This window comes from Notamacropus eugenii, chromosome 2 (genome assembly GCF_028372415.1).
Source record: "Notamacropus eugenii isolate mMacEug1 chromosome 2, mMacEug1.pri_v2, whole genome shotgun sequence".
In the NCBI taxonomy this organism is placed as follows: domain Eukaryota; kingdom Metazoa; phylum Chordata; class Mammalia; order Diprotodontia; family Macropodidae; genus Notamacropus; species Notamacropus eugenii.
This window is the reverse complement of record NC_092873.1, coordinates 377,897,775-378,179,930: the sequence shown is the minus strand read 5'-3', so window position 1 is coordinate 378,179,930 and position 282,156 is coordinate 377,897,775. Positions and strand designations below refer to the sequence as shown.

At 42.4% G+C, this 282,156-nt stretch overlaps 12 protein-coding genes, 2 long non-coding RNA genes and 2 other non-coding genes across 85 annotated transcripts; 9 read left to right on the top strand and 7 right to left on the bottom strand.

Moving 5' to 3' along the window:
• Nucleotides 1–1,330: 1,330 nt before the first annotated feature.
• On the bottom strand, nt 1,331–45,365 carry UBAP2L (ubiquitin associated protein 2 like). 23 transcript variants are annotated; one of them, XM_072647077.1, is made up of 29 exons: nt 45,099–45,306; nt 40,731–40,860; nt 39,079–39,156; nt 38,035–38,145; nt 34,965–35,133; nt 34,212–34,307; nt 33,751–33,796; nt 33,049–33,161; nt 31,386–31,445; nt 29,187–29,239; nt 27,377–27,462; nt 25,861–26,032; nt 23,120–23,321; nt 22,273–22,550; nt 20,992–21,164; nt 18,757–18,946; nt 17,963–18,017; nt 16,366–16,540; nt 15,792–15,864; nt 12,661–12,856; nt 12,474–12,562; nt 11,656–11,709; nt 11,065–11,146; nt 9,570–9,787; nt 9,030–9,135; nt 4,410–4,477; nt 3,434–3,631; nt 2,973–3,023; nt 1,331–1,454 (listed from the first exon to the last, which is right to left on the bottom strand). In XM_072647077.1, the coding sequence occupies exons 2-29, from the start codon at nt 40,818–40,820 to the stop codon at nt 1,416–1,418; spliced, it is 3,321 nt and encodes a 1,106-aa protein (XP_072503178.1). In that variant the 5' UTR covers nt 40,821–40,860; nt 45,099–45,306; the 3' UTR covers nt 1,331–1,415. The 23 variants fall into 23 exon arrangements, with proteins under 23 accessions (XP_072503178.1, XP_072503180.1, XP_072503184.1 ...); XM_072647079.1 differs by having other exon boundaries at nt 3,434–3,628; XM_072647072.1 differs by lacking the exon at nt 1,331–1,454 and adding an exon at nt 1,482–2,112 and having other exon boundaries at nt 45,034–45,365.
• LOC140530643 (small nucleolar RNA SNORA58) lies at nt 11,221–11,355 on the bottom strand. Its single transcript, XR_011976071.1, has one exon. It is a non-coding gene; the product is annotated as a small nucleolar RNA SNORA58 (small nucleolar RNA).
• LOC140530644 (small nucleolar RNA SNORA58) lies at nt 18,317–18,457 on the bottom strand. The gene has a single exon (XR_011976072.1). It is a non-coding gene; the product is annotated as a small nucleolar RNA SNORA58 (small nucleolar RNA).
• Nucleotides 45,240–53,021, top strand: C2H1orf43 (chromosome 2 C1orf43 homolog). Of its 8 annotated transcripts, none has more exons than XM_072647101.1 (8): nt 45,307–45,730; nt 45,950–46,051; nt 46,454–46,571; nt 46,770–46,823; nt 48,029–48,195; nt 48,299–48,357; nt 51,503–51,543; nt 52,735–53,021. In XM_072647101.1, exons 1-7 carry the CDS (start codon nt 45,665–45,667, stop codon nt 51,516–51,518), a joined length of 582 nt encoding a protein of 193 aa, XP_072503202.1. In that variant the 5' UTR covers nt 45,307–45,664; the 3' UTR covers nt 51,519–51,543; nt 52,735–53,021. The 8 variants fall into 8 exon arrangements, with proteins under 8 accessions (XP_072503203.1, XP_072503198.1, XP_072503204.1 ...); XM_072647098.1 differs by having other exon boundaries at nt 45,407–45,730; nt 46,770–46,838; XM_072647102.1 differs by lacking the exons at nt 51,503–51,543; nt 52,735–53,021 and adding an exon at nt 49,837–50,723 and having other exon boundaries at nt 45,240–45,730; nt 48,299–48,363.
• On the top strand, nt 50,855–53,021 carry CFAP141 (cilia and flagella associated protein 141). Its single transcript, XM_072647104.1, has 4 exons — nt 50,855–51,180; nt 51,503–51,543; nt 51,996–52,125; nt 52,735–53,021. The coding sequence occupies exons 1-4, from the start codon at nt 51,103–51,105 to the stop codon at nt 52,834–52,836; spliced, it is 351 nt and encodes a 116-aa protein (XP_072503205.1). The 5' UTR covers nt 50,855–51,102; the 3' UTR covers nt 52,837–53,021.
• A 6,848-nt stretch (nt 53,022–59,869) lies between these two features.
• Nucleotides 59,870–87,531, top strand: TPM3 (tropomyosin 3). Of its 21 annotated transcripts, none has more exons than XM_072637767.1 (10): nt 59,870–60,192; nt 60,892–61,017; nt 73,658–73,791; nt 74,248–74,365; nt 74,491–74,561; nt 75,830–75,905; nt 76,515–76,577; nt 76,949–77,018; nt 78,101–78,179; nt 78,921–79,135. In XM_072637767.1, exons 1-10 carry the CDS (start codon nt 60,076–60,078, stop codon nt 78,922–78,924), a joined length of 858 nt encoding a protein of 285 aa, XP_072493868.1. In that variant the 5' UTR covers nt 59,870–60,075; the 3' UTR covers nt 78,925–79,135. The 21 variants fall into 21 exon arrangements, with proteins under 21 accessions (XP_072493868.1, XP_072493866.1, XP_072493867.1 ...); XM_072637765.1 differs by lacking the exon at nt 75,830–75,905 and adding an exon at nt 75,213–75,288; XM_072637766.1 differs by lacking the exons at nt 78,101–78,179; nt 78,921–79,135 and adding an exon at nt 86,114–87,531.
• LOC140522398 (uncharacterized) lies at nt 63,552–66,716 on the bottom strand. The gene is made up of 2 exons (XR_011973328.1): nt 66,629–66,716; nt 63,552–65,466 (listed from the first exon to the last, which is right to left on the bottom strand). It is a non-coding gene; the product is annotated as an uncharacterized lncRNA (long non-coding RNA).
• Nucleotides 87,532–87,630: 99 nt separating the features above from the next.
• On the top strand, nt 87,631–207,436 carry NUP210L (nucleoporin 210 like). 6 transcript variants are annotated; one of them, XM_072637755.1, is made up of 40 exons: nt 87,631–90,093; nt 91,145–91,281; nt 103,814–103,945; nt 104,872–104,965; nt 105,703–105,853; nt 106,200–106,332; nt 108,048–108,206; nt 113,396–113,464; nt 114,128–114,234; nt 115,034–115,174; nt 117,848–117,985; nt 118,474–118,629; nt 151,829–152,027; nt 152,446–152,591; nt 154,862–155,083; nt 156,792–156,965; nt 161,363–161,555; nt 163,239–163,327; nt 163,615–163,719; nt 164,014–164,115; nt 170,856–170,984; nt 171,653–171,780; nt 173,633–173,765; nt 173,988–174,050; nt 174,380–174,559; nt 175,804–175,884; nt 175,970–176,101; nt 178,018–178,176; nt 182,498–182,589; nt 182,887–183,061; nt 183,895–184,070; nt 184,831–185,048; nt 186,806–186,942; nt 189,345–189,471; nt 189,890–190,039; nt 200,810–201,060; nt 204,511–204,718; nt 205,947–206,051; nt 207,068–207,142; nt 207,225–207,436. In XM_072637755.1, exons 1-40 carry the CDS (start codon nt 89,624–89,626, stop codon nt 207,320–207,322), a joined length of 5,934 nt encoding a protein of 1,977 aa, XP_072493856.1. In that variant the 5' UTR covers nt 87,631–89,623; the 3' UTR covers nt 207,323–207,436. The 6 variants fall into 6 exon arrangements, with proteins under 6 accessions (XP_072493856.1, XP_072493857.1, XP_072493855.1 ...); XM_072637756.1 differs by having other exon boundaries at nt 163,597–163,719; nt 206,037–206,051; XM_072637754.1 differs by having other exon boundaries at nt 163,597–163,719.
• Nucleotides 207,437–207,687: 251 nt separating this feature from the next.
• On the bottom strand, nt 207,688–211,567 carry RPS27 (ribosomal protein S27). Its single transcript, XM_072637782.1, has 4 exons — nt 209,166–211,567; nt 208,840–208,948; nt 208,357–208,467; nt 207,688–207,766 (listed from the first exon to the last, which is right to left on the bottom strand). The coding sequence occupies exons 1-4, from the start codon at nt 209,169–209,171 to the stop codon at nt 207,738–207,740; spliced, it is 255 nt and encodes an 84-aa protein (XP_072493883.1). The 5' UTR covers nt 209,172–211,567; the 3' UTR covers nt 207,688–207,737.
• A 7,009-nt stretch (nt 211,568–218,576) lies between these two features.
• Nucleotides 218,577–226,419, top strand: RAB13 (RAB13, member RAS oncogene family). Its single transcript, XM_072637753.1, has 8 exons — nt 218,577–218,908; nt 219,917–219,977; nt 224,499–224,559; nt 224,816–224,893; nt 225,033–225,122; nt 225,345–225,410; nt 225,515–225,565; nt 225,689–226,419. The coding sequence occupies exons 1-8, from the start codon at nt 218,626–218,628 to the stop codon at nt 225,767–225,769; spliced, it is 771 nt and encodes a 256-aa protein (XP_072493854.1). The 5' UTR covers nt 218,577–218,625; the 3' UTR covers nt 225,770–226,419.
• A 6,380-nt stretch (nt 226,420–232,799) lies between these two features.
• JTB (jumping translocation breakpoint) lies at nt 232,800–234,615 on the top strand. 2 transcript variants are annotated; one of them, XM_072647064.1, is made up of 6 exons: nt 232,803–233,109; nt 233,296–233,433; nt 233,544–233,578; nt 233,736–233,821; nt 233,998–234,077; nt 234,259–234,615. In XM_072647064.1, exons 2-6 carry the CDS (start codon nt 233,306–233,308, stop codon nt 234,413–234,415), a joined length of 486 nt encoding a protein of 161 aa, XP_072503165.1. In that variant the 5' UTR covers nt 232,803–233,109; nt 233,296–233,305; the 3' UTR covers nt 234,416–234,615. The 2 variants fall into 2 exon arrangements, with proteins under 2 accessions (XP_072503166.1, XP_072503165.1); XM_072647065.1 differs by having other exon boundaries at nt 232,800–233,433.
• CREB3L4 (cAMP responsive element binding protein 3 like 4) lies at nt 234,614–242,591 on the bottom strand. 8 transcript variants are annotated; one of them, XM_072647057.1, is made up of 11 exons: nt 242,439–242,591; nt 241,905–242,247; nt 241,145–241,318; nt 240,619–240,868; nt 239,855–239,973; nt 237,603–237,695; nt 237,294–237,400; nt 235,733–235,801; nt 235,548–235,632; nt 235,340–235,436; nt 234,614–235,230 (listed from the first exon to the last, which is right to left on the bottom strand). In XM_072647057.1, exons 2-11 carry the CDS (start codon nt 241,944–241,946, stop codon nt 235,055–235,057), a joined length of 1,212 nt encoding a protein of 403 aa, XP_072503158.1. In that variant the 5' UTR covers nt 241,947–242,247; nt 242,439–242,591; the 3' UTR covers nt 234,614–235,054. The 8 variants fall into 8 exon arrangements, with proteins under 8 accessions (XP_072503158.1, XP_072503160.1, XP_072503155.1 ...); XM_072647059.1 differs by having other exon boundaries at nt 235,340–235,398; nt 235,556–235,632; XM_072647054.1 differs by having other exon boundaries at nt 234,614–235,398; nt 235,556–235,632; nt 241,905–242,026; nt 242,163–242,247; nt 242,439–242,560.
• Nucleotides 238,757–252,314, top strand: SLC39A1 (solute carrier family 39 member 1). Of its 3 annotated transcripts, XM_072647063.1 has the most exons (5): nt 238,757–238,942; nt 248,403–248,564; nt 249,615–249,858; nt 250,167–250,297; nt 250,863–252,314. In XM_072647063.1, exons 3-5 carry the CDS (start codon nt 249,681–249,683, stop codon nt 251,508–251,510), a joined length of 957 nt encoding a protein of 318 aa, XP_072503164.1. In that variant the 5' UTR covers nt 238,757–238,942; nt 248,403–248,564; nt 249,615–249,680; the 3' UTR covers nt 251,511–252,314. The 3 variants fall into 3 exon arrangements, with proteins under 3 accessions (XP_072503164.1, XP_072503162.1, XP_072503163.1); XM_072647061.1 differs by lacking the exons at nt 238,757–238,942; nt 248,403–248,564 and adding an exon at nt 248,696–248,782; XM_072647062.1 differs by lacking the exons at nt 238,757–238,942; nt 248,403–248,564 and adding an exon at nt 248,849–249,488.
• A 574-nt stretch (nt 252,315–252,888) lies between these two features.
• On the top strand, nt 252,889–262,985 carry CRTC2 (CREB regulated transcription coactivator 2). Of its 4 annotated transcripts, none has more exons than XM_072647041.1 (15): nt 252,889–253,165; nt 256,161–256,262; nt 256,403–256,516; nt 256,909–256,970; nt 257,578–257,646; nt 257,859–257,962; nt 258,090–258,119; nt 258,949–259,028; nt 259,349–259,395; nt 259,517–259,761; nt 260,198–260,595; nt 261,256–261,504; nt 261,676–261,756; nt 261,949–262,144; nt 262,312–262,985. In XM_072647041.1, exons 1-15 carry the CDS (start codon nt 252,983–252,985, stop codon nt 262,530–262,532), a joined length of 2,181 nt encoding a protein of 726 aa, XP_072503142.1. In that variant the 5' UTR covers nt 252,889–252,982; the 3' UTR covers nt 262,533–262,985. The 4 variants fall into 4 exon arrangements, with proteins under 4 accessions (XP_072503142.1, XP_072503143.1, XP_072503145.1 ...); XM_072647042.1 differs by having other exon boundaries at nt 256,403–256,518; nt 256,911–256,970; nt 258,964–259,028; XM_072647044.1 differs by lacking the exon at nt 261,676–261,756 and having other exon boundaries at nt 258,964–259,028.
• LOC140528847 (uncharacterized) lies at nt 258,145–263,327 on the bottom strand. Its single transcript, XR_011975323.1, has 4 exons — nt 263,181–263,327; nt 259,319–259,420; nt 258,877–258,966; nt 258,145–258,271 (listed from the first exon to the last, which is right to left on the bottom strand). It is a non-coding gene; the product is annotated as an uncharacterized lncRNA (long non-coding RNA).
• A 755-nt stretch (nt 263,328–264,082) lies between these two features.
• On the top strand, nt 264,083–278,568 carry DENND4B (DENN domain containing 4B). 3 transcript variants are annotated; one of them, XM_072647036.1, is made up of 28 exons: nt 264,083–264,210; nt 265,975–266,314; nt 266,688–266,940; nt 267,198–267,267; nt 267,570–267,739; nt 267,827–268,071; nt 268,345–268,411; nt 268,509–268,567; nt 268,786–268,930; nt 269,329–269,504; nt 269,702–269,802; nt 270,147–270,362; nt 271,445–271,590; nt 271,835–271,974; nt 272,087–272,213; nt 272,625–272,831; nt 273,219–273,347; nt 273,761–273,920; nt 274,173–274,340; nt 274,602–274,990; nt 275,263–275,385; nt 275,579–275,748; nt 275,858–275,996; nt 276,200–276,436; nt 276,661–276,778; nt 276,904–277,069; nt 277,339–277,403; nt 277,624–278,568. In XM_072647036.1, exons 2-28 carry the CDS (start codon nt 265,998–266,000, stop codon nt 277,767–277,769), a joined length of 4,449 nt encoding a protein of 1,482 aa, XP_072503137.1. In that variant the 5' UTR covers nt 264,083–264,210; nt 265,975–265,997; the 3' UTR covers nt 277,770–278,568. The 3 variants fall into 3 exon arrangements, with proteins under 3 accessions (XP_072503137.1, XP_072503139.1, XP_072503138.1); XM_072647038.1 differs by lacking the exon at nt 264,083–264,210 and adding an exon at nt 265,033–265,201; XM_072647037.1 differs by lacking the exons at nt 264,083–264,210; nt 276,904–277,069 and adding an exon at nt 265,084–265,201.
• The last annotated feature ends 3,588 nt before the right edge of the window (nt 278,569–282,156 follow it).

Below are 282,156 nucleotides of genomic sequence, written 5' to 3'. Positions count from 1 at the left end.
TAGTCACACTGTCGTAAAACGAACGTAAGAGCCCGCTCGTGGGAAGGAGGGAGCGGCGATGCCGGCGGGGGCAGGACCAAGGAGCGGGCTGAACTGTAGGAGGGCCGGAGGAGGGGCACATCCGGGTCGAAGTGGAGGAGGAAGCGGTTTTACTCCCGCGGAGATCCGTGGTTCGGTCCCCGGGGGCTTCGTGAGACAGGTGGCTGTGGAAGCAGAATCTCCGGATCCTGCCCTCCGGCTGCTCCCGGGGAGGTCCTGCAGCCCAGCTCCTGCCCCCCAACCCTGCCCCTTTAGATTGATGCTCCCGGCCCCACCATGCTACAGAGCCCAGAAAGCCTGCGTTGTGTGAGGGGAGGCCAGAGTAGCCGGTGCAACAGGAAACCCAGGACCCCTCGGGTTGGAGTTGCTGAGAGCTCGGGCAGGAAGGAAGAGGGCTGGGGATCGGTCTGGTCAGGAAACCTAAGCCAGACAGTGCAGGGCCTCGGGCACAAAGCTGCTAGAGGCGCCCTGCTCCATCCACCCCCGCCCGCTCTGGCAGCCCGAAAGCTCTCCAGGATACGCGGGCCGAACCCAGATTTCCCTTGGGACAAACAGGGCAACAGTTCCTGCTGGAAGGCGCAGGGAAGCCTCATCAGTGGGGCCGAGAGAACAGCTCTGGGGGTTGGCAGAGGCTGAATCAGAACAGGACAGGCCACGTTGGAGCACGGGGTAAAACCCTCGAGATCGAGGTGACGGTCTCCAGGGTGCCTGTCGGCTCTGACGTTCTGAAATTGATTCTTGCCAGGCTGATACGTCTAAAAGCAAGATGGACAAGATGTCTTCAAGGTGCATTCTGTGTTTACCAAGGCAGATGGAGACACGAAGACAGACTTCCTCCATCCTCCTCCCTAATTAAATTTTGTAGCCACAAGGGGGTTAGCTTTCCGTGGGCCCCGAGGGTAGCACAGATGTGGAAGTAAGGGGGAACGATGGTGAGATGGAAAGGGAAGCTGGAGTTGCGGTGGCTAGGGGGAGGGGTCGGATGGATTTATTGTTCACCCCGCCCAAAGTGTACTCTGTATTTCCACTCCTTTCTACCTAAACAAGACCCTTCCCAGAAAATCACAAACTGATTCTGCCAGTGTTGTGTACCCCACTCCTGGGTGCTTCCCAAGTAATATGTTTAGATCAGCCCATGTTCCACTGCTTTACTGTGCGAAAACATTGTTTCCAACCCAGTTTCTCCCCACTGCCCTTCTCACTTCCTAGTTTAACACTAAAGGTGAAGTGCTTCTGAGAATTGAGCCGAATGACTCAGTGTCAGGAAGAAGGGGACACCGGCACATCATGGTTAGGAGTTGTTAAAGGGCGAAGATTTCATTTTATTCCACTGCCTTCGGAGCCTGCTAGTAGAGGCCCAGTTGGTACAGTAATACTTATTCACCCAGCTGGTCATCAGGGAGACTGAGGACATCCTAGACGAAGCAAGAATGGGCAGAGGCTGAAGGTAGAGGTTTTCTTTTTATATATACAAGACACATTAATCCATTAAATTTGAGGACACAGTACAAAAAAAAAAACCACTTCAACTAATTCATCTGACAAATCTGTTCATATTCATGACTTTTTTTGTTTTGTTTTCCTAATAATAAAAAGGGAGACAGGGCTGTTAGGCTGATGATATCTATCTGGAGTCCTCTCCCCCAGCCACTTCCCACCACCAGGGTGAGCAGGAAGAGGAAGAGGAAGGCCAGAGCCCACAGCAAAGAGTTTCATAATCTTGAATGCGGGGGTAGTGTGGGGAGAGAAGAAAAAAGAGAAAGGAAAAAAATACAAATCCTATATTACATACAAGAGGATAGGTAGGAGAGGAAAGAAAAGGGCCTTCAGAAGTGAAGCTGAGGCCTGGGGCAGGCTGCGGGGGGGCAGCAGGACCCTCCACTCCACGTGCTTTTGTGTTGTAGCTGTTTCCTTAGGTGCCAGGCTGAGGCCCTCTCGGCAGGTAGGGGGGCCAAGGAGGTGAAGAGGGCCAGGGCCTCAGTTGGCCCCCCAGCTGTAGCTGTTGTAGGCAGACTTGCTGCTCTGGGGCTTCTGCGGGATGGAGCTGGTCTGGCTACGTTGCCCGCTGCCCGTCTGCAGGGGAAGGGATGTTGGGGTTGGGGGGGGAGGGAGGGAGGACAGGGAGGAGAAAGGAGGCCAATTAGCAGGGACCTTTGGGTGGGAAGGCCTGGGAACTGTCATGTTCCTCCATTTCTCCTCCTGCCAAAAGACCACTCAAAGGCTACACTTTCCCTTAAGCCCTTAATCCAAAGAAGTTGTTGTCTGCATAATCGATGGAACCCTTGGAAGTTCTAGTCCCTCTTCGGTCAGCAATAGCATAATTCTGATTTCAAGACAAGAAAATGCAGAGGGCAAGATACCTTCAGAGCTCATCTAAGGGACTAAGTCAGTTTCTGCTCATTCTTCATCTTAACCCTCCACTTCACCAAAAAGGCCACTCATCTGGAAAAAGATTCTCAGATGAGTGGTCAAAAGAGCTGGGTTAAACTGATTTTGATCCCTGTGACTCCTTATTTGCACTGCCTTAGAAACAAGGGAGCACTACTTTCTGCTGTGGAGATAGGGCACTAAAAGAATGGGTTCCATAACACCCCTTCCACCCCCCATCATATCACTGGACCCCTATATACTGAGCAGGGTAGAGAGGGGAGACTTGTCTAAGGCTTCCAAGATTCAGATGCTTTCCCAAGAACCCTATCCACTCTAGTAGCCAAGTGCCTTCTACAGTTGGGAAGAGAGAAAAGGAGAGGAGGAGAAGGGAAGGGGAGGCCGGAGAGCCCAGCAAAGTGTGTGAGTGTGTCTATGTGTGTCTGTGTATCCCGATTTGTGGCCGCGCAATCTTTCTTCTCCTTGATTTCCCCAGGGCTGTGGCATGTGGGGTTTGGGACTGGCAGGGGGTAGGTACAATTATATCATTCAGAGAGTTTCATTACCTGCTCCTCCTGCTGGCGCTGGCAACAGAGAATCATCTGCAAATATGGTAGCTGAGGCAGAACCAGGATATATGGAAAATAAAGGGACAAACTTTGACAATAGAAATCCATGGTTAGAAGGGAAAGCTATAGTGGCAGGATTGGGGAGGGGTGGGGCATGGTCCAGGGCTATTGGGAAAATATAGGGGATGAAGTGTGCCACAACAGGGAGGGGACTCAAACCCCCTCCAGGTACCTATCGGGCTGAGCAAAAAGCTCCCCAACCTGGCCCCCTCTCTGTCAACTCCCTTGCCGGCCGCTTGTGTCGTGTACGCTTGTGTCTGTGTGTGTTGTGTGCCCATGGCCGGCGCTGGGGATAGATGGGGAAAGGGAAGGGAAGAGGGAAGGGGGAGGCAGCTTTAAGGAGTGGTAGGGAAAAGGATCAGTGGGGGAAGAAAGACAAGAGGGGAACGGTGTGTTACCTGGCCATCCTGCTGCAGATGGTGATGGAGGATCTGGGAGTGTGGCTGCTGATGGGGGGTCAGGATGTGCATAAAAGGGGCTGGCGGATAGGCAGCGGCTGTGGCCGGATTGATGGGCCCTCCACTCCCCAGGGCTGAAGGCAAGTTGAAGGAGGCAGCAGGAGTTCCAGAATGAAAACCTTGTTTCTCAAAGGACTGCTGTTCAGGGATGGGGGAAAGCACAATGGAATCAGCAGGGCCATTCCTGACTACTTCTGATTCCCTATCCTTTAACACCATTCTTCACTCTTGGCAATTCATCGAACTAGATTGAAAACTCAGAGCAAGAGCCATAATTTCCACTCTCTTTTATTCTTGCATTATCTTGTACAATGTAACTACAGGCTAAAAGTGCCAATGACACTGGTTGAATTTAGCACTGCTATGCATAAAGGTAGATAGCATTCAGAACTACTTTGAGTTCTTAGAAGAAATGGAGTAGTAGTCTGAAAATTCTTGGATACTGAAGGTCTTCAAATGGACATCTCCCTGAAATCCTTGGTAAATTATAGTAAACTCTTAATTAGCTGCCATCATGTGGAAACAGTAAGAAACCAAATCCATGGATAATCTAGAAAGCCTTACTTCAGTTACTAAGGTCCTACTTTCTCATCTCTTTCTGTACTCATCCATTTCAGGAATGACAGGGGCCAAAAATCAGAGAGGATGAGGGCCAAGACAATCCCAGTCAGTTTTAGGATACTCCGAGTTGGCTACTCCTCATCTTTATATATCATTTCTACTCTTCTGTTCCATTCTAAAGAAGCAGGAACAGAGATGATAAACCTTTAGAGAAGAAATGGAGATTTTTTTAAGATCAAGTGCTCTGATCCAAGAATTTAGCTCTCAACACCTAGCTCAAGACCTACTTTGCACCATTATCACAACACACCATCTCCTCTTTCTCTACATCTGCTGAATGAGCTAAGGGACCTACCTGAGTTTTGGAGTACACAGAACCCGAAATATCTGGCACGCCTGTATTACTGGAGGTGACTGATACACCTGAGAAAGGAAGAAACAGATAGGAAGATTAACATAGCTGACTGTCCTTTTCCCCTGGTCCCTGAGTCAGTGAAGGTGGGAAGTAGAGGAAGTCAAGTTAATGGTATCTGAGGCTCTTTCAACTAGATCACTGCATGGGAAGCTTCAGTCCAGTCCCAATAAGAGCCCATGATACAAAGGCTCCCTAAGAATTAGGCTTGTTTCTGAGTATGGGTAAAAGGTGACAATCCAGCTTCCAGTGAAGCCTATATCCAAACCAGAGTTAACACAATCTCCAGGACCCTCTGTCCCAAATCCCAACAGGAATCCAATAGCTTTTAAATTAATTTAAAATCATTTCACCCTTCCACCTTCCCATCCCAATTATGTCTACCTCAACAGGCACCATACCTCTATCCAAGTACCAAGGGAACTCCTGGGCTCCAGAGCCATATGTCAAGGTGAATGACAAAACAGAAGAGGTCAACTCAGGTCTATAGCCAGTCTCCCTTACCTGACTTCCATGCTCACTCAGAAGTGGTCAGTTTCAATTTACTCACACCAATTTTCCCAGAGGCCTTGTGTCTGCTAGAGGCATAAACAGGGCTGGCATACAGATCACCATGTAGGCAATGGGCGCAGAAGCCACTGTCCACAAGGAATAGAGAATTCAAATGCCATTTACAGAGTCCCATCATCTTAGTTGCCTGTGTCAGACATCTTGTCTCACATCTTCCTGACAGGAAGTCCCTCCTACTGCTACAGTTCCAGGGTAACAAGAGAAGGATACAAGCCATTTTCTAAAGTCATCAAAACACAATGGAAGATCCCTCCACCTATCATCCTTACACATAGATCATATCCTACCCCTTAACACTTGAGGTGCTCATTCCAGACTAAGAATACAAGCCCTTCTTTACATTCAAGCCTACCTTGTTAGCTTCCAGTCATCTCAAAATGGAGGCTGTATACCCAACTGAGACCTTCCCAATAGAAAAGGTGGGTGCACCCTAGCCAGAAAAATCCCTCCCTCATACAGGTCCTGACCAGACCCGGTGCAGGAAGCTCCCATCTGATGATAAATATTTCCCTATTCCCAGGGTAGCCTCCACTCTATATCTTAAGGCACCACAGACAGGTAAAAGGGAAAAGGACAAAGAATACTGTCATTTGTTTCCTTTAAGCCCTAGGTGTTTCTCTAAGCTAAATTTGTAATGGAAACAAAATTTCTGATTCCTAAGTATGGTAGGAACCCAGTTAGAAGGACTTAAACCTAAGAGGAAATGTGTAGGAGGGTAGAATTGGTGCTAGATGGGATAAGAGTTAATTTTAGAAGGCAAACCCAAAGGCAACACTGGTTTGCCTTTACTGTTAGAGACAGCTAGCTGATACTGCTGGGGACCCCTTGGGAAATCAGGGGTCACTGACATAATAGAGTGAACGGCTAGGCTTTCCATTTGTGTGTGGGGAGAAAGGTGGGTCCTCTCCAACACCTTGTCTAGCTCTGATCAGAGGCCACCGGGAATAAGTTCCAGCTTCCCATGATAAATATCTTTTTTGGGGAGAGAGGGAGGCAGAGAGACAGAGAAAGAGGAAAACCCTCAGTCTCACAGCTATGAAATAGGGAAAGAAATTGAGGTTAACAACTAAAGGGCTCTTTAGGGAAGATACTCTTAGATTACAGATGTCATTCTCCCCAAAGGAACATAATCACACCAAGTGTGAAAAGCTGTAACAGGAGAAACAGTAAGAACATATCTCCCCTAGTATGGTGTACCTCAAGTACTTATGACTGGGAAAATGGAGTAGATCTCCATATTATATCATTTAAAGGGTCCAGTAGTCTGAAAATGATCCAAGTAGAGGAAACAGCTAGGTTTCAAGCTAGCCAAGAACAGAAAATTGGGGAGAAGAGAATGTTCAATGAATTTGACATCCTCCCTTCCCAAAGAAGGGTCTGGCTCCAAACCCAAAATGACTCCATAAAAAGAAGGCTGATTGTGTGCAAGTTGGATTGGGATGGGAGCCAAGGAGAAGACATTGAAAAACAATCTTACCCACAAACCCTTAGTTATATCCAGAAATCCATGAGGACCACTAAAGAGTCACATGTGCTTGAACAAGGGAAAGAGGTAGATTGCCCTACGTCTGACTAGAGAGGATTCATAAAAAGACCAAAACATAAGTTAGGTGGTTGTTAATGACAAAGTTATATCCGAGTCAGCACTTTGGTCTTCAAGAGGCAGGAACAGCAGTTAAGTCACTGAAAACTTTTCCCAAGCTCTGGATCCCCATCTACCTCTCTTAACATGGGTACCTCAATGCTACCCCAAATGCCTTGCCTTAGCATAGAGACAAAGAGAGGAACGAATGGAAAGGTGAACAGAGATTAAGCTTGGGAAATCAGGAGTTCCCTACAAATTTAGCTTTCCTCAATAATCAATAAACTGGGAACTGAGACTACTACCCTCTTCCTGAGAAGGCCACAATGTATGAAAAAGTTAACCAGTGGCTTCTCTGGCTGTGCTGGGGTTTGACTGACAAGATCTTCCTTCCACCCTTCCATCCCCCATATCCACAGCACAATAACAGCTCCTGTTGTCCAGAGAGACATGCACGGAAAGAACGCCAGAGTTAGCTAAAGAAATACCACAGTTTATTGAAGACTACAAATATTTGTTACAAGTTGAAACTACATGCCTTCCAGAAATCAAAAGTGACAGCGGGTGTGTGCATTACGGCTTCAGAGGCGCTGCACCGCTTGTACTCGAAATGGTTAAGACAGGGTCAGACACACGGGGGTAGGGAGGGGAGAGGGGCAGGTTCAAAAGCCCAGAAGGTATCCACCAACTCATTCCCCCAAGCCACGAAGGCCTTGGCCTCAGCTCAGCAGGCTCTCCTCAGTGGTCTGGTTTCTGAAACAAGACTTCAGTGCAAATTCACACACACACACAAAACACAGCCCCCAGCCATGGGCCAAATTAGCTCTCAGCCGTCCAGAAATGCTTGTAAGGGGGTGGATATTTTCTTCCTAAAAGGAATCAGATACATAAAAATAAATGAATTTAAGAGGTTGATGAGGGAGGGGGAATGACCAGAATCCCCTATGGGGTTGGGGGAATGGGGCTTCTGAAACCAATCACATCAGGTCTCCAAAATCTTGGGTAAGGGAAGAGAGGGAGGAGTAGCAATGCTGCCCCCACTCACTCTTGGTTTTTCTATAATCAGACAGGACCACAAAACCCCATGTATCTTGCTCTTTCACATTTCTGACCCTGGCCCAGTCAGTATCTAGAGCTAAAGTTTAGGTGATAGGGATGAGGTCACGTCAAGGAGAGGGTTTATAACCTTCCTTACACCAAGTCACACCTCTGAGGTGCTTGGGGCGGAGACTCTGCTCAACAAATGGGGACAGATGGACTTAGAACTTTGGTAAGGAGGGGAACGACGGGGCTTCCCAGAAATACTCAGCCCAAATCCACAACACTAATCCAATTCACATTACACCTTCATACCTCCACCCCACTAGCAGCTCCTGAGGTACCCATGTGCCCCATCCCTATTCTTAAAAAATCTGGGATAGTTTACCCACCTGGTTCCCAAAGAGAAGGGGAGAGCACAAAAGCTGCTGCCTCCAGATTATTCTGGAGCTGAGACTGAGCTGAAGGCTCTAAAGGACTCATAAGGAGGCAAACCCCACTCCCACCAATGCAACATTCTCCTTCCCATACACAACTGAACCTGCAAAGTCGCTGAAAAGGAAGAATAAAACTGAATGGTCCTCCCCTTGATTCAGAATCTCTGAGGGAGTTAGAAAATCAGTCAGGTGTCAGGCAGAATGTCTTCCAACCCAACATCTACTTCAGGGACCATCACCACCTCCCTGTAATCTACTTTCTTCATGGCTGAACTCAAATACATAAGTTGTTAAAGAGCTGTCTCCCCAGCACTGAGACATGCAACCAGGTTTGTGCAAAGAGAATGGCCATACAATTGAAAGAACCACAGAAGATACAACTTCTCTAGCCCACTTGCCCACTAGTTCTCACTGTATTACTATTTCACCCTCTACCCCTAAACTTAGCTCCATGTTCCCTTATCTGAGGAATAGAAACCACAGGAAAAATCTAGGCACATAAAGAAAACAGCACAGAGCCAACACAGTCTCCTGAGGACATGATCCTAGGTACAATGAACCTATCCCCCTTCAAATTTACTGGTGCCACACAAACTGCCACTTGCCTCCACTGACATCATCTCAACCAAATTTTGGGTCCCTTTGCCCAGCAGCACTGCCCCCCTGCTCCCAAGACTGCCAGCCATGCTATCTGGCAGCCAACACATGCCCTGAGCATTGCCCAGCTGCAGGCAAGTAGGCACTAGAACACAAAGCCAAACTTTCTTGGTGGTGTTGAACAGAGGCTAAGGATAACTAAAGGCCAATTGCCCAATGTCTAGCACCTATATTTATTCTTCATAGGATTCTCCAACCCTAACCATGACCCGTCCAAGACTGCCCCCCTCAGCCAAATCCCCTTGAACATCAAGACATCTGGGATCAAATTGGGCTTACCAGTGTTGTATCCATGAGATCCATACCCACTTGGTTGTTGGAAAGGGGTGGCCGATGCGTTCACACTGACATTCACACCATGCTGCTTGGAAGAGGTAGGAGCGACCTGGAAGGGAAAGGGAATGGGGCCTCAGTGACCTCTGAAGATAGTCCTGACCTTGTCCTATGGTACTAACTCATAGGAGTATATTCAATGGGGGAACTGAACTCAATTAAGGAATGTGGGATGCTCACTTTACTACCTGGATCAAAGTCTTAAGAACCTACCAGTGTTGTCAAGAATGGTCAAGTGAAGGTAAATGGGGGGAGGGAAAATCAGACTAGTAACATGTTTGTGAAAAATAATTTCTAGATGAGAATATACTCACTTATTCTACATAGAGATAAACAATCATTATCTTGTCTGATCCCACCCCAAGCTTTGGGATCAAGAATGCCTTCCCACTAACTAAGAAAGCCAGTAGTACTGGAAGAGACAGGGTGAGTGAATGCAGATCTGGAAACCTGCCCTTCAGGGAATGATGAAGGCAAGGTACTCACAGGGAATACAGCAGGCCCATACTGGAAGGTGCTGGGGAGGCCCGGGACCCCTGTGTAGTATGGCAGGCTGGTGTAACTGTAGCCAGGAGGCAGCGCCGGGTTCAGGAATGTCTGCTGTGTGGTGTGGTGAGTCTGCGTCTGATTCTGCTGGGGCTGTGCCAGGGTTGTGGCTGGGGCTGGGGATGAGGCATCTCCACGGCCGAACTTTGAGAGGTCTCCTGTGCCAAGAAAGACTAAATGTACATGGGTCCCTTCACCTCTCATGCCAATGTGGAATTGTGTATTTCCTGGGGATGACTTTTCAAAGCTGTAAAAACTCAGTAATATAAAGTAACTTATGTAGTGTCATATTTTTACTTCATGGTAAAGCTGGGATGAAAACCCAGGTCTTCTGGCTCTTTCCCAAAGTTATTCACACTAGGGCTTCTAAAGACCATGTAGAGGTTTTCCTTGATGATTTCTAGGTACCAGTGAGGAAGACAGATGCCATTCCTTCCACTTGGAATATTTACCTGCCATACTTTCTCCCGTTCCCAGCTACCAAATTTTGTATCTCTCTGACATTCCCAACTGTTCTAAACACATAGCGGGCCCTCATAAAACCACAATCATGTTCAGAAAAATTTCCTGAATGCCTACAATGTGGAAGGCACTATAGTGGGTGCTGATGGTGACTATGTACTATCTGGCACAGAGCAAAAAGTAAAAGACTCCAGGGCATCTCCCTTAAAATCCTGTACAGCTTTCTTCTACTACATTGCTAATCTATGCCCTCTTTCACAACTCTGGAAATGATCCTCCCTTATCACTGCTCTCTGGGTTATCTGCTTGCAGGTGGTTGCCAACTAGCCACGTCTCACAGAAGCTAGCTTCCTTTCTCCTCTACTGCATACACACATGTGAAAGAGCTATATCTCTATGAGAGATAAGGTGAATGAAGGACAGAATCATGAATGCTACATATGCACAACCCCTCACAGCTACAAAGCACATTCCATGTCCTCTCTGGATTCTCAGCCCTGTTGTCAGTAGGGAAAGACTCTTCCAGATAAGGACAACAAAGCTCAAAGAGATTAGGCAACTTTTCTAGATCCGCACAGCTAATGATCATTCAGACTATCAGGCAAGCATATCAAAATAATGACAGATCAGAAAAAATATAGAGACCAGGGGAAATGGATGTCTAACAGGCAACAAGACTGTCACCAAAAAAAGGGCAAGGAGAAAAGGGAAAGATGAACTAAAGTTTAAGATTAGAAAATGGAGTCACAAAGTAAGTGTGGACCAGAGTATCTTCTCAGAAAAGCCAGTGAACAGTAGAACCATAGACACAATAGGAAAAGCTGAGAAGAAGCCACAGTAACTAGTCTTTTCCATTGGAGACAAAAGTTAACATTTTATGTTTGGTCCAACCCCTTCTTGCTGCTAACAAAACACCTCAAGGGCAAGTCCCAAAAGCTCCAACACATCACATCCAGACCCATCCCAGTCCTACCAGAGTAAGGGTTGCTGGCCAGGCTACCATCCCTCCCAGTTAACGGAGTGGTAGGTGTAGGGAACGGGATGCTGTAGTAATCCTAGAAAACAAAAAAGGAGGCTGAGATTCCATGCCTTAGTCCCCATCCCAGTGATCCTTCATAGGATCGAAACAAAATGTTAGGATAATGCAATGCAGCCAGCCTCTGGTGGTGCTGGCCATAACTCACAGAAGCTCCATTTCCTCTAGCACACACTGTGCTCCCTGCCTGACTATAGGCAGAATCAGGCAAGGTCTACGGGTGTGCCCATTTAAGTTGTCCAAGTACTTAAAAGGATCCTTGATCCTGATCTTTCTCCCAGGCCTGCTGAAGTCCTCTCAAAGAGTCATGGCCAAGATAACTCTCTTGAACAAAAAGTTATGGCTCTCTGGATTTACCAGGGAGAAAGTAAGACATACCGAGTCCCAGGGCACTGAGGAATGTCAGGCAGGGATCTCAACTTGTCACATAATTTTTATTCTTATTGAATTAAGAAATCACCTCTTCCCACCAATTCCCAGCCTCTCTAAGCACCGTTTTTTTGTCATGACTTTACCCCACATACTCACCAAGGGGAATCTTGTCTGAAGCATCTGCAAGTCGTCATAACCATATACTTGTGGCTGAAAAATACAGATGTATCTGTGAGCAAAAGTTAGTCACTAGGTCCTTCCTATAACATGCTTAAATGTCCTGGTAAGGCCAGGACAAGGGGGAAAAAAAGAATCAAGAGAAATCAAAAGTCAGCTTCTAAAGAGAAATTTCATTCTATTCCCTAAACAAAAATAATTTAGATGGCCAGAAAACAACATATATGATTTCTTCCATTTTTAAAGGGGAAATAATAAAAGGCCCACAGTTAGTGGTAGATCTACAATGAAAATCTATTCATCAATTTTTTTCCCCCCTTTTCAAAATCTAGTTTAAAATCTCTCTCCTAAAAAATCTTGTCAAATAACTATAAATTCTATCACTCAGTGACCCCTCAGCTTTTATCTGCTGAGTTGGTAATAGGGGATTTTTTTGCATTTATAGGAACGTAAAAGTGCACATTAACATTCTTAAAGTCAGAAAATTGGATAGGTGAAATCTGCTAAGTTTGAAGTCAACAACCCTAGCAAAGAATCCTGAAAAATTCAATCCAAGTTTTCCCTAAAGTGAACTAAAAAGATATGGGAAGGAAAACAATTTTCTACAGAGAAATTAAGAAAGATGTCAAATTTACATTCAGACCACTAAGGAGCCACTCCAGGTGTAGATGATGGGATAGCTTATTCTGGAATGTTTTTATACCCACTCTGTAGGCAAAGTTATGAAGCAAAAGGGAAGAGAAAAGGAGGAAAGACAACCTTACTCTTTGGAGAGATATCTCCCAAATCCCACTTACCGGGTAGGCATGTAACAGCCCTGGAGCCATGATATATGGATTAGGCAACAATGGTGGGACCCCAGGAGGAAGATTGGGGGGAGCTTTTCCTGAAAGAGAAAGAGCACTTCTAATATGATAAATGACCATTCCTCTTCCTCCTTCCTACTCCCTGAAGAGGTACCACCCACCTCCCAAATAGGGCTACCTGAAGTTGTGGCGACTGAGCTTCTGGTTGAGGCGGTGACGGTGGAGTTACTGCCCAGGCTGAGGCCAAGACTACTGCCACTGTTTAGGCTAGATGAGACGCTGACCACAGGGGGAGGCGCCGAGACTGTGCTGGATGCAGTAGAGAAAGTGCTGGAGGAAGAATGGAGACTCGCCTCACTTTCAACGCTTGTGTGCTACAAATGAAACAAACAAACAAACAAAAAAAAACAAGATGGGGAGACAGAAGGCACAGACATTAGCACATAAGCAATGAACTCATCTAGTCAGAAGAGCTGGGAGATTACAAGAGTGCCCTATGCCAATACAGTGGAAAGAACATAACCTAGCAGAGGTGTGAGAGACACAGCTATTCTAGACAAGACTTGTTGCTCCAAAAAAACGGGGGAGGAAACTAACACAATTAATATGGAAACCTCATATAAGGCATCAGAGGAGCTATGCTAATTACTGTAGAAGCAAGCAAAACAGATCTTAAGATACTATTCCCAATGATGAAGAATGTTATGATGTTATACAGCCATAGCATCATGACTTCCTTTTCCTTCCTCATCCAACAGAGATCATGAGGGAGGGGAAAAAAGAATCTAATAATAACTTGGGTATATAAATTCCTTTAAGCTTCTAAATATCATTATAATCTCAATTTGAAAATAAAGAGATAGAGAAGTAAAAGGACTTATAGCCTATGGCCACACACAAAAGACATTCAACAGGAATTTTAATTCAGATTTTCTGATCACCAAATTGTTTCTGCTTTCAATATACCACAGTCTAAGCCACAGATCCGCAAAGCTGCCTTTGCCCAAGTAATCAGCCTTCACCAGACAAAGACCAGGAGAAGAGTGTAGCACTCATAAAACATTTGTCATATACCGGGACACAAGGTGCTGGGTTATTTCATCATCTGGGAAAGAGTTATCATCAGTTCAGAAATGAAGTACCCACTCAAATACAAGGATAACTGGGAACTCCATACAAAATTAGTATTGTATAATGGAAAGAACACAAGAGGTAGAATCAGAAAATCTGAGTTCAAATCAAAGTACATGAATGTCAAGGAAGAGGGATTAAATTTGTTTGTTTTGTCCTCAGAAAGCAAAACCAGACAGAAATTACAAAGCACCAAATTTAGAATTTCAGGAAAAAATTCTTAACAATTAGAACTACCTGTAAGTGGAAAAGGCCCCCCTGAGACATGTTAGGTCTCCTCTCCTTTAATGTCTTCGAACTGAAGTCAAACAACCCCCAAGCAGCTCTGCTTTAGTGGGGATTCCTTTAGAACATGGGTTAGACAAGATGCCTTGCTGAGGTCCCTTTCAATTTTCAAAATTCATATTCTCTGAAATCCTAGTTCTTCAACCACCATGACCTTGGGCAAATTACTTAACTACTTTGGGGATATGTTTCCATATCTATAAAATGAGGTTGGCTTAGAAGATGTCAATAATCCGTTCCAACTCTAAATACTATGGACCTACGATCTCAGTGTATACAGAAGAAAGAATTACCTTCAAAATTGTAAGAATGGTAAAAAGATCTTAAAGCCCAGTGAGCATTTTAAATTTAGTCAATCAATAAATGTTATATTAAATGCTTACTATGTGTGCCAGGGACTATACTAAGCACTAGGGATGCAAAAAGAGGTAAAAGACAATTCTTGATCTGAAGAAGCTGGCGATTACTTAGGCTTCCCAAACATAGTAATAGAGAGCAGTTTTATAGACTCCCAATATATTCAAATTCCAACTACAATTTAGCCCTGTTAAAGGCTCATGTTGTATACCAGCAAGCACTAGAATAGGAATCAGAAAGTCAGCTCTGCTACTAGGCAACTCAATTAACCCATCCAGTCCTCAGTCTAGTACATAGGCTAAGCTGAGTTCCAGAGTAGATCGGAAAAGGATATTTAAAAGGCAGGCCTGAAATACCCACTCAAATCCTCCTTCTCCAGGAAACCTGAGGATTCTAAAACTTCTGTATAACAGTCCAAAATGAGGTCCTATTAAAATCACTGCCTTGCCTACTTTTATTAGTATTCCTGGGCAAAGCCACCTCTGGTGGCTGCAAAATTTGATGAAATTCTGTTGTCAAAAATCTCCAAGTTTGGTTTCCATTTTAACGGTTCAGAAACAGATATAATGAATGTGCCAAAGAGAAAAGGAAGGCATTACATAATGGCTGGGAACCACTCAAGGCTACAATGACTCCCAAGGTCTCTGACGTACCTTCTACCTCTGAATCTATGACTTTATGACTTAACCTCTGAGGATCTCAGGCAACTCTCTAAGGTGAAGAAAAGATGTCAATCTGCACTGGTAAAGTGAGTTCCCTATACCAATAAAATCACAGGTTCAGTTAAAAAAAAAAAAGGGTAACAATATTTTTTGAACTTTCAGAAGCCACCAAAAGTTGTGAAAACAACTCTACCTCAAAAGCTAGGTGGTGGAATGGATAAAGAGATGGGTATGAAGTCAGGAAGACTCATTCTCCCAGGCTTCAAATCCAGCCTCAGATTTACTAGCTGTGTGACCCTGGGCAAGTCACTTAACCTATTTGCCTCAGTTTCCTCACCAGTAAAATAAGCTGGAGAAAGAAATGCAAACCACTCCAGTATCTTTGCCAAGAAAACCCCAAATGTGGTCATGAAGAGTCAGAAACTACTAAAATGACTCAAGAACTACAACAGCAACTTGTATATCCACTGCTAAGGCTCAAATGATTGGGGCACCACTCAATTACCAGCAGGGTCTATTCTCTCACCCCTCACTTCATTTGCCATCACCCTGTCACTTTTGTCCTCTTGTAGTTGAATTCTCACTGTAATTTCCTGAGCCCTTAAGAAAATTTGCAAATTTGTTATTTATCCTGCAGAAACCTTTTTAAATCAAGGAATTTGGAAAGCAAATTTATACAAACACACACCAAATTAATCTCGTATCTTAGTGTTTGGGGTTTTTTTAAACCATTTTTATGTTACAGAGCAGTTAAATGACTTGATTCAGGATCACAAAATAAGTGAGTATTAGTGGGGAATGAAGAGTTTCCTGTTAATAGGTAGTAAATATAAGGAAGTCTTGTTTCCCAACTGCAACATCAACTTATACTCACCAAAAGAGTTGATGTTGAAGTGCGCCCAGAAGATGATGATGACGAAAGTGTATTCTGTTGGGTAGATAATGTGCTAGAAAGATACAGAGAAAGTGTTTTCAGCCGAAGGACCTCAACCATCTATTTCTTCTTGGGATGCTAAATCAAGCAAGGAGCAATGGAAAAAAAGGGGCAGGTGGGAAACCAAAGGACCAGAAGGCCATCAATCCCTCTATTTCAAGTGATCAATAAAACAAAGTGATTGCTGGAACTCTTTTTTGTCTCCAAAGTTCTCAAGTCATCTGATTACAGCAAAGCTGGGGCTACAGCAACCTCTGCTAATAATAGCAACAACAACAATAATCACTGATTTACAGAATTTTAAGATTTACAAAATGTTTCATACAGACATTTCATTAAGTGAAATTCACTTAACCTTAACAAGACCATTCAGCTAGTAGACGTTTGAGGTAGAATTTGAAACCCTTCCTGACTTCTAATCAAGCATTCCATATGCCACTCAGGTAGACCTTCTGTTGAGTGTCTACAAGGACCCCAGAGGGCTACAGTGACCAGAGCATTCCCATTCACTCACCTGCTGTGTTGAGTGGTGGTAGTATTTGGAAGCTCCTCACTGTGGCTCAAGCCACCCAATGCAGATGAATGCTGATTGGCTGTGGTCAGCAAGGAAGCTGCAGATACTGTATCATTGAGAGGGGGGATGCTGGGAGCAGAGGGTGAGTCAGATTTCACCGCAGGGCCAGTAGCACCTAGGAAGAACGGGGAAAGGAAGAGAAATTACAATTTTAGGAAGTCCTGCAAGGAAAAAGTAAAGATGCGACCATCATTCAGAGTTCCCTCAACAGTCTATTTTGATTTCTATAGAAACTACTTTCTTTAAAAACTCCAAATACTTGAAGTTATTACTTTCATATCATTTAAAAAAATAATTTCTTTTCATATAATGTTCACAAGGGAACAGATAAATCATGATCTCCATTCCAAACAAAGAAACTAAGGCAAAGGGATGTTTAGCACTTGCCAAAATCAGTAAGTCAGAACAGAGGTAGCACTTAACTCTTTCCCAATTATTGGCTCAAAATTCTCTTCAGTAGATTATAATGTTATTATCTAAGGTAATGGTTTGCAGATGTTTTACAATGGAACAACCCTTTTACTTTAAACAAAACTTACACAGAACCCTTTCAATAAAAATTTTAAAATATTTATAAATGTCTACAACTATTACCAAATGATGTTTTTAAAATCTTTATTCACATGTTATTGTAAATCTATCAGCATTACAAACAGCTTTAGTGCAAAGTGTGTAAAGCCTTTACCTACTGGTGTTTTATAAATGAGAATAATATTGGATGGATTTAATAGCTTACCCTATAAAGAGAACTAAATTTTTATTTCCCCATTTATTTTATATAAGCAAAAATTTGGGAGGGGGAGACAGAGATTGTTTTGATTCACCACATTTCCACATTGAAAAAGTGCTTTCTAATTTTTAATTCACTTTCTTGGTCAATAAATGCCTTTGCAATTTTGCCAGAACTATTTTTAAAAATTTTCTATCATTAATAATACATTGTGTAATAATACATTGTGTATGAGAATCACCTGAAACACAGATTGAATACAACAGCTACATGTATATTTCTTTTATATCTGAACTGGGTTTATGGATGTTTGTTTTTATTGTCCATCTTAGTTAACATTTTCCCTTTCTTATCCTTCACGTTCTTTGATCTTGTCTAATTATTCACATTTTTTGCACAAAGCATAGTTTTTAAAAAACCATTAATGGAAATAAATTCTGATGCTTTAAATTCCTTCTGCTAAAACCAACAATCAACTGATTATGCATTGTATGTTACTATTAAGACATGCTTAAGGTCTGATTCTAAATGAACAAGAAATCTTATCCTTTTGATCCCAATGTTCTTCACTACTATCTAACGGTTTCTGTAATAATGGAACAGACACATAGTGTATACAACTGACAGAAAGCAAAGCAGATGGGTTGTCTGATTTGCTGTGTGTCTCCTGATATCTTTTTCACAGACATCCTTCTAATAGCTTTGTGGAATCCAGTTTGAAAAATGCTGATTATACAGATACTAGAACAGAGTTTATACAATAAAACAAAACACCTTTAATTAGAGAGAAAATTGGAGAACACTCACCTTCAACAGATTGTGTGGTCTGTAACTGTGTGGCCTGCACAGAGCTGAAGCCATTCTGGAGCAAGAAATAGACAGACTCGAGTAAGGGTCGGGGGGAGGGCAGATTAGCATTTGCCCAGGCTCAGCCTCTACCAACAAACTCTCTCTCCCATAATTCAGAGGAAATTTACAGGTTAATCAAAGGATTAACATTCCTCACACCCAAATAAAGGAATCTGTGGGACCCTTAGAAGGGAAGATGTATGTTCATTAGGGGACAGCACGTAATGACCCCCAATATACTAAGGAAACCCAGAGCCTTAAAAAGATGCTGGAAAGACTCACAGACCCAGACCAATGATCCTTAGGGGAAGTGTCTGTGGAAGTAATGCAGTTCAGTCAAGCCATTAATTTGGCAGCCTGCAGATCTGGCAGTCACTCCACATTTCCTCTTGCATACACTGTCCCCCCCAACTGGCCATGAGGCAAAGCCAGATGAGGTCTACTGGTATGCACCTAGCACTCTAGCAATCATATATCCCAATGAATGGGGCAGGCACTGGACTAGACACAAACCCTGCTCCATCAGCTGGGATCTTTACATTTATTCCTCCAGGGAGAATGATTCTTTGGTGCCAAGAGAACAGTCAGCTGGGCTTGGCCCAATCGCAGCAATGTGCTCTCCTTTCCTGCTTCTGCCCAGGTGCTCCCCAAGGACCCTCTGCAGCGTTTATAGCAAAGTGAAATGTTGAACCATAAGGGATTTTGTCCCCTTGTTCTCCCAACCACCTCCCAGGGGCTGCTGAACAACTTACCTTTGCCTGAGTCAGGTCTTTCTGGGGAGACGAGGAGATGGAGTTGGGGTACCGCCGAGTCTGTGTGGATCTCTGTTCATAGAGCGGGCCCTGAGCACTGTTTTGGGAGGTATAGGTTGTCGACTGAATTGGGCCGCTCTGGTAGCCAGACTCCTGACTCTGGTTGGATGAAATTGTGGATGAAGACTCACTATGTGGGATGAACAGAGAAACACACAATCAATTATGTGAGGAACAGATCAAGCTTACTAACAGACCAGGGTTGTCTGGGGCCCTATAGAGCCCTACAGGGTTAACTCAATCCCCACACAGAAATCTTGCAACACCAAGTTACCAAATCTAAATCCCTACCACCCCCTCCTTTCAACTGCCAGTATACAACATAAGCCCATAATACTAGTGGCGCAGGCAACAATATAATTCAGAAAACCTGGCTGCCAACTTTGATTAGAAGGCACAAAGGATTTGCCAAATGTAAAACTAAATAGACCTTAAATGTCACGAGTTCAAATTCCAAATTCATGTAGGAACCTCTACAACATTCAACACTAAGTATGTGTAATAAAGAGCATTTGTACAGCACTTTGTGACTTGCAAAATAACACATATTATCTCATTTGATCTTTATAACTATACAAGGTAGGTGCTATTATTATTCTTATTTTACAAATGAGGAAACTGAAGCTGAAGAAGTTTAAGTGACTTGTCCAGGGTCACATACCTATGACTTAAATTCAGGAACAGCTGAGTTTAAATCCATTCTACCAACTACAACACCAACCTGCCAAGTACTATGCTACAGTCTGTATTACAAATTTCCTGACAATAGTCATCCAGCTGAAATTTAGCCCCCCTCTCATTTATACCCATTTGGTCCTAATTCTGCCAAGCAACAGCATTCTCAATATCAAACCACATCCTGTTCTCTCAATAGCTAAGTAACCAGAGAGAGAGAGAGAGACAAAATATCCATTTTGCCTCTCTGTTCCTTTAGCAGACAAGTTATTCTTGATCTTTAATTTTTTCCCATTTTAAGAGAAAAGAAAAAGCCATGAAAAGAATCTGAATGGGAATAGTGCTATCAATATGGGTACCCCAATGAACATTTGCATTTGAGTACTAAACAATGGATTCATCCTCTGTTACTCAATTTAAGCAAATTTAACTCCAGGACCAATTCTTGGGGGACTCCATTAATTCAACAAACATCTGCTAATATAACTATAAAGGTCACTGAAAAAGTGCAGGAGTCTCATATTGCCTAATACTTTATTCAACTTCATTCCTCACTTTAAGCCTTCAAAATTTAATAGGCAAGTTATTAGTAATTACTTGGGGAGGGAATCTTTTCACATTTATAGAGTGAATGGCTAGGAGTGGACAAAATCAAATAACTCCGAGGTTTTCTGTTACATATGTTAACCACTCTCCTTGAGGGTCATGAAAAGAGCCAAAAAGGAATCTATGGCTATTCATTAGTTATCCCTCACTCTAACAATATGACCCAACTCTTTTTCCAGATTTCTTGGTTCACACATCTTTTATATTACTTACATTATGCAACTGTACTCACACCTCTCCATAATTACCATGTACCTTACATTAGTCCCCTCCCCAACACATACACATACACTTAAGTGGGGAAGGGAAAAAGCATTTAGTATAATACCTACTATCCAACAGGCACTGTACAAAGAACCTTTTACTTATATTACCTCACTTGATCTTCAATAACAATCCTGCAAGGTAGATGCTGTTATTGTCTAGATTTTATTACAGCCAAGGAAACTGAGGCAAAGGGACCTGCCCAGGGTCACACAGTACATGTCTTAAGTCTGGATCTGAACTCAGGTCTTCATGATTTCAGGTGCAAGAGTTCTATCCCGTGTACCACAAGCTGACTCCAAAAGGTCAATGACAGCAAGTTTTTCAGGTGTTATTGAAGTAACATGTCACCTGCATTAAGTCTGAAGATTTAATGGAGGGGCCAAAAAGGCATATACTACTACTCCTTTAAAGGAAATGACAGACGATCCTGACAGTGTTGATCTAAAGGACCACCAAACACAAGAATATCAACAATTAAAATATAATTCTAAGATCTGAAAAAAAAAAAAAATCTACCTTCAATTTCTCCTCCCCTACCTAAAATAAATATAAGCTAGTTTTGGATCAACACAGTCTCCAAGTGAGGTGAACTTAAACCACAAAACAGAAGGCAGCTCTGACTTGTACCTTGCAGTGCTGGTATAGAGACTGCTTGGAGTCTGACTTGAGGAGGCGCTCGTGGTAGGAGTGGACTCATACTCTGAGAGGACAGGCTCTGACCCAAACTGTAATGCCCCAAACTGCAGGTTTAGCCCTGAGATATCTGCTGAGCCAGGCATCTCCACTGCCAGAGCAGGAATCTGTAGAAAAGAGACAACAGGAAGGAAACTGTGAATTTTAATGAAATCTTTAAACAGGCTCATGAAGTTATACTACTTTACAACTTTTGAAGATTTCACTGTCACATATTACTAACTAAAATAGATATATAACTAAAGTGGTCCAACAATTTTAGGAAATACTTTGGAACTGATAACCAAATAATTAAAATATTCCATACCCTTCCATCCAAGGACAAAGATGAAGATGACAATAGCTAGCTAACATGTTTATATAGCTCTTTAAACGTTATCTCATTTGATCCTAACCATAATTCTGAGAGACTGACACTATTATCATCCCCATTTTTCAGATGAAAATGAGGCTTTCAGAGATTAAGTAATCTGCCCAAGTACTGTCCGAGATCAGATTTAAACTCAAATCTTTCTGATTCTTTATTCTAGTGCTCTGTTCACTACACTCCCAGGTAGCTCCCAAGAGTCAGCATTTTTTGTACTGTCAAAGGAATTGGAATCAAAGTAAATGCTTATCAACTGGGGAACGGCTAAATAAATTATAGCACACAAACATGTGCTGCAAATAAGCAATGTATACGAAGAATATTGATAATTTTGGGGAGCCTTATATGAACTAATACAAAATGAAGTAAACAGAAACAGGAAAACAATTTACACAAGGATAGTAATATTGTAAATGAAGGAACTCCAAAGTGAATGCTGGAAAATGATGATAACCAAGCTTGGCTCCTAAGAAGAGATAAAAGAATGCCATTCCCTCTCTTCTTTGCAAAATTGGAGACCATGGCTATGGAGTACTGTATCTAATTTCAGAATATGCTGATGTGTTTAGAATTTTTCTGAATTATTTTTCTCTTCTTTTTAGTTAAAAAGGATGGCTCTCTGAAAGGGGTGGAGGGAGGGAAGATACATTGAGAAATAAGGTGATGTGAAAAAATTGATAAAAAATTTAAATAAAAAATATTAAATGACTGCAACAAGTTAGGGGTGTAACTAACTCCCCTATGACTTTGAACATGACTTATCTTAAGTTAGTGCCTCCATCTATCCTGAGAAGCCCTCACAAAACTATTCCAGGTTCCACAGCCCAAAGTACAAAGAGATCAAGTACCTTCGAAGTCAAGGAGGCCTTTTTCTTTTGCTGCTTCAGTTTCTGCTGAGCTGGCTGGGGGCTGGAGGACTGGTTGTCTGAAGACCCCGGGGACATCTGCGGAGCCGAGGTGGACTTGCTCGGCAACGGAGAGGAAGGGGCCGGAGGTGCAGCTGTAGAAGTGGTCACTGCAGGTGGCTTTTCCTGCAGGAACACCTCCATCATGGCTGAAGATGGGGTGAAGGCCTGGCGCTTTGTGAATGGGCTGTGGACTGCTGAATCTGTTGGGTTCTTCAAATCTGTTGGAGAAAAATAGATGTATATGTATGAGACCAAGCAAAGGGTATAGAATGAACTCTGAGAAAACTCTGGTCTAAAGTCCTAGATTATGCATAAGGGGTAGTATTCTCTCAATGCATACCAAGAGGCTAGCTTCATTCTGATTGGCACCATCACCATTCTAGGGCAGAGATATAAAACAGAGAAGCTCCTTGGGGCTGATTCTTTTGTCAAAGTCATTAAAAAGCCCTATCCCTGGTTCTGAACTCTCCAGAGTTGGAAATATCTGCTTTTCACAATCAACCCAGGTGAACCAGAAGAAACTGTGTGAAATCTCCTGGTCAATGCAAGGCCTCCAGACCAGGATATAGGAACCCATTCAATCAGATAAGAATTAAGATTTATAGCCTCATAAATCCTGTGATTCCCCAACTGCCCGGACTCAATCTATCTGGCCAAGGGAAACTAATGTGGGAAATGAGTCATTTGGCTGCCCCTTTCATCACCCCTTTCATCATCATACATCTCTACCTACCCACTAGGAGCAACATTCCAAAGATAAGGACTATGACCTCCTGTCTTCCCTTACCATACTGCACCAGCGATGGGGATTGTGTTGTAGAGCCCATGTCCCAAGAGGAAGTGGTGGTGCTCCCACCCGACTGAGAGTGCTGAGCTGCCAACTGGGCCAAAGCCTGGGCTGTCTTGAACTGCTCCAAGAATTGGGAGCCTGTGGTGCTACCACCTTTAGCTTCGCCGACATCACCAAACCCCTTTCCTAGCATGCTCACCTGCAGATCAAGACAGAATCACAGAATTTCACTAAGGAATTGACATGGAATTACTAGCTTGGAGTGACATAGGCCAGATGAGTCAAGCCTATATTATACCTTCGTACCTCCTGCAGGGAAAAAATGTCAATGGCTGTTTTTATAAAACAACCAATTTGATTATCCATGACAATGAGGCACAAGAAAACCACAAATAACTGAAATATAGATAACCCAAAGTATTATTGTAGCCAATAATGCAAGACTCATTTCCGGCTCTAGCTTTTCCACAGGAAGCCAAAGGACATTGTGGGAGTTTCTCCTCTCTGCCCATAAGTAGATAAGATGAAGGGATGAAGCCAGAACAGGTTTTCACAAACCCTACACTGGATAAGTCAAATCTTATGGCTTCAGTAGCAGATTATCAGGTTTATGCCTTATCTGAGTTTTAAAAACAGAATAAATGACCAAGTCCAAGTTCTATCAGCTGTCCAAGCTTACACTTCAGAGTTTATTTGTTGCCATGTCACCAATCTGTGAATGAAAGAACTAACCTAATGATTATTGACAGATAAAACTGCCTCCAACCCATTCCAGATCAAGTTCTTATTTGTTCTAGAAGATCTCCAAAGAGGAAAATTTATTCCAATCTTCCTTTAGCGCTTATTCACCACATAATAATGCCAGCAGTCTTCCTCGCACCTAAAATTTATCAGACTGCAGCTCAGGTACAACTTCTCTTATTTTACCTCAATCTCTATCTCTACCAGGAATAGCAAGAAGTTACAGGAATTCTAGTCAGTTACAGGATTACAGGAGACAATCTCACATCTCTAATGAGTTATAAAGAACTCATCTATCAAGAGTGGGGAACCTGTGGACTCGAGGTTACATGCAGCCTTCTAGGTCCTTGTGTGCAGCCTTTTAACTGAGTTCAAATTTACAAAACAAATCCTTTTATTAAGGGGATTTGTTCTATGAAGTTTTGATTCAGTTAAAGGGTGGCACTTGAGGACCAAGAGGGACACATGTGGCCTCATGGCTGCAGGTTCCCCACCCCCATACTAGACAAATACTCCATAATATTTCATTATCCAACATGCCATATCACAATTAAGTGAAAATATTAGAATTCTAAAGTGATATGCCAATGCTGAAATGTAGTTTATAAGAAATCAATATAATTCAATCAATATTTGAGCCCCTCACTATGAGGTCCTGGTGGAAATCTAAAATAATAATAGATAAAAGCATTTTAAGATTTTAAGCTGGAATGGATCTAGTTCAACCCCCTCATTTTGCAAATGAGGAAAATCAGGTCTGGAGAACTGAACCAAGTTGCCCCAGGTCAAACAAATAATAAGAAGCAACACCAGGATTCCAACTTAACCACATCACATGTTGAACTCAAGGAGTTGATAATCCAATTATGAATTAAACTAATGGTTCTTATCTCTAGGAGGCTATGCAGTATGAAGTAATATGTAGAAATATTTCATAACCTGAACAAGGGAGGGAATCAAGCAAAATATCCTTAACCTAATACAAAACATATAACAGGATATAACGGTGAGATTGTAGTAAAGAGAAATAACATAGGTTAATACCATTAGGTATTTCTCTAGCATCGTATCTTTGACAACAAGAAACCTAAACTCTTTAGGATCAAAATGTAACCAACAGTCTCGATTCCAGATGCACTAGGGTTCAGGCTCCAAATGCATTTCACAGCTCTAGTAAATTAAAGGCTTCATTATTCTAAGATTTAGTGTGTAAGAACAAGATTATTTGATTTTGAATAAGATTCAACCATGTCCAGGATAACATCTTTCCCTCCAAAACATGCTCTTGAATGAAGTCTACCCCCATTCTGGAAAGAGTATTAGGAGTCGGAAGAACTGGACTCTAGCCGTAGTTGTAACTCTTAACTAGCTTTGTGACCTTGGGCAAGACACTAAACTTTGCTTCCATCTGACTATCTCTAAAATGAAGGGGAAGGACTAGATAATTGCCAATGTACCTTTCAGCAAGAAGATTCTTTAAATCTTAATTTTCCTCACTCAGACTTCCAGAATCATTTGTCTCAAGGTGCAATGAACTTAACAAGAACAGCAAATGTTTCGGTCTCTAGCTAGCACAAGGTATCATATTGTACTTTGGTTCAATTTAACTACCTTGGATTTTTGAACCAAGCCATGTGGTACACAGTGCTGTAAGTAGAAGGATGTGATTTATGGAAGCAATGAAATTTCTGCCTCCATCATGAAAAAAGAAAGATTGTCTATCAAACATTGTAATCTTGTCAACATCATAAAGTAAAAAAGTTTTTCAGAGTTGGATTTGAAGCAACCCTTTTCTCCTTGAAGTATTTAATACTATGTTAACTCTTTCAAACTTCAGGACCCTATTTGACCAGAGACCAACCTTTTACCTATAGCTAGTTCTACTCCACAATTTCTATATCTGAGTCATAGAAAAACAGACACTAGAAACATCTTAACTTCTGACTACTTCCTGAAGGAGATGGGACAGGAATGGGTGAAGGGCTTCCCTTACGTACCATGCTGTGATGGGAGAAGGTACTTCCTGATGCAGGCTGTGATATGGTGCTCTGCTTTGAGTTACTGAACACCAGAGGCTGGGCCAGGGAAGGAGCCTGAGATGGATCCAGACTGGTTGATTCATTCTCCATCGAAGAAGGTGTCTTCCCTAGTAACACAGCAAGGTCGATCCTAGTAAAGAGAACAGCATTTGAAGAACAAAGGTAAAAACTTCCAAGCATTCCATAATACCTTGATTCAGTTATAGCATCACAAGTGCTGAAAGGCAAATTAGATGACAAAACCTAAAGTTTATCTTCTTCTATGGGGAATCCAACATAGAGGCAACCCTGAGCAGCCAGTATGCTAAGTAAATACAAATAATATATTTAATATGTAATATAACTGTATCCAAATGGCAGTTTGAAAGAACTCTACTAATTTGCCAGATATAATGAATGCTAAGGTTTTTTAAAGCTTTGTTTTAGCATAAATTTGAAAATTTAGTATCTTAAGTCTTGGTTTGATAAGGTAATTTGACAATTAGGGATGAATTTGCTAAAATTTAGGAACTTCATCCAAAAGTTTGAAACCTGAATACATCTCAACAACATATAAAAATCTAAAACATGCATTTGATACAAAGCATCTTAGAAGAGTCTTTCAAAAATTTAAGTTTTATACCACTTTGAAAGCCATTCTGATAACTAACACCTCATATTTGTCTTCATCTCTGGAAAGTCATTACAAATGGAAGAACAGAACACCAAATTCAACAGCTGAAAGGGTAGGTTCAAGAACCAATGAGAAGTGCTGAACAGAAGTGCCACTCTAAAACCAACTTCAGGATCTGATGGTTTGACCTTGACTATTCTGGAGGATAGGGAAAGACAGTGGTCATTCAATACCCAATGAGGACCTAAATCTTAGTAGACTGACCAGACCAAAATCAGCAATGCAAAGTAAGTGGATAGCCTACTGAATTTTCAAAATTCAAAAGTGGATGGGAAAATCTTCACTTAACTCCCAATAAATTGTATTTACTTTGAAAGAAATTAAGTTTATGGTAGGCCTTACTTAATGGCAGAAATATTAAAAGTTAAACTAGATTAAAAGCAGCACAACTACCAAAGAAAATCAGAAAGCATGGAAAAATTAGGAAATGCCATGTGTAAAAGGTAGAAAATGAATAAGCTATGCTTTAAAGGGAATGATGGATTTCAAAAGGTATACATGAGGAAGGAGAACATTCCTTGCAGTCAGTCTGTACAAAAGCACAGACAACTGGAGATACATAATTATGTAAGGAAAACAGCAAAGAGACATATTTATCGGAGAATTGAGGTGGATCTAAGGCTAGGATTAACATCTGAACGAAAGCTAGTGATTTTGTTTTATAGGACTAATTAACAATCACTTAACACAGCTTAATTAGAGATTCTTAAAAGTAAAGGAAAAAATAGAGGCTTGTTCAAAATTCATCCCCACAGTCACCTCAGACATATTAAGATAAAATTTATTATACAATTTTCTTACCTCTGACCAGCAGTGATTGTCACATTTTCAGCAGGCAGAGGCACTGAAGACACATTAGAGGCAGTGAAGATCTTGGTCTCGGAAAGCTGGAACACAGAGAAAGGAATGAATCACTACCAGTTCCAAGTAGGACATATTCAAAGAGATGCAATTTAGCCTCAAAAAAGAAAGAAGCCTGTGCTGTCTAGACTCTTGATAAACTTATTTCTTCAACAGATTTGAGGTAACTTTGTTCTGGAATTACGGAGAATGGATTTAGACAGATATGCCTCTTCCACCTATATATATTTTTACTTTGATTTTATTCATAATTAATGTGAAGTCGGGAAACCCAACAGAACTAATGATCAAAGGTTCACAAGACCATAGATTTAAGAGTTTCAAGGGGGGGATACAGATGCATCTAATCCAACAGAAGATTAAACTGGGACTGAGAGATAAACTGAGAAGTGAAACCACAAAGACAGTAAGCAGCAAAACTGGGATCCAGAGTCAAGTCCTTGTGACTATGAACCCAGCGCTCTTTTCACTTTATCACACTGATCCCTCCATAAATCCAAACAAGTAAAAGAACAATAATATCTATAACTGAGGGTTTCGGCTTTTTTCATTATGAAAACTTCTTTTAGAAATAAGAGATTTAATCAAAGGGGTAGAAATCACTTTTTCAATATGATTGAACCAAGTATCCCATGCCTCTGAAAGACTTAGGAGAATTTATTTAAATGTTCAAGCTAGTCTGCTCAGGTGACAGTCTCTGTCTGATGTTCAATATACTTTGAAGAAAATACTTTACGTCTGGCAACAAGTATTAAGGAAGGTATTTGACATTGCCTTTCCGTGGCCATTGTCACCCACAGTGAAAACTTCACAAAGAACAGGAACATGAGCAAAAACTACCAACAAAACAGGGACTTTACTTAGAAATCAACCCTGAGGTTCAAAGCACGAAATTTTCAGTTCAGAGCAGAGATATAGTTATTCCAACACAGGTAGCATTTATCTAAGTGACCCTAGAGTTCTTTTATATGTAATTCCAAGTGGGGAAGTAGTATGCTAATGAAATCTAGCAACGTTAAGATCAACCAGATTTTACGATTGAGGGTAAGGATTCATTATCATCCATCCTACTACTTCCTTTGCATCTCAAACATAGCCTATTATGGAATTATTCAAGGAGTAAGTGCTTAAAAGTGACTATAAAATGAAAGTCATTATGACCTCATTCATGAGTGCTGGTTATACTGGGTCTCAGCAGTTGTTACATAACTTAATACCACCAGAGTTCCACTTCCAACATAATCCCCAGGACCTGTCACTTGCATGGCAATAAGTCTTATAGTAAGCTGTCATAACTATGCATATATATATATATATATATATATATATATATATATATATGTGTGTGTGTGTATATATATATATATAAAATATGTATATTTATACACACACATATGCATATACACACACAAATATACACATACATATATTTTATATATATTTATATGTATATGTAGCTTCAAGGCATAATTATGCGATAGAACTTATATCTACGTAGCCCTCCTTAAATCCTAGAACTTGTATCTATGTAGCCCTCCTCATATCCCTCCCACCCTCAATGTGCCCTCTTTGAATCTTACTTATCCCTGGGAATATCTTCACTTGCCACCTGAAATGGTCATGGGTCAACATCTCACAGTTGTCCATAGGTTGCTATGACCTGATTTAGACCATCAATGGTAAGAAATGAAGGCCTGGTCAACTCCTACCCCTGAGCATTCAGTTTAGGAGGACTTTAGGGAGCACTTACATCTTCATTCCAATCTTCTGTACCCCATTCCTCTGTCGCAGTCCTCCATGCACCTAGGAATAAAACAAAAAATTGAGAAGAGACTTAAAACACTTTGAGGTAAGACATACTTCAGAAACAATTCTAATATGTTTTGCAGGCAAAAAAGTGATGGGGATCTACTGGTCAGAAAAGATTCTCAAGCACAAAATCATGGAACAGACCCTCCCAAAGTGGCATCTCTGAATACAAGATTTTACTGTGGTTATGGCTTCACATTCATCACAACTGCCTTCTACAATCAGTTCAGCAGCAGTCACAAAAAACAACCCCACCTCCCACAGGGCAACATCCTTTACAGCACTCAGCCCTCTGGTCTGGCAGAAATTACCAGGTCATATAGTAGGATGGTAAACGGCAACATAAACAAGAGCATGCAACTGAGTTTACTTAACTGGGATAAAAAAAAAAACAAAAAACATAAGGTGATCTGAAGAGGGATGGTAACACTGATTTAACAGAACAGATGGACCCAGTAAAAAATGGTTTTTGATGATGGTTGATGACAAAGCAGTGAAGGAAGGATGGGAATCTAAATCTAGAGCAGTTAAGTAGAAGGTAGTGTATTGTAGTAAAATGTGTTGGACTTGAGAGTCAGAAGAGACCTGAGTTTACTATATCCTAGTTCCAAAACTTACTGTGACACCTCACTGAGGTTTCAGTTTTCTCATCTGTAAAATGGGGATCTTACTTTAGATTAACTCTTTCACAGTGTTGTGCTGAAGAAAAAAGCTTTGTTAACTTTAAAGCCCTATTGAAAAGTGAGCAATTATTATCTGCCATTTACTTAATTTCAAAGTAAGGACATATCCAAAATTGGCTCGACCAGATACTAAAAAACAAGATCTGATCCCTCTCAAAAGCCACAGTGTGGAAAGGTATATAACACCAAAGTCAGGACTATAGGACACAACCTCAAACTCCTTCAATCAGAACAGATTTATCTATTGGGGGTGGGAGTGGGGGGAAGAGAGGGTTGGAGACAAGGAAAACAGGTATACTGCAAATAGCTTTTATTCCGTGGTTCTAATTATTTTTCTCTCAGTTCAATCTGGGAACCACTGGCTCCATTTCATATACTGGTGCTTTCCTAAGACTCAAACTTATCCTCATCTAATTCAAAAAACAAACTCTGGTCTACTACAGTTTGGACTAATGGGGTCTATGAGAGAAAAGACTAAAACACAAGAAAGTCTATTCTATATTCCTTATCTCTAATTCTATATCTCTATCATCTTCTAAGACTTCAATCTATTCTCAGAAGATCTGGGGGTGGGGGTGAAATTAGGTGAATTTCTGCTCTACTCTAAGACTTTCTTCAGCAATTAATGAATCATATGGTACCTGCCTGGTAAGAGCAGGAAGAACTTCCTCATTCTTTTCAAGGCCAGTTTTCAGAGCACCTCCCTAACTAACACAACAGTTAGATTTCTCACAAAAGAGAAAGATTCTTGATGGAACCAAGACAGAATTTAAGCCTATAGGCTCATATATATTTTAGTCCCTGAAAAGCATTCATGTGACACTTGCAACCTCCAAGTTTCACCTCACATTCTACAATACTAAAAAATTTGTTCCTTCCAACAGGAAGCTATGTTTGGCACAATGATTTTTTTTTTTTTAGCAACATCTTAAAACTCTCCAACAGGAGACCAGACATTCTTCAATCTGAGCAGAGGTCCAACTCTCATCTACTCAAGCAGTAAACTATTCTTCCTCTGGAAACACAATTTCCTCCTTCCTTCCACCTCCTTCTTCTCCTGCAAATTTCTAACTCCAACCTGGGTCAAGCCAAAATGAGACTAGCTGGATGAAAATATCCTGGTTACTCTGGTGAGGAGGGAAGAATACAGGACCCTGACTGATACTGCTTCACATGAACTCCAAGGTCATAGATGAGGGTGAGTTTAGAAGACAACTGTGTGGCGAGGACTAAGGGACAGTGGGAGTTGAAATGCTTTTGATGACAAAAAAATGGTTTCCTTCCCATCAACACAAAACACAGAAAGCAAACATCAAATATTCACTAAATGAAAAACATCTGAGAAATAGACAGATGGAAACAGCAAGAAATAAGAGTGACATATCCACAGATATTTCAGTTTATAAAAAGCTATAAAAATAATATCCGGGGCAGTTAGGCGCCTGGATGTATCATACCAGGAGCAGTCTCAAATTTTCGGGGATAATTTGACCCCTCAACCCCCATGAAATCAAGTCCTGAAACAAAAAAGAAAAGAAAAAACAACCAGTGAAATTTTGCTTATGAATGAGAACGTCTGCCCCCAGTACACAACTCCCACTGTACCTGTGGATATTTGGGGGTAGATATTTTCCCCTAATTTTAAATTAAGAAAGGATGCTGGAAGTTGCTTTTATGGAAACACAAAAATGGATCATGCATGAAAGTATGTTCATATCATGAATTAACAATGATGGAAATGCATGAACCTATACCTGGAGCTTTAACACTAATAGGATGATGGATGGTACATTACACACAATTTCATTCAGCCACAAATCATAGGATCTCAAACTCTAGTTTCCCAAGTCAGCGCCCCACCCCCCCCACTTTAGCAGATAGAAAAATAGTCCCCAATCAACCAGTTTCTTGATGAAGATATACTTATTGTTTATAATCTAAAACTGGGATCCTGAATTTGAGTCTTCTAAGTGAAAGCAAATTCCTATAAGCCTGCCCTTTGCTCTGTCAATCAAGACAGATTAAGACCAACAGGTTAAATATCAAAATAGTGATCAAAAACATTAACTTCAACATTCATATTAAAAAGGCCCAAACCAGCCCCTCTACTTCCCAAACGAACCAGAAGAATGAAGAGTTGGTTACCCAAAAGTTGTCTGCTCCACAACATGGGAGTTAAAATAGTAAAAGGACATTTGATGGCAGAATGGTCAGACGTAAGGGAAATTCTAAGTAACTATCTGGCCAATAACAACTTCAGCCTCCACTCAATGGGGCAAAGTGGACTTATAGGAGGTAACAGCTGAGTGCATGGAAACAGCAGGGAATAATTAAAGGAATATCTTTTGGATGAGAACTTTAGATCATGCCAAGAAGCCCCCAAAATGCTGGAGATTAATTAGATCTGAAGGGAATAGTAACAAATTTGTGATCTTTCAAGATGCTAGAATCCAAACATCCCTCATGACTAGAGAAATAACAGCAGGGTTTCCTGATGTTGAACAACTATTCAACCAGGTAGAGGATATCTTCAAAAGTCGAAGGAGAACAAGGAGCCCAGATTATATTTAAAACAACACACACACATCTTAAAAACTAAATAAAACAAAAACATCTTGTTAAATAAAACTAACATCTTGTTAGTGCCATACAAACAGCATCTGCTTTTATACATATATCCACTCTGCAGGGAGGTACCAAAGCTGGCTCAGTAAAGCATACACGTACCCTAGGTATAGTCCCATAATGCTCCACCACCCAAGAGCATCTGAAGAGAACTGGGAGTGCTGAGGAACTCTTTCTCACCTAACTATCTCTATCAGACTCCCTAAAAGAGAAGGGAGTGAAGGGTTTTTCTGCCTGGGTGATAGAAAGCAAACTGGCAGTAGAGCTTTGGATTACGGTACTTTGCCCTTCAGTAGACAGTAGTTTAAATATGCCCTTCACTCTTCTCAAAGAAATGTCCCAATGAATACTTTAATGCATTTTAGAAATCTACATGGTGAATTCTAGAACCACTCGTATCACTTCTCCCAAAATATTTTTTTCCATATCTCTCTGTAACCCAAAAAGATTAGTGCCCCAGATTCCGAAGGGGAATAAGAGAACAAAAAAACTCACTCGTCCCATCATCTGGTTCAAAACTGCCAGTATTGTTCCATGTGTTGCCACTACTATTGCCATAGTTTTCATCGGTGTTGGTTGGCTCTGCATAATCAGCTGGGTTAAAGGTTCTAAAATAGAAAAGACTTAAGATATTCTCCAATCTCTTAAGAACTTCCACCAAATAGCATTACAATGAAGACAGTGAGACTTCTGAACCCTGTCCCCAATTCCTGCAATAGAAGGGCCTCACTTTATAAAACCCACTTGCTATCTGTTTTCTCACTGGCCTGCACAACGTTTCACAGTAAAGCCTCAACTTCACACTTACTGCCTACTTAAACTAATATATCACTATCCATCACAAAACTCCTATGGGATTTCAGGGAAGTAGCAAACATCTGCATTCAACTGAAGCTGCCAAGAAGGATGACAAGGAACAATCTAAGCAGCAAACACTTTTTTAAGCAAAGAAGTAGCAGGTCACATGTCCTTTCTCTTATTCATCTCAGGAATGCCCTTTGTGGGAATTGGGGTATAACCAGGAAGGAATATCTTCTGGTCTTATCTTGGGATTTCAATTACTAGTCGAACCTAGAATGGGACGGTGTATATTTAATTGCTTTGAGACATTATAGTATCTTAATCATTAAGGTGACACCTAAAAGAAAAGAAAATAGGAATAACTTATTTTCTGAACTCCTAGTCAATAAAACTTACCCCATGCCTTGGGCAGAAAACCGTCCTCCCCTCCTACCAGAGCCACCTAGAAATAAAATGAGAAAAAGTTTTAAAACATATAATCACACCATACAACCTACTGAGGCAGCCTTGGAATAATAGATGCTAAATGGATAGTTTAGTAAAAAATACTCTCACTACAGTTTCATGAAGAGTATCAGTTAATATGAGTCAGTCATTACTAATGACAAAGATCTCCTCTCCTGTCTAATCTATTAGATATTCATTTAAGTGCATCAATACCCACTACAAAATCTGCTTTGACTATATCCGTCACCCAACCCAACAACCCTCAGTTCTTACAAAGAACTTCAAAAATGATGGCAAAGAGATCTCATCTTGTATCTTTTAAAAAAGAATTAAATAAGACAAACTCCTTTGGGGAAAAAAAAAAACTCTGCAAAATAAATTTTTTGCCCCCAACCTAGCAAGATGCACACCTCTGCCTCGTCCACGGCCCCTTCGGCCTCTTTCTGTGCCTCTTCCAGATGGGCCTCCAGTCTTAGCACCATCCAGTCCATTTTCCTGACCTCGAACTAAAATATAAAGATGCATAAACAAGTAATTACAATAGGGTCAACAGGACATATTCAGTGTAAGAGAAAGTTAACTCGACTATGAAAACGATCTTAATTTCTAGGGTATTTGGGGAAAGGTGGGTGGTCTATACATCTACACTGGCTATAAACAAAAAACAGTCCCCAGTCCCACTGACAGAAAAGCTTTGGGTTAAATCATTCCTACAAGTGATTATGGGATGGTTACAGGAGAATTTGGCCACACAGACAGAAAAGAATTTATTCGAGGGAGACTAAAATCTTCATAAAAGGAAGGGTGATTAAGAGAAAAGAGGACTGATTTAAGACTTGAATCCTCCCCTGGAAGGCCTTTCCTATGTCCCTCAAGACTAAAAAATCTTAATACTAACTAACATTAATTATTAAGATTTGCAAAGCATTTTACATATATTAACTTATTTGATCCTCACAACCTAATAGGTTCTAAAGGTAGGTATTCTCTCCATTTTACAGAGGGGGAAACTAAGGTTTAAATAGGTTGTTCATTGTTCCAGGGCTACTAAATATAAGAGATAGGTACTGAACTCAGGTTTTCCTGATTCCAAGTTCAGCACTCTATCCACTATGCCATGCTGCCTTGATAACTCAGTAGGTTTGATAAATCCACATGCATACACTCTCGTCCACGACTGGCGCCTCTTCCCCGTCTAGGTGGTCCACCACGTCGCCTGCTATAATCCCTATCTCGGTCTCGATTCTCTTTGCCTTCTTCATTGGATTCCATCTGTCCACCATCCTTCTGTCCCGAGACGCCCTTCTTTTTCCCAACCATTTCCCAGGAATGCTTTAAAAAAAAAGGGGGGTGGAATAGGAAAGAAGTTACTAGTCTGCAGAGGACAGACAGTTCATAAGACATCTTAGGACCATGCCTGAGAAGGCTAAGCATTTTCCCATCTTCTCTTCTCAATTGCAAGCTCTAGGTTATTGCCCCATGTACCATACTCCATACAGACGAAAGCCATAAACAAAGTCAGAAATATGTCAAGTTACAGACCAATAATCTGTAAGTATAGTTCTTCCTATAGGGAAAGAATCTACAGTTTCTAGTCAGCTAAGACCACTTCCAAGATCATTTTCAAGATGTGTCCATCTAAGAAGCTTGAGTGATTAACCAAAAGACCTTACTTGTCCTCATCTCTCATGTTTGTTTATTTTGAACTGAGCATCAACTGTCTCTGAGTTGTTATCCCCCTACAAAAGAACACATACCCTAGTCTAACCAACTGAAACAAAAAGTAAACTAAAAGCTTAACTTGAAAATGTTTATTTTGTTTTGCTTTTTATGCCACTAACTTCAATTTTTAAAGTAAATTTTATTGCTGCCTTTTGTTGTCATTATCAGTCATTTCTGGAAATATTTCCCTTTCCCACTGAATGTCACTGAATTTTTCCTAATAATAAAGAATAATTGAAGCAAAAACTCCTGATTCAGAGACTACACCTGACAACATATGTAACATTCTACCTTCATAGAACGTACCTCTCAAGAGAAGGGAGAAATATATTTCATTATTTGTTTTAAAGGTCCATTATTAATTTTTTAATTACTTAAATGAACTCTGGAATTCAACATTTACATAGTTGTAGGAAGTGTATATATTCTTCTGGTTCTGCTTATTTCACACAAATCTTCCCAAGTTTCTCTCAACTCCTCATAACTGTCATTCCTTTCTGCACAACAAATTTTTGTTACATTCATCTACTGCAGTTTATTTGGCAATTTCCCCAATCAATGGATACCTCCGTTTCCAGTTCTTTGCTAAATCCAAAAAGAACAAAAAAACAAACAAAAAAACCCCACCACCAGAATATTTTGGGATACATTGGATTGTTGTTCTATCTCATTTCTTTCAGGTCAATGCCCAACCATAAAATTGCTAGGGCCAAGGGTATAAATAATTTATTCACTTTTCTTTCTTTTTCCTCAGCTAAGGACACTAATTCAGCTTCTAGGTCAAAGGTATTTTATCAAAGAAAGAAATTTAGATTTGAAGAAAAGACTTACAGCTAAGAAAATCAGCTGACTGATTTTATAAACACACACCTCAGAGAAAGTAAACTTCTTAGAAATGTTAAAAGGCTCAAATTTAACATACATAGTAAAATACTGCATGCTCAAAATCAGTCAAATCAAATGTCACAAACATTTTAAAACTGCTGGGCAGGCAAAGGTTCCATTTCAAAAACCAAGATGGTCAGGAGATAGCTCCCCAATTATTCCATTGAACCAAACAACAATGGCCCTGATCCTCAACAATTATCAAACAAGATCATTAAAATAAAAAATGTCCTTTCAAAAACAAATGTTCCATCCATAGTTCCTAAGTGTCATCTCATCTTCCAATCCAAGTTAACCTCCCAGGACAGCCATTACAACAAGTGAGTCATTTTATATTCAGGGTAGCTTCAATGCATCAGTAATTGCCCATGGTTAAATAGCCTCACTGTTACAACCTTTAGAACACCAGAAATCAGATTTAAGTAAAACAAAATAAGCAGTAGATAATGACCACTGGATTTTCTGCTAATCCTAAAACCTTGGGGAGAGAGCAAGGGAAAGAGGAAGAGAGAAGAATCACCTCCCCCTTTACCTGATGGTAGATGTCATCACTGCTGACATCTACACATAGGTTCTACAAAATAAAGTGTTGCTACAACTTTCTCGCTACCACTGTTGATCTGTTTGGCTCTCAACTACCCAACCAAATTCAAAATCACTAAAAATTATCTTGTTTCTTGCTGATTTCACAAAGGACTGATGAACCTATGGCCTAATTCCCAGCTTCAGTCTTTCCCTGCATGATTATGGAAGGTTAGAAGTGCTAAGACAGATGTATTAAAAAGATGGCATGCATTAAAAAAAAGCATACCATAATTCACATCTGATACCTCAAGCCAAAGACCCCGGTCTTCATAAAAATCTCATCAACTCATGGCTTTGAAATTCAACTTCTTTGAAATTAATCACTGTTCACAAGCACTTTAAGTAGAAAAAATAGCAGGGAGTGGGGGGTATCTGCACTGGCTATTTTTGTTCTTATAAGTGTTTTGCTCAAAAAAATTAAGAGAATGTCTCACTCCATGCTAAACCTTCCTCCTCTCCTCATTACCAAGATAAGGTCAGAAAAGCTACAAAAAAACCCAAAAAACCTCTTTCTTCATTAGAAATATGTTCAAAAGATAAAATAGCACTGTGTGATGCTCAGTCTATGTTGATGGGAATGTATTAAATCAAGAATGGGGCACAGATTGTGTCTCTGACTCTTCAGCAATGAAAATGATCAATCCAGGCTCATATTTAATAACCAAGAGTATCAAAAGCTGCCTCTTACAATACAAATATAGCCTTGAAAATAGTCACTTGCCTAGAAGGAATTACAATTTATACTGAGCAAAGCAGAAGAGATACATTTTATCTGTTTACCTACCAGCGCTATCTCCTTAAAGGAGAACTAACTGGTTAAAACAAAGGACACACCACACACCCACACACAAACAGGACTATTAATCTTTTGCCACCTTGTAACATAGCTGTAATCTGCAGCAAACAAACTTCCAAGAAAGCTCCCTGCTATCTGTGAGGGTAATCCTTTACTGAAAGTATGCAACCCCATTTGGTATTATGCAGGGATCATAATCTCTCAATGGTACCCCATACTACAATATTATAAACTAAGCACCCTACCGTATCCGGGTTCCCCTCCAGCAGCACATTGATAGCTCTATTGACATCTCCATTGCAGTCATGTAAAGCAATCACACATTCATCCTGGTTCTTGCCTGTGATATCAATCAGCTGCAAAGAGAAAGACTAAAATCACCATGAGCCAGTTTGTATCTCTCACAAAAAGAAAATTGCGGGGCAGGAGGAGAGGAATCAAGACAGAAGAGAGATGAAACCAAGAAAACAAGCACCTTAAAAGGCAAACTAAGTGGATTTTGATGTTCTATATCCAAAAGCAAAATATCATCAATCCTAGGTTGGCTACTAGGATTGTAGATAGGAGTTTATCTATACTAGCTCAAAACTAACTCAGTATCAAATAGAGAATAAATCCTCAACACACATTTTTACTGAAGGACAGAATATGACAGAGCTCACCCAATCTGGCACTTTAGGGCATCATCATCATCATAGCCAGTACTTACATGGTACTTTAAGGTTGCAAAGCACTTCACAAATATTATTTTATCCTCACAAAAATTCATGGAAGTAGTTATTATTCAGCAGAGACAGGTTAAGTGGTCTGTCCAGGGTCACACAGCTAGTTAAGAATGAGACCACATCTTTGAACTGCAATCTTCCTGATTCCAGGTCTGGTGCACTATACAATGTGCCACCTACTGCCCCATTTAAATGTACTATATATCTGTACATGCAAAAATCTAAGAGGTACCACAACAGTTCGGAAGTTGATATGGAAAATACATCACCATTTATTCAACAATTAATTCGAAGTTAAAGGTCAGACCTCTCAGAACAATATACCTGCCTCAAGGAGTAAGAAAAAAATTCTGACTAGGGGAAAAACTTGTTTCTTAGTCTAGGTCAGTGACATTTCAGACTATAAACAGGTATAAATGACATAATCCTTCCAATGACCCTGGAAGAATCAGCATCTTGAGTAATGTGAGGGGGTGGCAGCCACGTATGGTTACTTGATACCAACACTCCCAACCATTACTTTTCCCTCAAAAAAAAAAAATCACAATAAATTGGTATACTCACTTGCTTCACCTTCTCCTCAAAGTCAGCATCATTGTGGTCCGATATCATCTGTGCAAGTCTAATCTGTTCTGCAGTAGCCTATGAGTTGAGAGGGAAATCAGCAAAGTATGGTCAAGGAGAGTACAGTGAAAAGCAGTGAGGACAGTGCCTGTGCAAAGTAATTTCAAATCTCTTTCCTTTTCCTTTCCAAATTACTTTTCCCCTTACAAATGACAGGGTACCAAGGGCTCTAACACCACCTGACAGTGCTTTATACTTTACATATTTTCACAATTTTCATATATACATTTCATATGTTATTTCATTTGATTCTCATAACAACCCTCTGAGGTAAACAGGGCAGGTATTATCCCCATTTTATATACAAGCAAACTGGCTCAGAAATGTTAAATGGTTGGCCCAGAAACGTAAAAAAAGTAGTAGGATTAAAATTTAGCACTGAAGTCCAAGTCTTCTGACTTCTAGTGCTCCTCCTGCTCATGCTGATATTGAAGTAGCACAGTGAACATTGAACAGAGGACTTAAAGAGGGAGAAGGAAGTTACTTATGTTTAGCAGAGTTTTCTCCTTAGGAGCAAGTTTCTAAAAATGCTACCCTCTAAAGCAGCTTGGCCACAATTCTAAATGTATGCTCAACTGTAACTTTTAGTAGAAAAGAGCATCCAATTTCCAAGGTTGCCTTTTTGCTTCTAAGGCTGAGAATATATTAAGAACAGTAGGTATGGCCTAAGGCTGGAAATAGTCTTCCTACTGAACCATCATTACAAGAATATAAGGTGCTTAGAACTATAATGACTTGCTTGGCTACAAACTCAATGGACATCCAGACTCCTCTTTGCTGGGAACAATCTTGAGAACAGTTGTGCAAAGAAAAAGTAAAGGAAACTCTCTGAGCAAAAGTTCCTCTCCAACCAAATAATGAAATATAATTCATTTACTCACACTAATAACCAAATATGAATTATTTCCTCACAAAAAGGACTAATCAATAACCAACTGACTACTGAAAATAGATATATCTAAACCAACCTTCAAAAAAACCTGCAAAGTTTGGTTCCCAGATGGTTAATTTCCCCTTTTAAATCTGTAATTGAACAAACAATACTCAAGGGTCTTACTGAATGATTTTTTGGGGAAAAAAAAAAAAAAGAACCCCAGGGAAGAGGCCAAGTCCCTATGTAAAGGGAAAACCATATAAACCTTCCAAAGGCCCCAAAAGAACAAGACAAAAGGGAAAGAAAAGATCAGACCCAGAAGCAGGGAAATGGCTAGACATGTATGGCCTAAAGAGTGGAGTCACAGTGGAAAATCTAAGAAATTAGGAAGATACTATACCAGAGGCCCAGAAAAGAAAAAGAAGTGCTATCACCAAATTGCAGCCATAGGGAGTCTCAAAAATAAAAGTCACATAATCCCTTTTCTCAAAGCCTCACACAGAAACATTAAACAGCAAAAGAAAAAAAAGGCAGCTTTTTGAAATAACAGCACATAGTAACAAAGAAAGCATCCAGGAGAATAAGAGAACCAAGGTCTAATCTTGAAAAACAGAATACAGAAAGAAAAGTCAAAGCATAGAATAAAGCTGTGCTGGATGTAAAGCTTTACCATCCATTTGGAATTGCCCATACTTCACTTTCCCTCAAATTTCTTTACCTGTGGCCTCTGCTTGTGCTGTGTCTGGTTCTGTGTCTGTGTCTGCTCCCAGTTTCCCCGGGCTCGGTTAGTGCCCACTGATGTCATCATTTACAGTATATACAAATAACAGTATTTACAAGGTAGAATGCTGAAAAATTTAAAAAAAAATTTCTTATTAGAGATCAAATGTGGTCAAAATATATTCATCACTGTCCTCACTCCCTTAAAACAAAGCACAACCTTTTTTTTTATCATTCTTCTCTAGACACAGCAAACAAAGAGAATGTATCTGCTTTTAGGGAAAAATCATATAGAGAATGATAAACTTCTTAAAGGACCATGGCTTTTAACCCATTTTGTAAAGCACAGTGTATTATATTTATTATTTGCTTGATGATGGGCAGCCATGTAAAAAGTACAAAAAAGTTACCAGATCATACCAGTTCCACTAGTCGTTGGCAAATAGGGCTGTCTGTAAGTCTATGATGCCTGCTAATTAAAACATACACATTCTCTCTCTTCCTCCCTCCGTCTGACTCAAAACCCCTTCAAACAGAGAAGTCTGCTCAAGTACCTTCACACTACAGAATTATCAAAAGGTAGAGGGGTGGTCTATGAAGGGGATCACTAACTCACAGTAAGAAAGTCAGTTCAAAGTACTCCTACCTAAAGAAATACATAATCTCTACCTCTGAAATCCAGGCTGTCTCTCCAATACTCTCATGTCCTTTAAATTTTCATCTGTACACATGATGTGGAGGCTTTTTAGCTTTTTTTCTTTAAACTAGAGCCTTCCAAAAGAGACATAACTCCAATGACTTTGCCTGGAATCCCAGCTCCCCAGTAGCAATCCTTGTTCCTTGTCTTTGCAGAGGATCCTCCACCTAACCTGCTGGCCAACAAATCCCAAACTCTTAGGGCTCACAGCTGCCATTATCTTCCACAGCTCTTCTGAAGCAGAACATCCCAGAACTGCAGAATTAGCCAAAGCCCAAAGCACCCAACACAATGTCTTACTTGTAAGAAGAAGCACTGTAAAGTCATCTCATGACTGCACTGATAGGAGTTACAGAACAGCATATGGGAAGTTCCCCCTAATCTGAATAAAGACTTAAACTAACTACTCTAACAAGAAACAGTACAACTAGAGTACCACTCATGACTCCAGCTTGTAATGCAACCTCAGCTCCTGTTTTTAGTTTAAAAAACAAAAACAAAACCTAAACCTTTCTCTTGCCAGTGGCAGGCAAAAGGAGAGGAGGGTATTTTGCCAACACTTTATTCTCTTTCAAAGGTGCTCACTTTTCTAATAAGTTTGGAAAAGTCTGACCCATATAATTTCTGGCTAATGGAAATTTACATTAGTCAATTCCAGACTCCTTGTAATTGATACAATATGGCCACAAATAGGATACTGAATTTGGTAAGGAGGTTCTGATATTTCACCTCTTTCATTTTCTTGGATGGTCCACAGAAAGATACTTCTCTTGAATTGCTAATAAAAACAATTTATTTGGGACAAGTTCTTTACAAATTTGTGACACTATTGTTACATACATCCTTGTTTATTACAATGTCATTAAAAGTTTCATTTTCTTCCATTTCCAAAAAACTAGTTAAGCCTTTAGGGAACATTTTAAGGGAGAGTAAGACACCAATTTAACAACAACAAAAAAAAAAAAAACATACAAATATGTCAAGGGAGTACAGGCTGTATGCTACACAGTAGTCTATCTCTCTAGGTTGGCATCACAGTCAAGTTTTAACATTTCATCTACAAAAATACAAACATCATTTAACTAACCACGACTGCATCCAAACTAGCAGTGGAAATAAAGCAATGTCAAGGCAAGAACAAAAGTGTTCATATTGGTTGTATTTTAAAATTTAATAGTCTAGGGTTTCTAATTTAATATGAGTTGGCACTTCCCACCTCAACCTACAATTTCTAAATGTTGACTTCCTTCCACCACACATTTGATTTCAATTTGAAAGGATGAGTTATGAGACCATATGCTAGCTACACAATTATATTGAATAGCTACAGCTATTTGCACAATTGTCTGAACTTAATGCTGTTTGGAACACTTAATGGAAAAACACTACTTGATCTAGGTATCATTTAAGACATTCTTTTGATCATTAGTGACTGAATTCCCTTATCTCTTTTACAAATGCTTGGTAAAATGTGATTGAGACAACTTTCAGCAGGAAGCAAATGATCTAAAGGATAATTTGGAACAGACTTGGTACCTTCTAGTAGTGGGCAGGCAAACACATCCACAGTTGGCAGGGAACAAGAGTCCTGTCTTACATACTACTTTCCTTAAAGTATAAGGATGTGCTGATGGGTAGGTAAGACAAGTCTCCAATCAATTACTAAAGCTTAAAGGAACAGCATGATAGTAGGCAGAGTGCAGTTTTCAAATGAGCTATCAGACTTTCTTCGGAAAGACCAACAACTTAAAAAACAACCATTGAGAGATTTAAAAAAATGTTTTACTGAAATCAGTAGATCAACAAGCATTTATTGGCACACCTATGTGTTCAGTACCATGGGGCATACAAAAGTAGAATGAGACATGGTCCCTGCCCTCAAGCTTACAATCTAATTGGAAATACAAAATGCAATTAGAAAATCAGTACTATGAGAGGACTAAGCTAAGTGCAACAATTCAGAGAAGACCACACAAGAGCCTGGCAGATACATCTTTTTGCTTCTAATGTCAACTGTAATTCATCAACAGCTTTAGTAAGCTAGCTAGTTACCTGGCTCTGTGTTCTCCCCATATCCAATCCCACTCTGACAAGACAAAATATCTCCCTGTAAAGGTATGCTTGGTACACCTTTAAAAACACAGAACTTGTTTTTATAACCTTTTTACTAGTCCACAAAACCCAATTAATTAGAAATAGAACTCCTGTCCATTGTGGAAGCAAACAAGACCACTGAAAGGCTTGGGTCATTTAAAATCAGGCACCTAAACTATTCAGCATGCTAACTATTAGGATGCCAAATATTTTAATTCTGTAGTAATGAAGAGTGTCAATCTGGGCTGAGTATGTCTCAGCACAAGCACATCACGTTTCCCAAGCCCATATAGGAGGGAAAAAGGACCCACTAGCATTATGAGACTAATAATCTAGGATATGCTAAGGCAGAAAACTGCTTGTTACAGTAGTCTTTATCCTTTCCTTAACATCTCACCAAAGAGGAGACTGTTTCAGGCAAATTGGTTATGGCATCAATTTAAGAAGGCAATCTAGGTACTCTCCACAAGGTGAAAGAATTCGATATATCTGTGCCCCATTATGGGAAATGCTTTGCACACAGTACGAACTAATGAACAGTTCTTGAACTCAATTGGGAACACAGTGATAAAGACAGTCGGTGCTCCAGTGCAATATACCCAAGGGACTTGGAGCAGTGAGGTCAAGCTCCCCCACATGCTTTTGATTGTTCAAAGTACCCAAGGCTCCACTGGGCAAAGAGATGAAAGATATTAATTAAAATGCCTTGAACAATCCAGAAGAGGAGACAAAGTAAGAACAACTAGAGCAGTTGACAAAGGGGCTAGGAGTGAAGAGGAAAACAGGGCGGAGGGCCGACGAGTGGAGATTCAGTCCCAGAGATACACTGGGAGCCGGCAGGACCGATCGCCCACCTCTCCCCAAAAGATTAATTCTTTGCACTCAAATTTAATAGCCCAAAAGGAAATAAAGTACGGGGCGTGGGCAACTTCGTCCCACCGCTCCCCTGATCTCTCCTTGCTCAAACCCAGGCCGAGTCCTAGCTCGGGTGAGGGGAGGCCCCGAGGAGGTCCTGAGGCTGGAGGGAGAGAATGCCGCGGCCTCCCCCCCACCTCCCCCGCCCCATCCCCCCCACCCCGACCTTCTCCTCAGACGCAGGGTTATAAAAAGGGAGGAAGGGGAAGCCCTACCTCAGGCCCGGCCCAGACCGCGCTCGCTCCCTCGCGCTCTCTCCACCCCCCAGGCCCGAGCCGCATGGCCCCCCCCCCGGTCACCCTGCGCCCCGCCCGGCCACGCTCCCAAATCTAGGCCCCGGCTCCGGCGCGGCCCAGTAGGCCGCAAGCCCGACCATAAACAAAACCCCGGCGGCTGGCCCACAGTGGCGGGGGTGGGGGAGGTGGGCGAGCCTGGGGCCCGCGCGACTGGAAGAGGGGGGCACAGCGCGCGGAGGGGGGAGGGGAAGCCCGCACCGCGCGAGGTGGGGGGGGCGGCTGCTGGGAGAAGGGGCCACGGCGGGAGGAGAGAAAGGGTGAAGGGGGAATCGCGGATTTAAAGGGGCCGCGGACAATACCCGGCCCCGCCGCGCTGCCGCTACCGCCGCCGCCGCCGCCGCCGCCGCCGCGCTCCCAACTTTACCTCAGTCTCCTCCACACTGACACCCCGGGCCGCGCCGCCCCTGTCACGTGATATAGACTCCCTCTTCTCTCTCCACCCCCCCCTCTTTTTCCTCTCGAGCTCGCTCTCGCGCCTTTCCCCTCCCACTCTCCTTCCTTCCTCCCTCAGCACGTGACACGCAAAGAGGCGCGCGCCCGTCGTCCTGCCACGAGCCACCTTCTCCGGATCCGTGAGTCGGCCTCCTCCGGTCACGTGACCTACCCACGACCTCCCTTTCCTCCCTGCAGCGGAGTCCCGCCTTCCTCGCACGCGCTTTCTCCTTCCACCTTGCCGGTGTCACGTGCCAAGTGAGAGGAGGAACTCGTCACGCTTCTCTCCTCCCTCTTTCCCTTCCCCTCCTCAGGGCCAACCCCGCCCCCCACCACCGCCATCACCCCCCGCCCAGGTTCCCCGCTCTCCCCTGGCCGCCATGTTTTCCTCCAGGGCCTGGCTTTGGCTTCCCCCATAAGGAAATGGCCGAGCAGCACCAAGGAGCGCTAGGGCCGTCGCTGCTACGGAGCCCGAGCTAACGAAGCTGGAAGGAGGCCATGGCGTCCAGCAGTAACTGGTTGTCCGGGGTGAACGTCGTGCTGGTTATGGCCTACGGGAGTTTGGTGAGTTGACAACCCCCTACCCGCGGGGACTAGCCCCGAGGCCAGCCATCCACGCCCACCCCCGGCTCCCCTCGTGCCGGCGCCCCCAGTCAGCTGACCCCCCCCGGGAGGGTCGAAGCCTGCTTTCCTGGACGCCCGGATTGGGGGCGCCGCCCCGGGGCCCCGCGGGGTCTCCAAGAGCCCCTCTCCAGCCGGCTCCTTGCCCGTCTTTCCCGCCAGGTGTTTGTGCTGCTGTTCATTTTTGTGAAGAGGCAGATCATGCGTTTTGCTATGAAGTCTCGAAGAGGCCCCCACGTCCCTGTGGGGCACAACGCCCCCAAGGTGGGTTCCAGAAACTATCGAAATTCGTGATCAGTAGCTTTATTTAAGTGGTAGGATGGGATTTTCTCCGTCTCTGGGATGTATCTTTCAGTTTAGTTATGGGCTGTTCACATCCTTTAATTAGTTGTTTCGCTGTCAGTTGGTGTCCTCTGATTCTTCCCCCTTTGATTCATTGCCTGAATGCTAGTGCCGAGGGATTCTGGAGGGTTTGGATCTCTGGGGCCCACTTCCTCCCACATCCCAGGAGTCAAGGGATTTTTATTTGCTTCCTGTACCTGACCCAGTTGTTTATGCCCTTACTCAGAGGTTGCAGCATTTCCACGTTGGTGCAAGGTAGAGAATAAGCTAAACCATGAAATACATATTCCAAGATGATAGCTCTTCTCTTCTTTACGAGAGCAGGATCTGAAGGAAGAGATTGACATCCGACTCTCCAAGGTCCAGGATGTAAAGTATGAACCCCAGCTTCTTGAAGAAGATGATGCCAGACTTCTGCAGCTGGAGACACCAGGAAATCAACGTATGGGGCGAGTTTTCCACCTTGGGGATGGGTAAATTTGGAAAGCAAAGGGCTCAGAGTTTGTTTTCTGGGAGTTGAGAGAGAGATGCTGGGAAACCATAATTTTAGTTATTTCTGTATAGGTAATCTGGGAAAGCACACTTCATAGTGAAAGAATGGTGGGAGTGGTATTACTGATTCAAGCCATTATCCTTACAGATTGCTACAACTACCTGTACAGGATGAAAGCACTGGATGCCATTCGTGCCTCTGGTAAGGGTCAGTCAGGTATGGGAAGGTCTCTTCAGGAATTCGGATTCTCCAGATAGAGAAAAAACTTAAGACCCATATCATGGGGATAAGAATAAATTCAGTCTCTACTTACTTGTGTATACCTGTGTTAGTAACTTACTTGAATCTAGAGAATCTGTTTCCTCCTGTTGAGAAACTGAGTTGATAAGGAAATGATTTCTCCTTAGAGATACTTTGCCAATGATTCTCTTGCTTTTGGATGGAAAGGATTGAAGCAGGGAAACAGCTGAATTCTTAAAAGGCAGGAAAACTCTGCTATTTCAGCTCGGATTAGGAAAGCGGTAGCTAGGTGGCCCAATGGATAGAGTGCTGGACATGGAATCAAGAAAACCGGAGTTCAAATCCATCCTCAAACACTTACTGTAAACCTGAGCAAGTAACTTCATCTCTTTCAACCTTAGTTTCCCCTGTAAAATGGGAATAATGATAGCACTTACTCTTTGGGCAGTTGTGAGGATCAAATGATATATTTGTAAACCTCTTTACAAAACTTAAAGAACTAAATAAACCCTAGATGTTAATATTGTTATTTTTCACTTGTACATTCTATTACTTTAAGGATTCATACAATGCTGTTGTTAGAAAAGGATAAACATAGAGTCTTAGCACTTATTTTACAGATAAGGAAACTTGGACTTAGAAACATAAAGTGACTTTACAAAGGTCATAGGCTAGCTAGTGAGTGGTGAAACCTGGGTCTCTTGACTCTTAGTCTCCCTCTCATCCATCATCTTAGCTGCCTTCTTTGAAAGTAGAAGCACATGGTACCTAGGAAAAGCATCCCTCAGGATGGGCAATCCCAGCCTGGGACTATCCAAGAAAAGTGATCAAAGGAAAGCTAAGAGGAGAAATGTTTGCAGAGGAAGTTACTGTCTTAGAGTTCAGAAGTAGACAATGGGGGGGGTGACAAAGAAAGAACAGATCCTCCAAAGCTTTGGGTTTTAGGCCCCAACTTGAATTCTGTCTTCCCTGAGACTAAATCCTGCATTCCCCTCGTCTAATCAAGCTGAAAGGTGTTCAGAAGAGCAGGTATAGGAAAATAGATGGGGCCAAAGCTGTAGCAGATTTATCCATATATATCCATTTAAAAAAAAATACAAGTAATTAGAAAGGTATTCCTTGACAGGAAATGCATGAAAATAATACTAATGTTCCTGCCTCTTCAGAGATCCCATTCCATTCAGAAGGCCGGCATCCTTGTTCCCTGATGGGCAAGAACTTCCGCTCCTATCTGCTGGAGCTTCGAAACACAAGTACCCCCTTCAAGGGTGTCCGAAAAGCTCTCATTGATACCCTGCTAGATGGCTATGAGACAGCTCGATATGGAACTGGTGTAAGTTAGTTGATCTTTTTGCTGCTTGTGGATTTTTTTTATTTCATTTGGAAAGGGTAGAGAATGGAGCTTAAAAGATCCTCACCCTCTTTTTTCTCCTCAGGTCTTTGGTCAGACTGAATATCTACACTATCAGGAAGCACTGAGTGAACTGGCTGCCGCGTGAGTGTGGGTAAAACATGTCAAAGTGGGGCTGGTTATGGGTTCCTCTTTTTTTTGTTTGTTTTTTTCTTCTAGTATATGTTAAAGGACTCAACAGTACTGGACTGACACTAGGGTGGGACCATCACCGGAAAATAAAGCAGGCAACTCAGAGTTGTGTTTTTATATACAGCTTACATTTTAATGTGTTTTTACTTACAACTTAGAACTGGAATGCATCTTAGTAATCATATGATCTAACCCCTTCATTTGACAGATAAGGAATTCATTGTGTTAGACTTGGGCAAGCATTCAAATGAGAGATTCTGGGTGGTAAGGGTAAACTTTTCTCAGATTTTTAATTAGCATTGATAATGTAGAGTTAACTATATAGAGAAATACATTCTGTTTCATTCTGTCTCAAGATTTAATTTAGGTCTTTCTTAAAGGACCGAAAGGGGTTGTGTGTCTCCTACCTTCTCCCTTTTTGCTTCTTGAATTGTTTTGTTCTTTAAAAGCATATAAAAGAACACTTAGAGCTGTCACAAAAATAGCAGATCTGGTAGAAATCAAGCAGCAAGTCTTAGTCAGCAAAACTATAAAATTCATTCTCTTAAGCCTATTGTTTATAGTTTTCTTTTATATTCTAAACTATCTCGCAAAAGGATTCTCGAATGTGTTTGCTGCAGGCACACATTATTAGTGTAAAGAGAACTGGATTTGGATTCAGTAGTATATGGATTTGTTATATATATGTTAACTTGGACAAACCACTTTTTCATGGGCCTCATCTGTAAAATGAAGGGGATGGTTAAGAATCTAGATGACCTAAAGATATCTGTTGTGGCCTTCAGTGCAGAAATATCAAGTGCCTACTGTGTGCGAGACATTTTTAAATACTAGAAAGGCAATACAAAGATGAAAGTGGAACAGTACCCCCAGAAAGCTTACATTCCAAAGGAAAGGGCATTTACATACAGACTATGGACAAAGAGTAGGAGAGGTTGGGGAAGGAGGGAGCTGGTAGCTTGGAGGCATCTAGAAAATCTTCACATAGAAAGGTGGTGATACTTGAGCTGAGTTTTCAAAAAAAAAAAAAAATTCCAAGAGGAGGAGGGAGGGAGAGCGTTCTACCCTTAGAAACAACTAACACAACACAGACTTGGGATATGAAGTGTAATTGAGGAACCACAAGTCAAGTCCGAATGGACCATAGAGTGAATGGAGGGGGGAGAGGAATGTGGAAAGGTAGAAACCTTGAGACCTTATATAGATTTAAAGGGAAAGGGAGTGATTGGTTCTAAGCTTTATGTAAAAAGAAACAAAAATCTGGCAGGAGCATATTAGAAAAAGATGCTCTTAAAATCAGGTTGAATTTTAGCAAATGGTATATGTATATGGTGGCACAGACCATTGGTTCATATTGAGAGTCAGTGACCCCTGACCTGTGGTCTCTCTCTTTTCTTATATTGCTCATAATTTATTCTCTGGATGCTTCAGTGTCAAAGCCCGTGGGGGGAGCTCCCAGCGGCAGCACCAGTCGGCAGCTAAGGATCTAACACAGTCGCCTGAAGTTTCCTCCCCAACAACTATCCAGGTCACCTATCTGCCCTCCAGCCAGAAGAGTAAAAGAGCCAAGCACTTCCTAGAGCTGAAGAGTTTTAAGGATAACTACAACACACTAGAGAGCACCCTCTGACTGAATTTGGGGATAATCATAGCCAACATGGCTCCAGTAGGAGAATCCACTCTCATTACCCAGGGATTTTTCCAGGGCAGGAGACACAACAGCACTGGACAGCATTGATATCATTATGCTCAGAATTCTTGAAACGTGTGTCTGGAAATCCTTCCTTAGCTTATTCCTCTGGTCTGTTGTAGAACTAAAGTTCTATGAAGCACTCTTTCCCTCTCCAATAGCTTTTTTACAGAGCTGCATCCACATATTTTTCCTCTGCCCTTGTCACTTCCTCCTTACCCCAACCTGTTTTTGATCATGGTTATTTTTTGCCCTCTCCCAAAGTCAGTTTCATCCTAAATAGGTTAGTGGGAGTGGGGGAGGTGGCATTTATGATGTTAGAAATGGAAACCACAAAGCCTCTATCTTTCCCAATTGGATGGGGACTCTTGCCCACAGACATATCATTTAAAGTTGTCGAGTGAGAAGGGCAGAAGGGAATTAGTGTGTTGTACTTAAACCAAGCTCTGTTGAGATTTGTGTTGTGTTTAGTGCCCTGCCTTGCCCTTCTCTTCACATATTATAGGTCAGGACATAATTGAGGGGAACTGTCAGTGATATAGGCACTAATTCCATATGCCCCCTATAAGTCACTGTACTGGTCTCACTTTATAAACTGGTTATTTAATAAAAACAGCTGTAAAACTAAGTATATTATAACTGTTCTTTACTGATTTCTACTCCTGCTTAACTGGAGTAGATGGGGTGTGGGGAAGATGGTATGAGGGTGTGTGCACATACGCACACCTATGAGGGCATGATGGGCCTGATTCCCCTGAAATTATAAGCTATGGAGCTGCCTCTGTAGCCTAACGTGGGTCTTGGGTTTGGGCCAGTGGCCCTTGCTAAGTGATGGGGTGGGGATCACTATTAGAACGCTAAAGAACTTGGATTCCTTTTCAGGTCTCCCAGGCAACAAGCCAGGTGACCAATCAGAGAGTAGGCCTAGGGCATTATTGGAGACATGCCTGGTAACCAAGGTAATTGAGATCAGTGAGTGGACAAAACAGGAAGAGCAACAGTCAAGAATGTCTGTCCAACCTACTAAATCGGTGGCAAACCAGAGGGCATCCCTGCCCCTGGATGAGATTATAAAGATAGAAGAGGTATGACAGGGATTAAGCTTGATTGAAAGAACTTTTGATGGGGTTACCCAGATCAATTTCTCCAGTATGAACTTGGGGGATTACAAAAAAAAAAAAGTTTTGTAAAGTGCTTCCCCATCCCCAAAATAGGATGTTGCTTTTCATGTAAGTGCTGAAATAGTTTGAATGATGAATTGCTAGCCATTACCTGCCCTATTTCTGATGGAGTGGGTGGGTGGGAAAAGGATCCCCCAAGTTCCCCTTAAGTCAAGAATAACAAATAGGGTGCTAGGGTGAGGGGTATGGTAACTGGGCTGACCAGGTACATTCATTTTCCTTGCAGAGTTACAAGAGGATAGTAGCATTTGAGAAGGCTGTTGAGAGGTAATTTCCTGTGCCCTCCAACGCCCCACCCCCCAACTTCTACCTATCAGTATTGTCTTCTCTATGTTCTCCATTCTCAGGACTATGAGGTGGTTAGCCCAAAGGTTCAGAGAAAGGAAAGAAGTAGCTTTGCTTCATGTAACAAATGTAAATACATACCTGTGCACTAATGACACCCTGATTCTGTCCTCCCTCCTATTTCTGTCTCCCGCAATACCCTGAATGTAAATGGGGGTAGTCAGTAAGGGGGAACCTCTTGAGATCTCAGTCTGTGCCCAACAGTATAATAAACACTTAAGAGAGGTTCCAGAGATATATAAGGTAGACTGTATCTACCTATACTTGAGCTTACTTAAGTATTGAGGAAACATAAGACAAATTCTACATCACAAAGATGCCTAATGGAAGTCTTATCTTCCTAACTCAAATCCACATAAATCCTCCTGGGACAGTTGGAAAAATGCAGTAGTGTACTGCACATGGCAGGCAACAATGAGCGAGAGGAGGAACCCATATGCCATCCTGAGAATGCAAGACGTCATGGAACAGGAGATGGCATTGGCCAACAAGCAGCTGCTGACTGTGAGTGGGCCAAACCCGCTGTTATTCCCTTTGCCCACTAGGATTCCCAGTGCCATCCATAGCTCTACCCTGAACCACTTTGCTTTCTAGCAACTAACTGTGTTTAACATATCCTTATTTCATCAGAGCCTTTTCATTCTATATACCAGAGCTTTGTATTCAACAATTACGTCCTACCTGTGTTAGGTATTTTGCTATCAAAATGTATTAACAGCCCAAGATTCTACAGTGCCTAGTACAATGACTGGCACAGTAAATTCTTAATAGGTGTTTGTTGATTGCTTGATTCTCTGGCCTTTTTCCTTTAGTGCTTCTATAGCTCTCTAGACTCAATGTACTTCATTCAAATTGTCCTTATTTCTATTTCCCTTGTGTCCATTAACCTCTGCTGTACCATACTGGACTCACCCAGCTTGAGGAAATGTGTTGTACTCCATGTCCATATGCGTGAAGTGTATGCTACCTTCCATATTCTAAGCTATCTCCCATCCTCTATGTTCAAACTGAAAAAATAAAACCCAAGAGCTAGGGAACCAGCCAAGGTTAGAGGTGGTGGGTGGGTGCCAGAAGGCAAACTTCCACATTTTACTCTGTCCCTCCCTCTCCCAGGTTCGGCAGGCTGCCTTAAGTCAGCTATTTGAGAAGGAGCATCGACAGTACCAGCAGGAGCTAAATCAGATGGGCAAATCCTTGTATGTGGAGAGACTCTGAAGGCATCAGAGGCACTGTCCCTTTTTCTCTAACAGTTCATACTTCCAGGATCCCCAAGGCCTAGGATTTTTTCTCCAGGATAAGTCTGGATCAGGCTATTTTCCTAGAGCCAGATTGTCCATTTCTCATCTGTAACTTCTTATTTTTTGATAAAGATGATGCATTAAAATGCTAATGAGGCAAGAGTGACCTCTTGTGATCAATTCAGGGACTGTAATCCTGATGAATATCATTAGCTGTGTGGGAGGGGGGAGTTGTTTGATGCAAACTATGATTCTGGTTGTACATAGCTTAAAATGGCTCACTAGGCCAGCTGGCTCACTACTTTAACCTCAGCCCTTGAGGTCCACCCTTCTGATTTGTATAAAAACTTCTGTTTCCAACATCATCCAAACTCAGTGATTTGTCTTCTTCCTCTCTCCAAATTGCTACTATATTTCTCTTCCACAGACTTTTTATGTTTAAACACATTCCTTCAATTGCTGCTAACCCATTTTCAGGTCTTTTCTCACTGACTTGTCTATGTTTACTATATTCCCTTATATATCAATGACTGCCCCAGTCAGGGCTTCACCTACCTATGGGCCTCAGCCACAGGAACACTGCTACCAAAGCCATTAGGAGATATCTTATCAGTGTCCCTAACTTTTCACTGAAGACCCATTAGTGAAAAGCTATAAGATGTAGTGAAAAGATGAATGGATTTGAAGTCAGGAAAGGCCCAGGTTCAAATTGAGTCCAATCCTTACTGTATGACTATTGACACATAACCCAAACTATAGGTCTCAAGTTTCTTTTTGAATAGTGATAGTAATATTTGCACTGCCTACATTTCATAGGACTGTTAAAGGTTTTAAAATGTTTAAAGCTCTATAGAAAGCTACTAATACTATTTACTACCACTACTGACAATCTTATTGTCTACTCTTCAGGATTTCTTACTTCTACCAAGCACTTGTGTACCCAAACTCTCATTCCCACTAGAGTCTAAAACCCCAAACTATACCAGTCACCATCTCTCCTGCCAGCAAAAAAACTGTCTCTGCTAGGGAAGCCCATCCTGTTGCAGGACAGACACTCTCTAAGCCAGTGGTTCTCAAAGTGTTATCCAGGGACACCAAGGGTCTGTTTTCATAATGATTTAATTTCTAATATTGTTAATATTGGTAGATATAATCCATATAAAAGTTCTTTGTGTAGAGTGGAGGGGACATACAGTTCCTCAATATTTTGAAGAGTCTAAAGGGATCCTGAGAACAAAAAGTTTGAGAACTGATGCTTTTAAGTAATCCACAAGCAGGAGTTCTGATGTAATCTCTACATATCCCTAGTACTAATTTTTCCACAGAGTATGTATGTTTGAGGGTGAGCTTGGTAGAGGGTAATTCTCCAAATATTGGAATAAAATGTTTTGGGTTTTTTTTATGTCTTGTAACTTAAAATTTTTAAAATATGTTTCCATAGAAACATTGTTATAAATATTGGTTCATTTCTATTGAACTAGATTCTAGTTCGAGGTGGGTGTGATGAAGTCAGTACAGAAAATTAACTCTTATTAAGGAAGTTCCCTTGACCAATAGATATCAGCAACTTTTTGGCAACTTAGATTTTTTAAAAATTTTTTTAAAGGTTTACTTAAATCCTTACTTAAACTGACTTTAAAGAGCCAGTGTGTGTCAGGGACAATAACTGAACCCAAGTCTCTGAGATTCTGAGTCTAGTTCACCATCTAACTGGCCATACAGCCTCTTAGTTAAGGTAAGTTATAGGTTGAACAGGCTTTGGCAAACCGATATAGAAACCTAACTTTGATCACGTTGTTTCTAAAGGGAAACGAGCTCCTAACATAAAATAAATGTTTGAAACACAGTTCATTAAAAAAGAGATTTCAATATTCCTTTCTATATGCCCCTGAAACTCTTCCAGGCTGCATCAAATTACATGCTGTTTATTTGTTCCCCATATTTTCTCAGCAGCTCTCTTTTCTCTCTGCTCCTAAATTGGGTGAAACTCCTGCCTGGATAGTAGGGCGTCATGAACATATTTTCTAGCCTGAGTATCAGTTCTGATTGGGCCTTTGACAGTAGGGAACATTTCATTTTTTTTTTTTATGCCCAGTATCGATCTTGGTGCCTTGCACATGGCTGCTGGCTAATGTTCGATGTTTGTTGCTGGTGAGCTCAAGACATACATACATACATATGAGTTATTTTAGTCTATCATAAAGACAGGTTAAAATATAATCCACAATAAATTAGGGGAAGGGGCTAGTTCTTCAAAGTCTAGAGGTCCTAGGAGCAAAAGTGTAACCACAAGGAGGGATTATCCTTATTGAGAAATGGAGAACTATTCATTAGTTTGTGAGCTCCTTGAGGGCAGAATCTGTCCTTTGCCTTTTTTTTTTTTTTTTTGGTAGCCCCAGAGCTTAGCACAGTACCTAGATGCAGAAGGTGCTTAATAAATGTTTATCGACTGAACACAATACTCCTGATGCATTTGTCTAGGGCAGACTACAGCAGGACTGTCACCTCCTTTCTTGGAAGCTTTGCCCTTCTTGATGCAGCCCAAAATAGCATTAGCTTTTTTGGCTGCATATCATTCTGTTGATTCACATTGAGTTTGCAATCCACTTAAAACCCCTTGATCTTTTTCAAACTGCTGTCTAATCATATCTCCCCACCTCCCCCCACCCAATCCCCGCCTTATACTTGTAAAGTCAGTTTTCTGAACCCAAGAGCAAGGCTTTATAGATATCACAGTACAATTCATCTCATTAGATGTGGCCCAGTTCTATAGCCTCAGAATTTCTCGTACTCTATGTCATCCAGTATGATAGCTATCTCTCCTCCCAGCTTTAGAGGGAGGACTAAATGTCATCTGCCAATTTGATAAGTATATAATCTCTGCCTTAATCCAAGTCATTGATTAAAAAATGTTGACTAGGACAAGGCCAAGTTATAGATACCTGGGAGATGCTGTTGAAGGACTCTCTCCAAACTCTTATCAAACCATTTGGGTCTGGTCAGTCAACCAACTGTGAATTCAGCTAATTGTGTTATCTATATTTCCCTAGCCCACAGTCCATCTTCCACCTCCTCTTTCTCCCCCAGTTCTGATTCTTCCCTTCCCCCTCATCCCTCCTTTCATATATTAGTCTTCAAGGCCAATCCCTACTCCTAATAATAGGTCACCCTACTCCTATTTCTGTCTTATGTCTCCCTCTATGTTATCTGTAGTCTGTCTACCCCTGCTCCCTGCCATAACATCCATTACCTTCTCTATTTCTCTGACTTGGTTTCCCTAGCCACATATTACCCTTTGCTTATCCTAATCTCTGACCTTGGACTCCCCCTGCCTCCAGGCTTGTCATTGCTGGACTGGCTCTGCTATTGGCAGACCAGTCCTCCACTGAGCCTGTCTTCTCAGCCCCACTGTCTAATCCCATCACATCAGCAGAATCATTCACTCTAACCCTTCCTGATTCTGGTGTCATACGTACTGGGCTCCCTTGGGGTCAGAAAGACTGTCTGCATCATTTGTCAGGAAGGCATGAAAATAGTCCAGAGAGGAGGGCTGAGGAGATTTCATGTCATGGTCACGTCCCACACCTGCCTAGCTCCTTTAGATACTTCCTTACACCCAGAGACATGGTCTCTTCTGTATCAACATTCTCTAGGCCTACTTTTTTTCCTTCAGTGCTTTTCAGTCCTTGACTCCCTCAAGCCCTTTCTCCCCTCTGTAAACACCTTCTTTTCTCTATTTCCTCCAGCTTTTGATAATCTTCCCTCATACCCTACACAACCAGGTTAAATTTCTATTGAAAGCATGGAATTATATGGTCTCTTTTCATCAGAAAAAACAATTTGGCAGCAGGGTTTGGGCAAGGTTGATGAAGTAAACAAAGGTGCATTTGGGGATATGAGGAAAGGCAGTGACAGTAGGTAAAAAAAGAAAACAAAGATGGCACCAGTAATTATGAAGGTATAATCACAAGAACTCTACAGAAATCTGGATGCCCATAAGCTGTCTTTTCCCTAGAGGATATGAACCATGCAGTTGACAGGAATTGACAGGCAACAAGGGAAAAACCATTGATCCAACCCAAGGACAGAGTGTTATTGGGGGGAGGGGGAAGTGAGGGGAGGCTATACTAGTGGGAACAGGGACACGTGGGACAGGCTTGCCTGGGGGCTGAAGTCATGTCCCCAGGTCTCCCCCACCCCTAGAATTTTCCAATAGTTATAAACCTGAGCTTTGGCCACAGCCTCCAGAAGCATCTGCCCTCTTCCTCAATGAGATTCTATTGCTCTCCTACCCAGTCAACTCCTGTTTGAAACCAACTGGGTCAGTGGTAAACAGGGGTCTCTACAGAAGAGCTGCCAAAGAGGAGAAGCATGGATCTTTGCAAGAAAGCAATCTTAGAGAAAAAAAGTTGGAGACAGTACAGACTCTTGGATTTCCTACAGGGGTAAAAGTCCCAAAGGAGAAGAACAACATGGATCCTAGCCCTTTTCATCAGCTGCAACTGGCTTTTTCAATTCTGTTTATATGGCCTCCAGACTGAGTCGGGAAAGGGAGGCTGTAAGTCATCTGCAACTGGGGCTCTCTGATTCCACTCCACTAGGAATCCTGGGGTGGGTGAAGGGGAAATTAGGGGCTAGACCTTTTAGAAGGATTGGGTCATTTTTGTTATAGGAACCTGGGAAACAAATGGAATAAAAGTGACTTGCCTGAGTGGCACAGAGAGGGAAAGGAATGGAAATAATGGGGCAAGATTGGGAAAGGAGTTGAGCTTTGCCTGGAAATCTGTCTATACTACCTATACTACACAGCCCTGTGGGGTGTGAATGGAAAGGTTCCACTAGGGAATATCTATTGGAATTTGTGTTCCATTATGGAGGCAAAGCAAGGTTTACCAAGGACATAGGTCTGGGGATCCCCAAGGGGCTTAAAGTTAGGGTGAGCAGATCCAGGGTGATAAGTTGGTGACATTGTTGATCTATCACGTATCTTGAACATAAGATAGGAGAATCTCTGGCCTGAGTTACTAGGAGTAGCACATGGACATGGAACCTGTCCAAGCATGTTTTCCTAGCCAACCTAACCAGTCATTGTGAAAGTCAAGGGCACTGGGAGGACAGGAGCGCAGACTGGGGAGGCACTGAGGGAAAATTAACAGGAGGGGGTGTGGGAAATGAGAAAAGGGCAGGGGCCCTCAGGAGAGGGCTAATCTATAACCCATCCTCTCACTGGTCATGCTTGGACCCTTAATTTTTCATTTTTGCCTATTCCCAGGCTCCCTGCTTCTGTGTGATATGTTTGATATTAGGTTGTTTGATTGAGAATCAACTAAATGTCAAACATATTCTTACAGCGGTTGGGTGATTCAGCATCACTGCGACCTCTCCCTCTCTCCCATTCTTTTCTCCCTGGCCCCAACCCCTTCTTTGGAAAAGTAACAGCTATAGTCTAAGGAATTCTGACAGGACCTGGGGTGGGGTAGAGTGCTGGCAGAGATGTAAAAGCTGAAACTCTGGGATCTAGTCCTCCTGTAAACTGGTCTTTGTGCTAGAAAAGACTTCTTTTCCTCATCCTCTCAGATTTCACTTCCCTCTTCCTCTCCTCCTCCTGTTCTCATTCTTTCCCCAATCCCATTTAGATCCTTCCTCAACACCCATTATTTCCTCCTGAATTTTCCCATTTTCTTCATTTTCAGACTTGTTTCTGTTAACATTTCTACTTCTACGCCCTGTAGCTGGACTCTGGCAATTTTCTTAGTTCTCCTCTCTGAATCAATTGGTATCATGGAGGTGCAATGTAGAGTATTGCACAGGAAGATGAGTTCAAATCCAGCCTCTTACTAGCTGTGTGATCATGGGTAAATCACTTAACCTCTGTCTACCATAATTTCCTCAACTATAAAATGGGGGTAATAACATTGTTACTGTTGTAAAGTTCAAAGGAGATATTTGTAAAGTGTCTGGCACATAATAGGCACCAGAGAAATGCTTATTGCCTTTCTACCTTTTTTAACCACCTGTTCTTTGGATGACTAGAAGTTCCCAGGGATGGTTATCACCTCTGCCTTAAGCCCCTAACCACAAATACCTTCATGCTGACAAGCTAGAGGTAAATATATGACTATTGCACCAGATTTCGCCTATCATAGGATTTAAGTCACATATCAGTCCACATGCTACCCACCCTCCTCCTTAACACTAGCTTTCATGTCCCTAAGAAATGCCCATCTTCCTTTCTGGTACACACATTGGTGCCAGAGTTCTGGAGTCCTCAGCCACCTGTCAGCAAACAGTCTCCAGGGAAAGAATGACTATGGATGGCATTGAGTTGATACTGGAAGGGAGGGGAGAATGATTCAGGTTGGAGGAGGGGGAAAGAAGGTGATCGACAGGGCGACAACAACCTTGGACATTGTATTTTGGAAGGTGACAGGAATTCTATTTAAAGATCCAAAACCACATGTGGAAAATGGGACTTACATCTCTCTCTCAAGTTTCTCTACCTAGCCCACCTCCCCCACCATCTTCCAATTTTGTCTCTAAGGAGACCTCCTAGGTCCAGCTCTGATTCTTCTACCTAGCAGCCCTATTTTTACTTAATCCTTGTAGTTTGGGGAAGGAAAAATGCAGTCTGGATCTCTCTTTAATTAGCAGGAACACCTTAAACAACAATTTTGGGATGGGGAGGAATCATCACTGACCTTCTCCTCTTCTACTCCCCAAACTCACTAGACACCAAGAATAAATGAACACTACTTACTGAGATGTGACTAGCACCATGTTTAGATCAGGAGAGGGCTAGCAGAGCCCCAGTAAAATTTCAAAAACTGGGACCTTTCTAAGTGCCTGAAATCTGTATTTCTCCTTCTTCCAGAGCATTTCATTTTTTTCTCCTATACCACTTATTAAGATATTCAAATGAAAGAGAAAAAAACATTCATGTTGATAGGAGCCTGTCCCTCCCCCACTTTCTATTGTATAAAAACCAGCCTTCAGCTGTTCCCAAATTTCTCTAAGTGATTGATGTCAGTCCATCAGCGTGTTCCTCCCCATAGGAGGTCAATTTTAGGGAGGTGGGGGATTGAACAAGGCCATATTGGGATGGAAGGGTGGAGCTAAAGCTCTCAAGATAAAACCTCAGTTCTAGGGATAGCCAGTCATCCAGACAGAAGCCCCTCAGCGTTTGTTTCAGTCCCTAACTACTCATAAACTAACCCCAATGATGGAGGCCATCAAGAAAAAGATGCAAATGCTGAAACTGGACAAGGAGAATGCCTTGGATCGGGCAGAACAGGCTGAGGCTGAACAGAAACAGGCAGAGGATCGAAGCAAACAGGTGTGTGCTGGAATTTGTTTTTAATATCTACATGGGGCTAAGGAATATGGGAAGAGGATGAATAAGAAAGGAAAGTGACAAACAGAAAGGACAAATGTCGCTTTCTGGAAGAAATAGCCTTTTTTCCATAGTCCTAACAGTGGCAATATTGCCCTAGGTTAGAAAAAGGATATCTGAGTTGTTTGTCCTGGCTGCCTATGACCTTGAACAAGTTACTGAAACTTTCCGAGCCTCCATTCATCCATTAACAATGAAGATGATAATAGTATTAGTAGTAGTAGTAGCAGTAACAATTATATAGTACCTACTAGGTGCCAGTCACTGCTAAAATAGATGATCACTTTCCTAAAGAGTCCATCTGACCCTGGAAGCAGGGATAGAACACTAATATTCAGCATCTCAATGCCCTCATCAGTTCTTTAACACTAACCCCATCTAGATACTGAAGCATCCTTGGCCCTCAAGTCTCTGAAGTCAAAAATTAGGCTAGATTAGACATCTCAGGGCATCGGGTTGATAAGTATTGGGCTTCTCAAGGCCATAAGACAAAGACAGATAATTGGAAACTGGTTGATAAGGGAGTTTCCCTGGTGCTACTAGTCCAGAGGCTGGACAAGGAAACTAATCAGGATTTAAGAATCCAGGGACTATTAGACTGTAATTCTGGTGTATGTATTGCTTTCCTGGGGTCTCTCACAGTTGGAGGATGAGCTGGCAGCTATGCAGAAGAAGCTGAAGGGAACAGAGGATGAATTGGACAAATATTCAGAAGCACTGAAGGATGCCCAGGAGAAGCTGGAACTAGCAGAGAAGAAGGCAGCAGATGTAGGTATTAGGTAGATGGGGTAAATGGGGAGGGTGGGGTTGCATAAACATACATGATGAACTATATTATGTACTGAACATAACTCAGATGAACACTTGTGAGGATGCTGAATACAAATAGTATTTTCTTAACTGTGAACTCATATATGAGTAAAACCATGTAATGAGATACTTAGACATATATTTTCTTTCTCACAGTGCCATTCTGGCCAAGACTCTTCCATTTCATTTTGTCTGTTCATCTATTTATCTATCTTCTTAGCCCTTCTGTAGTGCAAGAAACAGATTGTGTCTCATCCCAAACCAAACCTCTGAGCCCTTTACCTCAAAGGGCTGCCTTTATATTCTGCTTGGTCTTATTTTCCTTTCAGGATGGGGTGCTTACCTCCTGGGCCATCTAGTTCAATCAGTTGATCTTAATGCCTTCCAAGAGACCACTCCCCCCTCCTCCACAGAGGTAGAGCTGAGCAGAGGCAGGGAACTCTAAGCCCATCTGACATGACTCATTTCATCTCCTTCTGTCCCCACATCCTAAGCTCCTGGCTTTTGTGATGAGGGTCTGGCATGCAGATGTGTATTAATAGGACATTTGTCATCTTCTTACCACCACACCCGGCTTGGGTTTCACACTGGAACAAAGAAAGAGGTCATATTATCCCTGGTCCAGCATGGCCTCATTATACTCTGGATAATTTGGGCATTTGTGATTATGCCACTGAAATGCCACAGGGGGCAGTACCCAGAAGAAACATGGGTAATTTCCAAGGTAAGTAATATAGCAGGGACCAAGAGAGAAATTTAGGACACAGAAGTAGCATGTAGTGTTGTTGTATCAGTGATCTTGCTATACAACCTCCAGCAGAACACCAAATTTCTCTGAACCTCAATTTTTTCACTTATAAAATGGAATTTATCTTTTCCCTCTTAACATTACCTGACAACCACCCGATTTCCTCCAGCGCCCCTCTCTAAGACTGCCACAACAACAAATGAGAAAACAGATGGGTATGTCTTTTGAAGTTTTTGTAAGAAAAGCAGGATAAGACATTTATTTAAGTTCCTCAGTGTTAATGAGATAGACTCAATTTTCAATTATCCGTATTCTTTTTGTGATGGGTTGGTCCAGACAGCCACTGAAGTCCCTTCCAACTCTCGAATTTTGTGAGAAGAGACAGGGATCATTTTTAAAAGGACAATCATATCTTTATTCACCCCTTTACATATTTAGTCCTATGCTCTCATCTTTTTCACATCATCAAACATCCTGTGAACATGGGGGAGAGTTGGACACCAGAAATCCCAGAGAGTAATGACATTGCAGTAAGAGTTCCCTAGAGTTCTCTCATTTAAGTGGTGATAAGTCTCTAGATGGTAGCTAATAATGGAAATCTCACTCCATGTAAGTCCTTCTAAGAAAAAAAGCAGTACATAATTACAGAAACTAAGACCTGGAAGAAACCTTGGTAGCCATCAAGTCCAAACCACACCTGAGAAGAATCTACACAATAGAATGCATCTGCTTGAAGACTTCCAAGGAGAGGGAAGTCACCGTCTCTCAAGGTAGCCCATTCTATGACTTTTATGGGACAGCTTTAAGTGGGGGAAATATTTCCCCCTGTAATCAAACCTAAATTTGCCCAACTTCAAAATACCAGGCCATAGCAGTTTCTAAGAGCTGAGGCTGCTGCTATTCCCTCCCTTTCTAGAAAGATTAAAAAAACTATTGACCACTGGCACAGATTCTCTGGGTATCCAATATTCTTAAGGATTTCTCTACCCTGGGCAATTCTGGGGAACTTTTTATAGGGTTTCTACAGACTGTCATGTGTAGAAAGGAAGGGATTAGGGACTGCTGAGATACTAACACCAAAATAGGTTCAGTACCATTCTTGGTAACATAGGAAACTGAATCTCCTCAGGTAATAACTCTTTTGGAAGAAATTTAGTATATCAGAGAACCCTATACCTGTTCATGGCAGGAATGGCAGGCTTGGTGGCAAGGTTATTAGGATTGTATATTTGGGGAAGAGCAAATATGTGTAATCTGAGATTTGCATAGTGGAGCACAGATATTCAAGCTAATAGTCTTAGAGGAGTTTTGAAAATCTCCAAAAATCAATAATTTCTGTCTTCCCCCCTTAGATTATACACGCACACATAATACCATCCACTGACCTATGAGGTACTAGCATGATCAGAACTTATTTTATATAGCTCTTTAAAGTTTATAAAGCACTTCACTCTCATTTGAGCCTCATAACAACCTCACATATAAAGCTCCCTATATTGATATAGATCCACGAAAGGTTATATAAACAACTCCTGGTTATATGTTGCTCATTCTACACTATTTGTTGACCCTTACAACAACTCTATGTGGTAGGGAAAGTATTATCTTTATTTTACATGGAGGAAAGTAAGACTCAGATGTTTAATTGCTAGCTCAAGGTGACCCAGCCATTAAGTAGAAGATCAGGCTCTTCCAGTTTTAAGACGAGTACTCTTCCCTCTATATATACCACACAGCCTCTCAGTGATCAAGCTGAGCATGATTTTACTGTAATCCAGACATACATTATGAGCCTCTGTCTCTTCTTTCCAACAAACAGTCTTAGAGATAAAAGGCTGAGAAACAAGAGAGGAAAGATCACAGATCTGGAATGGGAAGGGACCTGATAGATTATCTAGTCTGATCTCCTCATTTTGCAGATATAGAAACTGAAAGCTAGAAAGGTCAAATGAAAGAGAAGTAGGTTAGGTGCAAAATGGGACAGTCTGAAATTGGGCTGCATGGAAGAGAAAAGGCACCTTGCAACTGAAGGAAGGAAAAGGAGGTGAAGGGGTTGGCCTGATGTTGAGTTATTGTTAATGGGGAGAGGTGACAGACTGGGTAAGAGGAAACAGGTTGTAGGGTCAAGTTTTCATGAGAGGCAGTGTAGCACAGTGGAAAACTTGTTGAACTTTAATCCCAGCACTTGAGAATTTGAATTCTAGCTTTGGTGCTATGTGACTTTGGGCAAGTCATGTAATTTTTCCAGGCCTGAGTTTCCTCATCTGTAAAATGGACTAAATGATCTTCAAAGATCCTTCCCAGTTCTAGAATTATGATCCTATGATTTGTTTTTTGTTGCTGAGTCCTTTTCAGTCTTATCTGACTCTTCATGACCCCATTTAGGGTTTTCTTGGCAAAGATATTGGAGGGGTTTGCCATTTCCTTCTCCAGCTCATTTTATAGATGAGGAAACTGAGACAAATAGGGTGAAGTGACCAGCCCAGGGACACACAGCTAATAAGTATTTGAGACCAGATTTGAGCTCAGAAAGATGAGTCTTCCTGACTTTAGGCATAGCACTCTATCCACTGTAACACCTAGCTTTTTAGAGAAATGTGTTAGGCCCTATACAAAGAAAGAGTTAAGAGTTTAATCCCTAACTTCTGAGGGATTATGTAAAGAACAGAGAAAAAGTGAATAGGCAAAGACCAAAGAATATGGTTTAGGCTTACTAATTTATCAGTGAAAATATTATGTCCAATCAGAGGGCAAAGAAGTTGATGAGATAGAAGTTGTGGTAGAGAAAATGAGGGAAGCAAGAAACTTTTACAGGAATTGTATATTTAAATAATAAGAGGTTTTAGTTGTCTTGGAAAGCCTTGCTGGAGAAAGAAGGATTTTTCAGGAGCTCCTCTGACAAAGGAAGAGTAAAGGTTTGGGTAGGTCAGTCTCAAACTTTTTGTATTTACTTGACTTGGTTCTTCGTATTGAGATAGAAGCAGCAGTGTTTCAGTGAAAACTAGAAGGGACCATGGGTTAGTACAAAATGTTATAGCACTGTCCTTTAGGGAGTAAAGAATGGGAAGGAGAACTGAGGGGTTGGGGGAGATTCTGGGCCTATACTGGCACCTGCCAATGTATTGTTGGTCTCTAGGAAAACAATAGCACATGACTCCCTTGCATTCCATCCATACTTTTAAGGGCTAAAAGGGGCCAGCTCACCTGTTCCTTAGGATTAAGCAGAGATTATCTGTTCAAACATGCCAGCCTAAAGAATTCAGTGATCCTAAAGAGGTATCAAGGACTTCTCAACTCACCCCTACTTTGTCCATGATGCAAAGGGTTTTTTTGTGTTTGCCCTGGTCTTGAAAAAGTTTTAAAAAGAGCAACAGTGCCCCCTGCTGACTGGCGCATAATCTTGAAATTATTACAAATTTAGTATAACCAACAAAACTATCTAATACACAAAATAAGAAATTTGGCAATAAACCATAGAAGAAATTCAAGCATTCAATCATATACCATAATTGATGTAAAATCCTCTCATTATCTGCTTCCAAAGATACTGTATACCAAGGAAGCAGGTGATACAGGATGGACAATTCCCAGGACTAGGCAGGGTTTCCTGTAATTCAGATCACTACCAAATCTCAGACCATTGTTGCTCCATGCCTGACCTAGAAGAAATATAAAAGGACAGGGACCAATTCAAGAGGCTTGGCAAATGTCCAACTATCTTCTGGAATAGTTCCACTTGCAGGAAAAGGGAAAACAACTTCTGAGAAACCATTCTTGGGATATGCTAGAACTAAGTACTTGAAGAGATGGGTATGTATCATGTCTTTTGCCAACCTTAGGGGTTAGGACTTCTAGGTGATCTGTATTTGGTCCATTTTAACTTAGTAGGACAGCAAAAGGCAAAAAACCTTCCGGCGTCTGAGGGAGTGAGAAAGAATTTAGAACTTTTAGTAAGTAGGAAAAGAAAAACAGGAAGAGGAGGGCAATTTAATTGGTCTTCCTACACTTTCTTGGAAAGAGGATGTTTAACCAGAATCCTTGGCTTTAACATGATATAACTTCGAAAGAGTAGTTGTGAAAGGCCTCTCTAGAGGACCGAAATGAAAAGGCTAGTTTGAAATTCAGGGTAGATTTTTTTTTTCCACCTAAAACATTTTCTTAAAGGTAGGTCCTGGGACACCCAACCTGGCAAGTAGATCAAAGCTAACGAAACTAAGGAATAATCATTCCCCCTTGGTCATCAAATGAGGGAGCTCAGAAAATGTCCCAAATTCTGAGTTTTCTCATCTTTCAGAATTTTACCACGGGCACTGGGAGTTCCTTTCAATCTGTAAATCCATGTAACTGGAAACCAAAGTTGGAGGTGAAGTTGGGAATGAATGTGGTTGTCAATGCATTGGCAGTTTCTGAAACAGAAGCCAACCCCCCACCCCACCCCCTCTTGCTTACTTAGGCTTAAACTCTGAGAAAATTGTTCATCCATTCATGCTACCTGCCAGGTCTGGAGGAAAGCCCCAGCGTGTGCAGCAGGGCAAGGCTCCTCTCTGAGAGCAGTGGGGTGCCTTCCACCCCTGCTAAGGGACTGCTAGGGAGGATTTCCGAGCCCTGCATTTCCCAGGACCAGGACGGGGTAGTCTGGCCAGCGTGTGGGGACAGCTCTGCTCCGGTTCTCCCCACCCCCACGCCCACCCCCGTGCTCTGTGGACAGGCAATATCAGGGCAATGATTAGGAGTAACTCCGCTAGGAATCCGTGTCTTTCTAAGTGGTGAAGAGGTGAGAACATTTCCATCGCCCTTGAAGGTTTGCGGAGCGCTTCTCACCCACAGCAGGGTAGGTAAGTCCGTCCATCTGTCGGGACCCCCCGGGCTTCGCAGCTTTCTCTCCCGGCAGTTTGGGTCCTCCCGGCCGGAGCCGCTATGGTCCGTCAGGGGCTGCCCAGGGCAGGGACAGAGTCCGGCTGAGACATCCAGAGACTGGAACATCCGCTCCTTCCCGGGGGGCGCCAGCGCCTCTCTTGAAATGCTGGGGAAGAGGAGGGATGGACACCTTTTGTTAGGACTCAGCTGGGGTCAAGGGGCTCGCGACTGACCAGGGGGGTTGTCTGGGAGGGGTCAAGGGGGGGTCAGCTTTGTGGAGCGTCACTGCAGCTTCAGAGGAGCGCGCGTGGCGGGTCCGGCCATTGTGGGAAGGCCGCCAGGCCCGAGAGGCTCCGACGGGCCGCGCCTCTCGGTTACCATGGCAGCGGCCCCCTCCCGCTCCCGGCAGGAGACCGGTGCCCCCGGGCGGTCGAGGGAGCAGTCAGACAGCTGCTCAGTCTTCGGGGTCGACATACAAGCCCCGCCCCTCGCTCCCCCACCCGTCTCCCTCCCAGCCCACTAGCCTTCCCGCCTGGTTGGCGGAGGGAGGGGAGAAGGGGAGCGGGGCCGTCGTCACATCCGGACGGAGTGGGCGAGTTCCGGTATTTCAGGGCGGAGCAGGCGGAAGTAGGGCTGAGAAGCGGCAGCAGCACCGAGCGGAGGAGGCAGCAGCCGGAGCGGGAGCCGGAACGGGGCGGGCACCATGGCTGGTATCACCACCATCGAGGCGGTGAAGCGCAAGATTCAGGTTCTGCAGCAGCAGGCCGATGACGCCGAGGAGAGGGCCGAACGTCTCCAGCGGGAGGTGGAGGGGGAGAAGCGGGCCCGGGAACAGGTACCCAGAACAGGCCTGGCCGGGGCGAGGCCGGGGGCTGGGGGGACGTGGGACCCCAGACTTTGAAAGTCCCTACGCGGAGACCTGAAGGGGACGGTCGGCCGGGAGATGGCATCTGGTTTTCGGAGGACCAATATTAGGCAGAATCGGGTCGAGGAAGGCGGGGAACTGGGCCTTGAGAGTGGACCGGCGGGGCCGCCTGAGTAGGAACCGTCCATCTTCGTCGCACCGGGAGGATTGCACGGCCGTAAGGGGTGGGGGGGCCGGGGTGTGTCTTCTCCCTATCCTCCACGCTGGTCCAGGCTCATTCATTCATTCCGGAGGAACTGGGGCGCGGTCGGGGGAGGGGCTTTTCCGCTCCCTCCCTCCCTCCGTTTGCTTGGGGGGAGACTGCAGCCTGGAGGCAAGGCCCGGGAGCGGTTTCCCTGGAGTGTAAAAGGTGGGCCAGGCTCAAAGCGCGTGGCCGGGTCTCGGGGTGTCAGGGCGAAGAGCGGCAGGAAAGCCCCCAGCCGGAGCTGCTGGCAGTCTTTCCGCACCCTCCGCCTGTTCAGGAAATGAGGCAGCAGTTCGGTTGAGAGGAAATGCGGTACCCCCCCTTCCCCCCGCCCCCCCAGGATGGGGCTTGCTACGCCTCCCATCCTATCCTCTCTCCTATGGTCCTTTCCTCCAGCCCCGCCCCCCCACAGCCTTCCCTTACCCCGGACAAATCTGCTGCCATCCCTCCCTAGAAGAGGGAGGCAGGAGGGGAACTAAAGCTTTAACCCCCTTTCTCGTGTTGATGTCAGTGTGGGAGCATGTTTAGCTCGAAAGGCAGGAACCTCTGCCAATGTCAAGTCTTTGTTTCTGAAGACAGATCAGTGCACGAAGAGCCTGTGGAGAACACTTCCTCCGAACTGAACTGATAAGCAAGTATATGTTTGCAGAGGGGCATCCTTTGGGCTCCCAACTTCTCGGAATTCTGGTGACATGGGCAATGTGATAACAGGTTATTGAGATCTGATGAAATATCAGATCTGAATTGTGCATCTGCTTATTTCATTCTGGAATCCTTGTTCCTTTGGTGCTCCCACAGAGTGATTTGGGCCCTTGAAAGTACCAAATATGTATTGGAATATTCTGTTCTGGCTATTGATGAGCTTTGTGAAAGTGCTTTCTCTTAGAAATGGTCAAGTGGGATTAGGGATAGCATAACGAGTAGCAATTTGCAAGACAGATAGGTGAACTGGAGTGTAATATAATTTGGAGGGATATCTAGTTCTGGAAGATGGAGAAGAAAGGTATACTGTCTGGTGGGAAACATTAAGTGATAGGGAGATTGAGAGGAGAGTAACTGGCCTGTTAGTTTTAATACTTGATGGCATATGTAGCCAGAGAGAAAATCCCTGTTTTTATTAGGCATTTAGTTAGTTCCTTTTCCCCAGGGTCAGTCTTTACTTCTCTGGTTTCTGGGTTGGGGACTCCCCAACTCTGAGCCTATGGTTTTGGGAAGTGCAGTTAAAGGAAGGAGCGAGTTGAAGGAGAGGGTGATGGATCTGGACATTGAACCAGGTACTTAGCAAAAACTGAAGCACTTATACTATTAAGAGTTAATAATCTTATTAATAAACTTATCATTATAATCTTATTAATAAACAGCAATTAAGTACTCTGAGCTGGGGCAATGTGGCATTCACCTTTGTTTGGAAGTATCCCACCTTTTCTCCCTTTATTTGATAAAATAGTTGGTGGACCCTCCCATCCCACCCAGTGTTGGAGCTTCTATTGATGAGTTATCTTGGACTCCATTTTCGTGGAAGATCTTGAATAGATATTGGTGAATAGTGCCGTTGTTCTTCTTGATCCCATAAATTAGTTTCTTCCTATTGGTCTCTAAATAAATTGAGCTGCTTTAATTTGGCTTTTTTTTTTTTAACTCATTTCAGGACTAATCTCCATGTCTTGAGTGCTTAGGGAGTAGCTGTAGATTAATGCTTCTCAATCAAGGGAAGCCTGCCAAACTGATTATTGCCCTGAGGACTAGTGAGGAAGTCTTCAAAAAGGGGAAGTAGGCTAATGTCCCTGTGTAATGAGAGTCTTTCCCTTCTCCAGCTCTGGGGAGTCCAATAATTACCTTTTTTCTCTGTCTTCTCTTCCTCTGGGGGAAGGGAATAGAGCTGGATCCTTTGAGTACTTTTTCTAGAACATCCTGGACTATGGATTTACTGTAGGCTGACCCCCATACCACACTCAAGTTGTTCCTGGGATCATCAACTTCAATTTTCTTTTTTTTTTTTCTTTTGGCTTTGGCTGCTCATTTTATCTGAATTCCTAGAGCCAGCCTGTAGTTAGGTAGGGAAGGGATGAAGAAGCAGTTTAGTGTTGTGATCCTGGAGTCATTGGTGTGTCTGTTGGTGATTAACTATCCTAATGAAGGCACCCTGGAAATGACTTTCGATTTTGGGCTTAGCATGATATCACTGTCTTAATGGAAACAAGGTGATCATATATGAAAGTCTGCCTACTCTTTTGTGTTTTGCCCCCACTAACTACCCTGATGAGTTTGAAAGTTTTTGTTTTGTTATTGTCTGCCTTTTTAGAGGAGTTCTGTGGACTTTCAATAGCACATTCCAAAGACTGACCTTAACCTTAGATTCCCAGGTTTTGGAACAGAGCTAGACAATATTATATGGCAGATTCTCTGAGGACCTACTGAGCCCAGATACAGCTCTGACCTTTTTAAACCTCCACATACACTTTGGGGAGAGGCCAAGAGCCCTTTGCTCTTTAGGCCTTAGCATTGCCTCTACTTTTGTTTATCTTAGGGCCTAGTACTTCCGCCCTTTTCCTCCCCCCCCCCTTTAAAATAGAAACTTAAATTCCTCAAGGGCACCATATCTCCCTAGAAGATAAACATGAACACAATGAACTGATCAGACTAAATTCTTTCCCCACTTGGGGCTCCTGCATAACTCTTCTATTATTCTTTCCTTTTGAACGTTTGTGACTTTGTTCTAAAAAGAGAGAACCCAGAGTGTCAAAGTGTCTGGTTTGGATGAGTTCCCTCCTTGACTTTATCCTGACTTTTGGGACATCAGTTGTTTGGGCAAAGCAGTCTCCTGGCTTTTCTCTTATTGAAATCTAGAGTGCATGAAGATGATTTTGTTGGTGTTGGTGAATTGTGAAGGATTTAAAATGAGTTGGCTTCAGTAGCTTGGGCTGGTGGCTGCCATCTTAGGGCCACTGTGACCACATGGGCCTTCACTTTACGACTGTTGTAGGTTTAGTGGATGGTTTAGTGGAATAATTAACTGAACTAATCTAGTTGGGAGGGAGGGGAGAAGGATTATAGGTGGTCAGGTGGGGTCACAAAGTCCAAAAGATCAGACCCATATCTGGAAGGGAAAGGGAAAGGAACAAGCATCTGTTAAGCACCTACTGTGTGCCAGGCACTGTGCTAAAGAGTCAGACAGAAGAGCCCCTTTCTGTATAATTCTAGTGGCTACAAATCCACAACTTGGTGTTTTAAATTCCACTGGATATAGGGTATAGGCATACCTAATATTTTCTCCCACTACCTCACCATCCCCAGGAGGCAGTTGGTCCAGCTCATCCGATTTCCCCTTTTGATCTGAGATGATAAAATCATGACATGTTGAAGGGCAAAGATTTAAACCAGAGCCTCAAGTCTAGTCTATTTCCCTCCTTTTATGGTTGGGGAAATTGAAGCCAAGAGTAGGGAAGTGACTGTCTCCAAGGTTATACAGCTAAGTAAGTGATAGTTAGAAGAGGACTTGGACTAAGTCTTTTGACAGTCCACATCACTCTTGCACTCCTCTTTCCCTCCTTTCTTGGGGCTGAAAGTCAGGGTACTCCTAATCTCAAACCAAAGACCAGATCATGATTCAATTGCCCATTCTCAGAAGAGCAACAGTCCCAAAGGACGGGGTTTGGAGTTGCCTTTGAAGAGATTACTGAGATTTCTTATCTTGGGTTCTGCCTTCCCTTGTCTTTTGTAGACATCACTGTTTTCCTCTCTGTCTCTCCCTCCCTCTCTCCTCCCTCCTCTCTCTTCCCCCATTCCTCCCCCCACCCCCTTTCTCTTAGCCTTGCAAAGAATGCTATTGTAAATGCTGGTTTGTGAGAGAAACCACCCAAGCTAGCTTGTTGTCATGGAAACCTGTATACTTCTCCACCCCCATAGTCTGATTTCTCCTGCTGCAGAAAAAGAGGTACCTTCCTTCCAATCTAGTGAAATGCCTGATGCTCTCCTCAGCTGTCCCCAATACTTGGTTCAGTTATTGGTTTGGAATCTCTTGTTATCTAGAAAACAGTAATTATGTTGGGAGTGTTTTACAAACTTTCTACTATAAACCTGACTTCCTGTACTCTATCCACTCCAGGCCTTGCAGGGTCCTCCAAGAGAAATTTGTTTCCTGGGAGATAATTTCTTCCTTGGAAGGATTAGGGCTAGAAGTATTCTTATATGATCTGGTTAGGTAAAATGGATTTTCAGCCAATTTATTTAATTCCTGACCATATGGCTTATGGCCCACTGGCTAAATATGATCAGCTTAAAATTCTTTAATACCCCCACCTCCCAAAATAAATAAACATTTTGCTTGATTGGCTTATCAGGGGAGGGGAACAGACAGAAGGTTTCCCCACTCCTAGCTTAGCACCTTAGCATTGTAGCCTTCCCTACCTGATTTCCTCTAGGCCTCCTACATTTGAGTTTTGGATGCTGGAAGGGACTGATTCTTAGCATGATTTGTATTTGACTGAATAGTCTTCCAACCCTTCCCACCCAAAAAGAAGGGGTGGGGGTGGGAGAAAATCAGGGCAGCGGGATTCTGGTACAATCATTGCTAGCTGAAGGGAGATCATGTTTACAAGGTGCTTGGATAAGCATCTGAATTAAGTGGTGTGTAGGGTAGATTAAATTAGACTATTGTAGCAGCCAGAGTTAATACTTGATAACTGGTTAAAAGGTATGGAAGTGAGAAAGGCTTTTAAAAGTACAAGTTTTGAAGCCTTTTTAGAATGCCATTTCTTTCTGGCCTTTTTATCCTGCCCCTTTTTTCTAATGTATGGATAGAAGACTTGAAGTTTCTTGGACTTAGTCTCTTAGCCTATTATTCATCAGTAGTAGGCAACTTAGGATATGGAATGGTTTATTATTCATATTCAAAAACGCACATAGGAAGATTATTATTAGTCTGTTAAATCTTCTCCCATATTTTGCAGATAAACTGAGACCCAGAGAGGTTGTAACTTGCCAGTCATGTGATCTAAGGGGTGTAGTAGAGCTGGTACTAAAATTCAGGTTTTCTAACTAACTCCAAATTGAGCATTCTTTCTGTAATATTGCATTGAGGCTGAGATAAAGCTTGTGAAATTATTAATAGGTGGGCTGTGTTAGGGGGTTGTGGAAGAATGTGAGAGAGATTTTTCAGAAACAAAGATTCTTTAAGGAAGCAAATGTGTGGGTAGACATACATATTTCTCCCTTCTGCTGTTTTCCTGGTCTCTTGGATGTCAAAGATAATTTTAGGCGGGCCAGAAATTCTTTCATTTCTTTCTTTTCTTTAAAGGGCTTTGGAGAGCAAATGTTGAAGGGTTGGGTGAGGTTAGTGTTCAGGAGTGGTTTGGGGCCTCTTCTCTTGGCCTTGACTCTAGACGCTACTTTGGGAGAGCACATCATAATTTTTCTCTGCTTTTTTTCCTTCTTAGAAATACATAGAATTCAATTGGTATTCTAGTGTCCTAAAACAAATTACTCGATTAATCCAGGCTTATAACATGGTCTCCTTGCTTCTTTAAGCAATCCTATTCTCTCCCCTCTAAGACAGAACTCTGACCAGGCGAGAATCCTCTGCCTATATTTTTCTAGCCCTATTGTGTTTACAAACTTGAACTGGGACCAAAAAAGGGGTGGTGCTGACTTGCTGGGCAAGAAGCTGATTTCTGAAACCCTGTTCCTGTAGAACATGGTTGGGGTGAAGGGAGTTTATGCATGTACCAAGTCCCAGATATCAATCTCTCTAATCAGTTTGGTAGAATTTGACCTTTCTCAATGACTCTGACTTCCTTGTGCTAGTTACCTTGTTTGTTGAGTTTTGAGCTTCTAGCTTTTCTCCTCCAGTGTCTCCTGCTACCCTTTTCAATTTCTTTCTACTTAGGCTGAGGCTGAGGTGGCTTCCTTGAACCGTCGGATCCAGCTGGTTGAGGAGGAGCTGGACCGTGCTCAGGAGCGCCTGGCAACCGCTCTGCAGAAGCTAGAGGAGGCAGAGAAGGCTGCTGATGAGAGTGAGAGGTAAGTTTGGGTGTTTGAACTGTTCTGTGGCTTTTCATAGCCAAAAGGTTTCCTGAATAGACCTCTTTGAATTCTTACCTATCCATTCTAAAGAAATGTTCAGTTATTCAGTCCCGAGGTTTTTTATTTCTTCTCTGTTCTCAATCTTCCTTTAGATAAGCTACAGCATATAATGAAAGGGCTTTTGAACTTTATGGCTCTTCCTTGGGATTTCTAAAGTCTGCAGTTAACTTAGGCATCTACAAGTTAGTCTCTCCCAGTTACAATATTTTACAGCATTCTCCTAGCAAATTCTTACCTTATCTTTGTCACTTGTAAGAATGGATATTTGCCTTCCTACCAGTAGATTAAATTAGGTGAAAAAGAAAGCAATTCCTTGAACCATAGGCTTGTGAGATCTTAAATATTCTTGCTTCATTCCTGCATATGTCCTTACTTGCTCTGTTGTTTTTGTAGAGGTATGAAGGTCATTGAAAACCGGGCCTTGAAGGATGAAGAAAAGATGGAGCTGCAAGAAATCCAGCTGAAAGAGGCCAAACACATTGCAGAAGAAGCAGATAGGAAGTACGAGGAGGTGAGACCCGCTCCTGGCTGTGGGTCCATGGCTTTGTCATGGATCCCTTTTGGAAGGGGGAGATAAAACATGTTGAAGGACAAGAACACTTGCTTTCCTTCATTGATCCTCCACTTTATATGTAGGTGGCCCGTAAGTTGGTGATCATTGAGGGGGACTTGGAGCGCACGGAGGAGCGGGCTGAGCTGGCTGAGTCGTGAGTATCTAACTTCCAAAATCTTAGTGCAACCATTGGTCACCTTTCCTTTGTTACGGTCACTAATGTGGAAAAAACCAGTATTCCCTTAATATTGTTAAACAAGGCCTTTGGGGTTGGAGAAATTTGGAGCTTACTTGAGGAATAAAATGCACTCCAAAGAGAAGACTATAGAAGACTTGGCTGTGGAATGTCTTCTGTGTAGAATGTTCAAAAAAAAAATGATGGGTGGGAAAAGTATGTAATCTAGAATCTCTGCAATCCTAGTCTTGAAGTGGGGTGACCATTCTGCTCTTGTGCGTCCCCCTCTTCTCCCCAAGTCCTAGGTGGCATGGAAGGAGAGGGCTACAGAGGCTGCCATTGTTACTTGGTTTATTTGTTAATTAGGAAAAGGACAGACTCTGCTCCATCTTAGTATCTTCTGGGCCTTGTGTAACAAAGTCACCCCTAACATGGGCATACTTATGCTTCCCACCCATCTCCCCACCTGTATCCCAGACACAGCATGTCATGACCATGGTGGTTTGTTTTTTCTCCTTCCCTTTTTTCTTTTGCTCTGCTGCTTGTATTCTTGCTGTGCTTCTTTTTGACCTTTCTCCCTCCTCACAACCTGGCTTGTGCCACCCCCCTTCCCCGTGACTACACTAACAGCCGTTGCCGGGAGATGGATGAGCAGATCAGACTGATGGACCAGAACCTGAAGTGTCTGAATGCTGCTGAAGAAAAGGTACTAACTGTTGCGCCCGAGGAAAGGGTGTGCGTGCGTGAGTGAGCAAGTGTGGTTTGGTTTTGTTTTGCAGCTGCCTCCCCTCCACTGGTTTGTTTGACTAGCCTTCTCATCTCCTCTCTCATGGAATGCTCCATTCTTTCCCACTGACTTGTCGTCCTTCACCTCTTCCTTCCTAGCTGCTTTACTGCCTTTCCACAGGGCCTGTCCTTGTCTGGGGCGGTTGGGGATGGTTGAGTTGGGCAGCAGCCCCCATCTCCACCCCGGGCAATGCTGTGCCCTGTTCCTGAAAATGTCTTGTCAGGGGTTCTTCTCTTTTATCAGTCTTTCACCATACTGGGTCCCAGCCTAGAAGGGGTGGTTCTCCCCACCTGTGCTGCTGGCAGTGTGGGGTGGGAAGAATGGGGCTGTTCAGGGTTGTCTCAGCACTTCTCCCCTGGTGACTCCTCAACCCTCTCTACCTTGTAGATTCACATCTGTGTGTCTCTCCTTTGTTTTCTTCTTCCCTTTTCCTCTCCTGCCTTCTTTAAAACATCCACAGTAAGTGTTCTGAGCTGGAGGAGGAGCTGAAGAATGTCACCAACAACCTCAAGTCTCTTGAGGCTCAGGCGGAGAAGGTAGGGGCTGGTTGGTGAAAGGGACAGGCCTGGGGCCTGAGCCCAGCCCTACCATGTGTGTGCATTCAGCAAGAGAAACCCTGGTTTGTTTCCTGGCCACCCCTGTGTTCAAGACATGGTGGCTGATACTGATCCTTCATGACCTCTGGGCATTAAAATTTAAAATGGTGCCTTTCTGAGTATGAAAGGCCAGGCCTGTAATTGTTAATAAATAGGCAGTTATCATTGACCTAAATAGGTTTTCAGGTGGTATCATATTTGAGGTCTAGTGAGAGGTACAGGGGACTAACTTTTTCCCTTGGCATCGGTGTGAATGACTGTATTAAAGGTTATCATGACCCTGACTTTCCTCGTGAATAGGGGCAGAGGTAGCTTCTTAAAGTTTAGGACAATCAAAAAATGTAGTTTTGCTATCAAAAGGGCCCTGGGACATCTGGCCTGTGGATAATTAGGACAAGAGATGATCTTTAAAAACTTCTCCTACCTGCTCCCCCTTCCCTCATGAGGCATTAAGTGCATTAATTTCCATTGGCTCTTGGGGGGAGGGGAGGGAATTAGTGCCAGTGAGGGTAATTTGGTCTAACCATTGCTACTTTAATTCTTTTGCAGTATTCTCAGAAAGAAGACAAATATGAGGAGGAGATAAAGATTCTTACTGATAAACTCAAAGAGGTAAGCTGTCATAGAAAATAACATCTAGCTGTATTAGTATGGACCATCTAGCTTTGGGGCCTCCAGTAAAGAGGCCAATAGTAATGGATAGAGAGCTGACTCAGAAGTTAGGAAGACCCAGGTTCAAGGTCTATTGCTGCATCCATCTTAGCTGTGTACCCCAGGGAAAATTCCTTAGCCCCCTAGTCAACTTTCTAAGGCTTGAGGTTGTAGAATAGGTTGCTTCATCTGCATTAGTAGGAGTTTTAGCACCAGGAGTTCCCTTTGCCAGTACAGTCACAGGTGTGAATCTGGGGGGGTAGGAGGCAGTGTTTCCTTTTTATTTCAGACTTGCCCTTCTTTGGTTCTGATCAATTTTATATCTACCCCAGGCAGAGACCCGTGCCGAGTTCGCTGAGAGATCGGTAGCCAAACTGGAGAAGACAATTGATGACTTGGAAGGTATGAAGCAAAAGGGATAGAAATAAAGGGCAAGTAGGTAGAGGTGATGTTGCTTGTTAGAGTCCTTCTATTTCTGAAGACTGCAGAGAATTATCTGCCTCTCCATCTTCCTTTGGAGACACAGTGGGAACTCAGTACAGGCCTTTGTATTGAGTGACAGTCTGATGATCACAGAGAGAAGTGTCTTGCTTTCTCCTATTTAATCTGTTCTCAGGATTTGTACCTTATACTTTGAAGGTTTTTGAGGAAAATGACAATAGCTCATCTCAAATGCAGCCTTTTTGGATGCCCCTAGAACTTGAGTGGCATTTGAAACCAGGCTCTTCCTGTGTTGCAGTGGCTTCAGTGACCGAGTCATCTTTCAAGACTATTTTAATTCCCCGTCCAACCATCCCCTAAAAGGGGAAACTGTGGTTGTGCCCTCCACCCCAAAGCATAAACATGACTAGAGCTTTCTAAGTACTTCCTGTCACTAGTTTGATAGCTAAGTGACCTATCAGTCCTCAGACCTCGGGCTGGAAGACTCTGAGGCACCTTCCCACTATGGGCTCAGGTTAGGTTATAGGATATCCCTGTTGAAAAATTGGGAGGGTAAGGCATCAACAGTGCATCTTTTCTCTATGGTACAGGTTAAACTGTTGAATATTCCTTCTGAAAGAATAGGGACAGTGGGTAATATGCCTTGGAGCAGCATTTTAAATACTGGCAGGGTACCTTATTTTGATTTCTGCCTCACTTCCAGGAGTTTGTTTCTCGGTAAATGGGGTGAGGATAGTATCTCCAGGGTGCCACAGGCATAAGAACCTCCCCAAAGGAATGAGCATCCTCAAACTCCAACTTCTACATTGGGTTGGAGAAAGGGAAAAAAAAGCTCTGATGGTCTAAGGAGAAGTTGTCCCTCTTGGGATCAGAGGAATGACTTCCAGTTCAGGCCCACTCCTGTTGCCCCGATTGTGCTTTCTGTTTCACAGCCACCCTTTCTTCTTCTTTGTCCATTATGCCCTCGTTCCCTCCACCCATGGCACATCTCACCTCTGTCCCTTTATTATTTTCTTCGATTCCTGTCTGTGCCTTTCCTCCAGATGAGCTCTATGCCCAGAAACTGAAGTACAAGGCCATTAGCGAGGAGCTGGACCACGCCCTCAATGACATGACCTCTATGTAACTATCTGACAGCAGAGTGGGGTTGGGCTTTTGTCTTTGGGAGCACAGGGTGTGCAGAGAGTGCTGTGGTGTTTGGTGTATGTCTTTGGAAACACTAATATCTCCACTCTTGCCCTCAGTATCAGAATAAAGGTGGTGCTGGTTACTGGTTTGGCCCTTGATAAGGCAGTGAGAAAGCTGGGGACCTCCCCCCAGTGCTAACAAACTGGTCAGTGGTCCTGTTTGTAAAGTGTAGACAACATACCTTTTGTTCATGCTGTGTCTGTTATGTTGTCTCTTGTCTTTGTCTCCTCACTGAACAGAGTACTAAGGCTAGGGTGTTTCTCTGTTTCATAAATAGAAAAATTGGAGCACAAATTGTAGATGACTTGTTTGGACTTGAGAAGCCACCCTTACAAAGCAAAAGTCCCTTGCAATGGACATATTGTAGTACTTTGTGATCTGGGTCCAGGGAAGACCAAGTTGTTGTTCTTTAAGACTCCAGCTGAGTCCTAGAAATGCGTGGGAAGTAACCAGCACCAGAGAGAGTTGTCTAGCACCTTTTTCTGTTTGTGGATTCTGATCCTTGAGTCTAATCTTCTGACTTCTCCCTGCTTCCTACTAACTCAAAAAAGAAACCAAAAGTCTGACCATAATTCCTGCCTCCTCTTTTCTTACCCCTACTACTTCTCTTTCCTGAGTGTACCCTGACTGTTAAAAGCCCCTCTCATCTGGGCTCTCATTCTCACTTCTCCACAGATAAGCTCTCACCGTTTCTGCTCTGTTCCGGATCTGCCCCCTCCGCTCGGGGAAACCACCCTTCTCTCAGCACCCCCAACATCCTGTGCTCTTCCTGGATTGCATTTGGGTGGGCCTGGCTGGTCCCCATGGCATTGGATGGGGGGGGCTTACCAAGTAATTATGTATTCATTCCCCTTTTCCACCTCAAATTAAAATGTTACCAAGCCGCTGGATGCCTCAGTCTGCCCAGCTTTTGTGTTCTTGACAAAGATGTTGTCCAAAGGAAGGAACTGACTTTGGGGGTGTGGTATGGGGAGCAAGCATGGTGGGCTTTCCTTCCTCAATGATGTATGAAATCAAAGCTACTTTTGTGTGTCTTGCCTATCTTTCCTGATATTTAGAGGTTTTGTTGAGCTACCAGAATGGTGTAGTAGTTCAGAGCCCTTAGTGGATTCTGAGAGCATTCTATTTCTTTAAGTTGAAAAGACCTTTTTAAAGTCACTGTTTCCAAGCTACTAAACCATTCCACCCTTGAGTGTCTTCTATCCTGTTGTTGTGAAAAGACCACAAGCACCTTCTGAGTTCTCAACCCTTTGTAGTAAAGAGTCTGATGATTCAAACATCTGCTATTCTCGTAGAAGACTTTTCCCGTTTTCTCATTCTATATTGGTTTCTCATGTAGGAGACATGGCCTCTAGAAGCTTGTTTTTCTTGAATTCCATAGTAGAAGTCCTCTTTCAGAATGATTCTTTCCTTTTCCACTTTCCCAGAATCACCAAGTCAGGCTTCTTCTATCCTAAAAGGAACCTAGGCCTAATATAAAGTTAGCAATTTCAGATGTGCTTCCTTTGCTCTTCAGAAAGAATGAACTGGGGAAATATTATTAATTTAGCGAATATTTTATCAAACACCTATCATGGTAAGGAGAAAACAACAATAAAATAAAGTAAATCTCTGCCTTTTAATTCAAGAGGGATAAGAAATTCACATGCTTGTTGTAGAGAGCAATATATGGTAAGCGCCTTTAGATTGCTATGAATTTGCTATAGCAGTTTAGAGTAGGGAAAGATTGATGACTGAGATTGAGATAGTTTCATGAAGAAGCTGAACAGGATTTTTGAACAGAAAGGTAGTATAAGTAAAAGCCTTCCAAGGTAAATAAAAAGTTGGGGAAGCACATTTGGTGAATGATAAGGTAAACAATATAACTCTGCTCCAGCCAAATTGTCATTGGGAAGACAACAGTGAGGCCACTTCACAGATGGGGGGTGGGGAATTTTGTCTGCTGTGCTAAGAAGTCTGGACATTAACAGAAAGTGGGGAGCCATGGAGATTTTTGAGAAAGGGAATGGTAGTGTCATATGTAGCATTAGAGGTAGATGGTACAAATATTTCCCTTTTTATAGATGGATAAATTTAGGTTCAGGGATTGATTTGCTCAAGGTCACATAGTTTTATATGCATCCATACTAGGACCTAGAATCCAAATCTTCTAATTCTGGCTCTTTTTCTACCAGATTCCAAAAAGAGCATGGTTTTTATAGGTTAAGTTTAACCTGTAAGCTATTTGTAGGACAGATTAGGGGTAGGGAGAGAAAGAGAAGTGGAGTGGGGGAAGACCACTGGGAAAGGTTTTTTTTAAATGGTAATATAGGGCTGAACTTAGATGAAGTGGGAATGGAAAGGAAAAGGGTATGGACAGGAAATTGAGAGTGAGCATTTGAGCTTGGGTGATAAGAATGGTAGTAATAGTAACACTAATAAATAGGAGAGCCATGCTATGGTAGATAGATAAATAGAGGACATTTAATGTTGGGGCTACCTCTTCATAGAAGTGAAGCTGTTCATACAAAATCACAAATGTAGAGAATTAAAGACTGAGGACAGAATTTGGGGGAAGTAACTGGCCTGATGAGTATGAGAGGAGGAAAGGGGAAAGGAAGAGTCAGAGGAAAGTTGGGAGTCGTATAGTATCACAAAACCCAAGGGCTGACTGGGTGTAAATCTAGTGTTAAAAGGCAGAGTGAAGACTGCAGGAAAACAATTGAGTTTGTCCAGAAAATAATTTTCGTAAGTGGTTGGGGTAGAAGGCAGGTTATGAGGAACTTGAATGAGTTGGAGCTGATGAAATGGGACATGGTGACTGTTCACTTTTGGGAGCCACAGCTTAAGAAGGCTGATAAATAACTGCCTTTAAGTATTCCAAATGTCATATGGGAGAAAAACATCATTGTTCTTCTGACCCCATAGGATAGGATTAGGTAGAAGGAAGTTTCAGCATTCTTTTCTCAATGAAAAGTTTCCTAATAATTAGAAATTATACAAGGATGGAACAGGCTGTTTAATAGAAAGAAAGGAAATTGTGGGCCCTTCTCTAAAGGACTTTGGCTGAAGGGCAGAATTCATCCTTATTAGCCATTATTTTAGAGTGGATTCTAGGTTTGCTTAGATATTGAACTAGATGGCTTCTGAGATTCCTTGCAACTTTAAGATCATAACTATTGTTTTTGAAGTTTGACATGGGAACAGGGTCAGTACTTAAAATGAGAGACCCATCACAGAACCACAAGAAAGGGAGAAGGGATATAAATAATAGTGAGAGAAAAATCCTAATTGATAGGCTACTGAGGCAAGAATGAATGCCTCTAGGATCAGTCTTGGAAAGGAGTAATCTTATTTTTGAGAGAGGATGGAGCAGGAAGCTGGAGTTTTACCTTCATTTCCTTAGTGTGAAGTAAAGAATTTAAAGTTGGAGGTTAAGTTTTCCAAAAAGTCTTTGCCCATCCACACATATCTGTGCTACTGGGGACCACAGGCAATGGTAATTTGAACAGTGTGAATCTAATCTTAAGGAAAGATGAGCTTTAGCTATTACTATTCACTATTTCCTGTCCTTGCTCTGTCTCAAGAGTAAGCTGTTTCTACTCAGTTAGGGAGACCTGACTGATTTAAAATGCTTTCCTTGCTTGTTGATCCAAATGGCAAAGGTTATAGTATTTTTAAATTACCTTGAGTCTAGGTTCTAGACTGTCCAATTTGCCTTTTTTTTTTCTTATTTGAACTCAGAAGGGTGACAGGGTGAGATTATTCAGGTTATTATATTATTCAGCCATTCACCTAACTGTCTGTGATGAGCAAAAGATAACTGAGCCCCATATCACCAGAAGAGTGGGGGTGGGATTGGCCTATCTTCAGGCATCCTTGGTTTTAGCCCCACCCAAGTCTCTTAGCTCAGGGTGTAATCCTTCAGTCTGTTTGTGAGCCACTCTCCAGTCAGTGAATTTTAGGATCATGTGCTTAGAAGCTATCTAGTTTAACTCCCCCATTTTAGAGATGAGGAAACTGAGGCTCTGAGAGATTAATTCTGATTTATATTTACTCATTGATCTTAAAAGACTGACATAATTCCCTGTCTCCCTTTTTCTGTAGTAAAAGGAAAAAGGCCCATGCAGCTCAAGTGTGTCCTAGTGAATGTGTTAACCCATAAGTAGACAGGACTAGGGAAAGAACATTGGACCCAGATGTGTGCTGTGTATTTTGGCCTTGCCTACAAGTGTTACTAAGACACCTATCAATATGTGGTTTTAGCTGTTGAACTAGTATCTGATCTTAAAATGCTTATTAACTATGAAAGCATGAGGAGAGGGGTTGTTGGTGCAATCTGGTGATGAATGTTAAAGCCGTTCACCTTTGGGGTAGCTCAGGAGAAGGAACACTCCATGGAAAGTCAGATGTAGATCCAGCCTTTGACACAGGAAATAAGGCAACCTCACTGGGCCTATTTCTTCATTTGTAAAGTATGAGCCTTGAACAGATGGACTCCCATGGTTCCTTCCAGCTCTATAATCTAAGATCCTGTTTTGAACCTGGAATCCAAGGTGAGAATGTCCTTTCTGTGTAACTTTGGGCTTCAGACATTCTATAGAACCAGTTAGGGTTTGGTCTGATACCAGAATACTTGCTGTGCCCCTACTCACCACCAATAGTTTTTTACAGTTCTTTATTCTTCCTGAGTGGGATATATATTGCCCAAGTGCTTAAATCTTCATTTGTAAGGATAACATACTGACAAATGGGCCTCAGAAGCCTCCCTAACAGAGGAATGAACCAGAATGTGGCTAGAGTTTAAACCCTAGGAGCCTGAGGTCTGTGATTCTATATTTCTCAAGAATTTGGGAAAAGTGTAGGTGCTCTGTGAGAATGGAACCAGGGATGTTAAAGATGGCATATTAAAGATAGCATTCATCTCCAAATACAGGCTGCCTTTTCTGCCACCTAGGCAGGAAACTATAGAACTCCTGGTATTGACTGGAGGACTGTAAACTTTTTATGTGGCCTCCAGTGGATAGGATGTACAGCCAGGATGTGAGTGAAGGGAAGTATTCTTTACTAACTAATGGCCCAGGTGTTACCATATGGAAGGAGGATCTACATGTAAGGCACTGTAGGGAGACGAATGACTTAGATACTAAAGGGCTTGATCAGAGGCTGTATGTGAAAAGGGCCACAGTCTTGCTGCTTCCTACTGTGGGTATTTACTAATACAGGTGGTGGTTGGTCAATTACTATTGGGCTTCGTGGCCAGAGGACAAGGTGACTCTTGTTAAGGATGACCTTGTGCTTTCAGGATCCACTTGGCTTCTTAGAGGGAAGGAAAAGAGGAAAAAAAAATACAGTCTAGCAATAAAAAACCTGATAGTTTTAGTCTTCAAAAGCATATTTAAATTTGGGGAATACTTGGTACTTTGTGTTAAATTAGCTAAGGCCCTTAGGCTAGGGAACTGCTATAAAAAGCTCTAAAGAAAGGCTATCCTTTTAACTTCAGAGGTATAGACTGCAAGAGAAGGATTGGCTTGCTTGTTGCCCAACTCCTTTATCCTGTTACTGATCAGATGTATTTTAAACTATACACACAGGCTGACATTTCTTTGCTAGTTAGGTTTTTGGTTACCAGTTCAGTCATTGACCTGACCTTAATTGGTTAAAACACTTAACTACCTCCAGAGAGGTGGACCCCAGAGTGGCTAGGTGAGAGATGCTGCATAGTCTTTCTGAGGGGACCATGTTCTTTCCTCATTCTGTCTGACTTCTTGTGTGCCCCAGTCTTTTGACACAAGGGATGCTCCTGCTTCAATGTTGTATCCAATTACCTTCCCATAGTCTTAACTTTCCTCTTCTGATCTGGCCCCTTCACCTGACCATCTTTCCACACTGTTTGGTGCTAGCTGACTGGACTGTTCTCTGTCCAAATCCTTCTCCCATCCAGTGTGATTCACTGATGCATGTGTTATGCCAACTAGTTGTAAAACCCAATTCACTTCCAATACTCTACTAACTTTCCCTTTTTTCTCTCCTTTCCTCCTCTTTCCCTTTCTCTTCCTCTTGTTCCCCTCTCCTCTGTCGCTGTTGCAGAGCGTCTCTACAGCCAACTTGAGCGAAACCGCCTGCTCTCTAACGAGCTGAAGTTAACGCTGCATGATCTGTGTGACTGACGGGAAGGGGCTCACTAATGCCCCTTAAACCAAGCTTACAGTTCATTGGCCTGGACCCCAACAAAAGCTGATCAGTACCCCTTCTTATCCCCTGGCTGAGCAAACTAACTACTGTTTAATTGGGGCAGTTGAAAAATAATAATATCTAGCATTTATATAGCGCTTTAAGGTTTGCAAAGCACTTTACAAATACTCTCTGATTTTATCCTTACAACAACCCTGGGAGGTAGGTGATATTATCCCCATTTTACAGATGAGGAAACTGAGGCAGATGAAGTTTGTTTTTTGTTTTTTTAAATGACTTGCCCAGGGTCACATAGCTAGTAAATATCTGAGTCCAATTTGAATTCAGGTCTTCCTGACTCCAGGTCCAGTGCCCTATCCACTGTGCCATCTAGCTGCCTCTAATACTTGAAGGGGAAAAAACCAAACCCTTTTAAGGTAACCTTTCCATGGCTGTATAAATCCTAAAAAATCAATACAGACATTCTTTACCCTTTTACACAAATTTGCAGGGGAGGGGGTAGACATTGACTCCAAATGAAACTAAAAGTTGGGAGGCCAGTAAGTCTGGGAGAATTCATCTCCTTGCTATCTGTTCTCCCCTTAAATACTAGCTGTTCTTTACCTGTACACTGATTGTAGGATATGTTCCTTTTGCATGGATGGTTTATAACAATAAAAGGACTGAATTGATTGTATGGTGTAGCTATGCTTCATCTATAGGCCCAGGCATGGGCCAGTTCTGGCTGGGGTGAGACAGGGCAAAGAAATTGGATTGGGAAAAAAAAATGGGGTAGGTTGTCCTGACTCTCAGCAGTCTTTACCTTGTTTTGGGGTCATGTGAGGATATTACCCAGAACTTATAGCTGAAGGAACCTGGTGGGTGGTTCACTTGGTGAGTTGGGGTCTTCTTGAAGTTTGGCTAATTCCTAGTCCCTCTTGATCTTGTTCCTTAGATTACGCTTCCCCATGTTTCATGCTTCCTGCATGACAGCTTCAGAAAAGTTTGGTGGTGGGGGGTGGGTAGGAGGCATGGCATTTATTTTGTTCAGAGATCTTTTGGCCTATTGAGCCCAGTTTATGAAAGCAGTCTCCTGATTCTTACCCACTCTGCTTTGAAGAGCAATTTAGCCTGAGTAGCCTCACCTTTTGGAAGGTAATCTTCTCTTTAGCAGGAATGTCAAGTACATTCCTGCTACTGGAACTGCTCTCATCCTGGTTCATAGTACCATAGTGAGGCCGTCTAATCCAACTCAGATGAGGAAATGGAGACCCAGAGACTTGGTTATGGTTGCATAGGTAGTAAGTTACAAGAGTGGCAGTTTGAACCTAGAACCTCTGTCTCCAGACCTAGTATCCTTTCTGTGGCTTTCTCCCAGCCTGAAATTTCCTCTATTTGGCACTGTCCCTTCACCCAATCTTTTGGTTTGCTCACCCACAGAGGTGAATAGGATTAAATCTGCTACTGTAGTCTGAGCCTGGGTGGAGGTTGTAAGGTTAGGAAATAAGAAAACTCTATAAACTCCCTCCCACAGGAAGTACCGCAACACCTGTAGCTTCAGGAGGCAAAGGCCTGCAAAGCCAAATGAGGCAGCAACAATTTCCGGGACTATAAGAATCTGTAACCAACCATCTGTAGGGAGCAATTTTTAGAGTGTGGATGGATTTGGAGTTTTGTTTCAGCCATTGTAACCTCTTTCCCTTTGCTCCCATTAGATAAACTGAAATGCACCAAAGAGGAGCACCTCTGCACACAAAGGATGCTGGACCAGACTCTGCTTGACCTGAATGAGATGTAGAAACCCTTCCCCCCAGCCCCACCCTGTCGCTGCTCCTTCCACTGACTCTGACTTCGCTGGAGGCCAGCCTGCCTGAAGCTGACCTTTAAACTGAGGGCTGATCTTTAACTTGAAGGCTGCTTTCTTCTCTGGGTCCTTGCTTACCCTCTCCCCACCCCTACCTCCAGCTCTCCATGTCAATGTCACCAAACTGTCTCTACAGCTCTCCCCTAGAGATCCCAGATGGACTAAGGGCTGAGCACTTTTGGGAACAACATTTAAGGGAACATGAGCACAATGCAATAGTGTCTTTAAAAGCATGTTGTATGATGTATACATTTTGTAATTACCTTTTTTGTTGTTGTTGTAGCAACCATTTGTAAGACATTCCAGATAATTCCCCAGCTCCTCGGCTGCATCTAATTACTTTTCCTCCTTTTGGATGGTAAATCTTTCTACCTAAACAATGCCCCTTCTTCATGGATGAGGGAAAGAAGTGTTAGCCTGCCCTACTGAGAGCCAAACATAGCTCAAGAAAAGACTCCACCAAGGGAAACCTTAATGTTCTATACCAAGCACCAGCCAAACCAGAAATGTCATTCCAGGAGGAGTTTGCCAAAAAAAGAGTGCTGTTCAGGTTTTCAGCTTTAAGGTGTCTTGGGGTGTTGTTTTCTTTCTTTTCCTTTTTCTCTCTTTTAAACATTTGCATCACTAGCAAACAAGCAAATTACACAGACAAGACCTCTCTGAGACCAAATTGTCTTCCCTCTCCTCATTCACTCGCAGAATGGATCATGTGCCCCCAAAGTTGGGGTGTCTACTATCCCCACTTCACCTTCTTTGAAAAATAACGTTTTTTTGGTTTGGTTTTTTTTTTTGGCCACTGATTAGCCAAGTGAAATTCATCTCATTACCCATTCCTGGGTCTGAAGCTGCTGCCTCTAAAAGTGCCATCTCATTGTGCTTTGTATCACTCAGTGCTGGAAAAATCTTGAATAGCTTGTGTACAAGACTTTTTTTTAAAAATTTTATATATATTGTTTTTGATGCTTTATTTCTGTCAGGTGGGTAGCACCAGGACCACCCCCACCCCACCTCCACCCTCATCTGGCTGTGAGTGCTCTCTGCAGTCCATGGGCTGACAGTGTGCTGATCTTTTAAATTTTTTTTTTTTTTTGGCGAGGTTTCTGTGAGGTCTGTGTTAGGTTTGCATCGTGCAGCTTACTGGCTTAAATGTACTCTCCTTTGGTGTGGTCTGTTTGGGAGCCAATCTGGAAAAAGAGGAACCAATAGTGCAAAAGTTTTGATACTGAAAATCGACAAAATGTCTTTTGAAATAAAGAACCAGTCCCTCCACCCTCAGAACTACTTGCTTTTCATTTATTAACCTAGCCATGCTCTCTCCCCTAAAAGTCACAGTAATAACAGATGTATTCTAGTAACTTTCTTGATTGATCTTCCGATAATCCTGTGAGGTAGGTACAGCCAGGATCATCCTCTTTTTTCAGGCGGGGGACAGGCAGAGGGAAGGGAAGTTCTCATTTAATTGGTCTTGGGCAGATACTGTAGGTGACTGTTAAACTCTCTGGGGCTTGAAGCCAGCCAGTTTTTGTCTTTCAAGATTGGGTTTTTACTCTGACTTTGGAGAAGCTCCAAATCCTATGACTTGCTGTTAGACTATTTCTTTGTCTTTTAGAAAAAGCAGTAACCTATACTCTGTCCCCGATTTCAGCCAGTATGAGGAGAGGCTGGATCTCAAATTCATCTTTAAGAAGCTCACCTGTTCCTGGCACTTTCCTTTTCTGGCCCTAGAAAGGAATTTTAGCTTCGATCAGCATTCAAAATCTACTCTGTGCCAGCTACCACCCTAGATGATACTAGTGTGATCAAGGTGTTCTTGTTGGTATGGGACCTGAGCACCTCCTGCTTAAACTCTTGAAGTATCCATAGACTTGCCCATGGCCACTCAGAATAGGTCGGTATGTCTCAGAAACGACTTAAAGCCAAGTCCAAGTATTTTTTGAGACCACCTCTGGGCACTACATACATCCAGGTACTAGAGATATGAAGACAACAATAAAATAATCTGTTTTCAAGAAACTTAGGTTTTACTGGGTTGAGGAAATGACAGGAAATTTGGGGGTTTGGAGGGAGGTGATAACAGTTCAGGAAATGTAGGTGGTGTTTTAAGCTGAGTTTTGATGGTCCAGGCACAGAACAGGAGAGTGTTTAGGGACAACCAAAAGAAAGGAGTGACAATCATTAAGTGCTTACTGTGTGCTAGGCACTGTGCAGAGCCCTTTACAAAAAGCTCATTTGAAGACTTGAAAGGATGCAACAAAAATCGTTTAGCTAAGGTCCAGGCAGAGGAAGGGTCCAGCACCATTGAAAGTCGTTGGGGTATTCACTGAGGGTAGAACATCAGTGATGATATATAATTGGCAAAGGAGACAGTGCCTGTCAGAAAGGTGGGAGGACCAAAAAACAAACATCAGAAAATTTTTTGTGTGACTCAGGTGAGTATACAGAAGGAAAGAATAAGGGTGATTAGCATCAAATACAGAGAATGGAAGAAAGCTGAGGATATGGAAGAGGCTGTAGGATCTGGCCATTTGCAGGGTGTGGGGGGGTGTCTTTTGGGTGATGATGGAGGAAGTTGGATGCAAGTGGGTGACAAACGAAGTGGGGAAGCGAGGAATGTGGACCTTTTTTTCTTTTTTCCCCTCCCTCCTTTGGCTGTGAAAGGGAGGAAAGACATGGACACTATAAAGGGATGATCAGTTATATGAAATACATTTTTGGCTTAAGAAATTTTTTTAAAGATGAGGGAGACCTATGAGTGTTGTGTCCAACGCATACCTGTCCCGGTGCTTAATACATGCTTGCCGGCCCAGGAGAGCAGGGGTTCTTAAAAACTTTGTGTGCCCCTTTGGCAGTGGAGTTTATGGACCCTTTCTCAATGAATTGAAATGCCAAAATAAAGTACATAGAATTACAAAGGAAAACAGTGATATGTAATAGTTTCTATCCCTATCATTCACAGACTCGGGTTAAGAACCTCTCGTCTAGCCAGAGATTGAAGATTAAAGAAGCAATGAAATGACTGATTGCTGAAAGCAGTTAGAGTGGGGTAAAGCAGGGAATAGTCGGCGTTTAAAAAAGGTCCCAGATAAAGCTGAGCTGCTTATACTGCCCACTCGGCCTGGCCCTGACACACCACGTACGAAGACGTTCAGAAACGGTGCGGGGAGAAATTGGGAGTCAGAAGCCCTGGGTTCGAATTTTGTGCGCTCTGAGTGACCTCAAGCAAATCACCCGCTCTGGGCTTAAATTTCCTGTAAAACGGAGTTGGGACTAGATGACCTTTCCCAAAAGAGAGGTCGTTCCAGCTCAAATTGTATCTGATCGCACATTTTAGGCTCCTCTTTCTGCCTCAAGCTTAGTTTCTATGCTACGCCGAGGGGAGGGGCGGCGGGCTAACTGGTTGGAGAATCTTCCTTCGGAAGTCCCTCTAGCCCACGCTGGTCATCGAGCCTCCGGGCCCCGCTCTGACTTTCAGGGTGAGAGTTGGGGGTGGGGCGAATCTTCAGCGGTTTTCGCCCGGCTTACGCCTGGCCCCGCCCTCCCCCGCGTGCTCCGAGGCCCCGCCCATTGGCCGCCCATTGGCTGTTGTGAGGTGGGGCGTGGCCGGTGGTTGAGCGGGAGCAGGGGCGCCATGAGGCCTGGGATCCGACGAAGAGAAGGCTTGAGGCGCCCCTTGGGGCCACCCCTGTGTCTGAAGCTGCTGCCGCTGCTGCTGCTGAGCCTGCTCGGATCCCGGGCCAACAAGCTCAACGTTCCGAAGGTGCTGCTGCCCTTCGGCCGAGAGCCTGGCAGGGTGCCCTTCCTGCTGGAGGCCCAACGGGGCTGCTACACCTGGTGAGGGGCCTCAGCCCAGGACCCTGGCGCCGGGCCTCCCCCCGCCTTTGGGCGTGGCCACCCCACAAACGAACGGGCGCCCCCGGCCTTGGAGAAGGGAGAGGCCCTTCCCTCGTGCACATCCTCCATTCGCTGCCACCCCGGAACACGGCCCACGAGAGCAGGGTGGGACCGGCGTGAGGGCTCCCCTGCCTTTGGAAGAGGGGGGCACCTAATGAGATGGGAGCTACACTCTCCCCTGCTCCAGGCCTTGGTCCCCCAGGGCAGGAGAGGCCCACAGGACCACGTGGCTGTGGGCCATGTGGGCTCCTCTAGCTTTGGGCAGGGTCAGGTAGGACCTATCTAGAAAAAGAGCTTCATGGACATCCCCACCTCCCACCAAGAATGAAAGACCCGCAGAGCCACGTGGCTTTAGGCCACATGGGCTCCCCTAGAAAATGAGCTTCTTCACAATCATCACCCCTCAGTAGTGTGAAGGACCCATAAGGCTGTGAAGGGAACTGACCTATGGGTGACTGGGGTGAGCACTTTCAGCCTTTGGGAGGAAAGAGGCCATTCCCAAAATGGGAGCACCTTTTCCTTCTCTTCCTCTTTTATGAGAGGACCCTTCCCAGAGTCTGAAGAATTCTAGAGTAGATACACAAAGAGACTTAGCCAATGGTTTAATGACTCTTGGGTTGACGGGATGCAAGAGTACTTGGCTTTTTTACTGTATTGAGTGGTTAGGTGACCCCTGTTCTGGATCTCTTCAGGTCCCAGCTTCTATGAAGAGGCACAGTCTCCCTAAAATGAAGATACAAATTGCCTTCAAATTTATAGGTTTAGGGGAAGATTGACATTTGCTTCAGAGATTTTTGGCAAATGGACCTTTAAAAAAAGAACCTCTTTAAGTCCTCCTTTATAGTATGTGTTCTTAGAAGATGAGCACTCTTCCTTAGATACTAATACATAGGATTCTTTATGAATTGGAAAAGGACTAGCTATTTTTTTTGGAGGGGGGAAACAGGGTAAAAGCAACTCTCTAGTAGTTCATTCTTTCATGTTCTGGCAGGCATTCTAGCCATCATGATGCAGTCACAGTTGAGCCTCTGTACGAAAACAATACCTTGTGTTCTCAAAAAGCTATACTTATTGCTGAATCTACCCAACCAAAACGCCTCAGCAGTGTGATTCTAGCTCGAGAAATAGGTAGGTTGATAAAAAACACGTTCAAATAGGACTGGGATTTTATCCTCCAAGGGGCATTCACACATGGTGTTCTAAAATAAGAAGACTGAGCAAAGGTTTTTTTTCAATTTGAGCCAAAGGTACCGTATCCCCCTCTTACCTGGAAAGGCAAGTATGGTTCAGAACCAACCTGGTAGTACAGACTCAGAGGATGACAAGGGAGAGTGGATGAGTCCAGCTCTGGGCTCAGATCATTTCAATTCTATTGGAATTTCCTTTATTCCTCCCTCCTTTTTCACTCCTGGTTTTGTTTTAAGCACCTCCCTACCCATGCTGGGTGCCATGTAATGATTAGCAATAAGAAATCCTTGTGTTCAAGTGAGAATTTTGGTGAACTGTCTAATCTGAAGTCCAGGCCAAGTAAGGAGACAAAGACAAGGGGGGGCCTATGGGTTAGAAAAGTTTTGTTCAGCATATATTTTTACATGCTAGACATATGAATGTGGTACAAGGAAAATGCAGGAGAAAGTACTAACACTGAGAACCAAGGAATAATTTATAGAGGAGATAGAGTATGAGTCGAATCTTGAAGAAAGGCCAAGATTTTGTAAGGCAGAGGTGAAGAGGGAATGGAAATGCATTCCAGATGTGGGGGATGGCTTGTGCCATTTGGAGTCAGGAGATAGGGTGTCCTCTTTGACTGGCATGTAGAATGTGTGTGAAGGGGAGTAGTACAAAGTGAGTCTGACTCAGACTGATGACTCTGATTATGTTTTTTTAAATGCTGAGTTTCCAGAAATCTTCCTTGATCCAGTCCATACCATTTTTAATGACCCTGCCCCATAGCTGTAGAAATATCCCACTCTGACAGAACTGAATCTGCTTGTTGAGTTGAAAAAAGTAAGCCATCACAATCTTGAAGCCGAATTGTAGAGAACTTTAAATGCTAGGCTAGGGAGTTTGTATTCTGTTCTATAGGCAGTGGGGTGACCTGGTCACACCTGTGCCTCAGGAAAACTATTTTGGCAGCCATGTGGAAGATGGATTGGAGGGAGGGAAAGATTGGAAGCAAGGAGGCCAATTAGGAGGCTGTTATAGTAATCCGGGAGAGAGGTGATAGGGCTTGAACTAAACTGGTGAATATGAGTGGAGAGAACAATAATAATGACTATAATTAGTATTATAGCTAGCATTTATATAATGTTTTAAGATTTGCAAAGTGGCTTTCATATGTTATTTCATTTGATCCTCACCACGCAACCCTGAGAGGTATGTCGTATTATTATTCTCATCCCCATTTTACAGATGAGGAATTAAGGTTGAGATGTTAGATGACTTGCCCAGGATCACATTGCTTCTGAGGCAGAATTCAAACTCAGATTTTCCTCATTCCTTAGTATAGCCCTTCTATCCAGTAATTCGGTTAACTAGTAGTTTATTAAATGCCTATAATGTGCCAGGAACTCTGTTAAGCACTGAGAATACAAAGAAAAAAACAGTCTAGTGGGAGAGAGAAAACATGCACATAACTATGTATAAACAAGTTTGTCCTATCATTTTCCAGTCATGGCCAACTCTTACTGAGTGCCATTTGGGGTTTTCTTGGCAGATAGTGGAGTGGTTTGCCATTTCCTTCACCAGCTCATTTTACAGATTAGGAAACTGAGGCAAACAGCATTAAGTGACTTGCCTAGGGTCGCACAGCTAGTAAGTGTTTCAAGCCAGAGTTGAATTTAAGAAGATAAGACTTCCTGTGCTCTAATCCCCTGTACCATCTAGTTGTCTCTACAAACACCATAAATTGAAGGTAATCTGAGAGGGAGGGCACTAGGATTAAGGAAGAAAGGGGAAGGCTTTTTGCAGAAGGTAGAACTTTAGCTGAGACATGAAAGAAGACAAGAAAGGAAGAGACAAGATGGAAATGAAGAGGGAGAGTGTTCGAGGCATGGGGGCAGCATATTGTGTGATAGGAAGAGCCAGGAGGCCGCTGTCACTGGATTAGAATATGTGGAAGGAAGGAAGGCGTAAGAAATCTGGAAAGGCAGGAAGGATAGGTTATGGGCAAGTTATGAAGGGCATTGAAGTCAAACAGGATTTTATATTTGATTCTGGAGGTAATATGGAACCACTTGAGTTGATTAAATAGTGGGGTTATACTGCATTTTAGGAATTTTAGAAAGATCAATTTGACAGGTTAGATTTGAATGGGGAGGAGATTTTGGGCAGAGAGACCCACCAACAGGTAGTTGCGATATTCTAGGCACGAGGTAATGAGAACTTATACTAAGGTGATTGCAATGTCAAATGAGAGAAGGGGAGTATATGAGAGATGTTATAAAGGTAGAAACAACAGGACTTGACCACTGACTTAATATAAAGAGGGGTAGAGGTGAAAGTGAGGCATTTTGAGAATGACACCTCATTTGTGAGTTTGGGTGACTGAGATGCTGTTGGTACTCTTGACATTGGTAGAGAATTGAGGAAGAAGGGAGGGTTTTCAAGGAAAGACACTGAGTTTTGTTTTGAACATAATTGCTAATAATAACTGCTAGCATTTATACGGTGCCTACTATGTGCCAGGCACTATGCTAAGTGCTTTACAAATATCTCCTTTGATCCTCAAAACAACTCTGTGAGGTAGGAGCTATTATTATCCTTATTTTATAGTTGAAGAAATTGAGGCAGACAGATTAAGCGACATGTTCAAGGTCACATAGCTAGTGTCTAAGCTGGATTTGAATGCTGGTCTTCTGATGACTCCAGTCTGAGTGCTCTATCGTTTTTGCCCCCTCACTGCCCCCATCTTGACTCTTAACTGAGTTTAAGATGTCTATGGGACATGCAGCTCAAGACATCTAAAAGGCAGTTGGAGATGTGAGACTGGAGGTAGTGAGAGAACTTAGGGGTGGACAAGTAGATCTTAATCATTTGTATCGAGATAATTGAAACCATGGAAGCTGATGAGATCATTAAGTGAAAATATAGAAGGAGAAGAGAAGAGAGCCCTAGAGTATCCATGCTTCATGTAGTTATCTCATTTGAGAAGGAGAAAGAACTAAGGAGTTAGAAACATGACTTGGCAACTGATTGGATATGGAAGGAGAGGGATAACTTTGAAGTTAGGAATCTGGAAGATGAGAGGAGAAAAGTCTGAAGGAGTGAGTTTATCTAGAGAAGCTGCGATCTGAATGTTCCAGAGATGCCAAGTTGGGGAGGTCTCTCAGGGTGTGGCCAGTTAATTGGCCCTGAAGTTCTGGAGTTAGCACATTGGCTAGTGCCTCAAGCTCAGTGCAAGGACACTTATTGAATTGAACGGTTAAGAGAGGTGGTATGCAGATTTGGGAGTCATCTTTGTAGAGGTGATCCCTGATTACATGGGAGCCACTGAGATCTCCAAGAGAGAAAAAAGAGGACCCAGGATAGAACCCAGGGTGCAGAACATGAATGCTAACCTAACAGGAGTCTGAAAAGAAGAACCAGGAGAGAGCCAGGTCACCGAAAGAAACTGAAAGGCCAGAGAGCATGTCCAGGAAGACAAGAGTTCCTTAAAAGCAGTTTCATTTTTGTCTTTGTATCTCCAGTGCCTAGCACAGTGCCTTTCACTTAGTTCTTCATAAAGACTTGAGGAGTTGAATTGAAATGAGAACAGGGTTGTTAGAAGTATCAGAAGCTGTATAGCAATCATGGAGGACAAGGACTTCTAAAAAGCCCTTGGAATTAGCAGTTAAGAGTCTTGGTAGCCCCAGAAGATTAGTTTCCTTGGAGTGATGGCAGTCACCAGCCCAGCTGCAAAGAGCTGAAAGGTTAGAGGGCAGCTAGGTGGTGTAGTGGATAGAATGCTGGGCCTGGATTCAGGAAGACTCCACTTTCTGAGTTCAAATGTGGCCTCAGACACTTAATAGCTAGGTGATCCTTGGCAAGTCACTTAATCCTCTTTGCCTTGATTTCCTCATCTGTAAAATGAGCTGAAGAAGGAAATGGCAAACCACTCCACTATCTCTGCCAAGAAAACCCCAAGTAGTGTCATAAAAAGTCATACACAACTGAAAAATAACTGAAAAGTGAATGAATGGGAAATGTTTAAACAGTTCTTTCTGGAGTTTGGCAACAAAATAGAAGAGAAACATGAGGTGATAGCTTGAGAGGGAGAATGGTAGAGGTGGTAGAATTTTTTTTAAGGCTAGATAAGACCTGGAAATGTTTGGCAGTAGTGTAGATAGGGAGAGGTTGAAGGTGGTGGGAAGAGAGAATGATCAAGGTCCTCAAAGAGATTGAAGGGAATGGGATCAAGACCATGGCTTGGCCATAGGAATGGATCTTGGCAAGGAGAAGAGTTGCCTCTTCCTTATAGACAAGAAGAGAGGAGGAGAGAATAAGTGTAGGGAGAATGGGGAAGGGGGGCGGGTGTTGAAGTGTGTGATGACCTCAGTTTTTCACAGTAAAGTAAGATGTGAATAAATCTCCTAAACAGGTATGTCTTGGGGGCTTGAGGAAATACATCTGGAATACCCACTGAGGAGAGTAGCATAAAGTTACAAAGAGTTTCAGAATTCAAAAAATCTCATCTTGTCTAACCTATACCTGAAGAATCCCCCTTTAAGTGTGCCAGCCAGCCTTTGCATTAGGACCTCCAGGAAGCAGAAACTTACTCCCATGTGAGGAAGCTTATCCCACTTTTAGATTGCTTAGGAAGTTGTGTCTTTCATCAAAGCTAAATTTGCCTCTGCAAATTCTACGCATTGCTTTTAGGTCTGTTCTGTAGGGCCAAAGTAGAACAACTGTGCTCCTTCTTTTGGGTGATAGTCTTTCAAACATTTGAAATCTCCCCCTTTTCTGAACTTCCCTGTTTCTTTTGAGGGTAATACCATACTTTAAGTCATCCAGATTTACAACTTTAGAGTCATTTTCACTTCACTTTTCCTCAGCCTACATATCCACTCAGTTGCCAGGTCTTAAAAATCCATACACTACAAGATCTTCCTTCCCCCTCATCCTTTTCTCTTCATTTATATGGTTCAGACCTTCATCACCTCATCATATTTCCTGGACCAGAGGCATCTAAACTTTTTCCATTATGTACCTCATTGATAAAATTGTTTTGAGCATGCACCCATGATATGTGTACATTTACCTATTATGTAAGTTATATACATGTACTGGAAATACAGCATGACATAATGGATAGAAAATTGGCCTCAAAGCCAGGAACACCTGGGTTCAGGTGCTTCCTTTAATACATACTAGCTGTGTGACCCCTCTGTGCTCTAGGCAACTTTCTAAGACTGTAGTTGTAGCAAAGGTACTGACCTGCATTGGTAGAAGGAGTTTCTTCATCTAGGATTTTCATGCCAGTGAAATCATAGGTCCTTATTACATTACTACTTTGGTGATAATTATATACATTGTAGTGTACATATGTACAGAATGGGGCAATGGAGAAAGAGCTGGCCCTGGAATCAGAAAGACCTGGTTTCTAGTTCCTTCTCTTGACATGTATTGGTTGTTTGACCACACTTGTCACTTAACCTCTTACTGCTCTAGAACCAGCTTAAAATGTTGTTGAGAAATATTTAACAAAATAAAAATATAGTAGAACAGAGATAGTGTTAATATGTGGTTTTCTAAGTCAGTACACAACTACAGTAATCCTCACATATGGTGACACCACTGTGCTAGATAACTCTCTAAGAAGTTGTAAAAAGGGGGCCAACCTGTATTGGTAGCGGTAGTTTCCTTATTTGGGAGTTCCCTGAGCTTTAGTGAAGCTACAAGTCATAGTAATTTAGAACTACTGGTAAAGTGGGCATTTGGGGTGTTTACAAGGGTGTTATGTATAGGTGTGTGTGTGTGTGTGTGTTTGTGATGTGTAGAGAGAGATACATTTAGATATGTATCGGTCATAGTATTTTAGGAGTTGGTGAACTGGGCATTCAGTGTGTGTGTGTGTGTGTGTGTACACCCAATACTGTTGGAAGTGAAATTTAACAAAAGGGTAAACCGAGGCAGTTCCCCATGCAAGATAACATTTGTTAAGGGCAGTCTGTCAATAAATGGGTTGGTAGCTTGTCTGTGTTTGTGCCAAAGACCCCAAACAAAAGAACAGTATCCCTTATATAGACTTTGGGTAGTAAAAACAAAAAATAGAGCAGGGTAGATAACATCATGGAATTGAAGACAACATGATTGGTTATAGAGCTGAGGTGCAGGGAATGTCATGATTGGTTGGAAGTTTGGTAATAGGGGCTAGTAACAACTCCCTTTTTCCCTCATGAGAGTCCAGGTACAGTATAACAAACAAGACTTCTTGAAAGATAGCTCAGTGATGTACCCATCCCCCAAGGTCAGTTAAATTCCTTGAGGCAAGAATAAACTGGTGACTAGCAGGAGAGCTGGATTTTTAAACTTAACTCATTACAGACCAGCTGAATCTCTGAACTAAGTTCAGAGACACAGAGCCATGACTTAGCAGTTACAGGACAAAAGCAATTAATTATCAGTAGGATCAATAAGAAAATGATACAGAATCAATTCAGTTTGCTCAATACTAAACCTCTCAGGAAAGGAGGGGGGAGGGATTTGGAGGCTGATAAATCACAGGAAAGAGTATTTGGGCTGAATATTGTTGGGAGTGAAATGAATCTCCTAAGGAGAGATTTCTGTGTCATAGTGGCAGAGGAAGAATTTGAAAGTCAAAGTAGGCTGGGCATAGTAGTGCATGTCTATAATTCCTGCTACTGAAGAGGCTATGGCTGTGGATTGCTTAAACTCAAGGAGTTCTGAGATGCAGTAGAGCTGACGCTACTCCACACTAAATCTGGCACCAGTATGGTAAGCCTCTTAGAGCTAGGGGTTTGGCCCACACAAAGCTTCTGTGCCAGTCAGATATGGGATCTGGCCTGTACCCCCTACACTTATAGCCTTGGAGATGGGAAAGATAGGGAGGCCCAGCCAGTCTCCCCCAAAAAAGAAAAGAAGTGGGAAGCAAAGATTAGGCCAACTCTTCTTTCTGGCCCAGTACATATAGAGGCATGAAAGAAATAACAGCCAGCACTGGAGAAGGCACCCAAGGAAGTAATGACTTCTGGAGCAAGTCAGGTTAACGTGAGTACAAAAAGATGGAAAGAGTGAAAATGATTGAGAATGAAAAGTTTGTTAGAGATAGGTCTGAGGAATCAACTCTGTATATTCATTCACCCCAAGTTCCAGTCCCACTTTCTACCTATATAGTATGTACTACTGTCATCTCAAACTCAGTATGATCGAAATTAAACTTAACTACTTCTGTATAGCAGCTCATCTTCCTGACTTCCTCATTTTTATCAGTGGTACTTCTTCTAATCACCCAGACTTAAAACCTCAACATCAAGTTTATTGTTTCATATTCCTTATAAGGAATCTGGTCAGTTGCCAAGCATTGTGAATTCTATCTCTACAGTGTCTCTTCTTTAAAGACCTTCCCTTTTATTCCCACCCTGCTACCCTAGTTCAGGCCTTTGCTGCTTTCAGTCATAGAATGTTAACTTTGGGTGACACCTCATGAGTTAAGAAACCCCTTCTGTAACATTCCTCACACATGGTCATCAAACCTCACTTTAGATGACAGAAAAAGATGGTCATGTTATAATGGAAAAAGCCCCAGGATTTGTAGTTAGAGCACATGAGTTTGTGGCCAAATAGTACTTACTGCCTCTATAACCTTGGGCAAATCAGTTAACCTCTCTAAGTCTCAGTTTTCTCATCTGTAAAATGGACAGTTTAGGCTAAATGATTTTGAAGGCCGTCTATTTCTAAATCCTTTGTTCCTATGATGGGAAACTCCATACCACAAACAGCCCCATCCATTTTCAAACACCATAATTATCTGCAGGCTCTTTCTAATATTGAGCTGAATCTTCCTCCTTGTAACTTCCTTCCTTGGCTCCTGTTCTGTTCCCTGGAGCTATATAAAGGGAATTGACTCCTTCCAAATGACTGCTATCATGTCTCTGTGAGAAAAAAACACAGACTTTCAAAGATAAAGGCTGGAACTTGTGCTTGGGCTGAAATATGAGCACCTCCCCAGGTGGAGGTAAGAGAAGGAACAAAAACCAGTACAGCCTTGGTTGGGAATTGAGTGAGGTACATTAATAGACCATCCATTTGTTGCCCATATTGAGCATCAACTCAATGCTAAGGCAATGTTCTAAGCACTTGGAGGAACACAAAGATGTCTAAGAAGATACAAGATTCAAGCCTTCCATCAATCTAGTGGTTGATTTTATGGGGAAGGGGAATGAGGTTGTGGCCACATGCTAATGGTGCATGGTAGGTTGGTAAGACTAGAATGAGCCTCAGAGGCCATTTGATCTAGCCTTCTTATTATAGAGATGAAGAAACTGAAGCCAAGGGACATTAAATGACTTGCCCAAGATTGCACAGGGAGAAAACATTTGAGTTGGATTGTGCACCTTAAAGCCTTTGGTTCTAAAGGTAGTGTGCTTTTACTATGCCATAATGAGGTAGGGTGCTAAATCTTATGATTTGGGACAGCTGAGTAGGAGACTGTACAGAAATGTGTAGGGCATGGGTGAAAGAATGAAAAGTAGCATGCAAAGCTTTGGATGGCTGGAAAATACTAGCTGGTAGATAGAAAGGAGTGAGGGCTGCTTGTATGAGGCCAGGCACATAGGAGGCATTCAGTAAATATTTGTTATGGTTGAATGTAGGCTCATAAATAGTATTGAGAACAAAGCATAAGAGAAATAACTGAGGCAGACAAGAAACTCTTGTATTCTTTTTGTCTCTTCATCTCTTGTTTCTCTCTCTGCCTCTCCATTTCCCTGATATTTCTTTTTATATATATATATTTTTTTTATTTAAATTAATTAATTAATTTAACTTTTAACATTCATTTTAACAAAATTTTGGGTTCCAAATTTTCTCCCCATTTGTCCCCTCCCCCCACCCGAAAACACCGAGCATTCTAATTGCCCCTATCACCAATCTGCTCTCTCTTCTATCATCCGTCTCTGCCCTTGTCTCCATCTTCTCTTTTGTCCTGTAGGGCCAGATAACTTTCTATACCCCTTTACCTGTATTTCTTATTTCCTAGTGGCAAGAACAGTACTCGACAGCTGTTCCTAAAACTTTGAGTTCCAACTTCTTTACCTCCCTCCCTCCCCACCCCTTCCCTTTGGAAGGCAAGCAATTCAATATAGGCCAAATCTATGTAGTTTTGCAAATGACTTCCATAATAGTCGTGTTGTATAAGACTAACTATATTTCCCTCCATCCTATCCTGTCCCCCATTACTTCTATTCTCTTTTGATCCTGTCCCTCCCCATGAGTGTCGACCTCAAATTGCTCCCTCCTCCCCATGCCCTCCCTTCCATCATCCCTCCCACCCTGCTTATCCCCTTATCCCCCACTTTCCTGTATTGTAAGATAGATTTTCATACCAAAATGAGTGTGCATTTTATTCCTTCCTTTAGTGGAATGTGATGAGAGTAAACTTCATGTTTTTCTCTCACCTCCCCTCTCTATCCCTCCACTAATAAGTCTTTTGCTTGCCTCTTTTATGAGAGATAATTTGCCCCATTCCATTTCTCCCTTTCTCCTCCCAATATATTTCTCTCTCACTGCTTGATTTCATTTTTTAAAGATATGATCCCATCCTCTTCAATTCACTCTGTGCATTCTGTCTCTATGTGTGTGTGCGTGTGCGTGTGCATGTGTGTGTGTGTATAATCCCACCCAGTACCCAGATACTGAAATGTTTCAAGAGTACTAATATTGTCTTTCCATGTAGCAATGTAAACAGTTCACCTTTAGTAAGTCCCTTATGACTTCTCTTTGCTGTTCACCTTTTCATGCTTCTCTTCATTCTTGTGTTTGAAAGTCAAATTTTCTTTTCAGCTCTGGTCTTTTCATCAAGAATGCTTGAAAGTCCTCTATTTCATTGAAAGACCAATTTTTCCCCTGAAGTATTATACTCAGTTTTGCTGGGTAGGTGATTCTTGGTTTTAGTCCTAGTTCCTTTGACTTCTGGAATATCCTATTCCATGCCCTTCAATCCCTTAATGTAGAAGCTGCTAGATCTTGTGTTATCCTGATTGTATGTCCACAATACTTGAATTGTTTCTTTCTAGCTGCTTGCAATATTTTCTCTTTCACCTGGGAATTCTGGAATTTGGCCACAATGTTCCTAGGAGTTTCTCTTTTTGGATCTCTTTCAGGCGGTGTTCTGTGGATTCCTTGAAGACTTATTTTTCCCTCTGGTTCTAGAATCTCAGGGCAGTTTTCCTTGATAATTTCATGAAAGATGATGTCTAGCCTCTTTTTTTGATCATGGCTTTCAGGTAGTCCCATAATTTTTAAATTGTCTCTCCTGGATCTATTTTCCAGGTCAGTTGTTTTTCCCATGAGATATTTCACATTATCTTCCATTTTTTCATTCTTTTGGTTTTGTTTTGTGATTTCTTGGTTTCTCATAAAGTCATTAGCCTCCATCTGTTCCATTCTAATTTTGAAAGAACTATTTTCTTCAGTGAGCTTTTGAACCTCCTTTTCCATTTGGCTAATTCTGCTTTTGAAAGCATTCTTCTCCTCATTGGCTTTTTGAAGCTCTTTTGCCAATTGAGTTAGCCTATTTTTCAAGGTGTTATTTTCTTCAGCATTTTTTTGGGTCTCCTTTAGCAGGATGCTGACCTGCTGTTCATGCTTTGACTGCATGTCTCTCATTTCTCTTCCCAGCTTTTCCTCCACCTCTCTCACTTGATTTTCAAAATTCTTTTTGAGCTCTTCCATGGCCTGAGCCCATTGAGTGGGCTGGGATATAGAAGCCTTGACTTCTGTGTCTTTCCCTGATGGTAAGCATTGTTCTTCCTCATCAGAAAGGAAGGGAGGAAATACCTGTTCACCAAGAAAGTAACCTTCTATAGTCTTATTTTTTTTCCCTTTTCTGGGCATTTTCCCAGCCAGTGACTTGACTTCTGAATGTCCTCTTCACACTCACTTCACCTCCAAATCTACCCAGCCAGTGCTTGGGGTCTGAGATTCAAATGCTGCTTCCCAGCCTCAGGGCTTTGGGCAGGGGCAAGGCTGCTATTCAGTGTGAGATTAAGTTCAGGTGCTCAGGTAGGGGCAGGGCCGCCTCAAGGGCTCAGTTCCCTCAGGGGGTTTATGTGGAGACCTTCAACAATGGATCCGGGCTCCTGCCTGCTTGGGGAGCCCTGGTCTGCTTCTGCCTCCGCTGCTGCCTCCCGAGGGGGCCTGAGTTATGGGGGCACCCCACTCCCCTGTCGACCTGCCAAAGAGACCCTCTCACCGACCCCCGTCACCTGTGGGTGGAGGGACCCGCGCAGCCGCTAGAGATTCTGTCCCTGAAGCCTGCCTGGATCTGCTCCTCTTGGTGCTGGCCAAGGCAGGGCTCGGCTCAGCTCCGCATCTGCAGCGCAACGGACCTTTTGCGAGATGTTTCCAGGGCTCTCTGGAACAGAAATCTCCTGCACTCCACCGTTCTGTGGCCTCTGCTGCTCCAGAATTCTCCGGGAGTTCTTTTTTACAGATGTTCTATGGGCTGTGGGTTCGGAGCTATGTGTATGTGCGTCTTTCTACTCCACCATCTTGGCTCTGCCCCTGATATTTCTTTCCTTCAGTCATCTGACTCTTCTTCTCTTCCTTTTTTCTCTTTGCTTCCTTCTTTCTCCCTTACCTAACCATAATATGAAACTGAGATTTATTTAAAAATTACTTTCTCTAAATTTTGTTTCCTATTAATTTTAAGTTGGGTAAGTGGAATATTTTACATTTTTCTTGAAGAAACAAAACACCAAAATGTATTGTAAACTGTTTCTTATTTATGTGTAGTCCTTAAATGATATTTTTACCCCATGGTATATATACTAGGGTATTCATGGCCTTACTAGATTTGCTTCATCTTTGTGGTAAATAAAATTGAACTTAAAATTTTGTGAAAACAGAATAAAGGGAACAGAGCCTGTAAGCAAATTTACCTAAGTAATAAATGGACAGAACATGTAATATTTCTACATAGTAAACACATTAAGCAATTAAACAAATATATAAAATAGCTTTTAATTTGATCAGTTTCATTTTGTATACTTAATGTGAAGCAGTGTGACAAATTTATTGAAAATAGTGCTAGATTTGGAATCAAAGCCACTGGTTCAAATTGTGGCTGTGCCACTGAGTATCTTTGTCACCTTGACCAAGTCACTTAACCTCTAAGCCTTAGTTTTTTCTTCTGTAAAAGGAGGGAATTATGTAAATGACCTCTAAGACCCTTCCCAGCTGTAAGTTTGTGACCTATGACATGGTTCTCTGGACCACACTTTAGGTATACTGATAATGTGTCTGCATGTCTAATGCATCTTATGTTTTAGATGGAAAATCTTACAGTTTGTCCCTGTGCTATTTATTTCATCTCACAAATGATTATTATATTTTACTTTTTCCTTTCATTCAAATTAGAATTAGCTTTATCTAAAAATTTGGGAGGCTTGACAGATTTGTGGTTTGTTGAATTAAATTCTTAGCTCTGGGTTCATTTTAGTGACTGACCACGAACTGCGCTGTGATGTTAAGGTTGATGTGATAGACAACATTGAAATTGTTTCTCGAACTCGGGAACTCTATGTGGATGATTCTCCGTTGGAGCTGATGGTGAGAGCATTGGATGCTGAAGGTAAAGAACTGTAGAAGAGAGTCACCGTTAATCTCCTAAAGAGCAGTAACTTTGATCTCGTGCTTAACATATGAAAACATGCCATTTGGGAAATAAATAAATTGAAACAATTTTTTTCTCAAGTGGAATAATTCAAGGTGAGAAATTCACATTTATTAGTATAATTTAGGGTCTTACTCAAGGCCAATATGTAATTTTTTTAAATCATGATTCCCTTAGAACTCTCTATATATACCCAAATTGTACTATTGAGCTCCTACTAATGGTTTCTAGGTAAACATTTCAGAACATTTTCTGAAATTTCTAACTAGATTAAGTCTCATCCTTTTGACCTTGAAGGAAAAAGGCAAAACTTGTAGTTATCTTACATTATACCCTATCTTGTTAGACTTTAATCTAGTGATTTTATGGTGCATTTTTTGTGCTGTTTCTAATGCTGCCATGTTGTTTAAGACATTTTAATTCATTATGCCTTTCTCTAAAATTGCTTAAAAGAGGGGCAATTTTTTCAGTGTAAAAGGTGAAAATATTAGAAATACTCAGATACTTAAATGTCATTGTGATTTATGATTGAAGGGGCCTGTGGAAAGGAGATCTGCCAGCCATACAGGAGACTGCAGGTTGATTCTTATCCATTTGGCAAGGGATCTTAGTAAAGAGGAACAAAAGCCTGTGTGGTTTAACATTTGACAACCGGAAGTTGACCAACCTGAATTCTCTCTGCTCTGCAGAGCCATCCAGCCAAAATGCTAACTCCCTCTGTGCTATGGTTTACAAACAAAGTCTTAATTTTTTCTGTAATAGTACTTATATATATTTTGATGAAGGAACATTTACTGGTTAGGTTTTAGCTTCTGTGTTCACAGTATTTGGCTATTTTTGAATTTGTATTTTCTGCCCTTTCTGTTTTTGGTTTTGATCTACAGGAAACACATTCAGTAGTTTGGCAGGGATGATGTTCGAGTGGAGTATTGCCAAGGATGATGAATCAGAAAGGGAAGAGTTGTCTAGCAAAATTAGGTAACCCCCTAACCAAACACATGCCATCTGTGCAGGAGGAACCCATCTGCTCCTGGAGAGCAGACTGAATGGCTACTATATTCCTGGGTTTTAATGGCCTTGCTGTTAGGACTTTTTTGGAAGCAGATAGATTATTAGGAGAGGAAGATTTCTAGTAGAGAAATGGTGTGCAGTAAGTCTGGAGAGATTCTTCCTCATCCCAAGGTAAAGAGATAATGTCGTGTAATGGAAGAAGCACTGAACTTTGAGAGACATACGTTTGAATACCTACTCTGATACTGAGCAAATCACTTACTTTCTCTAAACCTCAGTTTTCTCCTCTTTAAAATGGGGATAAAAATGCATTACATATGTCATAGGACTATGAGATAAATGCTTTTTAAATCATAATGCACTGTTATGGAAAGAACTTAGGACCTTTTAGGACCTCACACTTAGTCAAGATGTTTCATTCAATAGTCTTACTGCTAGTGCTGTTTCTCTTATTTTAGCTAAAAGCTAAAAATATCCATTATTGTAAGTAATTCTGTTTTTGGTAGAGAGGGTAGTTCTTAACCCAGATTCCAGTCCCATTTCAATATTAGTCAGATATATGGAAAGTAAATGCATTCCTCATAATTCTTATGGGAAGAACAGTTAGACCTCTTTCTCCTATAAAGCCACTGCAGATACACCATTTTTAGAAGAAATTGATTTTTCTGATACTATTAAATACAGACTTAATTCTGTCTTATTAGGATTCTAAAATACTCTGAAGCTGAATATTCTCCACCAAAGTATATAACTGAGATGGAAAAAGCAGAGAAACAAGGGGATATGATTCTGGTGTCAGGAATTAGGACAGGTGCAGCAGTTATAAAAGTTCGTATACATGAACCCTTCTATAAGGTAAACTCATGCTATAAACTTTCAACCTACAAATTTTGTTTATGTGTAGTTTCTTACTTGTGTTCAGTACAAATTAAAATCTCATTTCTTTTAGTTTCTACCTATTTGCCTTCTTACTTTTCAATCACTTTCTACCCTCCCAGGAAAAAAAGTGTTTGCTTTCTTGTTCTTAAATCAGTGATTAAAACTGATATATTATCAAATACACAGTTGTCCTTAAAATTATCTGAAGGTAGAATTTAGGATATAAAAGTTTATTTTAAAATGCTACTTTTAACAATGCCATTGAAGCTGGCATTGAAGGCATACATATGGAAGCTTAAATGTCTGTTTTTTTCTCTGTTAGAAAGTGTCAGCTGCATTGATACGTCTGCTGGTTTTAGAGAATATATTCCTTATACCATCCCATGATATCTACCTTTTGGTAGGAGCATATATTAAATACAGAGTTGCCAAGATAGTTCAGGGGAAAATGACAGGTAAGTATTTGTTTTGCACAATCTCATTTTGCCTCCACATCTTGACAAATCTTTTCTCCAATATCAGCAAAAATAAAGGCAATTTACAATTAAGTATGTAAGGGTTCTCTTTATGTTTTCAAGTTTCACTTATTCCTATGCCAATATTAGACATAGACAGTTGTGATATCTTGAACTGGATGACTTGCACTTTACTTTGTTTTGAGTGAGGGAGGGCTGTGCAGGTCACCAGCCTCACTTCTCCAGAGCCATCTGAATCCAGTGACCAGATGTTCATCAGGATGACTGGAGATGACCCAGGATGAGGCAACTGGGGTTAAGTGACTTGCCCAAGGTCACACAGGTAGTGAGTGTCAAGTGTCTGAGGTGAGATTTGAACTCAGGTCCTCCTGACTCCTGCCGTGGTGCTTTATCCACTGCACCACCTAGCTGCCCTTTGAACTGGATAACAACATAGTTAAGATGCTGATTTAGATTAAAAAAAGATGCTGATTTGGTTTCATTGTTTAAAAACATCCGAATTCTCTATTTTCAAACAGTTTTTAGAGTGTCACTCTCCCAGACCAAACAACAATAACCTACTGATCTTGCTGAGATCACAATTAGCAGATAGTAGAGAAATCTTTTGGAGGACATGGAAGTGACTTTATTTTATTTTATTTTATTTTTAAGGCATCATGGTGAATTTATTATACACTTTTTTTATCTTAAGATATTTTTCCCACTTTTATATAAAGACAATTTTTAATATTCATAATGTTCATATGTACAGTTCTTAAAAAATTAAACTGAATATGTAACTAATGGTTTCACACATAATACTCTTTTTTCTATGACAACCTTCCCAATAATTGTGAATAGTTTTCATAACCCACTTAACTCTTTTCCTTATAGATAAATCAAATGATTTTTCATCAGCAGTAAAAATGTAATAAAATTAAAATAGTGTTTTAGCATGTAGGTTGATGCTAATCTTTGATCTTATAAAAAAAACTCTTTGTAGGATATGTTGATTTCATGGCTATGAGGTTTAAGAGTTAAATATAGTTGTGTTCTGATTTGGAGAGGTAAGCTCCAAATACCATGGGGACATAAAAAAGTGTAAATCAAATCCTATTTTAATGCACTTATAGGTAGTACATCCGTTGCTTTGTAGTCGTATAAAATTATTCAACACTAAAGTCATGTGAGATAAACAAGACATGACTAGGACTTGGAAATAATGGGGGTTTCTTTGCAATAGTTTTCATTGTAATGGAATTTGTTGTGGTGACATGGAAGCGATTTTAAATTTTCAACTGCAAAGATTATTTTTAAGAAAGCTTCTAGAAAACTTATGAAAATCAAGCAGCAGTCCTGTCATTGTAGTTGTTACAAAAAATCATTTGTCCCACAAATTATGTGAGGCCTATAAAATGTGTATTGCTTCTTACACTTCTCATTGCTGTCCTTTCATTGCATTAGTCACAACCTTTTGTTCCCCAGCCTATCAGACCGTTAGTATGGACATTTTCACCACAGTAGATACGCATTTAATTCCTTTGCAAATATGAAAAATCTTCCCAGTAGAAATAGAAAGTGGAAGTAGAGGGTATAGTTCTTCCTTTAGATCTTCTACCTGATTTTCTTTAGTTTTGGTCTTTTTAATAAATCTTCAGTGAGTAGACCATTATTGATTTACGTTGCTTTATCTCTGTATCTTCTACTTCTTGCAGAGGTCAATTTTCCCCTGGAACATTATGAGCTTGAACTGCAAGATCATAAAGTCGCACTTAGTAGTTCCGTCCTTGCTGAGGTAGCTTCGCTGGATGAGAAAACAGCCACAGTAACTGCTCTCCAACTAGGCCACACTAATCTGGTCTTTGTCCATAAGAGTATCCTTTTGATGATATCATAGTCACCACAGCTGCTTGTTGACTTGAATATACTAGGCCTGATTTATGGTAAAATGGATTAGTGGGAGTATTCAGCACATGTCATTGAAGAGGGCTAACCTATAGTACTCAATAATAGTGTTGACTTTCTGTAGGCCGCTTTTACAAAGAACCATGTAAAAGATATTACCTGAAATATCTACTGTTTTATTTTCTGTGAATTTCATTTATTGACTAACTGGAATGCATCCAAAGGAGGGCAGCTGGGTTGGTGAAGAGACCGAATTCAGTGCCAAGAAGGGAAGGGTAAAAGGAATTGGGGATGTTTATTTTGGAGAACAGGAGATGAATTTGTCATCAAATATTTGAAGGGTTGGTTTTCCTTTGGAAAAGGGAGTTAAACTTAGTTGACTTGGTTCTACTGGCTACAATTTAAGAAGAAAGGGTAGATACTTCAGAGGTAAATGTCAAGTCACTTTAAGTCAAAATTTTATTATAAATAGAATTTTCCAGTAGTGCAAGGGATGACTTCCCTAGGTGCAAGTTTTCCCCTTGCTGAGCATTTCTAAGGGTAAACTCAGTGTCCATTTACAAGATTAGTGGTAGTGAGGACTCCCGTTCAGGTACGGAGTAAGATTGAAAATGCTGAGTTCCCTTCCATTTAGGGGATCTTGTGAAAAGTGGGTATAACGTGAACTCTTCAGAATACTTGGGCTTCTTGCTACTGCTTCTTCTCTGTCGTTCTCTCTGCTCTATAACTTAGCCTCTGTTGCACCTCTCTGGAAGGTAATGTAAGCTAGAAAGGTAGGGAAAAGGAAGAGACTAAATTTAAGTTTGTGTGATATTTATTAGCAGCCATAGCACTATTTTCAAGTTGAATAAATGGGGGGAATGAAGTTTTGGAACAATCTTTAGATTGTATTTGATATTGTTTCTCCCAGATTACCATGGTAATTGAGAGATGACTTTTCAAAATAATTTTCTTAAGGTTCACTAACAACTGCTTTCGAGAAGCTGACTTGAGCTGCATGTGTAGAAATCTGTTCAGTAAAAATACACAAAATTAATATTAAAATTGATTAAAAATTTAAATGGTGATTTGGACTGCATTCCTCACTTTTGTATTTAGAAATATTTGACATTGGAAATACAAGCAGTTTCTAACTTACAGATTGTGTTCCAAAAGGTCATTTGTTCTCTGATCAGCCTATAAGAGTTTGTTTAACCCATATTCCATTGGAAACATGATACTTTACTAATAATTCTGTAGGCCTAGTAACCATGGTAATGTCTGTATGGGGAAATGCATTATTAGTCTTAATGTACGACAGCAGTAATATATCTCCCCTACCCTTGTAATAGGAGCAGGATTTCTCTCCTTTCATCTGCCAAGTAATGGGAAAGAGGATTCCACTAATTCTGAGTCACTGATGGGCCTGAAAACAAGGCCTCAGTTGATTGGGGATTTAAGAGAAAGAGTATTGAGAGGTATGGACTGACTGGGCTAAGGGATATTTATTGGTAAGGAATTAGAGGGGTCAGACCTTCTGCCAGTGTGAGCCATCCAGGGGTCCATCTGAGTTGAATTCCCACAGTTACTCCAGTTATTTTATTCCTTGGGTCCCAGGGCTTAGTCTTGCCCTTTTCAGTGCCAGGGGTTAAAAGTTTTCTTCCTAAGTACACCACCCTTATCTTAGGATCCTTGGGTACCAAGACATTTCATGAGGGTGAAGGGCTATCTTAGTTTGGGTGGCTGTCCCAAAGTGGCTCTTAGCACGTGATGGGATGTAGTTTGAGTATGACTTCCTGTACTTCAGATATGAATGGGGAAAATCCATCTTTTTTACTTTTTTCATGTACAAATGACCTTTCTGGTTTGTAGTTTTTGTCAGTCAATAAACATTTATTAAGCACCTGCTATGTGTCAGGCACTGTGCAGAAGACTGGAAGTATGGAAGGAAAGGTAAAAGAAAGCCCCCGTCCTCAAAAAACTCACAGTTTAGTGGAGGAGACAGCATGCAGACAACTATATACCTAAGTTATATACAGGATTAACTAGAAATATCAACAGAGGAAAGGCACTAGAATTCAGAGGGATTGGAAGAGGCTTTCTATGGAAGATTAGATTTTAGTTGAAACTTGAAGAAATCCAAGAGGTGCAGATGAGGAGGGAGATTATTTTCAGGAATAGCCAGTGAAAGTTTCCCAGAGTTGAGAGATGGGGTGTCTTGTTTGGGGAACAGCAAGGAGGCCAGTGTCACTAGATTGGAGGACATGATGGGGTATGAGGTGTAAGAAGACTGTAAAGGTAAGGGTTTGGGGAAGGTTAGGAAAGTCTTTGAATGCCAAATAGAGGATTTTATGTTGGCTTCTAAAGGTGATAGGAAGCCACTGTAATTTATTGAGTAGGGGGTGACAAGGACAGACCTACACAAACCTTTGCAACTGAGTGAAAGATGGAGAGACCCACCAGCAGGCTATTGCAGTAGTCTAGGTTTGAGGAGATAAGGGCCTACGCTAGGGTGGTGGTTGTGCACCAGAGGAGAGAAGGAGGCATATTTGAGAGATGTTACAAAAGTGAATTGACAGTTATTGTAAACAGATTAGATATGAGGGATAAGATGATGAAGAGTTAAGAATAAGACCTAGGCTGCAAGACTGGGGGACTAGGAGGATGGTGTTGCCCTTTACAATAATTGAGAAGGCTTAAGAGGACAGATGATTTCAGTTTTAGACATTTAAATTTTAAATGTTTACAGGACATCCATTTTGAGATGTCTGAAAGGCAGTTGGAGATGTGAGACTGGAGGTCAGGGAAGGATAAGTGGATCTGAGAATCATCAGTATAAAGACAATTGAGTACATGGGAGCTGATGAGATCACCAAGTGAAATAGTATAGAGGGAGAAGAGGAGAGTACCCAGGACAGAGCCCTGTATGGCACCCATGGTTAACAGGTGTGACCTGGATGGAGAACCAGCAGAAGAGGCTGAGGAGTGGGCAGACAGGTAGGAGTGCAAGGAGAGAGTGGTGTCATGAAAACCTAGAGTATCAAGGAGAAGAGGCTGACCAACAGTGTCAGAGGCTGCAGAGAGGTCTAAAAGGACGAGGATTGAGAAAAAGCATTAGATTTGGCAACTAAGAGATCATTGGTAACTTGGGAGAGGGCAGTTGGTTGATTGGTGGAGGTATATTTACAGGCAACGATAGAGAAAGACGGACCCTTAGTGAGAGAGTGGGAATAACAGAGGAAGCATCTTCCAGGGATGAGATGGAATGGGATCACTTGTGTAAATAGAGAGATTAGCTTTAGCATGGCTATCTTGTTCGGCAGAAGTGAAGGAGGATAATGACAGAAGACCTCTGGGTAATAGGAAATAAGGAAAAGATATTAAGAAGGCTCGGTTGGCCCAAAACTTAATCTTGGTCATGTCAATGTACATAGAGCATTTATCAGCACATATACTTGTGCCTGTAAAACCAGCTATGATTCATAATGTATAGATAATAAATAATATAGTAGGACAAATTGATTTGTACTAATTAGAAAGGAGATTTAAATTAGTAAAAGAAGTTTGAATAATAGTTTTTTTTCTTAAAAGGAACACAGTTCTATTATTTCTAAACATATGTGAAAACCAGAATTAGGCTAATAAATGGTGACCTCCCAGAGGTGACTATATAAGATTGATTTGTAATTAGTACATTCTTTTTTGAGGGTACTGGAAGGAACACTGAAAATTGGAGACAGAAGATCTGGCCTTGGTGCTGGTGCTGACGCTTAAGTGATGTTAACTTGAACAAGTCTTCTAGTCCTCTGAGACTGGACTTCATGGGCTTATTGTGGAGAAAGCACTTTTCAATCAGTCAAGTGCTTGGTAATCACTCTTTTTGTATAATGGCTTCTGATGCTTCTGGAGTGTCCAACACTGTTTGAAAACAGTGGGTGCCTTTAAGTGGCTTTTAATATCGTTCTTGAATCCCACTTTTCTATGATCATTATAAATATGTGTGAGCAAGCCCTTTCTTTACAGATAAAGCAACAATGAATAGTCCCTGAATCAATTATCACAAACTAAAAATTAGTGTGGTTTAAATTAATGATGGTTTATTTTGTCTATAATGATGCAAGGCAGTCTATACAATGATTTTTCATGTGCATTATGGGAAAACAACAATAGTAATCCTTATAGCTAGTAGTTCTGTAGCAGCCACTAAGTGCCAGACGCTGTGCTAAGGGTTGTACAAATATTGCCTCATGTGATCCCCACAACAGTTCTGGAAGTCAGGGGTTATTGTTATCTTCATTTTACATCTGAGGAAACTGAGATAGAGTCCTATCCAGGGTCACACAGCTAGTAAGTGTCTGACGCTGAATTGGAACTCTTATTTCTGACTCCAGGCCCAGCACTGTCTTCACTGTGCCTTCTAGCTGTTTTGCTTGGACTTCTCTTCCAGTGTGTTTGCATTCTCAGTGCTGAACACAATGCTTTACACATCGGAGGGGCTTAATAATGAATATAATTTATTTGAAATGAACATGCAAAGAAGGCAAATGAATATTGGGTAACTTTATTTATCTGTTTGTAAAGGGAAAGAATTTTTGCATGAAAACTTTGCTTTGAGTAATAGAAAACAAACAATCATGTTTTTTCTTCCTGTACCACTTTTCTCATTTTCAAGCTTTGAAACAGCCCTCTGACTATGAGACCCTCCATAGATCCTTAGCATTGAAAGGGACCTTCTTAGATCACTTATACTGACTTCATTTTGCAGATGAGGAGATTGAGGCCTAAAGTGGTTAAGTGATTTGTCTAACATCGTAGAATATCAAAGTGGGATGGAATCTCAGAGGTCTGAGGCTAGCAAGTGGTAGACTGTGGACTGGCTCCCAGCTCTTTTGACTTCCAAGCCCCTTCTGCTACACCATCTTGAGCACCATGGTGCAAGAGAATCTTCATTGTGATCCTCAGTCTAACCATATTCAATTTGCTTACAAATATTAGGTGCTTATTATATGCAAGACTTTGTACTGGTCCCTGGGGCTACAGATAACTCAGGTTGTACTTTCAAGGAGTTTATATTCTGGTTTTTGCTGTCAGAAGGATGATAAACAGTTTATAGCTTTCTGCACCTTTAATGCCTCTCTACAGTAATATGTAACCTTTTTTTCCTTAAGCAAAAACTTAGATGTCCATATGCGGTCCGTGTCTGGACTTCCAAACTGTACCGTATACGTTGTAGAGCCTGGATTTTTAGGTATTAGTTATTGTGAAAGCTGAAAAGCATTCAGCTTCAATTTCTTTAGTTTTCTAATCAGTTAAATGAGGGCATTAGAAAATATCCACAGGAGAATTGAGGGCCATTTTGTTAGCTGACATGTAAAACTCATTTCAGACCCAGTTTTACTTTGACATTTTCTCACCTTGTTTATTTCCACTGATTGTCATCAGCTGGAAGAAAAAATCTTGAAACAGGTTGTGAGAAACTTAGAAGAAAAGAGTCATGTAATATGAAGCTTCCTTCTCTCTTGGGTTTGGGTCAGATACCTCATTCAGGAAGGGACAGAAGGCTGTGTTCACGGCAGGAAAAAAGAAATCCCACGTGTCCTGTAAGTCCAGTGGAACAATAGGTCTAGCTCCAAGAGCTGAAATTTGGCCAGATCCATCACCAGTGGGAGCTACAAGCATAGTTCATGATTTTGTTTTTTGCACCGACACCCATGTGACTGTTACTTTGGAGGCAAGAATTCAGTTACATTGACCACAACCATACAGTTTGAAGGGAAGAGCCAAGTCTACTTTGGAAACCATCTCCACTGTACAAAACTAGCCAGGCTGTTTGTAGGACCTCATCATTTTGTTTTGCATTGCCTGGCAGAAAAACACATTCTTAACATGCTGGTGCTTGGTTTTTATACAGGTTTCACTGTCCAACCTGGAGATCGATGGAGTCTGGAAGCGGGGCAGACCTATGTCATCACAGTCGAAGTGTATGACAAAAATAGCACCAAGATCTACGTGTCTGATGTGAGTGCGTCTATGGGAAGTTCTAAATAGTTAGGTAGCCTTTTTCTGCTTTATCTGAGAAAGGATGGATAAAAAAAGGTCTCTTGAAGATACCTATATCACTATCCTTGTTAAGTTTATTCTTTGTATCAATAGCACAGCCTTCAGTGATGCAAGCTGGTAGTTTTCAATTTTGAAACACTCAAATCCTTGAAGGATAATGACCAAGAAGTCAAATTACATAGTTTAGTCATAATAAATGTTGCTTTAGAATGGGAATTCAGGAACATCCCCACTAATGAAACTTGGGAGATGTGGCTCCCTTTGTCAAATTTCTAACCTGTACCTCTGCAGAGGGCAGTGGAGGTGGCAGTGGAATCACTAGATTAGGGACTGCAACATACATAGCTGGTAGGAAGCTCTGTGCCCATTTAGCGATAGGTGGTATAGAACCTCGGAGCTGGAAAGCACATGAGGGATCATGGCATCCAACTTATTTCTTGTTGTCTCCTCAGGGTCATAACAGCTATTTGTTAGTAGAGCTGAGGCAGTTTGCAAAATGGCACAAATTATGCTAATGGTGTCATCAGTCTTGTTTCTTATTCTTATTTACAACATTTTTTAGGTGTGCCAAATATACCTGCCAGCTATTTGAGAGAACAGAGATTTTAAAAAATATTAACATCTAAAGAATCTTGATGTAGTTTCTTTATCCCCATGAATACACAAAACCTTTTTTTCCCCCAGACGTTTTGGGATTAAGAGGGTATTGGGAAGGGAGCCTCTCTGTGATCTGTGTTTGCTATGTGCTAATTTTCAGAACCTCAGAATGATGCACCAGTTTCCACAGTCATACTTTGAAAAAGAGGAATCTACTGTCAATGGCTCTTATCATGTAGTCAGAATGCTTAAAGATGGTGTCACAGTAATAAAAGCCACCCTAACTTCAATCATTTATCAGGTAGGAATCAAAAGATCACCCTTGTAGTATTAATAGCTGACATTTGTATGGTGCAAAGTGTGTGTGTGTGTGTGTGTATGTGTGTGTGTGTGTGTGTGTGTTCATTTGCAGTGCACTGCAGTCATTCAACTTGGTTTTAGTACATCAGTCGGTAAATATTAAGTGCCTACTATGCTTCAGGCAAAAGATAGTCCCTGCCCTCAAGAAACTCACAATCTAATGAAAGAAGACAACACATAAAACATAATAAAATAAGCTCAAATAAATAAACTTAAAATAATAAAATAAAGCTTAAAAGGGAGGATATCTGGTGTGGGAGTATGATGAAATCCTACAGCCAGTTGGGAAATGATGAGATGGCTGCCCTGGGCAGCTTATAGGAGGGGCACTCCAATGTCCACTCTTTCCAGTCAGAGCCTGTGGTAGGTAGGCATCATCTGTTCTAAGGTACTTTAACAACTTTAAAGTGCTGTATAAATATTAGCTATTATTATCATTATTGATATTATTGCAATTTTCACCACTGAACTATTGAAGCACAATACCTTGGGAATTATAAAAGTAGGTCTTATTGAATCCTCGAGATTAGAGGATAGGAGAGTCATAGGATCGTAGATTTAGAGTTGGAACTTGACCTTAGGGGTCGTTAAGTCCAACCTCCTCATCTTACACAAGAGAAAACTGAAGCAAAACCCAATTCTGTTACTTACTATCTTTGTGACCTAGGCTTGCTCTAGGTCATAGGGGTGGGGAATCTGCCGCATTGAGGCCACATGTGGCCCTCTAGGTCCTCAAGTGCAGCCCTTTGATTTAATAAAAGGATTTGTTCTGTAAAATTTGGACTAAGTCAAAAGGCTGCCCCCAAGGACCTAGAAGGCCACAGGTGGCCTTGAGGCTACAGGTTCCCCACCTCTGCAGTCTAGGATATATGGAACTGTGATTTGGTCCTCTGCTTCCAGATCCAATTGTTTTTTTCCCCTTACTGGTCACATTGTGTCTATCCTACACTGATATCTCTTGAAATTGTTCTTGGTAGTTTCCTTGTTATTTTAGAAAAGAATCAGACTCATTCTGTTGAAGTAGTTCCTTAACTTGCTTGGTATAATCACCTTGTTTATATTCATTAAAACCTAGTAGTAAGAAAAAGAAAATCCACCAATAACTGATTAGCTGTCTTGGGGAACCTGAATCTCTAATCAGCTGTAAATTCAGTTTAGATTAATTCTTTTTTTTTATGTAGACATATACTTTCATTGGTTCATAGGAAGCCCCCTATGAGGAAACTCTTCATCAATGCAGCCTGCTATTCATAATAACAATTGCTCACATTATATAGTACATGAAAGTTTATAAAACATTTTACACATTGTCTCATTTGATCCTCACAACAACTCAGTAAGTAGGCGCTATTATTATCCTCATTTTACAGATGAGGGAACTGACGCTTAGAGAGGGCAAGTTTCCCAGGGTCACATAGCTAGTAAGTATCTGAGGCAGAATTTGATTTCAGATCCCCTTGACTCCAACACCATTACTCTACCCATTACCAACCAGCTGCTACATCTATAACTTATATTCGTAGAGACTTGCACGAAACACTCAGAGGTTAAGTGACTTGCCCATGGTCACATATTTGTCACAGAAACAGGACATAGAAGTCCAAACCCAGATCTTACTACCTCCAAGGCTAATACACTGTTCATTATAACAGTGTCTCTCTAGGCTCCTGTTAATGTGTCCACTATTAAAAATTTTAAGAGTATTTAATTTACTAATTGAGGTCAGTAGAATTGGGTGTTTGGTCCAAAAGTTCTGCCAAATATAGAAGAAAGATTTGGGATGTTGATTTAGGTGCCAAATAACTTAGAGTACAAAAATAATGGAAATGCCCCACCTGCTATTACAAGTTGCACCCGGGTACCTGTTCCTGTAGGCTCCACTTTTGCAATAGATAGTCATTTTCATTTCCTCTAGGTCAACAAAGCAATTTTATCAGGTCTCTGCTTAACCTTACCTGCGTCTGGCAGTGTAGCAGCTGAATTTTTTTTGTTAGAACTTTTTTCTGTCTTTTTCTGCCTTTTCTTTAGTCAAATTACTTTTTAAATCTAATTCAGTAACATTTTAAAGTGCCTAATGTGTACAGTGAGGTACAAAAATCAAACAAGACATGCGTGGTCCTTACTCTTAAGGAATTTATAGTCTAGCAAAAATAGGGTCAACCAACTTGTTAGTAAACAGCTCTAGGTAGGACAGGGTAACCTGGATATAGAAACTTAGAGGATACAAACAATTTACAATAATGATTTTTATGAAATTCCATAGTTTTAAAATTTGTGAAATCCGCATGTTGCCATCACTTCTTCCCACCCCCTAACAGCACAGAAACTTAGCACCTAGTTAGCTACTTGATGGGCAAATTGTTAACCACACCCATGCATGAACCATGGTAAGTAATTCCCCCTTTTCAGCTGAATTTTCCTAATTTTCCTTCATGTATTATATTCACATCATGAATTGCAAAACTTACGTGAGTGTGTGTTTTGAGCTCTGGACCTCAGCTGTAGCATCCATTGCTACTTATGTTTCTCTTAGTTTAAGTAGTTTATTGACTCTTTAAATGTAAGTGTCCGTCACAGTGACAGCCCTCATGTAACTTTCTGCATTCTCTTGCAGGATGATGCTCGCCATTACTTAGAGGATCAAATTAGCCACCAGCAAGAAGTGAAGATTTACTTTCCAATTAAGCTGACACCCACCTTTTTAGCATTTCCTCACCATCCCATGGAAATGGTCTATCGCTACAAAGTGCAGGTATTATACGCTGTTATTGCCTAAGAAAGTACAAAAGGATGAAAGAACTCCTGCAATAACAGACAGTATTGAAACTGCTTATTAAATCTAGAATTCTCTTGATTTCTCTAATATCCTAATCTGGCTCAGTTATTGATGCCTACTTAACTGTGCTCTTGGAAGGTATGATAGATGATGAGTTTTCTCCTGTCTCATTGCTCCTTCTCCTTCTGCCCAAATCTCCTCTACCTTAATGTCAGACTATTCCTTGAATACACATTTTTGTCTGTTCTGACTTTCAAAATGAAATATTGCCATTTTTTCCCTTTGAACATTATTCTTGATATCTAGCTATTATTATCTAGCTATTTCTTTACTATGATCTCACAGCTCCTGAAGGTCTCTAGGGATTATTTTCTTAATTTTATTTCACCAACCCAGTTTTGCCCTTAATTATCACATAGGTTTATTTTTGAGATAATAGAGTTTTTGAATATGTCTTCTTATAGGTAGAAGGTGGTAGTGGCAACTTTACCTGGACCTCTTCCAATGAAACGGTGGCAATGGTGACCATAAAGGGAGTAGTGACTGCCGGCCAAGTCAAGGGCAACAGTACTGTTCAGGCCAGAGATGTACAAAATCCCTTCCGTTATGGAGAAATAAAGGCAAGTCTGTCCCTTTCCCCATTTGCCCTTGAGTGACTCCTACCTGAGTTTAGACTTCCAGTTCCAAATATTTCCTGACTAGAATTTTTTAGCATAGGCTGAAATTAATTTTTGCCTATACAATTTTTTTTCAAAAAATTGGTTTTGTTGTTACTGTTATTTTTTTGTTACTAATTACACAATCCTGGGGCTATGAATTGGGGCTTTAAGAACTGTTGGTTGATTAGCTTTGACCATTTATCCTTTGATGAATGAGTATTTTTCTTATAAACTTATATCAGTTCCTTATAGATTATGAATGTTAGATTTTTATGTAACTCTGTGTGATATGTTTACCACAAAGATTAACTACTGAGAAAAATTTTCTCCTTTTCAGAATTAAAATAAAACTAATATTCCTTCTTTTTTTAATTTTTTAAATTCAATTTTATTTTATTTTCAGTTCCAAATTCTCTCCTTCTTTCTTCCTCCACCCACTGAGAAGTCAAGAAAACACAACTCATTACTATTATATATAATCATACAAAAAATTTACACATTAGCCATGTCTCTCCTTCCCCTTCCAAAAAAAACCACAATCACACAATAATATTTCATCACATTCATATGTCATAATTTCTTAAGTCACTCCCCAGTTGATGGGAATCACCTCCATTTTAAATTCTTTGCCACTACAAAAAGAGTAATTATAAACATTTTTGTATATATGGGTTCTTTTCCTCTTTCTTTAGTATCTTTGGGATATGAAACTAGTAGTGGTGTTGCTGGATCAAAGGGTATATACTGTTTAATAGCTTTTTGAGCATAGTTCCAGATTGATTTCCAGAATGGTTGAACCAGTTCACAGTTCTACCACAATGCTTTGATGTACCTGGTTTTCCCCTAATGCCTCTAGTATTTTTCATTTTCCATTTTTGTCAGCTTAGCCAGTCTGATGCATGTGAAGTGGTACCTAGGTACCTCAAAGTTGTTTTAATATGCATTTCTTTAATTATTAATAATTCAGAGAAATTTTTCCTGTGGTTTATGATAGCTTGAATTTCTTCTTCTGAAAACTTTCTGTTCACATCTTTTGGCCATTTATCAATTGGGTAATGACTTATTCTTATAGATTTGATTCAGTTCTCTATATATCTTAGAAGTGAAACCTGTATCAGAAAAAAAAACTTGCCGCAATTTTCTTCTTCTAATTTCAATTGCATAGTTTTGTTTGTGCAAAAACTTTTTATGTAATCAGAATTGTCCATTTTACCTTCTATAAACCTCCGTAAAATTTGTTTGGCCTTATACGCTTGCCCTAGCCATAAATCTGGCAGGCAACTTCTATGCTTCTTTAATAAATTTACTTATGATATCAGTATTCATATCTAAATCACATACCCATTTGGAGCTTGTCTTGGTATCTGGTGTGAAATATTGCTCTGTACCTTGTTTCTGCCAGACTATTTTCCAGTTTTCCCAACTGTCTTTTTAGATAGTGAGTTCTTGCCTCAGTACCTAGGGATCTTTGGGTTTATCAAGCTGTGCTCATTTACTTCTGTATGTTGTGTTCCTGATCAGTTCCACCACCCAATCTATTTCTTACTTAGTACCAAATTGTTTTGATGATTATGACTTTGTAGTATAGCTTGAGATCAGGTACTGCTAGGGCCCCTTTTTTCTCATTTCAAAAAATTTATTTCTTGGGGGGAGGAGCCAAGATGGCAGAGTAGAAAGATTCACAGACGCTAACTCCAAACCCCAGCCCATAAAATATCTGTAAAAAAGAACTCCCAACAAATTCTGGAGCAGCAGAAGCCATAGAACAACGGAGCGGAGGAGATTTCTGTTCCAGAGAGACCTGAAAAACCAACGAAAGGTCTGTCGTGCTCCAGACCCGGAGCCCAGCCCAGCCCTGCCTTGCCCATGCGGCACTGAGAGGAGCAGATCCAAGCAGGCTTCAGGGACAGAATCTCCAGTGGCTGTGCAGATCCCTCCACCCACGGGCGCCGAGGGTGAGTGAGAGAGTCTTTCTGGCTTGCTGAGAGGGGAGCAGGGTGTCTCCATAACTCAGGCCCCCTCGGGAGGCAGCAGCAGGGTGGCAACGGACAGGGACTCCCCAAGCAGGCAAGAGTCCAGATTCATTGTTGAAGGTCTCCACATAAACCCCCTGAGGGAACTGAGCCCTTGAGGCGGCCCTGCCCCTACCTGAGCACCTGAACTTAATCTCACACTGAATAGCAGCCCTGCCCCTGCCCAAAGCCCTGAGGCTGGGAAGCAGCATTTGAATCTCAGACCCCAAGCACTGGCTGGGAGGATCTGGAGGCGAAGTGGGTGTGAAGAGAATATTCAGAAGTCAAGTCACTGGCTGGGAAAATGCCCAGAAAAGGGAAAAGAAATAAGACTATAGAAGGTTACTTTCTTGGTGAACAGGCATTTCCTCCCTTCCTTTCTGATGAGGAAGAACAATGCTTACCATCAGGGAAAGACACAGAAGTCAAGGCTTCTATATCCCAGCCCACTCAATGGGCTCAGGCCATGGAAGAGCTCAAAAAAGATTTTGAAAATCAAGTTAGAGAGGTGGAGGAAAAGCTGGGAAGAGAAATGAGAGACATGCAGTCAAAGCATGAACAGCAGGTCAGCATCCTGCTAAAGGAGACCCAAAAAAATGCTGAAGAAAATAACACCTTGAAAAATAGGCTAACTCAATTGGCAAAAGAGCTTCAAAAAGCCAATGAGGAGAAGAATGCTTTCAAAAGCAGAATTAGCCAAATGGAAAAGGAGGTTCAAAAGCTCACTGAAGAAAATAGTTCTTTCAAAATTAGAATGGAACAGATGGAGGCTAATGACTTTATGAGAAACCAAGAAATCACAAAACAAAACCAAAAGAATGAAAAAATGGAAGATAATGTGAAATATCTCATGGGAAAAACAACTGACCTGGAAAATAGATCCAGGAGAGACAATTTAAAAATTATGGGACTACCTGAAAGCCATGATCAAAAGAAGAGGCTAGACATCATCTTTCATGAAATTATCAAGGAAAACTGCCCCGAGATTCTAGAACCAGAGGGAAAAATAAATATTCAAGGAATCCACAGAACACCGCCTGAAAGAGATCCAAAAAGAGAAACTCCTAGGAATATTGTGGCCAAATTCCAGAGTTCCCAGGTCAAGGAGAAAATATTGCAAGCAACTAGAAAGAAACAATTCAAGTATTGGGGAAATACAATCAGGATAACACAAGATCTAGCAGCTTCTACATTAAGGGATTGAAGGGCATGGAATAGGATATTCCAGAAGTCAAAGGAACTAGGACTAAAACCAAGAATCACCTACCCAGCAAAACTGAGTATAATACTTCAGGGGAAAAATTGGTCTTTCAATGAAATAGAGGACTTTCAAGCATTCTTGATGAAAAGACCAGAGCTGAAAAGAAAATTTGACTTTCAAACACAAGAATGAAGAGAAGCATGAAAAGGTGAACAGCAAAGAGAAGTCATAAGGGACTTACTAAAGTTGAACTGTTTACATTCCTACATGGGAAGACAATATTTGTAACTCTTGAAACTATTCAGTATCTGAGTAGTGGGTGGGATTACACACACACACACACACGCACATGCACACACACAGAGACAGAATGCACAGAATGAATTCTGTGCATATCTTAAAAAAATGAAATTAAGCAGTGAGAGAGAAATATATTGGGAGGAAAAAGGGAGAAATGGAATGGGGCAAATTATCTCTCATAAAAGAGGCAAGCAAAAGACTTATTAGTGGAGGGAAAAAGAGGGCAGGTGAGAGAAAAACATGAAGTTTACTCTCATCACATTCCACTAAAGGAAGGAATAAAATGCACACTCATTTTGGTGTGAAACCCTATCTTACAATACAGGAAAGTGGGGGATAAGGGGATAAGCAGGGTGGGGGGATGATGAAAGGAAGGGCATGGGGAGGAGGGAGCAATTTGAGGTCGACACTCATGGGGAGGGACAGGATCAAAAGAGAGAATAGAAGCAATGGGGGACAGGATAGGATGGAGGGAAATATAGTTAGTCTTCTACAACATGACTATTATGGAAGTCATTTGCAAAACTACACAGATGTGACCTATATTGAATTGCTTGCCTTCCAAAGGGAAGGGGTGGGGAGGGAGGGATGAAGAGAAGTTGGAACTCAAAGTTTTAGGAACAACTGTCGAGTATTGTTCTTGCTACTAGGAAATAAGAAATACGGGTAAAGGGGTATAGAAAGTTATTTGGCCCTACAGGACAAAAGAGAAGAAGGGGACAAGGGCAGATGATAGAAGAGAGGGCAGATTGGTGATAGGGGCCATTAGAATGCTTGGTGTTTTGGGGTGGGGGAGGGGACAAATGGGGAGAAAATTTGGAACCCAAAATTTTGTGAAAATGAACGTTAAAAGTTAAATAAATAAATTTTAAAAAAATTTGTTTCTTTGATATTCTTGACTTTTTGTTCCTCCAGGTGAATTTATTATTTTTTTAGTTCTGTAAAGTATGCTTTTGGTAGTTTGACATGGCACGAATGAGTAAAATAATTTAGGTAGTATTGTCATTTTGTTATATTGGGTTGGCCTACCCATGAACAATTAATATTTATCAAATTGTTGAGATCTACGTTTATTTGTGTAGAGTTATTATGTTTCTGTGTGTCTGAGCTAGTAGTTGTCCAGGTATTTTATCCTGTCTATAGTTATTTCAAGTGAAATTTCTTTCCATCCCTTCCTGCTGGATTTTACAAAAATACTGATGATCTTTGTGGGTTTCTTTTACACAATTTTGCTGAAGTTGTTAATTTTTTCAGTTAATTTTTTAGTTGATTCTCTAGGGTTCTTTGAATAAATTATTGTATCATTTGCAGAGACATGATAGTTTTGTTTATTTTTTTGCCTATTCTTCCTTTAATTTATTTTATTTGTCTTATGGTGATAGATAGCTAGCACTTCTTGTACATTATTAAATAGTAATGGTGATAATGGACATCATTGCTTTGTGCCTGATCTTATTGAAAAAGCTTCAAACTTATCCCATTACAAATAATGCTGTCTCTTGGTTTTTTTTTGTTTGTTTGTTTGTTTTTATTATTTTAATTTATTTATTTATTTAACTTTTAACATTCATTCTCACAGAATTTTGGGGCTCCAAATTTTCTCCCCCTTTGTCTCCTCCCCCCACCCCAAAACACCGAGCATTCCAATTGCCCCCATCACCACTCCGCTCTCTCCTCCATCATTCCTCTCTGCCCTTGTCTCCATCCTCTCCTCTGTCCTGTTGGGCCAAATAACTTTCTATACCCCTTTACCTGTTTTTCTTATTTCCTCGTAGAAAGAACAATACTCGACAGTTGTTCCTAAAACTTTGAGTTCCAACTTCTTTTCCTCCCTCCCTCCCCACCCCCTCCCTTTGGAAGGCAAGCAATTCAATATAGGCCAAATCTGTGTAGTTTTGCAAATGACTTCCATAATAGTCATGTTGTAAAAGACTAACTATATTTCCCTCCATCCTATCCTGCCTCCAATTACTTCTCTTCTTTCTTTAGATCCTGTCCCTCCCCATGAGTGTCGACCTCAAATTGCACCCTCCTCCCCATGCCCTCCCTTCCATCATCCCCCCCACCCTGCTTATCCCCTTCTCCCCCACTTTCCTGTATTGTAAGATAGGTTTTCATACCAAAATGAGTGTGCATTTTATTCCTTCCTTTAGTGGAATGTGATAAGAGTAAACTTCATGTTTTTCTCTTACCTCCCCTCTTTTTCCCCAAACTAAAAAAGTCTTTTGCTTGCCTCTTTTATGAGAGATAATTTGCCCCATTCCATTTCTCCCTTTCTCCTCCCAATATATTTCTCTCTCACTGCTTGATTTCATTTTTTTTTTAAGATATGATCCCATCCTATTCAATTCACTCTGCGCACTCTATCTCTATGTGTGTGTGCGTGTGCATGTGTGTGTGTGTTGTCCCACCCAGTACCCAGATACTGAATAGTTTCAAGAGTTACTAATATTGTCTTTCCATGTAGAGAAGCAAACAGTTCAACTTTAGTAAGTCCCTTATGACTTCTCTTTGCTGTTCACCTTTTCATGCTTCTCTTCATTCTTGTGTTTGAAAGTCAAATTTTCTTTTCAGCTCTGGTCATTTCATCAAGAATGCTTGAAAGTCCTCTATTTCATTGAAAGACCAATTTTTCCCCTGAAGTATTATACTCAGTTTTGCTGGGTAGGTGATTCTTGGTTTTAGTCCTAGTTCCTTTGACTTCTGGAATATCCTGTTCCATGCCCTTCAATCCCTTAATGTAGAAGCTGCTAGATCTTGTGTTATCCTGATTGTATTTCCACAGTACTTGAATTGTTTCTTTCTAGCTGCTTGCAATATTTTCTCCTTGACCTGGGAATTCTGGAATTTGGCCACAATATTCCTAGGAGTTTCTCTTTTTGGATCTTTTTCAAGTGGTGATCAGTGGATTCTTTCAATATTTATTTTTCCCTCTGGTTCTAGAATCTCGGGGCAGTTTTCTTTGATAATTTCATGAAAGATGATGTCTAGCCTCTTTTTTTGATCATGGCTTTCAGGTAGTCCCATAATTTTTAAATTGTCTCTCCTGGATCTATTTTCCAGGTCAGTTGTTTTTCCCATGAGATATTTCACATTATCTTCCATTTTTTCATTCTTTTGGTTTTGTTTTGTGATTTCTTGGTTTCTCATAAAGTCATTAGCCTCCATCTGTTCCATTCTAATTTTGAAAGAACTATTTTCTTCAGTGAACTTTTGAATCTCCTTTTCCATTTGGCTAATTCTGCTTTTGAAAGCATTCTTCTCCTCATTGGCTTTTTGAAGCTCTTTTGCCAATTGAGTTAGCCTATTTTTCAAGGTGTTATTTTCTTCAGCATTTTTTTGGGTCTCCTTTAGCAGGGTGCTGATCTGCTGTTCATACTTTGCTTGCAAGTCTTTCATTGCTCTTCCCAGTTTTTCCTCCACCTTTCTAACATAATTTTCAAAATTTTCTGAGCTCTTTTTGAGCATTTCCCAGGTCTGATCCCATTGAGTGGGCTGGGATACAGGAGCACTGACTTCCGTGTCTTTCCCTGATGGTGAGCACCGCTCTTCCTCATCAGAAAGGAGGGGAGGAGAAACCTGCTCACCAAGAAAGTAACCCTCTATGGTCTTGGTTTTTTTTCCTTTTCTGGGCATTTTCCCAACCAGTGACTTGCCCTCTGAATATTCTCCTCTCACCCACTTCACCTCCAGATCCTCCCAGCCAGCGCTTGGGGTCTGAGACTCAAATGCTGCTTCCCAACCTCAGGGCTTTGGGCAGGGGCAGGGCTGCTATTCAGTGTGAGATCAAGTTTAGCTGCCTAGGTGGGGGCAGGGCTGCCTCATGGGCTCAGTTCCCTCAGGGGGTTTATGCAGAGACCTTCAACAATGGATCTGGGCTCCTGCCTGCTTGGGGAGCCCCGGTCTGCTCCCACCTCCGCTGGTGCCTCCCAAGGGGGCCTGAGTCATAGGGGCTCCCCACTCCCCTCTCGACCCGCTGAAGAGACCCTCTCACAGACCCTTGTCACCTGTGGGTGGAGAGACCCACGTGGCTGCTGGAGATTCTGTCCCTGAAGCCTGCTCGGATCTGCTCCCCGCTCGGATCTGCTCCTCTTGGCACCGGGAGGTCACAGCAGTGCTGTGCTCGGCTCCCAGTCCGTGGCGTGAAGAACCTTTTGCGAGAGGTTTTCAGGCTCTCTGGAACAGAAATCTTGTCCGCTCCGCTGTTATGTGGCTTCTCCTGCTCCCGAGTTTATTGGCAGCTCTTTTCTACAGATATTTCATGGGCTGTGGGTTTGGAGCTAGCGTATTTGTGTGTTTCTACTCCGCCATCTTGGCTCCACCCCCTGTCTCTTGGTTTAAGACAGACATGTCATTTTTAAGAAAATCTCCATTTATTCCTATGCTTTCTAATACTTTTTAACAGGAATAGAGGTTATAGTTTGTCAAAAAGCCTATTGTGCATTTTTTGAAAAAAATCACATGATTTTTGTTGTTTTTCTTATTAATATGGTCAATTGTATGTAAGGTTTATGTTTAATATAGAACCTCTGCATTCCTATTATAAATCCAGCCTGGTCATAATGCATGATCTTTGTGATATATTACTATTGTCTTCCTTGCTAATATTTTGCATAAAATTTTGCATTAATATTCATTAAGGAAATTGGACTATAGTTTTCTTTCCCTGTTTTGACTTTACCTGGTTTAGGTATCAAGACTATATTTGTATCATAGAAGGAATTTAGTAGGATCCCTTCTTTACCAATTTTTTTCAAATCGTTTATATAGTATATTGGGATTCAATTGTAAATCCATCCGATTATTTTTTTCCTTAGCGAGTTCATTTATGGATTCTTTAGTTTCTTTTTCTAAGATAAGATTATAATTTTTTTGGAGGGGGAAGGCAGGGCAATTGAGGTTAAGTGACCTGCCCAAGGTCACACAGTTAGTAAGTGTCAAGTGTCTGAATCCAGATTTGAACTCAGGTCTTCCTGACTCCACTGTGCCATCTAGATGCCCTCATTAAAATAGGATTATTTGAAGATTCTATTTCCTGTTAGTCTGGACAATTTATATTTTTATGCATATTCATTCATTTCATTTGGTTTGCTAGTTTTACTGGAATATAATTGGGCAAAGTAGGTTTTTTTTTAATGAGTGCTTTTATTTATTCACTGGTTGTTCATCTTTTTTCATTTTTTATTTTAATTTATTTTTGGTTTTCAACATTCTCTTCCATAAGATTTTGAGTTCTAAATTTTCTCCCACTCCCTTTTCCCCCTCCCCAAGACAACATGCAATCTGATATAGGCTCTACATGTATATTCATATGAAACATATTTTCACAGTAGTCATGTTGTGAAGAAGAATTAGAACCAGTTGGATGAATCACCAGAAAGAAGAAACAAACAAAATAGAGCAAATAGTGTGCTTCGATCTACATTCAGACTCCATAGTTCTTTTTCTGGATATGGAAAGCATTCTTCATCATGAGTCTTTTGGAGCTGTCTTAGGCTCTTGCATTGCTGAGAAGAGCTAAGTCTATCAAAGTTAGACATTTAACAATGTTGCTGTGACTGTGTACAGTGTTCTCTGGTTCTGTTCACTTCTCTCAGCATTGGTTCACGTGGTCTTTTCAGGTTTTTCTGAAGTCCACCTGCTCATCATTTCTTATAGTATTCCATTACATTCATATATGCCATCTTTTTTCATTTTTGACACTGGTAATTTGGCTTTCTTTTTTAAAATCAAATTAGCTAATGGCTTCTCTTTTATTGTTGTGTATATGTTTTTAAACTCGTTCCTAAGTTTATTAATTCTGTGACTTTTTTTTACTTTTTGTTTTGTTCATTTTGCTTTTGATTTTTGAGATTTCTGTTTTGACGTTTAATTGAAGGTTTTCAATATGTTGGTTTTCTAGTTCTTTTAGTTGCACGTCCCGTTTATTGATTTGCTGTTTCTCTCTTTTATTGATGAAAGAGTTTAGAGATACAAATTTTTCCAGAACTGGATGCTGGGCAACAGGGCTGCCAGTTGGTACTCTTCCTTCACCAAGCGGTGGTCCAGGGATTACCTAGGATCACTTTCTCCTCTGATGCCACATCTCAACCTGTTTTCAGACCCTTTTTTCAGGCACTGGAGTGCTCCATGCCATACATGCTCTTAGCCAGACCCTGTCCCCAATGTTTTATTTTTGTTGAGGTTGAAATAATACCGTCCTAGCAGATGAGAACCATAGTGATAAATTAAGTTGGAAGCCTATTTAAATTTTTCTTGATGTATGTATGTGATTCTTCTAGACTTCACATTGATTTTCTGTAGGAAAATGATCCTGTCACATGCCTTACATGTGCAGTAACAGTGAGTATCTCTTTAACTTTCCCTCTGAGAGAGATCCAAACATGAGCCATAACTTTTACTGTAATTAACATAGTCTGGAATGCCAGAGCTGGGTTTTTTGGCAAGCTATTGAGTTCAAGAATAAGCATAATCCCCCTTCTATTAGAGGTCCCCTTCCATGAACCTTTACAAATTGCAATGGCTGGATACAGGACAAGGCAGTATGAATTGCTAGCTCCTATGAGCCGTTGGTGAGTGGTGCCTCTATACTAGGTATAGGTGTATTCAAGATGCATGCAAAATAAATACAAGGCAACCTTAAAGGGGAAGACACTAGCAATTAAATGGTTAAGGAAAAGCCTCCTTCAGAGCTTGGTGCCTGGGTTAGACAGTATGTCAGGTACAGGACAAGATGTTGTTTTTCCTTCACAAAATCAGTGTGAAAGCTAGAAGATTTATAACATACATTAACAGAATGATTTAAATAGGATTCAATAATTAATCCCTTTGATTTGTCCTCCAATTGGGAAAATCAAGAAAGAGTCTCTGGAAAAATTCAGAGTCAAAGTTATTGTTTGGAGATAGGCTTGCTAATTCATTGGTAGGCGAGCCTGTTAAGTGGTTCAACCATTCTGGAAAATGTTTGGAATTATTCAATAAACATTTAAAAAGTTATGTAGCACCTGGTGGCACCTCTCCCCCAGGTTGCAAGGGAACGTACCAGAGAATTACTACTTATGGTTTAAAGTAGTTTTCATCCCATGAAACCATAAGTCATGATTCCCTCATCTAATAGTCAGCCAGAAGGTGGAAGCTTTTCAAAGCAAAAGCTATTAATGAAATATCTTAGGGGGACAAGGAGCAACAAAACCTTTTCCTCATAAACGTGGGGTGGCCTTTCCTACAAATACATCATCAGTGAGAAGAGAAGAAATAGGGGAACTTGTAAGGAGGAATAACTCCCCTTTGAGACTGGGACCATGGCTGTCTTCTTACAGTGTCATAGTGCTATTCTATTTGTATCTGCTCCTTGCTATCCTCATTATCCCTGACAGACATCACTCTGCTGGATGCTGCCAATCAGCAAGCATTAACTAGGTAGCTACTATGTGCTAGCCACTGGGCTAAGCACCAGAGATACAAAGAAAGGCAAAAAAATAAAACAGTGCCTGCCCCCAAGGAGCTCACAGTCTGATAGGGAGAATGTAACAACTTTGTACAAACTAGATACATATGGAACAAATTGGAGGTAATAAACGAGGAAAGGCACTACATTAAGAGGGATCAGGAAAGGCTTCTTGCAGAAGGTGGGATTTTAACTGGAACTTGGAGGAAGGTAGAGAAGCAGAAGTAGAGAAGAGAGAAAATTCCAGGCATAAGGACAGTCAGTGAAAGATATATCAATATCTTGTGCATGAAACAATAAGGAGGCCAGTGTCACTGGATCACAAAGTATTTATGGTGAAATATATTTAATAAGGAAGTAAGTTTTAATAAGGTAAGTTTTTAAGCAGGTTTTAAGAGGCAGCTAGGTGGCTCAGTGGATGGAGCACTGGGCCTGGAGTCTGGAAGACCCAAATTCAAATTTGGCCTCAGACACTTACTAGTTTTTTGGCCCTAGGCAAGTTACTTAACCTCTGGCTACCTTTAGACCACTGGAGAAGGAAATGGCAAACCACTCCAGTACTGTTGCCAAGAAAACCCATACGAAGGTACAAAGAGTCAGATACAACTGAGAAACAGCTGAACAACAGGTTTAATAAGAATGGCACAGTAGGAGAGGACCAGCTTATAAAGGATTGTAAATGCTACCAGCTGCTCCTCTTGGTTTCAACCCTGCCATCATCTTCATCTTGCCCCTTTCTTCTTACCCCCATCCCCTTTTCAGCTTCCTTTTGTGTATTGTCTTCCCTCATTAGATTGTAAGCTCCTTGAGAGTAGGCACTTGTCTTTATTTTACTTCTTTGTATCTCCAGCACTTAATACAGTACCTGGCACATAGCAGGTGCTTAATAAATGTTTATCATATTATATTGTATCATAGCTAGAGGAATATTCAATACTCATTGCTGGACCTTTCCAACATAATAAAAATGACAGTAGTTCTTGTTGTTCAGTCTTTCAATCATGTTCAGCTCTTGGTGACCCCATGGACTATAGCACACCTGCACTATCTCTTGAAGTCTGTCCAAACTCATATTCATTGCTTCCATAATATTATCTATCCATTTGCTTTCAAGCTTTACCAACCTCAGAATCTTTTCTAGTGAGTCTTGTCTTCTCATTATGTAGCTAGAGTATTTAAGCTTCAGTTTCAGTATTTGTCCTTCCAAAGAATAGTCTGAATTAATTTCTTTAAGCATTTGATCTCCTTGCTGTCCAAGGGACTCTCAGAAGCCTTCTCTAGCACCACAATCCAAAAGCTTCAGTTCTTTCATTCTCAGTTTTCCTTATACTCCAACTCTCACAGCAATACATTACTACTGGAAAAACCATGGCTTTGATAATACGGACATTTGTTGGCAAGATGATAGCTCTGTTTTTTAGTATGCTATCCAGATTTGTCATAGCTTTCTTTCCAAGGAGGTACAGTTGTCATTTACGTGATCTTTGAGCCCAAGGATATAAAATCTGATGCTGCTTCCATTTCTTCTCCCTCTATTTGTCAGAAAGTGATGGGACCAGTTGCCATGATTTTAGGTTTTTGGTTTTTTTTTCATGTTAAGCTTCAAGCCAGCTTTTACATTCTCCTCTTTCACCCTCATTAATTCTTTACTTTATGCCATCTGAGTTATATCATTAATATTTCTCCCAGGAATGTTAATTTCAGCTTTTGATTCATCAGATAATATACAACCTTGCTATACTCCTTTCCCAATCTTAAACCAGTCTGTTTTTTCATGTTTGGTTCCAACTGTTGCTTCTTAACCCACATACAGGTTCCTCAGGAGACAAGTAAAATGATCTTGTATTTCCATTTCTTTGAGTACTTGCCACATTTTGTTGTGATCCACGTAGTCAAAGGCTTTAGTGTAGTTGAAACAGAAGTAGGTTTTTTTTTTTCTGGAACTCTTGCTTTCGGCAGTTTAGTTCCTCTGTGTCTTCAAAAAATCAGCCTGCATTTCTGGTAATTCTTAGTTTATATATTGCTGAAACCTAACTTGCAGAATCTTAAGCATAACCTTGTTAGTGTGTGAAATGAGTGCAGTTGTTAGGTAATTTGAATATTCTTTGAGCATTTCCTTTCTTTGGAATTGGGATGTAATCTGATCTTTTCCAATCCAGTGGACACTGTTGATTTTTGCAAATTTGCTGGCATATTGAGCATAGTACTTTAACAGCATCATATTTTAGGATTTTAAATAGCTCAGCTGCAATTCTGTCACCTCTACTAGCCTTATTGTTAGCAGTGCTTCCTAAGGCCCACTTGATTTCATTTGATAGCATGTGTGGCTTGAGATAGTAAACACAACAATGTGGTCATCAGTGTTGTTAAGATCTTTTTTATATAGTTCTTCTATATATTCTTGGCACTTTTTCTTAATCTCTTCTACTTCTGTCAAGTCCCTACCATTTTTGTCTTTTATCATGTCCATTTTTGCATGAAACATTTGCCCGCTATCTCTAATTTCCTTGAAGAGATTTTTTTTTTGTCTTTCCCATTCTGTTGTTATCTTCTATTTCTTTGCATATCTCATTTAAGAAAACCTTATTTCTCCTTGCTATTCTCTGGAGTTTTACATTCATTTGGGTATATCTTTCCCTTCTTTACTTTTCTCTTTCATTATTTCCTCAGATATTTGTAAAGCTTTATAAAACAACCATTTTGCTTTCTTGGTCTTCTTTTTCTTTGTTTTTTGTTGCTGCCTCCTGTACAGTATTGTGAACCTCTGTCCACAGTTCTTCATGTACTCTACCAGATCTAAACTTTTAAATCTATTCATCATTTCCACTTCATACTCATAAGGAGTATGGTACATACTCATTTAGGTCATGCTTATACTGTCTGATGGTTTTCCCTGCTTTCTTCAATTTAAGTTTGAATTTTGCAATAAGAAGCTCATGATCTGAGCCACAGTCAGCTTCTGATCTTGTTTTAACTAACTGTGTAGAGCTTCTCCACCTTTGGCTGCAAAATATAGAATCAGTGTGATTTCTATATTGACAGTCTAGTAATGTCCATGTGTAGAGTCAGTTATCTTTTAGGTCATTGAGTGTTTGCTATGACTAGTGAGTTATCTTGACAAAAATGTATTATAAAATTCAATTGGAAAAATAAAAGATCTAGAATATCAAAAGAAATGATGGAAAAAGAAAGACAAAGGAGGAATAGCATTTTCAGACCTCAAACTATATTATAAAATAATAGTCATCACAATCACCACATGAATACAAAGAAGTATGGAAAGATCTATATGAACTAATGTTAATAAAGTAAGCCAAACCAAGAAAAATAATATACATAATAACTCTAAGAATGTAAACAGAAATAACCACACCAATCAAAAATGAATGTTGTAAAATTACAAAGAGAAAGCATAACTCCAAAGAAGATATATGAGAAAACACCCCCACTTTACTCTTTATGGAGGGAGGAGGATCACATGTGTAGTACAGAGCTCATATTTTCAGATTTTTTAAATGTATTAATTAGTTAATGCTGATTTTCTTCTGTTTTGTCTTTAAAAATATTATTTGTGAATTGGGATGGCTCTATGGGAAGTATAGGGAGAAAGATGCTGTAAAGAATTATGGTTGATTAAAAATAGACATCACAACTTATTAAAAATACAGATTTAGGCGGAGCCAAGATGGCGAAGTAGAAAGACGCACATACACATAGCTCCGAACACACAAACCACAGAACGGCTAGAGGGGACCAAGCCAGGGCGAATTCTGCACCCAGAGACCACGGAGTATTGGAGCGAGGGAGATTTCTGCTCCGGAGAGACCTGCGGACCTCTCGCGGGGGGTCCTTCGTGCCGCGGACTAGGCGCCGGGACGGGAAGCGGAGTGCGGCCCTGCCGCGGCCGCGACACTGAGGGGAGGAGATCCGAGAGGGCTACGGGGACGGGATCTCCAGCGGCCACGCGGGTCCGCCCACCCACAGAGGGACCTGCAAACCTCTCGCAAAAGGTCCGTCGCGCTGCAGACGCGGAGCCCAGCCCGGACCTGCGGCGGCGGCGGCGGCCACGGCTCCGAGAGGCACAGATCTGAGAGGGCTCCGGAGGCGGGATCTTCAGCGGCGGCACAAGCCCCCCCACCAACAGGTGACTGACGGGGGTGGGTGAGAGAGTCTCTTTGGCGGGTTGAGAGGGGAGTGGGGTGCCCCCAAGGCTCGGGCCCCCCCCGGGAGGTGGGGGCTGAGAGGCAGCTGCGGACGGGGGCTCCCCAAATGGGCAGGAGCCTGGATCCATTGTGGAAGGTCTGTGCATAAACCCCCAGAGGGAACTATGCCTGAGAGGCGGCCCTGCCCCTGACCACCTGAACTTAATTCTCACACTGAAAAGCAGCCCTGCCCCCGCCAAAAATCCTAAGGCGGGAAGCAGCATTTGAATCTCAGTCCCCAAACGCTGGCTGGGAGGACCAGGAGGCGAGGTGGGTGTGAGGAGAACATTCAGAGGTCAGGCCACTGGTTGGAGAAAATGCCAAGAAAAGGGAAAAGAAATAAAACTATTGAAGGGTACTTTATCGGAGAAAAGACACTTCCTCCCTTCCTTTCTGATGGGGAGGAACAATGCTTGCCATCAGGCAAAGACACAGAAATCGAGGATTCTGTGTCCCAGCCCACCCAATGGACTCGGGCCATGGAAGAGCTCAAGAGGAATTTTGAAAATCAAGTTAGAGAGGTGGAGGAAAGACTGGGAAGGGAAATGAGAGGGATGAGGGAGAAGCATGAAAAGCAGATCAGCTCTCTGCTAAAGGAGAACCAAAAAAATCTTGAAGAAATTGGCACCTTGAGAACTAGCCTAACTCAGCTGGCAAGGGAGGTGCAAGGGGCCAATGAGGAGAAGAATGCTTTCAAAAGCAGAATTAACCAAATGGAAAAGGAGATTCAAAAGCTCACTGAAGAAAATAGATCTTTCAAAACTGGAATGGTACGGATGGATGCCAAGGACTTTTCGAGAAAGACAGATATCTCAGAACATACCGCGCAGATTCGAAAAATGGAAGATAATGTGAAATATCTTATTGGAAAAACAACTGACCTGGAAAACAGAATCAGGAGAGACAATGTAAAAATTCTGGGACTACCTGAAAACCATGATCAAAAGAAGAGCCTAGACATCATCTTCCATGAAATTATCAAGGAAAACTGCCCTGAGATTCTAGAACCAGAAGGCAAAATAAATATTCAAGGAATCCGCAGAACACCGCCTGAAAGAGATCCAAAAAGAGAAACTCCTAGGAGCATTGTGGCCAAATTCCAGAATTCCCAGGTGAAAGAGGAAATATTGCAAGCAGCTAGAAAGAAACAATTCAAGTATTGTGGAAATACAATCAGGATAGCACAAGATCTGGCACCCTCTACATTGAGGGATAGAAGGGAATGGAATGGGATATTCCAGAAGTCAAAGGAACTAGGACTGAAGCCAAGAATCACCTACCCAGCAAAACTGAGTATAATACTTCAGGAGAAAAAATGGTCTTTCAATGAAATAGAAGACTTTCAAATTTTCCTGATGAAAAGACCAGAGCTGGAAAGAAAATTTGACTTTCTAACACAAGAATGAAGAGAACCATGAAAAGGCGAACATCAAAGAGAAATCATAAGGGACTTACTAAAGTTGAACTGTTTACATTCCTACATGGAAAGACAATATTTATAACTCTTGAAACATTTCAGTATCTGGGCACTGGGTGGGAGTACACACACACACATGCACACACGCACACATACATAGAGACAGAGTGCACAGAGTGAATTGAAGAGGATGGGATCATATATAAAAAAAAAAATGAAATCAAGCAGTGAGAGAGAAATATTGAGAGGAGAAAGGGAGAAGTTATATGGGGCAAATTATCTCTCATAAAAGAGGCAAGCAAAAGACTTATTAGTGGTGGGATAAAGAGGGGAGGCAAGAGAAAAACATGAGGTCTACTCTCATCACATTCCACTAAAGGAAAGAATATAATGCACACTCATTTTGATAGGAAAACCTATCTCATAATACAGGAGAGTGGGGGACAGGGGCACAAGCAGGGTGGGGGGAGGATGGAGGGGACGGCATGGGGAGGAGAATGCAATACGAGGTCGACACTCATGGGGAGGGAAAGGACCATAAGAAAATAGAAGTAAAGGGGGACAGGATAGGATGGAGGGAAATATAATTAGTCCTATACAACACAACCAGTATGGAAATCATTTGCAAAACTAAACAGATATGACCTATATTGATTTGCCTGTCTTTCAAGGGGAAGGGGTGGAGAGGGAGGGAGCTAAGGAGGTTAGAACTCAAAGTGTTAGGACCAAATGTAATGTTCTTACCACTGGGTAACAAGAAATACAGGTTAAGGGGTCAAGAAAGCTATCTGGTCCTACAGGACAAAAGAGAAGACGGAGACAAGGGCAGGGAGGGAGGATAGAGGAGAGAGCAGATAGGTCACAGGGGCAATTAGAAAGCTTGGGTTTGGGGGGGGGGGAGGGGATAAAAGGGGAGAAAATTTGTAACCCAAAATTGTGTGAAAATAAATGTTAAAAATTAATTAAAAGAAATACAGATTTAGTGGATGAAATCTAATCAAGTGGAAATTGAATGAAGCATGTGCCATTTCCATCAACCCATCAGGAATGGCTCTGAAGATATTTTCAGTGAGACTACTAAAAACTAGCTTACACCTCAATATGGTTAATCAGTGATGTAAAGAAATCATTTTCTCTCCCAATGCAATAGTCTGCAGAACATTCAATATAAAAGAATAATTGCAGAATAGAAGCTTGTCTTTTGACTTTCTATCTGAATCCCATCAAATGAAAAGATTCTTAAAATAAGAATAATAGTGGCCCAGGAGACCTGCTGGAGGAGAAGCTCCCCCTGCTGCGTCCCTTTCCCTCTGACCTGCCAGTGCTCGCCCCGTGTGTGGGGAGAGAGAGCCTATCCACCCTCGCAGCCAAGATGCCCAAGAGGAATATCAACTCTGCAGAAGGGGAGGTAAGGGAGAAGCCCAAGAGAAGGTCAGCTAAACCAGTCCTTGCAAAGGTTGAACCTAAACCCAAAAAGACAGCTGGAAGAATAAATCTGAAGACAAAAAAGTTCACACAAAAGAAAAAAGAAACAAAAGGAAAACAAGCAGAAGCTACTAACCAAGAAGAGAATAAAGATAACTTACCTGCAGAAAATAGAGAAACTAAAAATGAAGAGGTTCAAGTCAGCAGGAGACAAAGAAACGAAATCTGAATAATATTTTATACCAAGTGTTTTAACAATTGTCCCTGTTACCTCCCTTCTGTACAATTCAGAGGAATATTTTTATCAACTCTTTTGTAAATGCCAGTTTTTTAGTAGCTCCAGAAACACATTTTTAAGAAGGAGGCAATCCTACCTCATCACGTTAATTTTTTAAAGCATTTAGATAAATGTAAGCCAATCTAAAGTGGCTTTATTTAGATTCCTGTTTAAAGAGGTGAAATCATGTGCTGATTGTGGGTTTGGTTTGTTGTTTATTTGTTTTAATACAACCAGAAATTAGTAGAATGTTGACTAGTATGGTTTTGTGTGTCTTGTGCATGGACTTAGCATTCCATAGGCAGTTTTGACATATTAAATGAAGCATAGATAGCAATTTGGAGTTGTGACCATAGATTTCAAAGCTTTTATTTTAGTCTGTATCCATCTTGTCTTTTGGTACAATTGTTTCCTAAATAAAACTACTCCATGATGTTGGATCTCCCTTTCAGAATTATGTGCTATCTGTGGCATTGTCATCTTTGGTAGTGGTGGTATATTTTTTTTTCCAGTAACTTCATTAATGTGCTTTAAAAGACTGGAAAATCTGTGTAATGAGTATAGTTTTATCAAATACAGAATTAGTGGAACTTTGCTTTGTTAAAGACCAAATACATTATCCATATTCAGGATACTGGTATTTGATAAATCTCTTTTTAGGGAGAGTTGCTTCCAAACTGAAAGTAAGAAAGTCACTGGAATAACAGTTCAGAAAAGGATTACAACTACATAATTTTTAGACTTTTCTAGCATTTTTTAAATGTATAATTTATTCATAGTGTCTATGTACTGATTATCAAATGAACTAATAAAATCTGGATTATAAAAGAAAAAAATAAAGAGTAATAACAATCCACTAACAAAACTCTACACATATAGTACTTTGAGATTTGCAACACACTTTATATAAATTTTACACTTCCCTGATATAGGTTCTATTATTCAAAACTCAACTGTATCTGTCCGCTCATGATTATGGATACTCCTTCCAACAAAGCAACTTACATTCTGTTCTCCCTACCTGTCCTGTAAGACTCATCCATTTCTTCTCAAAACTTAGCCGAAATGGCCTGGAGAAGTTGGGGAGAATTATACTTAGTGTGTCATGGTCCTTCCTTAACATCCCAAGGATATGAATGGAACACTTCAGTTCTCCACTGGTTATTCCTACCTCTTCCTACATTTACAGCCATACAACAGCACTGGAAGAATACAGGTATTAGGAGGTGGGTCTTTATTTCAGGGAGATATTTGGGCTTGTTAAGTGAACTCTACAACTTTTCATAGGCAATCTAGCCTGCTCTTCTCCTCCTCTTTAATTCTGGGCCCAACTCATTGTCTATTTAGTATCTGTCCAAGATATGTATACTGATGGACAACATAGCTTGTTCATCTAACTGCCTGTCATAGTCTAGACCAGGTGTTTTTAACCATTTTTGTACCGTAGATCCCTATCAGAATAATGTTTTTAAATGTACAAAATAAAATATATGTGATTACAAAGGAAACCAATTATACTGAAATACAGGTATTAAAATATTTTTAAAAAACAAGTTCATGTATCAGAGATCATAAAATCCCTGGTCTGGCCTTTCCACCAAGATGGTGCTAAACCTGAATAAGGAAGCAGTGTCCCCTCAACACAGAAGCCAAGTCAAAGGTCTAAAAGGCCAAGGAGGATGTGTTGTTGTCTTTCAGTTGTATCTGACTCCTTGTGACTCCATTTAGGGTTTTCTTGGCAAAGATACTGAAGTGATTGGCCATTTCCTTCTCCAGATAATTTTATAGATGAAGAATTGAAACAAACAAGGTTACATGACTTGCCCAAGGTCACACTACTAGTAAGTGTTGAGATCAGATTTGAATTCAGGAAGATGAGTATTCTGAACTTCAGGCCTATCTATTTGCACCACCTAGTTACCTTAAGAAAGGTATAGATAGCTACAAAAAGATCTAAATGTCCAACACCTTCCACTGACCCAAGATACGAAGTCTTTGAAGACAGCCCAAATGTCCTCTGAATAGCGCCCCTGAGAGAGAGAAATAAGCTTGACCCTAAATTTTCCTTGACCATAGAGTCCTGTTGGGGTATAAGCTCAGTTCTCACGTGAATGGTCTCGGGCAGGTAAAAATGAGGGCTTCTTGATTGCGAGCTCTCATGAGGCCCCCCAGGGAACAGCTGGGAACTGAGGAGTGAGACTCGAGCTTTCTTGTTTCTCCACCTCTTCCCAGTGGAAACTTTCTGGGGAGAGCATCCCACCCTTGAGATTGGTCCGTGGTCTGAGCACACCTATTTGTTAATTAGCTAAGGGGCTGAGAGCATGCACGGTATCCACGTGCGAACTATGCGGCTGGGAGAGCTTAAGTGGGGACAGGAAAGCCTGAGGGAGGTCCCCTCCAGGGGTCCCTCCCCTCTTCCTCCTCTGCCCTCTCGCTATGTGATCCTTGCTCCTTGAGGAGGAGGGGGTTCATTTCTCCTGGGGAAGAACTCGCCCTGCATGTGGACACATAACTAAGATCCTGAACGAAGCCTACCACTTGTTTGACTCTGGAAAGTCTCTTCTCCCGATACATCTATCCAGCCGGGCCACTGAAGACCTTGAGAAAGGTAAGATGACTCGGGCAGCCCATGGTAATTAGGCTGGGACAGAGTCCTTGTGAAGATTGAGGACAACAAACATCCTGGTCTTCATTATGGTTGTCAGGGCTTAACAAGCATCAGATCAAGCAGGCAGTAAAGAAACTGTATAACATCAGTGTGGCCAAGGTCAGACTAATCTGACCTGATGGAGAGAACACCTATGTCTGACTTGTCCCAGGGTTATTCTGTGGATGTTGCAGACAAAAGTGGAATCATCTAAACTACATCCAACTAGCCTGCTCCACCTACAATAAAAAATTTTCCAGCAAAAACAAAACAAAAACCTCTGGTCTAGAAAGCAGGCATTTTTCATCCATTTGATTTTTCCCATGTGTCTAGTTAGACCAGACTCTTGGATTCAGGAAGCTCTGCGGCTTTCCAAATTTTGTGCAGTCAACACCATGTCAGCTGCAAGTAGGAGCATCTCTAGAGGATGCTACCAGCATAGGGAAATCTCCCTTCGGTTTAGAACTCTATACTGGATCTCTTCCTGGGCAGTGGTCAGTATTTGGTGAGCATGCTTCTCCTTGTTTAATGCCTCACTTTGGTGGCAAACTTTATATTTGTGTTATGATTATTCCTGTTTTTGCATAGGAGATCATACAACTGATATCTGAGTCTGGGATTCAGTCCTAGATCCCCGTGTCCACCACAGTATACACTACACCATACAGACTCTCACATTCTAGACAGCTAGTAGGCTGATTTATAGAGCAACCAAGTTCCAGGCTCACAGTCTTCCTTGAGCCCTACTTCTTACCCTCATACTAAGGGACTTATTTTGGTATACATAAGCATACTCCCTCAAATATCCTAACTCCTAGTTCTTCAACGTACTAATTTCATATGACCAGTATTCTCCTCCACTACTCCAGCCACACACAGAGATGTGTCATAACCTTGATCTTGCCAGTTGAACAGCTGAACTGACAATTGTTCCACTTTCATGTTCGTGAATTCTTAAATTTCCTTATATGATCCAAATCTGTTGTTATTCCTACCTCTTTCTCTCCCTTTCCATTCTAAATTCTTCATCCTCGCCACCACCTCTCAGCCTTTCATCCCTGAGACAGATCATAATGTCGGACCTGGCTACATACTCTTCGCCATCCCCAGTCTTGGCTACTTGGTGAAACAACTCAGTGTTTCACTGCCCTCTTTTCTTGAGTCCCTTGCCCCTTCATTTTATCAAGGATTTTGCCCTTCCAGACCTCAGCCCTAGATTATTCTCACTATTTGCTACCTTAGCTTCCATTCACATGTTGCTGAACTAAACTGGAAAAAATCATGAAACTATTCTGATTGGTTTCATACGCTGAACAATTGCATAATCTCAACTGGTCCCTTGCCATGGCAAGACAATCAGTTTACACCTCCCTAATCCATACCTCATCATGCTTTTCCCAAACATTTTCATCCCTCAAACCTCCCATGATCACATACCCCCCTCTAAGCTGAAAACTTTGCCTCATTTTTACTTGAAAAATATTAAGGCCATTTTCTAAGAGTTCCTTCTCCCTTCCTCCTCATCTCACATCACTTAGACATCTTCCTCCATCTCTTCCTTCATCCATTTCACACGAAGATGAGGCACTTCTTACTAAGACTAACCACCGTATAAGCACAAATGATTCCTTTTCATCTGCTCTTCTCTGGTAGATTGCTTCTTCTATCATCCTTCATTTCTCATTAATCTTCAATCTCCATCTACTGGCTACTTCCCAATTTCGTACAAATTTGCCCTCATCTCTCCCATGCCCCAGGAGCCTTCATTTCATCCATCCATCTTCCCTATCATTCCATATCTCACCTCCTTTTTGGAGTAAATCTCCTTGGGAATGCAGTCAACAATAAATGTTTTCATTTTCTTTACTCTCACTCTCTTTTTTTTAGTTGTAATTTTTTTAATCTAGTATTTTATTTTCCCCTGGCTACATGTAAAAAGAACTTTAAACATTCATTTTTAAAACCTACTCTCACTCTCTTCTTAATTCTGTAGTCTGGCTTTCATCCACATCATGTGGTGAATCTCTGCAAAGTTACTAATGATCTTTTAATTGCCTATCTATTCTTCCTTTTAAAACTTTAAATTCCATTTAATTTGGAAGCTGTAAACATCAAGTATGGCAGCATCTATTTAAAACACTTTTTTTTTTTGAGTCAGTGTTATGTCTGGGAGATGGGGTGGGAGTGGAGTGGCATTTGTGACACTTTCTCTACCACTCTGGTTCCCATAGAGTTCATTTGTTGAACTCTCAAAGATATTTAGGCATTGATATTTGCAATGCAAAGATTTGTAGCATTTGGATTTGTTGTCTGTTGTTTTACAAAGGATCATGAGCTTCTAGTGTAGTATTAAGACCACTTGATTGCATCTTTTAAAATATTTGGTAAATCCTAAATCTATACATCTTCATTGGTATTTTGTTTCTATCATTCCCTCGAAAAATCTGTGTGGATCTATAAATCTGACAATGACTTGATTTTGTAATCTGTTTGATGGTCATTTGTTTGAACCTTCTTTGTCAATATGTCATTGGTTGAGTTCATGTGAATGTTTCCCTTGACCAACCTTTTGGCTCTTTTCTTAGATGTTATCTGTTACATAGATTCCATGAGTTGGTAAGCTAGTATTAATTATATTCAGTTAAGTCTAATCAGTGGTTCAGTAGCATATGACTACTATCAGCTTTTTTTTATTCCTTTGTAGAATGTTCTCTGTTCCAGAAATATTTTATAAGTTTTCTACCCGCTTATCATGTGATCTGAAAATATGTATCACTTTTCCTCCATTTTGATAAAGAACTGTTCATCTTTTTGTACTATTTTGGAGTGATAGGTCCTATCTTTCTTTATACTTGTATGAGTTTTTGTTTGGATGTTTTCGAAAAATGTCATAATCCATTTCTCCTTTCCAAAGTGTACATTTTAACTGGTATTTTGAAGGTGTGTAATTTGTCCTAAAAATTTTCCCATTGAACTGTTACTTTAGGATGCTGTTAAGTTTGTTGATTTACATAACTATAGGTTTCTCTTTGATAACTTTATGTTCATTGTGGCTTGCATTGAGAATAGCAAGAGAAGCAAGACCATTTGTGAGTATTTAGTCCATTGGTGAAAGTTGATTTAACCGTTTTGATTCATCAAACAAAACAGTAGTTACTTAACATATTAGTGAATCCTGGAGAGAAAAAATTCCTAAACCTTTCAGTCTGGTCAAAGGTAAAAACAGATAATCACTTTAATTAGATTTAGATATTCTTGATTTAAGTCTGGTTGCTACCTTTGCTTCCCATTTTCTGGGAATTTAGAATTTCTTCTTAAACTTAGAAAGTGGATAGGCCTTTGATAAGTGGAAGCGGGATTTAGTGGAGGACATTATTTCAGATTTTTATAGTTAAAGAAAAAGTAGTAAGGACATCTTGTTAAAGTTAAGGTCTCCCCACCACTACCACCACCACAGCTTCTTTTTATGTATTGTCTTTCTCCATTAGATTGTGAGCTTCTTGAGGGCAGGAACTATCTTTTGCCTTTCTTTGTCTGGCACAGGGCCTGACACATAGCAGGAACTTAATAATTGCTTGTTGACTAATTAGCTTTCTCATTCACATGAAACCAATAATATTAGATCAAAGTGTTATCCTAATATTATTTTTGTCATATGTAGCCTAAAGAAGGAACAAAGGTGAGTCAGTTATGTTTCCATATCATGTTTTATGGTCATTGTTATTTTGATTATTGTACTGGTCTTATGCTTTAAATACAAAACATGTAGACTTCAAATGCTATAGTATTTTCACCATATTTGGGATTTGTTTAATGTATTTACAATTCATGAATAAACATGAGTATAAAACTGGGTCAGTTTTACATTAATAAGGGTAGTATAAGTTTTATGGTGCTTTCAGGTCATTTGTTCACATTTATAGTTAGTTGCTGTCTATACCTCATGGAATTTTTTGGCACGTCTTTTTTGTTCATCAGCCAATATATTATTTTCTTAAAAGTATTTTTGGATTTTTTGGGTGATATTAAATATAAATGCTTTATACAGAATACATTACACATTACATAAACTTACGTATGACTTACATTGGGAGGGATCATTTGAGTGTTTGTCTTTTGGTTAGTATATGATGCCTTTTGTTAAGAAAGGTGAAGTCATCAAAATTTTTAAAACAATGTTAAAAACTGTTTTTAAATGCAACTGGAAATAAGATATACAGGCAATGGGGTATAGAAATCTATCTTGCCCTACAAGAAAATAGAGGGAATGGGGATGAGAAGGGAGGGGTGTGATAGAAGGCAGATTGGGGGAAGTGGTAATCAGAATGGAGGCTGTCTTGGGGTGGGTGGAGGGGAGAGATGGAGAAAAAAATTGGATCTAAAAATCTTGTGGAAGTGTCTGTTGAACACTAAAAATAAATAAATTTTTAATAAAAGAAAAAAAAGATGAGATTATGGAGATGGAACCAAGATGGTAGAGAAAAGGCAGGAAGCTGCCTGAGCTCTCCCCAGTTTCTCTCAAAACAATTTTAAATCAAACCTCAAAATGAATTCTGGAGCTGCAGAACCCACAAAAGGACAGGATGAAACAATTTTCCAGTCCAAGTTAACTTAGAAAAACTACAGGAAAGGCCTATCTCAACTAGGTAAAAGGTGAGTGCAGCCCAGTGCAAGTAGTGTCTAGGCAAGCTAGCAGGAGGCCCCTAGCCCCAGCAACTGAGGCCTATAGTGGCTCAACAAGCCAACAGCGTAGCCAGCCAGCTGTGAGGCCTCTAACTCCAGCACAGCAGGCTAATGACCAGGCTTGGCAAGCTGGAACAGGTGCAACTAGGGCAGGTAACCCCAGAGAATCAGGCTAGTCACCAGCCCTGGAGGCCCCACACACTGCAAGCCAGTGATTAGGCTCTTGACCCTGGTACAAGAAACATGGGACAGTGCAACCTGTGTCCCAGAACTCAACTTTAAAAGTCACAAAATTGGCTGAAAATAAGCAAAAAAACCAAACAGCAACAACAAAATCCTAACTATAGAAACCTACTATGGCTACAGGGAATATCAAAACATAAAATCAGAAGAGGTTGACTATGTCAAAATACCTACTTGCAAAGCCTCAAAGAGAAATATGATTGGTCTCTGGCCCAAAAAGTCCTTCTGGAAGAGCTTAGAAAGGATTTTAAAAATCAAATAAGAGAGGTAGAAGAAAAATGAGGAAAAGAAATGAGAGAAAATTATGAAATAAGAGTCAATAGCTTGGTAAAGGAAGCACCAAAAAATGGAAGATGTATAAAAAAAACCCAGATCCTTAAAAAAGTAAAATTGGCCATATGGAAAAGGAGGTATAAAAGCCAATTGAAGAAGATAATTCCTTAAAAATTAGAATTGGGCAAGTGGATGCTAATGATTGAATGTTAATGACTCTATGAGACATTGAGAATCAAACAAAATCAAAAGAATGAAAAAACCAGAAGGAAATGCAGAATACTTCATTAGAGAAAAAACTGAACTAGGAAATAGATCCAGGAGAGATAATTTAAGAAGTATTGGACTACCTGAAAGCTATAATCAAAAAAAAGAGCCTGGACAACATGTTTCAGGAAATTATCAAAGAAAACCACCCTGCTATTCTAGAGCAAAAGGGTAAAATCTAATTGAAAAAATCCACCAGTCATCTGAAAAAGACCCTAAAATGGAAATTCTCAAGTATATTATAGCCAAATTCCAGAACTCTCAGGTCAAGGAGAAAATACTACAAGCAGCCGGAAAGAAACAGTTCAGATATGGAAGAATCACAATTAAGATTACACAGGATTTAGCAATGTCTACATTAAAGAATCAGAGGGCTTGGAATATGCTATTCATTCCAGGGGGCAAAGGAGCTTGGATTACAACCAAGAATCAATTATCCAGCAAAACTGAGCATAATTTTTTAGGGGGAAAATGGGCATTCAATGAAATAGGAGACTTTCAAACATTCGTGATGACAAGACTCCAGAACTGAACAAAAAAATCAGTTTTCAAATATAAGACTCAAGAAAAGCATAAAAATGTAAACAGGAAAGAAAAAAGTAAGTTATTCAGTAAGGTTAAACTGTTTACAACTCTACATGAGAAGATGATACTTGTAACTCTTACAAACTGTATCCCTATTAGGGCAGTTAGAAGGCATATACATAGACAGAGGGTGCAGGTAGGTATAAGTTGGCTTTGATGGGATGGATGATATTAAAAAGTTAAGGAGTTAAAAAGGAGTGCACTGGGAAAAGAAAAGAGGGAGAGGCAGAATGGGGTTAATTATATCACATGAAGAGGTACAAAAAAAGCCTATTAACAGTGGAGGGAAAGAAGGGTAAGTATTGTTTGAACATTACACTCATAAGATTTTGCTCAAAGAGAGAATAACATACACACTCAGTTGGGTATAGAAATCTATCTTACTTTATAGGGAAGTGTAGAGGAGGCTGATGGAAGGCAGGGCAGATTGAGAGGGGTGGTGGTCAGAAGCAAAACCCTAATGAGGAGGGACAGGGTGAAAGGAGAGAGAGAGAAAAAAATTATAAATGGGAAAATAGGAGGGAGGGAAATGCACACTTAGTAATCATAACTTGAATGTGGATGAGATGAATTCTACCATAAAATGGAAGTAGATAACAGAATGGATTAAAAACCAGAGACCTATAATATTTTGTTTATAAGAAACACTTTTGAAGCAGATCAACACATACACACTAAAGGTAAAAGATTGAAGCAGAATATATTATGCTCCAGCTGAAGTAAGGAAAACAGGGGTAGCTATCATGATTTTAGAGAAAGCAAAAGCAAAAATAGATCCATTTAAAAGAGACAAGGAAGGAAAACTACATCTGGCTAAAAGGTACCACAGACAATGAAGTAATATCAATACTAAATGTATATGCACCAAATGAGATAGCAGTCAGATTTCTAAAGGAAAGGTTAAATGAGTTACAGAAAGAAATAGTAAAAACTATACTAATGGGAAAGCTCAGCTTTTACTTTCAAAACTAGATAATCTAACCACAAAATAAGCAAGAAAGAAGTTAAGGAGGTGAATTGGATTTTAGAAAAGTTAGATATAATAGATGTCTGCAGAAAATTTAATGGCACCTACACAAAAATTGACCATGTATTAAGGCATTAAAAACCTCACAATCAAATGGAGAAAGGCAGAAATATTAAATGCTTCCTTTTCAGATCATGGTGCAATAAAAATTGCATTCCAAAAGGGGCAGTGGAAGGATAGATTAAAAATTAATTGAAACTAAATAATCTAATTCTAAAGAATGACTGGATAAAAGAACAAATCTTAGAAACAATCCATTTCATTAAAGAAAATGACAATAATGATACAATATGCCAAAATTTATGGGATGCAGCCAAAGACCACTTAGAGAAAATTTTATGTCTCTAAATGCTTACATCCATAAAATGGGAAAAGAGCAGATCAATAAATTGGGCATGCAACTAAAAGAGCTAGAAAATGAACAAATTTACATCCCCACTTAAACACCAAATTGGAGATCCTAAAAATCAAAGGAGAGATTAGTAAAATTGAAATTAAGAAAACCATTGATCTAATAAATAAAACTAAGATCTGGTTCTATGAAAAAACAAATAGAATAGATAAACTACTGGTTAATTTTATTTAAAAAAAAACCAAATTACTAGCATCAAAAATTGTTAGTATCAAAATGAAAATGTGAAGTTACCACCAATGAAGAGGAAATTAAAGCAATAATTAGGATCTATTTTGCCCAATTGCATGCCAATAAACCTGACAATCTAAGTGAAATGGATGACTTTACAAAAATATAAGTTGGCCAAATTAACAGAAGAGGAAATAGAATACTTAACCCCATTTTAGAAAAAGAAATTGAACAAGCCGTCAATTACCTCCCTAATAAAAAATCCTCAGGGCCAGATAGACTTGCAAGTGAATTCTATCGAATATTTAAAGAACAATTCATTCTGTTGCTATATAAACTATTTTGGAAAATAGGCAAAGGAGTCTTACCAGCGTTATCCATAATGGGCATAACCTAGAAGCCTTCCCAGTATGACCAGAGGTGAAACAAGGATGCCCATTATCACCACTGTTATTCAGTATTGTAATAGAAATGTTAGGTTTGGCAATAAGAACAGAAAAAGAAATTGAAGGAATTAAAATAGGTAATGAGGAGACAAAGCAATCACTCTTTGCAGATGATATGGTGATACTTAGAGAATTAACTTAGAGAATTAACTAAAAAACTTCTTAAAATAACAATTTTAGCAAAGTTGTGAGACATAAAATAATCTTGCATAAATCATCAGCCAAACAAAACTCAGGAGCAAGAGATAGAAAGGGAAATTCTGTTTAAAATAACTGTAGACAGTATAAAATACTTAGGAGTCTTCCTGCCAAGATAAACCCAGAAACTATATGAACACAATTATAAAACACTTCTCCTGCAGATGAAGTTATATCTAAACAGTTGTAAAAATATAATTTGCTTATGGATGGGCCAAACCAATATAATAAAATGACAATTCTACCTAAATTAATTTACTTATTCAATGCCATATTAATCAAACTACCAGAAAAAAAATTTTACAGAGCTAGAAAAAAATCTTAACAAAATTCATCTGGAAGAACAAAATGTCAAAAATATCAAGGGAATTAATAAAAAGAAAAAAAGGAAGATGGCTTAGCAGACCTTAAGCCATATTACAAAATGATAATCAACAAAACTGTCTCATCCTGACTAAAAAATGAAATAGTGGATCAGTGGAATAAATTAGGTACACAAGACAATAGTAAATGGCCATAATAATCTAGTGTATGATAAACTCAAAGACCCCAGTTTCCGAAATATGAACTCACCATTTGCGAAAACTACTGAGATAACTGTAAAACAGTATGGCAGAAGCTAGGTATAGACCAACATCTTATACCACATACCAAGATAATGTTAAAATAGATATATGATTTAGGTATAAAGGATGATAGCATAAGAAATTTAGGAGAGCAAGGAATAGTTTACCTATCAGATCTATGGAGAAGAATTTATGACCAAACAAAAGATAGAGAACATTATGAGATGTAAAATGAATAATTTTGATGCTATTATGTTATGAAAATTTTCCCACAAAAACCCATGTAGCTAAGATTAAAAGGAAAACAGAAAACTGGGAAACAGTTTTTGCAGCCAGTATCAAATATATAAAGAGTCAGATTTATAAGAATATGTCATTTCCTAAATGATAAATGGTCAAAGGATATGAACAAGTAATTTTAGATGAAGAAATCTAAGCTATCTATAGTCATTCTAAATTACTATTGATTAGAGAAATGAAAATTCAAACAATTCTGATGTACCACCTCATCATACCTTTCAGATTGGCTAATGTGACAGAAAAGGAAGATGATAAATGTTGGGAGAGGATATAGGAAAGTTGGGACACTAATGCATTATTGGTAGGGTTGTGAACTGATCTAACCATTCTGGAGAGCAATTTGGAACTATGCCCAAAGGGCAGCCAAACTCTGCATAGCCTTTGATCCAACAATACCACTGCTAGGTCTTCCCAAAGAGATCATAAAAAGGGAGAAAGCATATTTATATCAGCTCTTTTTCTGGTGGCAAAGAACTAGAAATTAAAGGAATGCCCTTCAGTTGGGGAATGTCTGAAGAAGTTGTACTACTGTACATCTGTAGGAGATGAAAGGAGACAGATTTCAGAAAAACCTGGAAAGACTTACATGAACTGAAGCAAAATGAAGTGAGCAGAACCAGGAGAACATTGTACACAGTATCAGCAACATTGTGCAATAATCAACTGTAGTTGGCGTAGCTCTTCTCAACAATACCATGATCTAAGACAATTCCAAAAGACTCTTGATGGAACAGTTTGTCCTCATCCGGACAAAGAACAATGGAGTCTGAATGCAGATCAAAGCATACTATTTTCTCTTTTTTTTCCCCTTTTTCGTGATTTTTCCCTTTTGTTCTGATTCCTCTTTCACAATATGACTAAAGTGGAGACATGTTTAATATGATTGTATATGTATAGCCTGTATTGGATTGCTTGCTGTCTTGGGGAGGGAGGGAGAAAAAATTTTGGAACTCAAAATCTTATAAAAGTGAATGTTAAAATGTAAAATTAACTTAAAAAATAAAGAATAGTTTCCTGTAGGTTTAGCAGGGAGAAAAAAGATTCATTATGAAAAATGCTATTCACATCCAGAGAAAGAAATTATGGATTCTGAATGCAGATCGAAGCATATTATTTTTTTACTTTATTTTTTTGTATTTTTTTCCCATTTGTTCTGTTTCTTTTTTCGCAACATGACTAATATGGAAATACATTTTACATGATTGCACATATGTAACCTGTATCAAATTGCTTATCATCTTAGGGAGGGGAAGGAGTAGGAGGAAGGGAGAAAATTTGGAACTCAAAGTTTTGTAAAAATGAATTTTTAAAATTGTTTTTACATGTAATTGGAAAAAATAAAAATATTATTAAAAAAATAAAAGAAAGGTGGAATCAGGTTTGGGTCAAAGAGGAAGCTGATAAAATGCTTTGCTAAGTAAGTCATGTGCCAATTTATACTATTTGAACCAGTAATTATGTGTCTTATCCTGGCTTGCTGCTTTCTAGTTTTTCAAAGAAGCTAGTGTTTATCACTTCTCTTGATGTAAATATCTGTCATTCATTATATTTTGGTGCATAAACTTTGCTTTGCATTTGTTGCAAGTTATATTATTATCATCTTATTCATTCTTATAATTTTCAATGAGATTTATGTAGAAATGGTTCTGGGACAAATCATTATCCTATTAGTATATATTTTCTGTGTTATAGTTTTTCATGAGTGGATAAAACAACTGCTTTTTCCAGGTGAATAAAAGTCTTAACATTAATGAATTGCTGCTGGGTGAAAGAGTTGAGACATTGTGCCTGCTCCCTTCCTCAATAAGGAACTTATTTGCTCTAGACTGATGCTTGTTGCTCAGATCATGTTTATTCCTAAGGGAGCCTGACCATGTAGGAAAGAAGTCAACCTCCTTTTCTCGCATCCATTGTCTTGTTATGTTCCTCCACCCTGGCAACCTGGGGAAAACTTACTTAAGAGTTAGGTGTTTGTGCATATCTAGGTCTCCCCAAGAGGGAGGAACTAAAAAGATACGTGTAGAGTGTAAATAACTTATGGGATAAGTATTTATTTATTTCTTATATACAAAAGAAATATTTAACACAAGCTCATACTTGACAGAAATAAATATGAACAAGTGGCAGTACTAACCACACTATACACTGTACTACTCTAGTTTATATAAAGTCATCTCTAAGCCTGGACACATCTACCTTGAGATCTATGTAAAATCAGCTGCTCAAGAGGGAAACACAAAGTAGAAAAGACAGCTAGAGACTTAAGCAAAGTTTGTCTAGTTGGGTCCTACTATTCTGGTTAACACATGGGAGAATTTTGTCTTCAGTCCTTTTTGTTCTCCTCTCTTTATCTTTTTTCATTCCTTAATCTAGTCCTGTAATAATTTCTTCACTCACTTCCCCAGCTGTTCTGATCACCCCTGCAAGACTGATTTTGCAACACTACTTTGAACATGCCACCCCATTTTACTCAGCAAGCCTTCATTAATTCCCCTTAGCTTACCAAATGCATTTCACACTCAGCCTTCCCATAGTTTTATCTCTTCCTATTCTCCTTACCCTTTTCTCTAATTGAACTGAGCTACTCAGCTTTCTTTGTATATAATTCTCCTATCTTCCTTCCTTTTTTCATGCTATTTACTCTCTTTGGATTGTCTTCTCCTTACATCTCACTTGTTGGAATATTAACCATCCATCAGGTCCCAGATTACATGCCTGTCCTCCAAGAAACCTTCCTTCCCCTCTACACTCACCTAATCCCACCAGAATTTGTCTCCCATCCTCTAATTTGCCTAGCCACTGAAAGTAAGGGAAGTATATGAGAAACAGTCACATAATCCTGATCAGTTTGTGACGTCAGTTGAATGGCAACTTCTTCAGTTAGAAGGCCAAAGAAACAGGGAATTGAGTTTTCCAGACTTGGAAATAGAACTGCTTATCCTTTTCCTAAGTCTGTCCTACTTGCAGATCTTCCTAGTCTAATAAAGTTCATTCTCTTATCATTCTAAGAACTTTCTTTGCTTGGCTTTCAGAGAATGTTCATGACCATTTTTCCTTCCAGGTGTATGTTCTGAAGCTGAACAAAATGAAACTCTTGCCCTTTCATGCTGACGTGGAGATTGGCCAAGTTATAGAGATTCCTATTGCCATGTATCACATAAATAAGGAGCGTGGGGGTGCCATGGCATTCACAGACTGCTCTCTCTTATCTCTGGATGTAAACATGGATAAGCAAGGGGTCTTTGCTCTTCTCAAAGAAGGTAAGGAAGCAAGATTTCCTATTTGTTTCCTTCCTGTAACCAGGAGGTCAGAAAGAAGAAATTATAATGATATTTCTCAATATTCTTTTATAGGTAGGAAAACAGAGATTAAGTGATTTGTCCTGGGTTTCATCTTGAGCCACTCAACCCAGAACCCAGCCCTTCCAGTTCCCAGTCTAATCCTTTTCTCCTTTAAGCCATATGGATACAACTTGTTAACTGGTTAAATATTTTGTTTGTTATCTCTTTCTACACTGACAAGTGTCATAAGTATGACACATCAGATAGTGCTGAGTCAGTATCTAAGATGAGGTATTTTTAATGTCCATTAAATTTTCATTTTCTTGATTTTCCCAGCCTCTGGACCTATATATTCTTGCTTATTTACTTCATCCAGATGATGCCTTTTGATCCACAGGTACCCAAAAATCAGGACCAGTGTTCTGTTCTAGTACCCACATAGTAGCCAAGTCCTTGGGCTACACCCTAGTGACAGTGAGTGTGATTGTGCATGAAGAATACTTTGAGAGCAGTGCCACATTTGCTGCCTATGAACCACTTAAGGTGAGATGTTCCACAGAAGAAGGGGTCAATAGTTCTTCCCATGGGACTCAAAAAGAGTCATTACTTTGATTTGTGGATTCTATTTTCAGATCAGTCATTTCTTTGTCCTGTGAGTTTCTCCCGTTTGGATTCTACTTGGAGTCATAGTTATATGATCCAGCATAAGTCAGGGAGTTACCTAGGAGTACCTTTGAGATATACCAGCAATAATTAGCATGCATTCTTAAGAAGTTCTTCCTACATGAGTGTGGGAAGTTGATTTTCTTCTGCCTCATATTCACAGGCTTTCTGGGAAATGAGAATTGGATCTTTTTTTGTTAGTGAGCATTGCTATTATATAATATAAAATATTACTATTTTGATAGAACACTGTTGAGAAATGAGATTGCAGAGTCCAGCTTGCTTCCTCTATATTTTAGTCTAGTCAGAAGCTAAAATTGCTACATTTGTAAGTCATTGCTTGCTAGGTACTGCCAAATCCTGACTCTGTGGGAGTTAGAGAAAGGAAGCAATTACAAGGAAGAAGTTAATATTGGTGTGATAGGGAAAGAAATGTTAAACTATTAACTTTTTAAAAGTGGTTTACCTTGTTATTAAAATATGAATGCTAAATAGGTTTCATTGCTCCTCTTGCTGCGCGTCGAAGGTGTTTGTCAAACAGGTTCTATGTACTATGTGTATACCCGCGCATTCCTTTGATGCATTAGCAGTGTACATTAAAAACTCTTTTGAATTTACTTAGATATTCAAACCTAGGCCTGTTCTCACTGTTGTCACATTTCTAGGTTTATTGCATAGTTTTCTATGTGCCTTCTATGTGTTTCTTATTATAGATGATAATCTTCTTGGGGAAAGGGGTCATGTCTGTTTCATTTGCATGTATAATGTCAGCACATTATTATGCAAACTGAAATAAGAATGCTGTTAGATGGTTATGAGGATCCATATAGAGCCCAGAAACGTTAAACTTTCATTGTGATTATTTCATCCTTCTTTGTTTTGGAACCTGCCTATTATGTGTTTATACAGCAAGTTGATATGCTTTATGCTCTTAGAAGGAAGAAAATACACTTCATGGTAAATATCTTCCCTCTTCTCCTTTCATTTATGTGCTTTTTTTGCACACTAGGCAACATTAATCTCAGGTCATGCTTCTAAGAAGGCAGGTTTTTTTGTTGTTTGTTTTGCAGAGACAGCATGGTATAGTAGGAAAAACACTGGATTATGAGTCAAAAGATCTGAATTCTTTCCTAGCTGTGCCCTAGCTACTTGGAAAATCATTTAATCTTTCTTAGTTTCCTTAGCCATTAAAAAATGGGGATAATAATATCTCCCCTGCCTATACACAGACTTGCTATGAAATTTCAATGAGCAAATAATATGTGAAAAACATGTTGCTCTAGTTTGAATCACTGCAAAAAACATAAGATGATATTATTACTATCCTTTTAATGGGGGAATGGTTATTCTTTGAAAAGAGATAGCATACCAAGCAACATCCAGTACATTTTTGTTGAGCATTTACTGTGTTCATAGAACACTATGCCATGCAGAATTACAAAGGAAATATAAAATATATTTTTACAAAGGAAATATAAAATATAGTTCCTGCCCTTGAACTCACAAATCAAGTGGAGGAGATAAGATAATGTACATTTGATGTTTTTATATAACATGAAATGATTAAGTGCCAAAAATGAATGTTAGAGATAATAAGTGGTAAAAATGATTGTGAGTTAAGTTAAAGGGGATGCCTTCATAAAGAAAATACAACTTGAGATATAGACCTTGAATGATGGGTAAGACTTAAATGGGGTAGAAAAATGAAAACATGAATTCTAAGAGAAGGGCCTAGTATATACCTAAGGATCTTTTAGGAAAATGTTTTTAGTTCCAGTATCATTTCCTTTCTCATTTAGATGCTTCTTTTTTAACTTTATGTAAAAAATGCTGAAATTTCTTTCTTTCTGAATTTTAAGAAATTTTATTTTCACTTCCTTCTGGTCCCATTCTTCTGGCCCAAACAGAAAAGGCCCATTGGTTGATACTATAAAAACATGTAAGTGAGTAGGCGTCTTATGCTGAAAATTAGCATAGAATGGAGGAAAAACCATTGATTAAAAAGGGGGAGGTCAAGTAGATTGTCTTCCCTTGACAGCTGTCCCAAGATGGGAAGGACAGAAGTTATTTCTCACTCTTCTTGGCCTAGGGACCATAACTGACACCAACTTTCCCAGTCAGTCATGGTTAACTCCTTTCTATGTCTTCAGGCCGTGAATCCTGTGGAGGTGGCACTGGTGACATGGCAATCTGTGAAGGAGATGGTGTTTGAAGGGGGGCCTGGGCCGTGGATTTTGGAGCCTTCACGATTCTTTTTGGAACTGAGCGTCGAGAATGAATTGAAGATCAGTGTATCGCAAGTCCGGCTACCAGCAAAGAGAAAACAGAACCAATACATCTACCGGATACTGTGCCAGGAATTAGGAGAACAAGTAGGAAAATGGTCATTTCTTTATCTTACTTAGAGAAAAGATCACATAATACTTGCTCTCAGTTTTCTTTTCCAAATTTTCATAAAGGAGAGAACCTTTCTTCTTGTCCAGCCAATAAGTGTAAGGAGAATTATTGTTTTACCAGTGGAGGGCTTTTAAAATTTACTGCCCTTTGATGCACCTGAAGTTTTCAGCTTATCAATCTGAGGATTCTGATAGTTCTCCAAATAGAAATCACAGCCTTTTTTGTAGTGAGCAGATACATCTTTCATGATGATTCTCACTGTCATGGGATTTTAGAGTTAGAAGAAACCTAGAGATATCTAGTCCAGAGGTATCAGACACATAGCCTGCAGTCCACACATGCCTGTACCAATTTTGAATGTGGCTGAACCAGATAAAAATTTAATTGGGAAATATTTAATAAAATAAAACTACAATAAAACATTGGTTTTCTAAGTCAATATGTAGTCCAGAGGGATTTTACATACAGTTTTGTGGCCCTGTTTTTATTTGAGTTTGATACCACTAGTCTAGACCAGTCTTCTGGATGGCATATTATATCTACTTCTGTAAGTTTTTTTTAACTAAAGAAACATTTATTATGAATTTACTATATGCAAAGGACTGAATGAGGTGCTGCTTCCTTTCTAGTGTAAGCACTCAAATGTGAAAGAAAAATAAGGAAAATATTATTTAACAGTAATCCGGAATTTAGAATGCTTCTAAATTACATAGATATTATTCCTTTTCCACAAGCTTTTAACTTTTTATATGAAAACTCTCTTAGTAAAGATGCCTTTGCTTTAATTAAGACACTCATCTTTTGGCAGACCCCTTATGCTTTGACACCTTGTCAAGATTCTCTGCAGACATTTCAGTAAGAGTGGGCAGTTCTTCAGAACAACCCTTAGTTTAGATTTTAGAAGCCCTATCAAAGGGTTTAAGTTAACTATGATAATAAGGCTGTCCTTTATATACAAAAATGATATTATTGTCCGTTATCAATAAAAACATATGCTTTGATTTACTTTTCCAGTATTAGTGTTATATATCCATCCACCTTCTCCTACCTTATGTTTAGGGGCAAATATTTGCCACAGAACTGTCTGCCCACAGTTAAGGATTCAGTCTGTGACTCTGAAACGGAACATAGTTAACTACTGCCCTGGGGATCACACCCAAGACTTTGGCGTCGTTAACATCATGCTCTAACCAGCTGGGCTCATACGCTAGAGTCTGTAATGTCTCTAATTAACTTGACTATATATTCAGTAATGCAGGGGTTAATTATCCAGTGTGAAATCCTTTAGCTTCTCCTTTGCTCTACTCACTTTCTACAGTTTGTTAGCACCTTCAGCACAAATTAATTTTGTTCTGTGCAAGTACCTGTAATAAAAGTTTTAGTAAAGAGTAGATTAAAACATTTGGCAATGTATGTTATATGTAATATATATTATGTACTATATAATATATAATATATATTTTTAAAATTCTCTGTCAACTAATAATGTTTCTACCTCCTATTAGTGCAGACCCTTGAGAGCTATAACATTTCCAAAAGACTTGTCTGTATGTGATGTCTAAATGGCAAACTACTTCCTCTGCTTAAGCTGATATTTGAGTCATTTATACTATATTCTGTCTGGTGCATATTTGGTATGAATGCTTCCCCATTACTAACCATCTTTTTGTATTGATTTCAAAGGTGCTAACTTTCCGCATTGGAAATCATCCTGGTGTCCTGAACCCCAGCCCTGCTGTGGAGAGGGTACAAGTACGTTTCATTTGTGCCCACCCTGCCAGCATGTCTGTAACTCCAGTATACAAAGTACCCACAGGTGCCCAGCCATGCCCACTGCCACAACACAACAAACAACTGGTGAGTCCAAACTATATTTAAGACTAACTCAGTACTTCTATCCTTTAGTATATTTGGGTTAACAGGCCCAAGTTTAGGCTTAATTTTATTTGAACTTGAAAACCTATGTCACAATTGAAATTAAGGCAAATTGAGGCACAAAGTTCTGAACATGTTTAGTTTATTGGTAAGGCCAGCAGTTACCAATAAAGGGAGTTTTTAGCTCCTCAGCAAACCAAAAGACCCTGGATGGGGGCAGACAGATTTTTACAGGAAAAAAAGACCATCCAAAAAGTAGAAGGCAGCGTAAGTGGAGAAAACATTATGATTGGTTACAAAGTCAGAAGCATCATAGATGTGGGGGCCAATATCATTGTCTGGAATTTGGAATGCTGGGTTAGCAACAATCTCTCCTTCCATCTTGTTGCTGTGGAGAGTTCATTGGTAATATACACCTACGTGGCTGGTTAGTATCACAGTGATAACAGACCAGACTTTCTTAAAGAACAGCCAGTGTTGCAGAGATAACAGATCAGGCTTCTGATATTCCCTTACATTCTTCAAGGGTGGCAGATTTCCTTAACATAAGAGCAGAACAGTGATCAGCAAAAAAACTGAACTTCTATACTTAATTAAATGAAAGTTAAACTTCTGAATTTGTGAACTTAACTCAGAAACCGAAGACCTAACCCAAAGACCAAAGACAGCATACAGAATGTTGGCAGTGATACAGAATCCGTTACAAAAGTGAAGACAATATCAATTTGATTTTCTCCACTAGGAGTTTATGCACTGTTTATTACATTACCTAAGAATTCTAGAATCTACCGTACCAAGCGACATGTCTGTGTTCACGCTGTCTTTGCACTGTCATCTAACTTGTGATTATGCAAGTGGGGCTGAAATCTAATGCCTTCTCTCTTCAACTTAGTCGATAGAGTGTAGTCATACCTGATGAGGTTTTAATGTGTGACAGTGAATAGTGAACATCACTCTGACTGAGTCATGTAAGGAACATGTTAAAATGGTCTGAACAAACTAGCAGAATCCTGAGGGATCTAAATATCTGTCCCAAGAAGAATTTCAGCATATGGAGAGCGGAAAAAATTGCAAGACAGAAGCTGCTTGGGGAGTGATATTTCCCCCAGACCTACCCCCTGCAAGGAGGAAGAAGAGATTGATTTTTTTCTTCCTACTTCCCATCAGTCACAACATGTAGAAGCAAAGCTGAAGAATGCTGTAGTTCGAGAAAATTCTAACAACAGGACCTTTACCCCAAAGAGATTTTTTTTAAAAAGGAAAAAGCCATACATACAAAATATATTTTGTAGTAAAAAAAAAATGGAAACTAAGGGGGTGCCTATTAACTAGGAAATAGCTTGACCAGTTATGGTATATATTGTGCTGTAAGCAATGACAAAAGGAATAGTTTCAGGAAAACATGGAAAGACTTATATGAACTGATGTAGGGTGAAGAGAGGAAAAATCAGAGACCGATTTATACAATAACATTGTGAAAACAACTTTGGAAGACTTAAGATCTCTGATCAACACAATGCCCAAACATGAGTCCAGAGGATCAGTGATGAAACTTTTTATCTACCATCTGACAGGTAAGGTGAGAGACTCAATATTACTCAAAATGAAACATACATTTTTGGACATAGACAATGTGGGTATTTGTTTTGCTTGACTATACATATTTATTACAAAGATTTTGTGTTTCATTTCCTTCATGAAAGGAAGATGCGATAGATGGGAGAATGAGAAAATAAACGCTCATAAATTGGATAAAAATTTAATGTAAAAGAGAACTCAAGGCACAATTGAAGAAACGGAGACATGCTCCAGAAAGGCAGGGCTACAATGAAATCATTACTTGAGGGAGGAATCAGCTTTTAGGAATAGGCCTGCTGGCAGTAGAGAAGCAAGCTAGCTATGGAGAAGCATAGACCCTGATGAGTCTACCTGGTGGAGACCCTGGGAACTATGGAGAGTTGTGAACTGTCTGTGTAGCTCATGTATCCCACCATGTATATCCTACATCTTGTGTCACACTATTGTACTTCTACCATTATACTTCCAGTTTGAGCACTCTCTTCCCGTGTACGTTTTATGTATTTATGGAAGAATATTCATCCCAGGTTTATGGGGAGATTGTTTTAAAACTACTGTCTTTACTATGTAATCTTAGTAAATGCCTTTGCTAAGATTGTGTATATTGACAGATTGTTATTAAGAAGTACACAGGTTGGGGTTTGTGAGATAGATAGTGTTGAGAATGCAAGCCCTGGAATCTGAAGTAGCGGGCACACTCTGGGCACCTAACCTTTGAGTGCAAATTAGGGGAGTAGCTGGAGGGGATTCTACAATTATATTAATGAGGTACAGAGAGAATTTGAATAATTGAAAATTGTACAGAAACTTAATTTTAGCATCCATCCCTATCAAAGATTTTATTATGCCTGGAGTAGTTTTAGTAGTAAATATTAAATAAAAAGGAATAATATAATGTTAAGTAAAATATTAAGTAAGAGTAGTAAAATTAACTAACAACCCCATCCGGGTTTCCTTGTGAAAAGTACTTACTTAACAAGTTAGTAGTGGAATGACTAGTAGTAATTAGAGTGGGGGAGAGAGAGGAACAAATTCAAACATCAGATCGTTGGCTTACCCATAATAATTGATTCCTAACTATAATTCCACCCTTGGTGAAAGGATGTCTTGTTTAAGGATATACAGAAAGGTGGCTAATTCTGTATATTAAAAATTTATACAATAACAACAACATTGTAAAAATAAACCACTTTCAAAGACTTCAGAACTCTGATTATTGCAATGCTCAACGTGATTCCAGAAAACTCATGATGAAGAACACTGCCTGTCTATTGACAGAAATGTGATGGGCTAAATAGGCAGAATGAAGCAAATTTTCAGATATGTCTTGTGTGGTAATTGTTTTGCTTGACTTTGTATATTTGTTAAAAGATTTTGTTTTTCTTTTTTTCTTCCCCCAGGAAGAGAGGGAGGTGGAATAGAGAGAAAAGATATGTTTATTAATTGAAAAAAGCAAACTTAAATTTTGTACTTTAAAATGCACACAGAAAAATAAAGCACACAAAATGTTGCGTACTGAGAATTAATAAATTAATGTTGATTAAGTTCTTACTATCTGCCAGGCATTATGCTAACCACTGAAGATATAAAAAATGAGCAGTCCCTGCTCTCAAGGCACTTATAATGGAGAAGAAAATATATATAAGAGAGTGATGGAAGGAAGAGAGTTTTGGTCTGGGAAATCATATATGATGAGTTAATCCAAAGGGCATTCATTTGACACCTTCTTCCTAGAAGCATTGGTAGTGTTTGATTTGATTACTCTGCATAGAACAAGAGATGGAAAGGGCATAGGAGTGGGCTATACATGCACAGTAGCAGGAGTGACAGCAAAATTGCCTATGTGGGCTATGAAGTGTGGTATCTGGTCTGGGTTGGCCGGGTATAATGGACTAGGTAAATTTGTATTCACTCAGTGAATCACTCACCAATCAAGATGGCTCAGCCTCAGGGCAGAAGTTCCAAAGTCAAAGAGATTAAACTTCCCTAGAGATTGGAAAAGTATGAAGGTCCCATGCAGAGTATGTTGGTCCAGAAAGGGAGAAGGAGGAAAGCAGGAGGCAGGGCAGTTGGTGGCAGGGGAACCCATCGTTCATACAGAACCATAATGAAAGATTTTTGTCATATAATCTATAGTGCATTTTATTATATAATCTACCTTGCAAATTCTCCCTGTACCTCATTAATATAACTGTAGAATTCCCTCCAGTCTACTCCCCCAATTTGCACTCAGAGCAAAATTGTGATACATAAATGTAATGGAATAGTCCTGTGTTATAAGAAATAATGAATCTGATTAATTCAAAGAAGCTCGGGAAGACTTATTCAGTTTATAAAGAGTGAAGTAATCAGAGCCAGGAAAATAATATACTTGTGTCATTAATGATAATAACAAGGCTTGGCCCTAGAGAATGCACCTTCTTCCCCTGTTTGCAGATGTGGAGGACTAGGAGTATGGAATATTATGCATATGCTTTCAAACACAACTAATGTTTTGGTTGATTTTGCTGAACTGCATTTTTTCTTTTTGACAGTTTGTGTCAAGGGGTGACCCATTAGGGAAAGAGAAAAGGAGGAATATATTAGGAAATGAGAGTAATGGAAAAATAAAGGCTATCAATAAATAGATGTTTTTAAAGTATAGTGATACAGTGGTCAGTCCCCTCTCTCTCAGATACCTGAGTGCCTAGAGAGATTATTAATATAATGATTTAACTTTAACAAAGTGACCAGAGTATAAAATAATTTATAAAAAATTTGGTTCCTAATGTAATACCAGAGGCTATTGTGTTTGAACTCAGATTCCTGTGTCAAGTCTGAGGAACACTATCCTTGAACTGGCAGTGTTTGACCAGCACCGAAGGAAATTTGATAACTTCAGCTCCTTAATGTTGGAATGGAAATCCTCCAATGAAACCCTTGCCTACTTTGAGGATTACAAACTAATGCTGATGGTAGCCAAAGATGATGGAAGTGGACAAACCAGACTACATGGTAATTTTTATTAAAACTTTATGATTATAATAGTATTTTCTATGTATTTTCTCATTTAATCCTCACAACTCCATAAAGTAGGTAAGTGTAACAATCATTATAATTTTACATTTACCTTTCTGAAGCTCAGAGGGGTTAGATTTGCAAGTAAGTGGCAAAACTGGCACTCACATTCACCCACTCTAAATGCAATTTTCCTCCCTGTGGGAATTTACAGGATGTTACCGCCTGCCTGTCATGTCTTTGTACCTGTAGAAAGAGATTTCATTTCAAGTCTGATAATCAAAACCTTATCTCTTTTGTTGTCTTGGAATTGAAAAGTCATAAACAAAAAAAAATTAAAAAGTCTTCAACAAAAGACACACGGTATTTCATTTCTAGCTTTGTATTTCTAGTGAAAATGAATTTGAATCAATCATAACAAATGTTTGTTGAATTGAATTTACAAGTATTGATTGAATGCCTATTCTAGGCCTAATGGACAATATAAAAAAAGACATTAGACAACATTCTTGCTCACATAGAGGTTTTGATCTAATAGTGAGGATAAGACATATACTTAAAGAATAATTTAAAAGCAGGACAATTCAAGTTGCCTGGTATCCAGGGTCCCCACAATCTGGTACCCCCCGTTACTTTCCAGCCTCATTCTATCTAACATGTTCTCTAGTCATACTGCTCAACCCTCTGCTCCTTTCTCCACCCCTTTACCTCTGCTTATACTGCTTTCTAACCCCCTTCACACTTTCTAACTCTCTAAAGCACAACTTAAATGACATCTCTTTTATGAAACTTTCCCTGAGCATGCCAACTTGGTAATGACCTCCTCATATAAGTTTTTTGGCTATTTAATTGTTATATTGTGTATTATAGGTGTCTTCAAGAGGGTAAACTCCATGAAGGCAGATGGTTTTCTCTAAACTTTGTAATTTCTTGGTAACTAGCACAGTGTAGGTGCTTAATAAGTGTTGTTAATAAGTATTTTTAATTATGTAGGATAAATAATTAAAATGGAACAGCCTAATAAAGTTGATATGAAATAGTTATGATATGATAAATATGATATAGAGAATAAGTACAAAAGAAGTTAGAGAATCAGTAGAGTCTAAAGTCATCTGGGAAAAGATTCTTGGAGGAAGTGTGCTTTTAGTTAGACTTTGAAGGATGGATTGGCTATGGATAGAGAGATAAAGTAGGGGATAGATTTCTAAAGAAATCTGCAAATGCCTCACAGAGAATACTGCAGTGGGAAGCCAGAAAGGAAATTGGTCTAGCTTGAATAGAAGGATTGTTATTGTGAAGTAAAAGAAGAGATTGCTTAGAGTACTAAGGTGGGTCCACATTTTGTAGGATGATGAGTTTGGGTGGAGTTGTATTAGCTGGTCATTCTATGACATCTATGAGAAATTCCGAGGGGAATAGGTAATCATAGTTTTTGTGTAGGGAAGTGAAATGATGAAAAGTACTGTTTGAGGAAGTTTGTTTTGGCAACCTTAAGCACCATGAATTGGAAAAGGAGGACATCGCAAGGAAATAGCCATTTGTTTTTCTTTCCAACAAATTCTTGTACAGAAACAATATCATTTGTTTAATCTTTGGGAAAGTCAGCAGAATTAAGTCTTCCTCCTAACCTTTCTCCATTATTCAGTTTGTTTTTTATGAAGTTATTTGTTGTGTTTCCAGGGCATAAGATCCTGAAGGTACATCAGCTCAAAGGGACTGTACTCATTGGAGTTGATTTTGTGGGCTATTCATCACAAGACAGTCCAAAAGTAAGTAAGAACGAGAGAAAGACTTCTTAATACTTCTAAATGGAGTTTGATTGGTAAACTCCCTTATTATCAGGATCAGAAACTGTAGATTAAATAAGTTTGATGATTGAGACTTTTTACTTCAAGGACTGTTTCCCAACCAAAGTAAAATATCCAAGAACTGTGTCCCTGTATTTTTAGCACCTATAATGGTTAACTTCCCTGACTTGGCAGTGGGGGAGGTGGGTAGAGGAAGTTAAAAGGAGACATTTATTTTTAACTTTCTGTAGTTCTTATTACATTTTCAGGAACTCTCCAACTTGCCCAGGTCTGCCACTGTGGAATTGCTCCTGGTGGAGGATGTGACTGTGATGCCTGAGAATGCCATAATATATAATCATCCTGATGTGAAAGTAAGAGCTGCCCAGTTGTAACTAACTTGAGTCATGTTGGAGAGGAGTACAGATTTGTTCTTAAATCTAAAATCTTGATAAAGTTTTTAACATAGCTTGTAAGACAGTGACACCAAAACATCAATGAGACATTTGGTACATAGAAAATAATTAATTTAATTTAGAAAAATTTATTGTGGTAATCATCTTCTCTCTGAAGTAACATGATCCACTTAGTTTTACCATATCCTCTTAAGAGTAACATATAGATTCTCCCCCCTGTTAACACTTTATAAACTGATTTCTTTCCTATAGGAAATATTTAGTCTTGTGGAAGGATCTGGTTATTTTTTGGTCAATAGCAGTGAACAAGACATTGTCACTATCACCTACATGGAAGCTGAGAGTTCTATTCAGGTGAGTGAGTCCGAGACATGCTTCAGGCTTTTATCATGTCATTCTCAAGCTTGTCATCCAGAAAACAAATTTCATGTTGTTTTATCTGCTTCTTCCAAAATATTATTTCTAGCTAATTGGAATTCTTTCTAAGCTTTTTTAAAGTTTTAAAGTTTTCTTTTATTATGAATTTGACAAACTTCAACCAATATGAACATTTCTGTGTACAAAAGAAAAAGAAAGAGTGTATATTAAACCATGAATTTATGTATATATGTGTGTGTGTGTGTGTGTGTGTGTGTGCCCACAGTCCATTATCCCCTCTCTTTTAGGAGATAAGAAACATGTTTCATCATCAGTCTTCTGGAGTCATTGATCTGGTTCAGAGTTCTTTGGTGTTTCCAAGTTGTTTTCCTTTATAGTATTACTATATTCTATATTCTGGTTCACTCTGCATCAGTTTATACATATGTTCTTTCTGAGGTTCATCTGAATTTGTCCCTTTCATCATTTTTCATGGGACAATAATATTCATTTTGTTCACATACCATAATTTGTTCAACCATTCCTCAATTTATGAGCATTCACTTTGTTTCCATTTAATTACTACAACAACAGGAGCTGCTATAAATATTTTTCCTCCTATCTTTGATCTTTGGAGATAGGTGCCTTGTGGTAATATTGAAGATTAAAGGATTTATACAGTTTAGTGGCTTTCTAGGCATAATTCCAAATTGCTATCCACAGTAGTGGGACCAGTTGATACCTGCAGCAGTGTTGTACTAGCATGCCTGTTTTCCCACAGTCCCTCTACCAGTTGTCATTTTCCTTTTTGTAATCTTTACCAGGTTGATGGGTGTAATGTGAAAACTCAAAATTTTAATTTCCATTTCTCTTATTAGTGATATGGAGTATTTTTTTCACAAGTCTGTTGAAAGTTTGAATTTCTTCTTTTGAGAATTGCCTATTCATATCCTTTGGCCACTCGTAATTCTTACATATCACAATTAATTGGACACAGATTTAAATCTGTTTAACTCAACAGACAGTTATTAAGTGCCTGTTATATCCGAGACTCTAGGGATTCAAAACCAAAAACAGTCCTGCTCTCAAGGAGTTTACCTTCTATTGGGCTGATACAACATATACTTAAAATAAATAAATAAAGGTAGTTTGAGGAGAAAGTGCTCATTGGGGGAACAGAGGAAGATAAGGAAAGGCTTCGTGTTGGAGGTGGCACCTAAGCTTAACTGGGAAGGAATTTAAGGATTCTAAGAGGTGGTGGGAAGGGGAGTGGCATACCAGTCTTGGGGAACAGGCATAGAAAGGCGAAGATAGAAAAGATGGAAATGCCAAGTTCAAGGAACATTTAGTATACTAATTTGGTTGGAATGTAGAGTGCATAAAGGGAAGTAATATGAAATACATCTGGGAAAGCAACTGGAGCCAGATTGTGGAGAGTTACAAAAACCAGATTGAGGAAGTTGTATTTTATCCTGGAGGCAAGAGGGAGTTGCTGGATATTTTTGAGTAGAGGTATGCCTTAGTTATCTCTCTGGCTTAGGAAGAGAATATTAACAGTTGTGTGAAAGATGAACTGGAAGTAGGGAGATCAATTTAGGAAGTTGTTGCAGTAGTTCAGCTGAGAATTGATGAGAACCTGAGGGTAGTAGCCATGTGAGTGGAGGTAAAGGGAGAATTATTGTGAAACAAGGAGTGAAAAGACTTGGCAAAATCCTTGGCATTTGAGGATGGGGCAGAGAGGTTTGAAAGAAGAAGGAGTGCCAAACCCAACATTTTGAACTGGATGATTGGGATGATATAAATGAATTGAGAAGAAATAAGAGAGTTTGTAGGAAGGGAGAATTTAACAGAGAAATTCTGAGTTTGAAATGGCAATAGTACATCCAGGAGAAGTTATAGCAGGTGATGAGGTACTGAAGTTGAGGGAGAGTTTAAGGTTGGATATATAGACTTGGGAATCATCTGTTCAAGGATACTTAAGTATAACCCATAGAAACAGATGAAGTCACTGAAAGAGAGAAGACACTCCTCAATAGAGCACTGAGAAAGCTTGTGCTAGTGTGAGGAAGGGAGGAGAAAGGAGAAGAATGATGAACAAGCAATGGAGATTGAAGAGGAATAATTAGACATGGAGGAGATCTATAACAAGGGAGAAGAATGAATGCAAGAGGAAGGGGATTGTTGATAGTATCAAAAGCTACAGAGAAGTCAGGGAGATAAGAACTAAGGAAAGGCCATTGGTTAAGAAACTGTTGTTACTTTTTGTTATAGAGTCATTTTAATGGTTTCTGACTTTTCATGGCCTCATTTTGGAGTTTCCTTAACAAAGATACTGGAGTGGTTTGTCATTTTCTTCTCCAGCTCATTTTACACATGAGAAACTGAGGCAAACAGGGTTAAATGATTTGCCCAGGGTCACACAGTTAGTGTCTAGTCTGAGACCAGATTTAAACCCAGGAAGATGAGTCTTCCTGATTCCAAGCCAGGTATTCTATCCATTGTGCCACCTTGCTGCCCTTGTTGTTACTTATGAAAATACAAAACACCAAATTAACAAGAGGAGAATATTTAAATAAAACAATATCCGACAAAAAATTTGAACAGGACATAAATGAACACTCAAAGGGAAAAAACTCCTGGACGGAGGGATTTACAAATTCTATCAAACATTTAAAAGAACAATTCCAATATTATGCAAACTATTTGCAATAATAAGAAGGTGCTCTTTCAGTCTCTTTTTATGATGCAAATATGGTTTTGATAGCTAAACCAGGAAGAGACAGAACAGAAAGTTATAGGTCAATATCCCTAATAAACATCGACACTAATTTTTAAATAGTGCATTAGCTACAACAATATTCCAGTACAAGCTATGATAAGGGTTGTATTTACACTATAAATTTGGGCTTCAACATAACAAAGACTGTAAATATAATAAAATGTTAATATAAATAGCAAAAAAACACAGTTATGTCAAGATATGCTAAAAAGGCTTTTGATAGAATCCAACATCTGTTTTGTTTAAAACACTATAAATCACCAGAATAAAATGTATTTTTTCTTAATGTAGTAAATGATAACCTATCTAAAGCAAGCAATTTTTAAAGGAAGAAATCCCAGCTTTCAATAACCATATGAAAAGATTGCTCCAATTCACTAAGAATTGGGTAAATGCAAATTAAAGCAACTCTGTTCTGACTCATCCATCAGACTGGCAGAGATGGCAAGAGGAAAATGATAAATGTTGGAAGGACTTTAGAAAAATAGGTGCACTCAACCAAGCCCAATGCAACCAAAATTTGGAGGGATGTAGTAAATTGGGAAAGAATTTTTATGGCTAAGCTCAGGGATAAAGGCCTCATTTCTAGAATATATAGAGAACTGACTCAAATGTATAATCATACAAGTCATTCCCCAATTGATAAATGGTCAAAGGATATGAACAGGCAATTTTTAGAAGAAGAAATTAAAGATATCTATAATCATATGAAAAAATGCTCTAAATCACTTTTGATTAGAGAGATGCAAATCAAAATAACTCTGAGGTACCACATCACACCTATAAGATTGGCAAACATGACAGAACGAGAAAATGATAAATGCTGGAGAGGATGTGGGAGAGTTGGAACACTAATTCACTGTTGGTGGAGCTGTGAGCTCATCCAACCATTCTGGAGAGCAATTTGGAACTATGCCCAAAGGGCTACAAAAATGTGCATACCCTTTGACCCAGCAATATCACTACTAGGACTATATCCCCAAGAGATCATAAAAATGGGAAAGGGTCCCACATGTACAAAAATATTTATAGCAGCACTCTTTGTAGTTGCCAAAAACTGGAAGTCAAGGGGATGCCCATCAATTGGGGAATGGCTGAATAAATTATGGCATATGAATGTAATGGAGTACTATTGCACCATAAGAAATGAGGAACAAGAAGACTTCAGAGAGGCCTGGAAGGACTTATATGATCTGATGCTGAGTGAAAGGAGCAGATCCAGGAGAACTTTGTGCACAGCAACAACCACAGTGTATGAGAGTTTTTTCTGGTAGACTTGGAATTTCGTAATAATGCAAGAACTTATTAAAAAAAAAAAATCCCAATGGTGGATTTCTAAGGCAAAATGCCTTCCACACTCAGAGAAAGAAATACGGAAGTCATTTGCAGAATGTAGCAGATCATGTTTGTGTGTATGAGTGTTTTTGTGTATCATGTTTTGATTTGTTATATGATTTCTTCCATTTATTTTAGTTTGACTACATAACATGACTATAGTGAAAATGTACTCAAAAGGAAAGTATATGTAGAACCTATACAGAATTGTATGCGGTCGTGGGGAGGGAGGGGGGTAGTGGGGAGTAGGTATGGGGGGGATAAAATCTTAATTTTATGGCAGCGATTGTAAACCATTAAAAATAATAAATAAAAAAAAAGAAAAAAGAAAACTAGGTGCACTAATACATTGTTGGTAGAGTTGCAAATTGGTCCAGCCATTTGGGAAAGCAATTTGGAAGTATGCTGCAAAAACTATGCATACCCTTTGACCCAACTATGCCTCCACTAGGCTTATATTCCCAAGAAATCAGAGAAAGAAGGAAAGGACCCACATATACAAAAATTCTCATAAACCGTTCTTCTTGTAGCCCCCAAACTGGAAACTAAGGGTATACCTACCTGTTGGGGAATGGATAAACACATTGTGATATGTGACAGTAATGAATGTTATTCTTCTATAAAAATGACAAAATGGATAGTATCAGAGGAAACTGGGAAGACCTTTCTGACCTGATACAGAGTGATGTGAACCAAACTAGAAGAACAATTTGCACAATAATAACATTATACAGAAAAACAACCTTGATGGACTTTAGAATTCTGATTAACGTAATTATCTACCTAGTCCAGAGCACTAAAGATGAATCATACCACCCACATCCTTCCAGAGAAGACATGAATTTTTGGGCATGCCCAGTGTGGGAATTTGTTTTTCTGGATTATGTGTTTGTTGTGAGTGTTTTTTAATTTAAATTTCATTTAAAATTCAATTTTGGATTGAGTTGTCAGTCAATAAGTACTTATTAAGTACCAACTGTATGCCAGGCACTGTGCTAGACACTGAGGTACAAAGAAAGGCAAATTCAGTCCCTGCCCTTGAGGAGCTCAGAGTCTGATGGAGAAGACATGAAAACACCTATGTACAACCAAGATAAGTACAGGATACATCTGAGATAATAAAGAGAAGGAAGGTACTGGCATTAAGGGCGATCAGGGAAGACTTGTAAAAGATGAGATATTATGGGACTTGAAATTAGCCAAGGAAGCTCAAGGATGTGGAAAAGCATTGCAAGCATAAAGGACAGCCAGTGCAAATGTCTGGAGCCTAGAAAGTGGCCAGCATCACAATACTGTCATGAAAACCTAAAAAGAAGAGAGCATTGAGGAAAAGAAAAGGATTAAGAGTGTAACAAGCTATAGGGGTGTCAAGGAGAAAGAGGACTGAGAAAAGGCCATTGGATTTGGCATTTAAGAGACTATTAAATATCTTCAGGGTAGCTGTGTGGCTCAATGGATAGAGCACTGGCCTTGAAATCAAGACTTTCCTTCATGAGTTCAAATCTGGCCCCAGATTCTCTTATTAGTTTTGTTATCCTGGGCAAGTCACTTAACCCTGTTTGCCTCAGTTCCTCATCTGTAAGGTGAAGTGGAGAAGGAAATGACAAACCACGGCATGTTTGCCAAGAAAACCCCAAATGGGATCATGAAAAGTCAGACGTGAATGAAACGACTGAATAACAATCACAAATGTCTTTAAGTATTTGAAGGACCATTAAATACAAGAGTGATTAGATTTAGGGTTATTGATTTGGAGTTAGAAGAGACCTGACAGAACTGATCCAAGTCCTTCCTCCTTCATTTTACACAGAAGGAAACTGAGTAAGGCCCAGAAAGGTCATAAGGCCACACCATCAACGGAGCCATGATTTGAACAAAATCCTCTGCCTACAAATATGCTGTTCTTTCTACTGTGCCATGCTGCTGATTAGTCCCAGCAGGCAAAATCAGCAGAGATTCTTAGAAGTTGTAGAGGGGGGTGTTTAGGCTCTAGAAGTGCAGTGGCTGGCCTCAGGAGGCAGCGCTCTTTGCCCTCTAGAAGGGACCTTCAAAGAAAGACCAGATGACCACTTATCAGGTATAGGGCAAGGGGTGAAGGTGGGATTGGATGACCTCTGAGATGAAGTGAAGTGGAGGGAATCTGTTTTCAGTTGGGAAAAGGCACCCAGCCTGGTGAAGTGTCATGTAGGAACAAAATGAACTACTCTTTGGTCGTTTTTAGTAGGGCTCCTGAAGAGTTAAATTTCAATTAGTCAAATATTCTCCTCCCTTTCACCCTTGAGGAAGCAGATCTATTTCTAGTATATAACTAGTATCCCACTCTAAAATCAGCTTCATTCATTACCATATAAATGTTAAGTGTGGTTTTGTGAAAAGCTTTCCAGAGATGTTTACCTCCCCACTTAAAGTTTACATCACAAAAAAAAGTCACATGCAATTATTGAGAAGTCTCTTTGTAAAACTCAGTTACAATTCCTTTCATGAGTGGGGCAAGATGAATTAATTAATCAGCTTGCATTTATTAAGCATCTGCTATATGCCAGGTACCATGCGAGCACAAAAATGTTCATTTTATGTTTGGGTTAAATCTGTTCATACCCCTCTACCATCTCATTTGTTACAGGTGGTCCCATTACATCCTGGATTTCTCACCTTGGAGGTCTACGATCTGTGCCTGGCTTTCTTGGGCCCAGCATTGGCCCACCTTCGAGTGTCAGACATGCAAGAATTGGAGGTGGATCTGATTGACAAAGTAAGAAGTGTTTGCTTGCCACCACAACTAGTGTGGTCATCATTATCACAGCAGGAGTTTGCTATTGGGCTCGCATACTAAGCATGGGGAATTAATTTTTAAAAAAATAACACTATAGCCTCTACTTTTTAAAAAGAGATGAAATGTGAAAATTAAATTGTTTTGAAGATATGGTGAAATCCAAGAGCAGAATGCTAAAAATAGTATGCAGAGATTAAGTTGCTTTGGTTAAAAGAAGTGGGCAGGCAAAATGTAATGTGGCCCTGGCTCTTCTTTCACACCCCCTTGTACCACTTCTGCAGCTTGGGTCCTCACAGAGATGAGGGTGACGTGGGCTCTTCTGTGCTTTGAGAGTTCTAGGCTATTCCAAATACCCATTCCTAATTAAGTACTTCGGAAATATGGATCTAAAACTTCAGTTGTCCTCTACTATTGTCACTAGGCTTATTGTAAGTAATAATAATAATGATCATAGCTGCTTTATTCTTTTTATACAGTTGAGAAAATTGAGGCTCAGTGATTCACCTATGGTCATGTAGTTAGCAAGTATCAGAGGCAGAATCTGAACTCAGATTGCCTTGATTCCAAGTCTAACAACCTATCATGGTACATCTTGGTACCTTTCAACCAAAAAATATTCAAATCTACCATTTTCTCTTTACTCTCAGGTTGAGATTGGGAAATCTGTATTAGTGACAGTGAGAGTTCTAGGGCATTCCAAACGCCCATTCCTAAATAAGTACTTCAGAAATATGGATCTAAAACTTCAGTTGGCCTCTACCATTGTCACACTAACGTGAGTATCATTATCAGTAGTTCTTTCTTCCTATTTTATTTAAGTCTCTCCTCACTTCCAGGAGATTCTCCTTTCACATATTCTAACTCCTTTGAGTTTTCTCTGCCTTCTCATTTCTGTTTTATCATAAAACTTCTCAGTTCATAATCTGTCTTGTTATAAAAATAATCATCTGACTATAACCCCCCATCTGGGCCACTCCCCAAACTTGTATTCCCAATCACAGGATGCCTCCTCAGAGGGTGGCGGTTAATCTTGGATTCTAAAGTTACCCTGAAGGTTACTTTGTAAAGTGTAGCTTCTGAGACCCTACTGGTATACTTCCATTAACAGTCTTCCAGTACCACATTAGCTCTTAGCAAAGGCACTTATGAAGATGATGTAAAAACAATAGCTTCCAAACAGCCCCTCCCTTCAAAAAGCTGTGAGACATTCTCCTACAAATGCACGTGATGTCCACGGGAAGAGTGGACAAAAACTTTCAAGTTCAGTTGTAATAAGGTACATATTACATATAGAGAATGCGTGCCCAGGCCACTCATAATTCTGGGATTACTTACGTCAGGGCCCAGAAGGTTTTTTCCCCTGAGGGGAGACCCTCTCTGCCATCCAACTCTCCGGAGGCAGAAAGCATAGCCAGCTCTCTTTCCTGAGGCTGGGGAGGGAGGGGATGGTGTCACAAATCTGGAAGTTCTTTCCAACCCCTAGTAACCATTATCTCTCTGTGGCCATGTTTCTACTCTGCTCCCTATGTGTCAAAAATTGGCAAATGCTATAAATTAGGGATTGATTTATTGTCTTGTTCATTGTTCTAGACCAGGGGATGGAGAACCTGTGGCCTCCAGGCCACATGTAGCCCTCTAGGTCCTCAAGTTAGGCCCTTGAACTAAATCGAAACTTCACAGAACAAATCCCCTTAATAAAAGGACTCAACTCCGTCAAAAAGCCATACCCAAGGACAGAGAAGGCCACAGGTGGCCTTGAGGCTGCAGGTTCCCTCCCCCCCACCCCTTCCCTGACCTGGTCTCTTCCCATATCTCCACTCTTCTTGAACTTCACTCACAATGTGTATGGTCCAACTCCACTGACCTTCTCGCTGTTTCTCACACATGACCCTCCTATCTCCTGACTCGGGGCCTTTTCATTACACATTAAATACCTACTATGTTCCAGGCACTGTGCTAAGCACTGAGCATACAAATAAAGGCAAAAACACATTGTGAATAACCATGTATACCCAGAAGATATATAGCGTAGATGGAAGGCACACTTGCAAGGAAGCCACCAGCAGCTGAAGAAAGAAGTCCAAGGAGGAATGGCAAATGCTGTACAAAGGATCAAGGAATTTGACAGGAAAACGTTTTTGGAATTTGCAATTAGAAGGTTATTAGTGATGAGGAAAACAAATTTCAGTAGAGTTCTCATTTCTGTAGAGGTACTTTGGGCTAGAACAGTCTATGTTTGTGCGTAGCTTTGCTGGTAATCCCCTCATAGGTAATAGGAAATGCAGAACCATTAGATGGTTTGCCATTCCTGCCAGTCTGAGATGGGGCCTCATTATGTATTTGCTTATATGGTTGTTATTCTGTTAGAGCTCCAGGACAAGCCACTGCTTCTCTCGAGCTTCCTGCCATTGCCCAGAAATGTATCTTGGCTTTGGACATTCATTTCTGGTCATTGATCTTTGGCATTGCAAGCTACCAAGAGCTTTCTGAAGCTGTGAAAAAGCAGGATATGAAGTCCTTGGCAACTTGCCTACCTAACCAGGAAAGCCCATAGCTTGGGCACTACCAAGATAAGATCCCTTTTAATCCCTTGTACGATACTCCTGACAATTTATGGATCTCTACAGGTTCATGGAGGAACAAGATGAATACTCTGAAAGCTATATTCTTCGAGCTGTCACCATTGGGCAAACCACACTGGTTGCTATTGCCAGGGATAAGATGGGAAGAAAGTTCACATCAACCCCTCGACAGATTAAAGTAAGAAAATCATCTGGGTTAAAATTCATACTTTGTCCTTTTTCTGGGCTGTGGTTTGTTGCCCGTCTTTCTGTTATTGTTTGCTCTTTTTGAAAAGAAAACCCTAAAATGTCCTTTAGTCAAAAAAAAAGTGGTATCTGAAACCTGGGCAGTTAAAAACAAAACAAAACAAAAAAAAACCTGACTTGAATAATTACTTTCCTTTTGATTCTTTCTCCAAAGGTGTTTCCTCCATTCAGACTTGTTCCAGAGAAAATGACACTGATTCCAACCAACATGATGCAGGTAATCATAAAGGCAGAGAGGAATGAGACTCACTCCTCCCACTTCTTGTGGGCTTCCTCTACTCTGTTCCAAACCTAATTCTAACAGGATCTGACTAAGAGGAAAAAAACATTTTTTCCTAACTCTGACATGCATAGTACAACCTGGCACTTGAAAATCTCTGAGCTGTTTCCAGCTCATCCATTTACTCTGCAGCGAGTTTGATTAGCAATACACTGGTGTGCTTGGGAAAACAGGTGGTGAGAGAGACAGAGAGAAAAACTTGGGAAGTAGGATGTGGATTCTTGTCATCCTCCAATTGCTCATTGCTATGTTTAAATAAATTCCAGGTAATGTCAGAAGGTGGTCCCCAACCTCAGTCTATCATTCACTTCTCCATCAGTAATCAGACTGTGGCTGTTGTTAATAGGCGAGGGCAGGTCACAGGACAAGAGGTCGGCACAGCTGTGGTTCGTGGAACCATCCAGACAGTCAATGAAGATACTGGCAGAGTCATTGTATTTTCTCAGGTACATCTTTGGGGCTCTTCACTTGTTCCCTCTCCCCTTAACTTTCTGCCAGTATTGACATCATAGAAAGATCCTTTCCTTTCCCCTTTACCTGGCTCTCCTCAAATGGGCCCAGGTAATGTACAGTCTTTATCTGAAACCCTACAGTCCATGTAGCATCACTCTTAGTACTGCAAAACAAGGCACATCCCCCCAAGGAATTTCTTCTTTTTCCTTCCCAAACAATAACTTTGATAGTTTCTTAAGAAAGCATCATAACTTTCCAATATATTCTCTTATTGAAACCACGTTTGTAAAAGAAAATTTTTAATTATCTAAGTCACCTCATACAGTAATAGGCATCATTTCATGTCTGTAGCCTCCTCTATCCCTTTGCCAAGAAGAGAGAGGTATGTTTTTCCTTTTTTTCTATAATAAAAGTTGTCCGCTGTATTTTATCTGAGTTGAGCTTCTTTTTGACGATCTTTTCTTTTGCATTATTGTAGTCATTAAGAATATTATTCTTTTAGTTCTACTTTGCATCGTACATATTTCTAATTTCTTACAGCAAAATAATATTCCAGAACCTTTATGTACCTCTATTCGGCCAATGAGACCCTTCACACCCTGACCCTAACTTAACTTAACAAATTTATTATTTATTATTCCCCTTTCCTCTATGGTCCAGTAAAACTCAGCTCACAGATGACATTCCATCTCCCCTCCTCATGCCTTTGCACAGACCATTCGATGTCTATAATGCCCTTCCTCCCTCCTTACCTTCTCTTGAGAATCCTTCATATCCTTCAAAAGTCACCTCATTTTCTATAGGTATTCATGTGTGTATTATCTCCCCCAGTAGAATATAAGCTCTTTGGAGGAAGGGACTTTTTCATTTTTGTCTTTGTATTCCTAACACCTAGCAAAGATCCTGTCACGTAGTAGGCATATTGACTAACACAGCATGTCTGTTGATTGATCACAATTTGATCAGCCATTCCACAGTCAATGAACACCTACTTTGTTTACACCTTTTTTTTTTTCTACTGTGAGGAGTGCTTCTTTTGACCTTTTGTTATTAAAGAGACCTTTCCTCCTCAAGGAATTTCTTAGAGAAAAGTCACATTCTCAGCCCTAATTGGCATTTTGAGCTTTGCTTCTACTACCAAAATTAGCATTGTAGTTAGAGCCCTCATCCAAGCTCCTCTCTCCATGCTGTAGACACTCCTTTCATATTTACATTTTCTTTTCACCTTCCTGGGCAGGATGAAGTGCAGGTAGAAGTTGTCCAGCTTAGGGCTGTAAGGATCCTTGCAGCTGCGACGCGTCTCATTACAGCCACAGAGGTGAGTGCGAGGCCTCGCTGACGCGGTCATTCCACCAGTGTCAGCTGGGTGGGTGACTAGTATTATGATACTTTTTTTCTATCAGATGCCTGTCTACGTCATGGGGGTAAGCAGTACCCAGACCCCTTTCTCCTTCAGCAATGCAAACCCTGGACTCACATTCCACTGGTCAATGAGCAAACGAGATGTACTGGATTTGGTACCTAGGCACTCAGAGGTATGAATTCATCCATTATGTCACTATTTCAGAATCTCTTTACTATGCTTGTTATTAATGTATTAGGAGCTTAGGCTAACTCTTACAAACCTTGTTGGCAGAGAAGCAAATGATGTCGAGAATAAAAAAGTTATGTAGGAGCAACATGTTGTCTAAAGGAGCTTATCGTTAAGTGTTTTGTGACGTAAAATTTCTGTTGCACAGTCACAGAGAAGTTTGTCATAGTTTTCATGGTATTTGCCTCCAGCTGCAAGGTCAAAATCTTCCTTGGAAATACTCTGAGTTTTTGAGTCAAAGTGATACTAATTTTCTTTCCTGTATATGATGTTGAGAGCAATATGCTGATTTTTTTGTCGTCTGGGAATTTCAGTATCCTGTAGTTTTACTCAAAGAAATTAAAGTTTCCTTGTGCTAAACATGCTTTCTCAGCCAAAAGTAAATGAGTTACACTAGTCCAGCTCTGTGTCTTAAAGTGCTACTTTGTCGTATTACTAGGTATCTCTTCTCTAGCTTTAATTGACTTCTCATCATATTTTAAGAGTCTTTTTTGTCAGATAAGTCATGTGATTTTTGGTCATCTATCTGTCTCCTACTATGCTGGAGCCATATAAACAGATCTATATTTTAGGTTAAATAAATCTATATTGATTTATTACTCCCCAGTGAAACAAAAATATTTTAAAATAAAGTTTGAAGGGAAAAAAAGGCAGAAAGTTGATTTGTGACTTGGTAAGTAGCACTGAGCATATCTTACTGAACATAGATCTCATGGGCAATATTTCTTCTAGTTTTTAAATTTATAAGCAGATGTTACAAAACCAGTAAACTATGAAGACCAAGTGTGTTTACAGAATTGTTTTAGTATTATAATCAAATTAAATGCAGTGAAGTTCATCAGACACATTTGGCAATAGATTTAAATATATTTGTGCTGAACAGTAGTTTGGCAAAAGTAGGAAGAAAGATAGAAGAGCTCATAGACCATGATGACAATTTTACCTAATCCTCACTCTCTCCCCAGTAACATTCTGACCACTTTGATTTCAAGGGTCCAGGCTTAACTTCCTGGCCTGAGTTCAAGTCAGGGCTGGTCCTACAAATATGAAAAGCTGCAGGAACTAGAATTGTGGGAACATTGCTGGGGTGACCAAAGAGAAAGGAGGGTAATTGAGCAAAGCCAGAAGGTTTCTCCAGGAGAAAGATATAATTTGTGTAGCATTGGGGGACTGAAATCCTAGAAAGGGGAGAGAGGACACCAAGATGAAGGGGAAGGAGAATATCAGAAAAGAAGGTAGAAGACACATACTTCAGAATTTTGCCTAAGGCTCACGCTGCCTTATAATTTCTTCTTTCAAGAGACTAGATCGAAGTAAAAGCCCTTCCCCTAACCAAGTACAGCTTAGACTCCTATCAGGTTCTACCACGATCACTATCACTTCTGCTACTGCATTGCCTTCCTACCAGAATTGGTGAATGCAGAAAGGGAAAGAGGGAAACTAATTTCTGTAGTCCTAAGACTTTAAATTTCCCATTCAGCTATGCCCTTGCCTCTCTCTTCAACTTTAGTAGCAGATTGCTTCCCTCTTTTCCTTGACGCTATTGGAAGAATTCCTCATCTCATCTACCAACAAACTGACTCTGGTCTTTATGAATATGAAAGAGACATAAAAATTATTGTGCAGCACATGCAGAAACTATGAATATATTAAGATATTTTATGGAATGAGGCAACTTGTGGGCAAAGCTGAGAGGCAAAAAGACCATGACAAAGAAACAAGAGAAAAATAAGTTTTTGTACTCCAACATTTAAAGGTACTTATTTCCAACCCACATTCTCCCCTTCTTTTCATTATGGTAGAGAGGAAATGGTCCAGGGTTTTGTTGCCCTTGAACATCTCTTGTCCCATCTCTGCTAGGTTTCCCTACAGCTCCCAGAAGAGAATAATTTTGCCATGTCAGTTCATACTAAAGCAGCAGGGAGGACCAGCATCAAAGTCACTGTGCGCTGTATGAACATCTCTTCTGGACAATTTGAGGGGAGTTTATCAGAACTATCCGATGAAGTCCAGATTTTGGTAAGTGCCTAAACCCTAGGAGTTTCTTCATTTTGTGGCACAAAGGCATAGGAACTCACTTTCTTCATCATCCTTGGAAATTTGTTTTGAATAGAAATCTAGAAAGAGGTGAATGCCAGGAAGGTCTCCAGGGTAGGCTTCTGACCCCCAATATCTTGACCATTTTTTCACTCATGTACTCCTTATAGTCTATTCCATTTCTGTGTCTCACTCATAAGGCTTAGTTCACATAAGGCCATAAACAACACAGTGGCCCAGTGGAAGTCAGAGCAGGAAGGGTAGAGTGGCAGAGAACCAAGTTCCTGAAATGATATGAATGTGTGCCTTGCACAAGGATCTTGAGGTTTATTGTTCACATTTGTTCCCATACGTAGTTAACCACAAAATATTCTAGCACAGTGAGGAGATAATTATAATACGTAAAAGAATTCTTAGACTGAATCCAAGTACCCTTATTTTTAAAACCCAAAAGAAAAATGCCTCATTTCAGATATCCATTTCCTGTTCCTTAGGACCCGGGAATGATTTTTTTTTTTTGTCAAAAGATCAGGTTTCTTAAAATGTGAGTCTACCTCTTTTCACCCTTGTAACCTTACAGAGCAAGTCACTTAGCCTCTCTAAGTCCCAGTTCCTATTTTTAAAAAGCATAAAGTTATCTTTCGTGCCTATTTTACAGAATTCCTGTGATTATTGAGAAGGTTTGCATAAGTGCCTTAAACGGAAGGAATCCTGATTGGCTTGTGACCTTTCCTGGTGTTTAGTGCTTGAAGAACTTTTAAGTCAATCCTAAATTATATGATCTTCCTTTTATTAAAAAGAGATTGGGGCTGATCAGAAAAGAAAAGAGACTTTTGTTACACAGTGGGGAAGGGACTATACCTGTACCAAACTAAGATTCCCAAAATATTATTTTGCATTAAATGATTAATGTGAAAAATTAAGAGAAATGTAGAGAGATTTGTATAAACTCATACAGAGAGAAATAAGCAGAACCAGGAGAAGAATTTACAAAGTAACTTCCACAATGTAAATGAAAAGATCGTTTAAAGGAAAAACAAATGTTATTACATAATTGTCTTTCCTTTTTACAACGGAGAATGAAGTCTGGAAGATAGGAAATGACTGATGGAAAACAAAAGCTATCTGCCCTACCTTCACTTCTTTGATTCTTCTATCATTTGACAAGCATTTATTTTATTTTAATTGAAACTTGAAGAAAGCCAGGAGGCAAAGATGGTATTCCTTTGAAAATCATTTCATCTTTGATGTCAAAATTTGTTGCAGATGATGAAGAAATCAGCAGATTTATGACAAACTTAAGATTCTCCATACAAAGTTAGCATATACTTTGATACCTGATGGTGACTTTAGTGTGGAGATGGACATATAGGGCAAGATGGTGCAAATATGAATAGGAAAGTATGGTTCGGGATCAAGAACTGAAAAAAGTCAAAAACAAAACAAAACAAAAACAAAAAACATGCAGACTATTCAGAAGCTCCTTAGACTTGTATATCATGAACACTAAGTGTCCAAGTCAAGAGTCAGATGGTGCTAAATGAAATAACATCAAAAAACTAATTTCTATCCTAACAGACACAAAACCACCGGTTACTGATTGAGGATTTGTTTTTGAATCAGCTGTTCATGTCCAGTGAGATCATCAGCCAGTTAAAGGTTAAAATCAGTACTAATGTAACAAGAGTAAAGAGTTTTCTCCATAGGAGTATCTGCTTTACATTGTACTGAGTAATGGCAAGACAGATAGATAAAGGACAGGCAAAGCACATATGCCTCAATAGTTGGGCAACCAGTCTTTCATGTCCCTGACACAGAAGCCCTGCAGGAATGGCTATTCAAAGTGCACTCCCTCTGTATGCCAGCAGATGGTGCTCTGGGTTCAAGCTGTACCAAGTCTCAGCTCAGCCCTCTTGCACATGCACAAAAAGGGCTTACTAGGATCCTCTGATTCCCAGCAGCTAAGCCTGAGCTCAGTATATTACAGGCTAAAGGTATGAATGCTTTTCCTGACAATTCATAGTTTAGCAAATTGGCTCAGCCCCCATCTCATTTGAGATTTTCATCTCTTTCCCACTAAGCATGACTCAGAAATAATACTTATTACATATTGAATTGAATAAAAAATGAAAGGAGCAGCCTTAAAAATCCTAAACTGCTGACAACCACTTTTCTGTTTTTCTCTGACACCTAGAGGTTGCAGGGAAAGAAAACACTGAAAAATATAGCACCTGTAGCTAGAAATAGCTGCCACAATGAGGTGTCACCCTAAATTAGAAGAGAGAATAAAGATAGAAAGAAGATACTGGTCATAATTACAGTCACAGCAGTCTGACCTATTAAAAAAAAAAAGCCATAGACTGAAAAACTGGACAGAAGTAAAGAATGTGATCATCATTACTTCTTAGAGAAGTTTTAACATTGCAAAACAGTCACCAAAATGAGAAGCCCAAAAGGTTCCACAAATTACCTCACTCAGCAGACACTTGATTTCTTTGCCAAGTGGAAACAACCAACGAGTATGGTTTAGAGTATGATGTTATTTACAAAATGTTATATAGGGTGACAAAAGACTACAGTGTCAATTTTTTTGTATTTTGGATCTCCAAGAAGCTTATGTTTTATTGATAATTAGTGGGTGGGAATGACAATATGTAGACAAATAACCATATACTCCAGGGAATCTGTGTTTTTGAATATGCTCCTAAACTCTCTGGGTCTCCATTCCATTTCTATAAACTGAGATAACTAGACTCAGTAACCTCTAAGGTTTCTACCAGCTCCAAGTGTATATTGACTCTTATTCATATCTTGACACAAGCTCACTTCAGTAGAACTACTCAACATCCATTTCTCTTGATACTAAGAAGCTACCATAGGGGAGTGAACGGGCTTTCCATTGACTATCTCTAGCTCTAACCACATAAGAAAGCCATCTTCTCTCCTCATCCATTTTATTTATTGATATTCTCTCTAATTCTCCTTTATGATTTCTTGTTTAAGCCTGTTCACACTACCACATATTTCTCCACTGTCCTCTGGCAAGCCTCATTATCAGTTCTTCAAAGATTTTAGTGTTTCATGCCTGGTAGCTATCCAGGAATATCAGAAGTACATTGGAATGGGCCTTCATTTCAGGAAGAAGCTTGGAGTCTTTAAAAGACTTTTGCAAATTTTCCAATACTGTAACGTTAAATTCTGCCCAATTCTGAGCCCAACCCATTGTCCATTTTGATGTCTGTCCAATAGGCATTCACAAACATACATATATGTTCACATGTAATATATTCACACACATTAGTCCATAGACTATATCGAGGATATCCCACAATGATAGCCATTGATAGCCAACCTAGCCATTACCATTAGGACAAAACATGAAAAATGCTTATTGTTCATATTAGAGTATGCAGTTGGACTGTTACAGATTGTGTGAGTAGGGGTGGGTGAGGAAAAGAAAAAGAGGGAGAGGGGAGGACTAAGGAGGATAGAGAGAGGTACAGCAGGTAGACAGTGAGCTGGGCTTAGAACTGAATAAGAGCTCGACAGCAGGTTGCATCATATTTGGGAAATTGTGCAGCATTGTAAATGATTCTAAGCTGTTTGTGGCTGCAAAAGCATGTATTTCCAATTCCAGTAGTCTCTTGATGATGCTCAATGGCTATAAATCATACAACATTATGTTGTCAAAAGAATCACAGTTACATGCGACCCAAAGAGCAGTGGGGAGAGGCCTAGTGAGTGTGAGTCAGCAGCAGCACATCACCAATAGTCACCTAAATGTGAGACATAGTGTAAGAGACCTCAAGGATATGCGTGACTAGAAAAAGAAGGGAGCGAGCTGTGCAATGAAATTAAGGGAAACAGATGGACTGCCTGGTTGTACACTAGGACCAAAACAGCAGTAAAAATAGGAATAACAGCTTGTATTTCTGTGGCACTTTAAGGTTTGCAAAGCACAACCTTATATGTTAGTTAGTTGTCCTCTCATCTGATACTCACAATGACCCTATGAGGCAGGTGTTCTTGTTATCCTAGATAATACAGATGAAGAAACAGAGACTCAGAGATGTTAGGTGACTGGCCAGGGTTCACGCTCATGCAAAGAGAAAATAGATGTGTCACTTTGCAGCTGTCATTATTATCACAAGAGACCACTTGAGAATGAGGAAGGGGATTGGTCTTCCTGACACCTACCTTGTATTAAAAGGTTTTCCAGATCCACATTAATAGATATCATCATGGTGAAAATGTTTCAATCTGTATTTTTCACTTTTTTAAAAACGATGCTTTCTTATCACAGGTGTTTGAAAAGCTCCAACTTTTCTGTCCAGAATGCCCAGCAGAGCAAATTCTGATGTCTATGAATTCTCAGCTCAAACTGCATACTAACAGGTAGTTAAAAGGAGGGGAGAGCTCTACCTGGTGAATTTCGCTTTAAATACCTTCTTCAAGATATTTGACTCAGGAAGACAAACCCTGGGTACAACTTTTTAAACATACTTCATAAAGGAATTTTATTTAAAAAATTTAGCACAATCTAAGGGTGAGCCTTCACCTGAGACCATCAGACATCCTGGAAATGGGATAACCTTCTAAGGGCGCAATCTTAGAAATAATCCTAAAAAACTTTTCTCATTCCCCTTTAGTTAAAACAGAACCTAACTGAAGGCCTTCATTTAATCTGCCTAGGGAAGGGGCTGCCTTTGTAAGTTCCAGGGTTCTCAGGTGTTTTCCCAATTCATCTGTCATCGAGGAGGATGGCCAAGGGCTCCTGAAAGCTGGTGCTATCGCAGGTACTGCTGTATTAGAAGTCACTTCTCTGGAGCCTTTTGGAGTCAATCAGACAGCCATAACTGGGGTCCAGGTGCGTTCAGGAACATTTGATGAAATGCTGCATGACTGTATAATCTTAAAGCTACATAATTAGGAGTGTAAGCTTTTTTAGTATTTGATATCTTCCTTAGAGAGTATGGTTAAGCAATCACGAAAAGAGACTGATTCTGGCAGATGTTATCAACTGTCAAGTGGCAAGTGATCTGAGAGATCAGGGTATTTCTGAGGGCCTACCAGCAAGTCCAACATACCACAAGATCCACTGGTTTCGTCATAAACAGCTATAGTGGAAAATATCCTTTGTAGCCCCATTATGTCACATAGTACCTGGCACAGAGTAAGCACTTAATAAATATTTTCTGAATTGAATATCAAAAGTAAAGCCTTTGCCTAAAATGCACTTTTGTCATTAGAACCACAGAATTTAGATCTGGAAGGTCATCCACATTTCCGACACAGTTCAGAAAATGCCTTGATAGACTCTCATTCATTGGATATTTGCTGAGTATATACTATGCAAGGCCCTGTATTGTGGAGGATACAAAAATGTATAAGACTTAAATATCCCTCCAGAGCCTTCACAGCATCCAGCCTTTACTCCTAGGCTGTTGTTATACAGCTCTACTTGTTAGAAACTGCTTTATGACTTGGAGCCACAGTCTTTATTGTCTCTATATGTCAAGTATTCATGCTGTCCAGCCTCCAGGTAACCCTGCTCCTTCCCTGCCTCAGTTGAGAACTAATGGTATTTTCCTTTGAAGAGCAATAGCACCTGTTCTTCCCTGTATGTCTTTGTTTTGATAACACATGTCCACCATTCTACCTTACGTTCCCTGCTGCACTAAGAAGCTTTACCTCCCACAGGTGGCACCAGTGACGTACCTGCGGATGAGTACCCACCCCAAACTCTACACCGCTCCAGGAACAGTCCTATCAGCATTTCCCTTGGGCATGTCTCTCACCTTCACTGTCCAGTTCTATGACAGCATTGGAGAGAAATTCCACACACACAACACACAACTCTACTTGGCCCTGAATCGGTAGGGAATTCAGTGCATCATTGAGTCCTATGCTTAAGTTCCTATAAGTTTATTCCATGTTGTACAGCTACCCAACTGAATTCCTTTTCATGTTAATCACCTGACCTCTTTTGTGTGAAGCTAAGAATATGACTAAAAAGACTTAAGGATTTTAGCATGGTATTTTAAGTGGAAAACTTTTAGAATACAGTAGCTTCCCAGGTCCCAGTACTTCTGAATTCAAAGGGATCAGATGTCCAGGATTCCTTTTTAAATTTTTACTCAGTAAATTCCATAGTGTCTTCATCAAAAAGCTTTTATTGACCTCTTATGAGTATTGCTATGCTGGATACTATATAAAGAAAATTTATCTGTTTCTTAACATCTAGTTATTTATATTCTTAAGATGTTAAAAATTTCCTCTAAGCCCTGAGCTACTAAATGCCATGTGGTATACATTCTGCCTGGGAGAACAGGATTCTGCTCATGCATTTTTAAAGATGTCTCCTTCTCAGCTTCTGCTATGAATAGATCACTGGGCCTGGAGATTGGAAAACCTGAGCTCAACTCTGACCTCAGACACCGACCAACTGTGTGACCCTGGGCAAGTCATTTAACCTTTGTCAGCCTCAGTTTCCTCAATTGGAAGATGGGAATAAAAATAGCACCTGCTTCCCCACTGTTGTGAGGATCAAATGACATATTTGCAAAGCACTTAACACAGGGCCTGGTCCATGGTAGGCCCTTAATGAATGCATGTTCCTTCTCTATCTACTTTCAGGGATGATTTGTTGCTGATTGGACCAGGGAATAAGAATTACACTTACATGGCGCAGGCTGTTAACCGGGGAGTGACCCTTGTTGGGCTCTGGGACCAGAGACACCCAGGCATGGCTGACTATATCCCTGTCACAGTGGAGCATGCCATTGAGCCTGACACCAGGCTTATCTTTGTTGGCGATGTCATCTGCTTCAGTACTTACCTCGTCAACCATGATGGTTTGTATCCCCTTTCCATCCCATGGAGAATTAGAAAGTGGCCTGACTCTGAGGGCTTTTTCCCATCTAATGAAGTCCAACAAGCATATTTAAGTTCCTACTACATACAAGGTCCTATGCTTGTCCTCTGGAATGAAGAGTCCTAGCATTTCTGAGGATGGGACTGGAGAGTGAGTGGGCATAAGCAGAATCACTTCTTTCTCTGTTTTGGGAATTTCACATCAACTGGTACTTCTCATTTCTCTCTACAGGTGCTCAGCCTATGACATTTATTAACTATTTGTTACCATGCACAGTGCCTAGCACATAATGGGTTTTTAATAAGTGTTTCTTGAATGAGTGAATGAATGACTGTACATAGCCCTGCACTGAGTATCACTGAAAGCTATGGTCACTGTTCTAACTAATTCAAGCAAACATACTTAACTATCATCTCTAACATGCCCAGCACCCCAGACAATGGGTATACTCTGAGAAGAGTAGTAACTAAGGATGTAGGGTGGAAAAATAAATTCTATGGGCAGCATCTACAGGATCCTAATTTAAAAACTTGGTTTTGCATGTATTGGATGTCATGGAATAAAATTAAAGGCTCAATTTCAATCAGTCTTCATTTTGATAGGGTTTGAGTTCTAAAGGAGGAAAACCACTTATGTTCAGCAAAGAGTTTCTAGGCTAAAAAGTGTCATTGAGTTAGATGAGATCACAACAAAACATTGTTCTTGCCAACAGAAGGGGCTCTGTGGTTTTGCTCAGCTCTCAACAAATCTAACATCAGACCTTGGATGGGAGGATGGTGGCTCCGTGTAGTTTTTCAAGAAAGACTGAAACGGGGTATAGTTATGACTCTGCAGCTGCCTGTGGGAATTGTGTGTGTCCATATCTGCATTTGGGAAAAGCATTGGGAACTTGGTTCAGCAAGGACTCCATTTCTGACATTTAGTGCAAAAGTATATCTTTTAGGTCCAGAGCACATCTCAGTCCCTCAAGACCTGAACTGCTCATGGTAGCTGCTTAGGACCAACCAGTGGGCACGTCTGCTTCTAGATTAGAGACACTGTGATTGTAATACTTCTGTAATATCACAATCATAGATTCCTAGAAGTTGGTGTCTGTTGTTAATGGACAAGAGGCTTCTTTTATCCTCCCTTATTATGCATGTTCTGGAGTTTCCCTTATGTTCACAATAACTTCCACTATTCAGAATGGGTAAACCAAATGGCCTCATGCCAGTTTATGTCATTTAAAGCAGTCTTCCATATTCCTTCAACTTCTGAAGAAGTAAGGTAGAGTATACAAGCAAGATTTTCTGCCAACCCCCTCTTTTTTTAGTCTTCCTAGTAGTTAAATGTAAATGTTAGCCCTTGATAGTATCTGAAAAAGTATAACTAGAGTTCTCTCTGAACTGCATAAATAGCCTTTATTATCCTTTATTTTGAGGAGGAAAGGGGAGAGAGTGTCCTCCAACTCACTAGCCTGCCTTATTATCCTATAGGCCAATAGGTCTTATATTATTAAGGAAGGGGGAAGAAGAGATAGATAAAGTAATCACAAGAAAAGATTTTCAAGAAAATGGAATATATCTTTCCAGAGGGGAGATGTATGTTCTATGCCAAAAGTCTTTGGATCTGGAGCTTCCTGTTTCAATTCTGTGAATAAGGTACTGGGATCAAGGTGACGTGAAAGGCTTTTTCTTCCTTTGAGGTACATCCAGGGCTAAAGCCCAGGGGCACTCTCTTTTTGGTTATTTTTGCTAGGTGAACCTGGGACATGGATGATTTCATCTGAAAATATTCTGCAAACAGACATCCTCTCTGGGGCAGTAGTGGCCAGGAGTCCGGGAACAGCAACTGTCTTTTATGACATTCCAGGAGTAGTGAAAACCTATCGAGAGGTAAATCTTTAAACACTAGGAGTTAAGACACCAAAATGATTACCACAGTGTGTCAAAATAATTGCTGTTCGTCCTTTTTCTCGAAGAGAGCCAATGGCATGAGGATGGTGTCTTCGAGTCCAGTGGCGAGACAAAAAGTCATGACTGACAATGGCCCTGCCAAAGTAATATGTACCATTGATTCCATCCTATTCAGAACAAACCCAAACAATATTATCTAATGTTGAGGGGGGAGGTTGTATTTTTGTTGTATTTGTTCGAGAAAATATGCTCCTCCACGGAAACTAAGCAACAGAAATTAGCACAGAGGCCAGAGTTGAGATCCCTGGCAGGAAAAAATGGAATGATTCAAAGAAACAGAAACTTGAACAGAAGAGATAACCTAAAGCCATCAGACTTTATTTATAGAAACATGAAACAGCCATTGTTAAGAATCTGAATTTTTGGGACACAATGAAATAACTTGAACTAAGGAAACTGAGCTGAGCATTATTATAACAATTAGACATTTGTTAGCTTACTGTTATTATATTAATGTTCTTCTTGATGATAAATTTGAGTTTTTTTAGCTTTTGTGCTTAGGCCAGTGGTTTAGCTCTTCACTTTATAGACTGTAGTGAGATCTAGTAAAAAAAAAAAAAAACTAGACAGAATTTATACTAGTCATCCTATCACTGATGGGTTCGATATTCTTGGGCTTGAGCCCTAGTTTATCTATACAATGCATCTAGTGGAATCCTAGGATCTTGAAGAGACCTTACAGGTCATCTAGTACAATTCCCAGATGTCCTTGTTGTCTGTTGATATGAGAAAAATATTTTGTAAGCTTTACAGTGCTATTGAAATGTAAGGAGTTGATATTAGTTATTGGAAGGTCTTAACAACCTTGGAGATAAGAAAGAGGAAACACTTCATGCCATGTAAGTTAAACAGATTATTGATACCATTATTATCATTATCATACATTCAGTTCTTTCATTCATTGGAAAAATACTTGAATGCCCACAGTATAAAGTAATATTGGACTGAGGAATGTAATGCAAAAGAGAATAAGACACAGTTCCTACTCTCAAAGAGCTTAAACTCTACTGGGCAGGGATATGGCGGAGGTGGAACAAAATAAATACTCAGAGAATAAGAACGTAAGGCAGATAGAGGAGGGAGAAATACTTTGTTGAGAAGATGAAGAAGTAGCATTTAAATTAGAACTTGAAGGATGAAGCGGGTTTTGAGAAGTGGGAATGGTGGGTGAGCAGAACAGGATAGCAGGACTTGCTTCTAGAATGAGTGTTGTAAAGGTGAGCAGGCTGTGTGGTAACCAGTTTGGTAGTTCCTATGTAGGTAATTTGTAGGTAGAGGAACTGATTTTTTTCTTAAGGATAAGGTGATGGTAGATATAATTGACCTTTTTATATTTTTGTTCTGAACTTTAAAAAAAAATCCTCATTGACTTGCTTTTCTTTCTTTCCACCTTTCTTTCCTTTCCACCTTTCTTTCCTTCCATCTTTTTTCTTTGACTATCTTAATCCAATTTCCCTCCTACTTAGGCGAGCAAAATAAATCCCATCTTGTCTCTGTCCAAAAATGTATATCTTATTCTGTATCTTGACTCCATCACCTCTTTCTCAAAAGGGAAGTAACATGCTTCACCTTCAGTCCTCCGGAATTGTAGTTGGTTCTTGAATTGATTAGGGTTATCAAGTCTTTTCAAGTTGTTTTTCTTTATGTCATTGTTATTGAACAAATTATTCTTTTGCTTTGGCCACTTAATTATGCATCAGTTCATACAATGTTCCCTAGGTTCTCTGAAACCACCCAGTCTGTCATTTCTTGTGGCACAGTAATATTCTACTACATTCATTCACCATAATTTGTTTAGCCATTCCTCAATAGATGGACTCCACCTTTAGTTTCCTATTCTTTGCTACTACACAAAGAACTGCTCTAAATATTTTTGTACATATGGTTTTTTTCCTCTTTTTTTGATCTTTTTGGGGATATTGTCCTGGTAGTGGTATAGCTGGATCAAAGTTTATGCATAGTTTAGTGATTTTAGGGGAATAGTTCCAAATTGCTTTCTAGAATTACTGGATCAATTCAGAGTTACATCAGTAATCTATTATGTGACTGATATTTACATGACAATTGAAAGATTACAAAGATTTCCTTTACATACATTATCTTATTTGAGCCTCACAGCAGTCTTAAGATGGAGGTATTAGGTGTTATTATTCTCGTTTTTCAGATGATGAAGCAGGGTCAGAGGGATTACATGACTTACCCTTGGTCACACAGCTGCTAATGACTGTCCAAGGCAAAATTCAAACCTATGTCTGTCCTGAGAATGAGTATTCCAATAGAGGTTTGTGGAATCCCTGATCTCTTCTTTGGTTTGGTGATAGGTGGTTGTTAATGCTTCTTCAAGATTAACTCTCAGCTTTGACCCCAAGACCTACCTCACCAATACCCCTAATTCAACTGGATTCAGCCTCTTCATCACTGCGGGCAGGAGTAGCGTTAACCTCAAAGGTCAGGAAGGTGTCTGGATCTGTGTGAGTGCCCCCATCTTTCCTGTCTCACCTTAGTTGTTCTCCCCTTGGAGCAGATAACCGCAAATCTCTTCACTCTTCTGCTTCCTCCCCTTTACTTAGGGTGAGTAAACAGCTGAATAAACAAGTCAGAGAGGATTGTCATCAAAATAGGTGGAGGAGGAAAACTATGAAACCTTCCTCCCTAGAGATGTGACTGTGACATACAGACGTTTGTCTTGAATAGTTGTAATCCTCCCTGAAAGCAAGAGGGAGAATAGATGACATTTGAAAATTTATATTTTGTCATCTTTCCTTAACTGTATTTATTTCAGTGATTGAAAATATGATTCATGTCTATTTTTTCCCTATAAAAATAGGACTAGCATTTTATTTATTCCTCTCTTTTTGCTTCCTAGGTTCCTGTACCTCAGCTCAGGCCTTTGCCATCACAGAGGTGCTTCTTCCCGAGACGCTCATGCTGTGTCATGTGCAATTTAGTAATACAATGCTCGACATTCCAGCCAGCAAAGTGTTCAATGTTCATGCAGATTTCAGCATTGATAAAGGTAAGCTCTGCCAGTGATAGTCAGTTTCCTCTTCTGTTTACTTCTCCTCATTGAATAGAAACTACAGTAATTCTCAGTATCCTCTGAGGTACCCCAGTTAGCATAATATTCAATTAACATTTTCATCAAGAGCCTACCATGGAACCTTCATGCATATTATTCATACTTAAACTCTCAAACCTGGCATCCAAAGGCCTTGTACTCACTGCCCACTAACCTCTGTCCCACTAACCTCATTTTTATCCTCCAAAAACAATCAGTATCTTTGCCTTTTGTACATGCTACTCTTTTTTTAATGCCTTCCTTTACTCCTTTCCATTAATCCATACCACTCATTTCCTTCAAAAATGAGTTCATTTCAACAAGTGTTTGCTAAGTACCTCCTACCTACATAACCTGTGCTAAACAATGAAGGGGAAACACGAAACTTAGAAATAACTGGTGGCACAGTGGATACAAGGCTGGCCCTAGAATTAGGAAGTCCTCAAGTCCAACCTCAGACACATAGTGGCTGTGTGACCCTGGCTAAGCCACTTAATCTTTATTTGCCTCAGTTTCTTCTACTGTAAAATGAGAATAATAATAGCACTTCCCTCACAAGCACAGTGCCTGGCGGCACATAGTGGGTGCTATATAGAGGCTTATTTTCTTTTCTTATTCCCCCTGTGCTGTAATACCCACCTCACATATGCGTGTACATACATACATATATGGATATATATGATGATACATACAGTACCGCTAAAAAGGAATATGTGATTAAGTGCCAAAATGGATGATAGAGCTAATAAGTGCTGTAGGAATTGGAAGAGGAAAAAATCCACATTGGAATTGGCTAAGAAGATGGTGTCTGAGAATAGAATTTGCATTTGCATTTCTCTATGTGGCTTAAAATACCTGAATAACAAACTGGTTCCTGAGCAGGGATGGAGAGCAACGAAGTCTGATAAGAGTGTGTTGCTTTGCATTTTGCAAATCTCATTTCTGGGGCTTTTCAAATAAAAAGACTTGAGGAGGGAGAAAAATGCTTATGTACTTGCACCAAAATAGATACTGTAGAATAGCTATGATAAAGAAAGAACATCAGAAAAAAGAGAACTGATGAACTCTGAGTGCAAACTAAAGTATAATTTTCTCACTTTATTTTTCTTGCTTTGTTTTGAAATATAGCTATTATAGAAACATGCTTTGCATGATTTCATATGTAGAATTGATATATTGCTTGCCTTCTCAGTGGGTGTGGAAGTGGGAGGGAGAGAATTTAGAACTCAAAATTTAAAAAGAAAACAATGTTTTAAAAAAATAAGTAAATTAAATATATATATTTTAAAAAAATAGTCAGGACATGCAGAATTTCATAAGAAACAAAACTCAAGAAAGGATTTTCTTGAAACCTATGGCTTCAAGTATCCACATACAGATGATCAAAGTTTAAGCAATAGGCAAGAACTCCAAGCCGGAGAGCTCAATGCAAGGAGCCAAATTTGACCTAAGAGGTGTCACTGAGACTAGGAAGGGTATATCTTGTTCAAAAGAAACAGGATAGGATAAGGAGGAATTCAACCATATTATCTATTAAAAACATATATTCATGTGAAGAAAACTAGGAACCATAGTGAGAAAATTTGATGGAGAATATTTGGGTCAACATCATTGGAGGAGGAAACAGAAGCAATTTTGTCATAGCATATTAGAGATCACCTGCGCAGAAAAGAAATAGATAAGCATCCCAAGCCAGGAACAGAGACCTGATGTAGTAGTGATGGGGACTTCATTATTCCAGACATCTATTGGAACTCTCTTTCCCAAAAGCAAACAGCTAGCAACTTCTTCACTTCCCTGAATGATAATTTCATCCTTCAAAAGATGGAGCAGCCAACAAAGAATTTTCTGTTCTGTGGCTGATTCTCAGTAACAGAAATGGAAACAGTGCAAACCCTAGAGGGGAAATAACCACTCCCTCTTAGAGTCTGGGATTGAAGAGGAGAGGAAATTCAGGAATGATCTTGACCTGCACTTTACTTAGATTTTAAGAGAGCAGAAAAAGTGAGGTTTGTCCAGACTACAATTCTCCAGGAAAAATAAACCCAGGCAAGATGGGAAACTGTAAAAGAATGAAACTCTGAAGCCACAAAAAGAAACCATTTTGTTGACAAGGAAGAACATGAGGCTGACGGTTAAGGGTGATATGAAAGCAAGGCATCTTGTAAAAATAATGTCAGGAGTGCTAATGTTCACAATAACCTGAGGCTGATAAGGAAAACCAAAAAAATGTCTTTTTTAGCTATGTTGGGGAAAAGAGAATTTTAAAAAAGCTTGTTTCTTGAGGCAGAAGGATAACTCACAAGAGAACTGTTTATCTATTTTGCTTCTGTTTGCATTAAATTGCCCTTTATGAGCGCAGGTCACCTGGCCCAGATTAAGGACATCCTTAGGTCACACAAGAGCTAGTAGGTGTGCTCCTGTTAGTGATGTTGGAAAGATCGTGTGAAGCACAACGTTACTTCAGGACTCCAGAAGATCACATGTCTCCTCCCTCTTCAGAAGGGAAAGAACAAGATAGAGTCTGCAAACTACTGTCTGGTGGATTTAGCTTCAAGTTCTAGAAAATTCTAGAACAGATCATTGAGAAGATAGTTATCAAACATTTAGAAAAGGCAGTAATGATCCCAAAGAAACATTGTGGCTTTATCAAGAACAAGACATTCTAGATGAACCTATTTTCCTTTCTTAGTCTGCTAGATTAGGGAATACGGTAGATGTAGGTTGGCTAGGTTTTTAGCAAAATTTTTGTTACATTATCTCATGTTACTCTGATGGGGAAAAATGGAGAGATGTGGGTCAGATTGAAAGTACAATCTGATAGATTCAGAGTTGGTTGAATGGTTGGACTCAGATAGTTAATGGTTCAGTGTTTGTTTTGATGACTTGGATAAAGATATAGATAGTGCATCGGCTGGAAACGATCCCTAATACATTGGGCTAAGTAGTCATTATGTAGGTCATTTCCCACCTTGACCTACCAAAGCACTGAATTGAATCCAATAAAGTGAAATGTAATAAGGATAAACGTTGATTCCTATACTAGGATTATAAAAAAAATTCACAATTCAAGATGGGGCAAGTGTGGTTAGAAGCTTTTCTGAAAAAGATCTGGGTCTGTCATGAATGTCAGTAATAATCATTCCCAAACACTGTGCTAAGTGCTAGGGATGCAAAGAAAGGCAAAAACAGGATCCATGCCCCAGGGAGCTCCCATTCTGATGGGAGAGACAATGTGTGCACAATTATGTGGTTTCAAAATATATGCAGGAGAAATGGGAGGTCATTTCAGAGGGGAAGGCACTAGCAGTGAGGCGAACCAGGACAGCCTTCTGCAGAAGGCAGGATTTGAGCAACTCAAAGGAACCCAGGAGGCGGAGATCAGAAAGGAAAGCTTTGCAGGCATGAAAGGCAGTCAGGAGATGGGGAATTATGGATTACAAACTCAGTATGGGTCAGGAGTTCATGTGGGAGCCAAAAAAGCTAATGTGGATCTTAGGCTGCATTAACGGAGGCTTAGCTTCCAGGAATCAGGAGCTATGTGTATGTTTTGACTGTTTGTCCACTGGATATTGAATAATTGCCTAGGTAGGCTTTTATCTGTTCCTTGTAAATTGTTTTATTTATCATATTTATCAAAAATAAATTTTCAGTGATAACTTCAACAAATATTTATTAAATAGTAACTATGGGCAAAAATACCATGCTAGCTTCTGAAGAAGATCCAAAACTCAAATAAGAAACTGTGGCTTGAGTTTACCATCTGATGAGGGATAAAACACGAACATAAATACTAAGTAATTACAATAAACACTATTATATAATAAATTAGAGAAGTACAAAATAAAGTAATAGATGGGGAGATATTGGGGGATCGGGGAAGTTTCCATGGAGGAAGAGGCATCAGAACTGTAAAGGATCAATCCAGAAGCATTTTATTAAGCACTTACTTTTCGCCAGATATTGTTCTGGGTGCTGGGGATACACAGGCAAAAATGAAATAACCCCAGCACTCAAGGAGAGACAATACATACATGGGTAGGAAGCTACAAAGTCAATGTAGGGAGACTGTGGTAGAGATGCCTTAGCAGCTGGAAGATCAGAAAAGGCCTCATGTAGTAAATGGCATTTGAGCTGAGTTTGGAAGGAAACTGCCAGGATTCTGAGAGGAAGGGGTAAGAAAAGTCCACCACATGAATGAGGGCCGGTCTGTACAAAGGCATAAAGACCAGACAAGGAGTGTCCCCTAGGGGGAGCAGCAAGCAGTCCCTCCCAGGACAGCTGAGTGGGTGGAGGGGAGGGAGAAATAGATAACCAGGCTGGGAAGGTAGGTTGGAGCCAGGTTTTCAAGGGTTTTAAGTGCCAAATTGATCCAGAGGTAACAGGGAGCCACTGGAATTGAATTCACCTGGGGAGTAATGTGGTTGGACCTATACTCGTTTAAACAAGTATGTGATTGATGTGTTGGGGTAAGGGAAGGAAAGAAAGGAACATTTATGTGCCAGACACTGCTAAGTGCTTTACAGATATTCTCATTTGATCCTCACAACAACTCTGGGAAACAGGTGCTATTATTTTTATCCCCATTTTCCAGTTCAGCAAACTGAGGCAGATAGGTTAAATGATTGGCCCAGGGTCACACAGTTAGGAAGTATCAGAGGCCATATTTAAACTTGGATCTTCCTCACTCCAGGACCAGTGTTCTCTCTCCTCTGTGCCACCTACCTGCCTCTGTGTCATTTAATGGATAGACTTGAGGCAGAGACTCCAGTTAGGAGGCTATTGCAATAGTCCAAGCAAGGTATGATATGTCTGAACTCTGGTGGCAGTTGTGCAGATGGAAAGAAGGGGATAGATATGAAATAGAGGCCTCTACTTGGGTGGTGGTAATGGGAATACAGAAAGGAATGAATGCAAGAGATGTACGAAGGTGGAGATAACAGGACTTGGTCATTGTGATTTCACGTGAGAAGTGTGATAGAGAGTTTCAAACTTGGGGAATATGAATTGTCAAATTTATGGTGCTAATAGGACATATCTAGGTAGATATATCTCCTGGGGTGTTGGAAATACAGATCTGGAGTTTAGAAAAAACTTAGAGAGAGAGATATGTACACACACACATACAGACACACATGAATACACGCATTGTTATTCATCTGACCTGAGGGATCATACTGTACATGAGGTTTTCTTGGCAAAGATACTAGAGTAGTTTGCCATTTCCTTCTCCAGTTTTATTCAGGCAGGGGTTAAATGACTTGCCCAGGGTCACATAGCTAGTGTCTGAGGTCATTTTTAAACTTTGGCCTTTCGGAGTTCAGGCCCAGTGTTCTATCCACTGCACCACCTAGCTACCCCATATATACATACATATATATATATCTATGTACACATATACTCTATTTTTCCCCAAAATAAGTGGTAGTTGAAGTCTTGGGAATGAATGTGATCACCAATGGGAAAGCATATGTAGAGAAAAGGACCAAGGACAGAACTTTGAGAAGAGGATGAGAAAAAGGAGAAAGAACAGTTAGAAAGCAGGAGAATTGTATCACTGAAACCAAGGGACTGGCCTCTGCTCCTCCTCACATGTGATATTCCATCTCCCCTCTCTCTGTCTTCTTTGGTTAACAATATCTGTGGTAATTTCATTTCCCCATATACAGAATGAAAGCCTGCTCGACTCATGCCACTTCACACATGAGCTCTTTCCCATTCCTCTAGATTCTGGTGTCTCCCTTCCTCCTTTATCTGCCTCTGGAAAATACCTTGTTTTTACTTGTGTGTGTAACAGGTGGTGTGCATGTGACAATGGAGCTGCAGAAGCCATACCTATTCATACCTTACTACTTTTTGCAAGCTATAGAGAAGCAAGGGAGTGCAGCATTGTGTCTTTGTATGTGTTTTAATTTACCATTTGATTTAAATTATTAAAATTTTGATCTTAAATACCCTAAAATATGAACATTTCCATCGACTCAGCAGACCACAGAAAGAGGGTTGTACATTAAATAGATGGGGTGCTCTGGGCCCCAGCCCTAAGAGCATATTCCTGGAAGCCTCCCCATTTCTCAGTAGGCCCCTGCCTCTGAGATTTTCTCTTGTTGCAGAACACATCCTCTTATCAGAACAGACAGAGGGGTGCCAAGCCCATGGATTTTTGTCCCTGGCTGACCCAAGGACTTCCTCCTGCCAGATCCCCTAGGTCCATGCCTCTGACAACTCCCTCAGTGTCTGATATACTCCCTACACTTTTCCATCCATTGCTCCCAAAGACATCTAGATCCCTAGATTACCTAATTAGTATTCCTGGCATTCTTTTCCCATGCCCCTTTTCTGTATAAATCCCAGTACTATTCCAGTTTCAGTCTCTCGCAGGTTCCCTAAGGACCTTTGACCACTTTTGCTAAAGGTGTTACAATAAACTTTTTGCCACTTGACTAAGAGAAGATTTGAGTGGGTGAATTTATTCCAGGCAGCTCTGCCTTGGCATTCATGGGGTCCCAGCACCCCTAAACCTCTTCAAAACCATGAATCAGCATTTTATATCATGTTCTTTTTTAGTCTGTAATAAATTCCACAATACTGCTTTCGAAGCTCTCCTGCTTGTCTGTGCTTCCCTCTGTTCTCTGGACATTACTTAAAATGTTGCATTCACCCTCTTCTTTGGGGATTTATTTTTGTCCCCCTAACTAAAAACAAAAGGAAAAAAACCCTTGCAGAAAAGTTACACAAAATGAACACACCCAGCCATTATGCACATTGAGACCATCGCCAAAATCTGGGTCAGGAGGTGGGAAACACACTTCATGGCAGACCCTCTGGAGTCCCAGTGGTTTCTTGTATGGAGCAGAGTTCTTAAATTTTTTAAGCGTTTTTTCTTTACTATGTTTTTATCATTGTTCTCCTCATTCTGTTCATTTCACTTGACATCGGTCCACGTGACTCAACCTTCTCTGGAATAGTGGCTTCTGTCCTTTCTTCCCATGCTCTGATATTCCATCACATTCACAGACCACTGTTTGTTCAGCCATTCTCCACTTGATGGACACTCCCTTAGATAGCTTTCCTTTTCATTTTCTCCTCAGGATCAGGATATTGGTTTTGCTTGCAGCTATTCCCTTCCTTCTAATCCCACCCACCAGCCCCACCGTTGCATTTGATGTATTTCTATATCAAAATGTTGGGAGAAGAAGTGTATATTCAACCCTCCTTTGTTCATTTCAAATAAAACTGAAGTTCTTCTACTGTCCACTCCTCTAGCCCTTGTATGTTTATGTGATGGGCTCTCACTCACCTGTTACAATTACTTTTATTCTTCTAGGTTGGATTTCGGGGCATCTCTAGATCTATGATTTTTTTTCATAGTGTAGTGGTCAGTGTCTTCATTGATTCACTCTTCTCTCTGGCCTTAGTTCCTGAATTAGGGCTCTATGCCAAGGCCAGCCTTTGCCTCCTGCTAGGATTTTGAGTGGGGTGATGGGCCTCCTCATTCTTGCTCTGTGTAACTTTAATTCCTATGCTAACTTCCACACGCTAAGGTCAGAGTTCCTGGATCTTTGAGGTTCAGGGTGCTGAATTTGTTCTTCTTCTTGCAAAGGGATATTTGCTTCAATGATATGGCGAAAATAAAGTACAAGCATTTGCCCAAGATCTACACAGCACATTTTCTTCTACACCACTTCAGTCTTTGGGGGAGCAGACACAAAGCTTAGCTCAGTTCTACATTGTACTGGGCCACCAAGTTCATATCTAAATATGGCATGACTTCAGGGTGAGTCCTACTGCTGGCCTGAGATCCCACAGGTCACTCATGAAATCATTGTTTGGTCTCTGGAGCATTAATTCTCTAAGAGCTACAAAGCCTAGCCTGGTTTCTGTTTCTTGCATTCCTGTGGCTCACTCTTCCCACCAAGGTCAGAAATTTCACTCCCTGAACCTAAAATGGAAAAGAGAAAATTAAAAAAGCCAGTGATGAAAACTCATTTTTCCAAGGGCCATAGGACTTCAAAGGGATAAGGCCGTAGGGCCCTTCCCTATACTGCATAGCTCCTCACTGTATGATATGAGAGAGCCACCCTGAGTTCCCCTAGAGGCTAAAGGAACAAAGAGCCAGAGTGCTGGATAGTTAAGATCCACCTGTGGCATCTCTGGACAGAGTTCTAGGGGCCTCAGAGCCCCTGGCTGCCTGTGTTGTCTACAGGTTTAGCTTTATTCTGCCACACTGATCACTTCCAAGGTACCCACTTTGTTTTACCAACTACTCTGGAGCTTTCTGGTGGGGGCAGGGAAGGAAGCTCCATTCTTGCTATCTCTAGATGCAAAGATTTATAGGCTATTCAAACTTCTGGCCCATCTCTGGTCATAGTGGAAGGCTGCCAGCTTGTATATCTAAGCTGTCCCTGACTTTGCTAATGGCCCCCTGCTGATTTTTTTAGCAGTTCTAGGATAGAAGACATTTACTGTAGTTTCTCATATTTCTTGATCACTATTCAATGTGAAGCAAATCTCAGATTTTTACTAAAGTACTTCTAGTAGGGCTGGGCAGTCTGATATGATTCATGCAGCCATCTTGGCTGGAAGTATACAGCATGTATTCTGATTAACCAAGTGCTGCTAACCCCTCCCTGGGTGTCAGCCTGATGACTCCATCAGAGTATTCAGTGCATATGCTCAGGCTTTCCCAACAGAGAGAGTATCCCCACTGCTCATCAGTTGTTGCTCTCCCATAAGTTCTTAGACTACTCTCCCTCCCAACTGCCCTGAGCCCTCCCAGGCATGTGGGCAGTGCAGTTGGCCCTCAATTCATTATTTATCTAGGAGAATGAAAATGGATTATTAAAATGGTGGAAATCTCAATTTGACTCACCCTCCCTCATCTTTGGAGTATTCCTTTCAATCTGTCCAACTCTATAGGCTAACCACAGTGTATCCACACAATTCTGGAACCATTAAAACCAAATGGGCCAATATTCCTGGAGCAGAATCCAGGGCTGTCACTCTACTCCTCTGTGACCTCATGCACCATCTGTGTGACTTTCTGGGCCAGAGTGTCTCTCCTCGACTGCAGCTCCTCTAGCTATGTATCGTCTCTTTTCCCTGTTAGATGTTTGTACAGTATTTGTAACCCTAGTGCTTAGTACAGTGCCTGCACATAGTAAATGCTCTGTTGGTGTCTTTCAAATTAAAAAAAAATTTCCCCAGATTTGGACAGGCATCCAATTGACTTAATTCACCAGTATATTTGTTTTGAAAAACTGTTGCAGATGGATAATATACTCAGTCCAGAATTGAAAAGAAGAGATTTTGGAAAATGTACAGCATTTTCAGTGATCTTTTCCACACACAAAATAATTAAAACATCAATATTATCACATTATTCTCAGTCAAAAAGCTGTACATTGGATGAGGGGAGCAGCCAGATTTCAGGGTTTAGAAACAAGTGGGAGGAGAGGAAGTGGAGACACTAAAGTTAGCCTTTTAAAGAGTTTAACTGAGAGAGAGAGAAGAAACAGAAGACAATAGAAATAGAGTTAGTGCAGATTTCTTAAGGACGGGAGAGGCTTGGGAGTCTTTCCACTGAGAAAGGAATGAACTGATAGAGGTTGAAGAGAAAGAGGGGATGACATTGGGGGCAAACTGTTCATGAAGATCAAAGGTACATTTAGAAAAGGTGGCCTTGGCAAAGAAGAATCACCTCTTCATCAGATCCTTTAGTAAACAAAGAGATAGTAGGGGATGATGCCGGTCAAAGGTATGTGAGATAAGAGGAGGAGCTTTCAGAGAATGACCTTAATTTTTTTTGTGTGTGTGAATTAGGACTTGTAAGTCCTCAGCTGAGAATGAGAGATGTGGTGTTGAGGGAGACTTGAGGAGATATGAGAAGATTTGGAATGGACATTGGTAACAGGATAGAGAGTAGCTGCTCTGCCCAGTTGAGATAACATAACATAAATTTGCCATAGATTCAGCACAGTTTGCTCACTTCCTCTAGCCTCTATTTTGGTAGCAGGTAAGCCAGAGCAGAGAAGGCAGATGGTAGGAGTAATACAGGGATGATATTTCTTAGAACATGGAAAATGATCCCACAAGATGAAGCGTTGATGGGTAGCAGTCTACAGTAATGGAAGGAATCAGTACATCAAAGAATACATCACCATTGAATTATGGAAAAGGTGAGACACTTTTAGAAGAAATCATTAGTAGGATGTCGTATCATCAATATGAATATCAGGGAGAAGGAAAAAGATGAGTGAAAGTTATTGAGGTTTTGAACCTGCCTGACTCAAGTGTGATAGTGCCATTGAGAGAAGTTACTAGTGTGAGCCAGAGAAAAAATTATGAGTTAAAAATCCCTTTCAAGTTGATTGCTTTCCTTTAAGAAGACAATTCAGTACTCACCTTTTTTTTCCTATTCCATTAGCCTCATCATTCTCAATTTGTCTTATTAGTCTGTACTTGTTGATATGTTGCTTTTTAAGCATTTGTCAATAATTTTCATATATATGTGTTCATTTGTATGTATGTTCTCTTTCTTTGGTATTCCCCTGCTAAGGCCAGAATTCTGTGAAATAGATACTCAACACCAATTTAATTTTCATGCCCTCCAACTCCCTTCTCTTTTCCCTAAGTTTATATTCTACTATCTTTCCTACCCCATCTCTTTCAGATTGACCACTAAGAGCCTTATGAATCTTCCTATTAAGTGTTTCCCTCTCTCTGTAGGGGTTTATGTCTGCTTAATCACAGCCCGACCCCAGTCTGAGGAGCTTCTTCAGGCCCTGAGTGTGGCTGACACCTCAGTCTATGGGTGGGCCACACTCATCAGTGAGCGTAGCAAGAGTGGCATGCAAAGAATCCTCATTCCCTTCATCCCTGCATTTTACATCAACCAGACAGAATTGATTCTTAGCAGCAAACAAGATGTCGGAGAGATAAGAGTTCTGGGAATGGACAGAGTGTTAGAGAAAATGGAGGTATGTTTTAGAATGAACCAAAAAGAAGGAAAAATAAGTTTAAGAATAAAATCTATATTCTTAGTGCAGATGGTTAAAGGAATTCGTGAAAAACTACTCACAACATTCTGTTTTGGAATCTTGTGTCCTGCTCTAGGATCTACAATGTAAGGATATAAAGGCTGTAAAAATGTCAAGTGTTAACTGTTGCTGTTTAGTCATTTTCAGTCATGTCTGACTTTGTGACCTGATTTGGGGTTTGCTTGGCAAAAATACTAGAGCAGTTTGCCATTTTCTTCTCCAGATCATTTTACATTTGAGGAAACTGAGGAAACAAGATTAAGTGACTTGCTTAGGGTCACACAACTAGTAAGTGTCTGAGAACAAATTTTAACTTAGGTCTTCCTGATTCCAGACCCAGTATTCTATCTACTGCACCATCTAGCTATCCCTACCAGCTCTACATTTATGATCCTTTGACTTTAGGCATGTCAGCTGTCCGCTTTGGACCTCGGTTTCCTTACCTCTGAAACGAGCAGTCTAGCCTAGATGATCTCTGTGTCGGCTCTAACATTTGGCAATTCTTTATGATTCTTTCTGACTCCAGACTGGTCCTTTATCTACTACGCCATCACCATAGACACATGTAAATAATTTTAAAGGATTGGAAAGAAATATTAAAGGACACCTTCCTGGAGATGAGCACTTCTATTAAATACCCAGAAACCATGCTTAGTCCAATACCTCAACCACTTCTTCCACTTTCTTCTCTACATCCCCGAGCATCCTTGGTTCCCTTCAACTAGATAACTACAAAGGAAAGGGTTTAAAAAGGAAAAGGATATTAAATTAAAAGGTTTTTGCAGAAACAAGACCAATGTAACCAAGATTTGAAGGAAAGTAGAAGTCTGGGAAACAATTTTTGATAAATGAGCAAAGGATATGAACAGGCAGTTTTCAGATGAAGAAATCAAAGCCACTTATAGTCATATGAAAAAATGCTCTAAATTACTTTGATTAGAGAAATTAAAACAACCCTGAGGTACCACCTCACACCTATCCAATTGGCTAATATGACAAAAAAGGAAAATTATAAATATTTGAGGGGATATGACAAAACTGAGCCCCTAACACACTGTTGGTGGAGTTATGAACTTATCCAACCATTCTGGGAGAGCAATTTGGAACTGTGCCCAAAGGGCAATCAAACTGCATACCCTTTGATCCAGCAGTACTACTACTCTGTTTCCCAAAGAGACCAAAAACAAAAGGAAAAAACCTCTATTTGTACAAAAAAATATTTATAGCAGCATCCATTCCCAGAAGGAGAACTGATGGTGTCTAAATGCAGATTGAAGCATACCTTCACTTTCAAAAAAAAATTTATAGCAACTCTTTTTGTGGTGGCAAAGAATTGGTAATTGAGGGGATGTCCAATAGCTGGGGAATGGCTGAACAAGTATGATTATAATAGAATAATATTGTGCTATAAGAAATGATGAGCAGGCTGATTTCAGAAAAACCTGGAAAGACTTCTGTGAACTGATACAAAGTGAAGTGAGCAGAACCAGGAGAACATTGTATACAGTAACAGCAATGTTATACAAGGATCAACTGTGACTTAGCTATTTTCAGCAATACAGTGATCCAAGACAGTTCCAGAGGACTCATGATGAAAAATGCCATCCACATTCAGAGAAAGAACTGATGGCATCTGAATGAAGATTGAAGCATACTATTTTTCACACTTTTTAGTGTTTTTTTCTTTTGGTCTCTTTCCTCTTTTACAACATGACTAATATGGAATGTGTTACATGATTGCACATATATAACCTATATCAAATTGCTTACCATCTTAGGGAGGAAGGAAATGAGGAAGGGAGGAAGAAAATTCGGAATTCAAAATTTTATAAAAAATGTTAAATATTGTCTTTTCATGTAACTGAGAAAAAATAAAATATTAAAAAAAAAAAAGATGGAGTTACCTCTGAAATAAGGCCACAACCCTTCTTTATTGTTGTCATTGTATAACTTGTCTTCCTGGTTCTAATCACTTAATTCTGCATCAGTTCGTGTAATTCTTTGCTGGTGTCTTTGAAACTATTCCCTTCATCATTTTCTGTACACACAAAACTTTTACTTCACATTCATATACCACAACTTGTTCAGCCATTCCCCAACTGATGGGTACACCCTTCCCAGTTTGTAATAATTTTGCCATCTCCAAAGAGCTGCTATAAATATTTTTTGTACATGTGGGTCCTTTTCTTCTTTCTTTGATCTCTTTGGGGTATAACTATAATAATAGTGTCATTAGGTCCAAAAATGTACATAGTTTATGTAGCTTTAAAACACAGTTCTGTATTGCTTTCCAGGGTGATCAGACATCTCATAGCTCCACTAAAAGTGCCTGAATGTATCTGTTTTCATATATCCCCTACAACATTTATCATTTTCCTTTTTTGTCAGTTTTGCTGTTCTGAAGAGTGTGAAGAGAAACCTCAGAATTGTTTTAATTTGCATTTCTCTCATTTTAGTGACTTAGAGCATTTTTATAAGACTATTGATAGCTTAGTTTTCTTTGAAAATTGCATTTTCATTTTCTTTGACAATCAGTTGGGGAATAACTCTTATTCCTACAAATTTGAATCGGTTCCCTAAAAAGGGTTAAATTTAAATGATGTAAGAAGTCTTTAGAATGGGAATTCTTGTTTTTTCTTTTTTGTCATGGGCCCCTTTGTCAGTTTCATGAAGCCTCTGGATCCCTTAGTAATGGTTTGTTGCCAACATTCATAACTGAAGGAAATGCTAAATTTCAGCTAAAAGTTAGTCAAAATAAAGATGTCATTTGTTTTTCCCATTTAACAGACCCCCAGAAACTTAATGGGTCCCATGGACCCTGGGTTAAGAACTCCAGCTTTATAAGGTAACCTTGTTTGTATTAGCTTATTTCTGAATTCCTTTCCATAGCTAAATCATATTATCTTATATAAATAGTGCTGGAGTTGGGTGGAGGTATATTGTTTTGGAATGTGAGGTATCAGGAATCAAAGCTGTTCAAAACGCTCATCTTTTTCTCTGCTAAAATCCATTTCATGGCAAATTGAAGGAATTTGAAGGAAAAAAAGGTGTAGTCCATTCTGCCTACAAAGGCCTAAGAAATGTTCATACTCTATCAAATATTCATTTCAGAGGCATAATACCTTATACCTCTTAGGCTTGGTGTAAGAGTATTTTGCATATTGCAAATGTGACTTGTTACTCACCTTAGTGTAGTAAGGAACTAAGATTCAGACTCATATCAGTGTTCCCCTTTTACATGCAGGAAAACTAAAGGTTTTTAGTCTCATGGTAAGCCAGAGCTGGCCCCTGGGTCTCCTTAGAATCTGCCTCCATGCACTGGATTAGAATATGAGACATTTCTGAATTTCTTTCCCCTACAAACAAGAGCTACTTTCTTTTCTCTTCCAGGTCTTCCCTAGCTCTCCAGTCCTGGTCGTCTCTCCCCATAAGAGATCATCCCTGGTTCCTGGCATGGCCATCTACCCAGTTCAGGTTGTCAACTTCACTTCACTCCAGCAGATGGCAACTCTGGTCTTCATTAACATCTCCTGTATGTTGACAGGCCAGAGGGAGGCTGTGCCAGTGAGGGCAGTGATGGAGAAATCCAGCCTGACTGGTAATTTCCTGGATCATTAATGAGATTCCTCTTTCTGGAGTAGCATCTCATTTAGCTTCTAACAGAGATTTTAATCTAATCCAAAAGCTATCCCACTGTGGGTGGGGACATGTTATTCCCACTTTAAGTAAAAGGAAAACATATGCAAGGGTCACAGTGAGAACTCACCTCCTCATGAAATGTTTCCTTTCTTGTCCTCAAGCTCTAGTGTCATCCTAGCTTCCAAACCCTGTGTGTGATAAAGCTCCTCATCTCTGGTAGCCTTTCCTCACTTAGAAATGATTTTGTTGCTTGTTTTCCATCAGTCCTACCCAGATCAGTACACATCTTTACTTTGTTGTGTTGCTTTATATTTATTTGCCTGGCATAAGTTGTTTCTGTATATCATTATTTACTATTTAAGCTAGGATAGAATGGTGAGTCTGGAGTCAAAAAGACTCATCTTTGCTAGTTGTTTGTTCCTGGGCAAGTCATTTAACCCTGTTTGATGAGCTGGAGAAAGAAACGGCCAAGAAAACCCCAAATGGAGTCACAAAGAATCAGACACTACTGAAAAGACTGAACAACAAAGCACCCAGAAGAATGCCTTCTATGTTCCTTACAGCACCTAGCCCAGGCGTCTGTTTGGTGGGCATTCAATATTAATTAATGGTCCTGTAGCCAGGACCAAAGCCCAGCTTTCCAAGTCCAATATGCTCTTCACCAAGGAGTTAACCTGGCTGAGGTTAGGAGTATTCTTGGTAGCCTTAGGAGTAGTCAGAAATAGGTGCAAATGGGAATAAGGGATAAGGAGGGCAAATAACCCATTGCCATGACCATTAGAGTATAATGTCTGAAGGCCAAGACTCCATTTACTCATCTTTGTATTCCCCTAAATACCTAAAGTGCTTCTCACATTAGAGATACTCAGTGTTTATAGAATTGCACCATCAAAGGAACCATTTGCCATGCCCTCTTACCCTAACTGGTAGGGTATTATTTTGGCTTTTGGAATGGATCAGTTAGGTTAGCTTACAGAAAAGGTTACAGTGTGTGAGCACGCTAAAAGGGGTCCAAGTCTCAGTCCTTTCACCCATTTGGTTTTCAAATTGAAGTTAGGCTGAAGTTTGTCAACTATTTTTGCTATCAGAAGCATACTAGTTTATAGACTTCGTAAGAACTAGATACACCAACTATTCCCGTAATTTTTAAAAAATCTGATTTTCTTTTATTCCTACAAAACATTTAGATCATTGTGACGATTCAAATGTTGTACAGCAGCTGATTGAGTCTTATCAAATTTTTCTCTTTACCATTTTCGCTGGTGTTGCATCAACAGCAGTCATCTTCCTAGGTAAGCAAACCAATGGATTAAATAAACCTTGCCAGATTTCATTATCCATTCAAACTGTTTAAAAATAGTAAAGTTTTCAGAAGAGTGAGATGACTTTCCGATTGTTAGGGGAACAGTTTCCTACATGTTCGGTCGAACTACCTTAGGGCCAAAAGTCTCACACAAAGTACTGGCTCTTCTAGAGGCTAAAAAAGGCAGAGGGACAGGGGGAGGATGGCACAAGGGGGAGGGAGGGGAAGGAAACTGGATGATTTGTTTCATTCAACCATCCACACATACAGTCGTCCCACCTTATTGATATTGTATATTTTGGTGCTATGGCTTTCCTTCATTCAAAAACTGCAGTTAGATTATCTACTTGTTTAGATTTATTGCACTAAGGTACCTTCATAATACTTGAACAGCTGTTCAAGTATTTCTTAAGCACCCACCATGTGCAAGGAAGAGGCAATATAGCAATGACTAGCTTGGGTCCAGAGGCCTAGGTTCAAGTCTTCCTGGTTCTGGATCCTACACTGAGCTCTTTGAAGCCAGGGACAGTAATTTTTGCTTTCCTTCGTGTCCATCCTCAGCACGGGTCTGACAGAGTATACACTTCTGTTGATGGATTGACATCTTCTATGTCCTTAGCACACAGTACACACTTCACAAGTGCTTTTATCATTCACCTCAGGTGGGATCCAGGCATAGTTGGGAAATTTCAGAGTATAATCAGTACTTTTTAGATACAAAATTTGATGTATTTAGTATTTTGTACCCAATACCATTGTCCAAAGGGCTAGAGCTTGTTAAAGAATCCCCACTATTCAATAAAACCCCTAAATATTAAAAAATCTTACTCACAGGCATAACACAAAATTCTAATTGGAAAGCATCTTTTCAGTGTGCCCCAAATCAGCCTACCACCCCTCCCCTAAACACCACACAACCATCACTTAAAACCTTCACTTTCACCTCCATATCTGTCTTGGTGACTCCTCCAAGTCTCCCTGACTGCTCCTTTTTCATTCTTCCAGCATACAATGCCTTCCTCAACAGGATACAGACGGTTCCAGTTGTATATGTCCCAACCTCTGGAAGTGCACAGCCAGGTAAAAGTAACTTAGGGAGTAACTCATATTTCAGTTATGTGAAAATCATACTGTCTTCAGCTCTCACCCTTTCTCTTTCTAGGTTATACTTATCCTTCCACAAATTCTCAATTCAACAATCCACAACCTCCACCTGCCGCAAGCAGGCTGCAGCACTGGTTATGGAGTGTGAGGCATTAATCTACACCTGGAAAAAGCCTGGCTACATTTAAGAGTTGGGTACTACAACTCAGCCCAAGTAGAACTGCCTCTCCTCAAAGCAGCGAAAACTCCGAATAAAAGGATCAAAACTGATGTTACTGCTTTCTCTTGTTGGCTTTATCTCCTGCTCCCCTCAAACCCACTTTCATTACTATTAATAGAAAGTAGCTTTATGGATTCAGGTAAGAAAGTACAATTCTTCAGAAAGACAAATTTATTCTCTTAAAGGATGAGGTCCAGTGTTTGTCACAAAGAATGTTGCAGCCTTCTAACTCTAGTCCTTAATGTTTACTAGTGATAGGGCCACCCTCACAACATTAAAGGAAGAAAGACAGTGAACAAAATTGTATCAAATTTGTTTTATTCTTTACAGTTCCTCATTCATCTTGAGTCATTAGTGCTGCTTCCGTCTGAAGGAGCATCCTGGGAGAGAAGTAGTAAACTGTTAGCTGTCATCTTAGTTACCTTAAGCCAAAAGATAAATTTACCCACTCTAACCCCAGGGACACCATAGGTGGTGCAGTAGATAAAGAGTGCTGAGCTGGGAGTCAAAAAGACGCCTCTTCCTAAGTTCAAATGAGACCTCAGTCAATTAGCTGTGTGACCCTGGCCTAGTCACTTAACCCTGTCTGCCTCAATGTCTGCATCAGTAAAATGAGCTGAAGAAGGAAATGGCAAACCACTCCAATTTCTTAGCCAAGAAAACTCCAAAAGGGGTCACAAAAAAGTCAGACAGGGCTGAACCATAAACCCCTTTTAAATTAAAAAAAAAAAAACTTTAAAATTACCCTAATAATTAATTTTTCCTGCTTTGACCCAACCTCCCCATCCTTCCAAGTCTCTCTATTCCCCTCTTTCATTTGACAGTTGTGAGGTTCTCCAAAGTCACTGGGGTAATTTTAAAACTTCTTTAAATGAGGTTTTCAGGAATCTGTCCTTACAATTTTCTTAACCGCTCCTCATCACAGAATTCATCAAAATCAACCCATTTCAGAAACCACCAGAGCACTGACCTTCTGTAAGTCTTGCTTTGCCTCCTGTAGGCTGACAGAGCACAGTGGAGCATCCCACACAGAGGACCACCGTCTGTGCGTGGCTAAAAACAGTGGTGATTTTGTAGCACCCTGAAATGAACACACCCCCAGTTTAGGCAGTCCCCTTTCCTCAGCCACAAGCAGTGCCCCCCAACAAACCCGGCACAACAGTGCCTTTAAAAAGTCCGGCCACACCTCAATCCTATCAAAAACAATCATTCGGGTTAACTGCCAGCCCATCCCCCGTCCGTCCCCCCAAACTACCGGGCTGCTAACATTCCCGGGCGCAGCATCCCCGGGAAGCGACATTGACGCATGCGCGCCCACCCAGGGGCCGGGGGGTGAGCAGGGGGGCTCGGAAGCCCAGGGAGGGAGTGGGCCCCATCACCGAGGCGCGCGATGCCCGCGGCGAGGAGGGGGCACCTGGCCGGGGCACGCGGCGCCAGCCGCACGGGACCTCACCGGGGCACTTGACGTCCATGAAGTACGAGTTGGGACTCTGCACCAGGCGCTTCTTCTTGTGTTTCCGCTTCTCCTCCTCGGGGGAGGGGTGCAGGAGGTCTTTGGCGAGCTGCGAAGGGGGGGAGGAACAGATTAGCGACCACCGGGAGGAGAAAGGCAGCGGCCGCCATGTTGGGCCCCCGTCTCCTCCCTCGTGCACGCGGCACCCGCTGCTGCCCGCCTAGCTAAGGCTGTAAGAGGGGCTGTAACCAAGGGAGCTCCTCCGCGGGCCGCAAACGAGGCGGGGGCAAACGGATCGCAGCTCCGTGGGAGCCCGGGCGACTCACAGGCATGTCGGCGCGGGCAGGTCTTCACCGCCGGAAAAGAGCGAAAGCGGAAATCCTGCTCCTTATATAGGCCATGGGGGCGGAAGTGACGTATAGGCCTCGCCAGGCCACCATCTTGAGGAGGTCGTTCTTATCTATGCCTGCCTACCTAATGGCAAAAGGTGCCATTCTTCCAAAGGGTGGCGGTCGTGTGAGGAAAGGCCCGGAGATATTATGGTGTCTCTACGGCGCCTTCCATTTGGGGTGCTCATGCCGACATCTTGAGAAGGTCCTAGATGGGGCTTCAGGGTAATAGTCGGTGAATTAGCCGGTTCCCTGCTTTCTGCCTTCAGCATTTAGCACCCCCTGACGTCTGAGCAGCACGCCACGGACAGAAACTGGCCGAACAAGTTCCAGAAGTAATCGAGAGGATGAGCATTTATTAAGCGCCCTCTTTATGCCCGCTAGGTGGCGCAGGGGACAGAGTTCAAACGTATCCCCAGACACTTCCCAGTGGCGTGACCCTGGGCAAGTCATTTGCCTCAGCTTCTTCATCTTAAAACGAGCTGGAGAAGAAAATGGCAAAACCACTCCGGTGTCTTTGCCAAGAAAACCCCAAATGGGGTCACAGGTATGACTGAGCAACAAGTATGTGCCAGACCCTGTGCCAAGCTCTGACGACACAAAGAAAGGCAAAAGGCAGTCCCAGCCCTCAAGAAACAACTTGCAAGAACCCTGTGAAGCTAATGCAGTCAATTAAGCGTCTACCGTGCTCCAGCCTAGTGGGAGAGACGACATACGAACAGCCGTGTACAAACCAGCTATAAAAGCACAAATTCAGAATAGTTTCAGAAGGTTCCTGAGGGCTGGAAGAGACTTCTTGCGGGAGGTGAGATATCAGCTGGATCTCAAGGACCTGAGCATGTGTGCATATCCTGATTTTTTTTAACCAAAGGAGCACTGACTTTGCAGCCCATCCATTACTGAATCACTTTGGTAGGCAGCAATCTCATCTCATAGTGGATTGCCATTATAACAGTTTAGTCCATCTTGTGACAACTGTAATATTTTGTACTGGTTGCAGCTGTCTGTTATATCACAAAGAGCCACACTGTGAAAGGAAGCTAATGAAGAATTTGTATTTCCATCATGTTAGGTCCCGGTTATACATGGTTGTCTCGGAGCATCAATTAAAATGTTTAATGAAATCAAAATCTTTCAGAGCTTGGAACTTAAGCTGGGGCTTGAAGGAGGCTCAGGAAGCCAGAAGGTAGAGATGAGGAAGGAGGAGTGTTTTGTTACATCAACAGCAAGGAGGCCAATGTATAGGCAACCTTAATGAAATTTATTGAATGAAGTGGGAGGGGGAGATACCCTATGACATGATCAGACCTGTGCTTTAGGAAGATTGCTTTGATAGGTGAGTGGAGGATGCACTGGGTGGGGGGAGAACTTGAGGTGGGGAGACCAGCTAGAGGCTAGGGCAGTAGTCCCAATGTAAGGTTAAGAGGCCCTGCATCAGGATGTTGGCAGTGTCAAAAGAAAAAAGGTGGTATATACAAAGATACTGTGAAGGTAGAATAGATGGGACTTAGCCACAGATTAGATATGTGGAAAGGGGTAAGATGAGAGAAAGTGAGGCATTTCAGATGACACCAAATTGTGAGCCTGGTGACAGAAAATGATGGTGCCCTTGACAATAATAAGGAAGTTAGGAAGAGGGAATGTTTTTAATGAGAAAATAACAAGTTCCATTTTGGACATGTCGAGTTTAAAGTTTAAAGTAGGCTTTCCAGTATGAATCCAGAATGAAGGGCAGGAAAGAGGTTAGGTCCAATACAGACTTTTCTTATTTGAGGGTCTGACATCACTGAGGGAGGAAAGGAAAAAAGACAGAGTCCTCACCTGTCCTAGTGAGCTCAGAAATGGCCATTTAACTTAAGGGAAAAACTCAGATGACAGAAAAGAAATAGATGGACAGGGTGATCTCTGAAAGGTAAATCAGCCAGAAATTTGAGATCCAGTGATCATCCCAAAAAATAACCAAAAAAAGCCTTTGTTAAGTGCCTTTCCCTAGATAGCTACTATATAGAGGTGACCAGATAGGTGTGGTTCTTACTTTCTAGATATTTACTAAAAGATCAGGGCTTAGATGTGCTTTTGTAGATGAGTAATCACAGGAAGGGCGTAGGGCAGAGTAAAAGCAATAACATCCATGTGTACAAAAATATTTAAAGTAGCAGAAACTAAGATGACGCCCATCAATTGGAGAACAGCTGATCAAATATTGGTATATGAGTGCTATGGAATATTGTGCCACCATAAGAAATGACAAAAAGGACATAGACCTAGGAAGACTTAGAAGAATTGATGCTGATTGAAGTGAGCAGAACCAGAACAACTTATAAAATAAAAATATAAAGAAAAACAACTTTGAAAGACTTAAGAATTGTGATCATTGTACTGAACAACCACCATTCTAGAGTACCAACGAGTTAACATGCTACCTTACCTTCTGAGATTAGGGACTAAAGATGCAGAATGAGCTATACATTTTTTACTACATGGCCAGTATGAGAATCTGGTTTTTTTTTTAAATTTTTCACTCACTTGATAAAGATTTATTAATCTTACTTCCACAATAAAGAATGTGTTAGATGATTTTTTTATTTTTATTTATTTATTTTTAATTTTCAACATTCATTTCCACAAGATTTTGAGTTCCAGATTTTCTTCCCATCTCTCCCCCTCCCCACCCCAAAACACCATGCATTCTAATTACCCCTTCCCCCAATGTGCCCTCCCTTCTATCACACCCCTCCCTTCCCTTATCCCCATCTTCTCTCTTTTCTTGTAGGGCAAGATAAATTTCTATACCCCATTACCTGTATTTCTTACTTCCCAGTTGCATGTAGAAACAATATGAGAATTTGTTTTGCCTCACCATGCCTATTTGTTTAAAAAGGGTTATGTTTTTTCCCCAGTTGGGATGAGGAGATGAAAGGGACTGGAGAGGTAGGAATAGGAAAGAAGAAGAAATAGGTTAGTCAGAAGAAGTCATAAATGAACAGGACAACTTTGTATGTTTCATGTGGAATTAATTGTATTTTTTTAAATACATTATATAAGGTCAACATAATATAGATTTGCATTTACATATATAATCCTCTTCTACAGTTCTCATTTTATATGGTATTTTCAAAGTTCACAAGTAAAACATAAAGGAAAAAAGCAATTACCAATACCAAGGACATACCAAGACTGAATTCAGTTTGGCTTGGTGAACAGGGATAGGTACTTTATTGATGTGAAAATTACAAATTAATTCATTCTAACAGTCCACAAAAATGTATTGAGCATCTCCTGTGTGCACAGTGCAGTGGGGATTACAAAAATCTATAAAGCATGGTCCCTGCCCTTTAAGCAGTTATAATCCTGTAACTGAAAAAGCTCCCAAAGTAATGCTGTGGCTCTAGTAGGATGGAAGAGATTTAATCACCAGGTATTTATTAAAAAGTCAACTTCAAAGACCTTCTAGGTAGATCATCCATCCATAAAACATGGGGAAGGAATTTCCCTGAACTGCTGGACAGGAGAAAAGTGCCTTGAGCTAGTGAGGAGGGGAAGCCAACCCTGTAGATATCGAAAAAAGTACCTAACGAAGTTGTCCAAAGGTAGAATGGAATTTGGGAATAATTTCCAGACCTGGAAGTCTTCAAGTGGAAGCTTGATGACAATGTAGAGGGTAATCCTCTTCAGATATAAGTTAAACTAGAAGGAGATAATCCAATTTGGGGATCATAAAACAGGTGAGTAAAGAGGATTTCTGAGTAGAAATTCTTGAGAATGGTTTGCAGGTATACATCTTAAAAGGCCAAGAAATAGCATCATGATCCATTCATGTTTAAAACCTTAGTGTCTTTGTTCCCTCTCCTTCATCTCTCATATTCAATTGATCAAGTCTTACTCATTCTACTTCCACAATTTCTCTCACATTGGAGGTAGCTAGGTAGCACAGTGGATAGAATTCTGTGCCTGGAGTCAGGAAGACTTGAGTTCAAATGTGGCTTCAGACACCTGTTAGCTGTGTAACCTTGGGAAAGTCACTGCCTCTGTTTCCTTTATTTCCTCAACTGTAAAATGGGGATAATTATAGCACTCACCTCAAAGTGTTGTTGTGAGGATCAAAGAAGATAATTGTAAAGTACTTAGCATGGTGCCTGGCATATAATAAGTAGTCCCCTCTATTCCTACTGCTACCACCTTGGTACAACTCCTCATTATCACTCTTCTGTGACTATGGTAATAATTCCTACCACGTCTTCCCACCTCTATTCCATCCTTCCCACTATTACCAGAGTAATATTCCTTATGCATAAATCTAGCCATATCACTCTGACTGATTCGAACCCTTAAATGACTTGCTCCATCCTTCAGAGTCAGTTGTACTCCTTAGTTCACCTAGTAGCGATCAATCCATAATGAGGCTGTACCCTAATTTTTCAACCTTATCTCTTTGCTCCTTTTTTCTCTGAACACTTTGTACTTCAGACACACACACACGCACACGCACACACACTAGATGTAGAGGCCTGAGTTCAAATTTGGTTTCATTTCTCACCTGGTTACCCTACTTTGGGACTTCTCTGACAGGCCATTCCCCAAGCAGTTCATTATTAGGATAATCTCATTTTCCTGAAACATTTCACTAGCCTTGGTACTGCACTTTATCACTACCCTTTGCCTCTCACATTGGAAGAGGGGGCCATAAACTCCAAACCTACATTTAAGGAGAGACCTCAGCTTAGACATTTCTCTTTTCACTCACTTACACTACTTAGCACAGTGTGTGGAATATAATAAGTTCTTAATAAATGTTAATTGAGTGAATAGTCATTCACTGGGCCATGTCCTTTAACCTCTGCCTTCTGCAGTTTCCTTAACTGTGAAATGGGGATTTTATAGCACTTATCCTCAGAACTGTGAGGATAAACTGGATATTTGTTAATCACTTAGCACAGTGTAGGTCCTTAATTGATGCTTATTTCCTTTCCTTTTGGTTCTCTACCTAGGATTCAGCCATCCCAATTGGTGAGTCACAAAGGCAAATTCACCTAAATCACTATATCTAGCTGGCCCCAGACTATTTCTATATCCCATCCAGCCCATCTACCAGGAAACCAGGACCTATCCAGTATGAATCTCTTAGCATGAGCCCTCTAGAATCACTCACCTCCCTCATGTCCTCTGAACAGTAATCAAATCAATGCTATCACTGCCCCTGGAAAGAGTGTTATAATCAACTACTTTATGGCTGTGCTTAATGTCCCTCCCCTACCTCCTACTTCCTTATAGGTATTATAGTCCCCTATTAGAATGTAATCTCTTCAAAACGAGGGCAAGAATTGCCTTTCTTTTGTATTTATAGCGGTAGCACACAGTAAGTACTAAAATGAGGAAGCAGAGCACACACAAAGACATAGACTTCTGGCAGCAGAAAAGATACATCCATCTATGGACTCATGAGAAAGCTAGCTCTGGTAATCAAGAGTTAATCTGTAGAGAAGAACAAATCCTGGGAGCCCAGCTGATCTCTTTCCAAAAAGGCAGGTACATTCAAATGTGTGTGGACTTTACAAAGAAAGGAACTGAGTTCAATGTCTTGAAGTTACCATAGTTGTGAGTTAGGTGCCTTGGTCATGAGTATTTCTAATACTTATGTGCTTCACTACCATTGTATTATAAGTTTGTACCCACCCTTCCCATAGACATTATGCAAAGAGAGGCCCAGCCCAAGGGTAAGAGGAGGTCCCACACATAATGGGGCATCATGACCTCACACAGGGATTGGGAACGGGCCAACTGGAAGCTCTGTCCCTCACTACCCAGTTCTGGGTCACAGATACAAGGTAGACTAAGAAAGCCCAGGGCAGGAGTAGCGGCAGGCCCTATGCTATGCACTGAGTATGAAGCAAGTTCAGAAAAAATCAACAGTAGTATAGCTCAGACCCCAGTAGCAGAGCAGACCAGCTTCTGACACAGTCTAAAGACTGTAAAGGAATAAACAAGGCAGTCTGATAGTGGCTGAGCCCTGCAACATTCTACTCTTGCTGAGATCCAAACTCAGGGCAAGAACTTGCAGAGCTCTAACAAGGAGGACAGTCATTGGACTTTTCCCTAGATCAGACCCACTCTGGGAGAACTGAAAGCTTGCAGGTCCCCAGTTAGAACTGTCCTTTAAAGCCTGGAATAGCAGAATATCAATGCTCCAAACTTCTAAGAAAGCAGCAACGGAACTAGCCCAAGACTTCCCTCCAGAAGTACAGTGAAGCCTGACCCTAACATCAAGCCTGAAGTCAGAAAGTAGACAGTAAGAATGAGCAAACAAACAACAACAAAAAAAGAAGAATCTCACCATGAAAAGTTATTTTGGTTAAAGAGACACTCAAGACACAAGCCCTAAAGAAAAAAAAATAATATTAAAACATATACAAGCAAAGGCTCAAAGAAAACTCAGATTGGTCACAAATTTAACTAGAATTCCTATAAAAGATGAAGCAAGACTTTAAAAAAAGAATTAGAAAATATTTTTATCAGTGAAATGAAAATACTAGAAAAAATGAAAATTAATGAGGGTTATAGAAGAAAAAATTGGAAAGGGAATTAATAGGTTGGCATAAGAATAACAAAACTTTGTCCAAACAACAAACTCCCTGAAAATTATAATGGACCAAATAAAAGTCAATGATAACATGAGACAAAAAGAAATACTAAAACAATGTCAAAGGACAGAAAGAAAAGAAAAAAAACAACTGACCTGGAAAACAGACTAAGAAAAAAGATTTAAAAATCATGGGAATACCTGAAAGCCAACGACCCAAAAGAGCCTAGACATCACGTATCGAGAAGTCCTAAAGGAAAGCTGCCCAGATCTCTTAGAAGAAGAGGGTAAAGCGGAAATAGAAAAGTGCACCAGTCACCTCCTGAATTAAATCTCAAAATGAAAACTTCCGGGAACATTATAGCCAAAATCCAGAATTTCCAAAAAAAAAAAAAAGATACTTCAAGCAGCCAAAAAGAAAGAATTCAAGTACCAAGGAACTACAGATGGGATTGCATATGATTTTGCAGGCACTACTATGAAGGAGTGAAAAGTATGGAATATAATATTCCAGAAGGCAAAGGATATGGATTTACAGCCAAGAATAATTTACCCCCAGCAAAACAGTATCATCTTATAAGGGAATCTTTAATAAAATAGAGGACTTCCAAGCATTCCTGATGAAAAGGTCAGAATTTCATAGAAACTTTGAAGTTCAAACATAGGAGTAAAGAGAAGCTGAAAAGGTAAGCATAAAAAAACCTCAATCATAAGGGTCTAACATCTTACATTCTAACATGGGAAGATGGTCCATGTGTACTTTTTGAATTCTGTCATCTTCAGGAGTCATAGAGTTTAATTAGAGTGAAAGCCTGGGAGTGAATCTGTTACGTCTAGATGAGCTTTAAAAAAATGTAAAGAAAGAGATAAAGAGAAATAATGCACTTGGGGGGAGGGAGGGAAAGGAAGATTAAGGGAAATTATCTCACATAACTGAAGTATACAGACATAAGTCTATACAAATAAAGAGACAGAGATAGGGGAAGCATAAGCACCTGAACTATCAGTGGAGGAAATAATACAAATAAATAGTAGAGTTGGATAAAGAAATATATTTCACTCAACAGAAATAGAAAAGAAAGGAGAGAAGGCGGAATTAGAGGGAAGATAAGGGAAGGATTAGTCCTAAGCAAAACAAACTCTAAAAATGCACAAAAAGATTTTGAGTTGGCAAAGAATGAGATTCTGTGGGGGTTCCAGTTAACTGAGCAAAATAAATGTAACAGTATTATTGTACTGAATGAACTCTTATCAGTGTAATGACCGACCAGCGTTCCAGAGGACACACTACCCACCTGCTGCCAAAAAGGTAAGGACTAAAAAATGCAAAATGAGACAATTGTGCTTTTCCTTTACATAGTCAACATAGAAATTTGTTTTGATTGACTGTACATATTTACAATGGGTTTTGTTTTCTCATGTTCTCAATTGGGGAGGTGGGGAAAAATTTAAGAAAGTGGATCTTGGTTGAGTAAAACAAATATTTTTAAATGAATTTAATTCCATGTAGAAAGGGATGTTATTCTATCTCAATTTTGAAACTTCTCCATTACCTAGAAGTCAGTGGTTACTAAATGTTTATTGAATTGAACTGTGGAGCAGGTGTTTGGAGGGTGCTTGAACGGAATGCCATCGTGCCTAGAGTTCAGTCCTTGGAGCTGTGAAACCCAGGCTGGAATCCTGCTGCAGGTTCTAATTTGGGTAGTCGGGTCCCTCAGCCTCTTGGAATCTTAGCTTCCTTACCTGAACGACGGGGGTAATAACTGCACACACCTCACATGACTGTTGTGAAGCTTTCTTAAATCATTATGTAAACGAGGCAGCTAAGTATTCATTAAACACCTACTACGTGCCCGATACAAAGAAAGGCAAGTGTGAGTAGCTAATAACAACAATAAAACCAAAGACTGCCTCTTTGCCCCCAATGAATATTCTTTGTCCTTTGTGTAGAAGACGATGCTACTTAGTAGCAGTGACGGAATTGCCTCTATACATTGTATCTGCAGTCTGTCATCCCATTTTCATTGATGCCCACACCGCACATTCACAAAATGGCTGGTGAACAAGGCACGCCCCCTGGCGGCCGTGGAGCCCGGCCAAGCTAACTGCTCCGCACATCCGAGAGGAAAGAACTGACAGTGTGATCCTCTTAGTTCTGGGTCTCAGCCCAGTAGAATAACGATGACAGTAGCTCGCCACGTTGCAGTTCACAAATCACCTTCTTCACAAGCCCATGAGAGAGGCAGGCCCAGGGGGCTGCCCTACCCCGGGAGACTCCCGCAGACCCTGACGGCTGGAGCAGTCTCTGTGTCCGTCATGTGCATTCATGTGCATCTTTGGCCACGAGAGGGCGAACTTTTCCAAGAAATGTGTACCTAGCTTCCCTGGGGCCCCCCCAACTTCTGCGGCCTCCTCCCCGGAACGGCAGTCCCAGAATCAGGAGTCCCGGCACTGTAGCAGCCCAGAACTCTACCTCTCTCCTTGCCCTTTACTCATGCCCAGGTCCCCTCCCATCTGTACTTTTCTCTGCTCCCTCTACCAGCTTCCCCACATCTGTCCCCTCCACCAGTTACTTTCCTCCGCTTTCCACTCTTCCCTCCTAAGCCCAACTTATTTCCTATAGTTCTCTCATAGCCAATCCTCCCATCCCCCCCCCCTCCCCAGAGTGGGAGGAATGAGGGTTGGAAGGAGGGAAGGCCATTCGGAGGAGGAGGATGGGGAGGGGGAGCCTGCCTGGACTGGGCGGGGGAGGCAAGAAGCGAAGGCAGCTCCGGCCTCCAGAGTGGCCCTGGTGGGGTGGGCGGGCAGGAGGTGGGGCTCATGAGGGTGCCGCCTCTCCTCTTTCCTGGAGCCAGAGAAAAGAGGGAGGAAAACTTCTTCCTGCCCAGGGCCCCTGGGTTTCTCCTTCTGTCTGCCCACTGCACCCGGGCCGTGTCTGGGTGCCAGGCTCCTTTCCCCCACCCCCACCCTGTGCCCGCCATGGCTAAAGCCTACGACCACCTCTTCAAGTTGCTGCTGATTGGGGACTCAGGGGTGGGCAAGACTTGTCTGATCATTCGATTTGCCGAGGACAACTTCAACAGCACTTACATCTCCACCATTGGTGAGCCCACCGGCCCAGACAACAGACCCCACGTGGCCCCCAGACCCCTCCTTCTGGCCCTCGACTTTTCAAAGACTCCCAGATCACCAGTTAACACCCTTTTCCATTATCCCAACTTTTCAGCCTCTCAGGAGTGGTCTTTCAACTCCTTTCCCCAGTCCTTGTTCCCCATCACTCCACCGCATTCTCCCCAGTCATTACCCAGATTTCTAAGCCCCAGCCTCCCCGAGGTCCCTAAGCATCACTTCAAGTTCCCAGAAGCCCCCTTTTCTTAGGCCCATCTTTTAGTATTCTTAACTTTTCATTCCCTCAACTTCCCATCCCCCACTCTTCTTTTTCATCCTCTGCTTTCCTCCCTTCACACCATTTTAATTTACTTCAGATCCTCCAACCCTGTTTCCCAAACTCCTGTCCCCTAGTCACCTGATCCCAAGCCCTAATTCTTCTAATTATCCTGAGGAGCACTCTCCATATGCCATCTAGCCAGAAATACCCCAGAGCCCTTATTCCTATCCCTTATCCCAACCCTCTAAGTCTTATAGTGTCCCTGCTTCTCAATCCAATAGGATGGGTGTGGGGTGGGTTCTCAAGAGGAGGAGGTTAAGGCACCTAATTTGTCATTCTGAATCCTCAAGGAGTCTAGTGGGGAGGCTGAAACTGGGGGAAGGGCTCCTGGGGTCTCTGACTCAGCCTGGTGACTCATTCTGTCCCTAGCACACAGAGGTATGCACCCAAGTTTCCACTGAGGGCATGAGAATAATGTCGTTTGTCCTCCCTAGGACATGCACACAAACCAGGGATGTAGATGATTGTATTAAGGAGAAGAGAGAAGGGAAAGGAAAGAACAGCTCATGTTAACTCCCCTTGTTCAGTAATATGAGGAGTCTTCTGAAGCCAGATCTGCTCCCCCGCAAGACTACAGATGAGGAAGGGGATTTCTAATATCCTTCTTCTCTCCCCACCTTCCAACTCACCACCTTGACTCTAACATACCTATTCTGTCTCTAGGAATTGACTTCAAGATCAGAACCGTGGACATTGAAGGGAAGAAAATAAAACTTCAAGTCTGGTGAGTAAATCCCTGAAATCCCAGCTTTCTCTTCCACATTCCCATCGTGAAATCTCATTCAGCCTCTCCCTTAATCATTCCCTCCACTTGTTTTTCATCTCTCCTAATTCCCTGCCTCTCTCCTTCTGACTCCTATGTCTCCATCTCTCTGATAATCAAGTGTTTACTGATCATCCACACTGTGAAGGACAGAGAAGACATAAGGTGTGTCTTTGCTTTCAAGGTGTTCACAGTCTGAGAAGATAAGATAACACACAGGAAGCTGTTAGCGTGCAAGAGAAGGCAGTATATATTTAGGGACCATCCATGGAACACACATGAATAAGTAAGTACTTAGTAGTGGTTCCATGTCAACCTGGAAGGTCTTTAGAAAAATGTCCCAGGTATCTATGTTGGGCTTTTTGTTAATTAATATTTTTATCAGTGCCTTGGAGAAAGGCATAGATATTATCCTTATAAAATTTTCAGATGACACAAATCAAAGAGGGATAGCTAATAAACTGGATTTGTGTCACAATTCAAAAAAAGTCTTGACAAGCCTAGACCTTGTGATGACTATAATAAGATAAAACATTTAAATGGATACATATCATATATGTATATGATATATAATGCTATTATGCTGCAAGAAATGATGAAGGGGATAGTTTTAGAAAAACTTGAGAAGATTTGTATAAACTGATACAAAGTGAAGTGATCAGAACCAGGAGAACAATTTATACACTAAAAACAATACTATAAAGATAAACAACCTAGAGAGTCTTACTAACTCTAATCAACACAATGGGACCATTGTTCCAGGGGACTCATGATGAAACATGCTATTTACTTACAGATAGAGAGACAGTGGCCTCAGAGTGCAGACTGAAATATATTGAAATTAAGTACCACATGGAAGGCAATGGAAAAGAACATAGTGAGGAGAAGCTAGGTGGTACAGTGGATAGAGCACCAGCCTTGGAGTGGGAGGGTCTGAGTTCAAAAGGCCTCAGAAACTTACTAGCTGTGTGACCCTGGGAAAGTCACTTAACCCTGATTACCTCCAAAAAAAAAAAAAAGGAAAAGAACATGGTGGGTGCTAGGCTGCAGCACATTACAAATGAGGAATTATGAATGAGAAGCTGAAAAGAGCATAAATAAAGAAATTAAGAGAAAAAAAGAAGATGGGGTAAGGGATAATCAGTGGAGAGCACTTATACTCCGCTGGTATCCCCAGGATGTTGAGAGACATAAGAAAGTTCTCTATACATATTGGGTGGATTCACTGGGATGTGGATATAAGAAAGGGTACAGACACAGACTGCAATAGTTTCATAAAAAATCTTAACTTATGTAAATGTTGCCATAATCAAGAGACAAAAGGATCCTGAAAAGCACCTTAATAAACCCTTGACCTGATTTACTTGCTAAGAAGAGAGATTTGGCAGCCAAAAGCAACATCTATTTATAATAAAAACTTGTTTGTAAAATGATAATATAAGGTTATGAGCATCTCACAAAACAGAGAAGTAGCAGAGGGTAAAACGAGTCTAAAGAAAGCTTGGTGAGGGACCCAACTAAGCAAAGTCATCCAAAAGGCTTTAAAAATGAAAAATGCAAGGAGGATGACAAAAGAAAAATGGAAAAGATCTGCAAAGTTTTACTAAGAACTTTTTTCACCCTCAAGGAGAGTAGTTTTAGTTTTAGTTGTGCCTATAAAGGAGGAAAAAATGGCACTAATGATACTAAAGATGGGAGAAGCATCTGAGTTAGATCAAGTCTATATAAAGAAGGTCTGTGCTGGAGATGGAAAAGTGGTGAGGGAATTGAGAGATTGACACAAAAGATATCTGAAGAAGAGGAAAATACCAGAAATGTGGGGAAAAAATCATGGACCATATTAATACCCAAAACCAAACCAAACCAAAACCCAGCAACAGCCAAGAGGACATAAACTCCCAACCTATATGCTTACTTTCTCGTCTATATAAAGTTTTTATGAGAATCATCAATACATGTATCTGGGGCATTCTCAATGGGGATATTAATATAGTAGAAACAGGCAGGATTTTACAAGCCAAAATGGTCCATGGCAGAGCACATCTGTGTGACTGCACAATTGACTAGGCTAATCATAATAGCAAGCATTTGTACAGTGCTTGTGGTTGTGTTGTATTGTATTGTGTTGGGTACTGTACTGAGAGCTTTGCAAATATTATCTCATTCCATCCACAGAAGACTTCTCGAGGTGGGTGCTATTATTATCTTCATTTTATACTTGAGGAAACTGAGGCAAACAGAGGTTAAATGATCTGCCCAAGGTCGCACAACTAGTAAGTTTCTGAGGTTGGATTTGAATTTAGGTCTTTCTAACTCCAGCCCCAGTACCTTATCCACTGCACTACCTAGATCTAAAAGAATAGATTCCTATTCTTGTTGTTGTATTATTATTTGGAAGAGCAAACTGCCACTTTAAAGGCTGTTCCTCATACATATAAGTGTGTCCTACATGTATATCAATATTAAATTCAAGATTCTTCATAAGACAGAACAATGGAGATAACCTTTCAGCCTCAGTTTCCTCATCTGTAAAATGAGAATAATCACACCTACTTCACAGGGTTGTTGAAAGGATAAAATTAAGTAACATTTGTGAAGCACTTTGCAAACCTTGGAGTACTATGTAAATACTTATTATTGTTCATGTAGTCATTGTTATTAATATATAATGGTAAGCAGTGCAAATAGACAACAAACAGAATTGAACAGAAGTAAAGGGCTGATTGGTTGATTGCCTTCAGGAAACTGAGAAGACCCTTTAATTATCTGAAACTTCTCCCAGAAACAAAGGCCCATAGTTTTAATACCAATGTTGTGATATGGCTGCAAGTCTTAGAACACAACAGTCTCAGTGGAATTAAGGATGAGTGTCAACCAGAGGATAATGAAGAGGCATATAGTGGGTGTTGATTAGCAGGCTTCAGCACATAACAAGCAAGGAACTACAAAGAAAAACCAGAGTAAAAGGTGTTATAAGAGAGATCCTGGAGGGAAAAAAAGAGGAAGAAGAAGAGAAAAGGAAGAGGAGGAGAAGAAGAGAATGATGGCCTGATCATGTGGTAGGAACAAAGGATGACCACTGGACATCCATTATCCTCAATGGGAACCTACTTAAGAAAGGCAGCCAGGAAGGTCTACACCAGAACATTGGGTGGAATCCCATGGCAAAACTATGGGAGGTCATGGGTAGCCATTGATTTGTTGAGCTTGGCATCGTAGGAGGCAACATGCCCACTGATTATATCACTGACCCATTTGTATATTTGAATGGGGAAAAATAGGGAGCCACTGAAGACATTTGGTTTTTTATTTATTTATTTTTAGATTACAACATTCATTTCCACAAAATTTTGAGTTCCAATTTTTCTCCCCATCTCTCCCCTCCCTCTACCCCATAACACCTTGCATTCTGATTACCCCTTCCTTCAATGTGCCCTCCCTTCTATCACACCTTTCCCTTATGCCCATCTTCTCTCTTTTCTTGAAGGGCAAGATATACTTCTATACCCCATTACCTGTATTTCTTATTTCCCAGTTATATGCAGTAACAGTTCTCAACGTTCATTTCTAATACTTTGAATTCAAACTTCCCTCTCTTCCTCCCTCCCCACCCATCCCCACTGAGAAGGCAAGCAATTCAATACAGGCTATATATGTGTTGTTTTGCAAAAGACTTCCATAATAGTCATGTTGTGTAAGACTAATTATATTGCCCTCCATCCTACCCTGTCCCCCCTTTATTCTATTCTCTCATTTGACTTTGTCCTTTCCCAAAAGCATTTACTTCTAATTGCTCCCTCCTCCCATTTGCCCTCCCTTCTATCATTCCCCCTGCCACTTTCCTGTAGTGTGAGATAGATTTTCATACCAAATTGAGTGAGCATGTTATCTCCTCGTTATATATGTAAAGAGAGTAAGCTTCACTTTTTCCCTCTCACCTCCCCCCTTTTCTCCTGCATTGAAAAAGATCTTATCTTTTATAAGTGATAACCTCCCCCCCACCTCTCCCCACCTCCTCCCAATACACTCCTCTCTCACCCCTTAATTTTATTTTTTTATAGATATCATCCCCTCTGATTCAACTCAACCTGTGCTCCGTGTGTGTGTGTGTGTGTGTGTGTGTGTGTGTGTGTGTGTATAAAATCCCTCCACCTATCCAAACACTGAGAAAAGTCTCAGGAGTTACAAATATTATCTTTCTATGCACTGAAGACTTTTGACCTGGGGGAATGATGTGATGAAAGCAGAGATTATGAAGAATAGTTAGGCAGCAGAATCAATCAAGGAGGGTGAAAAGAGTTAGGGATGCCTCTTTCCTTTTCCTTCTGCCTCATGCTTTCCTTAAATATTTTCTTTTGCCTCCCTTATCTCCTGCCTCCACTCTAATTTCAAGCTTCTTGAGATATGTTTCCATTTGGTAGAGGGAGCATGTATCTTGAAATACATATCCTAACATCCTTCTCTCTTTGGCCCTTCACCCAGGGACACAGCAGGACAAGAGAGATTCAAGACGATTACTACTGCCTACTACCGTGGGGCCATGGTATGAAATGCGGAGGCAGAGCATGAGATGGGCAAGAAAGGAGGGGTGGGAAGTTTAGAATGGGGGAATCTCAGGCCAAAATAGGTGGCAGTCAGGGAAAATGGCAATTTGTCTTAGAGTATAGGTGAAAGGGAAGGTCTGTGTGGACTGGGATTTAGATTAGAGTTTATAAGGATGTTATATAGGTTTGTGGGAGTGGCCCCAAAGACACTCTCACTCTCTCTCTCTCTCTCTCTCTGTCTTCCACCCCTCCCAGGGTATTATCCTTGTCTATGACATCACAGATGAGAAATCCTTTGAGAACATTCAGAACTGGATGAAAAGCATCAAGGAGGTTTGTGTTTCACTAAAGGGAACCTCTAAGGCTATTGGGAAGGCACCTGGGAATGCCTGAGAGAGGAGCCAGAGAAGCTGGCCCAGGGGAAAGGTCCTGAGTTCTTAGAGCACCGTGGTTCTCGCCATTATTCTTCCAGAATGCCTCAGCAGGGGTGGAACGCCTTCTGTTGGGAAATAAGTGTGACATGGAGGTGAAGAGGAAGGTGCAGAGACAACAGGCAGAGAAGGTAGGAGGCCTGGGGATAAGAGCAGGCTGGGAGGAGGGAGGGAAGATCCTTAAAGATTGTGGGGGGATGACTGGGACTGGGGCTGGTTGAATGCAGGTTGGGAGAGAAGAGCTGGGCAGGAATGAAAGGAATAGAGGAGCACGAAGAAGCCCAGAGACTCAAGTGCAGAATAAGGAAGGAATGGGGATAACCCATCCTTTTTCTTTCTCATCCCCCCCAAAGCTGGCCCAAGAACATGGTATCCGATTCTTTGAGACAAGTGCTAAGTCAAGCCTGAATGTGGATGAGGTGAGGACTGGGAGGTGAGGGAATTGGAGGGTCAGCTGCACTTCCCACCTCAGGGTACCCTAATGTCACCCATAACTACCACTTTCCCTCCCTGTTTCCTCTAGGCCTTCAGTTCTCTGGCCCGGGACATACTGCTCAAGTCGAGTCGGAGATCAGTGAGTTGGTATTCTGGGAGTGGGGGCCATCATACAGCTCCTGCCCTGGGAAGGTGGCATCCCAGTTACCCTCCAAATCTTCCACTACCTCAACCCCCTCACTTAGACTGTTCTTTCCCACAGGGCAACAGCAACAAGGTCCCGCCAACTACTGATCTAAAGAGCTGTGAGAAGAAGAGCGGGACCAAGTGCTCCTTGGGTTAAAAGCTGCGGATGACCCAAGTCCTCCAGCCCCTGGCCCACAGGCTGGGCCTGCTGGGTTTTAGGAAGAGAGAGGGAAAAGGAAGAGGAATTGTCTGGGGGCCTTAGAGATTTGGGAGGGGAAGGAGGAGATATGAGAGAGAGAGAGAGAGAGAGAGAGAGAGAGAGAGAGAGAGAGAGAGAGAGAGAGAGAGAGAGAGAGAGAGAGAGAAAGAGAGAGAGAGGGGGAGAGAGAGAGAGGAAGGAAGGAAGGAAGGAGAGAAACAAATTAGAAAGGTAACTGAAAAAAGGGCAAGTAGAAAATGAGACAGTGAGAGAAATGAGCAAAGGAGGTAAGAGAAGGGAATGGGGAAAGTGAAATGAAGAGAGATGTAGGAGAGATGTACCCCCCTGGGGTAGGGGTACCCTTCCTGACCTCTTCTCCTTCCTCTCCTCCAAATCTCTACACAAACACTAAGTGTATATACTTAGATTTCTTTCTGCTATTGGGTCATTCCCTGGGGTCTGGGTGGGGGTAGGGAGCTTAGCTGGCTTAGCTCAGTCCTCTCTCTCCCTCTGCACTCCCTCCCCAAAAATGGGGGAGTGGGGACTCTGTCTTATCACTCTAAGCCTGAAATGTCTATCTTAGCATTAAAGACCAACATTTGCACAAATGTTCTTGTTTTTGATACTTCCTTCTCCCCCCTTGGTCTTTATCATTTCCTCTGCCCCTTCTAGCCCACTCACCACTACAACCTAGCTCATCTGTCCATCGATGAACAATTTCACAGTTGGAAACTGAGACTGGGAAGGACTAGATGGAGATGGTTGTTGACTTGTCTTTTTCTCCCCATTTCTCCCATGTCCTCAGCACTCTTAGGGAACTACTAAACTCATCCCAGAGTAGGGAAATACCATCAGAACAAAGAGAGGATCTTGCTAGATAGACCTGAAAACATAATTAATAATAACAACCAGCATTTCTGTAGCCTTACTTAGGCACTTTGTGAATATCTCATTCAATCCTCATAACAACCCTGGAATGGAGGTGCTATTATTTCCATTTTATGGTTGAGAAAAATGAAGCAAACAAAAAACAAAACTGAAGTGAAGAAGCCCAGAGTCGCACAGTGTCTGACGCAGGATTTGCCTTCCATTCTTCCTGACTCCAGGCACAGAGCTCACTCCGCTGGGCCACCGAGCATTAGGGACACAGGAACAACTAGGGGAAATGTAGGAGGCAGTAATGGCCAAATGGAAAAATGTGAGACACCAAAAGAGAGTTAGATCCAAGTGCTAATATTTGCTGTCCTTGTGACCATGGGCAAGTCCCACCTTCTCTGAGCTTGTCCCTCATTTATAAAATGGATCTAATAATAAACTTCCTAACAATGAGAAAGTCTTCGGGGAAAGTTGAGTATCATCAATGGGCATCCTTGGTCAGGTATGGGTGGTACAATTGCTGCTGAAATCCTTTCCAACTTTGATATTGAAGCATTAGCTCAGGGAGGCTTTCTGGAAGAAGGGAAAGTGCAGCGGGATTAGTAAAAAAGAAGGGTAAGAATGGGGTTTGGCCTTTTGATCCTGGGACCTGAGAACCAGATTTGGCCTCTACCTTTACCCATAAGCTTTTACTAATTACTTCCTTGTGCATGGTGAGTGTATCAAGCATCAGACAAAGGAAACTAAACAGACCTGGTCTGCTGATATGCTCACCCCAAATAATAAGAACCATTTCAGGACTGGAAGGGAGCCCAGAAGCCAATCCATAACTCAGCATGAATCTTGTGTGCAAAATTCCCAACGAGCACTCATCCAGGGTCTCCCCGAGCCTTCCTGTGAGAAAGAATTTGTTACTTCTGGAGGCAGCCTGTTCCACTGTTGGACAGCTCTATGTGTTAGGAAGTTTTTCTTCATACCTAGCCTCTAAACCTGTAACTTCTACTCATTGCTTCTGAACCTGTAAATCTGTCTTCTGGTACTGAGCAGAATGAGGCTAAACTTTCTGCAAGACTGCCCTTCAAATGGAGCTACAATACCCCTTTCTCCCCACCATGCCACCTCCGCCATAAATTTTCTGCAGAAAATATCGCTTTCACCCATTCCTCATGTGCCATGGCCTCCAAACATCCTGACTGTTGTACTCTGGACATATTCCAGCTTGTCAATATTTTTTTGTGTAATGTGGTGCCCAGAACTCAAGTAATTAGCAAAGAACTGATATCTGACAGTGAAAGTACTTAAAACTTGAGACCAAAGAGTCAGAAGCTAACTTCGAGGTTACATAAGGCATGTGTTCAGTTTTTGGAGGTTGCTCAGGACAGGTAAAGATCATTGGGTTAATCAATCGATCAAACATTAAGGGTCTACTCTGTGCTTAGCACTGTGCTAAAAGTAAAGGTATAAAAAAGGCCAAAAGACAGACCCTGCCTTCAAGGAGTTGATGGTCTAATGGGAAAGACAATAGGCAAACAAATATACACAAAGCAATCTATATGCAGGGTAAATAGGAAATAATTAACAAAAGGAAGGCACTAGAATTAAGAGTTGGGGAAGGCTTTTTGTAAAATGTGGGATTTTGGTTGGGACTTAAAGAAAGCCAGGAATAGTTAGAATGAAGGAGGGGCAGCATTCCAGGCATGGGAGGTAGAGAGAATGCACCGAGCCAAGGGGTTGTTCAAGTCTTGTTCATACAACAGCCAGGATGAGAGTCTCACTCCCAAGTGCCAGGGAGTAAGGTGTAAGAAGACTGGAAAGGGAGGAGAGGGCTAGGTTATGAAAGGCTTTGAACGCCAAAAAGAGCATTCTGTATTTGCTCCTGGAGGCAATAGGGAGAGACTGGATTTTATTGAATAGGGGAGGGTGATACGTTCAGAGTTGCATTTTAAGAAAATCACTCTTGTGTCTAAATGAAGGATGGATTGGAGTATGAAGAAGTGAGGGATTTTTTTGAGTTTGCTTCAGTTTTCTCAACCTGCTCTGGAGGGGTGGCAGTGTCAGAGGAGAGAGGAGGCATATTAGAGAGATATTGCAAAGGTGAAATCAATAGGCCTTGGAAACAGTTTGGGAATGGGGTGGGGGGAGATAGTGAGGAATCCACTATGACTTCTAGGTTTTGAGCCTGAGGGACTGAGAGGATGATGTTGCCTTTTATGGTAATAGGGAAGGTCAGCCCTCCCTCACTCAAAACAAAGTCAAGTGCAAGTCATGTCATCATGTCTCTGATGGCATGGTCTTCTTCGACAACGAAGGACGAACACAATAGGGAAGGTAGGAGGTAGGGGAAGGCTTGGCGGGAAAGATAATGTGTTCTGTTTTGGACATAATGAGTTTAAGATGTCTACCAGACATCTAGTTGAAAATGTCTGAAAGGCAGTGGGAGATGTGAGATTGGAGGTCAGAGATTGAGGCAGGAAAGGTAAATTTGAGAATCATCAACTTAAAGATGGTAATTAAACCCATGGGAGCTGAGATCACTTAGTGGAGTAGTATAGAAGGATCAGAGAAGAGGGCTCATGACAGAACCCTGAGGGACACCTATGGTAACAGGGTATGATTTGGAGGAGGATCCAGCAAAGGAGCCAGAGAAGGAGAAGTCAGATATGGAGAAGGAAAACCAGGAGACAGGTGGGGGGAAGGAGTGTACCAAAAATCTATAAAGAAGAGAGTATCAAGAAAGAGAGAGTGATCAACAGTGCCAAAGGCTACAGAGAGGTCAGGGAGAATGAGGGTTGAGAAAAGGCCATTGGATCTGGCAACTAAGAGATCATTAGTAACTTTAGAAGGAGTGGTTTCAGTGGAATGATGTCCAAAGGTGAATTTTTAGGGGTTAAGAAGAGAGTGAGAAGAAAGAAAGTGGAGGTATGTATTGTAGAGGACCTTTTTGAGGAATTTAGTTACAAAGGGTGAAAGAGATATAGGATGGGAGTTGGGATGAAAGGGTCGAGAGAGAATTTTTTCAGGATGGGGGAGAAAAGGGCATGTTTATAGGCAATATAGAGAATGAGTAAGAACAGATGGAGAGATTGAAAATAAGTTAAAGAATTGGGATGACATAGAGGACTGGAAAAGGAAAAGGGATGGAGTGGGACAAATGGACAGAGGGTAGCCTACATAAGGAGTAAGACCACTTCATCATGTAAAGCAAGGGTAAAAAGGAGATGGTGGCAGAAGTTATCAGTGATAGGAGATAAGGAAGAGGGGAGAAGAGGGAGGCAAGGTTCTCAGCTGAGATAGTAGGGAGGGGTGAAGCCCTGGGAGGTTTGAGGGGAGATGAAAAGGAGCACTGTGGAGAGAGGGCTAGTGCATTGATAAGGGAGGTAGGGCAAAATAGCCTAGCAGCAGTGAGAGCACAGTTGAGGTTACGTAAACAAGAGCAATCACGTGAGCTACAGATGTTTACGGATCTATCAGGGAAGTATTGGCTCTCCCATTCAGGAAGCTAGAAGCTTTGGAAAGCAGTCTGAATACCAGAGGAGAAACAAGTGAACAAGAGGGAGAATGAGACATTATAGATTCAAGGGTATAAAGAAGTAGTTGGGGCTAGGAGGGTCAAATTGGTCAAATACTCTTAAAGCTTCAATAAATCAGTCAACAAGCATCTATTAAGACCTAAGTTCCAGACACTGTGCTAGGCACCATGATATGAAACAAAAATGAAATAATCCTGTCCTTGCCCTCAAGGAATAAATAAATGAATGAGCAAAAAGCATTGCTTAAGCTTTTACTATGTATCAAGCATTGTGCTTAAGCAGCTGGGGATACAAGTAGAAAAGCCAAACAGTGCCTCCCCTCGAGAAGCTCACACACCAATAGCACAGAGGAGACAACACTTAGAGAGGAATGGGGGCTAGGAAGAGACTCATGGTCTGAGAAGTTACAAAGATAGTGTATGGAACAATGGCACAGTCAACTGACATATCCTTCCCAGACATAATGGGCAAGAAGTGGTCAGAAGGAAAATGGCAGGAAGAAGATGAGAGTCAAGTGGCTTAGCTCCTTCCAGACATCGTCACTGGTAGTCTGGTGTGAAAGTAGCAACAAGGTAACACAGCAGAACTTAGAGTCTATCAGGAGAGGTATGGTATACATATACACATACACACACTTATATGTGTATATACACATGTATGTATATGTATATAAATTTCATGTGTGTATGTGTGTATATATATGTACATCCCTCCAAATTTCATCCAATTTATTAAAATTTTGATGCATCAGAAACTGTGTTGCAAAGCATCTCTGGAAAGAGACAACACATTAAAATGATGAGATTACACTTCAATGAGAAACTTGGGGTTTTCAAAAGCACTGCACAATTTCCCAAATGCACTCTAGCCCTTTCTTTTTCCTGTACAACTGTCCATCTACATTGTATGCTGAGATACCAGTTATATGGACAGTCCATCCAACTGTATGTGATAATCTAGGCAACAGGCATCCTTTATCTAGGAGGGTCAGAAACAAAGAGAAATTTATTTGTTTTTTGGAGGTGGAAAAAAATCAAATTTAATATTGTATTTCAGCAACCACAAACCAATTCTCTTTCCAGTCAGTCAGTTAGTGATTAGAGAATCTAGGCTCTTGTCAAATGTGGGCATATGAACTTTGAATGTATATGGTATACTCAGTTAGAACCTACTTAATATGATTCCCTGAATCCCTCTGAGTGTCTCTTTAACAAGGTTAAATGTTGGATGAAGTATGTACTCTTGTCCTGAGTATTTGCCTTTCCCTCTTTTAATAGCACAAGAAGGACGATTTCTTGTACATCTGGGCTACACCCTTGTACTTATTCATTTAAAGGGAAACTGGAGAGCTACAGGGTAAGTGTACAACAGCCAGGCAGGGAAATCAGAATTGAGGCCATAGAGAAAAAGGTAGTAACAGGAAGAGAAGGGGCAAAGAAGAGGGGCTATGCTGTGGACTCCTCTCGGAGGGGAAGACTGAATATTTGTGAGGGCTCTCTAGAGAATCGCATAGCCTTTAGAGAGCAGCAAAGTAGAGTTTTGGCACCAAGAAGGAATAGTAAGGGACACAGAGGAACAAAGTTGGATTTTCACTTCTGCACTGAGTCCTGCAGACAATGCAGGTCTGCAGAAATTCTAAATACTTGTCCCTTCTTTGGGGGATTGGGACAGAGGGAATTTAACCCGAATCTGGTTTTCTAAATCTAGAGGACTAGATTGGCCCCTGGGGGAAAAGGAGACATATAAAAAAAGGAGAGTTGTTTTCACTGTTTATGAGTTTGGTGCAATTCCTTCACCATCTTTTTATTGGGTTAAACAAAACTTGTGCTGTAGTTGATGTTTTATTAGCCTGTCTTATGTGAATGCTGAGGGCTCTTATCCTTTTCCAGATGGATCTAGACATGCAAAACATTCCCAAGGAAACTGGTGGGAAGGTAAAGGGAAGTGAATTAATTTATTGTGCCTACTATGTGCCAGGCACTATGCTAAGTGTTTCATAAATATTATTTCCTTTGACCTTCACAACATCCCTGAGAGGAAGGTGCCATTATTATCCCATTTTACTTTTGAGGAAACTGAGGAAGACAAGTCACTTGCCCAGGATCACACAATTAAATGCCTGTGGCAGGATTTGACCTAGTCTTCCCGATTTCAGGTCCAGAGCTGAGTAAAGGGGCCCCTATCCCTCAAATCTCAGTGAAAGGACCCCAATATTAAGCCTAATCTGTAAAACCCCAGAATTTTGGGTTTGGACTGCAAAATATATGAGAAATGGGGTTAACTAATTCATGCAGCAGAAAGACCAGAAGCATCTGTTTGGATTACGAATCTAACATCTAAGTGGGTGAACAGGGGTCTAAACATAAACAAGGTACTCTAATAAACAACCCCTCCCTTTCTCCCTACCCGTCCGAAAAAGAAAAAGGTGGTCCCAGCCAGGGAACCGAAGAGCGGCTATGCGGCAGGACGGGAAAGTCGACCTAGCTGAGAACTGCAATTCCCAGAAGGCAGTGCCCCCCATTCCGAGAGAACTACAAGTACCATAATGCCACGCGCGTGGGCCGGCAATAAGAGTTAGAGATACGCCTGTAGACAAGGGTGGGAGGTGGGGGAGGAAACAAACAACCGCAGCCTCTTGCTAGCACTGCCCACGGCCGCGGCTCATCTTTTCAGTTTCTGGTCTGGAAGGGAGGGGAAGGGGGCGTGCCCCAGAGTCTCTCGCGCGACAATATGGCGGTGCCGGGAGCGGAAAGCCAAGTGCGAATCCGTCTCGTTCCTGAGTCGCGTCTGCCCAGCGGGACTTTCCTCCCTAAGCCCCCCAGACTGGGCCGGGCGGTCTACGCTTGAGCGAGAGAAAAAACACTTGCTGACCGATCCGAGCCGCCGCGATAGGCACGCCCCCATTGCGATCGCGCCCTCTGTCGCGACAGTACCCCTTTCCCTCCTCTCCCCCCGTCTCGCGGGGACTGCTGGGAGTGTTGCGGGGGCGAGTGCCTGCCCAGTGGCGGAGGGGCTGGGCGGAGGTGGGCGAGCGCCTCCCGTCCGGCGGTCCGGCCCCAGACGCCTTTGTCTCGGCAGGTGCGGCGCCATGCGGCCCATACCCCCGGCGCCTCGGGAGCCGGATTGGATCGATGTCCCCGAGATGCCGCCCTGCCCCCCGCGGAGCCTCCTCGTCCTCTTCGGCTGGGCGCTCTTCCTCTTCTTCTCGGAGCTTGGGTGAGCGGGGCCGCCGGGGTCAGGGGTTAGGGGTCAGGGGCCAGGTCCCGGGCAGGTGAGCCGCGCGGGGTGGGCGTCTCCGCCCTGACCCGCGCCGCCTCTCTCCGCAGCCCGACCGAAGCCGCCACCAGGGAGAAGCAGTCGGGTAGGCGAAGGGGCCCTCCCCGGGCAGGGCGGGGGAGGGACGCCCCCGACGAGGGCCCGGGGGTTTGGGGAGTAGGGGGGCGCAGAACCGTAGGGCCCTCCTCCCCCACGCAGCGGGCGTGGAGGGGCCGGGCGCTGGGCATCTGTCTCTCTTCCAGTAAGCACCTTGGTGTCCATGCCTTGCTGGCTGGTGGAGGACTTTGTGGTGGCAGAGGAGTGTGCCCCGTGCACCACCTTCCAGGCTGTGAGTGAGCTGCTGCACCCTTCCCTCTTCCTCCCCTGGTGATGGAAGAGCCACTTTGCCCCTTCTGTTCCTTGGGTGTCTCGGAGCCATAGGACTCAACAGCTGTCCCAAAGCCTTGTTGGCCTTTTCCCAGGCACATCTAATTACTCCCTCTGTTCCCCATTTCTCTTCCACAGAAAACCACTCCGGAGTGTGGTACCACTGGCTTTGTGGAGAAAATCAGTTGTTCCTCCTCCAAGAGAGATGAGTTCAAAAGGTCAGTATTCCCTTCCTTCCCTCCGCCAGGGCCTGAGGTTCCCTTGTATCTGATTTGACAGGTTGCTCCTCCTCTCCCTGGTCTTCCCACCCCCTCTCCCTTTTCTCTTTCAATGTGTTCATTGGGATGGTTTTGATGTTTGCACTACTGGCAGTGATAGACTGTTTCCCTGCTTTCTTAGCTGCCGCTCAGCAGTGATGGAGCGACACCTGTTTTGGAAGTTTGAGGGGGCTGTGGTGGGAGTGGCTGCGGTCTTTGCCTGCCTTGTGATCCTTCGTCAGAGATCACTGGACCGAAAGGCCCTGGAAAAGGTCCGAAAACAGATTGAGTCCATATAAGCCCTCTGGCCCCCGATATCCCAACATCCAAGCCTTTTGCCCCAGGAGGGCCAGGTGGAGAAGGGTAACAGCTGGCCTGATGGGGAGAAAGTTGTATGGGGTGACTGGCCCCCAGAACCCTATTCCTTCATCTTCTTCCCTTAGCCCTTCACCTTTTGTCTCCTTGATAATGAAAGAATAAACAAGAAACAACCCCACAACTATTGATAGTTTTATTTGTTTGGGGGGAGGGGGTCAGAACAAAAAAATAGATTGTGGGAAGCATCTATATCCTGTTCCCACAACTTTGTTTCCTTTTTCCCTCTGCCATGGTTGGGGCTTAAGTGAGTTCATCTGAGTACAAACTACTAAGAGATCCGTGAAACCAAACAGAGATTAAGTTTATAAACCACATAGAAGTCATAAGTTTATCAAATCCTTCACCTTGTTGGTATATTATTTACATTGGGAGAATAAGTTTCTGGCTCTGTTAGGGAGCCAGGAAAGGGTACTAACCTCAATTTCCCTAAAGTAACATCCTACTCCAGCCTGCTGCCATAAGGTATGAAGATTGGAGGGGTGGTCAGGGGTATCTCAATCTTAGGAGCTGAATGACTTGTGGTGGCCTCCCAGACCCTTCACCCTTTTTCCAAATCTGCCTTACATCTCATCAGCATGCTGCACAGTTCTGCCCCTCTCCCTGTGGCCTGGCTGCTTCCCACCCTCCTTTGGCACAGCTTCTGAGGAACCATTGACACTCCTGTCTCCAGGCTGTGGTACCAGGGTCCTCAAGCTGTCAGACACATCCCTGTGAGTCAAGATGTTTCTGGAGATAACTGTCAAGAGTGAGGGAAAAGGTTTAGGGTGAGAATATTTCTGGGCCCTAGCCTGTTGCCCTTTGCTTGGCAAAGATGACCTTTCATCACCCACAATACACCACCTCACCTCCACTAGGCTGGTAGGTGTCCGGCCCAGTTGGCTGTTCCCTGGGAAAGGGGCTGAGGCTGGGAAGGATGATGAGGGTTAAGGACAGTATAAGGATCTAGCAAAAAGGAGAGATATTAGGTAAGCAGAAATCTGGTGTCGAAATGAGGGAATGGAAGGAAGGAGAGAGAATGACCAATTTAGGTTGGGGTGGGGGAGGAACCATTACCAGGATACAAGTGCTGGTCTGGGCAGCCTTGTTAGAGGTCTGAGCAATGAGTGCCTGTAGCTGTTGAAGTTGGGCCACTAAGGACCTAGGAGGGGAGGGGAAAAAAAGAGACTATTTCTGGTCTCTGACCATGGCGGAAATCACTTGCATGTCTGTGTTCCCTCCACCACCTCTGTTGGACTCACACATTGTGTCTTTCCAGCTCCTGCAGCTTCTTCTGTAGCTGCTGATTCTGCACAGAACAGGCAGCCACCCTGGGGTGAGGGGGAAAGAGACTTAGGGATGGGGATCACATGGTACCCAAACCAGGTGAGCAAGTCAGTGCACATTTGTTTACCCACATAATCAGCAAAGCACTTAAGTTCCTTCCACTTGCTAGGCATTAAAGATAACAAGACAAAATTGAAACAGTCCCTTCCCTTAAGCTTGTATTCTATTGGGAGAGAAAAGCTCCTATATTAATAAAATAAACAGGAGTGCTTGGAAGGGTGACCACTGGTTGCTGGGGGAGCCAGGAAGGACTATAAAAGGTGGTGCTTGAGCAGAATCTTGAAGAAAACTAGTAATTCTAAGAGGCTGAGGTGAGGAGGAGAAAGCAGTGTTGGTAGTTCTAGGCATAGCAGATCGCCCCATTCTCTGCTCACCAAATGCCTACTGGATCTTTCAAACTAAGTGTCCTATAGACATCTAAAACAACTTCTTTTCCCTCAAGCCCTCACTCGTAAACGTCCCTATTTTTGTCAGATTCACCAATATTCTTTCAAGGCAGCCTTGTTGGGGTCAAATAACTGTAAGAATGACGGCTAATTTGTCCTACATAGTGTAGGATGGGAATAATACAGCAGGAGACAGAAAAGATAGACTGGGACCATATTATGAAAAGCTGTAAATGCCAGAGGAGTTGTTTTCGATTCTAGGGGGATAAAGCCAATGACTTTCAGCTGTGTGGATAATAGGTAGAAGTGAGGAGATGAGACAAGGAACACCAATTAGGAGGTTATTACAGTCATCCAGCTGAGAAGTGATGGCTACCTGGGTAGGGAGAAGAGGTTGGATGAGAGAGATGTAAAAACAAGATCTGGCAACTGATTGAATTAGTAGAGGGAGGAGCCAAGGATGGATAATGCTGAGTTTATAAACCTGGGAGAATAAAAGAATGGTTGTGACTCTGACAGACATAGGAAAATTTGAAAGAGGGGTTGGTTTGAGAGGGAAAGCCGAAGAATTCTATTTTAGGTGCACTGAGTTTGAAATGTTTGTGAGACATCTGTTTTAAAATGTCTGGTAGACAGCTGGTGATATGCTCAGGAGAGAGAGTGGGACTGGATATATAGATCAAGGAGTCATCTGCATACAGATGATAAACCCATAGATAATAGTCACCAAATGAGAGAAATTCTAGGGCTTGGGGCACTGTCTTGGGTCACACTCACAATTAGGGGGTATGAGATGGGTGATAAACTAGCAAAGGGAACTGAGGAGCAGATAGGAGAAAGAAGAGGAAGTACATTCATGGAAATGCAGAGAAGACAGTATCCCAAGAGGAGAGGGTAGCCACTGGTAGCAAATGCAGGAGAGAAGAGATGAAGACAGTGAGGTCTAGGAGATGTTCAGATCCAGCAGATGAGAGATGATTGGTAACGGAAAAGTATGCAAAGTGTGACTTTGCTGCCCCTGCGATCTGAACCTTGAAATGGATTAGGGAGGGGGCTAAGGGCTCACGTTGGGGTGTGATGAAGTACAAACCTAGTCTCCAGACCATCTATGTATTCTTTCTTGCGTCTGCGACTGTCCTGGGCAGATTGCTTGTTTCTGATTTTCCTCCGCACCTTCTTAAGAACTCTCTCCTCTGCCTGGGGACCCAGAAGAGCAAGGCTTAGCATTGAGCTCTTAGCTCCCCAGCTTAGTGAAATGCCCAGTGCAGAGTAGCAGGCCAGAGTAATTGACTTGATGTTTGAATCGAACCCTTACCATTCCCCACTGTTTTCTGAGGTCCTAGCTCCTCAGGGAACATGACGAGGACCTTGCTGTTGGTATGCTCAAAGAAGAGGTTACCTTGGTGAGGGGTAGGTGGTAGGGCAGAGATACTCCTTCTTGTCCCAACAGCCGTTTCTCCTCATCTGTCAGGAACAATGCTGGGCAGTGCAGCTGGTGGGCAACAGAGAAGAGAGGGAGGAGACAGGAAGGAGAATTGCCCTCTATTAGCATCCAGACCTCTTTACTTGCCCTTTCCCATCTGGAAATTCCAAACCAGAAGGAAAACAATTCTGTTTGGGGCTTGGAACAACATGGAATGGGAACTGGGGCCTTTCTTTTTGCCATTCAATTAATGTTAAAAACAAACATTTCAAGTCCTGGGAATTCCCAGTGGACAGCTCCCAAGACATATCTTTCCAACAATTACTCCAGATACTGCAGGAGGAAACACCTGGAAGGGACAAAGCTACTAAAATTATAGGAAAAGGGCATCAAAAATTGGTGATGACTGAGACAGGCCTCAGGCACACTCCCCCTCTCCCAGGAGAAGCATGGCACCTTTTTTAACGAACTCCCAAGTTAGAGGCATTTTCAAGGGCCTTGAACTTGCAGTCAGGAGAGAACTGGGTTTGAATCCTGGTTCTGGGTTATTAATTGTCTGACTGTAGATAAGTTCCTTAACTTTTCTGATATTTAGTTTTCTCATCAACAAATGGGGACATTTACCTTATTTTACATCATAGCACTGGGACAGACGAACTTATAGATGGTGACAGCTTCCAGGCAGTGGGAAGTGAAGGGTGCTGGGCCCAGGAAAGCTGTATAGTTCTAGTTTCCAGCTGCAGCTATCCCTGGTGCAAAGGCCTCCCTGCCAACTGGGATTTCCAGCAAGGACTTTATACCACATCTCATGTGAAGAGACTCTGGAGAAGGGATTAAGGGGGTGATGGCTTTTCACCCAAGGGTTTCAACAGCTATAGGCTCTGAGCAGAGGGGAAGCCTGAATGCCTCTGTTCTCCCCTTCCCGTCCATGCTGGGATTTTTTCTTCATCTCACATTTCTTTTGTGATTTGCCTTGGTCCCACTTTGGGGCTGTAGTTTAGAATACAGTTCATCATTAGTAATAACAACCAGCATTTAAAGAGCATCTTAAGATTTGAAAGTATTTCATGTATATTTTCTCATTCACAATCCTGTAAGGGTTAAGTGTTCTTCTTATCCCCATTTTACAGATGAGGAAACTGAAGTTTAGAAAGGTCAAATGACTTTCCCAAGGTCACCCAACAAATTTCTGGGGCAGGATTTGAAGTCAGGTCTTCCGGAATCCAAAACCAGCCTTCTGTCTACAATACTAGAGATGTCTAAATTTAAGATTTATAAAAGAAGTCTCCTCAAAGCAGCACTGTGAAGTAAATAAGGTAACTATCCCCATTTTATTGATGAGAATCGTACAGTTAATAAGTTAAAATCAGGATTCAAACCCAGTTCTCTCTTGACTGCAAGTCCAAGGCTCTTGAGAATGAGTTTCATAAAGGAGGCACCGCTAGGTCTTCTCAGTGGGGAGGTGGTGTGCTCCTGGAAACTCCCCCAGGGCAGTCAGTAACATGTTTACTATTGACTCTCTGTGGATCCTTGGGCAAGTCACTTAAACTCTTTCCTTATCTGTAAAATGAGAGATAATTGTATTTGCTCTGCTCATCTTGTAGTATTATTTTAGAACTTAAATATTACTCGTGTTAAGCACTTTTGTAACTTATATAAAGTACTGTCCATTTATAAAATGTCATTATTGGCTCTATTCCATATGTGATTTATGGAGTGGATCACAGAGGAGCTACTGGACATTGCCCGTTTTGCCTGGGAATTGCTTTTCTGTGTCAGGGAAAGGAAAGTGGCCTGAACTTTTGTACATCTAAGTGTGCCTGTCCTTTGGGAAGGCAGTAGAATTCTGACTCTTGCTATTTCTGTGGTGTCTGCCTGAGGAAGCATTATCGTGCCTCTCTCCTTGCCTTTCCTGACCCAATTATGTTGGATCAGTTCCCTGCACAGGTCTATCTTGTTCCGGCAAGCATGATAGATTTTCCTGAGCTGACTGGGTAGGAGTTGTATCTCCTAACCTATATCTTACCCCAGTCTCTTTCTTGTCTTAAGTCAATCATTTCCACTATCTTGCTATTTTTACAGGCAGAGTTGGTCCTTAGTACATCCTGAACTTCATCTGTGCACCCATCATACCTGCCTTCTATCACTCATGTCTCTTTTTGCAGGTATCCAGTGTCTGAACTCTGGTTTTGGTATAGGGAGAGAGGAGAGCATCCAAAAGGACTCACCAGTGTTTCAGGAGGCACCAAGACTCCTGTACCTATTCTGGACTCTGGGTAGGCAGAACTAGTGGGAGGCTCACTGATGATGCAGGCATCAGGGATCAGCAGTGGGGGGCTCCACTGACCTGGGCAGATGGACAAATAGAAGGCTAAGAGAAGATTGGAATTGGCCTGGGGGGAGGGAGGGAAGGTTTGGAAGCAGACCAAATGAACCACCAGAATTAGAGATAGGGACTGGAGACAGTACAAAGTCAGCAGCACTCTCTGAAGTGTTGATCAGAGATGGAGAGGGAGGACCTGAGCTGGAGACCTAGAAATCTCCATTGTACCCCCACCCATCAATTAATTAATCAGCAAGTATTTATTAAGTGCCTTCTTCATCGTGTCAGACACCGTGAAGGTGCTGGGGATAAGAACAGAAAGAATGAAACGATGTCTCTTTTCAAAGAGCTTACAGTCTGATGGGGGAGCCAGTGTGTACACGACTATATGGCTATGCAATAAGTACATGCAGCTAAATATTAAGTTATTAAGCAGACGGAGCAGTAGCCATTGAGGGGACATAGGAAAAGCTTAATAGGAGGTGTGGCTTGAACTTCATCTTGAAGAAAGAATTCTGTGAGGCAGAAGAAAGGAAGGAATGCATTCCAAGGCATGAGATAGTCATTATAAAGATACTGAGATGAGAGATGAGAGATGGATTTGTATTGTTCAGGTCAGAGAGGGTTAAGGTTAGGGTTTGAGTGGCAGGAAGGGGAGAGAACACTAACCTAGCTGGATGGAGATGAGCCCAGAGCTGGTGGGGTCAGTTTCTCCTTGCAGTCCTTCTAGGGCCCCAGTCTCATAGACAACCTCATAGAAGGCAGGAGGACTGAGTGCCACGGGGGCTGGGGGGCTGTCTGGATGACCAGGTTCCTCAGAGATACCACTGTCACTTCCTGGAGAAACTCTGGAGTGATAGACCTCATTGGGGTCAATGAGTAGGTTCAGGAAATCATCAGGCTCACTCTCCTGCAGGCCCTAAGACAGTGAAAGGGAGGCATGTGTATGTAGAAATAGGGAATCTTTCCAAAGTCTGCCCAGGATACCTAATGCTACAAATTTCATCTGCTTTCTTCTGTGAAGGTGGGAAGCAATAGGACATTTCATCTCTGACCTAGAGAACTGACCTACAGGCCGTTTTTGAGCTGGGAGCTCCATTATTCTTTACTTGGCCTTCTCCTTTTTGGGCTGTACCACCCACCCCTATTTTCTGCTCCCTTTCCCACACTATTTCTGTATAGCCCCCACACTCACACAGCTGCTTCTCCCATCGGGTTCCCAGCCTTCCAGCCCTGGATCTTGCAGTCCAGTTCTCTCTGGCTCCGGGAATGAGGAGGGGCCTGCCAGCTCTGGGAAGGCCCTTATGGTTATGTCTTCTGAAGGTTCCAACAATATATCCAGCAGTTCTGGGTCCCCAAGTTCCATCCTCTTAATGGGAGACAGTAGGAAGGAGGGTGAGAATCCTTTCTATCCCTTCCCTCCCTCCTTTCCCTCAACCCCTGGCCCTAGGTGATTTCTCTCCTACACCCGGTCAACTTCTCCCCCTTCCCCTTACCTGTTCACTTCCCTTGGCTTGTTTGTCAATTCGGTGAAGCAGGACTCCTGAGCATTACCTATTCTGTCCTGCTCTCTGGCAGGCCCCAAACACTATACCTTTTCTTTCATCCAGGATCTCACATCCTGGACCTGCCACCACCCAGCCCCGCCCCTTTCAGGAGCATTGGTAAAGGGGTGGTGGCTAGGAAAGATTCTCTGGATTGGGATGGGACGTTCAGAGATGGATTATGTCCTATCTTTTATGCCTCAGTTTCTTCCTCCTCTGCCTCACAATCTGGACCTATCAGGCGGAGAAGTACAATTGTTTCGGGGGACGGGGGGGGGGGGGGGGGGGGGGGGGGGGGGAGGCTCTCCTAATCCCAGGGGCAGCGAATTCCCTCCCCAGCACTGGGAGGGAAGACTAGGCTTCAGTAGGTGCCAGACCTAGAGGCCTGTGGGCTACCCGAGTCTTTCTTACCTCACCTCCCGAGGTCTTCAGCTGGCCACGCCGGGTGTGCATATGAGAGAAAGGACGTTCCAGAGTCGAACAAGGGTTGAGCTTTATTTCAGGGTCTCCGTTACAAGTGCAGGGGATTCTTCCTTAGGAGGGAGAGAGAGAGGGATCTCCCAAGGAGGCAAAGATCTTACAATAAGGGCTTAGGAATAAAAGTGTAAGTGGGGAGAGAGGGGGAGGGGGGAGAAAGAGAGAGGAAAGTGAGGAGCCTAGTAAGCTCACACGTGGTCCTTCGCCCAAGAGGCTTTCCGGCTTTCCTGAACCTACTTAAGTCCTCCGCCGTGTAGTTTACATGTCAATACCGAGCCTGTTAGGAGACAACAGGTGTGTCCAATCCGGGACAACCTCGAGAGCAGGGGGGCTCCACCCATCACGTATCTCCCGGGAAGAGGCGGAAATACCCGAGCTAGCCAAGCTAGCTCGGTCTGACCTTCTCGATTCCCTACTGTTTTTGGAGGGTCTCGTAGGAACTCTAAGATTTAGAAGTCCCACTTTTACCTGCCCGAGACCGTCCACACGGAATTGAACTTCCAACCCTAGCAAGTAGGGGTTCGGTATCCCTACGTACTGGGATCACCTCTTGTAAGAGGGGTCCGCAGAGTTAGACTTCATGGTACCCCTCACCCTTTAGGCCGTTGCTTCGCACTTTTTAGAGAGTCTGGTGCTTAAAACAAAATAAAAACCCTAGGATTTTGAGGGACATCTTTTCCAGCCAATCGTGTTGCCCTACACTTAGTTTTACACACTCTGGTCTCTTGAGGAGATGACCGTAGGTAAACAGCCACGCCCCCAGTTGATTTTAATAGGCTCCTGGAGGGAGAACTCAGACCCATGAGGTGGGAATACTTATTTGGCAGGAAGGAATTGGGTGCCTTGGAGGGAGAGGAGGCGGGACCGGAGAAATTGGAATGAAGCCCAGGAAAAGTTCGTGCGTGGGAGGAGAGAAGGAAGGAGAAGAATCCCCCACGTGACCTAGTTTCGGTTATCACTGGGGCAGGGAAATAGCTTGTGTTATTTCCACGGGACACGCTTATAATAGTCCGGCAGAAAGCCGTATACTAACTGGGGGCTCCTCCTCCTGTGGAATCAGTGCGTTTTATGCTGTTTAATAAACATCAGCCTCGAAGAAAAACGTCGCTTCATGAGACTGATGGAGGGGAACCCAGGTTTGGGAAATCCAAAATGATAAATAATTCATTTGTAAGTGGTTTGAGGAATATATTTCAGTCTCAGCTTTTTATTATGGAAGTTTCACATTGGGTGGAATTAACTGCAAGCATAATCATGAATCTGCTGGCCAAAGAGGCAAACTATACCCCTCCTCAGAAAGTGCCAGCGCACACCCTGAGTCAAACAGTAGCCCTGGTGCTTCGGGTCCCCCAGGGTCTGTGAAATGTGGGTGGTGAGTTGGATAAGAGATAAGCCCTCCGAGAAATTTTGTTTAGCCGGAGGGGTGGGGGGGGGGTATTTGAATCTTAAACTCATGTCAATTTGCATTCTGAAAGTCTGAGTCAGGAAGTGCTAGGGAAGCCTTTGGATTTTCTTATCCTCATGTGCTGTCCACCTTTAATACTCCAAATCAAGATTTCTCAGATTAATGCAAAGTATCAAACAGAGCTGCCATTTCTGAAACCTTCCCTGGAGCCCTGGATGTGCTTAAATGTTTCAGTTTCAAAAGGCTTCTCTTTTAGTAATGTTTAATTCCATTTAATAAGTATTTTGTGGCCCATATCCCAAGTTTCACTCCCACTGATGAAGTGGATCCAAAGAACTTGGCCACGTATCCCTCTCAGGGTTCTAGGGGTACCCATGAGGAGTCAAGGGTTATTCTCTAAAGTCATGAGCTTAAGCCCCAGCCGATGTGTCCCTCTTCCAGATCAACTGAGAATCGTTTAAGACTTGAGTAGATTTTCGAAAGGGATATTTACCAAGGTAGTACCTTACTTATGTTAGTACAAAACACCTCCCAAAATTCTGTCACACTACCACAAAAACACAAGAGTCCAGGGGAAATTGAACTCAAGCTTACAGAGAACATTTGGCAAAAGATCATTCCCAGCTGATAGTTGAAGTCCCCTCCTATTTGTGGGATGCTAAAGCCTCAGCTTCTCCATTCCCCATCCCCAACTGTGATTCTTCTTCAGGGATATGCCAGAGAGACGAGTCAACTCCAGCCTCTGGAATTACCCCCTTGTCCACACGCTTCATTTATAGATGATGTGTAGAGCTGAGCTTCTCACCTGGGGTCTGGGAACTTCAATAAAAAAAAATTTGCACAATAATTTAATATAATTAGTTTACTTTATAATCCTATGTATTCTACCAGATATTAAAACTTTATTCTGAGGTGTCTATAGGTTTCACCGGACTGTCAAGAGTCCACACATGGGAGTATTGGTAAATGTTTTAACAACCCAGCTCTCCAGACCAAGCTTTAATTTGTAGCTCTTGTTGATTCCTGAGATGTAAATGCTCATGCTAAAAATTTAGCAGTCGGTCCTTGGGAGCTAGTTAGAGCTAGCTCAGGGCACACCTCTGTCACCATGCCACAAAAATGATTAAGGATCCCTGCCCTAGGGCCTGGCCAGCCCCCAGCAGATTCTCAAGCCTGGTCGTTCTAGTTAGAGCACGTTATCACTTACTTTAAGCAGAGTGGAGTAAGTAATCACCTCACCCTTTCAATTTACTAAGGGCTAAATTACTTGTGTTTTGGTTTTTTCTTTTTTTTAAGGCAATCTGAGGGTGAGTTGCCCAGGATCTCTTACCTAGTAAGGGTCTGAGGTCAGATTTGAATTCAAACTGAATTCCTTACTCCCAGCTGGGGCTCTATTCACCCATTACCTAGCTGCCCCTAGCTAAATCACTTGTTAAAGATGGTAATTTGTAAGGGGTAGCAGGAGGTAGTGTAGTTTAGATAAGATTTGGGGCCTACTCTCAGAATTTACAATCCAGCTGGAGGAAAAGGACAAGTAAAATTCAAAATAATACCTAAGAGGTGTAAAGTCTGAAGAGGGAAAGATTATTATAGATTTGGGAGGAGGAATAGGAGAAGGCTTTGTGGAGGATACTCTGGACTTTAAAAATGTGGAGCATTTACACCTCAGGAATCAGCAAGAACTACAAATTTTAAAATGGGGAAGGCCATCCCATTTGTATAGAAAACTTGGGCAAAGGAAAGGAAAGGCAGGAAAGGGAAGCTGTCCCAGAGAGTACTGTAAAGTATATAAGGGGGGTATCATATCAAGCAAGCAAATGATTAACCAAAGCAAGATAAACTTGTCCATATTTTCCCATAATTCTTCAGAGGATCACAACCCAATATTTTATGGACCTTATTATTCTTTGAATATTTCATTCTCATTCTGTCACTCAGGCAGGCTCATTCTTACAGCATGATCAATCCATTTACTTTTCTGATTATAAATGAATGCGGAAAAAAAAGCATTAAGCGCTTAGCAAAGTATTATACACACATATACATATATACCTAGCTATTGTCTAGGACAATGGTGTCAAACTCAAATAGAAACATGGGCTGCTAAACCTAAATAAGGATTTTGGTGGCTGCACATTACCTTAGAAAACCATATGTTAATATTATCTATGTTTTATTGTATTTTTACTTATGTTGTTAAATATTTTCCAATTACATTTTAATCTGGTTGGGGCTATATTGGGGAGTGTTGTAGGCTGCACATTTGACATTTCTGTCAATGTATACATTACATTATTAGATTAGATAATAATACATATGCTAGCATATATCTCTATCACATGTATATATTATCATGTCTGATGATTTATAGAAAAATTTGAATACATTCTTTGCTTAATTACTCATTTTGTTGACATATCAACCCCTCATAAACCATTCAGGTAGCTAGTTGGCACAGTGGATAGGACCTGCTGGATTTAGAATGGGGGAGATTTGAGTTCAGATCTAGCCTGAGATTCTTAGCTGTGTGACCTATGAGACTTACGACCCTATAGACCTAAGCTCTATCTTTCTTAGTCTTCTCATCTGTAAAATGGTGGTAATAACACCTGCCTCCCAGAGACGCTGTGAGGATCAGATGAGATCTTTGTAAAGCACTATGCAAGTTTTACGTAAATGCTATGATTAATATTGTCACACTTCTTGTGGAGGTGATCATTGATAACGTGATGGGGCCTGCTTACCCAGCTCTATTATTTGCCTTACTTGTCTTTGCAGATTGTGGGGTTCCATGATTTGGAGCCATACAGCATAGCCAGGAGGCCACTCTTTAAAGAGAGATCTTAGAGCTTTTCTAGTCTTCTTATACCTTATCTCTCATATAACTCTTCAGCCCACTGTCACTCTGGCTGTTCTTTGGACTAGACAATCAGTCTCAGCTCCAGGGCTTTTTCTCAGCCTGTTCCTTAGGCCTGGAATTCCTTCCCTCCTTAACTCCATCTCTTGGCTTTCCTGGTTTCCTTTAAGTCCCAACTAAAATCCCATCTTTTACATGAAGCCTTTCCCAAATCTTCTTAATTCCAGTGCCTGGACTCTTTTAATTATTTCCTTTTTATCCTGTATATTGCTTGTTTTGCATATATTTGTTTGTATGTTGTCTTCCCCATTAAATTGGAAGCTTGAGAGCAGGGACTGTCTTTTGTTTCTTTTTGTATTCCAAGGGCTTAGCTGACTGGGAGAAAAACTGTGTTGAGCCCCCCTCTTTAAATAGAGACCCTGGAGGCAGTGACCCTGCTTTCCAGTCATAGGGGTCCAATCAGAAGGGCAAAGGGAACTAAATCAGCTGATTTTTTTGAAGGATATGCCCTGTTTAAGACATCCTGACATTATGGATCACATGTTTTTGGAGTTAGCTGGTTCAAATCAAACTGGGTGTCCCATAAATACCTCAAATGCAACATCTCTGAAACAGAACTCATATCCCTCTCACCTCTTCCAAACTTTCCTATTACTTTCAAAGGAAATCACCATCCTCCCAGTCACCCAGGCTTATAACTTCAGTGTCATCTTTAACTTTTTTTCTCATAATCACTCCACAATATCCAATTCTTTGAAATCTCCTGACCCCATATGTTACAGATTGTCCCCCATGCCTGAAATGCTGTCCCTCTGCCTTTGAAATCTTGTGTCTGCCTCCAGAATATCTCTCATATATTCCCCCATCTCTTCACTCACACAGCCATCAATCAATCAATCAACATTAATTAAGCATGTACTGTGCTCTAGACAGAGTGCTAAGCACTTGGGATAGAAAGTAAGGCAAAAGACAATCCTCCCTTATAGGACCTCACAACCTAATGTTTCTAATAGCCTAATGCACCACTGATGCAAGTTCTCATCATCTCAAGCCTGTACTGTTACAATAGTCTTCTGATTGATTTTTCCACTCCAGTCTGTCCTCCATTCAGCTGCTAAAGTAATTTTCTTAGAACAAGGTGACCGCTTCACTCCACTACTCAATAAAGTCTAGTAGCTCCTCTTACCTCCAGAATCAAATATAAAATGCTGCCTGGCTTTTAAAGCCTCTTCCCATTTGTCCAGTCTTCTTACACTTTACTCTCCTCCACATTATTCTGTTCAGTCATGTCCAACTCTCTGTGAACCCATTTGGGGTTTTCTTGGCAAAGATACTGCAGTGGTTTGCTATTTCCTTCTCTAGTACATTTTACAGATGAGAAAACTGAGGCAAACAGGGTTAAGTGACTTGCCTAGGGTCACATAGCTAGTAAGTGTCCAAGGCCAGATTTGAACTCAGGAAGATAAGGCTTCTTAACTCTATCCACTACCCACATATTCAGCAATACTAGCCTTCTTTTTGCTCTTTGAACCAGGACATTCCATCTCCTGACCCCACGTTTTACTGATGGTCCCCCATGCCTGAAATGCTGTCCCTCTGCCTTTTGGCTTTCTTCAAATCTCAGCTCAAAATTTACTTTCTTTAGGAAGCCAGTTCAGATCCTCCCATTCTTTAAGACGAGAATACCTAACGGTTCTTATCTTTTGTGTAAATGCTAGGTAGATATTTGATTGTCAAATCCTGTCAAGCCCTAGACACTTCCTAGTTGTGTGACAGGGAAAATAATTTAATCTCTGTCTCAGGGCACTCCTTTAACCAAATCACCTAGGCAAAGGTAAAGAGGGCATTCACACGTAGACAGTGCCCTGTACTGACCAATTCACAAATTCTCGGGGCAGTTTTGCAAGCTAGTAAATCTTTCTAAGACGGGGATTTCCTAACTTAGCTTTGATTTTTCTCTGTGTCCCAAGACTTCTCGTGGTCATGTCATTTGGCTAAAGACTTCCCTTTATTCGGCCGAGACCCAGCCTCTTCCCAGGACTAGGCCATTAAAAGCACCCACTCCCCAAAGATACCCTCCCACACGGGAGTGGGAGAATGGGGCTCATGAATGAATCACTCTACTCACAAGCATTTATTAAGCGCTTACTATGTGCCTGGAATTTTGCAGGCAAAAATAATTCCGTTCTCCAAAAGGAGGTCTTGAGTTGGGGTAGTGCAGTGCACCTCCTGCTTCAGTAGCCTCTCTCAAAAAGGAGCCGAAATCCCTCAGCACTCCGGACCAGTCAGCGTCGGGAGACCGCGCTGGACAATCCGCCTGCCCAGGAATCAGGTAAGCTCCCCCGGGACTGTTTGGCCCCAGGTCGCTTGGTGGCCTCGCCCCCAGCCTAGTTCTGATTGCTCCAGGGGACTGTAACTCCTGGTCTTGCCCCGCCCCCGCATCGCTGTCATTGGTCAGAGGAAGTCGAGTGCGGGGAAGTGGGGAGGGGGCGGGAATTCCCGGCTGGAGGCCGGAACGGAGCAGAAGCAATGTAGAGAGGCCCCTGCGAGGTGAGTGCGCTCCGTCCCAGGCCGAGACCCGGCTCCCTGGAGCCTGCCGTCCTGGTTTCCTACAGCCCCCTGGGTGGCAGGGACCTCGAGTCTCACCCTCCGATCCCGACTCTCCGCCTTCCCGCCCCCGCCCCCGCCCTGGGTCCCGGGACTCGCGTTAGCGGCCCCAGGCAGCTTCCCTGGGCTTCCAGGCCCCTCCCGCACCTCTGACCCATCCCACTGCTGTCTCTCAGGCAGAGCTCGCCACCTTCTTACTTCCAGCTCTGGGCACTCTCCAAACTCGCGTTTCTCACCCAGACTCCTAGGATGGGCAAAGAGGATTCGTTATCCCAGGATTTGGGGTGGGAGGAAAGACTAAGGCCCCTAGACAACTTCTCCCCTTACTTTGGGCTGCTTGCATTGTAGGACTTCCTCCTGTGTCTACTGGTTTTCATCCCTTTTATCCTCCAGGTTTTTGACTTCTCTGTAGAGTGGACATTGGAGGCCGGGCTTCTTTTGGGTTATGACCTCCTTGCATTCTCCCCCTCATTATTTGGAAGCTCCAGGGGAAAGGGGATAGAAATCCCTTGTGTGATGTTACATGTTTTGATCCCTTCCCCATGCCTCAGTTTAACACACCCCCCCCCCCAACGCTTTGCTGGGTCCCCCGAAGAGGTCACAGGAGGAATAAAGTCCTAGGGGAAGAGAGGAATGTTCCTGGAAAGGGGTGAGTCAGCTTGGTGTAGAGGTTAGGAAGTAAGTGGGGTGGGGTGATGGGGCAGCACTCAGCTGACTCCTCCAGCTGCCCCCTGTGCCTCTCCCAGTTTCCTTATTTCCACATATCTTTTACCAGGTCAAAGAATTGCACAGGTGTGGACAGGGAACTTGGGCACCCCCTGCCCTCCAAGCTACCACCATCATGGTGCCCTGGGAAGAGCCAGAACGGCTTGTATGGCGGCCAGAAGCTGTGCCTGCAGTGCCTGTGGGGCTGGAGGTAAAGATTGGTGCCCTCCTGGTGCTGCTGGTGCTCACTCTGTTTTGCAGCCTAGTACCCATCTGCGTGCTTCGACGTCCCAGCGCCAACTTTGAGGCCTCAGGTTGGATAATTTCTCCTTCCTTCCCCCCACTTCCCCATGTCATGGCAACCTTTTGGTGTTAGGTTTGAATGAGAATGGGTAGATTATGGAAGCTACAAAGAGAAGGATCTAGGGGAGTGGTGGTAGAAGATTGAGGGCTTGGAGGGCAGACTGAGAGAGGAAAGGACTGCTCTGGAGTGGCTGTGGGAATCCAAGACCTATCAGAAATAGAAGAGGTTCATGAGACTTCAGGCTAGGGCCAGCGATGTCAGCTACTGGAGGAAGGTTGAAAAACTGTTTCTTTCGGGCCACCCTTGTCTTTCTCACAGCCTCCAGAAAGAAAATCCTGAGCTTGGTGAGCTGCTTTGCTGGTGGTGTTTTTCTGGCCACCTGTCTCTTGGACTTACTTCCAGACTACCTGGCAGCCATAGATGAGGCCCTGAGTGCCCTCAGAATCACAGTGAGTACCTAGTCCTGGGGGGAGGTAGTGTAGTAGATGTTTTTTGTGTACATGTTTTTGACCACATATGAATTGCTCAGGTTTGTGTATTCATGTGTAAAACCCTGTCTGATTTATGTATAAGGCTTTTGTGTGTTTGTGTTTGTTTAAAAATCTTTCTTGTGCGTGGCTCTGTAAGTGTAGTGTAGATATGGTCTTCTGTGTATGTGGCACTACTCTGACCTTCAAGTTTGTAAATAGTGCTTAGCAGTCACACCTCTGGTGCTCTTCTCCTTCCCTTCTCTACCACAGTGGCCGAGAGGATTGAGCAGAGGGGCTGGGGAAGGCTAGGAAGAGACCAGAAAGCAACCTCTAATTTGGATGTTGGGGGTGAAGGAAAGGAGCCCAAAACAGAGACAGAACTTAGGTTTGTGTCCAGGTGGGCAGGAGCGTGGGCAGATGGAGGTGGAAAGATCCTAGCACCCTAGCCTCTTATCTCCTCTGGGCCCTCTCTTTCTTCCGTACTTATCTCTCCTTAGACCTGTGAAGCTTCTCATTGCTTTCCCCTCCTTTCTTTCCTCCACAGCTTCAGTTCCCACTTCAAGAGTTCATTCTCGCCATGGGTTTTTTTCTGGTTCTGGTGATGGAGCAGATTGTGCTAGCCTACAAAGAACAATCAGGGCCCCTTCCAAGAGAGGAGACTCGTGCACTCCTGGGCACATCGGGCAGTGCACCTCCCCACTGGCATGATGGACCCACGGCTGATGGGACTTCTCCTACCCCTTCAGCCTTAAGGGCTTGTGTCCTGGTCTTCTCACTTTCTCTGCACTCAGTATTTGAAGGGCTTGCTGTGGGGCTGCAGCGGGAGCGAGCCAGGGCAATGGAGTTGTGTCTGGCACTGCTCTTGCACAAGGGGGTACTAGCTGTCAGTCTGTCCCTACGGCTCCTGCAGAGCCGGCTTCGGGGTGGAGTGGTGGCCATTTGTGGGGTCCTCTTCTCCTGCATGACACCATTGGGGATTGGGCTGGGGGCTGCCCTAGCAGAGTCGGCAGGGCCTCTGCACCAGCTGGCACAATCAGTACTAGAAGGCATGGCAGCAGGCACCTTCCTCTATATCACTTTCCTGGAGATCTTGCCCCAGGAACTGGCTGCTTCTGAGCAGAGGATCCTCAAGGTCATCCTACTTCTGGCTGGTTTTGCTCTGCTCACTGGTCTGCTTTTTATTCGTGTTTAAGTGACCTCTGAGGGATGGGGTCCTTGGGAACTGAAGGTGCATATGATGGGGGAGGGGGATGAGAGCATTGGTGGGTGTTGTAGACAGGACCCCAGAGAATGACCAGTGGAACATTGAGACAAAGAACAAAGATAATACTCCCCAGGAATGTGGGGGAGGTGAAGAGGAAAGAAGAAAACTAGAAAAACACTAGACAAGACAAAGGGACTAGTGAACAGGGGATAGAATACAAGGACTGAGACACTAAGGGTAGGGCCATCTGGGTTTGAGGAGTGGAAAAGGAATCTGGAGCCCCTAGGGGGATTGATTCTATCCCATTCCTGTCCTCCTGAAGAAGCTGCTTTTTTCTTCTCCTGGCCCCAGCCCCTTCCCAATGTTCACTTTTTTAAGGGTATGATGACTGACCACATCTACAAGCCAAGTTTCTTGCCCTCAGCTGAACTTCCATTCCTCCTATAAAGTGCCAAAAAAAATCCTCCCCCCTTTTCACAAAGCACATTGGTATTGGGCCACGCCAGGCAGCTAAATGGAAACTGTGCTGCCCACTTTGATTTCCAGACTATTCACCCTCTCTGGGGCTGGGGGTGAGTATGGGACCTGGTGATCTTGCCCAGGTGCCAAAGGCTGAACTGCCTGAACTCTTTTTGTACCAGAGAAGCCCTGGAGGCCCGCCTCCCAGGGGTATTTTTGGAGGAGGGTGGGTGGATGGGAGGGGAGGGAGGGAGAGGGATATGCTCTGTATAATCTATTTTACTAAACTGACGCTTCCGGGATCAGTTTCCCGAATAAAAGGTGTTCTCTTTCCCTGTCTTTGTGTCTTCCGTGGTGGGGAAGAGCGAGGAGGGAGGGCGGGAGAGAGGCCCCAAGGGCAGCGAGCGCTGGAGGGGAAGTGTGGAATCTACGCTGCAGAGGTTTCCAGCTGTTACTCAACCCCAGTCTCAGGCTCCCGGGTTGCCTCGGACGCACCCACACCCACCACCACCCCATCCCTGCCCAGCCTCCTTCCCGAGACGAGATTTTTGCTCGCTCTTCTCTTATTCCTTCCTCCCCGTCCCCGCCCACATCCTCCCTTCTTCCCTCCTTTCGCCTTCCCCTTCCTTTCCCTTTTCCAACCTCTCCTCGCCTCTTCGATTGTAGGCTCGGAGCCAATTGAGAACTACCTCTCCCAGCGTGCCCGGAGAGGAGGTGGGGTGGCCGGGGCAGAAATAGTTCTAGGTCCCGGCGTCGCAGGGACTGCCGGGAAATGAAGTCTCTTTCTTCTGGACTCCGCTGTTCGGCTGGCGGGCAGACTTCACGTAAACAAACTACTACTCCCTGCGGCCCTCTCGCGGCGGACCGGGGCGAGGCGGGGGTCGGGCTCGCAGTGCTCGCCGAAGAGACGGCGGCGGCAGCGGTGGCGGCGGGAGGAGCCGGGCCCGGGCCGGCGGCGGTGGCGGCTGAGGTGGAGGGGGGTCCGGGGGGGAGGGGGGAAGATGGCGGCATCGGGGGCGAACGGTCCCGGGCCGGGCTCCGGTTCGGGTTCGAGCTCGGCCTCGGCGGCGGCCTCGGCAGCCAACCCGCGCAAGTTCAGCGAGAAGATCGCGCTGCAGAAGCAGCGTCAGGCCGAAGAGACGGCGGCCTTCGAGGAGGTGATGATGGACATCGGCTCTACCCGGGTAAGGAGCTGCCTTGGGGAGGCCGGGCCGTCGGAGCCCAAGCCCAGTCGCGGACCTGGGGCGGGGGAGGGGAAGGAAACGGGGAGACACAGGCAGGCCTGGGGATGCCGAGTGGGAGCAAAGCTCCGGGGACCGTCGAACTGGCATCTCTGTAGGGCGGGGGAGGGGGCAGTCTACGGAAGAGCCATCTGTGGGCGTGGGGTGGGTGCAGTGAGCAGGGGCGGGGAGTCGTAGGTAGTGGGACCCTCCAAAGGGGGGGCCCGATTGGGAAGCTGCTGTCTGGTCTAAAGTTGTGGTTTCATGCTTATCTAAGACGTCCCCGGCTCTGGATATTTAGGGAGCTGCGGGAAGGACGGACACACGCCAAATCTTCCAGGGTATTGCAGGTCAAAGGGCATGCGTGGATAAAGACTTCCTGCCACTAAACTTGTCTCAGCCCAACGGACTGAGCATCACCTTCACGAGTGGTACTTCTGCCTATTTATTTGTACAAGGTTTCTCGGGGAGAAGCCCCGAGGTGGGTGGTTCAACCAAAGCAGTGTTGGCTACTGAGGGACAGGAAGTCCCCTCCTCTGTCCCTTTGCTTCCTTTTTCAAATACTTCCTGTGGTTTCCCCGACACCACAAGGTGAGGTCCATTGCTCCTGGGCTGGAGCCGAGTGTTTCATCCTGAGAGTCCTCAGGAGACTGAGGACAACTGTTGAATGTTAAATGAAAGTGGGAAAGTTTGGCATTAATGTCTGGTAGCTGATAACAGCTGAAGGTTTCTTGGATATGGCCATCTCCTGAGACAAGAGATGCTTTGGGGCTTTTCTGTCATGTAGGAAATCCCCAATCCTCAAATGGTCAGAGAAATTCTGGCCCCTCTGGGGAGGCTGCTTCCTATTGGAATCTCTTAGGGGAAGGTCTCAAGTGTGACTTGTTTCAAGCTGGTGTGTTTTGGGGCACATTCTGAAATGTTCTGAAATGTGAGGTGAGGACATCGAATGACCTGACCAGGCAGTGGACAATGAGCTGGAGAAACAAAGGAAAGGCAGAAAAAAGCTCTGTTTTTGTTAGCTACCTTTCTCTATGTGTTTCTGTCTGGTTTTCCCTCTCTGAGTCTCTGGGGACCCCATGCCCCTGGCTCTGCAAGCTGAACCAGACATAGGAAAGAACAGGCAAACCAGGTGAATGTGTATTTCAGCCAGATCCCTGTGAGGATTCTAACTCTTAACTACATACACATCCTTCCAGGATCTGTAGTGGAGTTCTGATCTCTGGATCACTGTATCAGTTGCTTTTTCCTGAACTATGACTTCTTTGAGATATACATGGCAGAGTAAGCTCAGAGCTAAGGGGTTATGTGTCAGCGTGGTAACTTGGCTTGCCAGGTGGTCACTCTTTGAAAACCTTCCACTTAACCTCTTCACCAGTAGGAACCCTTAGCAACCCATGGAGGGAAATGGTGGGCATTCAAGGGCAGGACCTGGGGCCCAGGAATACAAAACTCAGAATGAGGGCCTTAGAACTCAGCCTGTTCTCTCATCATCTGAGGCAAGTGTGGTTGTAGAGACAGACCCAGCTGAGGAACTGGAGTACTTCACCACCTTGGAGTCTTATATAGCAGGGAGGTTGACCCAGAGAGAGGTCCTCGTAGTCCCCACATGGGCCTGTGGTTTTTACCTGCTGAAGGAGGGGAGGAAGGGTGTTTTGGTGTTGCCCTTCTCTTTCAGTGCCTACGTATTCCCCCATTTCCTTCCTAGGGCATTCCTGCTATTCAGCTAACTTTAGCAAATGCAGAGATGACAGTAGTTGGCACCCCACAGTCTATTGAAAAGGGACATGAGGCACCAGAATTGGCTGCTTTGCCTTTCATATTATATTAATATTGGCATAAGTAATTTCTAAGTAGACAGGAGTCATGCTGGGATGCCAGTCTTTTCGATCCTGCAGCACATCTTCAGAAGGCAGATGAGTTGGGCTCATTGTTCTGACTTAGGCTGGCTGCTGCTGGCAAGACTTCCTTTCCCATCTCCATTTCCCAAGGCCAGGCCTCTCCTTGGCATTGTTCCAAAGCTTTAGGGCAGGGTTAGAGAGAGTCCCTTTAGTTTGCACTATTTTCCCAACCAAGAGTGGGTTTGTAACAAGTATTGAGTTGAATTGCCCCAGCCCTGTGGGTGTAAGCAGTGTCTAGTGTGCTCACGGATGGACAGGTGGCAGTGGCCTTGCAGTCTTGGCCCCCCTCTGTGAGGGGAAGGAATGAGGTTGGCACCATCTTTGTGCCATCTACTCTTGCCTGTCTCCTACTCTGCCAATTAGTCTTGGGCTCATCTGGTTGGAAGAGCAGAGGTGGCTAATGGGTCCCTTGGGGGCAGGGGGAGAGCCCATGTGACTAGCTTAGGGGCGCCTGGCATTCCTTTTGGGACTCATCTTGGGGTAATGCCAAATGGGGCAGGCCCTGCAGCAGAACACAGTGCCTGGCACGTAGTATACACTTAATACATGTTTATTTCCTCTCTCCCTCTCTTCCTTCCTCTTTCCCTCCCTCCCTCCCTTTTCTTTCTCTCTCCTTCCTCTTTCCTTCTTCCTTCCTTCCCTCTCTCTCTTCCTTTCTTCCTTCTTCCCTACTTCCTTCCCTTTTCTTCCTCCTTCCTTCTCTTCCTTCCATCCTCCATTCCTTCCTCTCTCTCTCTCCTGCTCTTTCCTTTCTTCCACTCTCCTTTGTTACCTTTCTTCCTTCCTTCTTCCCTTCCTGCCTCCCTTCCTCCTTCTCTCCCCTCCCTTCCTAGTGATGATTCTGTTAGCTAGGGTGCTATTAAGAGGACCTACAGTGGTATATTAGGGAAGGGAGGTGAGAGTTATAGCTCTTTTACCAGGCTCTCCCAGTTCTCTAGTTTCCTCTAAACCCTCCATCTGACAACTTAGACATATCAGTAAGATTTGGGGCAGGGAAGGTAGACTGGTATCTTGAAGGCCTTCTCTATATCCTCTAACAGTCCCTTCCTCCTTTTTAGTTACAGGCACAGAAACTTCGATTAGCTCATTCTCGGGGCCCCTATTATGGTGGCTCTCTGCCCAACGTTAACCAGATTGGCTGTAGCCTGGCAGAGTTCCAGGTGAGTGAGTGGGTACTAGAGTGAAGAGAGGAGAGGGGAGAAAGAAGGAATTACTGGGGCAGAACAAGGAGCGGGAGCTGTGGTTTTCTTTTCCTACCCTTCCAGATCCCCTTTCCCTGACTACCATTATGTGTTGGCAGAACCCCCTCCATTCATCCCTGGATTCACGGAATACACGGCACCATGGTCTGGTGGAGCGGGTCCAGCGGGATCCCCGAAGGATGATGTCTCCTTTACGCCGTTATCCCCGCCACATATCCTTTGGAGAATGAACAGGGGGTAGGGTGGCACAAGTTGGGCTTATGGAACTAGAAAAAAGCTTGGTGCCAATTTGCTGCTGTTCCCTCTTCCCCCTCCCTAGCTCTTGGGTAGTTCTTCCTCATGTCTAACCTTCCTTTCCTACTGCCAGCAATAGAGCATCTGTGTTTGTTCTGCCTCATGCTGGAGGTCACTTAGTTCCTTCATCAGCTCATCTAGACTCTCAGGCAGAAAGTACTTCATGGAAGGAAGTGATCTCCCAGCCCTTAACTAAAGCCCTGTCCTGAAGGTCTACCCCCTTCTCTTCTGTTGCAGTTTGACTGTTGTCTTCTGTACAGAAGAGAGCAGTATGTAGCCCTCTTTTTTTCCTTAATATGGTGTTGCTCACATTGACAGCTCTCCTTATAGTCCAGCCTACTTATCTCCCCCTCCCGAGTCCAGCTGGAGAAGGTGAATGTCCAGAGTTAGCTGAGCATAGTACCCACGTAGAGTCCAAGCACTGACGCTACACTTCCACACCTGGGTCTGGAAAGGGCACAGGTTGGGGAGGGGAAGGAGGGGTCATTAGCATGTGCTGGATAAGAATTGGGGCTGGAATTCTTCTGCTTTTAAAGAGGGGTTTGTCTGAGCTAGGTGGGGTGGGCGGGGTCAGAGTCCACTCTCAACCTTGTTGACACAAGAGTAGCCGAACCTACACCTCCTGCTGGGGTAGCACCAATGGGAGTGTGGGCCATGCTGGGTGTGTGCTTAGGGGAGTGAGCATACTTTCTGCCAAAGCTGTGTGCTAAGTACAGTGCTCTGGCACTGCTGGATTCCTGAACACTGTGCCCCCTGTCCCCCAGTGACTGAGGTTGTTGAACTCCAAGTTATCCCCCAGTTTAACCTGGTAGAAAGTAGGACTCTTGGGCTTTCTTGGGACTTTTGGGCACTTTGAAGGGTCAGAAAGTCAGAGCAAATATGGTCTTTAGTGCCCTACCCACTCCCACTCCATCTTAGCTGCCCTCACACCCTCCAACCCCCTTTTCTTGCCTTCCTGACTGTTATTTCTCCCTCTCAGAACAATGCCCTGGGGTAACTTCCCTGCTGAGAAGGGGCAGCTGTTCCGACTTCCATCTGCACTTAACAGGTGATGTCCCCGTTTCCCCCAGTCTCCTTTTGAGGCTCTGTCTCCTTCATTCCTACTTTTTTCCCTTCACCCCAGGGTCTTCCTCTCTCTGAACTTAGAGCCTCGGCCTCAGATACCTGTGGTTCCCTGGCCTAGCTCTGCCTTCTCTGTTGGCCAGCTGAAGGGGTCCTGTCACCATGGGAACCATGCCAGCTTTATCCTGCTTCCCACAGGACAAGCTCAGACTCTGCCCTTCACACAAGTGTGATGAACCCCAATCCCCAGGACACATACCCAGGCCCCACACCGCCCACTGCCATGCCCAACCGCCGGGGTGGTAAGTGCCAGTATTTTAGAGCAAGGGAAGACAGAGTGTGGGGATATGTTGAATGAAGGGATGGGAGAATAGATGGAAAAGATTTATCATCTAGTGCTCTGACCAGCAGGAGTCTCCTCCTTTACAGGTTTTCTAGACGGGGAAGCAGATTCAAAAGGTATGTACACTTAGTTCACTTACTCCTAGGTATAGTATTTTTATTTTATTTTAAAATCTTACATTATCAACATCTTTTGTTTTTACATAACTCATTTCCAAGGATGTTTCCTCCCCTGTTCTATCTCTTCAAGCCATCCCTTATAAGAAAGACTAAAAAGAAAGGAAAAAAAGCGATTAAACAGAATCCGCCAACATATTGCCTTTGACAGTGAATGCAATGTCCCACATCCATAGTCCCCCACATCTAAAGAGTTCATTTTCCCAGCTAACCTCCAGGGTCAAGCTTGGTCATTATAATTACACAGGGGTTTATTTCAGTTTTTTGGTTCTTTCCATTGTTATTTCATAATTTTATATATTGTTTTCCTGGTTCTGCTTACTTTATGCATCAGTTTATAGAAATCTTCTCATACTTTGAATTGATCATAGCAGTAATTGTTTGGTTTTTTTTTTTTTTTTTTTACAACTCAACAACATTCCATTATATTCATGTTTCACCAGTTGATGAGCACCAACTTTTTTTTCTAGTTCTTTGCTGTTGTAGAATATCCTGCTGTTTGGGGGACCTTTGACCTCTTTGGGTTCAAAGGTTATGGATATTTAAGTCATTTTTTACAGCACCATTCTGAATCATCTTCCTGAATAGAAGAGCTAATTCACAAATTCTCCCAACAGTATATCGGTGCTTTGTTCTTTCCACAGCTGGGCATTGCATATTGAAATGCTAAGTTAAGAGAGGGAGGATCGAGTGGTACCTCTTCCACCTGACCCCAATGCCTCTTCCTTCCATGACTTTTCTTCTTCCTCTTCCACTCTCCTCCCATCAGTCTTTGTCTTTCAAGTTCCTGCAGTAGAGGAGAACTTGTTGGATGACAAGCACTTGTTGAAACCCTGGGATCCTAAGAAGGTAGGTGTGGGGGACATTTCTGCTGCGTCTTTTCCCTCCTTTGGGGCTACTCTATTACAGAATCAAATCCACGTTCTGGCTCAGACGCTTGCTGCCTTGTTACTTGTATGGGTCAGCTATTTAAACTCTGTTTCCTCATCTCTAACATGGGGTTAGTACATTGACTATCTCACGGTAGTGTTGTGAGGAAAGTAATTAAAGCGTCATGTAAATATGAGACGAGGTGGGCTGGATGGGAAGGTGAGAGCTGGCCAGAGGACTCTGAAGAAGCTTCCCATACGTAGGCTCACCTCTTTCCCTCCTCTTCACGTGTCCAATAGCTGTCTTCTTCTGCCCGACCTCGATCCTGTGAAGTCCCCGGAATTAAGTAAGTGGCTCTCTAGGGGTGTGGGCTGCAGGGTAGGCAAGATGGGAAGAAGGCAAGGAAGGTTGATAGTGATCTCTGCTTTTCAGTGATCACCCTCAGTTCATCTCTTTCTTCCTTCTAGCATCTTCCCATCCCCTGACCAGCCTGCCAATGTGCCCCTCCTTCCACCTACCCTGAATACTGGTGGCTCTCTGCCTGACCTCACCAACCTACACTTCCCTTCGCCGCTGCCCACACCCCTTGACCCAGAAGAGACAGCTTATCCCAGTCTGAGTGGGGGCAGCAGTACCTCCAACTTGACCCATACCATGACCCACCTGGGCATCAGTGGGAGCCTGGGCCTGGGCGTCAGCTGTGATGGGTCAGGTGAGTCATCATTCTTTTCCCTCCCACCCCTACCCCCAATTCTGGATACTACCAGTCTACAAATCAGGGGAATAGACCTGAGTATTCAGTCCTGAGGGGGCAATCTTTGGGTACCCAGATACCTCTCAGTTTTAATCATCTGAACTGACATAGAAGTCTGCTTCATGACATCTGTCTCCCTTATTTGGTGAGACTTAGTGTGGAGTGCTATTCCTTAGAGATTTACCCTTCTAATGCGAGTGGGAGAAGGTACCTGGTTCCCTCGTAGTCAGGCACAGCTGGCAAAGTGCCTGTTTGCCCCTTTCACGGTGTGGTCATTGTATTCTCACTTCCATTGTCTGATCACCTCCTACCCATTTTGTATGGGGGCAGGGATAAGGGACTTGGTGCCCTTTGGTAATGTTGGCATCTCTCTGGTTTTTGTCTGTGCCCGCAGGACTAAATTCACCTCTCAACCACCCATCCCTGCAGTCTTCCCTTAGCAATCCCAACCTCCAGGCTTCCCTAAATAGCCCTCAACCCCAGCTTCAGGGCTCCCATAGTCATCCCTCACTGCCTGCCTCCTCCTTTGCCCGTCATACTATGCCTGCTACCTCCCTGGGCCACCCTTCACTCAGTGCCCCAGCCCTTTCCTCCACCTCGTCTTCCTCATCCCCTGCGCTGGGCGCCCCCCTATACCCCACTCCCACCCCTGGGGCCTCCCCCCGACACCGACGTGTGCCCCTCAGTCCCTTGAGCCTGCCCGTGGGTGGAACTGATGCCAGACGGCCCCAGCAGCAGCTGCCCAAACAGTTCTCGCCAACAATGTCACCCACCTTGTCTTCCATCACTCAGGTATGCGTGGCTGCCTCCACCCTTTCCATCTCTGAGACTCTTGGGCTGACCCACCCGCCTCTTCCTTCCCTCCCAGTCCTTCACCCTTCTTCTTCCTCTCATTTAGTCTCTGCATCCCACCCCTTTTTCCTTGAACTCCTCTTGTATATCTGTATGCTGTTCACCTTGTTTCTTTCTCTTTCAGTTTGCTCCCTTGTCTACTCTAGTTTCTACCCATTTTCCATCTATTTCCCCCACTCCTCTCTTCAAACAGCTATTCTCCCACCCTTTCTCCCTCTCCTACTCCTGTCTTGCTCTCATGTCATCCTTTCATTTTTTTCTCTACTACCCTGTTCCTAACTCCATTACTCTATTTTTTTTCTTCCTCTCTACCTTCTTTCCTTCCCTCCCTCATCCTCATTGCCTGGGTAGGGATATGTGTGTCTGGTGTGTGTGTTCCATGTTCCATCTCAACCCTGCCAGGGGATTAAGAGGTAGATAATCCTTCTTCCCCCTGGAGCCCTTTTGCACTAGCACCCACAGAGGGCTTATTTCCCTCTGGGAGGGCAGTAGGTATTTTCCTCCTTCCACATTTTTCTTGGGCCTTTCTGGTCCCTGGATTCCTTATTCCTGTAGAGAAGCCACTTGAAGGGTAACTCTCCCCTTCTTCTTTCCCTTTAGGGTGTCCCCCTGGATACTAGTAAGCTTCCAGTTGACCAGCGACTGCCTCCATACCCTTATAGCCCTCCCAGCCTGCTTCTGCCTGCCCAGCCACCAACCACAAAGCCGCTGCAGCAACAACCACCACCTCCCCAGTCTTGTCCAATCCAGTCACCAAGTGGACAAAGACATTATGGGGTACCATACCAGCCTGCCTCCAGTGGGCAACAATCATATGCCCTGCCTACAGGAGACTTCAGCTTGGGGAATGTGAGTACTCCGACCTTTCCACTTGGATAAGAGGAGGTTTAAAATTCAAAATAAGGAAGGTCTGTTTCCAATTATTTCTGGGTGGGTGGGGCAGTGTTAACATTGGTCCCATCCCTTTTACCTCCACTCCCCTATTGCTGATACCCACTTCTTCTGTCCATTTTCCCCCAGCTGTCTCTGCTCAACTCACTCTTAGATGACTCCTGCTTTGACAAGTTTTCTTCCTGGCATGCACATTCTCTGTCTCAGCAGGTATGGTGCCTGGGTCCTTTTCTGGTCCCATGCCCCTGCCCTCACTCTGCTTGCTTGCTGTGTGCTCTGTCTCTTGTCTTTCCCCAGTGCATAATGGGAATCATTGAGTAAAAATCTTAGGGAGTTGGGAGGGAGAAGCAGCCTCTTTCTGATAATGTATTGCTAAGTGTCTTTGACCATTTATCCCTCCAGCTAGAGCAATTCAGCATGGAGAGTCCATCAGGCAACCTGACACTGGACCCTCCCAGCTTCTCTGAGGGGCCAGGCTTCTCAGGGAATGATGAGCCAGGGGGTGGGGGGAGTGGCCTCCAGGACTCCCATGCCCTCAACCGCCAGAACCTGACGCACTGTGCTCGCCATGGTCCAGTGCCCAACATCATCCTTACAGGTGGGAGGACATTAGGGGCTGGGTGGAATTAAAGGCTTTTGAGGAATGGGACTGGGGTGGGCATGAAAGGTACCTGGAGGTGTCATAGTTGAAGGGTTTGGGAGTGTCTCCCTCTAATCCCTACACTCCTCACAAGTGGTCCTGATCTTACTCCTCTGCCTGCTCAGGAGATTCCCCCCCTGGCTTCTCCAAGGAGATTGCAGCAGCTCTGGCAGGGGTACCTGGCTTTGAGGTGGCAACAGCTGGATTGGGATTGGGGCTGGGGCTGGAAGAAGAGCTTCGAATGGAACCGCTAAGCCTGGATGGGCTGAACATGTTGAGTGACCCCTATGCTCTGCTGACTGATCCAGCTGTTGAGGACTCATTCCGAAGTGATCGACTGCAGTGAGGGATGTAGGGCTGGGCACAGTGTCAGCACCCCACTTTTCTTCCATTTTCCTTCCTCCCACTACCCTTTTTCCCCTTTCCCTCGGCCAGTAGAGACTCCACTCTCTGCCCCGGGCCCTTTTCCCTAATATTAATGAGACCAAGGGATTAGAGGATTGTATACAAAGGAAGGGATGCCTGCTTCAATTATGGCATCGGGGGTAGACATGGAAGAGCACTAGGGAGGGCCTGAAGCACTTGTAACTTTGAACCGTCTGTCTGGAGGTCAGAGCCTTGTTGGATGTCAGGGGGTGGAAGAGGGACTGGGTAGCAGGGCATGCCCAGGTGGTTAGGGGGAGAGGTTGCAGTGCTGGCCCCTCCCCACAATTTCCCCTTCCCTCCTTGCAGGAGAGAGCCAGAGTGGATATTATTTTTTTTAAATATATTATATGTTAATTAAAAAAATCACATCAAAGTCATGGTGTACAACTGCTGTTTGGGGTTGGGGTGTTGGTGGAGGGGGGCAAAATGCTCCAAGGAATGGGTGGCAGGGCATGGAGTTAGAGTATCTCTTCTACTTTGCCTTAGCCGTTGACATTTGTATTGGGTACGGGGGACCTTGGCTGGATATAGGCTAGGTAGGATATGGGGTGCCAGAACATGTACTCACCTGTCTTGTGCTCGGGACCCTGAGGGTGAAAAAGGACCAGGGGTCTCCGACTGGCCAGGCAGCTGAACTCTTATAAGCCTGGGGTTTCTGGCAGGCTGTCTGTCCCCTTAACTCCCTGGGTTAGTTGTTGACCTCAGCTGAGGCTTTCTAGAGAGAGGCAGTTGGCATGGTGTGCCGCTAAGGCTGGGGCCTGTTTTCCCACCCCATCACCCAGACCAGTGGCCACTTTGTGATGTCATCATGCCTTTGGTTTTGGCAGACTTCAGCATCCTGTCAGGTCACCCCACTGCTGCGGGCTTCAGTGGGGCTAGTGCAGAGGACAGCCATGCTAGCTGCGGGGGTGGCAAGACGGCTGGATCTCCCCGGCCCTCTTTTCTGCGGATATGCCTTCCGCTGCTGTTTGCACTGCAGCCTTGGGGGAGATAATGTGTCCCCTCCGAGCTCAGCCCTTCCTCTTTCCAAAGCTTTTGTCCTCTCGAGAAAAGGGAACTGAGAAGCGGAGGCTGCGGACTGGGAGCAGCGAGGCTGTTTGTGTGCATCCCCGGACTAAGGGTGGGGGCGGTGGCCTCAGCCTGGGCTCCCGGGAGGGGAGGGGGAGCGCTCGTGCGGAGGGCCCTCCCAGCCGCCAGGGGTCGGGCTCGGGGCGGCCCAGTCGGGGGCGGAAAGAGCCTCCGGGGTCATCGCGTCTGAGGGGGTGCCGGCGCGGCGGGGGTGGGGGTGGGGGTCAGGCGGAGGAGGGAGGGGGCGGGGGCGAAGGAGCGAGCGCGGAGCCGGAGCCGGAGCCGGAGCCGCGGCGGGATAGCGGAGGCGCGCGGCGGCGGGAAGGGCGCCCGGACCTCTCCGCGGCGGAGGTTTCGCGCGCAGCCGGCCAGCGCACGCTACGGGCAGGGGGCCCAGCCGGAGCCACCGCGGGCGCGGGATGTCCGGGGCCGGGTAAACATCCCGCCATCCTCCCCGGCCTCCCCCCCCTCCCCGAAGAGGGGGCGGGGGGAGGGGGGGCCCGGACGCCCCGCGAGGAGCCCGGAGGCAGGTAGGTGGGGGGTGAGCGGGGAGGGCTTCCCCCCTTCGCTGCACATCTGGTTCCGGTTCCTCTCTCCAAGGGAAGCGAAAGTGTTGGGGGGAAGACGGGAGGGAGTAGAGGCCCCCTCCCCCTCCCTGATGTGTCAGTCCCCCTGTCTCAGGCACCTGTTCCCCGACCCTCCCCCACTCAGGGACCCTGCCCTCCTGCTTCGGCCGCCTTTGCTGGGCGCCTAGTCGCTGCCCATCTTCTCCCCCCCTTATTTTTTCTGGGCCGGGTGTGTGGGCACCACGGGGGAAGGAGGGAAAGTACCACCTGTGCTCCTCCGGGGAGGGAGCCCGGGAAGATGCCTCGCTCCAGGAGGGGAGGAGGGTGGAGGAGCACGGGGAGGGTTCTAGTCCACGAGGGAAGTGATCCAAGCCCCGGGGCCGTGAGAAAGGGCTACCCAGGCCACCCCAGAGGTCGGCGCCTGCCGGGGAGGGGGAGGGCGCCGGCCACGCCAGGTGGGAAGCGGAGGAGCTAAATTAGGATCCTGACGCTGCCTGATTGGCCTCATCCCCCCCCCCCCCCGAAGGGGGGTGGGAGCTAAAGTTAGCCCGGGGGGGGGCCAGGTTATGGAGCAGGGGCCGGTCAGGAGCTCCTCCTCCTTTGGCTGAGACTTTGGGGGAGAAGTGCAGGGATCATGACGGGTCAGCGCTGTTGGCGCCGCTGTGGGCGCCGAGCAGCTCAGCATCAGCTCCGTGCTGGGCATAGCCGTACTGGTCCCCTCTGCAGCACTCCCTGCCCCCCACCCCCCCATTTGTTGACTTCCGTCTGGCCTAGCTACAGCTTCCCCTTGGCTGTTTCAGGAAGTCACCTCCCTTCCCCTCTGATGCATCCCCCCCCTTCCTCAGCCTGGCTGTACCGCCATACTCTCTGGGCTACCATTCCCCTAGGGCTCCCCAGGACCCCTTACCCCCTTGCCAGGAACTCCCTCTCCCCTGGTGCTGGGCTATGGAAGCAGGTGAGAGGGGGGGTGCAGACAAGGGACCAGCCTGGATGGGCCTGCCTGCAGCCATGGGCTTGAGGGCAGAGGGAAAGGCAGAACCTCTCTCTCTCTCTCCCTCTGGTTGTCATGGGGCCTGTCCGAACGGGGATTGGATGGGTTAGATGAGTAAGTAGTTAGCTTGAGTCTTTGAGGAGGACGAGTAATCATTGTGATTTTGTGTTGGTTCTTAGAGGAATTCAGAAGGGGAGATGGGGGATCGCTTTGATAGCAGGGGTGTGGTGCTTGCAGCAGTGAGCCCTGGAAGAGTATTAGAAGGACTAGATTGCTTCCATGATGTCACAGCTAAGGTGTCAAGAGTTACAAATCCTTTAATAAGTTTGTGAAGTCAGCATGATGTCACAGCTATCCTATATGATATCAGTGTTAGGGTGCAGGCCCTAAAATAATCAAGTGAGGTTGCTGTAATGCCTGTGTTGGGGAGGCCATTTAGGAAAGTACAAGATTACTCCAGAAAAAAGGATGTCATAGCCAGAGTTGGGGGTGAGGGGAAGGGAATCAGATACAGCAAGGGTAGTGATGTCACTATAACGTTACTTGAAGGACCTGTTCACTTTAAGGCAACTAGGTAAGCTGTGAAGTCATGGTGATATCATAAGTGGGATAGTTCAGGATTGGTCTTGTACTGTGCTTTTAGTGAGTATGGTAGGGGGAGGGTCATTTAGTTGCCATAGTGACTTTGCCTTCTTCCTCTCATCCCACCCCTCCCATCTCACATTCTTCCTTTTCAGATGCAGTAAGTGAAGGGGGGGCCATGGCAGAGGAGCGGCCCCCCCGGCTGGTGGATTACTTTGTGGTGGCTGGGCTGGCAGGGAGTGGAGGAGTAGTCTCTGAAGAAACTGGGGGGCCTGAGCCAGGAGGCCCCCTGCGCCCACCCCGTCCAGCAGAGCCCATTACAGATGTGGCCATTATTGCTCGGGCTCTGGGGGAAGAGGTGCCCCAAGGCTACACTTGTATTCAAGCCTCAGCTAGTGGCCACCCCCTGGAGCTCAGTGCTGGACTTCTGGGAGGCTCCCAGCCCACCATCTGCTATCGCAGAGGACGAGACAAGCCTCCCCTTGTTGAGTTAGGGTGAGTGACCTCTCTAGCTGTTGACCTGGCCAGGTGCTTTGGAAGAGGGAAAATTGGGAAGGTTAGAATGGGGCATGAATGGAACAGTCTAAATGAAATGATAGGAAGGTAGGGAGTGCAGTTTAGGATGGGAAGAGGACAAAGGAGGGAAGGGATGGGGATGAAAGGGTTGAATGGGAAAACAAGTTGGATAGAAGGGGGAGCAAGAAGGACAGAGTCCAAAGAGGAGGGTTCAGTCTCTCTTGTGATGCTAACAGCCAAGCAAAGGGAGGGTAACAGTTTTGGTGGGGTAAGGGTATGTATTGAAGAATCAGCAAGATGGGGGCATCTCTTCTTTTCATGTGCTACTGATTCTTTCTACTTAACTCACCAGGGTATTATATGAGGGGAAGGAACATCCTAAACCAGGTTTCCAGGTGCTGGAGACAACGCCCTATAGCCACTCTGCCAACCTGGCTCCTCCAGGCCCTGGGCATCCCCGCACCTACCTCACTTATCGACGGGCAGCTGAAGGGGCAGGACTGCATGCCCTGGGTATCACTGATCTCTGTCTGATCCTGCCCAGCAAAGGCGAGGGAACCCCCCACACATACTGCCGCCTGCCTCGAAATCTCAATCCTGGCATGGTGAGTGGAGAGGGTAGAAACAACAGATGGAGTAGGGTGGTGGATCATGTCTGTAAGAGACCAAGACCAAGAAGAATTTGTGATGAGGTCAGGAGCTGAGGAGAAATCCTGACTTCTACAGGTCAGGGAATCAACATTATGAGAGCAGGTACCCTGGGGGCTAAGAATCATGAGGACCAGAGAAATTCATAGGAGGTCTGGAGTAGGATACCAAGAGCTCTCTTTTCATCAGAACTCTTTCTCCTGTCTGTCTTCAGTGGGGCCCAGCAGTGTACCTGTGCTACAAGGTGGGCCTGGCAAAGGCTAATACTCTGGTCTATGAGGCAGGTTGGTACCTGGCACTATATTCATTCCATTTCTCCATCCTTCTGTGTGTTCTCTTCTTCTTCTTTTTAAAGTTTTCCCGCTGTTCATGGTACCCATTCCCTCACCCCAAAGCCTGGTGATTCAGATCCTTTTAATACTTTGCTTGGACCTTTATTAGTAGTAGTGTCTTCTCTGTGTACCTCCCCCTGTCATGGAGTGCCCACCTTCTCCACTGTACCTTGTAATGCTCATGTGCCCTCTCCCATGTTGTGGCTTGGAGTCTGACAGCAGCTCCTTTCTCTTGTGTCGTGCCTGGTACCCAGAACTGCTAGGCCGGTACCCAGAGCAGGACAATGAAGCATTCCCGCTCCCTGAGTCTGTGCCTGTCTTCTGCCTACCTATGGGAGCCACCATTGAGTGTTGGCCTGCCCAAACCAAGTACCCTGTACCTGTCTTCTCCACCTTTGTGCTCACAGGTGCTGCTGGTGACAAGGTAGGATAGGAGTGAGGAGGAGGAGGAGGGGGTTGCTGGGGAGGGGGTGACGAGTAAAACCTATCTGACCCTTTGCCTTCCCCCAAGGTGTATGGGGCAGCTCTGCAGTTTTATGAGGCATTCCCACGAGCTCGGCTGTCAGAGCGGCAGGCGAGGGCACTGGGGCTGTTGAGTGCAGTGGAACGGGGCCGGGCACTAGGGGGCCGGGCTGTTCGCAGTCGCCGGGCTGTGGCAGTACTGTCCCGATGGCCTGCCTTCTCTGCTTTCCATGCCTTCCTCACCTTCCTTTATCGATACTCTGTCTCTGGCCCCCACCGATTGCCCTTGGAAGCGTGAGTGCCGGCCCCTCTGGGGAGAGAGGTCGAAGGGAGAGAAGGACAGGGAGGGATTTGGGAAGTAAAAGGGGTTACTGAGAATGGGAAGGATTTATGGGGGAGGCAGATGATAGAAGTGGGAAAATAAAAGAGATAGGTTGATGAAGGGGAAAAGGATTATGAAGGAACTGGGAACCTAAGGGGAAAATGGGTAGAGGGGTTAGAAAATGGGGTACAGATTAGGGAGATCTGCTCCCTGACCTGCTACCTTCTCCCCTCCACCTTTCCCAGGCACATCTCCCACTTCATGCACAATGTTCCCTTCCCCTCCCCTCAGAGACCCCGTATCCTGGTACAGGTGAGAGCTGGGGCCTGGCCTGGGGCAGGACAATGGGACTTCAGTGGTTGCAAAACTTTCCTCTAGCCACTAATGGCTCTGTCTTCTGCACCCCCAGATGTCTCCCTATGACAACCTGCTCCTCTGTCAACCTGTTTCATCTCCCTTGCCTCTGAGGTATGTACCCAAATGGAAGGAGAGTGGGCACTGGGATTCAGGTTGAGTACTACACATTAGACAGGTAGAGGGCACTGTAGAGATCTAATTGCTGTCCTTCTTTCTAGGGATTAGGCTATTGCTGAGGGTCTAGGGTCTTTCTCTTGAAGTTGGTTAAGACATTTTAGGGAATCTCCCTGGTGACTTGCTGGGTTTGGGTGTGGGGTATTGCCTTGCAGTGGTGCCAGCTTCTTGCAGCTGCTACAGAGCCTGGGGCCTGAGCTGGCAGTAACTCTGCTGATCGCAGTCCTTACAGAGCATAAACTTCTGGTTCACTCTCTTCGGCCTGACCTGCTCACCAGTGTCTGTGAGGCTCTGGTCTCTGTGAGTCCCTTATCCCCCCCTTACCTTGATCTCCAGAACTTTCCTTTGAATACTTTCTAGGATACATCCTTGGGGATTATGTTTACCTTGGATAATCATTCTTAGCCAAAACCTTCCCTTAGGCCATTGGACCTCTCTCAGAATTCCCCTCTGGTCTTCACCCTCCCCTTCCTAAAACTTAACCCAGAGAACAGTTCTCACTTAGCACCAACACCTTCTAGGCACATTCCTTGCTTGGGTCCCTTCCCTCTTCCTTTGTTCAGTCTTAGAGATTCCTGGGACCCTGTTTCTGTAGTTGTTCTCCCTCCTTCAACCCTCTTGGCCCTTGCCCTTGTTTGCCACTCTTTTCACCTGGACCCCAGGGTTTACCCCTTCTCGCCTCCTACCCCCTGCCCCAGATGATCTTCCCACTGCACTGGCAGTGCCCCTACATCCCTCTCTGCCCACTGGTGCTGGCAGATGTGCTGAGTGCCCCTGTACCCTTCATCGTGGGCATCCACTCCAGCTACTTTGACCTGCATGACCCACCTGCTGATGTCATCTGCGTTGATCTTGACACCAACACACTTTTCCAGTGAGAAGGATGGTGGCTGTGGTTTGAGGGTGGTGGGGCTGGCAAGGTAGAAGGTGCAGGCGTAGTTACAGTAAGCTCAAGGCCATTGACACGAGGGTGGGTGTGAGGTAGCAGGATGAGTCATAGAATTGGGGGCATTTTAGGAGCAGGGAAGAAGGGTGTGGATTGCATTCCTGTCTCTGCCATGTGTCTCACAGAACAGAAGAGAAGAAGCTGCTCTTGCCCAGGGCCCTTCCCCGCCGGCCATACAAAGTACTGCTGAACACCCTGACCACCCTCCACCAGCAGCTGGACCAGAGTGAGCATCACTGGGGGGTCATGGCTACGGCTTAACATTTGACAGGATTGTGGAGCACTTGAAAATTACATGGGGAGATTTAGGGAAGCTAGAAATTATCATGGAAGGAGTAAGTGGACTTAAAATTCATTTTAATAAGAGGGAGGAACAAGAACTATTAGAAGAGAATGTATAAAAGCATACAGATATGATGGAGAGATTGAGGGCATGGTTTGGGTAGTTGTCATTTGGGGATAGGTTTCTATCCTGCTGTTAGAGGGAAGGAGAGTTAGTAGAATGTATGTGGAAGGGTGGGAAGTGAGGCAGAGGTCAATCTACCCTGCCTTCATTGCCTTGTCCCCTAGCATACACGAGGCCTGAGGAAGAAGCATCTCTGGAGTTTCTGCTGACTGACTATGAGGCAGTGTGTGGGAGAAGGGCACGGCTGGAGCGCGAAGTCCAAGGTGCCTTCCTTCGCTTTATGGCCTGCCTGCTTAAGGGCTATCGGGCCTTCCTCCGACCACTCACCCAGGCGCCCTCTGAGAGTGCTCGTGATGTTGACAACCTCTTCTTCCTGCAGGGTGAGAGTGTAGAGCTGCACACAGAGCCCGCAGAGTGATGTTAGGTTAGGTGAGATAGGTGAGGCCTGGGGAGTTAAGGAATAAGAGACAAAGTCAGGAGGGAGAAGATGGGCAGGAAGTAGTGGTAGGTCAATAAGGCACCCTCTCCATCTGTCTTTGGCCAGCTCCCAGTTTAACTGGGGAGGCAAAGCAACTCCTAAGAGTGGAGAGTAAATATAATGATCCATTTGGACAGAACTCTTGACGATCAGTTCGGGGGCGATGAGGAATTAATAAGGGAACAAGCTGGTCAGTCCTGGGATGGGAGCATTTTAAGGATAGCCTGCCAAGAAAATGATAGGTTCATACCATGCCTGCTTGAGGCAGTGTGGCACTGACTGCTCACATTTGCATATCCATAGAAAGTGCTTTGCATTAAACTCATTTGAACTTCACAACAACCCTGTGAAGCAGATGATGTTATTATCCCCATTTTATAGCTTCAAGGACTGAGGCTCACACAGCTAGTAAATATTTGAAGCAGAATTTGAACCCAAGTCTTCCTTGTGGAGAGAGTGCTCAGTAGAGCCCTACCTGGGTTTGAATCCTATCACCGACACAAGAGTTGTATGACTCTGGGTAGTTCTCTTAATCTGAGTTTCAGCCGTTTTATCTATAAAGGGAGTATCCTCAAACCTGAACTACTTACTTCACAGAATTTTTGTGAGGATCAAACTAGATCACCTATGTAAAGTGCTTTGGAAACCTTCAAGTACCACATAAATGCCAGCTGTCATTTAATCAGTAAAGCATTTATTGCCGTTAAAGCCTGCTATGTGCCAGAGGCCATGGTAGGCGCTGGGGGGCAGGGGAGAGAAAGTGGAGGGAAGACAGCTTCTGGTCTATAGGAAGCAGATATAGGGTGATGTGGAGCTGGGCAGCAGCACCATGTTATAAAGTAAAACCTTATTATTAGTGTGCCAGGGAGGGAACGTCGTAGAGAGGCATAGTTGGGTAGAGCCAATGGACTGCACCCTTTGGAAATAGTTCCCTGAAGTGTGGGCATCACTGGGGTACCTGATCACTCTCCTTTCCACCCCTAGGCTTCCTAAAGTCCCGAGAACGCTCTAGCCACAAATTCTATGCCCAACTGCTACACACACAGATGTTCTCACAGTTCATTGAGGAATGTTCCTTTGGTTCTTCCCGCCATGCTGCCCTGGAGTTCTTTGATTCATGTGTTGACAAGGTAGCTCTCATCACCTCATCTTGATGTTTTCTCTTCCTGTCTGTGAACCCCTTTGTCCCCCAAGCTGTGTGTTCCTCCACTTTTCAGGCATGTCTCTGTTCTCAAGCTGTGTTTCTGTCCCTACAGTTTTTCCCAGACTCAGCTGCTTTTCTTACCTGCCTCCCTCCTGTGTCCCCTGCCACCTCCATCTTTGTGACCCCTTTCAACAAGCCTTGTACCCACCTCCATACTAACTCCCTTTCAGGTTCACCCAGAACAGGAGAAGCCAGAGCCTGTGCCGTTGGTGGAGCTGGAGGAGCCATCAGGGAGTGAACTCACAGTCTTTATCACACCCCCTGAGGAACCCATGGTGGCCGAGGGCAGTGAGTCTACTCCTCTGTACTGGTAAGGTCCTTTTCTTCCTCTTTCTGCCCCCATCTCTATTCCTTTAAATCACCCTGAAAACTTCCTCAATGGATACTCCACACTGAAAATGCTGTCCTATCACCTGCTGCAGTTACGATGGGTTCCCTGAGCTCCGTGCAGAACTGTTTGAGTCTCCCCAGGAACAGCCTGGACTCTCTCCTGCACCAGGCCCCTCTCGAAGTGCACCCAGCAGCCCTGCTCCACGACGCACCAAGCAGGTAATCAGTATGTGTTAACTTTGGGAGACTAGGGGGCTGTCACAAACTCCCAGCCCCCTAGTCTTTGATCCCCAGCTCTTTTTGATCCCTGGGTCAAATTATTCCTCATCCGTGCTTACCTGTTTGAACATCATTGGTCCCAGAGGAGCCATACCCACCTTCCCCGAGCATTATACTTTCCTTTGGGAATCCAGATACTGTCCCTTCTTCCCGGGCCTTCAGGTGACACTTTTCATATATTCCCCAACCTTTAAGAATTTGTCTTTCTATTCTTGCATCATGGAGTTTTTTGCCTAGGAGCTCTGAGCAGAACATTAAAAATACCCGCCTGACCTAGGTATCCTCTCCAGTCCTGAGTACCTTCCTTGGCTTCATGTTCTTGACACTTTTCTCATCCTGATGCCCTGGCAGGAGATGAAGGTCGCACAGCGGGTGGCCCAGAAGTCAGCAGCAGTGCCTGAGCTCTGGGCACGGTGCCTGCTGGGGCACTGTTACGGGCTGTGGTTCCTGTGTTTACCTGCCTATGTACGGTCTGCCTCTTCTCGAGTCCGGGCTCTACATACTGCATACCAGGTTCTTCGACAGATGGAAAGCCGAAAGGTGGTGCTGCCTGATGAGGTAGGCATTACAAGAGGGGTATCCAGGCAGAGGGGAAAATAGTAGGGAAAAGATAGAGAGGAGTCAGAGTGACAAAGGATATTGGGGGCCTGTAGTGATGATAGGAAGAAATGGGGGTACATGAGAGAAAAAGGAGGATGAAGTGATAGATATTAAAGATTTAGGAGCAAAAGGAGGATGATGACCCTGATTAGAGGTACACAGGACTAAGGCTAAGAACATCGTGGTTAGGAGTGAGGATTGTGGGGAGGGAGCTTGAGTAGGTTGAAACGGGTGATTTTAAGATGATTGTAAGACCTGAGACCTGACTGAGGCAGGGCCAGCTGAGTCCTGGATTGCTATGGAGTCAGGCTGTCTTCATCCCTCACCCTGCCCAACTGCCCCCAGGTGTGTTATCGTGTGCTAATGCAGCTTTGCTCACACTATGGAGAACCTGTGCTGTCTGTACGTGTCATGCTGGACATGAGGAGGGCAGGCATTGTGCCCAACACTATCACCTATGGTTACTACAACAAGGTGGGGAATGGTGAGGGTGGGGGTATGGGGCCTAGAGGGGAGATACAGACAGGCTAGGGAAATCCCCAAGCAGGTCTGCTGCCCTCAAGCATCGTGTTCCTCTCCCGAGACATTCTTCCTGGAGACACAGTTTATTCCCCTTCCACCCGCTAAAGACTTTATGTTCTCCCAGGAGGAGCCTGCCAGCTATTTCTTCCTAATCCTGTTTGTAACTATGCCCCACTTTGAGCAGCGATATCCTAGATGGAATATTTGTGGGTTACCCATAGACATGGGGGTAAGGAAGGGGTAGGATTTTTAATGTCAGCCCTGGGACCCAATGGGGACGTTCCCCACAGGCTGGCATGGTATATATTTAAGGGCATGGAGGAGAGAGGGATCTATCTTAGTATAATGGGTGCTTTGTCCTGCAGGCTGTACTAGAAAGCAAGTGGCCATCCGGCACTACAGGTGGCCGCCTACGTTGGGCCAAGCTCCGGAATGTGGTCCTGGGAGCTGCTCAGTTCCGTCAGCCCCTTCGGGAACGGAAGCAGCAGGAGCAGGCATTGAGGGAGGCAAGAAGTTCCCAGCCAGGTGGGCAGGGGGCAATAGCATAGAGGGGAGGCCACAGGGACTGGGTAGGTCCAAGCTGGGGGAACATGTATTTGAGCAAGAGTCCTTGCTTGGGCTTGTTTGAGGGTTGGAAAGATTATTGCTTAGCAGTCACAAAAATGAAGACATGTTTTCCCCACCTTCGGTCTGTATATTGGCAGTAATTGGGAGCGGGAGGCAGGGATCTTTGTCTCTTATCCTCAGACACTGTACCTACCTGAAGCTCTTTTGCAGAGCCCCGCCTGGAGAGGCCCTCCCCGACCCGTCCCCTTCATCGCCAGACCACCTGGGCAGGGCGAAGCCTTCGGGACCCAGCCTCTCCCACTGGGCGGCTAGTGAAGAGTGGTAGTCTGGGTAGTGCCCGAGGGGCACAGCCCACTGTGGAGGCTGGTGTGGCACACAGTGAGTGCCAACATGTCCTCCTTACCCCACTTTACTGATATCCCTGCCTCAGGAGAAAGTAGGACCTTTTGGGGGTGGGAGGGTTAGTGTCAAGTGGAATTTTTCCTAGATTACAGGGGCTTGGCATCATGAGTATCCATGTGCCCAAAGATTGTATCTATTCAGTGGCAAGGACAACTCAGGGAGGGAGGATCTCTCCCTTAATAGTTTTGATGCTTAGAGGATGAGCACCATGCTCCCTGACCCTTCTCTTTCCCTTAGTGATAGAGGCCCTGGGTGTCCTAGAGCCCCAGGGGTCCCCTTTGTCCTGGCATGATGGCAGCCTCTCTGATGTAAGCCTGGCAAGTGAAGATCCAGCGCCTGGAGGCAGCCCTGGGGGAACAGGCATGGCTCTGAGTGCCCATTCAGCTGAGGCCCTAGATGGGCTGGGTGGGCAGGCACCCAAGTCTGGCAAGCGGCAGGATGCAGTGGGTACTCCCCGGCGGGGAATAGGTGCCCGTCTACAGCAGCTGCTCACCCCCTCCCGCCGCAGCCCTGCGTCCCGTGCCCCTCCACCTGAGCTGCCCTCAGACTTGCCCCTCCCAGCCCGCCGAAGTCCTATGGACAGCCTCCTGCGACCCCGGGAACGCCCAGGATCCACTGCCTCTGAGGTATCTAAGCTCAGGAACAACCTGGGGTAGCCAGGGGAGGAGAGCTGTGTCATCTACACTGGCAGAGAGCAACTTGATGTCTTTGGGTTTGGGAGAGAGAGCACTTCCACTGTGTCTGAGGGTGGTGCCCTGAAGAATGGACATGGTAGAAGGAGAATCTCGTACCTCTGTGGGGTGGGCAGACTGAGGACTTAGGGTTGGGGGCAGCCAACTGAAGAGGTTTGGAGTTGGCACCAAATAGCCCTCCTTCAACCCTCTGGCTTCTCTCGCAGAGCTCCACGTCTCTGGGTAGTGAGTGGGATCTCTCTGAAAACTCCCTCAGCAGCCTCAGTATCCAGCGCTCCTCAGAGCGCCTCAGTGACACCCCTGGTCTCTCCCAGCCTCCTCCTGTAGAGGTATTAATGCTGTTTTCCCTCTTCTCCATTCGCAGTGCTGTGGGCAGGAGTAGCAGGCTTGGGAAATAGGGAGAATGTGAATCTACAGGGGATCCAGGAGAGGAAATCTGGGTTGGGGAAAGCAGGAGATGCTGGGAGCTGGAGGTGTTGATGTGCCCATTGATGCTTCTCATGCCTTTCATGTCCCCTACAGATTCTTCTGTCTAGCTGTTCTCTGTGTAGGGCTTGTGACTCCCTAGTGTATGATGAGGAGATCATGGCAGGCTGGGCACCTGATGACTCCAACCTCAATACCACCTGCCCTTTCTGCTCTCGTCCCTTTGTGCCCTTGCTTAGTGTCCAGACACTTGACTCCAGGCCCCGGTACCAAAAGGGCCCGGAGGGGGACGGGGGGTGGGAGGATGAGTTGGGGAAGAGTCAGACAAGCCAGAGCAACTCTTATAAACTCCTCCTTTTTTTGTCTGCTTGACAGTGACCTTCATAGTACACCCACCTCTACAGGTGCCAATAATAGAGATGCTCCCATCCCTGGGGGCCCTGGCCCTGTCCTCAGCGACCGACGGCTCTGCCTTGCCCTAGATGATTCCTCTGTTTGTAATGGAGACACTGAGGTATAAGTCAGTTGTGGGGGTGGACCCTGTGGGTGAGAGTTCATTTCTTAGTAGGGAAGGAAGTGAAACCATGCTCGGGTACCTGTTAGGGGATGGGGGCATGATGGCATTGTCTACAAGAGATTACCAGAGAGAAGCATAATCCTAGGGATGAGACACAGAGTTGACAATTATTTTTTTTCCTCCTTGGACCTGGTGGGCAGAGTGTTCCAAGGAGAGTGGAAGGTGGGGCATGGGCATACCTGAGTCCTCTGGTGCTACGCAAGGAGCTAGAGTCCCTGGTGGAAAATGAGGGCAGTGAGGTACTTGCATTACCTGAGCTTCCAGCTGCCCATCCCATCCTCTTCTGGAACCTGCTTTGGTACTTCCAGCGGCTTCGGCTTCCCAGCACCTTGCCTGGCCTCATCCTAGCTGCCTGCGATGGGCCTCCCCCAGCCCAGGTCAGTGCCCCTACAAGGCCCAGGATTCCTGTTTCTTTCCTTCTCAATTTTTGGGCAACTTGTGCTTCCTTATCTTCTTCCATCTCTACCTAGTCCTCTGTCTTCCTGCTATTTCATCTCATACCCTCAAACTACTGTGTACTCCTTTTGTCTCCCTGTCCCCACCTCCCATCCCTTTTCCCCCATCTTCTAGGCCCAGCTCTAACCCTCCCCCCATCCCCCAGGCCCCATCTCCTTGGCTGCCCTCAGAATCAGCTATGGTGCAGATCCGACTGCTGTGGGATGTGCTGACCCCTGACCCTGACAGTTGTCCTCCCCTCTACGTCCTTTGGAGGTCTCACAGTGAGTCTGAGACCTGGGTGGGAGCAGGGGTGTGTGTGTGTGAATGTTTAGGGGATGGGGTACATGGGGGGAGGGTCTTTTCCCTTGCAGAAGATCCTGGTCTCCCTTTCTCCCTCTCCTCTTAGGCCAGATCCCTCATCGGGTAGCATGGCCAGGCACAGCCCCTGCACCTCTGAATCTTGCTCTGCTGGAGGCTGTGCTTCTGCATGTAGGACTCAATGAAGTACACAAGGCTGTGTCTCTTCTCTTGGACACGCTGGGCTCCCCCCCTGAGGGCCTGCACCTACAGCGGTAACCCCCCCTTTTTCTGTTAGAATATACCCTGTCCGTTAGAATATCTGGAGACTGCTCCTTCAGGTCCTCCTACTCTGTGTTTCCTCAAACTTCACCATCTCTAGATAGTCTCCTATAGAATCATGAACTCTAGAGCTGGAATGGCCGAGGTCACACAAGGTGAAAGCAGAGCTGAGACTCAACCCCACTCCTCATGGCAGGCTTGTTTTTCCTGGGCAGTTCCTTTTTCTTCCCTACTCATTCACCTTTCACTTTTCTACCTCCAGAAGCATCTACCGAGAGATTCTCTTCTTGACTATGGCTGCCCTGGGCAAGGACCATGTGGATATAGGTATGGAGGCAAGAAGGCAGATAGGGAGAGGGAGCTGGGACCTGTACTGTGGTGGTGTGACAGCGCTTCCAAAGTCATCATGTTGGGATAAGTCAAACTTTAGGATCCAGACATACAGATGAGATGTTTTGTGGATAGGGCGAGTGCTTTGATTCCCTACCACCCTTGGGTGTTTTGTTCACCTCTTCACACACAGCCTTTCTCTTCTTTCCTCTGCCAGCGGCTTTTGACAAGAAGTACAAGGCAGCTTTCAATAAGCTGGCGAGCAGCTTGGGCAAAGAGGAATTGCGTCGGCGGCGGGCACAGATGCCCACTCCAAAGGCCATTGATTGTCGCAAGTTTTTTGGGGCACCTTTGGAATGCTAGGGTCTCTGGGCCTCTCATCCCAGCCTAAGGGACAGAGGAATCTCTGGGTAATGTCTTTCCTCTGCTCCCCAAGGTTAGGGAGTTTGCCAGGCAGATTGCCCAGTCTGTGGGCATTGATTGGGGCAGGAGAGGTTACTTATACCAAAAGTCACAACTCCCCTTGTTTCTGACCCGCTTTTCTTGTGCTGATGTGGGAGGAGAGTTGACATAGCTCTGCCTTTCCTGCCCTCCACAAATCCAGGTGCCTCCCTCCAAGGCACCCCTAGATCCATGCCCACCTGTCATTTTAGAAGTTTTTGTTTTAAAAAACTGGAAGGATACAGAACTGCTGAGCCTCTGCCTTGGTCCTGGGTTGGGGAGTGTGGTTGCCTACCCACCCCCAACTCCTCTCTTCAAAAATGCTCCCCTTCCCACCTGGGTGCGCTCCCACCTTCTGCCCTCAATGTTGATATTTTATTTTATGTTATTTATTCTGGAGCCACAACAGCTGCCTCGATTTTGGGGTCTATGTTAAGATTGGAAAGGCGGGGAACTGAAACTTCTGGACCCTGTAGTTGTATTACCCTCCCCCTTTCCCTAAGAAAATGAGAACTCAGGGAGGCAGAAGCTTGGTTTCCCCACACACATTTTACGCTCCCACTTTCAGCCCCAGGACTTGGGGTGGTCTTCCCTCTTTTCCCTTGCCCTTCACCTTCTTCCCAGGGCTGCTTCTCCCACTCAGGGCCCTGATCTGTGCAATAACGATTGTCTTTGAGGTTTTGTTGGATGTAAATACAGTAAAAGCTGCTTCTCTCTTTTCTTTGCTGTCTCCTCCTTTCTGTGTCCAGGGTGGGGAGGGAACTTCCTCCAGAGTTCAGTCACCTGGCTGTACTTTTAACAGGATCCCTATTACTGTCTTCATTTCTATGGAGCTTTGCCTCTTAGGTCTTTGTCTGGAAGAGGGAGCCTCTTCCTTCTTGGGAGCAGGGAGGGGAGTAAATCTGGCATTGCCCATGGTGGTGCCAGTCTATGTGGCGCTTCCATCCTTCCCACACAATCGCCCCCTTGTCACCTCCCCTCTCGCTTCTTGCCCTACACAAAGGGACCATTCTCTGGGGCCCTTGAGCTCATCTCTATCCTTCTTCCCCCATTCCCATATTATACCGTCCCCAACTCATCTAGGACCTTCCCGGGGATAGTCCCTTTTCTGCTGGTATTCCCTCTTGCACTTAAGACTTCAGGAACAGCTTACCTCCTTTCCCTTCAGGCTTCCACTGTCAAAGCAGTCAGTTGAGTGCACTGCTCTAGAAAGGAGAGATTCTACATTTAGGCCTTAGAAAAACCTGAAGATGAGATGTCTCTCATTTTCTGAATCCCTTAGGCTCAGATTGGAGTTCTGCACCCTCCTTCCCCAGGGTAGTGAAATCTGCATAGGAAGCAGCAGCTAGCAGAGCCCCAAAGCCAATGACTAAAGTGAATTAGCCAACAGAACAAAAAGTCTTTGGGGGCAAGAGGGTGGTGGTGGACACAAACTTTTACAGTAGCCTCCAGACTGGAGTCAGAGGAGAAGGGAGAACAGCTCCTGAGTATTGGGATCTTCTAAGCAGGTTGCCTAAGTGGACTCTTCCAGATCCAGCGAAGCTATTTCCTTGAATTAGCTTCTCCTACCACAAAGAGAGAAACTCCACCTCTGAGGGAAGGCCTCACTATTAAAAAAAAAAAACCTCCCCTTTTAAATTGTGTACTTCAGCCACAAACATTTAAAGGTTCAAAGAGCTGGAGAGGGCTGAACTTCCATACAATGAAAAAAAAATGTTACGGTGATAACAAAATTGCTATGTCCCCTTCTGTACTTAACTGTTTTCAGGGCATTTTAAACAACGTTGGTTTTTTTTAAAATGTTTTTCCCTTTCTTAATCACTACCCAGTAACTGACCTCTCTTTTGTGACAAGTCCTCCCTTCTACCTTTCTCTTAGAAACACTCTCCCAGCCAGCCTCACACGTCCTAATCCTTTCTTAGAACTTTTAGTTTCTCTTCCTATGGTATTCAAAAACATAGCTGGGTAGCATAGTGGTTAGAGTGCTAGACGTGGAGTTAGGAAGACCTGAGTTCAAGTATAGCCTCACTAGCTGTACAAACTTACACAAGACACTTAACCTCAGCCTCAGTTTTCTGATGCATAAAATGGGAATAACATCAGCCCCTACCACCCAGGGTTGTTGTGAGGATGAAATAAACTAACATGTGAAGTGCTGTATAAATGTTAGATATTAGTAGTAGTGGCAGTATGACGGATTTGTTGTTCTGTCATTTTTCACTCTAAATGACCCCATTTGGGGTTTTCTTGGCAAAAATACTGAAGTGGTTTGCCATTTCTGTCTCTAGCTCATTTTACAGATAAGAAACTGAGGCAAACAGGGTTGAGTGACTTGCTCAGGGTTACACAGCTAGTAGATGTCTGAGGCCAGATTTGAACTCAGGAAGATGAATCTTTCTGACTCCAGGCCCAGAGTTCTATACACTGCACCACCTAGCTGCCCTTGTATAATGGATAGATCATTGAATTTGTGAGTTAGAAGATTTACATTTAAGTCCTAGCTCTTATGTGACCTTGAGCAAATCCCAATCTCCCGATCTTCAGTTTACTCAGCTGTAAAATGGGAATAGATATTTTACTGCCTACCTTAGAGTTGTAAGAATTAAATGAGGTAATATATCTAAAGTACTTGTTAAGCCTTAAAACTCTATGGCCATGCAGCCTATTTTAGAATTTAACAAGTAGCTATGTAACCAGCTCTGTACTAGTTGCTGAGACAACTATATTTAAAGACATTTTTCAGATGAATCTGAGAATCCATCAGTTTGGACGATTCCCCGAAATGATGCAGATCACCACTCCTCCTTGCCTGCATGTCCTGTGTGACTATTGGTTGTACCCTCCCTCAAGTTCACCACTGGGGTTCCACTCAGCATAGTGATGACCTTCCTTGTTTTCTGCCAATGTCATAAGGATATCAATGGAACACCCTGGCTGTCTACCTTTTGTCACTGGCCTTTGACATGCAACCAGTTTCTCTTTCTTATCTTTTTATTTCCCTGATAATATCTTTTATTCTTGCTTTTCAAAGTTCCTCATTAGTTATATGTTGCAGTCTGCTCATTCCAACCATGCAACTTTTCATTGCTCTCCATGTAATAATCATTATTTTCAATTCTTTGGAAACATATTCTATGGTTTACATCCATATAACAAGAGTGGTCAAATACTGGAACTTAAAATGATGGACTTTTCTGAAGAGAAGCCAGTCACCAAAAAAGGGATATGATTATAGGTGTTACCCTCAAGGAGTTTGCAAAATCTACTGATTTTTTTCTACCTTCACAAATGATTGTAATGGTGATAACAAAACCTCCTTGCCCCAACCTGAGACCTGTGGATTGACAGAAACTAGGGGGCATACCTGGGTATGCCAATAAGCTATGCATATAACCTACAGCTGATGTGCTCTTGGGACATCAAGAAACCAACAGACTATTATTCACTCATATCTACAGCCCTGTGAGCAGCTTCCCTCTCCCAAACCATGAGACCAGCCTCTCTGAACATTTAGAAAGGGAATTAGCAGTCACTGAACCAGCATAGCTTCATTAAGAACTGGTCATGCCAGACTAACCTCATTTCCTTTTTTGACAAGGTAACTAAACTGGTAGATCAGGGAAATGCTGTAGACATAGCATATATTGATTTCTTTTAAAAATTATTTTTATTTGTTAAATATTTCCCAATTTACATGTAAAAAAATTTTAACAATCTTCTAAAATTTTTATTTTTTTAAAGCCATTTAAAAAATTTTTTGAGTTTCAAATTCTCTCCCCCTCCCCCTTGAAAAGGCAAGCACTTTGATTTAGGTTATACATGTGAGGTCATACTAGGTCATGCCAGACATTTCTGTATTAGCCATGTTACAAAGGAACAATAAAAATAAGGTGGTGTTTTTTTAAAAGTATGCTTCAATCTGCATTTAGAGTTCATCAGTTCTCTTTCTGGAGGTGCATAGCATTTTTTCATCTTGAGGTCTTTCAAATTGTCTTAGATCCTTGTCTTGATCAGAGTAACTCAGTCTTTCACAGTTGATCATCATTGCTGTTACTGTGTACAATGTTCTAATTCTGCTGTTTGCATCAGTTGATATGTCTTCCCAGGTTTTTCCTGAAGCCATCCTCATCGACATTTCTTATAGTACAATAGTATTCTATTATAATCATATACCACAACTTGTTCAGCCATTCCCCAGTTGATGAGCATTCCTTTGATTTCCATTTTTTTGCCATCACAAAAAGAGCTGCTATAAATTTTTTTTTTTTTTAACAAACAGCTCCTTTTCCCTTTTCTTTGGTCTCTTGGG

Coding starts and splice junctions, on each gene's coding strand:
- UBAP2L (XM_072647072.1), bottom strand. CDS start 40,820: ATGATGACATCAGTGGGCACTAACCGAGCCCGGGGAAACTGGGAGCAG. Junction 11,710..12,473: donor GGCTGTTACATGCCTACCCG/GTAAGTGGGATT, acceptor TGTATTTTTCAG/CCACAAGTATATGGTTATGA. Junction 9,788..11,064: donor GGCCAGCAACCCTTACTCTG/GTAGGACTGGGA, acceptor TTCTTGGCACAG/GAGACCTCTCAAAGTTCGGC.
- C2H1orf43 (XM_072647096.1), top strand. CDS start 45,665: ATGGCGTCCAGCAGTAACTGGTTGTCCGGGGTGAACGTCGTGCTGGTT. Junction 45,731..45,949: donor TTATGGCCTACGGGAGTTTG/GTGAGTTGACAA, acceptor CTTTCCCGCCAG/GTGTTTGTGCTGCTGTTCAT. Junction 46,572..46,769: donor GGAGACACCAGGAAATCAAC/GTATGGGGCGAG, acceptor TTATCCTTACAG/ATTGCTACAACTACCTGTAC.
- CFAP141 (XM_072647104.1), top strand. CDS start 51,103: ATGTCTGTCCAACCTACTAAATCGGTGGCAAACCAGAGGGCATCCCTG. Junction 51,181..51,502: donor AGATTATAAAGATAGAAGAG/GTATGACAGGGA, acceptor TTTTCCTTGCAG/AGTTACAAGAGGATAGTAGC. Junction 52,126..52,734: donor CCAACAAGCAGCTGCTGACT/GTGAGTGGGCCA, acceptor TCCCTCTCCCAG/GTTCGGCAGGCTGCCTTAAG.
- TPM3 (XM_072637761.1), top strand. CDS start 60,076: ATGATGGAGGCCATCAAGAAAAAGATGCAAATGCTGAAACTGGACAAG. Junction 60,193..60,891: donor CAGAGGATCGAAGCAAACAG/GTGTGTGCTGGA, acceptor GGTCTCTCACAG/TTGGAGGATGAGCTGGCAGC. Junction 74,562..75,829: donor CGGGCTGAGCTGGCTGAGTC/GTGAGTATCTAA, acceptor AAACATCCACAG/TAAGTGTTCTGAGCTGGAGG.
- NUP210L (XM_072637754.1), top strand. CDS start 89,624: ATGCTACGCCGAGGGGAGGGGCGGCGGGCTAACTGGTTGGAGAATCTT. Junction 163,328..163,596: donor CATCACAAGACAGTCCAAAA/GTAAGTAAGAAC, acceptor AACTTTCTGTAG/TTCTTATTACATTTTCAGGA. Junction 201,061..204,510: donor GAGTGTTAGAGAAAATGGAG/GTATGTTTTAGA, acceptor TTTCTCTTCCAG/GTCTTCCCTAGCTCTCCAGT.
- RPS27 (XM_072637782.1), bottom strand. Junction 208,468..208,839: donor CATGGACGTCAAGTGCCCCG/GTGAGGTCCCGT, acceptor TGTTCATTTCAG/GGTGCTACAAAATCACCACT. Junction 207,767..208,356: donor CAAAGCAAGACTTACAGAAG/GTCAGTGCTCTG, acceptor CTTCTCTCCCAG/GATGCTCCTTCAGACGGAAG.
- RAB13 (XM_072637753.1), top strand. CDS start 218,626: ATGAGGGTGCCGCCTCTCCTCTTTCCTGGAGCCAGAGAAAAGAGGGAG. Junction 224,560..224,815: donor CCTACTACCGTGGGGCCATG/GTATGAAATGCG, acceptor CACCCCTCCCAG/GGTATTATCCTTGTCTATGA. Junction 225,123..225,344: donor AGAGACAACAGGCAGAGAAG/GTAGGAGGCCTG, acceptor TCCCCCCCAAAG/CTGGCCCAAGAACATGGTAT.
- JTB (XM_072647065.1), top strand. CDS start 233,306: ATGCGGCCCATACCCCCGGCGCCTCGGGAGCCGGATTGGATCGATGTC. Junction 233,579..233,735: donor CACCAGGGAGAAGCAGTCGG/GTAGGCGAAGGG, acceptor TCTCTCTTCCAG/TAAGCACCTTGGTGTCCATG. Junction 234,078..234,258: donor AAGAGAGATGAGTTCAAAAG/GTCAGTATTCCC, acceptor CTGCTTTCTTAG/CTGCCGCTCAGCAGTGATGG.
- CREB3L4 (XM_072647053.1), bottom strand. CDS start 241,946: ATGCACACCCGGCGTGGCCAGCTGAAGACCTCGGGAGGTGAG. Junction 240,869..241,144: donor CCGATGGGAGAAGCAGCTGT/GTGAGTGTGGGG, acceptor TCACTGTCTTAG/GGCCTGCAGGAGAGTGAGCC. Junction 239,974..240,618: donor GCTCATCTCCATCCAGCTAG/GTTAGTGTTCTC, acceptor CCATCTGCCCAG/GTCAGTGGAGCCCCCCACTG.
- SLC39A1 (XM_072647063.1), top strand. CDS start 249,681: ATGGTGCCCTGGGAAGAGCCAGAACGGCTTGTATGGCGGCCAGAAGCT. Junction 249,859..250,166: donor CGCCAACTTTGAGGCCTCAG/GTTGGATAATTT, acceptor TCTTTCTCACAG/CCTCCAGAAAGAAAATCCTG. Junction 250,298..250,862: donor TGAGTGCCCTCAGAATCACA/GTGAGTACCTAG, acceptor TTTCCTCCACAG/CTTCAGTTCCCACTTCAAGA.
- CRTC2 (XM_072647041.1), top strand. CDS start 252,983: ATGGCGGCATCGGGGGCGAACGGTCCCGGGCCGGGCTCCGGTTCGGGT. Junction 260,596..261,255: donor CCTTGTCTTCCATCACTCAG/GTATGCGTGGCT, acceptor CTTTCCCTTTAG/GGTGTCCCCCTGGATACTAG. Junction 261,757..261,948: donor CACATTCTCTGTCTCAGCAG/GTATGGTGCCTG, acceptor TTATCCCTCCAG/CTAGAGCAATTCAGCATGGA.
- DENND4B (XM_072647038.1), top strand. Junction 275,386..275,578: donor CCCAGCCTCCTCCTGTAGAG/GTATTAATGCTG, acceptor TGTCCCCTACAG/ATTCTTCTGTCTAGCTGTTC. Junction 275,997..276,199: donor TTTGTAATGGAGACACTGAG/GTATAAGTCAGT, acceptor CCTGGTGGGCAG/AGTGTTCCAAGGAGAGTGGA.